Source organism: Mus caroli, unplaced genomic scaffold, assembly GCF_978045245.1.
Source record: "Mus caroli unplaced genomic scaffold, Mus_caroli_1 scaffold_8, whole genome shotgun sequence".
In the NCBI taxonomy this organism is placed as follows: Eukaryota; Metazoa; Chordata; class Mammalia; order Rodentia; family Muridae; genus Mus; species Mus caroli.
The window spans coordinates 31,074,064-31,362,421 of NW_028227263.1; the positions used below are offsets into that span (position 1 = coordinate 31,074,064).

General features: G+C 42.5%; 3 protein-coding genes and 1 non-coding gene across 6 annotated transcripts; 2 read left to right on the forward strand and 2 right to left on the reverse strand.

The window, feature by feature from the left end:
* Positions 1–12,273: 12,273 nt before the first annotated feature.
* Insc (INSC spindle orientation adaptor protein) lies at positions 12,274–130,372 on the reverse strand. 3 transcript variants are annotated; one of them, XM_021166905.3, is made up of 13 exons: positions 130,175–130,372; positions 106,513–106,613; positions 78,138–78,483; positions 77,154–77,206; positions 75,235–75,358; positions 64,766–64,879; positions 57,920–58,045; positions 39,880–40,051; positions 34,102–34,280; positions 26,833–26,899; positions 23,828–23,983; positions 22,314–22,390; positions 12,274–12,836 (listed from the first exon to the last, which is right to left on the reverse strand). In XM_021166905.3, the coding sequence occupies exons 2-13, from the start codon at positions 106,566–106,568 to the stop codon at positions 12,708–12,710; spliced, it is 1,599 nt and encodes a 532-aa protein (XP_021022564.1). In that variant the 5' UTR covers positions 106,569–106,613; positions 130,175–130,372; the 3' UTR covers positions 12,274–12,707. The 3 variants fall into 3 exon arrangements, with proteins under 3 accessions (XP_021022564.1, XP_021022563.1, XP_029336073.1); XM_021166904.3 differs by lacking the exon at positions 130,175–130,372 and adding an exon at positions 106,723–106,772; XM_029480213.2 differs by lacking the exon at positions 130,175–130,372 and adding an exon at positions 82,783–82,925 and having other exon boundaries at positions 106,513–106,758.
* Positions 36,552–36,683, forward strand: LOC115031645 (small nucleolar RNA SNORA17). The gene has a single exon (XR_003837314.1). It is a non-coding gene; the product is annotated as a small nucleolar RNA SNORA17 (small nucleolar RNA).
* A 19,636-nt stretch (positions 130,373–150,008) lies between the features above and the next one.
* On the reverse strand, positions 150,009–154,345 carry LOC110299402 (calcitonin gene-related peptide 2). Its single transcript, XM_021169086.3, has 5 exons — positions 154,247–154,345; positions 153,117–153,212; positions 152,733–152,873; positions 150,835–151,027; positions 150,009–150,088 (listed from the first exon to the last, which is right to left on the reverse strand). Exons 2-4 carry the CDS (start codon positions 153,203–153,205, stop codon positions 150,859–150,861), a joined length of 399 nt encoding a protein of 132 aa, XP_021024745.1. The 5' UTR covers positions 153,206–153,212; positions 154,247–154,345; the 3' UTR covers positions 150,009–150,088; positions 150,835–150,858.
* Positions 154,346–246,243: 91,898 nt separating this feature from the next.
* LOC110299328 (calcitonin gene-related peptide 1) lies at positions 246,244–250,912 on the forward strand. Its single transcript, XM_021169004.2, has 5 exons — positions 246,244–246,312; positions 247,292–247,386; positions 247,907–248,047; positions 249,866–250,049; positions 250,557–250,912. Exons 2-4 carry the CDS (start codon positions 247,301–247,303, stop codon positions 250,023–250,025), a joined length of 387 nt encoding a protein of 128 aa, XP_021024663.1. The 5' UTR covers positions 246,244–246,312; positions 247,292–247,300; the 3' UTR covers positions 250,026–250,049; positions 250,557–250,912.
* The last annotated feature ends 37,446 nt before the right edge of the window (positions 250,913–288,358 follow it).

The following is a 288,358-nucleotide window of genomic DNA, read 5'->3' on the forward strand; positions in this document are numbered from 1 at the left end:
GAACGCTCCACCTTTTTAGCCAGGTCTCTTTGTTGTCAGCAAACTTCCCATGATTCTCCTCTCTCTGTCTCCCTATAGCAGTGCTGGATTATAGAAGCTCACACTACATGTAGAGATTTTGCATGCGTTCTGAGTGTTTGAATTCAGCAACACTTTTCCCCACTGAGCCACCTTCCTGCCCCACATTAGTTTAATCTTAGTTTTCTTAATCCACAGACACTCTTGCTCCTTCCTGCTCAACAACAACCACTCACTCCCACTCATACTCAGAGCCTTGTCATGTTCTCGCTTTTCCTTCCTTCTTATGTCTCATACTTCTCTTCAAGACTACATTTCTTCTATTTCAAATACACTCTTCATGATTTTCTTCAGCAAGATTGTTTGATATGTCTCCTAATCATCCTTTAAGTACTATTTTCCCTTACTCTAAAAAATATTTCTCTTGATGGTAGGCAGAAAAATCCTCATACCAAAGACGCCCATACTCTAATGCCTGGAATCTATCTATAGATTACATTATATGCCAATAGGGCATTCATAAGTTATAATTAGGGTTAGTGACCTTTATATTTGGAGACTCTCCTACAGTGTCCAGGTAGAGCCAACCTAATCATAAAGCCATTGAGAACACTGTCCCTAGTGAAAGACATGCTACGGGACAGGAAGAAGAGAGTTGAAGAAAATCTGAAAACCCATCAGCATGAAAAGAATTTCTGCTGCTGTCTCTGAGATTCAGAGGCCTGAGTCTAAGAACCAGAGAGAGGCCCCTAGGAGATAAGGGCTGTGCCAAGATGCCAACCAGCAAAGAGAAAAACAAACAAACAAAACAAAACAAAAAACTCCAGCTCCATAGACCAAGGTTGTGTTCAACGAGCTTGTTAATGGAGTCTTCCCAGTATGGTGAGGTACTCACAACAGTATATAACCCCAGCTCCAGTATATCTGACACCTTCTGCTGGCCTCCCAGGGCACCTGTACATATGTGGCAAATGCTTACAAAGACACACACACACACAAAGACACACACGCACACACTTTTTAAGGATCTAAAATTGCATTCTTGTCTTTCTAAGGCAACAATAAATTGCAATGGCAACTAGCGCTTTGTGTGGGCATGTATCTAGTCCACCTCAACCAAAGGCATTTGAGGGATCTTAGTCATCCGAACTATCCCATCCTGGTTCAGGGCTCTGTGTTTACATCTTTATAAATTCCCCTATGGACCCAAAGAAGCAAGTGGGATTAGATGACTCTAAAGAGACAATTGGTAGTGAACTTGCATCTAGGGGCCAGTGGACCAAGACATAAGAGGATTTTCTTTCTTTTTCTTTTTCTTTTTTTTTTTTTCCTACACAAAGGACAGAGCAATTGCTAAGCCTGGTCCTGAAAACAAGGTCTTTGTTTTGTGTGGTTACCACATGGTCTCGTCCTCTCTCTTTGGAATTTGACAAGCAAATTGGCATTTGTGTTTCTGAGACTGTCATAGAATAGTGATTGTTAATTATACCCTTGATGTCCTGCCTCATTCTGCCATGGATGTATTATGCTAAATGTGTTTAGTGAGCAAAAGATCTTAAATTTGATTTCAAGTTGCCTATCTCAGCATGCCAGTCAGACCCGCCCCAGGTCAGAGAGTTCTTGAGGGGCTGCCGGGAGTTATTCTGCTCCATAATCCCTGGTTCTAACATAGAGCAGGAAGTATCCAGAGGGTCCAGCAGATGTCAGTATAAAATTTGTGAACCTCTTTGGGTTGCATATTAACATATCAGATTACATCATCCACTGCCCTAGAAAAGATACTGAGTGTTAGCTTCGGAAACAGTCGTCTGCATGAGAATTTGTCCCTCTAACTGGTAAAAGCTCTGACCTTACATCTCAACCCCAAAGCTGGATAAGAGATGCAGTTTCCATGTTAAAGGAACTTCAGGGAATGAGAATAAATGTGAATAAAGTGTCTGTCTCTAAAACTAGATCTACTGATGCCCACTGTCTGGTTTCCTCTGTACAGCCCCACTGAGTTGATTCTCAGCACCTTTGGTCTAACCTGGAATACTGTCACTTGACAGCCATAGACAGACACCCATAGCCAGGGTTTTAAGTTATTTGGTGCTTTGTAATTAGCAAGTGACATTGCCACACCAGCCATAGGTATGTCAATATCAATATGCCTTTAATTTTTTTATTAATATTAGGATTCTTTGATATTAAGAAAATGACAAAGACTATATAACAAGTGTCTATATGTCTGCTACTTAGATTTAATAACTAGCACCATTTTACTATGGGTGATGACAGTCTTTTATTTTATTATTAATTAAATGGTCTAATATACTCCTTCCTAGTCCCAGCCTCCTCTTAGCATGGTGTAGATATTACCTTTAAGTTAATGTGTATCACCCTTGTAATTGTTTTCTGGAACTGACATAATAAAGCACTGTAAGATGGATATCTTCAGGAACAGGGATGTATCATCCTACATTTCTGGAGGCTAGGCCCTCAAGGCGACGGCAATCCCACAAAAAGAACAACAGTATCAACTAACCTGGAACTCTGGGAAATCCTAGAGACTGAGCTACCAACCAAAGAGCATATACAGGCTGGTCTGATGCCCTCTGGACATATGTAGCAGCGTCTGCCATGTCTGGCCTCAGTGGGAGAGATCAAACTTAAAATCTTGCAGAGACTTGAGTCACCAGTGTTGGGGGAGAAGGGATATAGGGGGCTGCCCTCCAGGGGCAAAGGGGAGAGGGTATGGGGGAGGAACTCTGCAAAGGGGAACAGGGAGTGGGGGCAACATTTGGGATATAAATAAATAAATAAAATTTTAAAAGAATTTGAGATAAAGGTATCTGGCAGGGCTGTGGTGGTTAATATTGTCAACTTAACAGGATCTAAAATCACCTAGGAGACAAGCCTCTGGGATGTATGTGAGTGAGGGATTGTCTACATTGGGCTGAGGTGCGAAGACCTACCCTAAATGTTGGTAGCACCATTCATGGGGGTAGGAGCCTGAAATTGAGCACAAAAGTGAAGTGAACCAAGCGCACTCACTGCTCTCTCCTTCCTGACTCTGGCCACAATGTGACAGGCTATCTCAAACTCTTTGTAGTCATGATGGACTGCACCCTCAAATTGCCAGTCAAAATAAATCCTCCCTTCCTTAAGTTGCTCTTCTCATATAGCTTGCCACATAAGCAAAGACCATCAGTAATAAAAGGGCATCCTAAGGAGGCCAGGGCCAGCTTGCAGTTTGCCATCCAAGCTCCTGGTACTTCCTTGGCTGGGTCAGCAAAAGTCCGACAATATGATACCCTTTACAGGTGAGCCTAAACGTCCCCATTCTATAAAGTTCCTATCATATTTGATTAGAGGCTCAGCTAACTGTGACAGGACTTCATATTAATTACTTACAGTTGTAGTGACCTTAAGCTCACATTCTAAGGAATTTCATCATATGAATCTCAGGGGGATAAAAGCCAACCCACACCACCATCTGAGTATTATTGCTTTCATATTATAAACTTTTCTCATCACTGTGCTATAAGATTTAATGCATTTCCAACTTTGGCATAAATAGCATTATACTGTGCCTATTTTTCAAATCCTTCTCTCTTTTTTAACCAAAAATATATTTTGAAGAAATGTTCCTATTTCCAGGACATTTATAGCATTTCATCATGTGAATTTGTCACCGTCAATCTATCTCTCTACTGAAATATAAAATAACTACACAGTTCAAAATGGCACCCAACCAGGAATAGTAAAAGCACGTATCTTTGGCATAGCTCACAGGAGCTCTTTGATTTTGGCCCTTGCTAAGACTGTGTGGCTCTAACCACTTTTCACAACCTTGCAGTGTTCGTACTTATTAAGGATGTTTCAGGCAGCAAGAAGAAAGCTCCTTCACAACTGCAAGATACTGTTAAACAAGGAAAAGGTTTTAACAGATGAATAGGTTTAAGTGTGGTGTTTTGAAAGAGTCTCTTGAATGTTAGCTGAATGCCCCGAGGTAAAGGGATAAACCTTTAGGGAGTAGGTGAAAGACCCATTTCCCTGACATCTAAGAAGATCTCTAAGGAGGAAATTGACCTCACTCTTTTTTGTTCGTTTCTCCTAAGTAGATATGTTTATTTTTTGCAGATCACAATTTGTTCATACTGGGTTGGTATGTTAACTTTTTCAATGTAGAGGAAACTAGAGTGGAGATTTGGAAGTAACATTTAATAATAGCTTTCTCATGACCCGAAGGATCATTCCACATAGTTGGGAGGCTGTGGCTGCTTGTCTGACCCTCTCTCTTTCTCCACTCACTAAATATAAAAAATGCCTGGCTAGTAAAGGCCCATGCCTCATTTATTTGAATATATTAAGCATCCCTATGTGTATTGCCAGACTGTTCAGTGTCTTTTCACATGGTTTTAAGATGTTAACACTATGAGGGTGTTACTTTTTAACTTTTTATTGATTCTTTGTGAATTTCACACTATTCAAGTCTACAAGGCTTCCAGACCTTCTTAAAGGCATGCTCCTTGACCTCACTGCTCATCTGCAGTGTGTGCTGCTCAATGTTTTTTGGTCATGGTGCCCAAGAGCTGGAAAATATAGCATGTCTGGGGAGAGTTACATTAATCCACAGCAGAGGTAAGAGGTCCAAGGACTCTGCAAGGTCATCTAAGATATAGATAAAGGAAGGGCACGCTTACAGAGAAATCACAAGGTCTCTGGTCACAGAGCTCCCAGGATAGATGAGCATACAAGGTTTCCTGGGAAGTTCTCTCCGACAAAGAGATGTCATTGCCATCACCCAGTACCACTTCTTAGATGGTGCTGTGACATCCAGATCTGAGCTCTTGCTTTTCTGAACCCTAGCAACTGGGCCTTAGAACATCAGTGCAAATCCCACTCCCTGAAGAGTCCAGGAGAAAGCTCCACGGTACTCCTAGACACTAGATGTTCATAGAAATGCTGGGGAACAAGATAGAAGGCTAAAAGGGATGTTTTAACCAAATCTTTGCCTGATGCTCTGACCATTAAAATAACTTGTTCAGGCCAAGTGTAGGGAACAAGGAAAATCTTGTGTGAATGTGTGGCTTTGACATGGGTATGACCACATCAAGGACCCCAATGTCCCAGATCCATATGAGTGATGAAGCCTTCCATGAACGAGGCCCAGATGAGGCCCTCTGGTCTGTGCGTGAATGATGAGAATGTGTGCTTTCTTTCCCTGGCAGTTTACAGTCTCAAGATTGCTCTCTATAGAGACTGCTTCTAAGGAAATTAGTTAAGCCTGCCTCCTTATTCAGCTATAAATAATAACCCTGCCTTCTTAATTATCTATATGCAATGATCCCACCCTCTTGTTCAGCTGTATGCAACAACTCACCACCCTGTTCGACTGTATATAATAAACACACCGAGTTTCTTCTCCATCAGAAAGCCAGTGTACCCAATCCCAGCATGTCTTAGTACACACACCTGTCCTTTATCCATGCCCTTGGTGCTGACAGATAGGTAGATTCCTGGAGATATGCAAGGACACCCAGCTGAGGAAATGGTTCAGGCAGTAGAGCTAAATCCCCAAAGCCCTGTGAGAAATGACAGGTGTGCAATTGAGCACCAATAATGCTAGTGCTGTAGAGGCAGAGACCGGAGGATCCTGCAGACCTGCTGCCCAGCCAGTCAAGCTAAATTGGTGAAGGATAGTGATAGAAGAAGACAACCAATCTTAGTACCTGGCCTCCATAAACATATGTATATGTGTGTCCTCCACACATATACCAGACATTCAAACAAGAAAACAAATAAAAATAGCTTATTCAAATTTTGGAAATCCTCTCAAAAGCCCTTCAAACAAAAGTGTCAAATAGAAATGAAGTTGTGAGTTAGCTGTTTGTGTGATGTGTCCTCCAGACATACCATATAAATGGATCTCCCCAGGTGGACTCCGAAATGCTTCAGAGGAATAGGTAAGTTCATTACTAAGTCTTAGCATGTTAAGATCTAAGGGATAAAAGGTTTCAAGCACCCACCCCACTCCCCCACCCCCAGCCACTGAAATTCTCAAGGGATATGTGGATTCAGAGAAAGCCCAGCCCAGTTGGGAGCAATGAGTGGGGGTTATATTGCAGAAGCTGCTCTTTATTCAGCCTTCCCTGAAGGCGGATACCCAATGAATCCACCTACAAGGCAACTCCCAGCTGTGACCTGTAGTCGCCAAGCCTTGCCCTACAGTGAGGAATGTGGTTGTTTTACTTAATGGTGGATTCTGCCTTCACTGAGACCTCTCAAGCTAGAAAGGAGAGAGGCCACGATACAGGAAGAAAATGCCAAGCTACTGTGTCCATAAAGGGATGAGAATCTTGTTTCTGCATAATGACAGAATTTAAAAACAAGCACACAGAAATTTATGGATTTTTCCTATGGACTTCCAGTTGTACTCTGAAGTTCTCCTTTGAAGGTTTCAAATCAAACGAGTCTCCCCTACCTCTGTAAATATGTGTGTGTGTGCATGTGTATGAGTATAGTGTGTGTGTGTATGTGTGTGTGTATTCACATAAAAAAATCCTCATTTCTGTTTCCATCAATCATGTAGAGCCTCCCAAACTCTCTGTAAAATATCTGAATAAAAGTCTCTATGAGGGAAATAATAAGATTATGAACATAGAAATTTCCACTGTTCCCTACATAGAGATCCTAAGAAAGAAAATTAATATTACCAAGGCTTCAGCATCTTGAAGATAGAATCAATAGTGTGCACCATCCACCTTGACTTGTCTTTGTTCTTTTGACCAAAGTTGGAGTAGAGAGAAGCTATTTAGAGATTTTTCTGGCATTAATCCGGAGTCATCAAGGGTTTCTGCTTTCATTAAGTTATATTCACTCCAATCCCATTATTTCTCTCGGAAATAATTTTCATGCCTACTTCAGTAATTTCAACAAAAATAAAGATTGTGAATAAGTAAATATGTATTAATTAACTTAGAATGTAAACTATTTTCTCAATGAAGATATGCAGATAGATATAGGAATAGGTATAGGTATGGGTATGGGTATGGATAGATATAGATCCAATTAAGTGTAGGTGTGCCTAGGACAGTGATCATCAGCTTTGGCCCAATCCTGTTTACCATTACTAGTTGAGTGTTCTTGGTAGTTTCTCTGATACTACGTGCTTATTTGTAAAAGGGAGTCAGTGAGCATTCCTGAGAGCTTCTCTAGAATCTAATGATGTAGAGACTGCACAAAGGCTGATGCAGAGCTGATGCCAGTCATAGCAGCTGTCGTAGGGTTTCTTTTGCTGAGATGAAGCACCATGACCAAAGCAATCTGGGGAGGAAAGGGTTTATTTGGTTACACTTCCACATCACTGTCCATCAGTGAAGTCAGGACAGGAACCCAAACAGGCAGGAATCTGGAGGTAGGAGTTGATACAGAGGCCATGGAGGGGTAGCTGCTTACTGACTTGCTCACCATGACTTGCTCAGCCTGCTTTCTTGTAGAACCTACGGCCTCCGGCACATAAACCGCACCTCTCATAAAGGGCTGGGCCCTCCTACATGTGAGACCAGGAAACCTGGACAGATGTAAATAGGCTATGTTTATTGAGAACTTGTTCTTAGACACTATTCTATTCACTTTCCTGTCGCTGAAACATGCAGTTATGGCTACAACCCTATGACTCAGGTAATATTTTCTTACAGATGAGGGAAGCAAAGCACAGAGAGACCTGCATCATGCCCAAAAGACACACGTAGAACCAGGATTCAAACTGACAGCATGCAGCTTTAACCCCTCTGCTTTACAGCTGATAAACCCGCTCACACCAGCTCACCACCTCCCAGTCTACATCCGAGATAATCTCTGCAATTACTCAAACTTCTTTCCCGTCCCTGAGCCATCAGTGGCCCCTCACGGTGTATCTGCTAAAGGACCGTGGCTCCAGAAAGACATCAAGCCTTTCTGGAAAGTGCTTGTTACTAAGTTCCTGCTCTCTATGTAGTTGGCCTCTGAAGTCACACAGACATGGGTTCAATCATAATCAGCATTAACTCTGATTTTTCATGTTGCTTCTTAGCATCTCCAACTATCAATCGCCTCAGCTGACATGAAGACTATAATGGGATCCGTGGTCACACAGCCTCAAAGCACTAGCAGCATGCAGAAAATGGATGGATCAGGTGCTTTTGTTGTTACTGGGACCCCAACAACCAACAAGAAGAGAAAGGATTTATTTGGCCCCTGGTTTGAGAGTGGAGCGTATCAGGCAGGAAAGGCAGGATGGCAGCACTGGCAGGAAGCTGGTCACAGTGAGTCAAAGTACAGAGAGATAAATGCTGGCTTGTAGTTTCCCTTCCCCTTCCCTCTTCCTCGTTCTCCCTTCCCCTCCTTCTCATCTGTGCACAGTGCCTGCCTGTTCTTTTTATTCAGTCTGGAACCCCAGGCCATAGGTTGCCCTGCCAGCATTCAAGATGTGTATTCGCTCCTCAGTTAAACATCTCTGGAAAACATTCTCATAGATACACCCAGAGGTGTGTTTTCTAAGTGATTTTAAAACCATTCAAGTAGACAGAGAAGATAAAACACCACAGTGGGATTAACATTAATCCAATTCTTTGGGACGAAAAATTAAACAGACCAATTAAGCTAACAGCTGCCTCCTTTCTCTTCTTTTCAGTCTCAGATTAACGTTTTTTTTCTGCCTGGGGTCTCTGTTATGACTTCCAGCCTAGGGCTCCCCAGGGGCCCAGAAGCTGATCAACCAAGCTAGTAGTCTATGGCTCAAAGAGAGTTTAAAATTGCTGAGGCTTTGAGGGTCTCACCAGTTAGGGTTCAGTCATGTCATCTTGCCTGAGGATTGTTGGGGAAAGGGTGTCATTTCTCCACATCCTGTGGTTTTGAACTCTAAAGTCTACCCAGATCCTGACTTCATTCTCTCATTCCTATTTTAAACTTTCTCACTCAAAAGATCACCTTTCTGAATAGCATTGACCTTTAAAGACACATTAAATCTTATTCTGAGTTTTTCCATTCAATATCCAACTTCCTTTTTTATTTTAGCTCCTTCTTTGAGTTACTAATAAAGCTTCCTTAATGTATAACACCATCTCTCCATACCATGAATGTATGTTGCACAAAGTCACTGCTGCAGGGACAGTAATTATTTTGAGGTTTAATACAGTCAGGACAAGGCATGACAAAGCTATGGGTTCTCTGAGGGCAGGATCTCTCACAAAGTACCTTTCAGTGGAACATGTGCTAATGTCTTTTGTATCATGGTACCTTTGAATAGGCTCAGCTTGCTCAGTAAATTCCCTTTCTGACTCAAAACCACAACTGATATTGAAAATTAGACCCATATACCCACCACTCCCAGCTTTCATTATCCAGGCAGAAAGCCAGTAAGACAGAAATGTTCTTTTTCTAGCCTGTACACTTATGGCTCTGCTGTATCATAACTGACAACTGTCTAGGTAGACCCAGAGGGGTAGAGAATGGAGTGAAAGAAGATACATCTCTGATGCTGGATGCTTCATTCTGATAAGAGAAGTTGTCTGGTAAATGAGGGCTGAGTGATTTTGATACAACCAGGTCTGTTCTCCATTGACTTCCATCCTGCTCTCTCCTCAGGGATCTGATTCCTGAATAGTCCATCATCTGGCTCTCAAAGCAGAGGACAAGACAACAGGAGACACCACTGGGAGGTCAGAATATAAGAGAGAACTCCTAGGCAACTGTTCTGCTGCCTCTCTGCCCATGTCAGGGACTGAGTCTGTCATTCCCACAGTTGCTCCCTTGACCTAGGGCAACTCGGTTATCTCAGATAACTTTGGTCCCCAAGGTTTCTAAGAGCAGTCTACTGTTAATCCCTGGTTGGCTCAACAGTCTCCTGTGGCTCCCTGAACTAATAACTCCCCAATTAGTCTTTTACTAGACTTCATTATTTGAACTGAGTTAAATTCCGTATCCACAACTCTGCCTGATATGACACACAATCACAGTGCTGCGTTGAAGATTTTCAGCATCCTATCACTCCTTTTGAATCTCAGTTTCTTTGTCTTACTGAGCAACCAGCCTGCCAAGTAAGCAGAACTTTGACCTGCAACCCAGCAAGTCTTCAATCTGTGTGTTTAGGACACAATCACTTTCTCCTGCCAACACAGGCTCCAGTTTCCTTAACAACTGAATGCAAAGTTCAGCTAAACCAGTGGTGCTCCAAGTGGGGGCCACAGTCTCCAGGGGTTCCCAAGATCCTGTTAGGAATTCTCAAAAGTCAAGGCTACTTTCATAGCTCTAAGGACTTACTTATTTACCTTGTATTTCCACTTGATGACATTACTAATGGGACACAGTCATGGTAGATAACACTGTGCATTCAAGGTTCAAGACCAAGGTACCAATGGCACTCCTATTGAATTCTGCCACACCCTCCAAGTCTGGGTAAAAATTTCACTCAGGAATAGTCTTAATGCAGTACTTGGAAATGTTAATTTTATTAAATCCTGAGCCTTTGCCCTGTCCTGTTTCAGTTTCTGGTACTCTTATTGACAAGAATGAGAACCAGACTCTAAGTATTTCCACCTTATTCTGAGATATAAAGGGAGTCACCCCCAAGGAGAAGGCAGACACATGGTTGAATTATTATCTGGACACTTTCCCACTATTTCCACTCAGAAAATAAGCAAACTATGGCTGCTAACACTGAGACATCTGGAAGACATTTTTCGAAAAGAATGAACCAAGTGTGGCTGTTCTAAAATAGATAACTGATAATATTTGTTCTAAGTAATATGAGTTGTGCTTGCAAGCATGGTAACTTCCCAGTATTTAAAGGCTGTTCTGATGAGACCAGCCATGATATTAAAAAGTCATGTGTTGCTATATGGTGAAAGGTGTTGACATCCAAACAACCATCTAATGTAATTTAATGGGATCCATCAAAAGGCTTCTTCCTGGGGCCGAAGAGATGGCTCAGTGGTTAAGAGTCCTTGTTCTTCTGGCACAGAACCTGGATCCAGTACACTTACATGGTGGCTAATAGCCATCTATAACTACAGTTCTGGAACATCTGGTCTCCATGGGCACTGCACACACATGGTACACAGACATGCACGGAGGCAAAAGAGCCATACACATAAAATAGATAAAAATCTCTAAAAATAAAAAACATTTGTCCTTAGTGTGCAAGCTTTGGACAGAGAGTCAGAGCCATTTACTTGGTGTCTGAGCTCAATTGTCTATATCTCAGCCATAAAGAGAGTATTTTTTTTATTTCCTCATCTGTAAAGTGACCTTGCCTGGCTAGAAAAAAACTAAATAAATAATATATGGGTAAATATTAATGTATTTATAAATTAATGTATAAGCTTCAAAGCAAGTGTTTGGACCTGGTAAATGGCATGCAAGTGTCTCACTACTCATTACTGTCATTCTAGGGTCTATGGAACAACAGTGGGTCTGGAAATAGAAGTTGTCACATTCATATTCCAACATAACTTACAAGCTACTGACCTCAGCCAAGTGATCCAGTAATATGATCATGTATAATAATATATCCACAAACAGTGATGAATGGCCATATGATTGTTGTGCGGAATAAAAGAGATGTTAGGTGCTTGGCCCAGGACCTGAAGCATTCTATTAACTCCTTTATATTAGTAATTGGATATTTGAGAAATCATTCTTGAACTTTATAAAATCATTATCATGGGGCAGGTGATATGGCTCAGAGGATAAAGGAACTTACCACCAAAACTGAGGACCTGAGTTGGAGCCCCGGGATCCACAAGTTATCCTTTCACACACACACACACACCATGTTACAACACAATGACATCATAACTTTCAGGTCTCACAAATGCAGTGACATTGAAAGGGTAGCTTTTTAAGGAGGTGGGGAGACTTGTTCCTGTGGTGTGAATACAGTCACCATGGTCAGTTTCAATCTGAGTGTGAGGACCCTGGACACAGAGCTGGTAAGAAATTCTCAGTCTCAGGCCACTTAGGCACCACTTCCTCCCCCGCAGCCTCCTGGGAGGACTTGTGCACCGTGTCTCAGTTCAGGACTCTCCTGCGCAGAAGGAGTGGGCTTCCTAGGGCAGAAGAAGTGAGTTTGGGTGTACTCACAAACACATTTTAAACGTCCCTATAAAAACAAGACAACTCTCTCTGGGCTTTACACAGATGGAGAAGTGCCTGCGGCATAAAACCATGAGAGGCAAAAACTGAGTTTAAAGACACAATTCAAGCAGAAAAGAAAAAATGGACATATTTCCATGATTCCATTTATTAAAGAAAAACATTTTCTTACAGTATATCTTTCAAACTGCAAAATTCAGTTTAAATTTCTCAAAAGAGTAAAACTAACTTTTAAAAAATGCTGGGCAGTTAAAATGCCCTGATTCAAAGTTGGGCCTTTTTGTTTTGTTTTGTCTTGTTTTTTTTAACAGGCAAGAATATATGCTGAGAAGAGAGAGAGAGCAGTATGAAGGGGAGTCACCTGTGACAACCTGTCATGTTAGCCTTGACACAATTCAACTTCTGCACCTAAATAGTCACAGAAGTGTGGGGGTTGGGGGTCCCCGAGGACCAGCTACTCACTGATAAAGATTCCCTTTCTATTTTGTGTAAAAAATAAATTATATATAAATAAGGAGCTGAAGAGAGCTAGCGTGGTAAGTGCACACAGTGTGCCTTCTCTCTCACGCTCACTACACAAAACTCTCCTCCATATTGCTACACAGCAAGAAGGAATCCAACAGTCGAGGCTGTACCAGCTGCTGGAAGTCAGAGTCCTGAAGGCCTTCGGGGCAGACCCCTGCCAACCGACGCAGGGCAGCCTAGGAAGAGAAGAAAAGAGAAGACACTGTCAGATGGGGTCCCCCACGTGGGTATGCGTTTCCTTTAGCTGCTCCGAGAGATGCATTTGAGAAATATGATACACTAAACAAACAATTGGATCTGATGACCTGACACTTGTCCCATGATACTTTTTTTTAAATTTTTAATATTTTTATTACATATTTTCCTCAGTTACATTTCCAATGCTATCCCAAAAGTCCCCCATAGCGCCCCCCACTTCCCTACCCACCCATTCCCATTCTTTTGGCCCTGGCATTCCCCTATATTGGGGCATATAAAGTTTGCAAGTCCAATGGGCCTCTCTTTCCAATGATGGCCGACTAGGCCATCTTTCGATACATATGCAGCTAGAGACAAGAGCTCCGGGGTTCTGGTTAGTACATCATGTTGTTCCAACAATGGGGTTGCAGATCCCTTTAGCTCCTTGGGTACTTTCTCTAGCTTCTCCATTGGGAGCCCTGTGATACATCCAATAGCTGACTGTGAACATCCACTCCTGTGTTTGCTAGGCCCCGGCATCTTCTCACAAGAGACAGCTATATTTGGGTCCTTTCAGCAAAATCTTGCTAGTGTATGCAATGGTGTCAGCGTTTAGAAGCTGCTTATGGGATGGACCCCTGGATACGGCAGTCTCTAAATGGCCCATCCTTTCATCACAGCTACGAACTTTGTCTCTGTAACTCCTTCCCTGGGTGTCTTGTTCCCAATTCTAAGAAGAGGCACAGTGTCCACACTTTGGTCTTCATTCTTCTTGAGTTTCATGCGTTTAGTAAATTGTATCTTATATCTTGGGTATCCTAAGTTTTGGGCTAATATCCACTTATCAGTGAATATATATTGTATGAGTTCTTTTGTGATTATGTTACTTCACTCAAAATGATGCCCTCCAGGTCCATCCATTTGGCTACGAATTTCATAAATTCATTCTTTTTAATAGCTGAGTAGTACTCCATTGTGTAAATGTACCATAATTTCTGTATCCATTCCTCTGTTGAGGGACATCTGGGTTCTTTCCAGCTTCTGGCTATTATAAATAGGGCTGCTATGAACATAGTGCAGCATGTGTCCTTTTTACCGGTTGGGACATCTTCTGGATATATGCCCAGGAGAGGTATTGCTGGATCCTCCGGTAGTACTATGTCCAATTTTCTGAGGATCCGCCAGACTGATTTCCAGAGTGGTTGTACAAGCTTGCAATCCCACCAACAATGGAGGAGTGTTCCTCTTTCTCCACATCCTCGCCAGCATCTGCTGTCACCTGAATTTTTGATCTTAGCCATTCTGACTGGTGTGAGGTGGAATCTCAGGGTTGTTTTGATTTGCATTTCCCTGATGATTAAGGATGTTGAACATTTTTTCAGGTGCTTCTCTGCCATTCGGTATTCCTCAGGTGAGAATTCTTTGTTCAGTTCTGAGCCCCATTTTTTAATGGGGTTATTTGACTTTCTGGAGTCCACCTTCTTGAGTTCTTTATATATATTGGATATTAGTCCCTTATCTGATTTAGGATAGGTGAAGATCCTTTCCCAATCTGTTGGTGGTTTTTTTGTCTTATTGATGGTGTCTTTAGCCTTGCAGAAGCTTTGCAGTTTCATGAGGTCCCACTTGTCAATTCTCGATCTTACAGCACAAGCCATTACTGTTCTATTCAGGAATTTTTCCCCTGTGCCCATATCTTCAAGGCTTTTCCCCACTTTCTCCTCTATAAGTTTCAGTGTCTCTGGTTTTATGTGAAGTTCCTTGATCCACTTAGACTTGACCTTAGTACAAGGAGATAGGAATGGATCAATTCGCATTCTTCTACATGTTAACAACCAGTTGTGCCAGCACCATTTGTTGAAAATGCTGTCTTTCTTCCACTGGATGTTTTTAGCTCCCTTGTGGAAGATCAAGTGACTGTAGGTGTGTGGGTTCATTTCTGGGTCTTCAATTCTATTCCATTGGTCTATTTGTCTGTCACTATACCAGTACCATGCAGTTTTTATCACAATTGCTCTGTAGTAGAGCTTTAGGTCCGGCATGGAGATTCCACCAGAGGTTCTTTTATCCTTGAGAAGAGTTTTTGCTATCCTAGGTTTTTTGTTATTCCAGATGAATTTGCAGATTGCACTTTCTAATTCGTTGAAGAATTGATTTGGAATTTTGATGGGGATTGCATTGAATCTATAGATTGCTTTTGGCAAGATAGCCATTTTTACAATGTTGATCCTGCCAATCCATAAGCATGGGAGATCTTTCCATCTTCTGAGATCTTCTATAATTTCTTTCTTCAGAGACTTGAAGTTTTTATTATACAGATCTTTCACTTCCTTAGTTAGAGTCACGCCAAGATATTTTATATTATTTGTGACTATTGAGAAGGGTGTTGTTTCCCTAATTTCTTTCTCAGCCTTTTTATTCTTTGTGTAGAGAAAGGCCATTGATTTGTTTGAGTTAATTTTATATCCAGCTACTTCACCGAAGCTGTTTATCAGGCTTAGGAGTTCTCTGGTGGAATTTTTAGGGTCACTTATATATACTATCGTATCTTCTGCAAAAAGTGATATTTTGACTTCATCTTTTCCAATTTGTATCCCTTTGATCTCCTTTTGTTGTCGAATTGCTCTGGCTAGGACTTCAAGTACAATGTTGAATAGGTATGGAGAAAGTGGACAGCCTTGTCTAGTCCCTGATTTTAGAGGGATTGCTTCAAGCTTCTCACCATTTACTTTGATGTTGGCTACTGGTTTGCTGTAGATTGCTTTTATCATGTTTAGGTATGGGCCTAGAATTCCTGATCTTTCCAAGACTTTTATCATGAATGGGTGTTGGATCTTGTCAACCATTCCTGCATCCCTGGGATGAAACCTACTTGGTCAGGATGGATGATTGTTTTGATGTGTTCTTGGATTCGGTTAGCAAGAACTTTATTGAGGATTTTTGCATCAATATTCATAAGGGATATTGGTCTGAAGTTTTCTATCTTTGTTGGGTCTTTTTGTGGTTTAGGTATCAGAGTAATTGTGGCTTCATAGAATGAGTTGGGTAGAGTACCTTCTGTTTCTATTTTGTGGAATAGTTTGTGAAGAACTGGGATTAGATCTTCTTTGAAGGTCTGATAGAACTCTGCACTAAACCCATCTGGTCCTGGGCTTTTTTTAGTTGGGAGACTATTAATGACTGCTTCTATTTCTTTGGGGGATATAGGGCTGTTTAGATCATTAACCTGATCTTGATTCAACTTTGGTACCTGGTATCTGTCTAGGAACTTCTCCATTTCATCCAGGTTCTCCAGTTTTGTTGAGTATAGCCTTTGGTAGAAGGATCTGATGGTGTTTTGGATGTCTTCAGGATCTGTTGTTATGTCTCCTTTTTCATTTCTGATTTTGTTGATTAGGATGCTTTCCCTGTGCCCTCTAGTGAGTCTGGCTAAGGGTTTATCTATCTTGTTGATTTTCTCAAAGAACCAGCTCCTTGATTGGTTGATTCTTTGAATAGTTCTTCTTGTGTCCACTTGGTTGATTTTGCCCCTGAGTTTGATTATTTCCTGCAGTCTACTCCTCTTGGGTGAATTTGCTTCCTTTTGTTCTAGTGCTTTTAGGTATGTTGTCAAGCTGCTAATGTGTGCTCTCTCTAGTTTCCTTTTGGAGGCACTCAGAGCTATGAGTTTTCCTCTTAAAAATGCTTTCATTGCGTCCCATAAGTTTGGGTATGTTGTGGCTTCATTTTCATTGAACTCTAAAAAGTCCTTAATTTCTTTCTTTATTCCTTCCTTGACCAAGGTATCATTGAGAAGAGTGTTGTTCAGTTTCCACGTGAAGGTTGGCTTTCTATTATTTATTTTGTTATTGAAGATCAGCCTTAGTCCATGGTGATCTGATAGGATGCATGGGACAATTTCAATATTTTTGTATCTGTTGAGGCCTGTTTTGTGACCAATTATGTGGTCAATTTTGGAGAAGGTACCATGAGGTGCTGAAAAGAAGGTATATCCTTTTGTTTTACGATAGAATGTTCTGTAGATATCTGCCAGATCCATTTGATTCATAATTTCTGTTAGTTTCACTGTGTCCCTGTTTAGTTTCTGTTTCCATGATCTGTCCATTGGTGAAAGTGGTGTGTTGAAGTCTCCCACTATTATTGTATGAGGTGCAATGTGTGCTTTGAGATTTACTAAAGTTTCTTTAATGAATGTGGCTGCCTTTGTATTTGGAGCATAGATATTCAGGATTGATAGTTCTTCTTGGAGGATTTTACCTTTGATGAGTATGAAGTGTCCCTCCCTGTCTTTTTTAATGACTTTGGGTTGGAAGTCAATCTTATCAGATATTAGAATGGCTACTCCAGCTTGTTTCTTCATACCATTTGCTTGGAAAATTGTTTTCCAGCCTTTCATTCTGAGGTAGTGTCTATCTTTTTCTCTGAGATGAGTTTCCTGTAAGCAGCAAAATGTTGGGTCTTGTTTGTGTAGCCAGTTTGTTAGTCTATGTCTTTTTATCGGGGAGTTGAGTCCATTGATATTAAGAGATATTAAGGAAAAGTAATTGTTGTTTCCTGTTATTTTTGTTGTTAAAGTTGGCATTCTGTTCTTGTGGCTGTCTTCTTTTAGGTTTGTTGAGGGATTACCTTCTTGTTGTTTCTAGGGCGTGGTTCCTGTCCTTGTATTGGTTTTTTTCTGTTATTATCCTTTGAAGGGCTGGATTCGTGGAGAGATAATGTGTGAATTTGGTTTTGTCGTGGAATACTTTGGTTTCTCCATCTATGTTAATTGAGAGTTTGGCTGGGTATAGTAGCCTGGGCTGGAGTTTGTGTTCTTTTAGTGTCTGTATAACATCCGTCCAGGATCTTCTGGCTTTGAGAAATCTGGTGTAATTCTGATAGGCTTGCCTTTATATGTTATTTGGCCTTTTTCTCTTACTGCTTTTAGTATTCTGTCTTTATTTAGAGCATTTGTTGTTCTGATTATTATGTGTCGGGAGGTATTTCTTTTCTGGTCTAGTCTATTTGGAGTTCTGTAGGCTTCTTGTATGTTCATGGGCATCTCTTTCTTTAGATTTGGGAAGTTTTCTTCTATAATTTTGTTGAAGATATTTGCTGGTCCTTTGAGTTGAAAATCTTCATTCTCATTCACTCCTATTATCCGTAGGTTTGGTCTTCTCATTGTGTCCTGTATTTCTTGGATGTTTTGAGTTAGGATCTTTTTGCATTTTACGTTTTCCTTGATTGTTGTGCCGATGTTCTCTATGGAATCTTCTGCACCTGAGATTCTCTCTTCCATCTCTTGTATTCTGTTGCTGATGCTCGTATCTATGGTTCCAGATTTCTTTCCTAGGGTTTCTGTCTCCAGTGTTGCCTCATTTTGGGTTTTCTTTATTGTGTCTACTTCCCTTTTTAGGTCTAGTATGGTTTTGTTCATTTCCATCATCTGTTTGGATGTGTTTTCCTGTTTTTCTGTAAGGACTTCTACCCGTTTGATTATGTTATCCTGTTTTTCTTTAAGGATTTGTAACTCTTTAGCAGTGTTCTCCTGAAATTCTTTAAGGGATTTTTGTGCTTCCTCTTACTGTCTTCTACCTGTTTACCAGTGTTCCTTTGTATTTCTTTAAGTGTGTTATTAAAGTCCTTCTTGAAGTCCTCTACCATCATCATGAGATATGCTTTTAGATCCGTGTCTAGCTTTTCCGGTGTGTTGGGGTGCCCTGGACTGGGCGAAGTGGGAGTGCTGGGTTCTGATGATGGTGAGTGGTCTTGGTTTCTGTTAGTAAGATTATTAATTACGTTTACCTTTCGCCATCTGGTAATCTCTGGGGTTAGTTGTTGTCATTGTCACTGTTTAAAGATTGGAGCAGAAGCTGTGTTCCACTCACCAGCAGTCTCAAAATCCTGTGGCGGGGGTCGTGGGTAGCTGGCGGGTGTCAGCCGACCCTGCCCTCTAGCTACCCAGGTGCTGGTCCGGCCGGAAGAGGCCTGTGGTCCTACTCAGGCAGGTTTTCTGCTTCCCTAACTAATGCAGTCTCAGGTCCCGTGCGCAATTGGATTGGAGCAGAAGCTGTGTTCCACTCACCAGAAGTCTTAAGATCCTGTGGAGGGTGTTGTGGGTAGCTGGTGAGTGTCAGCCGACCCTGCGCTCTAGCTACCCCGGCGCTTTTCTGACCGGAGAGGCTTGTGTCCCCATGATACTTTTTTAAAATTACTCTGGCAAACTATTTTAAAGATCTGTGTTTAAGGATCTAGTGACATAGTGATGTGTGCAAGTTCAAAATGTGTTCCTCCCAGAGACTGGGACTTCCAAAAGCATCCAACTCAAGTTGCTGCTCTCAATGCTGTGGATAACTTACAGAAACCAGGGTTGCTCACTCACTCAGATATGCAGCAAGTCCCTCACGGAGCACTGGGAGATGGGAAGGAAAGAGAAAGGAAGTGGAAAACATGGAGTTAAAGTAGATAAGGATGCTGTGACTGAGAAATCCAAGGCAAAAGAGGGAGAGCTGGAGAGAGGTGGAGACAGCACAAGAAGACAGTTCACCTGATCACCCCACTGAGCACTGGGCTCACCTCTACACATCCTGAGGAGATGTCCCTCCTGTTCTTTCCCAGTCAGAAGTATTCATCTATTGTCACCACCCCAGCAAAACCATCCGTGGTTACCCTAACAAAGGAACAATCAGTGTTCCTCTTCCTAGGCACCCTCCCAAGCCTTGTTCTCAAGTCAGTCGTCCTTGGATCTCCTTCTTGGATGCTCAGGTATTAAATGAAGACAGTTGCCTACTGACAGGTACTTGGCTACGGAAAAAATCAATCTGATTGCTAAAGGCAATCTGTGCTATCACTTTCCTCAACACGAGAGATAATAATTGAAATTGTCCTCCCTCCACCTTAAGTCAGCCTTCAGACCTGTGCTTTGAGAGAATGGAAAAGAAAGAGAGTGGCTAGAAGCAACGTGGTCTGTTCAAAAGGCCCAAGCTTCTAGAGATTTTCAGGCATCTACTCTATGAGTGATACAGATTATATCAAAAGACAAGCATGGACACTAAGGTTATGCACTGTGTATTCCCTGCTTTTGTAGCACAGAGGGATCTTGGGAAACATCATCAGATGGGGACTTAGATCTGAGCCTCCTGGGCTGAACAACAGAGTTGTAAAGACGGTGTTTGTTTGGGGTGTGGGTCAAGATAGTGCTGCCCGGCAGAGTTGTACAAAACCTGGAAAGAGAAGGGGGCCTTCAGGGCTAGTTCTAGGGCAGAGTCACACTAAGAAGGTCAGTAAGTGAACAGTGGGTGGAGTAACTAGTGGAGAACCATGGAAATTTCCACATGTCTGATAAAAACATCAGGAGTCAAACTCTCATATGAGAATGTACCCAGCATCCACACGGGGGATGGGTTAGAAAGGGACCCTCTCAGCATCCACCCATTTGTCCACAAGAACAAGTATAGTCCCTTTATGGTTGAGAGTTCTTAGAGAGATTGAAGACAGCAGCCAAGATATCTATGTACTCTCTCAAGAAGCAGTAAAAATGCCAGTAGAGATAGCAAGAAGCCCTCACAATGGTAGCAGCCTATGTATCCCAAGGGCTCCCTGCGTCCTTAACTTTAGCTCTCAAGCTCTTCAGTCTGGCAGTGGCCGCTGCCCAGAGCATGGGAGATCAGGGAGTTGGGGCCAATGATGATGTGCTTGTCAGCTACGAATGTCTCCTCATTTTACTTGATAGAAAAATAGACCCAAGAAGGCCTGTGAGCGTGGAGAAGCAAGGTTTTCTTTCTTCCTTCCTTCCTTCCTTCTTTCCTTCCTTCCTTCCTTCCTTCCTCCCTTTCTTTCTCTTTCTTTCTTTCTTTCTTTCTTTCTTTCTTTCTTTCTTTCTTTCTTTCTTTCTTTCTCTCTCTCTCTCTCTCTCTCTCTCTCTCTCTCTCTCTCCCTTCCTTCCTTCCTTCCTTCCTTCCTTCCTTCCTTCCTCTCTCTCTCTCTCTCTCTCTCTTTCTTTCTTTCTTTCTTTCTTTCTTTCAACTAATCCCTCTCAAAACAACATCTTCATTGGTTGTCAATGTTGAAACAAACTGGATCTAGCTGATGTCTGACATTGCTCTTCAACAGAAAACACAGAAATCTGCAGATCTCATAAAAGATGTTGAAGGTGTCTCCAAATAGTATTTACTACCATGAGCAAGCACATTTTAATATGCTATGTGCATAAGTATAGAATAGTTATTTTAACATAATTGGTGCCCTTTTAAAGCTCTACATTAATTTTCTATGCATTTAAAAATTACTCAGAAGATGGGGCCAATGAATTCAGAGTGGATGGGGGGTTAGAAGGGGTTAATGGGGGTGATTTTGCTTGAAATACACTATATACACATGTGAAAATGTCAAGAAAGGATTTGTAGAAGAGGTTAAAAACTTTTCCCAGACTTCCAAAGGCACAAAAAGATAAGAGTGTCCCGAAGGTCCAAGAATAAAAGCAGGAAAATTTTTTTCCCAACTGTCTCCACAACCTACAAGAGGAAGTGGCACATAAATTCACTCAGCAAATATTTGCTAGATAAGAGTTATAGCACTTTGATCTACTCAACAGCACAGCTCACCAAGGTACAGTGAGGTCAGGCCCACTGATGGCAATACCAGCTGCTTCTACAACTGCACAGTGCCCATGTGGAACTCCCAGAAATGAGCTGAGCTCAGTGAAGAATGGGGCAAGAGGAAGGCTTTGCAATGACTCAGCCTGAAGGAACCCTCCACCCACTGCTTCTCCCATGTGTACATTGAGGGCCAAAGATCTGGCATTCTCTCCTGAAAGCTGACAGCTTCTCCACAAGCCCGAACTTCAGTCTGTTCTGCCACTCTGCTCAGTGGCTCATCACAGCCCATAGGAAGATAAGTGTGAACAGAGCATGTGCTGCCCATCTGCTAGAGCAGGTTAGCTCAAGGTGAACCCCTAGTACCCAGAAGTATGATGAGCCTAGGATGCACTTGCTGGGGTTCAAGGAGGAGATCTTAGCATCTGGTTGAGTAAGCCTCACTACCTGTTATGCCCTCTGTAGTCACGTCCACGCCAGAGGGCCTGGCAGAGGTTTCCTCCTGGGAGTAAAAGGAGAAACCTTTCTCATAATTGTTCACATTGAACAGACAGCTGTCCACTTCCTGGCCCCTGTGTTCTGGGGGCTCCATGATATCAACACTACCACCTAGCAGCCCTCCAGCACATGTCTCTGGTTTAATCTGCTGTTGGGAGCCCCTAGAACCTAAAGGGTCACTGGGATTGTGGCAGTTGGATGGAGAACAGCTTCTCCATCCTTGGCTTGCATATGGCTCTCAACATATTAACAGGAATGAGCATCAGCATTGCCATTTGGATATGAGAAGGGAAAGCATGGGGAGGCATCAAGGTTTATATCCAACTGTGACAGAACCAGCTGCCCTGGCCTCAGTCTACCTTCCTTAAAGCCCTGGGGTGTGCTGAAGGCAGGCTGAGAACTCACCAGGCAGGCCACCAGGACAGCATCACTACTGTTCCTCTCAGAGGGGGACCGGCAGAGCTCAATCAGGCGAGACATACCTGTACAAGACACAAGCAGGTTAGACAAGTCTGGCCAGATGGGATGAAGGTGCCGGCCAGCTTCACTTATCGTACATGTTAGCGCTTTGTACATGTTAGCGCCTGTCCGCAGAGAAGAAGAGGAACCACCTGGAGGAATATTTCCAGGAGACTTTCTACTTCCTGCTCAAGGGCAAGAAAAGTACACTGTCGAAGTCAAACCCACAAGTGCCAGAGCAACGGCCTGGGCTGATGGTCGCCAAACACTGCATGCATGTTGCCCGTTTCCTCTGAGCAAAGCCTTTGGAGTACACACTTGCTGTTTTATAAGTGCGATGTTTACCATTCAAGCCTGTGCACTGAGGTCTCCAATTGGGGTCTCCTACCTACATCGCCTCCATTGGCTATGTCAGTCAGAAAATATATCTTAGCTAAAAGTAGAGAAAAAGATAAACCCCGTTAACATTTCCGAGAGATTTACTGAGAAAATGTTGCCACAAGTCACAAAAAAAGATATGTGACCTTGCTAAAACATCCATCAACCCACACAGATACGCAGGGCCTGTTTCTTCTACCAGATATGCTTTGAGCATCAGTCTCCCGATACTCACGTGCAGACCATTCTCCTGTCACCATTCAGGGCAGGTATTGTGCACCTGTAGGGCAATGGTTCTCATCCCTCCTAATGCTGTGACTTTTAATACAGTTCCTTGTGTTGTGGGGACCTCCAACCATAAAATTACTTCGTTGCTACTTGGTAACTGTAATTTTGCTATTGTGTAATATAAATATCTGTTATGTAGGGTTGTCTGATAAGTGATCCACGGTTGAGAACCACTGCTCTAGAGCTTATTATAGGATGGAGGTTCTGGTAATATTCAGGCAAATAGGAGGCTAATAACAATAAATAGAATTAATAGATATTCTGAGCATAAATAAGTGAAATGGTGACTAGATAAATAATGGAGTCAATGAATTACCGAGAGAATAAATGTATGAATGGAGAATGAATAAAAACAGTCAATAAAAGAATAAATGGTTAAGCGAAGGAAATACTCAGGTTATGAACAACAGGAGCCTGCAGGTGAGCTGCTATTCTGGCCAACTTTTTTTTTTTTTTTTTTTTTTTTTCGAGACAGGGTTTCTCTGTCCTGGCTGTCCTGGAACTCACTTTGTAGACCAGGCTGGCCTCGAACTCAGAAATCCGCCTGCCTCTGCCTCCCAAGTGCTGGGATTAAAGGTGTGCGCCACCACCACCCGGCTCTGGCCAACTTTTATCTCTCATTACAATTTAGACTAAGGGCTATGCCCAGGGTTTCTACCCTAGCATCTCCCAGCACACAAAGCATGGGGCTGACCCCAGTTAGTCCTAATACTCTGCCCTCTGACAGCACCATGAGATCACTACTTTCATCCCAAGCTTCCCATTCCACTCCAACCACAGCCAGCGCCACTCACAGCTGAGCCGCACGGCCTCCTGGGCCACATCTGGGTCTCGGCATAGGCGGGCCAGGGTCACTGCAGCTTTCTGCTGTACTCTTTCACAGGCTGCCACTTCAGCAGGTGTCCCAGACCTTGGCTTCTCAGACAGCATGCCCATGATGAGCTGGACACCTGGGCAAGAAGCAAGGACAGTTTGGACAGTTTAGTCTTACTCTCAGGGTAGAGCTTCCCTAGTGGAGATAGCTAGACAGGTGGAGGACTCTAGCAAAGGCTTGGGATAGGGGAGTCTCAAACAGAGGTGCCAGTTAGATATGGGCACCTCTTTCCTTTCCTACTTCATAGAGATGTGTGATTCTAGGCACCAAGTCACTAACCTGGAAAGAAACATCTAAAAAGACACCCCCACTTTTTAAAACAACATTATTGACTTTATGGTATGTCTCACACTGTTATATGTACAGGAAACAAACAGTCCCCTCAAACATCCCAATAGTCTCATGGACATGACCATGGCAATTCTACTTTAAGGTCCAGAATGAGTAAGCCTCATGTCCAAAGCATTGGGGTGCTGTGTGGAACTCAGATGACTGGTCCTTGTCACCTGATGGGGCTGCATCTGAGACAGGTCAGAGGTGCTGAATCCTATAGCAGGAGGTGTCCCATGGCAGGAGGGTTTAGGCTGGAGAACCACTACAGCAGTTGCATTCCAGGTGGGAGTGCCAGACTGAGGCTCTGTTTAGTCACCCAGGGTCCTCCTATCTCCTCCCCAAGCAAGATCTATCTCCTGATTGTTCTATAAAACACATAAAGCACAACACACACACACACACACACACACACACACACACACACACACACCATCAGCCTGCCTTTGCCCACTCTTTCTGTGGGGAATGCCCCTTTCCCTCTTCAAATATCTTCCATTGTACAGGTTTGCAGTGGAAGCCTGTCTTCTGTGTGAGCTGCCCCCATCCCCAGCATCCTAGTCCCAACCAGCCGGCTGAGAACTTCAACTAGACATGATCTAAAGATAGGTTTACTTCACAGTGTTGCTTCAAGAATTATGTTGTCTGTGAGCTGTTGGTTTCCATAATAATCTAGACTTCTGGTTTGTAACATTTACCTTCTGAGTTGGCAGTAGTGACCCCACATATATCTCTATATGGCCAGAAGCTTATTGTTGTTGTTTGTTTCTAATTTTGCTTTGTATTATGATAGGGGTGTGCTGTGTATCTCAGGCTCACTTGGAGCTGACTATGTAGCTGAGGTTGGCCTGGAACTCAAAACCCTCCTACTGAATTCTGAGATTATAAGCACGTACCTACACACCTGTCTTAAATTTACTATTATTAATGAGATTGGCCTAATACTTGTCCACTTCATCCATTTTCATTATGTGTCTGGATCCTGCAGGCATCTATGTTTACAACCTGTGACTTAGTAATGGGTGTTCAAAGTCAGACTATCTAACAGGGTTTCCCCTTATAGAGACCCAGGAGTCTCCTGGCTTCTAGAGGCCTCTGAGTACATCACTAACATTCGGATTCCTCAATTCTTGCCTTCTTCAAACTCTCTGCATCAAATCCTGGGAGGTTTACACTGTTTCCTAAAAGAAAAGGTAAGCCTGGTGCAGGGGTCATCCTGGGTATAGACACTCTCCTGACACTCTTCATGGCCATCCTCACACACTCCTGTGAGCAAACATTGCTATTCCCACTTTTTAGAGGGAAAAGAAAGAGCCCATAGTGTTTGTAGATAACAGAGCCAGGATTTGTGCCCACCAGGTGTGGCTCCAGAGTTCACACTCTGCTTGCTACCCTCCATCCTCACTCGGTGACTGTACTGTTTGAGATGGCCTATCTTATACATCAACACTTCAGTCCAGGCAGGCCCTCCTTTTGGTCAGAGAAAGCCTCTAGGAGAAATGTGGGGCCTCATTAAACTCCATGTCCTCAATGTCCAGCACAATGCCAGGCACACAGTAGATTTCTGCCCCTGTGGACTCACTGAGTTAGTCAACAGCACTTTGTAAGCCACAAAGCACTCTCCAGATGGCAGCTATCCCAAGCTCAAAGGCTCAGGCAAGTGGCAGCCTGCTGTCATTGGCCACTTGAGCCAAGACTCCAAGTGCCTAAGGAGAGTACAAGTGACACCACGCAGCCTCTCCTCTTGGCCTCAGCTGGCTCAGCACAGTTTCTCATTATTAGCTCAATCACATGAAATTAACACAAAATGGTGTGTTTCAATTAGTCTTGGGGACCGGGGAAGTGTATGTTTGTTAAGACAGCAGGGCAGCCTGGGGGAAGGGACTTTCAAGAGAGCAGAGGTACCCAGCCTCCCAGCTCACTCTCTCATTAGTGCCTCTGGCCTCCGACTGCTTGCTAATTGCTCCCTTATTCCTCCATCACAGGAAGCCCTGGCCAGCCTAGCTCTGTTCCCAGCTGCAAGGCAGCCACCTTGTCTTTTGACAGAGACTGCTTACAACAGCCTTCAGGCTGACAAGCCCAGCTCCACCTCCCCTTGACTAGGAACACACAAGGTGGAACAGAGAGGGCCAGTTGGAAGTAAGGTCCTCTGGGAGAGGGGTAGAGGCTACTCTGCTGTCCTTCCCTCCCCCTCCCCCTCTCTCCTTCCCACACATTAGCTTTCCATGGAGGCCAAAGGCAATAAGGCAGTTAAATAGCAGTGTTGCCCCACTTTGGGACAACCTTACCTCCCTCACTGCTTTATTGTCCCCAGGCTCACTATCCCTACCGGGCATTGTCTTCTATGTTTTCTATCTCCCACTAGAATTTAAACCCGTGAAGGCAAATAAGCATTTCACTTTTGACCAGGTTATACACAAAATTTTCTCTCTCTCTCTCTCTCTCTCTCTCTCTGTGTGTGTGTGTGTGTGTGTGTATGTATGTACATGTTCATACAGACATATAAACATATGTGCACTTACATATGTACACATGGGATTTATACAAGCCCAAAGACATATACCCTGATAATACATGCAGCGTTCCCAGACATACCGTTCTCCTGAATGATGTCAGAGCCACACTGCTCCAGCACAGACATGTTTGCCAAGATGGTCACAATCTGGAAAACAGAATTGAGAAACTATAAAACAAACACGCGTGGTCCCCATGACACTCTCTGTGGGTAGGTTGTACGGGGACTGCAGAGCTTCTGTCAGCCTGGATCCTTACTATACATCTGCCTAGCCTTCCATGGTATTGTCTTCTATTACTTACATCATGGGCTGCTGCCACCCAGATGTAAGCCCCAGTGACTGATGCCCACTAATCAGTGGGTGGCTCTAGGGTAATCACCTGGGGTTCCAGTAAAAAGCAGACTCACAACAGATGAAGTTAAGATCCAATTGTTTGAATTCAGGGACCCTCAGCCTCACCCCTATGATTTTAGACCCCTATCTCCCTTCTGTTCTGGCTTTGTCTCCTGATTCTTTGATTGGGTTCTCCCATGTCAATTTCCTTTCCTGACAATGACCTTCTACCTGAAATGAATTAAGGCTGAGCTCAAGCCAGAAGGCAAGCTGATGAGAAAGTTCAGTTTAGCTACACTTTAGAAACCTCTGGTCTAACATCCTTACTTACAGATCGCCATTGACCCTCACAGTGACACTGTCATTAATGATAGAACACTGACATTCCATGGACATCCACCCTTAGTTACTGTCTCTTGGGCTATAATACTTTCCAGTCCTTACAGCAGGATAAAAGGGTCGCAATGAACTCATAGCATACATAAATAAATATTTAAAAACTGGATTAAGGAATTTTCAACAAAAGACCCAAACTGTAAATGGTGCCAAAAATTAGATAGAAAGAAAGATAGATAGATAGATAGATAGATAGATAGATAGATAGATAGATAGATAGATAGTCAGTCAAGGATGGGAGTGTGGTGCTATAAGCAGAGATGGCCCCTGACACCGTTCCTAAAAGAAACCATACAGTGGCAAAGATGCCTGTCTCTGCAGATGCAGCCAGCATGCACTGATGGTGATTGAAATTAATAGGAAGATCTAAAGGATTTCTCCCCAGTGGGAGCCCACTCCCCAGAGAGCTTCTTCATAAGCTGGTGAGATAGTCTAACCAGGAGCCATGCTCTGCCTCTGAGCTGGCAAGTGATAGCCTGCAGAGGACAGCACGGGAGGCTTCAGTCCCGAGGATGGATGGTAGAGCAGCATTTGCCAGGAAAGAGCATTAGGTGGATTTTAACTGGTTTAATTTTAGCTTATCACTCTCCTTAATTAAACATCTGAAAGCTCTCTTAAACAGGAAAAAAAGTGTTGTCATGCCAGTAGGATATCTATCCCTCGGCCTTCTCAAGACACATGCTGGCTGTGGAGGCCTTATCTCTGAGCATCATCCTCTTCCACTCAGACCTGGTCAGGGACTAGGTGGTTAAGTAAGAATTGGAGAGAGACATTTGGGGAGGGCAGGGAAGCCCCTCAAAAACTTTATTCTGAAGTCATCTGCCATGCCCAGTGTTTTATTAGAGGAGTGGTAGGTATATATTGAAAGTTCTTTTTCTCCCCTCAGGGGAAGAAATTAGAGAGAAGAGATGGGATATTGATGCAGTCCTCAAATGGAAGATTCCCCAAGAGCCATAAAGTACAGTCATAGGAGAGACATGCAGGGCCAAGTCTGTCAGATTCCAGTGCATTCCAGTGTCTCTGGGTTGCTGATAACAGCAGAAACCGCCTGTTCCCACCACACAGGGGCTCCCAGGCCCCACCCATCACTAGACAGGCATTTCCGTATACAGACTCTTGTTTCACCCTTACATTCATGAAGAAAGGAAGGAAGAGACGGAAAGAGGAAAGGAGGAAGGAAAACAAAACCTTTGTCTGCAGCAACGGGTTCATTATATGGCAATCATTAGCTGAGTCACAGGCACCAGGTAGGTCTTTGTGTTGGACTAATTTAGATCCTGTTAATGAAAATTACTTCCTCCTTACAGAGCCTGTACCCCATGTGGTTTTCTGAGGTGCAGATAAAGTAGTCAATTAAACACAATTTGAATAAATGCCAATTATACGCTGCTTGGAGTCTCCCATTTGAAACACACTTGTATGCACTGTGATGGAGAGGGGAAAGAAGCCAATGTTTTCACCTAGCAGTTAGCCTCCCAATTGGAGTTTTAAGGACAACTGGTTCACCTGGCTGGAAGCGACCTAGCAATGCTGTGAGGACATAGAGTGCAGAAGCCAGGTCCATGGTTTCTCTTGGCCCAGGGTTACTCAATTAGTGTAAAATTAAGGCCTGTTTTTCCTGACCCTTCTGTAGTTACCTGATGAGCACAGACACTGGCCTCAAGAAACACCTTGGATAAGATGTAGTGTAGGATGAGGTCCTGGCTCCATCTCTTGTTATCCATATGACTCTAGCAATACTACCCAGCCTTCTGTGCTTGGTTAATAAAAGGGTATATATTTCTTATTGCTGCTACAACAGATTGCTGAAATTTTTAATAGCTTAAAACAAAACAATTCTATTATCTTGCAAGGCTAGAGGTCTGAGGTCCTAAATAGATCATATGTTTCTGTCCCTCTGTCTCTCTGTTTCTCTGTCTCTCTGTTTCTCTGTCTCTCTGTTTCTCTCTCTGTGTGTTTCTCTTTCTCTCTGTTTCTCTCTCTCTGTCTCTCTGTCTCTGTCTCTCTCTCTTTGTGTCTCTGTCTCTGTCTCTGTCTCTGTCTCTGTCTCTCTCTCTCTCTCTCTCTCTCTCTCTCTCTCACACACACACACACACAGAATAAGCCTAAGTTTCTCTCCATGGAAAAACCAAATGAACTGTAATCTGTGTGACATGGACTTGCCCCACCCCCACCCCTTTCTCTCTCACCTGTACACTGTGAGACTGGAGAAATGGTTTAGTGCTGCTATGGCTTTGACTCCAGCATTCAAGTAACAAGTTGAGGAAGCCCCAGGTTAAAGGAGAGACCTTGCCTCAAAAGAAAAAGATGGGAAGCTGTAGAGGATGTCTGACATCCTCTTCTAGACTCTGCAATTAGACATAGATACATGCATCTGCACACACTTGTCCATACCCACCCCCACCTCTTTAAATAAATGAACAAATAAACCAATAAATAAATAATTATTTTTAAAAGGATTTGCATTTTTATATATCTTGGAGAACCTTCAACTTGAGGTCTGCATCTTTAATGGAACTTTTCTCTCTAACTCTTTCTACTCAGCTCACAAACATTCATTATCCTAAAATGAGAGAAAAAGAATTTTCAATAATGAAACCTGAGCCATTTTCTCTAACCCTGTTCCTCTTCCCTCCTCACATAAAATCATGTTATTACTTTAGACCCACCTGGACAACACTCCTTGGTTAAGAGCCTTAATTAATCACTGTGCAAAACCCCTTTTGCTCTGTACAGGAAGTTATTCATCTCTGGGTAATAGGAATGGGCATCTCTGTGCAGCATCACTTGGTATACCATGGGAGATCAAATATAAGTCATAAAACTATCATAAGCATTCAGTGTGTCTTGCCAATCACCCAGAACACTTGTTAAATTCAACAAACATAAGACACTTCTAAGAGGCAAGAACTGAAAGGACCCAGACCTTGAATGATTTGTTAAAGGAGCACTAGCAATGTGACAGTCACATTAAGGGTCTGAACACTGATGTGGCCAAGAGGTACTGAGAATGAGAGATCCTCTCCATGGAATAAAAGGTCTCATATTTGGAGGGTTCTATGATGGTTCAAATGAGAATAGTCCACATTCCTATATTTGAAAACTTGGTACCAGTTGGTGTAACTGTTTGATAAGAAATATAATGTGTGGCTTTGATGGAGAAGGTATGTCACTGGGGCGAGCTTTACAGTTTCAAAAGTCCATGCTATTCCCATTCAGGTCTCTACCTCATTCTTGTGAGTTAAGATGGGAGATTTCAGCTACTGCCCCAGCACTTTGCCTACCTGCCTGTCTGCTGCCATGTTCCTTGCCATGAGAGTCATGGACTCCATCCCTCTGAAACTATAAGCCCTGAATAAACTCTTTCTTTGATAAGTTGCCTTGGTCATAGTGATTTATCACAGCTATAGAAAAGTAACTAAAACAGAGCCTTCTTGTCTAGACAACTAGTGGCTCCTCTGGAACTCTGAAATCACTTTTCATTCAGCTTACAACGGCCTTATAAAAACTGAAGTAGATAGCTAATTAACCTAGACCACCAGGGGATCTGCCATGTCACAGTTCAACAATAAATGTTCTGGTTTGGTAGAATATAGGTTGGCTGAGTCTTCTGATAATAGCACACAGACAAAATGCTCATCTTGCACTGTTTTAGAGCAAGTAGGAAAGAGATACTTGCTCACAGGCAGACATGAAGACATGGCCCAGGTTGTGTCGCATCCTAGCAGTCTCAGCGGTCACTCTGACCATACTCTGACTCCACCAACATCCCTCCTCACCTGCTGTGCTGTAGGATATCCCTAAAGATTACAACATGTAAAGTATGCCCAGAACATGCAGTTAGAGACAGGTACTCTCTGACCTGACAGACCTTATGACACAGAACACCTGGATGCATCTATTGTTGAGTCATGGGTCCTTCTCTATGTCATCCAAGGATTCAGACACACACAAAAAAGCCAATATTCAAAAAACTGTAATTAACATTATTCTTTAATCAGACGCTCATCAACAATGTCAAGCATAGCTCTGGAATTCTCTTTCCCCCCTGCCCAGACTCTTTCCTTTTTTATGATTTATGTGTTCATGTATGTATGCATGTGGAAGCCAGAGATTAATCATTCTCCAGCTGTGTATATTGAGTGGGCTGGACTGAACCTAGAGCTTGCCAACTGAGCTAGGATGACTAACCAGCAGGTTCCATGGACCCACATGTCTCCTTTCAGCACCAATACCGCAGGTATTTGTTTCTATGCTCAGCTCGTTTGTGGGTTCTAGAGATTTGAATCAGGTTCTCATACTTGGGTAAAGAGCATTTTACCAACTGAAACTTCCCAGCTCCAGCTTATAGTACTTTTCAACTGTACACACACACACACACACACACACACACACACACACACACATTTACCTTGCATGTGTCCACACACAACCTGATGCTACACATGTCATCCATTACTTCACACCATACAACATTCATCACTGCATTAGCTGTATTTCTGGGCCCTCCATTCCTGCCCTAAATTAGACATCTCCATCTAGACCCATCTCAATATATTCTATTCCAGTTACCTGCTCCAGTCACTACTCAGTACCCACTTTGGTTCTAAATGCTTTATGAACACCACCCCCGTTTAATCAAATAAGAGCCAGAGGAGAGAAGAAATGTTGCTCTCTTCATTATACAGATGAGAAAATTGTGGCTTAGAGAAATTAAGAAATTGGCCCAACGACACACAGCTAGGAGATGACAGAGACAGGATTTGAACTAAAGTGTACCTAAACCCAAGACATGTTGTTTCTACTTATATTTACATACATGGCAGAGATTCATAAACTATGGAGAGTTTTTGAGACACAAGCTGATATTACAACCCCCAGTAATTGGCATTTCTGATTAATGGAGTCCTGATAAGTGGTGTCGGTACAGAAGTCCCAGAGATGGTACAAAATATGGTGATTCTAAAATGCCAAGCAACTATGAATTTCTATGGGAAGTGTAGGCAGCACACTGTCTCTTTGAAAGCAATTCACAATAAGGCTCATCATGTTTCTGTTATAAGTACCCTCCACTTCAGGGGTCAGTGACACTGGTTGTGCAGGGCCTTAGAGGTGTCCTTCCCATCCTGTCCTGTCTACAGTTAGATCACTGCACAGCATAGCCTGTGCACAGCACCCTATGGGTGAGAAATCCCAGGGCTTTGGAAACTAATAAGTGAGCAGGGTCTTCTTTTTAGGAATTATAGGCAAGCATTCCACTAACTGAGCTACATCCCCAAGCTAGGATAATTTTCTTGATTCCTGATATCCAGATGTAGCCTGTACTATCATCTTCTAGATTAGCAGAAGTAACGTGGAAAGACCCCAGACCCACGGCTATGTTTATAGCTGCCCATACCCCAAGGGTGAGCATAGAATGGGCTTTGCCAGTAAGGCTTTGGCTTGACTAATTAAGTGGACTTGGCCTGTCTAGATGATAGAGGAGTCCTCACTGTCCAAACAGAGGTGCGCTAAGTACATAGCCAAGACCAGGAGGCTTTGCACAGCATTGGCGTCACTAGCATGCTCATTACTGGAAGCCTCGCTGGGCATTTAATTTCTTAAGTATTTCAGGGGGCGGTGAGCACTTCAGAGCCCAATTCATCTTTTTTGTCTTCATTACAGAGAGCCCTCTGATCACCTTAATCCTCCCTCTGTCACAGCAAAGAGCCATTTGTTTCTTTAATGGGTATGCTCTCACTAGCAAAGTGGCTGCTCAGAGCCAGGGCAGAAGGTGAAGCCATCCTGAGGACAGTGGGAGATGTGCCTGGCTCATACAGAGGGAAAAACTCCTGAATCAGATGCAGGGAAGTGTTCATCTGCCTCCGACTTGCCCACATTCTCACTGTTTTGAGGTGCCCTTCTCCTAAGTGTTGGTAAGACTTCATGGGATCGGGGAGAACCTTCCAATCCTCATAGTCAGGTTAGGGACTCTGCAGAGTCATGCGACATTCACCCAGGAAGCAACACCCCATTCTCCACACGAGGAGACTGCAGTCTACAGGTTCTCACTTTCCAGCATCCTTGTGACAGAGTCTACACTAACAGTCTACAGTCCCTAGTTTATTTGATCCCTGCCTTGACTCTGAAATTATGTATACACATTTTACAAATGAAGAAAGAATTGCCCAAGGTAACATGATTGTTAACAGCAAGGATCTGCTGAACATGTATCACCTGTCTCCAAAAGGCTTGTTCTTATGGTCACTACTGGATCTCACTGGACATGATCAGAGTAAGCCTTAGGAATGCACTTGATGGTGAAGGCACCCGAAATCATGACATGTAGGAGAGAGGCTCAACAAGTAGAGGCATCTAGCTGAAGAAAGTGTGTGTGTGTGTGTGTGTGTGTGTGTGTGTGTGTGTGTTTATGACCAATAAAGAACAAAACCTCTAGTACTGTGCTGCCCATGTCTAACACCTATGACTACACTGGGCATCACCTTTCAGAAGGCAATCAATCAGGCAAATAGCTAGGCCTGTGGGGATATGATCTCTACCTGTTCCCACCCTGACTATCTGTACGCTTGTCCAGCTCTAAGAAGTAAACTACAAAATCTGAGCCTTCCTGGGCTCTTACCTGGTCCCGAGTATAAGGGGTGTCCACTCTCTGCTTGTCACCACAGGCTTCCAGGAGGACACGGATTGCATTCAACTGCAGAAGCATCTCACAGGCCATTTTGTCGAAGAAGGTGATATTGGCAAGGGCCGCAGAGGCCAGCAGGAAGACTTCCCCTGACGAGGCCTCTTGGCACAGTTCTGGATAGTGAACAGGAAGAAACAGTTCAAGGCCAAGTGTTTGCACATGATCTCCCTTGGTCCCCACTATAGCTCTGGGAGACCATTTGGGTGGGAATCTTGGAACTGTTTTTAGAGATGAACAAATTAGTTACTATAGAGGGAACTATGTCATCTGCATAGGTAGCAGAGCTGGGATGGGGACCCTTGTATGTGGCTCCTGCTCACCCAAGGTGTTTATTGAGTGAATCCTAGGTGCCTAGTGATGAGATGATAGGATGGACCAAACAAGTCATATTCCTTCCCTTGTGATATGTATTCTCTTCTAGCAGACAAGAGAAAGAGAACCTTTGAGAGTTCATATGAATAATGGCAATTTTGATAAACAGGAAGAGAAAAGAGACAAATGCTACAGTGGAGAATATGTAGGGACCCATGGGCCACATAGGAGATGTCTCTAAGAACATGACTGTAAAGCTGAAACCTTAAGAGAGGAAAAGGAGCCAGTCATGAAACTGTCTGGAGGAAGGACATGTTCTAGATTAGAGAAGTAGTATATGCAGAGGCCATGTGGTAGGAAGGGATATATCCTTTCTCTAGTTCCCATCTCTCCAGTGATGTACACTAAGAGGTTAAGTTTGTGTGAAGGAAGAGGCCAGAGTTAATGCAGAGACTCTGCCTTCCAGACACCTCTGTATCTCCTTTTGGGCCAGATGGCAAAAAAGATCACCTGGCTTCAGAAGATACTACACAAGCTCCTGGGTGCCGAGGCTCTCTCATCAATCCTAGCAGTTACAACTCAGCACTAAACGAGTGTCCCCGCCTGCCATATGTAATTGTGCTAAGTGCCCGTCATCCCTCCATCACCTAACTCAGTGCCTTGGCCTCCACAGAACATGCAATGGATGGCCACCTCAAGAGGCACTGTCTATGGTTCTGCTTGTCCCAATGGTCCTAACTTCTTAAGTCTCAGTTCCAACCAGTTAGGATGTGTCAGATTAAGCTCTGTGCCACTTGCAACAAATTTGTCACTTCTACAAAGACAGAAGAAGGAAGGCAACACTCCAGAAAACAGACCAGGAGAGGAAGAAAGGACAGAGACAGAGCTGAGCAAGGCCTTAGGATAGTCCATACTTCAGAGTTCTGACACTGCAGTAGGCACTTCTTGGCATCTTCATGGATGTGGCTGTGGAATTCCCCTAAAGTGGGATGGGCAGGAGTGTCAGTTAAACACCTACCGTCTTCCTTGTGCTGTGCCAGTGCATTTGGATCCATCTTTAAAGAAAAGAGGGATATGTGCAGACATGGAAACTGAATCTCACATCAGCAGTCACAGATATTATTTCTTGAGCATTTACTCTGGCCCATCTGATCTCCACAGTGATCCATTTTTACTGTGTCATTATCAATTAAATACCTGATATTGTGACCTGCTGAGATCTTACACCCAGTAAGGAACAGTGATCACAAAACCCTCATTCTTTCTGTACTTCAGGTTGTCTATTGTTTCAGCTCCTTGCCTTATTCCCAGTGATGCCCCCATCGCCATAGGTTTCTGTCCTATTAGGGAGGCAATGCCTACCTCTAAGGTATTGCATTCCCTGTAGAACAGTCCAGATGTGACCATCAAATATCTAGAACTCATGATCCAGGGCTAGGATCACAGATGTTAGCCGAGTAACATCCTCATAGTGGATGCTCCTCTTATCCCCTGACTGGGGAAAAATCATTGAGGGCAACTGACTCTGTCCAAGCTTCCATCTCTATATCCAGGCTTTGGTATGGGACCACTCTACTGCTAGATTTGTCCCTAGGGGCAAAGAGTACCCCTCACCCTCATGCACTTGCCATTGATTCTGACACGTTGATTATTAGCACAGCCATCTAAGTGCCTTTTAATTTTGCTGCACATTTATTTGAACTATGGTCCTAGTCACCTGGGATGTGTTAGGAAGATTAGACTGAGGATATCAGTGACTCACTTATAAATGTTTCCAGGGAATGGCAAGAAATCGGAGGGCTATTTCCCACCAAAGAACAGAGCCCTGGCATCCTGCCCAGAAGATATATCCCATCTGCTGACTCTGTGAGTGGGCTGAACAGTGCATCTTCCTGGGGATGGGTTAAATAAGAAGGCTTTTCTTCTCTGGGGATTAATTCAGTCTGGGAGAGAAACGGGAGCGGGTATGCAACAACACTGAAAGGTTGTTTGGAGCATCCACGCTTTGGATTGTTTATTATTTGGAAAGTTTCTACACAGTTTGGCATTTAGTTTGTATATTAAAATATGTCCCTGTCCCTAAAGACATTGCAGATGTAGCTGCTGTGTCACATGTGCATCTGTAGGTGGCAGAGAGGAGGAAGGCTATGTCTACTCTCAGTGTTCTGACCGACAAACATCTGAATGATTAGCAGTCTGATACTCCCATTGGGGATGGGGGGGGGTAAGTGAGCTGGAAAAGACCACAAGGGTGGGGAACAAGCAGAGACTAAAAGAACCCCACCTGGGACTGCGGGCCTGGGCAGGATGGCGCCCGAGACTGGTACCGTGGGGCCTGGATATGGTGCTAGCCTAAAATGACACCAGTCCAGTGCCATGAAGTTCTGAAGGGAAGATCATGCCCAAAATGACCCCTGTTTGGTGCCATAATGGGCTAGCAGGCCATAGCACTCCTGAGATGACCCAAGACACTCAGAGACCCTGGGTGCCACTAAGAGAAGCAAGAAAGTGGTGGAGAAATGGAAGAGAAAGAGAAACAGGAGGGTGTGGGCACAATGAAGAGAGGGAGAACTGGAGACTTGAGGGTAGTGAGGAACTGCCTGATGTGAGTAGCTGGTGAGGCTGCCCAGGACCAGGGTTGAGTCCTGGCCTGTGATGCCATTGAGGGGGCACGTTTGCAGCAGCAGGGGGCTGTTAGTACCAAAGGTCAAACAGAAGTCTGAGTCGTGGTCTGGGCTGCCACCAGAGGATGTACTGATGCCTGAGGGCTGTGCAGAACTGGCCCCGCCCCTCATCTGGGCATCATGGAAGGCCTGACTTGGAGGCATGAGAGCAGGAGAGCTGACCCCATCTCTATCTAGGGTCAGTACTCAGGAGAGTGGGCCCCTGCACATAGTGGGAGTTGTGAGTGAGCCAGCCCCCAACACCAGAGGGTATGAGCATGTGAAACCTGGCCCTGCCAATCATCTTTCATGCAGTGGCGTGGATGAGGGAGAGATACCCTCCTCCCCTACCCTCTTATCACCTGTGACAGGTAGGAGACTGACCCTGGGGTCATGAGATCAGGAGAACCCTGACCCCCCACCTGCTGCAGCATGCAGGAAACAGGCCCTGAACCTCATCTGGGCAGCATAGTAGATCTGATCCTGATGGCAGGGGTGCAGGTGAGCTAGCCCCAAGAGTGTGAGCATGGGAGAGTTGGCTTTGCCACTTGTCTTCCCTGTGGCAGTATGAGCAAGGGAGAAATGCCTCCCCTCCCCTTGCCCCTTAGCAGCTACAGCAGGCAGGAGAGCTGGCTCTGGGGGTATAAGAGCAGGAGAGGGGCCCTGCCCCTTGTCTGATATGCATGGCACAGACAAATGACAAACACCCTCCTCCCCACCCTCCTTCCTTGCCACCTATAGCAGGTGGGAGATCTGGCCCTGGGATCATGAGAGTGGGAAACTGGCCCTGTTCCTAACCAACTGCAACATTAAAGAGAGCAGGCCCTGTACTAGCACAAGCAGCAGGGTAGAGCTGGCCCTGATTGCAGGGGTTGTTGCTGGGTGATTCCCAAGGGTGGGAGAGCAGGAATGCTCCCATGCTGACTAGCTCAGATACCTCTCAGGCCCAGATCCAGGGCTTTGAATTGGACCACCCCAACATCTACCCCATCAATGAACTGCTGGTGTTCACAAAAGGGGCAGCCCTACAAATTCAAAACTGCAGGATCTCCATGACACAGGTCAACAACAGGATATCTGAGAGGAGACCCAGTGAGGTTCCAGTACTGATAGTGTAGCAGAAGCCAGAGACCTCGTACCAGACAGATGAGTCACTGTACTGAACATTTGCAAGCAAAGAGGTGTGGACAAAAGGGTACACTGTGGGACACACTGTGACACACTGCAGCTTCCACAACAAGATTTCTTTCTTCTGTTAGTGGGGAGGTTGCAAGGGTGGAGGGTGGGTACAAAAGGAAAGGGAGATGAGTGGGATCGGGATGCATGATGTGAAGTTCACAAAGAACTAATAGAATTTGAAAAATAAAACAAAAACTATGTTGGCCTTCCCTACCAGGCGGTAATCAACTGTGGTTCAGTCATATCTGTCCGTATTTAGTCTGTGCACGGGCTCATCAACTTAATGCAGGTTGCAGACGTCTTATTTACTTTTCCCATCTGCCTCCCTTCAAGCCATTTTTTTTCCTGCCAGACCCTGGTGGGAGTCTGAGCGTGAGAGCCCCCAGCATGGTGGATCCTAACAGTGTTCTCGAGTCTCTCGCCTTTTCTGAAACTCCACAGGCTTTGTGGTCACCTGAGCTCCCTCTAGCCAGGGTTCTCTACGGATTGCGTTTCTTCTTGACTTTGAATCAATGTATATATTGGCATACCAGTTTCTCTAAAGCTGGCCCTTGGGAGACTCAGGCCCTGTGATCAGGATCAACCATAAAGTCCACCTAACTGAAAATTGCCAAATGCAAAGTTCTTTCTCAACAGTACAAACCTAGAACCAGAAGGGCCTCTTTGGAGATGTGGGTTACAATCCCTCAGTGTACATCAGAAGAAAGTTATCAAGTGAGATTTGCAAGATGCCCTGGTAAAGTGAGTAGTAGTATCTCACATAAGTCCATACAGGGTTGCTGGCCAGTAGCTGTTTGTTGATGGATAGTAGAAAGCCAGAACCCAAGCCTGGCTGTTCCAACTCCTGTCTCAGCATCCTACACTGTGTGTAACTCCAGGCAACAGCAGATATTCCCAGTCCTGGTGAGACGGTCAGTAAAAAGGTATGAATGGAAGTGGAAACTCAGACCTCACCAGGGAAGTTTCCTGAGCATTGTTACCCTGATTAATCCTAGATTTTGCAGTCTGGCAAAGGAAAGGTGAGAGAAAGAGAATATTCTAGATAGCTGACTATGATTCTCTTGCCAAACTTGCATAGGTCAAATAGGGAGACCAAAAAGAATCAATGTGTTCATGACCCTCTGATGCAAAGCCAAAAGGTGGGATTTCCTGCATCTCTTGTGCCAAGCTATTCTCTCTGGGAAGTCACTCATGCAAGTTAGTACTGCTACTGTCATTAGGTGCCATGACTGAAATTTTAGGAATAAAGCCTATTGAAGTCAAAATTTGAGTCCCTACTTGTCCCTGATTCCCAGGCTCTGAACTCCCTCTGAAAGGCCATGTGCTCCCTAAGTTTTCAAGCTGGGGATAAAGAGCTGCTTGCATTTCATTAAGAGGCTTTTGATCACAGGGCCCCCTAAAGCTGCCTGTGACCCATCAATAATGAGCTTTCAGCTAGTGTGGCTATCAGATTGTGAGTTTGAGCAAAGCAGGTGGGAAGGTTCTCCTGGTCCTTCTTGAAGACAATCATGCTTAGACCCTCTCACTTAAGTAACCCACCCAACCCAGGGTAACTCACTGATAAGGGCTGTCACAATCTCCTCCATGTTCTCCAGGAAGCTAGTGAGGTGCTGGGTGAAGGACAGATGTGGGGAGGTAACCTGGGCTACCACGGCTGCAGCCTCAGCTCGAGTGGCCTCCGAGTGGCTCTCATCAGTCAAGATGTCAGCCAAGCACAGGATACCATCCACCTGCAGATGGAGAGAAAGAAGTTCCTAGTGTGCCTTGAAAGGGAGCGTGTCACTGCCTGTGACAGTCATGAGACAGAACCAACTCCTCTTACCCTTCTGAGAAGAGCTCACACCCCTTGCGGAGTCAGAGAAAATCTGAGAAGAGCCCCTTCCCAAATGACCCAAAGGTGCCTCTGCTTTGAACCCAGGAAAGATAAGTGATCCCCTGTAGGTTTCCTAGATAGACAGCAAGCCAAGTGGCTAGGGGCTGACCTTGGCTAGGCATCACTGCAAACTGCAGTAGAAACAATGGTTTCTCAGTGATCTTCTGACCTTGAGCTTCAAGCCAGGCTCCGTCTTTTAGGCTGTGTGACTTCACATCCCTGACACAACTCCTTCAGACACCAGCAGGGTGTCAGGAGTTCACCAGATGGTAAAAACAGTTGATGCCTTATCCAGAAGACAAGTTCAGGAAGTGTGGCCCCCTCCCCACATCTTCACCTTTGACCGCATACTATACTCCCCACCTTCCTTCCCCTGCTCTGGTCTTCCACTGGGATTCCTGTAGAAAGAGGACACTGCTTCCACGGAAGCCTGCTCTCGCTGCCCAATCAGAGAGGTTCAGGTCTTGTGGGAAAATATATGCCAGAAAAAAAGGCTTGTTTCCCAGCCCAACCACAGCCAGACCTGCTCTTGACACAGTAACAGGAGAGACACATCTAGAGTACCTATAGTGTGCCAGGTGCCACACTTAGTAGAATATATATGTCATTGTATCACTGCATCGAACATTCCCATGTCACAGAAAGGAAAACTTAGAAAAGATTATTCACCTGCCCTGGATTTTAACTTTCAAACTCATGGATTTGGGACTGGATGACACCTGCTCTTCAACACCTAGATTCTGAAAAGATCTTCCTCCTGAGAGGTCACACCTGAGCTAAAAGCCAACCCTCCATCGGGAGTCAGTGGGTGGGCTTTAGAGGAAGGGGGCAGGAACTTGCCATACTGCACCTGCACTTCCTCCAGAAACTAAGATGCTAGGAGGCTGAGGACCAGCACTGGAGGTGAGGTAGAGGCGAGGCATGAATGAGGAGATGCCCTGACTGATCCCCCCGCCTGACTCCCACCATCTGCTACTGACTTAAGCCTCCTGCCTCTGCATCCCTACTTCTTGTCACTAGCTCTAGTAGCCCCCAGAGCTTGCCTTTCATTTGATTAATCACCTCCACCTCCAGTCCTGCACCTCCTCTTAAATGGCTCTTGGGATCTGAGAGGTCCATTAGCTGTGAAAGCCATTGGCAATTTCAGACTCAAAGGAGACAAATGTGGAAACAAGAGCCCAGGGAGCAGTCCACAGTAAAACCCACCTGGATATGCTTAGTAAAAGGAACAAACAGTAGCCGGCCCGCCCCTGGCAGGACTGGACTCAGGCCAGGTATTTTATTAATAGGCCCTTGGAGAGGTCTGTTTGAGCCCATAGGGCAGCTGCAGGCCTGGAACAGGAAGCAGCTCTATTGCCAACATAAGAAGCCTCTCAATTGACTGGCTCACATCCCCTTTCCTCCTTTGAGCATCAATCAAGAGTGTTGCTAAGAATCTCTGAGGTCTCTAATGGGAAAATATCGCCATCAATCCGGTGCCCTCAAACTTGTCTTGACTGTAGTTACTGCTGCTACCCTGGTCTCTGACTCAGTTGAAACAGCAGTCAGGCTCAAACAGGTATGTTGGCCTGATGCACAGCAAATCTGAGCTGGTGGGCCCAGGACCCAGGGAAACCCAAGGTCCAAATATGAACCCCTCTGCCCAGGTCAGAAGTAAGTTCTTAACCTGATAAGTAAAAACCAAGTGCCAAGCCTTGTGCTTCACAAACACTGACCCAGGAGGGGGTGTGAGACAGAGCCCCTATGGTGGAGGAACTGATTCTCATCACAGATTACAATCATGCAGGGTGATTTCCCAAAGGATGCTCTAGAAGCTTCCCTTGATTTAACACTCCCACAATCCGGCTTGGGAAGATGACTCACTCTGGCTCCCATGATCAACCACTTCTGCTATCTTCATCATATTTTAGTACCAAAAGAACATTGTTTCTCCAAGTGGGATTGTGGCTGCATCAAATTAACAGTGGATTACTTAAAAGAGAACCTCTGAGCTATCCTACCAAATTTATGGACAGGCCAGGGATCTGCTTGGTAAAGGGTCAACAGAACTTTTATACTGTTCCAGCCTTAGCAATACCCAATGGTGTGATGCTCTGATCCTCGGTGTGCCTGAACCCCTGTTCTGCAAGCAGAGGGACCACACCTAGTTTACTTTGAGTTGCCTGATGCCTGACATGTACTGGGCTTTCAGGAGATGGGGACCAAATGCCAGAAAGTAACATTGTAGATTAATACAAGTAGAAAGGTGGCACTGTATACAGGGGGAGGCTGAGAACAAAAGCCCATCAAGGACAGCATTGGAACAGAAGCCAGCTCAACATCAGTTCCCCAGATCCTTGACCCCAGGTGATGTGGACCCTGATGCTCTTGTGGTGCCTGGATTTCCCAGAGGACCTGTGGGGCCCTGGATATTGAAATGATGAACTGCCCACTGTCTCGTCTTCTTCTGGTATGCCGAGTATGCTTCAGATTGCCTCTGACTGTCTACTAATTATGAAGTACACCATTCCTTCAACACAAATCACGTAATAGATAATACTTATTCTTATATACAATACCTATGTAGCATGCATATCATACATACTCATAGGATATATCATCTATGTAAGAGAATAGAATATAGAAGTATATGCTTATTTGTTTACATTTAAATACATTGAATATATAAGTGTGTAAGGGGTAAGATAGGTTAGAAAAGATTCTAATAGTAAAATGGACACCTGTAGGAAGATCTCTGTATGTTGAATATTCACAAATTCTAAATCTTAAAAATGGCATTAAGCTAAGACTTCATCTCATCTCTCTGATCACCTACCACTGAAAAGGCCTCACCCTAGGTTCTGTGCTATTGACGCCCTTGTTTTTATTAGATCTCTGTCTAATACACTAAGCTATATGGCTTTTATAACAGACATAAATGGTGCTACCGTCAACAAAGACATTTTTTCCCTCCCACAGACATCCCAGTGGTTACGAAACTCCTGCCTGTAACTGTGTATGTCTGTGGCCCATTTCTTTTTGCAGCTGTATGTTATTCTGATGTGTACACCTATTTCAATTCATGCATGCATTTTCCTGACAATGTCACTTGATAGTCTTTTGTGGGTTTGTGATCCAGAACAGTGCTGTTACAAATATTCTTCTAAATATCTTCTGCAGATATGTGCCAGTTTCCTTGGGAGTCTTAACATTGAAATTAAGGCATAGCATTTGCACATCTCTACTAATACTACTAATTTACTTTGCCATATGGTTGTAGCAAGTTATACCTACAGACATTATAGGAAGATACTTAACATCATATTCTTCTGTAATTTTATAGTATGCTTATAATTTTTAATATTTTGATGGTTTGGATGAGCAATATCCCCAATAGACACTTGGTCTCTAGTTAGTGGTGCTATTTAGGGGTAGTTACGGAAATTTCAGGAGATATGGTCTTGCTGGAGAAATTACACCACTGGGGGAAGGCTTTGAGGGTTTATTGTCTTTCCCACTTCCTTCTCTCTCTATGTCCTGTGTGCAGATAAAGCCTGAGCAGCCAGCCTCCTGTCCTGGGTGCCTGCTGCCATGCTTCCCACAAGTATAGACTCTCCCTATAGAACCGTGAGTCAAAATAATTTTTTCTTTAAGTTTCTTTAGTCATGGTTTTAATCACAGCAACAAAAAAGTAATTAATAAAGATGGAACATAAAACCGTTGCATTATAACTTGTGTGAATGAAAACCAATGAAGCCGCGTCCTGTCTATTGCGTTACTTTAGGTGGTTTGCATGGGCTTTGTGAGCTTGGGGAACCTGTTCATACAGCTTGCTTGTTTTTCTATTTGGTGGTGTTTTTAGGAGCTAACTTATCTTGTTTCTGATGCTGCTGACCCCCAGCCCCAGCCTGCCACACAAATTGGTCACTCCACACACCATCAGCTCCAAAGCTCCAATCCAGCCAGCTCACTACAACCCATCACCGAGGGTTTCCTATCCTGTGTAATGAGATTTTTAGCCCTCATGCCAATTCCTAGAATATCAGAAAGTACAGACATTGGGGCCAGACCTATTAGTCTGAATCCTGCCTGCCTCTCACAACCGGAACGATTGTCTTACCCCTTTGAGCCTTTGTCCTAAAATTTAGGGTCATAATGCCAGTGCCGATGACTTTCATTTTTCTTATAAGAAGAGTATTTGAAACATCAACTTGAACGGGATACTGCAGTTATTCAATGAGAGACTGCATGGGCAGTGCCTGTCACATGGTGATGCCATCATTCCATCCTCAGCCAATCTGTGGCTTAGCTCTCTCTCCTGATGCCTGGAGGTCTTCTCCTCAATTCTGTGTGGCTCAGAGACTCCCCCCCACCCCCCCCCCAGGTTCCTTTCTGTAATCTCCTCTGAGACCTCAGGTCCCTGGGTAATGTGCCAGTCAGCTTTCCTTCATTGTGACAAAGTACTGGAGAAAATCACCTCACTAGGGGGACAAGTTTGTCTGGGCTCCTGGTTTCCGTGTTTTTTGGCCCTGAAGGCTTCTTTGCTTCAGGCTCATGGCAGCACAGTGAATCATGGGAGCATGCTACAGAGGAGGCCTGCTCACCTCAGGGCAGCCAGCTGGAAGAGGAAGAGGAAAGACCAGGGTTCCGGTGTCCTGCTGAAGGGCAACACCAATGCCCTAGCTTCCTTCCATTAATCCTTACCTCCCACTGGTTCTACCAGCTCCCAGCAGCACCCTGAACTGGCAGAAACAAGAAACAAGCGATGTTGAGAGAGAGGTTGGGGAGAACTCACTCACTCTCATTTGCCCTTCTGCAATCCTTATTCCTGCTGCTGAGACCTCTCTCCATCTTGGCTTCCTCTCCCAGGACTCTAGCATGGTTCATTTTAGAAGCTTGTGTCCTCCTAAGCTCGTAGCATCTCTCTTCGTTCTCTCTTAGCCTCTTCGCCTTGACAGCTAGTTACCAGCTTCTGCTGCTACTCTGTGCCATACTGGAAACCAGAGTCAAATCCACATGGCCTTGATGTCTTACTCTGGTGACACTCAGAGCTAAATCTTGCCCCTTTCCCTGCAGGATGGACATCTATATTTCCAAACCCCTACTGGATCATTTTATGTTTATTTCCAAAAATAATTGGTATGGATGGTCCATGAGCGCCTCACACCTACTTTACTTAAAGCTGAAGTGTTGTCCTCATTTCACACTCACCTCCTGTTTCAGACCCAGGTAAGGTCACCTACTTCCCCAGAGAGAGGCCATTTCTGTCCTCGCAGCTGCCGTACCACTGTGATCTGATCACAGTCACAGCGTGCATCCTTGGTATGGTCTGTCTAGGTTACATGTATATTGCCCTCAGGGTAAACCCTGCACTGAATTCTCTCCAGGTCCTTGACACCCAGCAGAGGATTCAACAGACAGACTCCAGTGTGGGAGGAACAATGAGGAAACAGAGAATCAAGGTGATTAGTCTGGCCACACAGGACAGCAGGCTAACTCTGGTCCTTGTTTCTGATCTCCAGGCCTGTGCCTCCCTCTATGGAGCCTTTGAGAAAAAATGGGAGGAGCTGGAATAAATGGCCAGGTCAAAGGAAGTCACTCAGCTCAGCTCCTATGAAAGGCCGAGGAGCAGTCCTGCCTGAGGCCAGCTCCTTCAAACACTAGTCCAATTTCAGGACTGTCTCCAGCCCCTAATTGCCCATTTCCCATTGCTAGCCATAAAGTTGGTGCCAAGAGAGTACTCTAATCAAAGCACTTACACATTCTTAAGGAAATGGCTGCTGAAAGCACTTACAGATAATTAGCTCTTACATGGAGTGGGGTGGGCCTGGTGGGTAGGTGGGTGCGTATGTGAAGCTGAGGTTGGCCTGGACAGCAGGGGCCTGGAGAAGTGTAGGAAACAATGTCAGATTTATGAGTAACATTCTCCCATTGGTTGCCAAAAAATAAAAGGTCAGAGGTGGCCATTATACAATACTGAAGGAACACAGGCTATAGATGAAGGCCCATCATATATCGTTGGTGCTGGTCAGCCATCTTGATTTTGTGATGGAGCACTTGTTTTGCTTTTGCTTTGTGTTCAGTGTTTAGTTTTCAGTGAATGTCAGAGGCGCTCGCTAGTGGCTTATAATAAAGAATTGTGTAAAAGTGATGAAAACTGGACCATGAGAAAAAGTACCAAGAGTTTCAGAGTCTCTTCCTTGCCTCCCTCCCTCCCCTTCCTTCTTCTCCTTCCACACTTCTGGCTGAGAACACACCAGCTTCAGTCTTAAAAATCTTCCTGCGCAAGCTTCCCAAGAGCTGCAATGCCAGGCATGCACCACCACACACAGCTCCTACGACTGCTAATTATCTCCTTCATGATTCTGGCTACCTAGATATCTAAGACCTACAGGAAAACTCAAAACAAATGAGAATTCCAAGAAGAATAGGTAAGTTCCTCTAGAATATAATCAGTTAAAAAGAAATTTGAATCCTGGTTGGAGAAAAACAAGGAGACAAACAGAAGTCAAGGACAAGGTAGAGTAACATGTGGGTCAGAAGCACAAAGCAAAATATGAACCAGGATGGGACAAGGTTTAGGAAAAAGCCATGGCAATGCCTGAGGTCCAAGGCCCCCCTTATAAAATGATGGACTTATGGCAGAGATGTCAACTCAATACAAATCCACAGAAACTAAACAAGCCTCCAAAAGGTAACAGCATCCTCCCTCCTCTAAGCCAACATATCCAGGTTCCACTCCACTTCTGCTGTTATTTCAAACACAAGTGGATAAACGCAAATACCAAGTCACAACAGAACGTGAACACGTGGATAGCAGGGGTTATGTGGCCCCTCTGAGGGAAAAACCAATAGGGCAGAGGGAGGAAGATGCACAGGCAAAGAAAGTAGAAAGGGATACCTTCAGTGGAGAGCAATCATGGCTTGAATCACTCGGGAGTATGACTAGAAAATAAGCTCTGTGTTAGCAGAGAATTTCCCTTAAAGCACATTTCAAATAGATGTGTGGGAGTGGCTGTTCCTTCACCAGTGTTACTAGCCTTGTGCTATATGAAAATGCTAAGTTCTCAACAAACTTCCATGGAGGCCCAGCTGGGACCTGGGCTGTAGCCAAAGGGCTTAGGTCAGTGATTATAAGATGATAAGTGCCATTGTCTGGGGAAATATTAAAAATTATAATGCTAGTTGGGCATGGTGACTCAGGCCTTTAATCCCAGCACTTGGGAGGCAGAGGGAGGTGGATCTCTAAGTTTGAGATGAGACTATCTACAAAGTGAGTTCTAGAACAGCTAAGGCTACCCAAGGAAACCTTATCTCAGTAAATGTATGTACATATGCATATATATATATGTATATATATATATTCAATTTAACCAACTGAATTATTATTTTAATGGCCTATCTTCTTTGAAAAGTTCTTCTTCATGTAAGTGTAATGGACACCTTGGGTTGAATACCAGAGTCCTGGGACGATTGTAGTACAAGAGAGTTGACACAGCCTTCAGAGTTTGGAGAGTGCCTGCTTTCTAACTTGGCTTCCTCGAGATACATCATACACAGCGACAAACTAGTCAATGATGCATTAGCCTTCCTTTGAATTCGGCAGCAAGACAATGGGATCCATCACCTGCATCTCCATCTAACACTGTGCTCGCCAATGCAGTCACATGAGAAAAGAAATACTGGTTACAAGGAAGCAAGCCTGCTGTTCTTTATGCCATCCTTTACAGGAGGTTTAGATGCGCAGAAAAGTGTGAAACAGTCAGCACTCTACTAAAATGTAGAAGCAGATTTAGAACAACCACTGGATACAATATCAAAGATATTTTCTGTGTCTTAGCAGGATGATTTCCAAAGTGTTCATTTAAGGTATCACTTACATTACCATAAACCATAGCTATGAAAAAAGATTTAAAAGATGTATGAGGGGTCAATCCTTAAAGTCTACACTAAGGAGTAAGGTGCATTATGTTCATTGATCAGATTGCTTTAATTGTTTGAGATGTCAAACATATAGAAATATAACAAACTCTTGATTAAATTATTAGCAGGTATTTTGTAGACTCCAACAAGCTGGTTATAAAATGAATATAGAAATCTAAAGATTTGCCAATATCATCTTAAAGAACAGAGAGTGCTTGTACAATTCAATATTGAGGGTTTTTTTTTGGACTGGGGTACTCCGTGTTATATTGGTAAAAGGATAGTCCAAAAAGACAAACAGAACAGACAGACTTATCCATCACTTTGTTTACACAAAAGAATCACTTCGTGTGAAGAAAGTCTCAATAAGGAACTTTCTAGGCCAGATTGGCCTGTGGGACATGTCTGTGGGGATTTGTCTTGATTGGTAGATGATTTAGGATTTTTAACTGTTAACTGCCCATCTTAGGTGGCGCCAATCCCTAGGCAGGGTCTCCTGAGCAATATAACAAAGGAGGAAACCAGCTGAGGGCAGACAAGCAAGGATCCTTGCATTCAATACTCTCTGTCCCTGACTGATTATGTGATGTCACCAACTGCTTAGAGCTCCTGCCCTGGGACAGCCCAACCCCCAGTGACAGACTGTAATCTAAAATCACCAACTCAAACGCTTTCTCCCCTAAGCTGCTTTCTGTCAAGATATTTTATCACAAGAACAGAAACAAAACAAGGACAGTGTCAAACAAAATACAGGAGAATGTCCTCAGCATTCTGGAGAAAGCAAGGATTTCTTAAATAGACAGGAGCAGCACTCACTATAAAAAGGAAGATCAATAGATAGGACCTTAACAAAATCAAGACTTTCTATTTCTCAAATGACAACATTAAGAGAAAGATAAAGCAAACCACAGGCTGACAACATTTATCCTCGCCATCTCTATCCGAAAAGGGATTTGTGTCTAGAATACATTTTAAAATTTATAAATCAATAAGGCAAGACAAATGACCCAATGTTTTTAAATGAGAAAACATCTCAGACTGACGTTTCAAAAAAAAAAAAAAAAAAAACCCACAAGACAACCAAATGGACAGCAAGGATATGAAACAGTTCTCTGAATCGTTACTCATCAGAGAAACAAACTTCAAAATCATCATAAAAGATGAATTTGTGCCTGAGTAAGTCAGAGGCAGGAGACTGTCTCATAAATCTACAAACATCTTCGTCTGTGCTTCTGAACTGATCTAAGAAGAGGGCCCAGCCCAGCTCTGAAAATTGAACACACTCATCATCTCCACATGTCTTTGTCCTTCTGTCTCCCTTCCCTGTGAGCCTCCTCTTTTTCCTCACAGCCCTTCCCTCTCTGTGGGCAATCAACAGGCCCACCATCACTTGCTCTACACGGTCAGTACCAGAATGTCGAAGGAAGGGCACGCTTCTAGTCCAGTTCCATCCCAATCTGCACTGATGCTCACAGATGTTCAGTCTCCCATTTCCTTTTGCTGCCAGAAGCCCTGTGTCCCCTGCTCCCACCACCCCCAGTGAAGCTTCTCCACTCAAAAGCCAAAGGGTAGCCCAGCATTGGCAGCCAAAAGCATCACCTCTGCCCCCAGTCAATTCCCCTTTGGTATGTCCCCTAAGATACAGCTTCTCTTCACCACAGAACTAACATCATCTTCACAGAGAATTTTCTGTGTTTTCTGAGTCCTTTGGAAGAAACGCACACTAAGTAACATTTTATCCACAGTCCAGAGTCTTCTCAGCCCTGGTTGCCCCCACACAGAGAAGGAAGGGAGCGTTCCAAAGCAGGGCACAGGGTCAAAAGGCTGCAAGTTCTGCTCCAATGGCTTCTTGGGAAGCATCCCCGCACACACCCAGGGGACAGGTACCAGAAGCCCCAGCTGAGAGAGCTCAGCACCTTCTCGTTTTCCTACTCCACATTGTGTCTTACAAAATTTATTCATACTCCACATGCAACCAGAAAACTTACTAAATGGTATTGGGAAACATCCTTCTGGTTCCTTAAAGAGCCACTAGCCAAGAGAGAACAGACATCCATGCTAATGCCAGCGTGGCAGCCTCTACCTAGGAAGCATCCCCAGCCTTAACTGCTTGCTCTTTATCTCATCGGTCTCACACTGGCTATGCATCCTGGACCACCAGTTCCTCTGTCTGCTTGGAGGTGCAATGATTCAAGTCTGAAGAGGGGGAGAGAAAGGAAAATCTGGCACAATGCATGAGGCCCTAGAGTGTAATGGGACTTAGCTCATATTCCACAGAAATATATTCAAATACTTTAGCCATTCTTTCCTTGCTGAAGGACTTGCCCCACTCCTCCATCTGCTGCCTTCACTTCACACAGGACCCTGAAACTGCTGGCAGAGGCTTTGCAAGGAAGACCGTCTATACCTCACGTCAGCCTCATGGCTGGTGGTAGGAGTGTGTGTGTGTGTCTGTGTATGTCTCTCTGTGTGTGTCTGTGTGTGTGTCTGTGTCTGTGTATGTCTCTGTGTGTGTGTCTGTGTGTGTGTCTGTGTCTGAGTCTGTGTCTGTGTGTCTGTGTGTCGGTGTCTGTGTCTGTCTGTGTCTGTGCAAGGAAATGCAAGCCATTTCCTTGGCAAGCCAAAGCAGCTATCAAGATAGTGTCCCTTGATGGGGAAGCTGAGGCAGAGCTCTGAGTAAGAATGGCAAGAGAGCTGTTGGGAAGGAGGTCAAAGCTGACTCTGAACTTAAAGTCAACAAGTGGAGGTGAGAAAACAAACAAACAAACACCTTCCACTAAGAAGGTCCAGCAGAGGCAAAAGCCCCACATGAGGATACACCGTACAAGGGGCCACGGATGTCTGTGCTAAAAGCATTGTGTGATCATCGCTCCAATTTTCCCTCAAAAGAGCAAGGAGGGCTGCAAGGTTACATGGGTAGCTGGACAGCATCTCCAGCCTCTCCCCCCACCCCGCCACGCCAAAGGGTGATGAGTGGAAGGGAGCATGCTCAGTTGTGCAGCCTGATGCCTGAGCTGAATCCCCCCTTCCACACGATGGAAGAAAAGGACTCACTCTTCCAAGCTGTCCTTTGACCTCCACATGAGCACCATGGCACGTATGCATGGTCACTCTATAACACATGATTGATTAATTGATTAATTAATTAATTAACTGGAAAAGATACATAGCTGATCCTCTGGGGAAGCCTCAGGATTAGGGGCTAGGGGTACAGTAGATTGCAAGATCTGTCTGCATCTTTCACCTAGAGGATCATATTCCTGTAAGAAACGTTGGTTGTCTTGAATTTTAACCATTCCCCTCCCTCCTTGTATGTCTCAGGATATATTTTCTGGTCCTAACTGCTGATGGTGGGGCCCGTAGCCCAGTAGCCACCGCACTTCCAGGAAAATGCTGCCCTCGGCGGCCTGGCAGGGCTGCCAGTAGAGCTCTTGTCCGCCAGGGGCCGCTGTTGCACAGCACATGGTGTCCCACAGAGCCCCAGTGTGAATCACTTAGGTATCCAGACTGCCAGGCAGCTCCAGTGCTTTAAATTCAGGTTGGAACCGATTGGCAGGAAAACTGCAGCTCCCAGCTGGCACTCTGGTCAGTACTAACCCACCAAGTCAGTGAAATCCTAGTAAAAGCAGAGGGAAAGTACACGGGATGGGAATGGGGGTGGGGTGGGGGTTTGATTCCACCCTTTCAAGCCTTAATCCTCTCTGCTCCCACCCCGGGAGACAGACTGAAGTTAGACTGTAAGGGAAAGGAATGAGTCACACTCTTCAGAGAAGACTGGGTCAAGGTTTTCCCCTTCTCTCCCATGCTCCAGTCAGAGCTGACTGTGGCCCTGAGATGCTCGGTTCAGTCCCAGCCTGTTCCCAGGGCAGCTGAATTCATTGTCAGTTACAGGGTGGAAGCAGGACTTGAGTCCCAGAGAGGAGAGGGCAGTATCTGTGGGGTCTGTTTTCAGAGTAGCCCGTCTCTTAATCAAGAGCTTCTCCTGGGAAAAGAAGGGTCTGTGGGTCAAATCATCCACAGCCCCATCTCCCCACACAGCCTCACGTAACTATCAGGACTGGATCTAGCAAAGTAAGTCGCTGGCTGCCTTGTGCTGTCTGCCTTGTGCTGGCTGCCTTGTGCTGGGGCCGCACACTGTGGCCACTACTGCTGCTTTTGAATCGTGAAGGGGAGAAGGGATCTAAGTGGACGAGAGAGGACAAGCACGGAGCTCCCACTTTGGCCCTGTGCCTCCTGTTGTCTACCTTTGTCAGCCTTACTTGAACTTTTGTAAATCGGAATGGAGGTAGCCACCACTCCCTGCCTCACTTGAATAACAACTGTGAGATTCAAAAGGGCAAAAGGATAGGAGAAACTGCTTAATTTCTTTTAAATGTACTATTTCTGACTCATGACCACCAAGCAGAGCACAGTGGGGAGAGACTCCTAGTAAGCAGGCAATGGAGCCCTCCCCACCGCTACCACCACTGAGCCCACTTCCTCCTGCCCAGGATCTTTGCCTAGACCTCCCTGTCTTTATTTTCCATGAACTCCGGAGTGTGAAAGGTGAGCTGGCCTGTGATGTAAGCAGCAATTTCCCTTCCCACATCCACCCACACCCCAGAGACTTTCTCCTTGGACTTGAAATTGAGCTCGTCTGCTCTCCCCTGATCATCCTTAATTTCTTTATCGATTTTCATTAAACTCTCCCTTTGGCTCCAGGACAAAGTAAACTAACTCCTTATTTCCCCACAAAGGGGAGGTGGGTGATGGGGTAGAAACAAAAGAATGTTCTTCGGGAAGTGAGACTATCTCTTGTCTAAGGCTAAAGGGAAATTTCTAGAACTGTCTTGAGAGCTGGCTAAAATTGGCTGAGCACTGGGCTTGGAAAGTTTCTAACCTCTTACAGTCTTAGACCTGTGCCTTTCTGTTCTGCAGGTACCCAGCTCCTCATCTGGACCATATGCTCAGTTAGCCCTAGTCCTGATCCTTGGTCCCATTCTTTGAGCCAGCAGTACCTGGCCCTTACTTTAGTCACACCTGGAACTCTTCTGTGGCCGTTGCAAAATCCTTGGCCCCCAGTCTCTTTGGGGGACAATGCAGAGTCTCTCTTGACCACCATGTAAGACAAACAAGGTAGACGTAGGCAGCATATGTCGCATGCACAGATTCCAAATGGAGACTCAGCATATTGCTACCCTCCACCAGGAGAGGTACCATTTCATTGCACAGAAGATGACAAAAGTCAGAGGGAAGTAACTATTCCCTTGGGACTCTTTCTTCCTCCGCAAACCATGCAGTTCTTAACAATGCCAGTCTGTGGTGTCAGGAGAGCAGCTCTGATCTGTCAACCTTGGGAGTTGGGAGTATCTGCTCTCACTCCATTCTGGGATCTGGGTCTCCTAAATGTGGTCCTGAGAACACTACCATCTCTCTGGGCTCCCCTAATTCACTGATCATGGAGCTCCTTAGAGACACCAAGTACTACAGATCAATGACCAGCCACAGTGTCCTTTGCATCTCCTATGAATGCTTTCCCCTGCACCTCTATATACCCACTAGAACTAAGTCTCCACTGGTTTTTTGGTTCTCTTTCACCAGGAATCCAGGAATTCTAGAAGGAGGGAGCCTCCTTCAAGTCACAAGCCAGCCTCCACTCTAGCTGTACTTTTGGGCTCTCCACACTTGGCCTTTAGAGCAAGCTGCTTGCCTTCTACCCTGAGCCTAACACAGGACCAGTTAGTAAGACATGACTATATGCCAAGGACCAGGAAAAGTATGGCTGACTTCTAGAAGTGTACTGATCCTGGTACCAAAACAGAGGGAGCCTGTGGCTGAAGTAAGCTAGATTTCTACAGGGAAGACCCCGCAGGCCTTTCTAGAGAGACCTTCCCTAAACCAACGCCTTGAGCCTAGCTCCAAGGGAACCATCCCTTTGTAGTCCCTATTTCAGAAGGGCTACACCACTTCCTCCTATAGACAGTAACCTCCCAGAGTCCAGTTTCTCCCAAAGCCCTTACCAATAATACTGCCCTGCCCACAATCATGAAAACTGTAATTCAGTCCCACTGTGCACTAAGTGCCATGTATACAATAGTCCCATGAGATTTCAGTGTTTTTAAATCAGGAAAATGCCCAAGAGGCTCAGGAAGTTATCCCAAGTAACTTGCAAGTTATTCAAACTTAATAAGCACGGAGAATCAAGTTTAGATTCAACAGCCTGCCTCTCAACCTCTTCAGGGCTCAGCTGCACTGGAGAGATGGCTTCTCAACAGATGCACGATGAAAGGATGAGTCTGAAGAGTGAGTGTTGGGCAGTATGAAGGGCCAAGTGAATGGGATTAGAAGTGGGAGACTGACAGCCAGAAGGAAGAGGCAGAGTGCGTGACTTAGAGTGGCTACCTGAAGGAGACTAGGACTTTATCAACACTTAGCAATCTGACTTGGAGAAGAGGAATGCCCACCATTTCTTTTCCTTTGGGGACAGGGGCCAGGGAACCTGGTTTAAGTCACAGGAACTTTTTCAGTGTTCTTGGAGTATTCATGAAGCAAGCAAGGGCAGGGATGCTGGGTGGCTTTGGAACCAAGGCTTGAATCCTGCCTCTAATACTTGCTAATGAGGTGATTTTTGACAAATCACAAAGACTGTGATTCTGACTCCTCATCTAGAAGAAGAAGGTGTTTACAGTGCTCAGCCCATAAGTCACTGATGTGACATTGAAGGCATGTATGCACTGGAGTAGCACAGGCCCCAACACACACTGAGTCTCATTGATTAGCATCCTTTTCCCTCATCTTCAGAAAGCAACATGTGATATTCAGCCAACCCAGTCCTGGAAATGATGAGCTAAAGAGTCCTAGCTTTTTTGAGCAGCGTCAGATGGGGACAATGAGATGCCTCCAGCCATTGCAGCTGTAGCTTTCAGCTGTAAGCATGAAAGTGCTGCTATGTTTCTAACTTGGTTTCCTCCTGCTGCCTCCAAAGCTCACAAAAGCCAAGCCTCTGACTGCCTTCGAAGGTCTGGTTATCTCAGTTCCCTTACTGACTTCTCTAGGCTCCCTACCAAGCCAGAATGAAAGGAGATGAGAAGCAAATCTCATCTGGCCATTTAGTCACTATTTGGGAAAGATTGGATTACATATCCCATAAGCTCAGCTATTCCCTTCATTGAGTTTGTCTGTCTTGTCACCATGCAAGCAAGTGCACACACAACACACCATGCATCCACATTTAGACAGTACACTGGGAAGGAGAGAAATGACATCTGGTTTAATATTGGGATCTAAGATTTGATTTGAACTCACCCACAACCTTAGCTGTATGTCCTTAAGCAAGTAGCCTCCCTCCTCCAAGCCCATTTGCTCACTGAGTAGCAGAATCCAGGCATGGACACCATTAACCTCAACCTATTACCTCCAATCTAGGGCTCTCAGCACACCACTAAGTGCAAATGCTTCTAGCCAAGTGGAAAGGAAGCATTCTTGCTCTGTGGCCTTACACAAATGGCTTCCCCATTCAGAGATACACCCTTGAGCCCTAAAAGACACAAACTCACTATCCATTCAACACCTCAACCAAGAGCACTTCCTACTCTTCTGCTTGCTCATGGGAATGGATTTGGAAAGAGGCAGGGTGGGAAGGCAGGTGACTGGTTGCTTATGAGTCCAGACCTTAAGCAAAGAAACTGGGGAAAAATGAAGTCATCCCGGTAGATGGGCTCAGGCCATGGGACACAAATATGAAGGGAGGAAAGCTGTTCTTCCTCCAAACAGATTCTCAAAAACAGATACAGAGCACCCCAAATCCCACAGTCGCCATAGCTATCCTGAGACACATTGGGCTTTAAGCTACAAGAATATTCAAATTATGTTGGAAAACCCTCAAATAACAGTTTTGGCTCCCCCACCCTCCCGGCTAGAGTCCCTCAGATCCATATGCAGACCCAGATTCCCAGCCTGGGCAGGGGTTAAGAGTAGCTGGTGTTGAATATATTGCCCCAGATTGGGCTGACACAGAAGCACCTATGCCCTCCAGAGCATCAGATTCTTTCTTTGATCCCACACTTCCCATGATACATTGGTCCAACAAGCCCTTGGGATGGTTCTAGTTCTCCTACTCAGGCTGTGCAGTCCTTCATGGAATGGAGATCAAGGGCAACACCACCTTGTGAATCCAGATCAAAAGCTGGTGCTCTCATCTGGCTTACGAAGACACCTGTGATAGTCCTGATTGTCAACTTGATTGGATAGGCTGACATCTAGGAAGTTAGTAAAGCATAGGTCTGGGTGTGTCTGTCCACGTGACAGACACACCCAGATGGTGGAAGACCATCTTGATGGTCTTCTTGATGGGGAAGACCTCAGTGTGGGTAGTGCCATCCCAGGGGTTAAGACTTAGAGGGAATGAAAGCAAAAGCCAAAAGGTCTGTCTGTCTGTCTGTCTGTCTGTCTGTCTGTCTCTGTCTCTCTATCACTCTCTATCTCTGTGTATGTCTCTCTTTCTTTCCATGGTTACCATAACATAATAAATAATGAAGTAACCAAGCTTATCCATCTCCTCTACCACTGTGAACCACTATGATGCATTGCCTTAGCACAAACCCAGTGTAATGGATCCCATCTATCTTGGGCTGAACTGTGAACCAAAGTAAGTCCTTTGCCCTTAAGCTGAAGCTCTCAGGTATTTTGTCACAACAATGGATTAGTCCATGGCTAATAATGGTCCCAGTGGCATCTTGCGCTTGCCACTTTCATCCACCAATGAGCTGGATCCACTTCCTCTGGCATCCTGCTGTGAAATGACCAGCCATCACAAACTTTCAAACCATTCTCTATCGGTGCCTTGTTTGTCTCACACACTGGGCTCTCTTGGCCATTCACCCCACCTAGAAAATGCTTAGTGTCTCCTTCTGTTGCCAGCTATTTGATCATACTGTGAACTATGAGGTTATGTTATTTACTAAAAAAAAAACCACAAAAAAAACAAAAAACAACAACAACAACAACAAAAACCAGTTTCTAGTTGGGGTGTGGCTCAACCCTTAGCACACACCTTTAATCCACAATGAAGGTAAAACTAGTTTGTAGAGGAAAGAAGCACCAACATTTAAAAGTGATGTCTAATTGAGTGGCAGATAAAGTGACGAATCAGAAAGATTTGTCAGAATAGAATACACCCAGCTCTCACAAGATGATAGAGGAAAGGCAAGCTGCTCAAGAGAGCAGTGCAGGCAGAGGAAAAAAAAAGGGAGAGAGGGGCAGTTTTACAGGGACAGTTATAGAGATAGACTATAGAGAAAGAACAAGCTAGCTGCAGGTGAAGAAAGGAGGAGTCATAGAATAATAAGGAGTCAGACGTTAGCCTGATTGCCAAAGTTAGTCTGAAACCAAGCAAAGCAAAAAATTCAGAGGCAGAGAGAAGCCAGCTTGAGTCAGTCAGCTTGGAGAGGACTTTGAGCCAAAACAGCTGAGTTGAATCAGCCAGCCAGAGACTGAAAAGAGCAAGAAAAGGTGAGCTTATTCGGTAGCAAGTCTCAGAGGTTGAAAACATTCTAGGCCTAGATTAAATTGTGTGGAGGCTAGAAGCTTCCAGGACTAGGCCTGGGTTAGCAGACAGAGGCAACAAGCTTCAGAGATGACAATTACACCCTGTCATTCCTGGTTAGATCCCAGAGTCACATTCCACTTCAGACTTCACAGTCAACATCCCGAATAGTCCATTCCGAAAAGTGCCTGGTAGAAGCGCATTAGGATAGACCTGCTATAGGAAGAGGACCAGACAGCTACACCAGGCTCCTAACCCAGCTGGCTCAGAGACTTCGGCTCACAAGTCAGCTGTCTTTACCTTCTCCAGCTGATGGACACCCTCTTCTACACAGCAGATAGAGGCCAGTGTGCGGAGCGCCTGGGGGTACAAGCACCGGAAGCTGTCCTGCCGGCAGACCTTGAAGAGGGCTACAACCCCACCTTCCTGTGGAGAAGAGAGAATGATCTTATCTCATGATCTTCTCTAGATTGTCTCTGACAATAACAACCGACAGCCCTCATTTGGTAGACATGCTTTGGGTCACTCTTCTCACACATTTAAACAGTGACATCCCATCCCCAATTGTCCAAGTTGAAAGTATGGTTTGGGGCCAGCAACAGATGTTTTGGTAGAGTTGAGTATCAAGACCCTTCAGGTCAGCCCTCAGAAGAGCCAGCCTGAAGTCACCAGAACAGGTCCAGTAAACTGATGAAAGCAGATAAAAGGACAGAGTCTGGGATTCGGCACCCATTTCTAATCCATCAGCCACGATGCTTCTCCTTGCTCTTTCCCCTGTCGTGGAAGGCAGGTAGAAAAGGAGTTTTATATCAAGTCCATTATTCACCATACAATGGGAAAACGAGCCACTAAAGGCCATACAGGGAAAGCAATTCCCTGACACCCACTTCACCCTTACCCCTGCTTGTAGACGCAAACAGCTGTTTTCAGGACACCCCTGCAGCTCTTGAGCATGGGTGTTTGTCTCTTGTTGGAACTGCTAATGGAATCTTTTTTCTCCCTTCTTGTGGAGACCACCCAGTAGTGTGCATCCCAGAGGAATATGGGCATAAGAAATATTCTGTAATCACGCTGTCCTCCTATGTACAAAGTGAGCACCAACAGACCATAGAGGGGCCATACCACAGTACTCACAGACCAATGTCAATGCTACAACACTACCTTGTGAATCCAGAGCAAAAGTTGGCACGCCTCTCTCTCTCTCTCTCTCTCTCTCTCTCTCTCTCTCTCTCTCTCTCTCTCTCTCTCTCTTTCTCTCTCTCTCTCCATTTTCTGAAGACTAGAAGACACTTAGAAGTGGCACTGAGTGAGCAGGGGATCTAAGCTCTCAGTCACTTTTAATTTTCCCATCACTCTTGAGTCTACCTCTCCTGGCACCTGTTCCCAGAATTGAGCATAATATTATAGGAAGATGAATTCAGCAAAATACTATGCCCTGTCAGGTTTTTTATAATACACTTACCATGTACCTGGCTCTGTTTCATATTCTGAGGATATAGCCATTCTGAGGACTGAAAGAAAAATGACTGAGCATCCTCGGGGGAAACAAGGGCCAGTATAGACCAGCATGACTGCACTGAAATAGCCTTAGATCTCCCAGTCCACTCCAAACAGAAGCTCAGGATCCCTACTTGTTCTAAGAGTTTTGCTTCTGACCACCATAGGGATCAAAACGAAGGGGTCCAGTTCAGGGAGGTGGTTACTTACTAAGTCCTGATGTTTTTATAACCAGCTAACACTGATTACAAACCTCCCTATCCCTGCTTCCTTCTGGGGTGGTTGCTTTGATGAGGACGAACACCATAGATTCAAAATATAGTAGTTTATTACATGCCAGACACGGTCTTGGTTCCCATCCATACTGAACTCATGGTTTGGCAGGGAAGGGAGACAGCTCTAAAATCAGGAACAAAGTTGGGCAGAGATGCAATGAAAAGAAGGAATGGGGCAGGGCTCCCAGAGCAGAGCAGGAACCCCTCGATCTGGAAATGGTTTGTAGAATGATGAAACAGAACCCCTCTAATTTCAAATACATGTTGATATTATTACAACTAAACTATGCCTAACATGAGAAAAGATGGCCACCCCTCTGATTCCTTGATCTGTAATCCTTTGTCCTGCTTTCTTATTTTCCCATAGGACATCTGTATGTTTCACATAAGGACCCTGCCTAGACAGTCAATAAAGCACAATCAAGTTATAGAAACATAAATGTAACAGGAGTTTTAAGCTGTTTGCCACTAGCCTTGCTGGTTATCAAGTCTCCCTCAATATATCATACATATGAATAGGTATTTATATTTGTGTGCTTTAACATTTAGTCTTCTAGGTTGTATAGATAAAATTTTTATTAGATTTTTCAATTGGTGATTAATATATAAATACTTACATTGGGAGAAGACAATGAGGAAGTAATGTTAAAAAAATTCATGGTCGGAGAATTTCATAGACCCAGGGGTTAACCTACTACTACTATTTTGCTGCATAGAAACTATCTCTTAGGCTGCCTTCTAAATGTGTGTCTTCCTAACTAGTGGGAGCTCTTGGTTTTCATCAAAGAAACTCACAACCTGTCAAAGTTCAAAGACTTGGCTTCTGTAGAGAGCTCAGCCTCAGTTGGGATCTACCCTACCCTTTCCTCAAGAATGGAGGGCCCACTGCACTCAGGGCCCACAGCAGCTATGGTTGTCTGCACAAGACCTATGCAAGGTCAAGCTAGTCGAGCTCCCACTCCTGGCTGATGATTGAGGGCAGTGGAGGATGGTTTCCAGGGGAGGGAGAGTCAGTGTTCCTTAAGGGTGTGGTTCCTGAGAGATACACACTCCAATAGATGGCTCCATACTTAGAAGTATATGGGAGCACAAATAGGTTATTTTCAGAAACATTTAAAGAAAATAAAAGACTTGAAGTTGAGAGGGGGGGTTGTAGGTGTCTTGGAAAAGCTACGAGTTCAGAGTAGATATAATCAAAATTATTGTGTTGCATTATGAAATTATCAAAGGATTAGTAAAATTATTGGGGTTTAGGAGGTTTGTTCTTGATTTTTGTTTGTTGTGTTGTAGTTTTTCTTTCTTTTTTTCTTTCTTCCTCTCTCTCTCTCTCTTTCTCTCTCTCTCTTTCTCTCTCTCTTTTTTTTCTTGTCTTACAAAGGACAACATTTAATTGGGGCTGGCTTACAGGTTCAAAGGTTCAGTCCGTTATCATCAAGGCAGGAACATGAACATCCAGGCAGGCATGGTGCAGGAGGAGCTGAGAGTTCTACATCTTCATCTGAAGGCTGCTTACAGAACACTGGCATCTAGGCAGCTAGGACCAGGGTCTTAAAGCCTGCCCACACAGTGACACACCTACTAAAACAGGGACACACTTCCAAATAGTTCCACTCCCTGGGCTATGGATCCCAAATATTAAACATGAAGCTGTAACGTTGACAATGCCTCGGAGACCCCAAGATACTTGAGAATCCAGAGCCATGGGAAACGTGCTGAGTAAAGCTGCTATCAAGGTGTGGAAACTGCCAACTAGAGAGAATTGTGCTGCAGTGACAAAGCAGAAAGGACTTGGAGCTCTCTAGAGCCTTTGACCTCAGACATGAGTAGGCAGACCTTAGAGTTGGTGCAGCTTGATTTTGGTCTTGCTTTCGTCCAGTATTTCCTTCCATGTCATCTAGGATTTTGACAATTTTCTTCATTACTGAGGTCTTCCCAATAAAAGCCTTTGTGGGCAGTGAGCATAGCCTCACCATGCTGCAACTTCAGAGCTGGCCTAAGTTCCCTCAGTACTCAGCGGCGAGGTCAAAGCACAACACATCAAATCACTTAAACCTGCTCAAGTGCATGGAACCTGTAATGTCTGTGTGTGTGTGTGTGTGTGTGTGTGTGTGTGTGTGTGTGTGTGTGTGTGTTTTCCTTAAGGAACCCAAGACCAAAGCTGAGAAGACTGTGGCAGCCTCGTTTACCTCAGAAGACACCGAGGCCAGCAAATCTCTCTGATTTCTGAATTTGCATTGGGTCCTCATTATGACTTCTCCCAAGCCTGTGAAAAAATGCCCTCCCTGTTATTTTCAGTTAGAGAAAGAAAAAGTCCTAGACCCTGGCTAAGAGGATGCAGGTCTTAGGACCTGGCTCCACATCTGTTTAATTTGGGCTAAAATGCTATGTAACTGTTTCATAGGAAAAGCAGCTGAGGTGATGTGTATGCAAGGGCCTGGAGCTAGCTCTCTGGACAGTGGCATGACAGACTATAGAAGGCTTCCAGATCGGAAGGTGGGCGTATCCCTTCTTGAAATGTATGTAAAGGTCCAGGGCATGTGAAAGAGGGAAGCAAGGAGGAGAGCTACCAAGGAGTTGAGATGAATTATCTCATGGACAGCCCTAGAGCCCCTGTCCGGGACCTGACAGCAGCACTTATTCTGGGGTAACACTGGGATCACCTGAGCTAGCAGATCATGCTGTTGGCTTGGGCTTGTTTAATTTTATAGAAAGCTCTGGGCTCTAAGCCCAGATGCATAACAGTATGAATTATTCAGACAGCTTGGCTGAGCTGTTATGATGCTAGCAGAAGCCACTCCAGGGTGCGTAGGCTGTTGATGGAAGGAGTCACAGAGGAGCTGGGATAACTGTGACACAGCAAGGTAGAGTTTTGTGTCCTCTGCTTGGGGAATCGGAGAGGGTCGCCACCATCATCATGAGACAACTGAGCTCATTCATGGGTATCTGGGTTGAGATATAAAGAAAAGACAGGCCTCAGATTGCTCAAGTAGAAACATCTTAGACAGAGGAGTGGCCCAGAGCTCACAGTGGACTCCAGAAGTGTCACGATGATGACCATAAGGGACCTGTTATATGGGTTCCAATGTTAATTCCTTACTGAGTCTCTGAGGCAGGATGTTTTCAGCACCGGACTCCCACATAGGCTTCTACTACTGGAACTCATCCTGCCAACTTCTAGACTGAAAAGATGGAAGGCAGCCCCACATCCCTTCCACACTTTTACCCTTAGTTTGCTCCATCTCAAGAACCAACTGTAAAGTTGAGGTGAAGATTAAGCCTGGTCAAAATTCCAATTCTGTATGGACTTCTGAACTCATAACTTCAGACAAGCCCTGACCTTCTGAAAACCTGCTTCTTCCCTTTAAAGATGTATATTGTGGGGTCTGGGGAGATGGTTCAGTGGGTAAAGCCCTTGGTGCACAACTGTGAGAACCAGTGTTCAGATTCTCAGCACTCAGATAAGTGCCAGGTAGTCTTAGGAATCCTCCTACCATTCCAGCACACGGAGGTAAAAGACAAGTCCCAGAACAAGCTGGCTAGCTAGATTAGCCAAATGAGTGAGTTCTGAGTTGAGAAAGCCTGCCTGCATGTGCAAGATGGAGGTCAGTCAAGAAAGACAGGCAACATCAACCTCGGGCCTTCGAATGCATGTACCTACATGTGTAGCTGCATGGACATGTGGGCCTACATACATGCACACACATACACACCACATAATACACATGTACACACAAAGAATGTAGGAATTGTGACTCTTAACACATCTAAGGGTGGCTGTCCATCAGATTGGACACCAAGTGGAAAAGTACAACAGTCTCTAGGTCACTAATGAAAGAATAGAGGCACAGGGAGTAGGACATGGGAGAAGACAGTGAGAAGGAAGAAAGGGAAAAACAGGAAAGACAAGAGGAGAAAAGAGAAGAGAAGAGGGGAGGGGAGGGGAAGGGAGAAGGGAGGGGAGGAGGGGAGGGGAGGAGAGGGGAGGGGAGGGCAGGAGGGGAGGGGGGAGCTTTAGAAAATTCAGATTCCATGTCTTCCCAGCTCCTACCAATGTCTCCCAGTCCTGACTTTCACAAGGCTCACACTCAGGGAAAGTTCATCATTCATTGTGAGGTGTACCAGGAGCCAAGAAAGAAGAAATGATGATTGAGACAGATGGAGTTGTTGGAGCAGGGTCTGTGCTTGTTAGCTATTAATCTTCTGAAATGCAGAAAACATGGGTAGGAAAATCTGGTTTTAAGCATGAGCTGGGCAAGGTGCTCCAATACTGTGAATCCTGGAGTGTTTGTGTCTACCAGACCACTGAGGCTCATCTCAGCGGATCCGTGTGGATCCAACTCTTTAACTGTGCAAACAGTACCAGCCTGAAGCCTCCACCAGAGGAACAACCAAGGCAGCATAGGGTTCTGTTGTTTTTATCATTAATATTCAACAAGACTCATGGCTTCCCTTAGATAGGCTATGGTAGGGTGTGGCTCAAAGCATCTGGACAAATATCTGAAACTTCTAGCCATGGCTGTTAAGTCCAGGCTACACTGGAAGCCTGGAGTTGTGTGGGCAGCTAGGAAGAGAGTGGGAGAGGTCGGGAAATGGAGGAAGCAGTGACCAAATAAGGCAAACATCTCACCAAGGCTGCCTGTTTAGATCGGAGTTTGACAAAATGAGAACTGCAGGCTTATTTTTCCACCAGCAAGACCAGACTCTGTGGTAGATTAGGGATGTGTCTTAAAATCCCACAGTTCACAAAGGTAGGGATGATGGTCCCGGGGCCTGGCCAGCCTCCAGCCACAAGCTCACAGCAGGGCTAGGATGAGAACTGCCTATAGCCCTTGCCCAGGTCTTTCCCATTGGACATGCTTGGAATCAACATTAACCCAGGGTGGGTCCCAGCCTGGGTCCCAGCCCTCTGAGGAGACTAACTAGCAGGAAGTTAAATACTACCTGTGGCTTAGATTCAAACTCACATCTGCCTTCTGGTGTTTTCATGACAGAGGAACACAGAGGTCGGGGGCAGGCAGTGGGCATTGTCTCCGTGAGCAGTACCAGCACACAGAAAGGAGGTTTTGAGTACCTGGGCCAGCCAAGATTTGCCACTTAATTTTTAAGAGGAAAATGTTCTTTGTTCCAAAAGAAATTCAGATAAGTCTGTGTGAATTTAATCACCAAAACTGGAGTTGAGAGTTTGAAGAATATCTTCGTTCTGCATATCATGTGACCTCTACAGGTCAAGTCCCTCCACCAGGTTGAATGATTGAGTCACAAAATCTGTTGGGGGAAGATAGCCCAAACACCCTCCCTACTTCCTTTGCCCCAATACTGCCATATGCATTCAAGTAAAATCTCAACTAAAGGGAACAGCAGTGATGAAATTCACCTTGGCTATGATGCGGCACAGAGGAGCCCCCTCCTGGGTCAGGCTGAACAGGTTCCCTGTGGTAGACTCCGTGATGTAGATATTGTCTGAGGTATCGATTTTTCTCACAAGTGCCTAAGAAGAAAGAAAAGTCAGCCGGTTATCTCATTTCTACCTACTACCCTCTGCTCTTGTTTCTCAAAGGAATTCCAGTGTGTCCTTGCTTCTAATAGCCTCTGTGGGATCTACAATCCTGTCCCACTTACTTGTGGGAGCAATAAGACCCTAGCTGTAGGTGAGGTAAAGATGCAGAGATGAGGAATCATTACAAACCAATAGTGCATGGAGATCAAATGAGCTCTACTCTGGTTCCTGAAGGCCTCTGCAAATACCAGTTGGTTGTGCTATAAATTCACAGTGAGAACAGAAACCACCATTGAAATAAACAAGCATTAGTGTGACACCAAAGGAATGTCCACAGCTAGGGTCAAAGAATTTTTCTCATTTTGGATGGTTGTTAGACAGGGATGAACTCCAGCTGGTGATGGGTTCAAGGGCTGAGATGAGCGTGCTCCAGTAGCATGACCCTGCCTGGGGGACATTCGCATTGGAATATAACTATGAGAAATAAAGACACGAGAATTCTACTGACAGGTAGGTAACTCCAAGAGTAATGAATGCTACACTCACCAAAGATGAAACACTCTACTGTGTGTGAAGAGGGTTGCACGTAGGACCACAAAATTAAAGAAGAGCCAGGAAAGCCATTAACAAATAAGATATGAAGATGATTCCTAGAAGAGTTTGGCTAATTTCTAGGGGAGAGAAGCCTTACAAATTGAAATCACTTCATAATCAGCCATTAGCTTTGGCACATGTAACTTATTGATTATCGGCTAGTTTTACCTACTAAGGAATGAAGTTTTTCAAATTTCCCCTGGAAACTGTGGATATGGAGACCTGCCTTCCTAGGCCTCCTCTGAGAGAACAAAATCTGCATAATATGGGTTCAAATCTCAGGTATCCTTTCAGTGGCTCTCTGTTTGTACATATGCACAGGTGTGCACAAGTGTATCTGTATATATGTGTCTATGCATGCCTGTATGCCTGTGTGCACACATTTGTTTACATGTTTATCCAGATATGTATGCGTGCATGTGTTTGTGCAAGCATGTATGTGCATGTGTGTGTATACACACACACACACACACACACACATATATGTGTGTATTTGTGTGTGTGCATGCATGCATATGTATGTGTGTGTGCAAAAATCTGCATATGTGTATATGCATGTGTATGGCTGTATCTCTCCATCTAATATTTTGATACAAAGTCTCTCACTGAACCCAGAGATCACCAATTCAGTCAGGGAGCTCAAAGGGCCTTTCTGTCTTCCCCTTCAGCTCTGGAATGCCAGACACACACCACTCCCCTGGCTTCTTTAACAAGCATGGATCTGGGATATTAAATTTAGATCTACATTTTTTGTACAGAAATCAACTTGCAGATAGAGCCATCTCCTCAACCTGTTTTTATTTTGTTTTGAAACAGAGTCTCATGCAAGTCTGGCTTCCCTTGAATCTACAGTCCTCCTGCCTCTGTCTCTGAGTGCTGAGATTATAGATATGCACTGCAATACCTACACTATTTATTTAAATATTAAAATGGTTATCTTTTTAAATAACCCTGGTGTTGGGGAAAGAATCCTTGAATGAAGATGCAGGCTCTAATCTCAGCTTGCCTTTAGCTCTCTATGCTAATCAAGAATGCATTTGGCTAAGAGCAGATTCTGAAACTAAAGTGCCTGAGTTCCATCCAATCTGGCCCTGCCACTTGTGGTGCTGTGCCCTGGCGCAGATGGTTTACTATAGCCTTTCTTTGCCTCGGTTTCTTTGCCTATTCAGTGTTGGAATAAACAGCCTCTGTCTCTCATGGTGCGGAAGCTCTTATCCCAACCTTGTCAACATGCACAGAGAGAACGTCTGCAGGTACCTACCTCAGTGCAGTAAAACATCATTAGCAGTCATCAATTTTGGGCTTGGGAAAATCAGATAAACTTCTTAGGACTTGGTTTCACCACTTACTAATGATTAAAATGAAGAGATTTGGGATCTTCACACACAGCATATTAATCTTCTATACTGGATACCCTTAGGTTAAGTGTATATTTAAGCAAACTACATTAAAAATTAAAATGTATATATATGCTTTAAGATTTGGTAGGTACCTCCCACAAGGGAGTCAACAAAAGCTAGAATTGTTAGCTAAGATTTGATTTGTCAGCATGGACCTCTGTAGTGAACGTGCAGGTTACGCTCCTTCCCCCACTGTTTCCACGAGCAGCTACACATGGAATACACACTCAAATGGAGATGTAGATTTCATATATTGGGGTCCTGTACCTAAATGATAATTACCTAATGTTCCTGATGAGTGTTTGCACTTGAAGCAAATTAGCATTAAATTAAACAATTCAAACCCAATGTCTTCTGCAATCAACTGCTAATATTAGACCATTTAAGTCTGAGAATAATTTTATGTTAATGTCTATACACATATATACAGCAATTACACCCAGATTTATCTCAAGGACAAAGAAAAGGTGTAGGCATACTTTCCTACAGCATAAATTTGGAAAACAGATCAAAAGCTCCCGAGGAAACCAGGAAGCTCTGAATGTTGTCAGTCTGAACAATGGCAGTCTTTAATTCAACTCTCCATTCACATTTGAGGATCCTGAAGTGCACACAACTGACCAAGGTCAAACACACGTAGTTAGTCCCTAGGAGCTGGACTTTGTTGCCAGTGTGATGGTTTACCCTTGTGGCCAGCTTTATTGGGTTTTACATCACCATGGAAACACATCTGTGAGTGCATCTAGGAGAGTGTTTCTAGAAAGTTTTAACTGAAGAAGGGAGGCCCATCCTGAAAGTGGGTGGTACTATGCCATGAGCCAGGGTCCCAAAATGAATAAATAGAAGTGGGCTATATACCAGCACTGATCTCTGCTTCCTGACTGATACAACTAGCTACCTTATGTTCCTGCTGCAGTGCCTTCCCTGTCATGATGGACAGCATCCCTCTGTCAACAGTAAACCAAAACAACCCTTCCCCTTTAAAGTTGCTTTTGTCAGATACTTTGTCACAGCCACAAAGAAGTGACAAATGCTCCCCAAGACTCTGCATTTCTACTCTGTAAGTCAATAGTCCCATTACTAATGTGCACATGACTTCCCTTAAACCAGAACAGCTAGGAAGCAAAGCCAGTATGCCATCCAGTCCTATCAACAGCACTCCCTGAATCCTGGTTTGCATTAACATCTATCAGTCAGTGAAGTCACCAGAGCTCTGTAAGAGGCAGAGAACTGACCCAGAGCCCTCTGCTGATACCAGGATCCTCCATAGTGATCCTGTGAAGCCACATATCCCCCATGTGAGTTCTAGGTGAGGCTGAGCTCAGCATGTCTGTGATATGGAGGTCTCCCCCAACTGATACCTTCTCTTTTTCATTCCCTAAGTCTTTCCTTCTATTCAAATCCTTTTTGTTGTCAGACTTTCCCGAGCCTCATCAGACTCCTCTCTTTATCCCCAGGAAAGGCCTTACCTATCTTGGTAACTGATGCACACTAACTTCTAAAAGTCAATTTTAGGAGGGATTGTTTGACCTAATTTTTGTTTTTTAGGAAATCAGGGAGGTATTTCCAAAAAAATATACTTCATTCTAGATCATAAGAAGAGTGGTCAAAGATTGTTAAAAAAAATAAAACAAGATAGGCTTAGTGGGGTGAATGACAAATACTTTCTTAAAAGACAGACTGTGTAGACATGAAACAACAACAACAAAAATAATACTGTTTTTAAAACCAGGAGAAAAGGGCTCTGAGGAGCAAGGATGTGTGAAGTCTATCAACTCTAAACAAGACACTAGAAAGAACAGCATGTGTCTATTGAGCATCAATCAAAAAGAACCACTGAAAGCCAGTGAAATCTGTCAGGAGATAAACAGAATTGGCTATAAAGAATTTCCAAGAAGAAACCAGAAAAATATTGTGAGACGTTTCCTGAAGCTTTAAATGGAAAGTGTGCAGTTGGACAAAGTGGGCCAAGGAGTATCACTAGGCTCCAGCAGCTCTGACAGGACAAAGCAGAATAAAGACAGACCCTGACCTATTCCTCCCAAAGAAGGTTGCACTCTGCTAACTCCCCCCTTGAATTCTGATGCCTCACTTGACCAGTGGAGGCCAGTGCCTGGAAGGAGTGATATTCCAGGACTCCCAAGACTAGGTCATAAGAAGCCTTGAGCCTTCCACCCAGGCTTCTTGGGATAGTTCTTTCTGAGCCCTGGGGTGGCATATAAGAAGTTCAAGAACCCTGGAAAAGCTTCTAGAAGAATCACTGTCTATACTCTCCATTTAGAAGATACTTAACAACCTACATACATGGGACAGAAGCTACCTGGAGGTCATCAAACTATCTTCCAGCTACATAGCATCTTAATGAAAAATGAGGAACATGAGGTTCACTCAGCTAAGCCCCACCCAGATCACTTAACCCTTACAGTCATGAAAACTATCATTGGGTTTGTTTTTATGCTTTAACAAGTTTATAAAAACATAGATAAATGCCATAAAGATCAGCATGGATGCTCCAAAGATTAGATGGATAAGTGTCCAGATCAAAGTTGTAGGAATTGGGATGAGAAACTGCTCCTGTACTAGGGAACAGGCTGGAGATATCATGACTTAGGGCCAGGGGGTGGAGGGACAGCACAGAAAGACTGGACACAGTGGACAGAACCAGGAAAAGTATCACGTGAAGTCAGAGTTGTCTCTCAGAGGTGAAATATCCCTTGACTGACAATACCCCATTTAGGAAAGTAAGTGTAGATAAGATGTGAGAACCAGAGGCTTTTGGAAGACCCCAAAGTGGGTGATTTCATTTCTTTCAAGAAGAAAAACTATCCCTAAGTCTAGACAAAAGTGTAAAACAAAAGAAAATACAATAATACAAAAGGATGTGCCAGAAAACTACAGTATATGAGAAAAGCTGCCCAGATCCAGAGGTCATATAGAGCCTGAAAAAGAGAGTTTGGTAGAGTCTCTTTGGAAGTGCTCATGTATCAGTGGAAGAGAGAGAAGCAGGGACCCAGAGCACTACTGAAACACAAAGATGTAGTCCAAATAAATACTACTCAAGTCTGAACTATTCAGAGGTCTGGAAAGATGGTTCTGAGAGCAGTGGCTGGCTCCAGAGGTAGTTCTCATGGTCCAAAGGTGCCAGTGATCTGCCCAAGAGTGGAAACCAGAAAGAAATCTTCCAAAGGAGCCAGGAGACCCAAGTCCAAAGCAATCTTCTAGTGGGAAGTAGGGACAGCAACATCGTGATATAACATTATTTGTGTCTATGATTTTGCATATTTTTAATTTTACAGCTAAAATTTCTCAGCATAGTATTATGTAATTTCCCATAGACTATCTGTATTGACATAAAAATAAAATCCCTGTATCATTCAGATGTACTCATTGTTATTTAAATATCAAAACAGCTTAATATCACCATCCACTTAAATATATGTGAAAAATATTTCTTTGACATTTTTATAACTTCTCATCATTAAATTTATATCCCCACTGTACTTTCCTCTCAAAATTTTCCTTAATGTATTAAACTTAAATTTTAAGTCATATGATTGATCACCCCTATGATACTTATCACTGATATTTGACATTTTATTTTATATACCTTTACTATAAGGTTCTAAATGTCACAGACAAACAAACCCCAGCCCTTTACCATCAGAACAATTGGTAAACATGGAAAAAGTTTAGTAACTATAAATTTTACAAACTAAAATTTTATTTTAAGCATATCTTGATGGAATAGGTATTTGAAATACATTATTATATATAATCAATAGAATTAGTCCAGCTGCTAGTAATTAATTTTATGATTTTAAGTGTTAAATAGATATCATATTTCTAGTATAAATACTTTGACAAAAAGACTTTAATTTGCTTTTTAAATAATGCATATCAAATCTGAGAAAAATAAAAATCCAAGCTCATTGCATTCAGAATAATCTGCATCATTTAGGCCTTTGGCTCTTCTGTGATACTTTTCTTTCCAGCTAATGTCACAGACTAGGGATGAACATGAAAGATGGCTTTCACTTAAGTACATACTTAAAACAGCCATTTTAAAGACTTGATATAGCCCACCACTCTTCTCTTCATTCTGATCCAAGAACCATACACTATTCTAGAATGAAATAGATAGAAAAGATAAAATAACAAGAGATTCCCACAACTTTCCTACCCCCAATTATACATTCTACCATCTATCTGAATTCAGAACCCCCCACACTGGAGAAAACAGACAATTTACAATGCTCTTCTCAACACAAAAGTGTAAAATCCTTTGGAACTAATCATGGCCCAAGGGCTTTATTGTTCCTGGATAAAGGCTTCTCCTTGACTTGATTCCCCAGCCCCAGGATTTTGGGGGCAGGGGATCTGGGATGTGTGATAAGCATATTCTAAGAAGTTACAGAAGTGCTAGCAAAACCCACATGCATTCCTGGGAGAAAAAAAAAAAGGAAAATTGAAGATCTACAAATAGATTTACTTAAAATGCTGTAATGCTGTGCTAATACATGTCTCCTGGGACTCTGTCAGGAAACTGAGAAAAGCAGTGCATCTAACGTGGTTCAAAGATCAGCAGCTCAGGACACCTAAAAGAGTCCTGCCAATGCAACCTGCGTGCTGGTAGCTCATCATATAGAGAGAGCAAAGCATGAGGGTTACTCAGTATTGCAGTGCCAAAGAATGCACACCAATGTACTTGCAAATTCCTGACTTTTCAGGATGGAGAAAAATGTCCAAATGCCCTTCTGTGAGAGCAGGGACAATTTTCTCCCATATATGGTAAATACGGTAGCATAATTAATCTTCAGTGGCTCGCTTCTCTTCGCAGGTATATGTTCATACGTGCTTGGGGCTATGGACAACTGAAATAAATACTCTGGCTGCCATCCTGCCCAGGCCACATCCAAGACTGTATTCTCTTTTTTCTCAACTGTAATGTACATTTAAGGCCTCTGGAAGCCCTGGGGATGGAATCTAAAGACTGTGCCTTTGAGACTAAGAACTGATCTATTTCCATCTTCTTGGTGTGGAAAGCAGTAGTGAGATAATGCTGGGTCTGAGGTACTAACTTTCTGAGCACTTCAGTTCAGTTTGGGATGAATCTGTACCAGTCACTTTCCTGAACACCCCCTCCCCCACCCCCACCCCCACCCCCACCCCCACCATTACTGTGGAGACAGCCTAGACTGTGGCCATGAAGGAAACCAGACTGTCTGTACTGGCTAACATTGGTACTCAACTGGACAGGCTCTAGAATCACATAGGAGAAACATATCTCTGGGCATGCCTGTGATTTCTAGATTAAGTCAACTGAGCTAAGAAAACTCATCTTAACTGTGAGCGGCACCATTCTATGGGCTGGGATCCCAGAATAAATACAAAGGAGACCGAGAGCTGAGCACTGGCATTTGTCATTCTGCATCCTCACTGCAGATGTGAGATGACCTCACTCCTCACTGCAGATGTGAGATGATCTCACTCCTTACTGCAGATGTGAGCTGACCTCACTCAAATCCCTACTGCCCTGACTTGGACTCACGTGCAAACATAAAGTCAAAACAAACTTCTTCCCTCCAATTGCTCCTAACAGATTTCGTGGTGCAATGAGGAATGAATACATCCCTTACAAACAAACTGGAAGAAACCCCCCTGTCTGGGATAAGCAATAGAAGCGAAGTTTGTTATCCATTTGCTTTGTTCTCCTAGGGAGCTAGAAGATAAGATGGAAGAAACGTCTGGAAATGCTACTTCTCTGGCAAGTGTACTTGGGCTGTCTCTGCCTTGCTATTTAATCTCACGGCAGCCTTGCTTTACCTGCTCTGGACAACCATCTGAGCAAAATCTGAAAGTTGCAAATAGAATTAGAAGGAAATGTTAGGCCGATTGTCAGGAAATCTATACATGATTTCATGGTCATGACATCATGAAATGCCTCTCAGCCCCTAGAAGCAGACTGATTGCTGACAATGGACTCACTAAGAGGTTGGGTTATCCTTTGGGGCCATGGCTTCAGGAAGATGAAGGATGCCCCACAGACAGCTGGCTTCCCTCTGCTCCATCTTCCACCAGCCTGAACAATACCCTCCTTACCAAGTAGTTAAAATAATATCAGTACACAATTATGAAATTGAGACATTCCTGTAGCAAAATATTACTGTGTTCTTTTAAGGCAGAGCATACTTACAGTCAATATACAATCTAGAAAGGGTTGCCAAGTACCTTGTGTCATTTCATTTATCCCAACCCAACCCACTGTAGTAGCAAGGAAAGCTAGGGATAGAAAGATTAAGAGACTTGCCCAAGTATGCAAAATGACTTAGTAGCAGTCAGGATTTAAACTCTTGGTTCCAAACCATATGCCTAGTCTACTACCTCCACCCTATGATGCCCACATTCATAGAATTACAACCTGTTGAGAGAGAAGGACATTCAGCTCAATTTCAGTTTACTGTCTCTGTCCTCCAGTCATTGCTGGCCCACCTTAGCCAGGGGGCTTTCCTGGGACAGCCCTTCCCATTGCTGGGAAGCCCCACTGCTCCACATGCTGTATCCTGGAGGTTACATCCAATGACCCTCGTACACTTCTCTTGTATATTCCAAAGCATTTTGTTAGATTTTAATGCCCCTTTCTAGATTGAGCATCTCCTGACCCCTCCAAATTAAAAACAAAACAAAACAAAACAAAACAAAACAAAACCCTCCATCCCTTTGCTCTTGGAGCTTCCTCTGAGTGTACGTGATGAATAATTGTCATTGTTAACTTGACTAGATTTGGAATCACCTAGGAGATACACTTCTAAGCATGCCTGTGAGGATGTTTTCAGAAAGGTTTAACAAAGATGGAAGGCCTACTCTGACTGTGGGTGGTGCCATTCAGCATGCCAGAATCCCAGGATGAATAGAAATGGAGAAAGGAAGAAGTCTACTGAGGATTAGCAGTCTCTGTTCTCTACTTCCCTCTTCTCAGATGTGAGGTGTACACGATGTTCCTGCCACTGTGAACTCTGCCATGACTTCCTGTCACATGGATTGGTCCTCTCTCAAACCATAGGGTTTTAAGTCTTCTTCAGACTTCAATATTTCTGTTCGTCATTCACTAGATTTTCTTCCTAACATGGACCGACATGTTTTAATGCTTCAGTTTGTGGCATGAACCCTAAAGGGAACACTCTTGCTCCTCTGTGTCACTGATAACACTTGTTCACTAACTAAGAATGCCAATCTCAGAGCACCTGTGCCTGAGAGCCCCGATGTCCTTAGGGTCCCAAAGCACAAATGCAGCCTTGAGACCCTCATTCCATTTGTCTCTGATTCTAAGGACAGGAAGCCTTTGAGGACCCTCCTGTGGCAGAGATAGGAATACTTAGGACCAGCTGCACTGTCTCAGGAGTAGGAACGGGGGCTGAGGGAGGACTTGCAGGAGAATCAGGCCATAAGAGCCGGGCCCTGTGCAAAATGGGATGCACCCAGTAAAGGATAGGAAGAATCTCTGAGCTCATCAGAGAAGCCGATTTTGGAGAAAAATCAGACTTTTATTATTTATGGGAGGCTTTTATTTGGTGGTGGGAAAGAATGGTAAGTATGTGACACAGTATTCCTGAACTATAAATAACATGTAAATAGCTCTTATAATGAAAACCTTATGGAGCCTGCTGTATTGGGAGGCATCAGGAATAAAAAAGTCAGGAGAGGGAAATAATGTGTGTTTAACCCAGCCTGTCCACCTGCTCTTCACTTCTTCTTACTTTCATTCCTGGGCAAGTGTCACCTCTCAGATCACACAGCAGGTGGGGAGGAGAGATGTTAAGGACCTCGATGTAGACTCTGTTGTGGACCAGTTTATGGTACATCTTTGTCAGGCATCAGACTGCACCACACCCTCTTTCTGAAGTCAAGTATGAGTCTGCCTAGAAGCAGAGGATGACCTTTCTAGTGTTCTCTGTGGCCAGGACTTCAAAAATTGGCTTATCCCCTGCCAGTAGCATATGTTCTTCAAGATCAGCAGGACCCCTGTGTGCACTGCGAATAGAAGCTCAACAGAGAAGATTCAGGGAACTGAGAACAGTGCTAAAAGATACTCCAGGCTCTGCCACCACCTTGCCCTGTGACTCTGGCTAGATCTCTCTCCTTTCTGAACTCTAGTTTTCACATCTGGAAACTCCAGAGTTGGGTTAGATATTCTGGAAACTCTGACTGAATCTTGAGAGTCTCCATGTAGATGCTGAAGAGGGTTCTTCTCAAGAAAGGCCACTTCACATTTTCTCCCAGTCTGGCTGAATCACTCGGTGCCCCCTCCCTCCATGCTGATCCCACAGTGTCCTCTGTCTCCCAATGCACACTGACCTGCACTTCCCGTGTGAGGGCCAGCTCCAGTAGCTGACCAAAGTGCTCGCCCAGCAGGCTCAGGGTCTCACTCACGCAGGCCTTCATTGACTTCAGAACATGCTCATTTTCCACCTGGAGGCACCTGGGAGGGAAATCCAGAGGGTGAGCCACCAGAAAGGGTGCTTGGTTGGACCACAGCTGTAACTAGGGCAAACCTGGCTTGCTCAAAGCATGCTCAAAGGGCACTCTGGGGCATGAAGGTGGAGGGGAAGACAGTCACAGAAATGAGAGCACATGGGTAGCCAAGGAGGTCAAGGTCAACTGCTTTGAGAGACTAAGAAAAGCTGGCATGCAATTAGTTACACTGAGGGATGCTGTGTGGGAAGAACAGACTAGAGGGAAGACACTGGTCCCAAGAGAATCAGGGATAGAATCTGCCAGCCTGATTGTCCCCTGGCCTTTTGGTACATAGAGAAGTGCTAGACTTGTCACATTGTCTTGTTATTGGAAAGTACAATCACCAGAGAGTGGCAAAGTCAGTGGGTTCTCTGTGGGATAGTGGGCTATCAATAAGGTCAAGTAATCTGGTCTAAGTGGTGCCTAGGGTGGAGGGGCAGTTACCTTTGGAGAAGGTAGTGCTCTCTCTATAGAGCTTGTAAGAACTGCTGCCTATGCATAAACAAGCCTCAAACAATAGCAATACCAATGGACACTTTAATATGGAAAAGGTGAAGTTCGATGATCCTGCCTCAGACAAAGACCCACACACAATGACTGACTATGAGAGAAGGGTTAGCCTTGCTTCTTATTGGCTGGTCAATCCAAAGTGGTCAGCCTTAAAACTATATACACTCACCATCAAAATAGAAAAAATAGATTCGGAAAGTTGTGTGTGTGTGTGTGTGTGTGTGTGTATCATATGTATACATATATACACAGGTATGTATGTATAAAACAATAAAAATGATCAAAAGAAAAAGAACTATTAGTTGACACTGGGGACATGAAAGGGCATTGAGGGAGAAAAGTAATATGGTTCTATTTCAGTTTAAAGCTTATTTTTAACAAGAAAAACAAAGAATTGCTGCCACAATATGAAAAAAAATAAAGCTGCTTCCAAAATTTTTCTTCACAGACAAGAAAAGCAGAGAGGGTTAGTTGAAGTCCATCCCATGATCTGAGAATACTCTACCCAGAAAGGAAAAAGACTCTCTGGCTTCCCACAGATAACAGATTCCAGGTTTGAGGCATGAAGTGTGAAGGAACATGTCAGCTCACACTCAGGATATATGTCAATATGAGACTGGGTGTGTATGTGTGCATCTGAGTGTGAGCTCATGGATGTTTACGCTGTGAGAAAGTGGGGAGGGGCTGTGGGTGGATTTCTGTGGTGATATGAGTGTGTGTTTATGTGGCTGTGTGAGAGAGAGAGAGGGTGTCTATGAAGAGCTCTGTCTCTGTGCATGTGTGGATGTGTGAGTTCAGCTTTCACCTTACCTGGCTCTTGCCTTCAGATTGTAGTCCAAACCTGAAGGAAACCTTTCCCTATTATTGGCTTACCTCAAACGACTTACCTCGAACACCTAAATGCTCTCTTCTACCTTCCCTTAGCCTCTGATCATGCGACAAAAACCTCATGGGTATCTTTCATTATTTCATTTTACTTTTTGGTTTCATTATACAGTCCTTGCTGGCCTGGAACTCATTATTCAAACTATGCTGGACTTGTAATGATCCTCCTGCCTCTGCCTTCTAAGTGCTGCAATTACAGACATGCATCACTAATACTGACTTCAAGATAAACTTTTGAGGTTCCTAAGAATGTCCGGATAAAGAAACTCCAGCCTATCACCACCTGGAGACACCTAGAGAAGAGACTAGTCCATTCCAGAGCCAGAAGCTTGGCTGGCCCAGCAGAGAGCACAGGGTGCACTTACCTCTCCGTGACCGCAGAGAGCTCAGAGCATTTCTCCATGAGCAGCTTCTCCGCCTGTAGTAAAAAATGATCAGCGTGATTCCATTGAGGACCGGCTGCTGCACTGGGCACTCTGGGGCATGAAGGTGGAGGGGAAGACAGTCACAGAAATGAGAGCACATGGGTAGCCAAGGAGGTCAAGGTCAACTGCTTTGAGAGACTGAGAAAAGCTGGCATGCAATTAGTTATACTGAGGGATCTGGGAAGCCTCAGGAAGAAGAGCTATTTAAGCTGCGTTTGAAGAATGATTAGACACTCACTACCCGCACAACGAAGGAAGGAAAAGTTTAAGGTGAGAGATGAGAAGAAGAAAGAGAGAGAAAAATCACGATGAGGAGGGCAGATGTTCAGTGGTTCACTTTTGACGCTGGGAAGATTCTAATGCACTTTGGAATCAGAAAAGCTGGATCTGAACCTTCTTTCATCAGCCTCTGCTTAGCTTGGGGCAAACGGCTCAGTTCAAGGGTCTATCTCCCCAACCATGACACTGTAATACTACTCTGTTCAGCCAGCTGCTTGGCATGTTTTACATGTTATTTATTTTGCAGTCATCATCCCTGAATAAATGCTGCTACACTCACCCATAAGCACTAAGACATAGAGGAGTCAAGTAACTTGCCAAAGTCACAGTGTAGATGGACAATTGAAGGCCATCTGTACTCTGTTTGTTTGTTATATATATATATATATATATATATATATATATATATATATATATATATATATATGTACAGTGGGTGTACAGGTTAAATGAGATATTTATTGAAAAAAGGAAATGCCCACTACAATGCCTTGCACATGTACATGTTCATTAAATGTCCTCCCCAGCCTTCTCTACTTTGTTACAAGACAAGGGAGGCTACTGGCCAGGAAAGGTTCAGACTCCAGAATTCAGGAAGGCATTCCCACACCCAGCACCTACTAGCACTATCCCAGCATGGCTGACCTGGCCCATTTCCTGTGAGACTGTCCTGCTGATGGTGCTGTACTCGCTGACCATGGAGCGTGCATGGCACGTCAGACGCACACTCATGCTGTGCACACGGGCCCAGCGGTCCTGGGCCAACTTCTGCCCGATCCTTCGAAGCTCAGTGCTGATGACCCAGCCCCGTTTCAAGAGCAGCTGTAGAGGATCTCCTGGACCAGGACCACCTGCTAGGATAAGGTCACCTTGCGTGTCTTCCTCCAGGCTGATGGGCTTTGCCTGCAAGACGCACATGCACTCACACTCGGTCATGAGCTTCAGATCCTCCATCCAGCGCTGAACCGAGTCTACCTGCATGAAGTGTAGCCTGCAACCAGGGAACAGTGGCAGGGTGATTGCCGGCACCGCACCTTTTCCAGACAGTTCCCACCCCAGGCCACCAATGTTCATGGAGCATCTAGTTTAAGTTCAGCATTATCTTTCCAATCTTCTCTATTATTTCTCATGATCACCATTGAACAACTAATAAGATGGAGGCACAATGCTTTGAGGGCAGGTGACCAGACTGATGAATGGCATGACTCCTGACAGAAGGTATTAAATAAAAGTGGCATAAAGAGAACTGTAGCAGACCTACATGGGCATATTGTGTGCATTTTCTTAAAATAATGCCTTCCAGAAAGTTGGTAGCAATGAAAACAGTTTCCAAAAGAAGGGTGGGGAAAAAAGCAATATACAGAGTACAAACAAAAAAGAAGATAACGACACACAAATAATAATCTAGAGAAAATATATGTTCAAGGGAAAGGTAGAAAGCCTAAGGGTTCTTTGGGGGCGATGGCATCAAAGCCTTTCCCTTCTGTCTTTCAACTTTCCTCTAACTTCCAGTTTGTCTATAGTGCGAATATAAGCTTATAATGAACCAGAGTAACTCCATTTACTCAGTGATTTCAGACATTAATGAGACACTGAACACATTATGAGTTCAGTGTACTTAGTATCACGTATGTGTCAGTATTGTGGGGAAGCCGACACTGGGTTTCCACTCGCAAGGAGCTCCTTGGCATCTTAAAGGAAGAAGATGTGGGAGGAGTTAGGAGATGAAGGAGCCCTCATCATCATCTTCCAGCATGACAGGACAGCTGGTTACAACCTTAATCTGTCATGTATGAACTGGGCACCACCAGGACTCATGGCTAACTGCTCTACTATGAATGCAAATGTGACTACTGCCCACTTCATGCCTCTGCTGCGATGCCTACCCAATGAACCGAACCCTCTCAAATCATAAGCCAAAATAAACTCTTCCACATGTTACTTTTCTCAGGTATTTGGCCACAGCAATTATTTGGATATATTTAATATATCTCCCAGGCAGAAAGGCAAAGCTTTGGCACTAAGTTGTATTAATCCAATCCCTCCCTGTGCTGACAAATGAAGCACAGAGTCATAGCAACTGGAGTTGTGGCCCGCACACTATGCTGATGATGGAACTTAGGCTGTTGAGGAGAAAATCCAGGATCACTAGGGGCCAAGCATCATTTCTGATGCCTGTTAGCTACAGAACTCCTTCTGAAATGAGAACACATGAGAATCTCTAAGCAGATTTTAATCAGCAACCTCCCTGCAAGTGAAGGTCCTCTGGGGATTGAGAGCAGGATGAGGCAGACCTTTCAGACAAAGATAAGGAAAGGCTCTCAGAGCTGTAGAGCAGGGTACTGTTGTTGGGACACATGGGAGCAGAGGAGGCATGCTTGAGATAGGCCAGTCAAAGGGACAATGAGTCAGTCCCTCAGTTTAGATTTGTGCATTTGGAAGAGCAGGAACGGTGAGGAGACAGAGAGAACAGAAACCACATCTTGAGGGTAGGATCCAAACAGTCACACTGAAAGCCCCAGCACCCTGTTGAAGGGTGGCAGGACATCACGGAGGGCTGGAGAGTGGAGGAGACAAAAGACAGGTAAATCGCAGCACTTAGAACCACTTGCCAGGGCCAGCTTTCCGTATACACCTTGAGAACGAGCATGAGCAAGGGCACTGGATTTTCTGAGTGGAGACACACTCACCCCTGGCTAGCCAGGGTGGGTTAGCCATCTCTCTGTGATTGTGACAAAGCACTCCAGGTGATTTATAAAGAGGCAAGAACTGGTTCTGTCATGGTTTCAGAGCTTTCAGCCCATGGTTACTTTGTTCTATAGCTTTGACGACTGTGGTGAGGTATAAGTTCTTTCAAGGCCCATGCCGCCAGCAATCTCACTAAGGCCCTGCCTCCCGCTCCTCTTCTCAACAGCACCACTGGCTGGAAGCAAAGTGATCAACAAAGGGACCTTTGGAGAACTTCTAGGAACCAAATCATAACAAGTATCAGGGCTCCCAGTGCAGCCTCCAAGGGGGAGCCAGGAAAGAGAGGAGATTAGAGCCATGAATGTTGCAGGTCTAGACCCATCATGGAAAGCCTATAGACCCAATGCTTGAGCGAACTCCTCACTTCTGACCCACACAGGAGGCACACTCAGTCCTTGCTATTTAAAATCTATAAGGATGAAAAAGACAGTGAGATTTTAGAAGCCGTGCAAATTAAAGTCTCAATCGATTGCTCATTCTTCCACCAAACGTAGATTGACAAAATTATTAATTTCTCTGTCATATGCGTATTTGTGCCTGTATGTGTCTGTGGATATGAATTCATCTAAGATGCCCCCCTGTGTCTATGTGTGGGTTTATCTCCCAACCTGCGCAAGTGCTGAGATGTGTGTGTGTGTGTGTGTGTGTGTGTATGTGTGGGTGTGTTTGTGTATGTTTGTATGTGTGTGTCTTTACCAGTCTCCAGTCTCATGTCACATAAATTTTATTTAAAATAAAGGAGGTGGAGCTTGAGCATGGGCTCAGTGACTCAGTTCCAAAGAAAAGACTAGAAAAGGAAAGAGACAAGTGACTGTGGTGAAGACTTACACCATATGACCTGGTGACCATGGTCAGCAACATGAATGTTAGATCATGTTGATAGCCCACATCCTGTATGTAAAGGGGAACACATCAGCACTGTGGGATTCTTTCTTTAAAATACATGATTTAATCTCATGGTGAAAAAGCATCAGACAAATACTAATTATGGGTTTGTGCTGCCTAGTTTTATGTCATCTTGACACAGCTAAAGTGCTTTTAGAACAGGGGCACTCAGTTGAGAAAATGTTCCCATTAGATTGGAATTTGGGAACCTGTGGTGCATTTTCTTGATTGCTGATGTGGGAGATCTCAGCCCATTGTGGGTGGTACTACTTTAGGGTAGGTGGTCCAGAGGGTAAAAAACAAAACAACATCTGAACAAGCAATGAGGAACAAGCCAGTAAGCAACCCTCCTCTATGGCCTCTGCTTCAGCTCCTGCCTTCCGATTCCTGTGTCAAGTTTCTGTGGACTCTTTTTAATGACGCAATATGAAAGGGTGAGCTAAAAGAAACCCTTTTCTCCCCAAGTTGCTTTTTCCCCCCAGAGATAGGGTTTCTCTGTGTAGCCCTGGCTATCCTGGAACTCACTCTGTAGACCAGGTTGGCCTCAAACTCAGAAATCCACTTGCCTCTGCCTCCCAAGTGCTGGGATTAAAGGCGTGCACCACCACTGCCCAGCTGGTGGTGGTGTTTTGCCACAGCAAAAGAAACCCTAGCTAAGATGGTATCACACTACAAAACAATGTGGCTCTGTTCCTTAAAACTGTCAAAGTCCAAAGTTTGGAGCAGAAACTGAATGAAAGACCATCCAGTGACTGTCCTACCTGGGGATCCATTCCATATCCAGTTACCAAACCCAGACATTATTGTGCCAACAAGTACTTGCTGACAGGAGCCTGATATAGCTGTCTCCTGAAAGGCTCTGCCAGTGCCTGACAAATAAGAATTGGATGCTCACAGCCATCCATTGGCCTGAGCATAGGGTCTCCAATGAAGGATCTAGAGGGAGGACCCAAGGAGCTGAAGGGGTTTGCAGCCCCATAGGAGGAAGAACAATATGAACCAACCAGTACCCCAAGAGCTCCCTGGGACTAAACCACCAACCAAAGAGTATACAAGGAGGGACTCATGCCTCCATATGTTGCATATGTAGCAGAGGATGGCCTTGTGGGACATCAATGACAGGAGAGGCCATTGGTCTTGTGAAGGCTTGATGCCCCAGTGTCAGGGAATCCCAGGATAGGGGAGCGAGAGTGGGTGGGCTAGTGAGCTGGGCTAGGGAGGATGGGATGGGGGGGGTTTCGGAGGGGAAATGGGAAAAGGGGATAAAATTGGAAATGTAAATAAAGAAAATATCTAATTAAAAACATGACAACTTCAAAAACAAAAACTGTCAAAGAAAAATGGGAGGAACCATCATAGGCCAGATGAGACCTAGGAGATATGCTGAGTACGCGGAGATGATGTTCTGGAAAGAATTCTGAAGCAGAACAGTGGCATGTGTGGGCAAACTGGGGAACTCTAGGTAGCATCCGAAGCTCAGTTACATAGCAATGGACCTATGACAGCTCCTTAGTGTGACAAATACAACTTGTGAATGATCAGGGAACCTGGGCATGGAGCCAGGAGAAACACATCCTATTGTCTCTGCAACTTTCTCTACATCCAAAGCTGTCTTCTTATGGACAGTGTTATTTATAAAAACAATGACATTTCTCACCAGAATGAAGTTCACTCTCTTGCTTCTTCCTCAATCAAAAGCCTGAGCTGAGCTTGTTGGCCCACCGTAATGCAATGAGTCCCTCTGGAAGAAGGCTGGTGGGACCTGGCTAATGAGGCAGGAGCGGGGCTTCTTCAGAGAACCTTGGAGTGGAAGGAAAGGGGGACACAGCTTGGGTTGTGGGACAAACCCACTGACTCTGTTGTCCAGTGGGGGCCTCCTGATTTACCCTTAAAGCTTACTGCAGCTGAATCTCAGGTGGCTTCTTGGGCATGTACCTTCTGATCCCTCTGAAGCCATGTCTTAAGGACCTTCAGATTAGGTCCCATTGCCCCATCTCCCTCCTCAATCATAAAAAACAAACAGCACTAGTGTTGTGGTTTGTATAGGCCCAGCCCAGGGAGTGGCACTATTAGAAGGTATGGCCTTGTTGGAGAAGGTGTGGCCTTGTTGGAGTAGGTGTGTTACTGTGGGGGTGGGCTTTAAGACCCTCATCCTAGCTGCCTGGAAGCCAGTATTCTGCTAGCTGCCTTCAAATGAAGATGTAGAACTCTTAGCTCCTCCTGTACCATACCTGCCTGGATGCTGCCATGTTCCAGCCTTGATAATGGACTGAACCTTTGAACCTGTAAGCAGCCCCAATTAAATGTTGTTTTTATAAGAGTTGTCTTGGTCATGGTGTCTGTTCACAACAGTAAAATCCTAAGACAGCCAGAGTTTCCTGGGTTGGTAGCCTATTGTCATCCATTTGAGGTTAACAAGGCTTACACAATGATGAGTGGCATGTGAGGATAGACAGAGCCTGCACAGAAAAATTCCTGGTCATTTTCCTTTTCATGAGATTGTTACTGAAATTTAGCACATGTACATAAAAGTACAAGATTGAGCTTGATACATTTTCATATGGTCAACATACACATATAACCACATTTTTAAAAAAGGGACAAAACAATCCGTCATTTGACGATGTCAGTACTTAGGAAGCAGAGACATCAGGATTGCCTCAAGTTCAAGAACATCCCAAACTGTATTGTGAGTTCCAGGCCAACTTGAGTGACAGAGTTAGATATTCATGGTCATCATGACCTACATACAAAGCCAAATGAGACTACATAAGACTGTCTAAAAAAATAAATAATGAAGATTTATGAAGCTAATTGAGAAGGAGGGAAGAAAAGGGGAGATCTGTAGAGAGGCCCCTTATACATCTAGAAGAAAGTACAAGTTATTGATAAAGAATAGAAATTTATGCAAATATTAGATATTTTTGGACCAACATCTTATTATAAAGTAGTCACAATGAAATACTCAAGGAAATGAGGTGATAATCAAAGATTTTACATTCAGCCATAAAGACTCAAATAGATAAGGAGGAATCCTGGGCTCCTTTAGGAAAAGTGTTCTTGGAGAACAACCTTTCAACAATGGTTAAGAAAGTGGGTCAGAGAAATGGCTCAGTGCTTAAGAGCATTGGCTTCCCTTCCAGGGGACCGAGAATCCATTCTCTGGCTGTACATGGCAGCTCACAACCATCTGTAACTCCAGTTTCAGGAATCTGATGCCCTCTATGAACTCCATGGACACTGTACATGCATGTGGTGCACATACATGCAGTCAGGCAAACACTCATCCATATAAAATAAATACAGATTTTTAAAAAATGTTTGAGGAAGGGCTGAGGTGTTCTCCTGCTGCAGAATGTTTGCCTATCATGGCCAAGGCCTTGTGTTCCAGTCTCAGCAGTGAAGCAGACTATTAGGAAGATAAAATCATGAAGACATTAACACTGGTTAATAAATGAGAGAAGAGTCAATGGCTAGACCCTGATCTGTGACTGCAGCGGTAGAACAGATGTAAGAAGGAACTTGGAAGCCAATGCTGGGCTCTGATCGAGGCAGCCATCTAACAGACCTTCCCTTTCTGCTTTTCAAGATGTTCAGTCTCTCGCTGCCCTGCATAGAGCTTCATTCCAAGCATGCAGATGTGTGTCCCACGTGTCCTCACAGAGTCCATCTGGACATTCACTCTTCTACTGAACCATCATTTACTTAGTGCCTGGGATGCGCCAGGAAATGGGATACATGAGACAGGAAGTGGGATAAGCCAGCAAACAAAACAATCGACATTAATCCCCTTATGGAGAAGGCACGTGATAGGCAGAAAGTAAATGATAAAAATGGAATAAATTAGAACTGTGTGGTGCTCTGAGAACTGATCATTTCTACTGAAAAGATGAGGCAGAATCAGGCCATCAAAAATCTGTGAGGCACAAAGTCATTGCCATTTTAAATGAGTGGTCATGGTACAGTTTCCTGAGACTGTAAGTCATGAGCACACTCTCTCAGGAGGCAAGATTAGCCATGATAAAATATGGAAACTGAGTGCTCACCACGGAGGACAGGACCCAGGCAAAGGCCCTGAGAGGGAACTAATAGGGAGACATCGTGGCAACAGTGGAGTGTATGGGAGAAAAAGTAGAAGGTGAGCTCAGGGTTGGCTAGTACATGGCTTCTGAGGTTCTAGAAACTCCTTGAGGTTTGTTCTGTGTAATAGAATGCTTCTTGGATTCTCCTAGGACTATCATCACAAGTATTGTTTGGGACCATCCAGCCCATATACCTCTCTACAACCAAAATGGTCCAGAATCTATCACATTTATTCATTTTCTCTCTGTGTCTCTGTCTGTTCTCCCTCTCTCCTCTCTCTCTCTCTCTCTCTCTCTCTCTCTCTCTCTCTCTCTCTCTCTCTCTCTCTCTCTCTCTCTCTCTCTCTCTCTCTCTCTCTCTTCCCCCTTCCTCTGTCCCTCCTTTCTCATCAAAACAAGTCGTAGATTAATTTAGAATGGCCTGACCTTTATGATGCAAAACTATACACTGTTTACTAGACAGCCAACTTAAGCATAATAATTTATGCAATGGGTTATAAATAATTGACATTATGGTCAGGACTTTAACTTCTAACCCTTCTGCTTCAGGCACTGGTGATGCCCAAGCTAAGTGTTGCTTACGTTTCCCACCTCCCCCTCCTCCCCTCCCCCCCTCCCCATTTTCCTCCATGTTGGTCATTCTGCCTCTGCTCTTCCTGCCAGTTCCATGCTGTGTGGCACCAGGCACTGGGCAGACAAGTCTTGAATTCTGCATCCATACCTAGTCAACATGTGAGCTGAAGGCCTTCACCTCTCTGAAATACTAAATAGCTCAGACAGTGATTCCCCACCCACCAGAAGAGCATCCGCACACTACTAGAAACATCAGAGCTTTTCTTCTCCTCAGAAGACTGTACAAAGTCTTTATTCACCCATTATGTGGTAAATGCCCCCTCTGCTCTTCTCTCGCCTGTCTCCATGCACTATCTTCCCCAAGCTAAGTTTTAACCCCAAGATTAACCAAAAACTACCAAGTTTATTATTAATCCTGTCCACTTAATATTTGCCTTCTATGCCCCATAACATTTTCTTTTCACTAAACTGCTTGTCATAACATGGTAAACGACTGGATCCTACATTCTGGATAACTCCAGGAGACCTGACAAAGGGAAGTGGTACCCTCCTGCAACCTGGGTGCAAAGGTCTAAGGGCAATTTATAATGCATTGCAAGGAGGCAATCGCTCTGTAGTCTGCAGTACTCTCTCAAGAAATAGGAGACTTGGAGGGCATCTGACTTTTTTCTTTTCTGTTTTTTGAAATCTAACATAGCTTCATGCAAAACAGTTTCTAAGAGAAGCTACTTACTGAGTACTATGATAATTAATAACAAATATCAATCAACTTGACAGGATGCAGACTCCCATAAGAAAAAGATTTGGGTTTGTTTGTGAGAAATTTTCTAGAATAGCTCAAGTGAGATGGGAAGACTTAACCCTCACTGAGGGCAGCACCATTCTAGGAACTGTAGACCCAGAGTCAATAAAAAGGCGAAGGCAAGCTACCAACAATTCTCTTTCTGTTTCCTGATTCCAGACACAATGTGATGTCTGCCTTACACTGCTGCAAATGTCACATGACCAGCTGTCTCCAACTCTGTTGCCATGGCTTCCAGACCATGTGTACCCTCAAACTGTGAACTAATGGAACCTATCTCTTCCTCAGTTGCTCTTGTTGGGCATTATATCCCAATGATTAGAAATGTGGTCATTACAAACACCTTCTGCATACCCAGCACATGCGATCTTCTACCTGTACTCGTAGAAGCCCTTATCCCACTGAGGGAGGCTCCTACACTGTGACAGTAACGGGGTAAAACTTGGGCCCAGGCCATGAGGCTCACTATTCTGTTTTTGGGTGCTAAGGGACATGAATCAGGTACCTGTTTCTGGCATGATGAGCTAGCATACATCTTTGACAGTTATTTCCTCTCTAATAGCTCAGAGTCCTCCGTTGTTAACTCTGATATTCTAGGTGCCTTTAGCTTGAGAGAAGTTATAGATACTCCCTGACTTTCATTAACTCGTTCATGAAATTACCTTTGAAATTGATTGATTGATTGATTGATTGATTGATTGATTGATTGATTGCATGTGTCAGCATTCACATGCACAAATGTGGAACTCAGAAGACACCTCCCAGCAGTTGATTTTCTCCTTCCCCCCATGTGAGTCCCAAAGATCAAACTCAGGTCCTTAAGCTTGGCAGCAGGCATCTTTGCCCACTGAACCAGCCTATGGCTTGCCTTACATCCTCTGTGAAAGTATGTTGGTTCTGTATGTCTGAGAGTCAACAGGAGGGAGACCCAACTAAGAGCCCTCGCCTATGCCAACCACCCGTCTTAACAGCTACATCACATGATGCTTCTACTCTGGGCCTCAGTCTCTCACCTTCTTCCCCATTTCCAATTCCTGTCCCCAAGTCCTTCCAATCTCTCAATCCCAACCTCTTACCTACACCTTCTCCTCACAGGCTGACTTGTCTCATCTGAAGGAGCCTTCTGGATGAGTTTATGTCTCATATGACTCACATGTCTACCTGCATGCTCTGTAGGACTGTCTGTCACTCACTAATCTCAACTGTTTAAATCCTTGTAAACGATCTATCCACTAGATCCCAGATCCTTACACTGTGAGTCACAACCTCATAAGGGATTACATCACAAAACGGTCCCTGAATGCATGATGATCAAAAATTAACTCCAAACCAAAAGTGTAGTGGTTCTGAGGTATGCCTCAGACATACTCAGACAGCACTAGGTCCTGTTAGACCAGGAGACATTACTGCAGAGTTGGTTCTGAACACACCTAGACACACTTTGCACTGTGGGTTTCGTCACACCACCCAACTGCAGAACAGTGCCCGAGACACCTTGACTCAGACATGAGACTCCTGTCACAGTTAGATAATCGTAGTGCTTTTACTGCGCACACGGCATTTTGCTCTTGGGAAGAGTTGATGGTTCAACTGTAGAAAACAAAAACTCTTAAGAGTTTCCTATCATCATCCTCTGCGTGTAAATACAAACTTAGCATATCCTTGAATTATATTAGAATGCTTGACTTTAAAATTGCTACTCCAGTTGCTAATTTGAGCTTCATAAGAAAATCATTCATTTTGGCTTGGGCTTAGGATGGAATTATCTAACAGTTTCTGAAATGGCACATGCATACTTCTGTTATTTTGCACTGCGTATTTACATGAACAACATTCTCAGTAATGACAATGATAAAATTATTTAATTATAAAGTCAAAATACTAATCAACTCTAAAAACAGAAGTTTCCCTATGTTTTGCAAGGTCAGACACTCAGCTAAGATTTAATTTTTATGCAGAAAGAAACAGCATACCCAATCTCCTTCGCATACAGATATGTCTTTCTACTTGATCAAATTGTCTGTATACAAAAAGAGCTGCTTGAAGATAAATGTATTACTAATTATATAAACTAATAAAAGTTTAATTGTTTATATGCCTACTTTATATGCCCATGTACTTGGGGTCAAGTAAACATTTCTTTGGGTAAAATGGGTCATGGTAGATAAACACTCAGAAATCCTGCTATAGCCGAGCAGATCCAGCCTGTGTGTGCTCAGCTCTTTATGTGTACCCAGCTGCTGGGCCTAGCACACTGAAGCTGTTCCCTGTATATATGAACTAAGTTTAAGTACCTTGTGAATGAGAATGGCAAACCCTTGTAGCTGTCAGTCTGTCTGTGTCATAGGGTTCTGTGAATCCAGGGAGGAAACAAAAGGCCATAGTAATCTAGCAGCATGTATGAAGGCAGGTCCTGTGCCAATGATGCTATGGCACTCCTCGTTATCATTACATTAGGTCCCCCCTCCCATGACCCTGGAAGGGGTTCTCTAAGGATTTCTTACAGATTTGGAGACTGAAGCATATGAGGCTGAGTAGCCCATCACACAGCTCAGAAGTTGTAATGTTAGGTGCTGAACCCAACACTTCAGATTCTAGAGTGCTACCTACATTAAAGGATCTTATGAACGGCTGCTCTCTGTCCCATTACAGAACAGGGCAGGGTCCTCAAGTTAAAAACTACAAATGCATCGACACACAGAGGAGCTCAGGTTAAGCTGCCCCTGGGCTGAGGCTCCACTTCTGACAGCGCCGTGGAGCTCCACGTGAACATTAAATGGGGATAAACTACTCTTCCCGGCTCTGTTCTCTTCCCTGCCTCAAGGAAGGTTTGCTTTTACCAACATGGCCCACACAGGATTCTTCACAGATCTAGCATGCCAGTGGCCATCCTAAGACCAGTGTCATTCTATGAAAGGCAAGAAAGAAAGTAGGTGCTGTCTCTAGAGGCACCAGTCACTCTACCACCTGGCAGGCTTCTGACCATCCCTTACCCTCCACCCAACGAATGGATCCCATTTCATCCACCATGCAAGCCTCAGGCTCTGGCACAAGTTCCCTGCCCCCAGTTATGGGAAGACTTGAAGAGCAGAAAAATCTTCCTTTGAGTCGCATAGCTGGCTCTGTCCTCTGACAGGTCCCCAGATACAACTATGAGAAGTCATCCATCCTACCAAGTCCCCTAGCCAGGATGTGCCAGATCCAAGTGACAGTCAGATGTTTTCTATACACTACTAGCCTTATACCAGCAGAGGCTCCAAAGCTAAGCAAGAGAAACTCTCAGCCCTAACAAAGCTCATTCATGCCTCAAACAGGCAAGGTAACACCAGTAATCAAATCTGGAAATGACCCTAAAGGTAGCCAATGTGTTAAGCTCCAGCAAAAGGCCAATTGGGACCCTAAGCCCCTGTCTACACAGTCTCCTTTCATCCTGCCCACAGCACTATGAGAGAAGGACTATTACTACTTCCAGATGAAGAAACTTCTGCCAGGGGAAAACACATAGTTAGTACACTGCAGAGCCATCACTCAAACCCAGGCCTCCAGGGCCCAACGTCTTAACTTCACTAAATACCAGGCTTCCATCAAGATGCTGTGAAACAGTAGCCCATGATCATGGAAGATGGAGCCTGACCTCGCCTGGGAATATTTACACACAGGAAATAGCATTTACCCTGTTCTCAGGAAAGGAGCTGGCCAAAATGACAAGAGTCGGAAGATTTCTGTGCAGAGGGAGACATGATGTTCAAAGGCCAAGAGGGCCAAATTAGTAACATAGCAGGGGCTGCACTGACTGACGCAGGAGGCCTGGACGTGGCAAGGAAGGGGTGTGAAGATACAGACTGGCCCCAGATCAAAGATCTTGAATGCAGTAAGTTGAGGAATTCGATTTAGCCTTGGGCACATTTGGAGCCACTGATGGCGTTTTTTTGGGCAGAGGAGTGACATGTGGTCAAATGAGTCAGGAGGAGGAGGAGAAAAGTGGGGTTAAATACCACAGTCAGGAGGCTGCCTGAGAGATGGTGCTGATAGAAGAGAGAAAACAGAGCCTGAACAACAGTTTCTGGGGATGGACAAAAGCGACTGACATGAAGCAAGGGAAAAGATCAAAATTGATCTCTGGATGTTGGGTCTCAGTAGCTGAAGCTCCCCTGCTTGGGACAGGAAACACAGCCAAGCAAGAGCTGGTTTTCATTGTGTTTGGTTGCAGTGTGTGGAGGTAGTATAATAAGTAGAGGTCACAGGCCACTGCAGGGTCAGGGAACCAAGTGCTGCAGAGATGTACATCTGAGAGTCCTCAGGGTCATCAGGGAAGAGACCAGGCAAGGTGACACATCCCCTCCCCCAGATGCAGCCCCAGGACCAACTCATCCATGCCCAGCCTTGGTCACTGTGCCACCAAAGAATGTGCTGCTCTCCTCAATTTCAGAGTCTAAGGGTTGTGGCTCATTACGGTTTGGACTATGTTAGCACTAAACATCCCATAATTGCAGAGCTTGCCTGACGCTCTGTCATTAGTTTTCTGGATCTCTGAGCCCCACCTCTCTGTTGGATTTGCTCACTGACCCCAATATAAAATGTCTAGTTAACCAGGACAGCTCAGGCTACTTGGTTGGGGGCTCCTGCTGTCCTTGCCCACCCTAACTGCTCGTGGTTCAACTGTCCTCAGCCATGAACTTTAAGCTGCCGTCTCACTGTGCATGAAATCTGTCCTCTGAAAGTACAGACAACTGATCCATTACTCACACAGAGGAGAACTGAAAATTGAGGTCAAGGCAGAGGGCCTGGCAATGAGTCACTTTTCTTCATGGTGGAAAATCACCAGTCAGGAGCCTGTAGGGGGTCTCTGCTCAAAGAGCCAGGGGAACAGAGCCGGGACCGGGGCTCTGTGTTTGCCATATCCATGATGAGCAGGAACCTGGACCTGATGCTATAAAGGTCATTCCTGTGCCTGAGAGCAGGTGAGGGGTCCTCCCAGGGTTGGGGTTCCTAGGGGTTCTGCCATGTTTCTGAAGATATCCTATTTCCCATGTTGTTCCTCTACGTCTCAGACAGAGGCTTTCCTAGACATCTAGAATGAGGTGACTAAGCCCCCAAATCTGGATCTTCTGGAGTCTCACAGACTGTAAACACAACTCCAGATGCAACCACAATCTTCTCCACACACCAGACTCCCGGGCAGATGATGCTGTTTAGGCTGGAATTACTCAGGGTTGGGTTGGAGGAAGTTACAGGACTTATCTTAAGGAACTCCAGAACCAAGAAATTCACTCCTAACAAATTTCTCCAGGACTTCTCTAGGCCAGAGGGAATAGATTACCCACCCAACAAGTGAAAGATTACCAACTACAAAGCACCTTTTATTATATCATCCTTCAAAGTAGTTTGCAGATCGGAGTTGGCCATTCTACCTTATAGATATAGAAATGGGGATTTAGAGGCATCGTGAAATTTGTCTAAGACCCCAACAACAACAACTGTCTTATATAAACATCCTGGTCACTGTTCTAAGTGCTTGACCCAATCTCAATTGCTCCCTGTAATCCTCAAAGCAGGCCCTTGAAACTATCATCACTGAAACTGACGAGGCCAATGTCACGCAGAGAAATGAGAACAAATCTCAGAAACTATAAGTCTTGATTTTTCTTATGCTGTACCCTTGGGTGGGGTCCAGCAATTCAGCCGATGATTCAACCCCTAGGCCCTGAGGTCAGCCCCTTCCACTACGCAAAACTGTTCACATGTTGCAAAGTGATGTCTTTGTAAAGCTTAGGACCATCTATAGCCCATGGTGTGCTAGTTACTTCTCAAACCCTTCCCTTAGTTCTTCCTGAGAAGCAGTGGGGTGTGTTAGACTTCAGGGCTGGGTGGTCCTGAAGTCTACATATCTCTGATAATTTTGTAGTGGAGCAGGGAATCTGGCAGATTGCGTCAACAGTAATACTGAGAAAAATTTTCCATCAGAATTTTGAGAGCCTTGAGGGTCTCCCCACCTCTTCACTGTCCTCACCCCCATCTTGGATTTCTCCCTTCATTCTCTGAAGTCCAGCACTGGGGGAAAGTCTCTAAGGCTTATCCTTTCCATAGCTAAGGGAATGCTCTTCCCATCTCAGCAGACCTGTATCCAGCCTCCAGCTCCTGGCACCAGCCCCTCACTCCTAGCTTATCCTTCTGGTCCTGTGTATGGTGTTCTCCAAAATTTCTGGAGTTAATAGTTAGTGGAACGCTTACACTTATTCTCTGCTTGGCTCATTTTAATTTCTTCATATTTCAAGTGGAATTTTCAATTCAAAGCCTTCCGAGACTAGAAATTGGATTCCCCCTTTCTCTCTTTCCTGTCTACTGTGCAAAGTGGGTTCTCTGTAAATAAATGCTCTTCTACATAAAAAGCACTAAGAAACCATGTGTGAAATGTACCATGCTGGGCAAGGTATTCTAGGATTCTGCAGGAGATACCTGTCATGGTTTAAATGAAAATGTCCACCCCCATAGGCTCAGGTGTTTGAATATTATCTCAAGTAGGTGGCTGTTTGTGGAGGCTTAGATTGTATAGCCTTGTTGGAGGAGGTATGCCGCTGGAGGCAGAATTTAAGGTTTCAAAACTCTGAACAATTCCAAGTTCACTCTCTTTTCTAACTGCTTAAAGTTCACAATGTGCGTGAGGGGTCAGCTCTCAGCTTCCAGCTCCAGCCACCATGTCTGCGACATACTGCCACGCTGTCTCTGGTATGATGGGCCCCATCCCTCTGATGGCATCATAAGCCCCAAATAAACCCTTCTTTTTATAGGTTGCCTTGGCCACATTGTTTTGTTACAGCAACAGGAAAGTAACTGAGACAATACCAGGGAATGAGCACCATGCAGGTGAACCCTTTAATTATGTAGACATGTTCCTTCCACCCCAAGTGTGTGCTACACCCATCATATGGGAGTCAGGAGAGCGTTATGGGAGAAAAGAAAAGGGGTGCTTGACTAGAACTAAGGGATCCCTGTAAGTTTCCTATCCATATAGCACACTCTCAAGTCAGTGGGATATGAAAAAGATAGCTACAGACAGAAGGAGTAACCTGTGCCAAGAAGGAGAGGCATGGGATCATGGTCTATGGAGGTGAGATGGTGAGTTGCCAAGTGTAGCCAGAGGGTAGAGGTGAGTTTGAAAATGACTGGGTAGAATTCAGAAGCCTGCTGGAATGTTTTTGCCTGTGGCTTTATCAGCTCTATACTCCAGCAAAACATTCTTCCTTAGCATGCATCCAGTCACATTAAGGAATGCTATACAACTAAACAGAGTCCACCCAACCCCAGAGGCTAAAAGGACTACAAAACTAGTGCACTCTACAGTTTCATCCCAGCTACAAGGCAGATAGATGCTAAGCCCTGCTGAACATCTCATAGGAGAGACTGGGCAGGTCCTCTGCTAGTCAATGAACTGCTTTCCCAGTTTGTGGCACTAAAGATCATTTTGTTCAAAAAGGGACAAAACCATCCAAAACTCAGCACAGAACGTCAAATCTAGGAGAGCCTCTGGGGAGTTTGCACCATCTTCCATTTCTTGGATGAAAACAATTGAACCTTGGAGAAGGTTTGACCAAAGACACACAGCAAGTTGGTGGTAGGCTTGTCTCTGGCTCTTAACCCATGCTCCCTGATGCACTGTGCTCTCCCACAGGAGATTTGATGAGCAAATTATAGACTTTCTCTTTTCCAATGAACTTAAAAGCAAAGGCTAAAACTATTTCTGAATCATTCTTCTTTAGATGAAAAAAAGGTCTCTCTCAACTCTGACTCTTTCAATCAATTAAACCTCTGGCTCCCACTCCAAGGTCTCAAGACAAATAACTCATCCTTGGATCCAGGACTCCACTGAACTTAGGAACTTAGTCTGCACAGCTGAGAGTGTGTACCACAGAAGCCTACAGCTTCTGTGACCTGCCAAAGCAACACAGCATCTGGGAAAGGTCCTGTTTTCCGCCTTCTTCTTCGGCCAGGAGGAGGTCCAAACCCCAGATATCTGTACACCTTCCCTTTAAGAGGAAAGCTTGTCAGCAGGGAGTGCTCTAACCACTGAAACTCAGAGGAGAGAGCCTGTCTCCCAGGTCTGCTGACAGAGGATACTCAGAATCCCCAGAAGAACAACCTCTGAACAGAGACAACTATAACAACTCCAGAGATTACCAGATGGCGAGAGGTAAAGGTAAGAATCTTACTAACAGAAACCAAGACCACTCACCATCATCAGGACCCAGCACTCCCACTTCGCCCAGTCCAGGGCACCCCAACACACCTGAAAAACTAGACCTGGATTTAAAAGCATATCTCATGATGATGATAGAGGACATCAAGAAGGACTTTAAAGAACTACAGGAGAACATGGCTAAAGAGTTACAAGTCCTTAAAGAAAAACAGGAAAACACAACCAAACTGGTAGAAGTCCTTAAAGAGAAACAGGAAAACACATCCAATCAGATGATGGAAATGAACAAAACCATACTAGACCTAAAAAGGGAAGTAGACACAATAAAGAAAACCCAAAATGAGGCAACACTGGAGATAGAAACCCTAGGAAAGAAATCTGGAACCATAGATGCAAGCATCAGCAACAGAATACAAGAGATGGAAGAGAGAATCTCAGGTGCAGAAGATTCCATAGAGAACATGGGCACAACAATCAAGGAAAATGGAAAATGCAAAAAGATCCTAACTCAAAACATCCAGGAAATACAGGACACAATGAGAAGACCAAACCTACGGATAATAGGAGTGGATGAGAATGAAGATTTTCAACTCAAAGGACCAGCAAACATCTTCAACAAAATTATAGAAGAAAACTTCCCAAATCTAAAGAAAGAGATGCCCATGAACATATAAGAAGCCTACAGAACTCCAAATAGGCTGGACCAGAAAAGAAATACCTCCCGACACATAATAATCAGAACAACAAATGCACTAAATAAAGATAGAATACTAAAAGCAGTAAGAGAAAAAGGCCAAGTAACATATAAAGGCAAGCCTATCAGAATTACACCAGATTTTTCACCAGAGACTATGAAAGCCAGAAGATCCTGGACAGATGTTATACAGACACTAATAGAACACAAATTCCAGCCCAGGCTACTATACCCAGCCAAACTCTCAATTAACATAGATGGAGAAACCAAAGTATTCCACGACAAAACCAAATTCACACATTATCTCTCCACGAATCCAGCCCTTCAAAGGATAATAACAGAAAAAAACCAATACAAGGACAGGAACCACGCCCTAGAAACAACAAGAAGGTAATCCCTCAACAAACCTAAAAGAAGACAGCCACAAGTACAGAATGCCAACTTTAACAACAAAAATAACAGGAAACAACAATTACTTTTCCTTAATATCTCTTAATATCAATGGACTCAACTCCCCGATAAAAAGACATAGACTAACAAACTGGCTACACAAACAAGACCCAACATTTTGCTGCTTACAAGAAACTCATCTCAGAGAAAAAGATAGACACTACCTCAGAATGAAAGGCTGGAAAACAATTTTCCAAGCAAATGGTCTGAAGAAACAAGCTGGAGTAGCCATTCTAATATCAGATAAGATTGACTTCCAACCCAAAGTCATCAAAAAAGACAGGGAGGGGCACTTCATACTCATCAAAGGTAAAATCCTCCAAGAGGAACTATCAATCCTGAATATCTATGCTCCAAATACAAAGGCAGCCTCATTCATTAAAGAAACTTTAGTAAATCTCAAAGCACACATTGCACCTCATACAATAATAGTGGGAGACTTCAACACACCACTTTCACCAATGGACAGATCATGGAAACAGAAACTAAACAGGGACACAGTGAAACTAACAGAAGTTATGGATCAAATGGATCTGGCAGATATCTACAGAACATTTTACCCTAAAACAAAAGGATACACCTTCTTCTCAGCACCTCATGGTACCTTCTCCAAAATTGACCACGTAATTGGGCACAAAACAGGACTCAACAGATACAAAAACATTGAAATTGTCCCATGCATCCTATCACATCACCATGGACTAAAGCTGATCTTCAATAACAAAATAAATAATAGAAAGCCAACCTTCACGTGGAAACTGAACAACACTCTTCTCAATGATACCTTGGTCAAGGAAGGAATAAAGAAAGAAATTAAGGACTTTTTAGAGTTCAATGAAAATGAAGCCACAACATACCCAAACTTATGGGACGCAATGAAAGCATTTCTAAGAGGAAAACTCATAGCTCTGAGTGCCTCCAAAAGGAAACTAGAGAGAGCACACATTAGCAGCTTGACAACACACCTAAAAGCACTAGAACAAAAGGAAGCAAATTCACCCAAGAGGAGTAGACGGCAGGAAATAATCAAACTCAGGGGTGAAATCAACCAAGTGGAAACAAGAAAAACTATTCAAAGAATCAACCAATCAAGGAGCTGGTTCTTTGAGAAAATCAACAAGATAGATAAACCCTTAGCCAGACTCACTAGAGGGCACAGGGAAAGCATCCTAATTAACAAAATCAGAAATGAAAAAGGAGACATAACAACAGATCCTGAAGACATCCAAAACACCATCAGATCCTTCTACCAAAGGCTATACTCAACAAAACTGGAGAACCTGGATGAAATGGAGAAGTTCCTAGACAGATACCAGGTACCAAAGTTGAATCAAGATCAGGTTAATGATCTAAACAGCCCTATATCCCCCAAAGAAATAGAAGCAGTCATTAATAGTCTCCCAACCAAAAAAAGCCCAGGACCAGATGGGTTTAGTGCAGAGTTCTATCAGACCTTCAAAGAAGATCTAATCCCAGTTCTTCACAAACTATTCCACAAAATAGAAACAGAAGGTACTCTACCCAACTCATTCTATGAAGCCACAATTACTCTGATACCTAAACCACAAAAAGACCCAACAAAGATAGAAAACTTCAGACCAATATCCCTTATGAATATTGATGCAAAAATCCTCAATAAAATTCTTGCTAACCGAATCCAAGAACACATCAAAACAATCATCCATCCTGACCAAGTAGGTTTCATCCCAGGGATGCAGGGATGGTTCAATATACGGAAATCCATCAACGTAATCCAGTATATAAACAAACTCAAAGACAAAAACCACATGGTCATCTCGTTAGATGCGGAAAAAGCATTTGACAAGATCCAACACCCATTCATGATAAAAGTCTTGGAAAGATCAGGAATTCAAGGCCCATACCTAAACATGATAAAAGCAATCTACAGCAAACCAGTAGCCAACATCAAAGTAAATGGTCAGAAGCTTGAAGCAATCCCTCTAAAATCAGGGACTAGACAAGGCTGTCCACTTTCTCCATACCTATTCAACATTGTACTTGAAGTCCTAGCCAGAGCAATTCGACAACAAAAGGAGATCAAAGGGATACAAATTGGAAAAGATGAAGTCAAAATATCACTCTTTGCAGATGATATGATAGTATATATAAGTGACCCTAAAAATTCCACCAGAGAACTCCTAAGCCTGATAAACAGCTTCGGTGAAGTAGCTGGATATAAAATTAACTCAAACAAATCAATGGCCTTTCTCTACACAAAGAATAAACAGGCTGAGAAAGAAATTAGGGAAACAACACCCTTCTCAATAGTCACAAATAATATAAAATATCTTGGCGTGACTCTAACTAAGGAAGTGAAAGATCTGTATGATAAAAACTTCAAGTCTCTGAAGAAAGAAATTATAGAAGATCTCAGAAGATGGAAAGATCTCCCATGCTCATGGATTGGCAGGATCAACATTGTAAAAATGGCTATCTTGCCAAAGGCAATCTACAGATTCAATGCAATCCCCATCAAAATTCCAAATCAATTCTTCAACGAATTAGAAAGTGCAATCTGCAAATTCATCTGGAATAACAAAAAACCTAGGATAGCAAAAACTCTTCTCAAGGATAAAAGAACCTCTGGTGGAATCACCATGCCGGACCTAAAGCTCTACTACAGAGCAATTGTGATAAAAACTGCATGGTACTGGTATAGTGACAGACAAATAGACCAATGGAATAGAATTGAAGACCCAGAAATGAACCCACACACCTATGGTCACTTGATCTTCGACAAGGGAGCTAAAAACATCCAGTGGAAGAAAGACAGCATTTTCAACAAATGGTGCTGGCACAACTGGTTGTTAACATGTAGAAGAATGCGAATCGATCCATTCCTATCTCCTTGTACTAAGGTCAAGTCTAAGTGGATCAAGGAACTTCACATAAAACCAGAGACACTGAAACTTATAGAGGAGAAAGTGGGGAAAAGCCTTGAAGATATGGGCACAGGGGAAAAATTCCTGAATAGAACAGTAATGGCTTGTGCTGTAAGATCGAGAATTGGCAAGTGGGACCTCATGAAACTACAAAGCTTCTGCAAGGCTAAAGACACCATCAATAAGACAACAAAACCACCAACAGTTTGGGAAAGGATCTTCACCTATCCTAAATCAGATAAGGGACTAATATCCAATATATATAAAGAACTCAAGAAGGTGGACTCCAGAAAGTCAAATAACCCCATTAAAAAATGGGGCTCAGAACTGAACAAAGAATTCTCGCCTGAGGAATACCGAATGGCAGAGAAACACCTGAAAAAATGTTCAACATCCTTAATCATCAGGGAAATGCAAATCAAAACAACCCTGAGATTCCACCTCACACCAGTCAGAATGGCTAAGATCAAAAATTCAGGTGACAGCAGTTGCTGGCGAGGATGTGGAGAAAGAGGAACACTCCTCCATTGTTGGTGGGATTGCAAGCTTGTACAACCACTCTGGAAATCAGTCTGGTGGTTCCTCAGAAAATTGGACATAGTACTACCGGAGGATCCAGCAATACCTCTCCTGGGCATATATCCAGAAGATGTCCCAACTGGTAAAAAGGACACATGTTCCACTATGTTCATAGCAGCCCTATTTATAATAGCCAGAAGCTGGAAAGAACCCAGATGTCCCTCAACAGAGGAATGGATACAGAAATTATGGTACATTTACACAATGGAGTACTACTCAGCTATTAAAAAGAATGAATTTATGAAATTCCTAGTCAAATGGATGGACCTGGAGGGCATCATCTTGAGTGAAGTAACACAATCACAAAAGAACTCACACAATATGTATTCACTGATAAGTGGATATTAGCCCAAAACTTAGGATACCCAAGATTTAAGATACAATTTGCTAAACGCATGAAACTCAAGAAGAATGAAGACCAAAGTGTGGACACTGTGCACCTTCTTAGAATTGGGAACAAAACACCCAGGGAAGGAGTTACAGAGACAAAGTTCGTAGCGGTGATGAAAGGATGGACCATTTAGAGACTGCCGTATCCAGGGATCCATCCCATAATCAACTTCTAAACGCTGACATCATTGCATACACTAGCAAGATTTTGCTGAAAGGACCCAAATATAACTGTCTCTTGTGAGACGATGCTGGGGCCTAGCAAACACAGGAGTGGATGTTCACAGTCAGCTATTGGATGTATCACAGGGCTCCCAATGGAGAAGCTAGAGAAAGTACCCAAGGAGCTAAAGGGATCTGCAACCCTATTGTTGGAACAACATGATGTACTAACTAGAACCCCGGAGCTCTTGTCTCTAGCTGCATATGTATCGAAAGATGGCCTAGTCAGCCATCAATGGAAAGAGAGGCCCATTGGACTCGCAAACTTTATATGCCCCAATATAGCGGAATGCCAGGGCCAAAAGAATGGGAATGGGTGGGTAGGGAAGTGGGGGGCGCTATGGGGGACTTTTGGGATAGCATTGGAAACGTAATTGAGGAAAATATGTAATAAAAATATTAAAAAAATAAATAAAAAAAAAAAACAAACTCATCCTTTCCTTCCAAACAGCATTTTCTCTGAAAGAAGAAAAGAAAGAGAGGAGGAAGGGATGGAAAGAGGGAAGAATATGGGAAGGGAGGGAGCAAATGAGAGAAGAAAGGAAGGAAAGAGGGTAGGAGAAAGGGAGGGAAGGAAAAAAACTAGGATGCTGAAGGCCAAAGAAAAGTCCAAGGGAAAAGAACCAAGTCCCGTTGCTAAGCTATGCATGTTAAATTTCTCTTACATGAAGCTCCCTAGAGAAGGGCTTGTTCATTCATTAAACGTCTCTGGGGATTCGGGATGGGGGACATACACATAAGAGTATGGTTGTGTGTGCCCACATAAATAAGTGCAGATGCTGACCAAGAACTGATGACTTTCTTTATCACTCTTCACCTTATTGACTTGAGACAGGGCAATGACCTAAACTAGAAGGCTGCTGTTTGGATAGGCTGGGCAGCCCAGAATGTGCCTGACTTCACTCCCCACCAACACACACCCCAATGCTGGGCTTACAGGCACTATGTGGCTATACCTGGAATTTTATATGGGTGATGAGGATTCTACCTAAGGTCCTCATGCTTGCAGACCAAGCACTCATACCCACTTAGCCATCTCCTCAGGCCACTAAACAGTTAATAAACACTTATTCATCCAACAACCACTTACAGAGCTTCTATAGTATACACTGTAATCATAAGCAGGAGAACCAATATAAATAAGATACCCATTTAGCCCTGTGTGCTGAAGACACTCATGATTGGATAAGGTGTCATGTCCCCCATCAACTAAACTCTAAATCTCACTTAAGTAAAGGAAGAAAAAGAATGAAATTATTTCTCTATAACAGATCCCTACCATAGACAATTGCTGGAGGTGGGGTGGGGAAATGAGTTTATGAAATATAAGCCAGGGAAGAATTGATTCCTCAAAAGTAGGGGAGGCACCCGGAAATGAACCAGTTCTGAGCCTCAGTTTCCCAGGCTTGTATTGGAAGAATGAGCTTAGAGGGAACATGAAGCAACAGCATTCAATACTTCTGTAGCCCCAGTTCCCAGAAGAGTACAGGAATTCATATTCAACCTCATCTTAAAAATAACTACTGAATCATTCCTGTCTGCCTTTTCAAGGTCACACACCATGTTGTTGTGGATTTCTCATGGGAAACAGGAGAAGGGAGGGAACTTAATGCTAGCTTTGATTGGTCTGCCTTTTGGCTTAAACAACAGGAAAACATACAATTATCCCATTGACAATTACAGTCTTCACTCTTCACCACAGTCACAGAAAATGACCCTCAACAGCAGAACAGCAGCCACAGAGCAGAGTGCACATATGTAAGCCATTACTGACTCAGAGACAGGCTGACCTACAGTGGCCCCCACTGGGTCTCCATAGTAAGCTGGACAGCCAGAGGACCACTCATCACTAGTACAGAACACCCCGAGCCTTGGTCATCTCAAACTTCTGGTTAAACAGAATTCTCAAAACAAAGAGATTCATGCTCAGTGAAAGGTCCCAAGAGCTTCAAATCAAACTCAATCAGATGAAAGGGAAGTCACTGAATAGAGTGTGAGTTTCTTGTTGGCAGGGACCATATCCAACAAGGCCATTACTAGTCCTCAGCTACACTGTATCATACAAGGTCTGTGATTTACATTCAATAGATACGTGTACAATAATTTCACAGGAGGTCAATAAACACAGGACTGCTTACATGGCTGAGTATGTGATGGATTGACCCAAGAAAACTGGAAAAACAGACTGGCTTGAGTCTGACCAGCACTAAAAACATCCTGGTTCTACTACTCAGAGGATGCTCTGGCATCCTCTCAAGCCTCAGTTTCCCCATGGGATAAAGACTTATCTGTGTTTCCAGCCTTTTTCTTTACAGAAAGATTTGTTACTGAGCTGATGGAAACATCACATTCTGGTGTCTTTGGCTGTGAAACCATCTGTGCATGTCCCCAGAGCCCCTCCTATCACTGCCTTTATTCAGAGAGAAGCTGGACAAAATGGATTTCCTAGAATGGGATGGTTACTGCTGCTGGCCAGCTTGTCTGGTTCTCAACCTTCCTCACGCTGTAACATTCAGTTCCTCGTGTTGTAGGGACCACCAACAGCTACATTATTTTATTGCTACTCCATAACTGTAATTTTGCTGCTGTTTTGAATCTGATATGCAGAGTATCTTATAGGCAACCCCAAAATGGACTGCAACCCACAGGTTGAGAACAACTGGTCTAGAGTGTCCTAGGAGACCAACCTCTCCCCATGGCTATGGAAAAATTTCTAGATGGAATTGATTGATCTAGGAAGACACACCAAAAACATAAGCAGTAGCATCCTGTGGGTTTGAAGAAAACAGAGAAAGCAAGCTGAGTATCATTATTTATTTCACTTGTTCTCAACCTGTGGGTCACAGCCCTTCCGGAGCAAAACTACCATTCTACAGGGGTTAAAGACCATTGAAAACACAGATTTACATTACAATTCAGAACAGTAACAAAATTACAGTTACAAAGAAGTAATGGAAATAATATCATGGTTGAGGGGGGTAGCACAACCCAAGGAACTGTATTAAAGGTCTTGGAATTGGAAGGTTGAGGACCACTGCTCTGGTCCTATCTGCTTCCTAACTATGGATACAATATGATCAACTACTTCATGTTCCTGCTAACCTGTCTTCCCCTTCCAAGGTCAGCACCCTCAAACTGTGACCCAAAATAAACCCTTTCTTCTTTAAGCTGGTTTTTATTGTTGTTTGTTTGTTTTTTGTCTCAGTAATGAGGAAGTAACTGATGCAAAGCATGGCTCTCTCACCAGGCAGCACTCTTGAAACAGAAGAGGTCACAGGGCTGTACTGAGGCAGCATGGGCAGTGAGCTCTTACATGCTGAACACACACGGAAGACAGAAGATCTCCCTGGCTGGTCAGAATGGAAAGACTCCAGTCAGAGAGTGACTGGTGGCTTCTGAAAATCCTTGCTTTGAGTTTACTCTTTCCCCTGAACTTCACTTTGCCTGCTGTGAAGTAGCGGATCCGCCCCAGCCTACTGGAGTCTGTATTACTCTCCAGTGACAGAGCAAGGTGGAACCTAAAGTCCTAGTCACCTCGACCTATGAACCCGCTCTGATTCCAAAGCTCCCTGTGAGGTGAGATGAGCTGCCACCACAGAGCCAGCATTGAGATCCTGTTTAAGCACTCTCCCTTGCACCAACACTGACCTCCACGGGGCTTCCCAACATCTATCCTGAACTTTGAATGCCACCTCAAAGGCTGCTTCATGGAGATAATAGTGATTGCATAGCCACGGTGAAAGCTCCAGGAGCAGCAACATCCTGTGTATGTAAGCCAATGAGGTGAGGGGGCATGGATAAGGCCAGCCCTTTATCCTGCTCTGTGTGTGTGTGTGTGTGTGTGTGTTTGTGTGTGTGTAGTATCCAACTGAACAAACTAAACACTTCTAATATTCTGTAAGCATGAAGGGTCTCTAGACCCAGTGTTTTGTTTCATTTTGTTTTGTTATCTCCCAGTATTTTCTTATCTTTCTGTTTTAGTTTTTGTGTTTCTACTTCAAGATAAGAGTTTCTCTTTGTAGTCCTGGCTGTCCTGGAACTCGCTCTGTAGACCAGGCTGGCCGCAAACCTAGAGATCCACATGCCTCTGCCTCCCAAGTGCTGGGATTAAAAGCATGCACCACCACACCCAGTTATCACCCAGTACGTTCAATTAGCTTTGCAATGCTAGGTTAAGAATATGCAAAAGCAAACACGCCTCCCTGTCTCTTGGACTGACTTACTGCCCCATCAAAAATACAACACTCTAACCTCTTGCACAGCCCACAGCTCTTATGCCCAGTCCAAATGCCTGGAGTTCCCAAGGTGCCTGCTGGATAAGACAAGCTAGATTCCTATATCCATGTTCATGCAATCTAACTTCTGCTTCCCCTTAAAACCTCTGAGAGAGCTGGAAGCAGCAGAAAGGAAAAGAAAGGTCAGGGTGTAACCAAAGAGACATAAAGGCTAGCAAGATCTGATCTGACCATACCCTTTATTCTATTCCTCATCTGAAGGAGCTAACCAATTGAAGAGTTCCTGTGTGCCAGCAGGCTTTACCTTGCATCCTCTGTGTGTGTGTGTGTGTGTGTGTGTGTGTGTGTGTGTGTGTGTGTGTGTGTGTGACAGACAGACACACAGAGAAAGAGATACAGAGACACACACAGAAAGAATTTATATTTAAAAAAAAACGCTGATATAAGTATAAATTGTTCACAGTTCACAGATAAAGAAACTGAAGTTCAGTTATGGCCAAGAGCAGAATTAAGCTAGGGCAGTCTGGCCTCCTCTTCACTGTCCCAAACACTTCTCCAGCCCTGGAACAGGCTTTGTCTGAGCAGCTCAGGACCCCATTGCCAGAAGTGCTGGTGTTTCACAACCCAATTTAATGTCACACAGGGCCAGGATGGGCAGCTCAGCAGCAGGTAGACTGTACTCTCCCTATCAGGGCTTTACCAACTGTTTCAGGTTTAAATTCTGTCACCCACTAATGGGGGAGAAGGTCAGAAGAGAGGATCCCAGAAGAATTCTCTAACAATACCTAGACAGAGTAATCCTGGCATTTGCAGACATTTGTTAAATAGCAGTCTCTTACATAGCTCGGATATGTTGCGTGTATTTATTTGGCTAGCCCTATACCAACCCCGCATGATATGTATGGTCATTATATCCATCTTAAACATGAAGGGACTGGAGGACAGATGGGGCTCCAGAATTTTCACCAGCCACATGGTGAATAAGAAGTTAAAGCCAGGTAGCCACATACCATAGATAACCATATTTGATCATCTCAGGAAAGCTCTACCACCAGCTACCTGAAGCCGAAGCAGCCACATCTCTCAGGCAGCCTGACAGCTATATCTTACCAAGTCTGAGTTTCACCATATGGACTACAAAGAAAGATATGACCTTTTATCTTTTGCCTCTGGATGTACAGAAAACTTTAAGTTACACTTCTAATGGTGTTCTGTGTCCTAGGGAACATGCAAGAACTGTGTGTCAACTCTCTACAACTCTTCTAATAATGGCTTTAGGAGAGCCAAGCACACCTTCAGAGAGAAGGATTGACTCCGCCCCACTAGAGAGTTTTAGCAAACAGTTCATTCCTTTTCTTTTCTTTTCTTTTCTTTTCTTTTCTTTTCTTTTCTTTTCTTTTCTTTTCTTTTCTTTTTTGAGACAGGGTTTCCCTGTGTAGCCTTGACTGCCCTAGAACTCACTCTGTAGACCAGGCTGGACTTGCACTCAGAGATCGTCCTGCCTCTGCCTCCCGAGGGATCAAAAGTGTGCACCACCAACACCTAGATCATCCTTTTATTTTAAAGAGTCAAGTTATCTTCTGTGTACCCACATATCAACCATCATCTATTAATACATCTATCTATACAACACACACACACACACACACACACACACACACACACATCTATTCAAAAATCAAATGAGCAGCATGTTTTCTTTAAGCAGTCTATCAAAATGTCTCAAAAATCAGAAGAGAAGCAGTATTTTAATGATGGCTGGCTGATGAAGCTAAAGACAAAGTCCCTATGATGATGTAGTGTATAAAGGATCCAAGGCTAGCCCAGCTATCAGAAGTCTGGAACACCAGGTCACACAGCTGCTCTAGAGGTCAAGCCTACGTATGTCAGAGTCACCAACTGTCCCAGTGCCTGAGCCTAAAGAATGTCTAGACTTTATGTCAATTGGGGCAGTCACAGAAACAGCTTATCAGACACAGATCTGGCATCCTGAACTTCCACCCCTGCTCTGGTTCAGGCCTCTGTGGCCTGCCAAATCAAACACACACTGGCAGCTCTGTGTTAATTTTCCAGCCGGTGCAGGCACTTCTGGTGGCCCCATATCTCTCCTCCAGTCTAAAACCACTCAAACCTTCTGTCTTTATACACTTCCTAACCACCTCCCTACCTTAGCCCACACCAGTCCATTCAAAGCAACTAGTACCTCCCAAGGACCAGGTCTCCTAATAGTTCTCTTCTGGGTAGACTGATGTGCGTGACTTACCTCTGCTCTTGCAGAGGAATGGAATCCAGGTGGCGGCCTCCAGGCAGTGCCATCATATTAATCCCAATCTGCAGCAATGCCTGCCCACAGCGGTCCGGACCCTGAAAAGATAGGCCAGGATGGGTCTGTTAAGAGAGGAAGTATAGTGTCTTTACTTCTCAAATCTGGGCTTAAGAAGCCAAAGTAGGTGAGAGAGAAGGTCTCCCGGACCTCCTCCTCTTCTGAGCTGATTCACACTCTGGTGTCCTCACACAGGTAAGGCGGGACTCAGATGTGACCTTCTTTCCCAATCCCTGGCTTACAGTAACCCCCTATGATCTTTCCCTTTGTCCTATTGTCAAATATTTACCCTTTTGGTGTGTGACTGACATTGGGACACACAGGCATCAAATATTGTACAGGACATACACATACTTAAAAAGCCGCCAATGCATTCCACTTTAAATGATGTCATTTCACTTGAACGGCAAGCACAAAGCCCAGGATGTGACCTCAAGCTCAGTTCAGGCCATTGAGTCATGACAGAGTAAATCTTAGGAAAGGTTTTCTTCCTCTAAGCAGAACCACCGGGTGAGAGAGACAGTCTCCTAATAGACTCAGAAGATAACTCACTTCTACCTCAATAAGAGCATTATCCAGTCATAAAGGACCTAAGTGCAGAACAGAGCTGATGTGCAGAGAAACAATGTCTGGATCCCAGATCACAGACTCCCTGTAGTCTGGCCCACCTCTACACTTCCTGCATCTAAGATCATATCTATTCTTGTCGGTTAAGTCAGTGGACATAAAGGTCTCTGCTCTGTTCAGCCAATAGCGTACCAGTGGGAAGATGTGAATGGTTTAGAGACTTCCAGTTCTGGAGCTGAGAGTGCACTTGGCTTTCTTGATCCTCACAGTGACGTTACAGGGTTGGTCCTCCTCCCTCATAAAACTAACTGCCCAGCTGTTGATCTCCTCTGACATCTCCCTTACAGTAAATTCTCTCCATATTCCCTTTTCACTTTCTCCCTGTAAAGTAGGCCTCTAATTCAAGCAGAGAGTGGATGAGTACTGTTTTAATAGCAATCTTATTACCCTGGTAGATATATCTTACCAGGCAGGTCGTAATTGTAGCTCATGGATGCACAGTTGTATTGGGACATTGATGATCTTTTCCCTCCCTTAGCAGCTTAAACAACACCTTCCAACGCTATGAAAGCAAACCAGCAGGAATAAAATTCCAGCTCAGATCCAACATGTTTTCTCAATGTCTTACAACACAAAAGGATGGTGTCTTCAGCAGTATGGTTTTACCATCTAGTTCTGGTGGGTAATTAAGAGCATTAGCAATCGCCTATAGTGTTCTGCATCAAGAAGGCTCTAGAAGGTCCTAGAACACAGAGAACACAAAGGAAATACCCAGTTTCCCTGGGTAAAATCTAATTGTGATGAGATGACAGTGTGAGAGCATTCTATCTTACTTCTATCTTTATCATGAAAAAAGAGGAAGAACAAACAACATATTGGAGAGGGAATTGTGGGGCAGTGGACTATGCCACCAGACAGAAGAACTGGTGAGGTCATAGCAAAGTTCAGAACCCCGATAAAACTCATGATTGAAAACAGCAGATACTCAGACTAGCTCCTGATCAGATTCCTGTCCTGGAACACATGACCATTGACATTCCACTAAGAAGACTATGACACCCCACTAAGAAGACTATGACAGCCAGTCACATAGCATAGAACTAAGCCAGAGCCCCCGGGCTCATCACAGACCCTCAGGCTCCTATTTCCAAACCCTCAAGGTCCCCAGCAGTGTCTAGGTGGTAATCACCATTCTCAAGTCCTCATAGTTCCCAGAAGCATCTGGGTGCCCAGGAGTTTGAGAATCACAGCCTCAGTCCCAATGCCCATCATTTCTCACCTGGAGAAACATGGGCTGGAACCCTTATCTAAGACTGTGCTTCACCTCCTCTGAGCAGTGTGTTGTTGTCACAGGTGCTTGATACCCCAGAGGGAAGGCAAAAAGCAGACCCACAGGGCATTAAAGCCTATGGTAGGTTAGAAGACTGGAAGGAAGATGGTTGACAAGCATCAAGGTCCTTTACAATGCAAACTGAAGGATTCTGCAAGCCAAGGAAAAGGAGGCCATAGAACACTAGAGGAAGCCCTGGATCTGATTTCATTGAATCTGAGGAACCCAAAGGAAGGACAGTAATTGTGAGCAGAAACCTAGTTGCAGATAAATGTTTGAGTTTCTCTGGCAAGGTTCCAGAAATATGGCTTAGAGACTGCAACATTCTGGCAGCCATTTCTAATCCATTATCTGTGTGTTTTCAGACAGTAGTAGTAGTAGGTATTTTATTCGCAGCTGCTCGGCAGTGACACAGGTGTGGCCCACAGGCCAAAAACCCTTTCTCAGGGTGTTCTCTTGCATCGTGTGTCTTTCCACAGCATTGGGGACATCTGAAGTTCTTGTGTATCAGTAATCTAGTTAGAGGCTCTATTTTAAGACTTCATTTTCACAGTGGGAATAGGCACAGGACCCTACAAAATGACCACCACAGAGTCAGAAGTCTGTAGACCACACTCGTGGGGATGACATACAGATGAGGGAGACTATCTGGAAGACCAGATGGTAAACACCAGACAGTCAACCTAGATGATATTTATGAAGATCCCGTAACAGTTTTAATAGCTAATATTCATGGAGCATGAGCTGTGTTCCAGGTACCCTTTTAACTGCTTCATGTACAATTAACTCATGGTATATTAGTATCATGTTACAGAGGAGAGAATTGTGTACTGAAGACAATGCACTAAAATTCCCATCTGAGACTGGAAGAGTGGTGCTGAGCTCATGAAGGCAATGAGCAGTGTGACTCCATTCCTCAGAGGTTATGCCCATCTCCAAAGGCCCTCACTAAAAGGCCCTCACTGCTCAGAATACAGCTCTCACAGAATTTCCCTACCAATTTCTCCATCTCCTTCTGATGCCTACATATTTCCAGCATCCCACTGCTCTAAGTCCCACCCATCCTCTGAGCAAAGGTTCACAGAGTTAAGAACAATCCAAAGCTACATTGTCTATCAGAAAACCAAGAACAGATTCAAAGGGACACCCTACTTCTTACTAATTGTGAAAGATGGTTTAAACAAAATGGGTGATAAATTCAAACCTTGACTCTACTTAATTATCAAGTGACTTTGGACCATCAACACCCCTCTGTGACGCCCTCAACTGTGCTCTTTGAGGATGAAGTACAAGCAAAAGGCTCTGATACTGTGCTTGGGTAGGTTAGCCGGGAGTGTCGTTTTTCTTAGGAAGTGGAACTGAGAAGTGTAGATGAGGTGGGAAGGGCACACTTAGATGTAAACAGGAAAAAGGACTCCTCTGCCCACCCCACCCCACTACATTGCTGCATGGGTTCTCTGTCTTATACTTTCAGTCACTGTGTTGTCCTGGGCGCTGTGTCTCCCACACCATGAGTGTCTATTCATGAGGACTTGAAGCCTTGAGCATCTTTGACTTAGTTAAACTCAAGAGATCAATTTAAGTGGCTTAGTTCTGTTCCCAGTTCCCATTAGAGGCAGCTTTTGCTCATCTCCACTTGGCGAAGGTGACTGGTCTCCTGCAGGAAGTTGAGACTATTTACAGAAAACTATTCCACTAAAACCAGCAGCAAAGGGTGTTTCTGCTCTTGTCTAATGGGACAATCTGGGGACAGCTCCTAACACAGCTGGTATTGTTTAATCTGGTGAGTTCTATACAACTGACCACATGGAAGAGACAGTAAATACTGTGGAAAACAGTTCCAGAAGCAGTGTCAGGAGGCTGCTTGGAGGAGGAGAACTATCAGATATGCTCTGGTTCTTCTTTCTCTAAGACTTCAGAGTGCACAGGCTACAAGTGATAGAACCATCTTTACAATCCACTCTTTCTGTCTTTAGCTCTTTAGAGCTAAAAAGTATCTTAGAGAATATGACTTCATTCAGGAACTAAATAGGACTTTTCTAGTGCCTCCATATCTGTTTGCCATCTGCAGAGCAGGAACCTTGTAATACTGTAGGCATTAAGATAACCCATGGACAAACATCATTCCTTTGGTCTTTAACATATGCCCCTTCTTCCTACATCTGAGGAATAACCCTACCACTATGAATTTTCATGAGACAATATACAAACAAAAGACTAGGCATTTGTATCATGAAGATTTCATAGCAGTAACAAATACCAATCAGCCACTGGAGATGTTTGAGTAAGGAAGAGGAATGGTTAGAATGGAGCTTCAGAGCCATGAATGGACTCCAAGAGGGAAGAACAGCATTGAGGGCTTGATTTAGAAGATGATAAAAGCTTCCAGAGAGAACACAAGAGCCCTTGAACACGAGAGAAAAAGAAAAAAATAGAGAAAAGCTTTTCAGGTAACAATGAATCTCCTTCAACATCTGAACTTGGAACCTCGGATCTGGGGTAAGAATACGGATACCCATTGGAGTTAACCCTGAGTCACTAGCTGGGATGCCGGGCATCCTGCAGCAATCAGATACTTCAAGGACTCTCATTCCCAGGGGAGGTGCAAGAAACCAAGCAAGCTGCCACCTGGTCCTGCCTAACAGACTGAGTCTCATGAAATATAGAAAGCTCTGGCTCCCTGGAGAAAGCCGTGGTGACTCCTCACAGCTGTCAGGCCGCAGGGGCCGAGAAACAGGCAGAATAGACCTCAGGACTCACAAAATAAGTCTTACCCCCTCTAGGCCTCCACAGCCCTGTGTGACAAAGAACAGCTTCCGCAAAGCACACACAGGGTCCCAATCCTCTGAGTGATGAGCTGAATTTATCTACCTTCGAGACTTTACCTAAAAGGCCACAAAAATTCTATCAATGAAACTGTATCTCAAACTAGTCAGGACAGAGGCTGTGGTGACCAGGAATAAACAATCCTGTCTTCCTAGGAGACCTTAAATCACACTCTTAGGATATTAGAACTTATGGGAAGCCAGGGGACAAGTCCCTCGACACAGTAATAACAGCAATAACCATGAAGAGAGGAGAGTGAGGCACACTTAATGGCTGTAAGACACTGTTCTAAACACTGTACACTTAGTCTTTAGAAGAGTTCCCTGAGTTAAGTTACTATGTCATCCCTGATTTTCAGGTAAGTGACAGAAAAAGGGAAGAGGCAGAACAGATCTCAGGATTCACAAAACAAGTCTTACCTCCTCTAGGCCTCCGCAGCCCGGTGTGATATACATATGGAGAGACAGCTTCACAGGGAGGAAGATCAAGATTGCTAAAGATGTGCTTCAGACATGTACACATGTGCCATAAACTGCTTGTTATCCTCTAGAAAATCCCAATAAGCCTTTGCCTAGGAGAGAGCTGCAGAAAGACCAACCTAGGCCTCAGTGTCTGCAGGAGAAAATCAATGGAGATTTGATGACCAGTTATACATCCGATATATCCATTCCTGCTTTTATTATTTGCTATGGTTATCAAGGTCAGGGAAGCAGCGTAGTAAGGAAAATAAATCCAAGGGTCCCAATTGTATACTATCCTTTGGAGTGAGATAGATCAGATAAATTAGCTGAGGGATGTGTTTGCATCTCTAGAGAGAAAGAGAAAAACATAGTGTACTTGCTGGTCTGATGTTAACTTGACACAGCTAGTCATCAGAGAGGAGGGAGCCCCAGTTGAGAAAATGCCTCCATAAGAGCTAGCTCTAATGCAGTTTCTTAATTAGTGATCAATGGGGGATGGACCAGCCTGCTGTGAGTAGTGCCATCCCTGGGCTAGTGGTCTTGGGGTCTATTAAAAGAATCAGGCCGAGTAAGCCACAGGGAGCAAGACAGTGAGCAGCATCCCTCCATGGCCTCGTATCAACTCCTGTCTCCAGATCCCTGCCCTCACTGCTTTTGATAATGAACTCTTGTATAGAACTGTGGGAAAAATAGACTCCTCCCCAAGTTGGTTTTGGTCATAATATTTCATCATAGCAAGAGTAATTTTAAGACAAATGTCATTGCTGGCAAGATGTCCCTACCGGAACCCATGTTTCCCAATGCCTGGTTTATAAACCACCCATTCTCTAAATAGCATCACCCATCCAAGCAAACCACCATGTGGCCTCCACCAAATGTCTTGTTTAGAATCAGGAAACCCATGGCTGCCTCTATAGTGTGTCTTGAAATACAGCCTCTCTGGTTCCAGGGCAATGATTACTCGGCTTCCCTGTGCTTTGGAAACTGCACAGGAGCCTGTTGTTCCTGGCACCTAATTAAACTGAGGATTCTTGCCAAAGACTATACCTGAGGACTGATGGCCTGAACTCTGAGACCTGAGGTGGAATATTCCCTGCAAAGGGGCTTGCCTGGGTTTTTGAGCCTCACCTACCAGAGCTCTGTGGACTAAGAATATACATTAAGGAGTTAGACTTCCAAATTCACATCAGGTTATATTTTTCTATATTATATAAGAATATATAATTAGTAAAATGAGAATTCTGTATATACCAGTGAGAAATATATGTGTGTATATGTATATGTATATGTATATGTATATGTATATGTATATGTATATGTATACGTATACGTATACGTATACGTATACGTATACGTATATGTATATGTATATAACTAGTGGGTACTTGGTATAAAGATTGTGCCATGTCACTTTTGGCAAAAGCACATAAATGCAGAAAGAAGCAAGAGGCCATTCTAGCAACTCAACTCTAAGTATTCAAAGGCCTTTTCATCTTCAAACTTTAAATGATTACTTCTTACTTTCTAACTTTCCCTGATATAAATATTATCCAACTGCTCAAATGCTGCTTATCTTGGATTTGCAGAAGAGAGAGACCTTCCCCACTGGGCTCAGATCCCAGGGTGCTAAAATTAACCATCACCATGTTCTAAGCTAATGACTTACTGGTTGTAACTGCCATGAATGGACATAACTCTCAGATAAAGGCCATTAGAGAAAATTGAATAGCTCCAATGTGGTGAAAATTTGGATGCATCTTATTTCATAAATCACATTCAGAGGTCACACTGGGCGAGCTATTTCTCTTCCTGAGTCATGCTGAAGGCCCAAGTTGAAGGGGTCTATATACTCTTGAGAGGGAGGACTTAGGAAGGAAAATTTACAACATCTTATATTTTCATGGATGCATTGTTTCTTTCTTCTTAGTCCATGAAAGGATAATAGCACAACACCAACAACAAGGACAAGTCAGGCTCCTCTGACTCCTCCCCTTCCTGACCCTCTGCACTGGAGTGGCCTTGGTAGCATAGAACACAGAAACCACAGAAATCTGTGACTGCTTCCACTTCAGCCCCTCTGATCTTTGGATTTTTTTTTTCATCTGTAAAATCAGACTGGAACTCTTTCTATGTCATAAGATTATCCTAAGAGCATAGTGTCTATATGATACTTCAAAGCTAATAACAATCTAAGAATCTATTCTGGCCCCAGAAGCCAATTAAAGAGAAACTACATGAGAAGTTTCATGGCATCCCTCTGTGTTCCCAATTTCTTACCGAGACGTCAAAGATCTGCTCTCTCACCCCAAAAGGCTAAAGGGCAGACTCTATTAAATGTATTGGAAAGAATCAAAAGGAAATTTGAATATAAAGAAAAATTAGCACTTAAAAATTGCTATTGTTTGAAAATTCAAGTTCCCATCAGGATGCATAAAAATCTAATAGCCAATGCGTTAGCACTGGGAGGTAGAGACCAGGGATATAAATAATCATGAGAGTGAAATCCCTGAAAATGGATGAATATTATATAAAGGGCTCACAGACATGTCTTTGCTATCTTGATCTTTCCATCTTCTGCCACATGGGGACCAGCCTTTTCTCCCCTCTGGAGGATACAGCATTCAGGGATCATCTTGAAAGAGAAGAAGTACCTCTCCAGATACAAAGCTGGGAGGTTCTTGATACTAGATTTTCTAACCTCGCATTGTAAGAGAATACATTTCTACACATTATAATTACAGTCTTGGCATTTGGGGATAGTAGCATAGGACAGAAAGCATGCTTCGAATGAACACAAACACTAAGATATTTCTGTGATGAGCAGCTTTAGCCCTAAAGAAACAACTACCATCCCAGCTCCCACAGTGTGTGAGCAAAGGATTATGGGATATTCAACAGAGAAGTAAATCTGACGCAGAACCTTGGCTCAGTCACAGTGGTCAAGTGTTCTCACTAGCTTCTTAGTGACAAGAGTCATAGACAAGACGTCACCAACTCTGAGGCATGACACATTCTGAGTTTATGAACAGAATAAGCCAGAGTATGAGCAAGCACAATCATTCTCAACACGCTATTGACATTGCTCCAATGTGCGTAGCTAAAGAAGCCTTTAAGGGGACCCTTAAAAAAATCCCCTTTTAAGGGGATGTAAGATACACTGTCTGCATCTGCCTACTCAAGTTAACTATACAGACCTCAAACATGAAGGCCAGAGCTCTATAGAATGCTGCATTAACAAGACTTATCACTCTTTCTAGAACACCTCATGTCACAGCAACACTTGAGCAGTGCCTACAGCAGAGTAGGAGCTCAATCAGCATGAGGGTGGGCTTGAGTAAAGTCCTATCCATTCTGAGACTTTGAATCTGTCTCCAAGATGGCCGACTCTGCTCTCACACATCCGTGCACAATAACAGCCAATATTGCTACAGCCATGCAATTCTAGGATGTGTTTTGTCATACTCTAACCAATGGTAGTTTGTCATAGTTTAACTGGAGCCATCTTTACTTTTTATGAAGCAAAGAGGTGTATTTCATTGTATTATATCTTTAACGCAGTGAATTGTTATATCTGGCACTTAACTATGTGCCAGGAAGTTTTCTAAGTGTTTTGAATAAATAAGCACATTTCCTCCCCCCCCCCAAGCATCTAAAACAATCAGTGCTGCTGTTATCCCTACTTCAGAGAGGTAGAAAGGAAAAGAGAAAATCCTTAACTCGATAGCTTACATGGTTAAAAAGTTGAGTGGGGATAAAACACCAATTTCTCTGCCAATCCTCGACAGCTTATCATTGTTTTTCAGCAGCTAATTTTTAGTTGGCAACAGAGCCCCCCTCCCCCTCTCTCTTTCTATTTGTTTATTTTAGAACGCCTTTCTTACACAGAAAACTAACATTATGTTTTTAATTCCTGTAAAATGATAGATCAGATAGTCTAAATAGTTCTCCATGAAAATTGCTTTCTTTAAGTATTGAGATATTTATAGGCATCAGTTACTACTCTTGTATCTGTGACAAAATATCTGACAAAGCAGCTTAAGGAATTGAAAGGTTGATCTTGGCTCATGCATGTTTGTGAAGCCATCATGGTAGGAGGTCACAGTTGCAGGGGGACAAGGCTCATGTGTCCTCAGTCAGGAAGCAGAGTGATGAACACAAGCCCTCAGATAGCGTTCTCCTTCTTTCCCTTTTTATTTAGGCCCAGACCCTAGACCAAAGCATGCTGCTACCAACATTCAGGATGAGTCTTGGCTCCTCAATTAAACCACTTTGGAAATGCATCATAGACAAGTGTCTCCCAGAATCCTCTGAATCCAATGAAGCTGACAATGAAGATGAATCACTTTGTGGCCTTAAAACATGTCACTGATCTGGCAAAAATAAATAAATAAATAAATAAATAAATAAATAAATAAATAAATAGATATAAATAAATCTGGAGAGATCAAAATAGGATGAGGTATCAAAGAGAGTTTTCCATTGACAGCATCTGTAAGATGCAACAGCCATCAAGCATGTGTTTCTTTTGGGGGGGCAAGGGAGGCAGGGACTAAAGCCTAGAGATTCCCCAAGAGGAAGAATCCAATACAAGTCCATAAAAGAAGCAGCTCAATGCATAGGAAAATGAGAAATGAACCTTCTCTGCAAAATGTCAACCGTAAAAGCTGAGAATTAATCACCGTGGCATGACCCCCATAGAAGTTGTGGGTTGGCCTCGCATTGCCTGTTAGGGAATTGATGACAGAGCTCAATTAGAAAATTTCATTCCAAGAAACAAAATAGAGTTCTTGGAAACAGATTCAAGAAACAAAGGCTACAAATTATAGTCATGCAGCTCCAAGGAAGAAACAAAAAAAATGAAAAGATGTAATAGTATGTCAAATGATAGAACAAAGGAATTGTCCAAAACGCAGCTAAGAGGACAAACTTTTAAAAATGAGAAAACTAAGGCTAAGGGCAAAAAGTGCCATAGTCTGGTCAGCATTTCATCACTGTTCCATGGAAGGTAAGAGAGCACACGTATGAAGCGCATTCAAAGAGAGTAGCATTCAAATCCAGAAATAACAATGAGTATCAAGCAAAATAAACATGAAAGGTGCATGCATCTTAGAAAATTAAAAAGACTAGAAAACACCAAAGACAAAAAGGATTTTGGAAATACCCAAAGGTAAGCAAATGACACTGCACAATGGTTAGCATGCTGAACGCATCCAGAGAAAAACAGGAATTAAGTGAACAGAACTGTTAAGCATCCCTGGATGTGTACACCTGCACACACACACATACCACACACATCCATACTACACACACACACACACACATCACACATATATCACACATACCATACATATACTGCACACATACCACACACACATACACCACACACACACACCCCACAATATATTTTTTTAAAAAGAACAGCACAAGAATGAAGATATATAAACCAATCATATATAACAGAAAATAAAATAAAATGTGCTAAATTAGACAACAAAATCCAGCATCAATGGGAAAAATAATACAGCCTGGCTATTACAATGAGACTCATCACATTAAGAAAGTAGAAAAGTCATGACTACCACCAACAGACAGAAATAAATGGATAAAATCCAATAGTAATTTAGAAAAAGAAAACTTTGATTAAACGAGGACCAAAAGGGGCTTTCCTTAGACTGGCCGGTCGATCAGTGACTGCCTCTTTGGTAAAACAGTATCATGAATACTATGCTTAACCCATTGAAAGCAAGTCCCGTGAGAGCAGATGCCCAATTTCACTACTTGGATTCATTATTACATTAGAAATCTGATCTAGGATAGAAAGAAAGCTGTATGTGAGAAATGTCAGGATCAAGACTGTCACTATGTAGCACACAGCCACAGAGAAAGTGGAAATGCTTTACTCGCCAACTCACACAACCACACATTATGTAAACCTGATCAAATCAAGAATCAATGCATCTGTGTCCACCCAGATACTGTACCTGTAGCTCTTTCTATTTCTTCTGAAAATATAGGATGAGATTGCTACTCATTGTCCATGTATAAAACCCAACAGTGTCTACAAATAAATTGTCCCCAAATCATAAAGAAACTTAGAAAGTTGCCTACAAATATACAAAATTCAGATATAGTCCCAATCAACAGCATATTGGGAGAGAGGAGGAAGAAAGGAGGGAGAGGGAGAGAGGCAGAGGAGGAAAGACCTTCAACAAGAGAAATAAAATACATAAGGAAAATTAAAATGACTTTCTGTGCAAGTCCTTAATTGGGAAAATTATAAAACACTGGTAAAAGATACTAAGAAAGGCCAAGGTAAATCAAGAGATCATTCAGCATGCAAATGCTGAGAAGTGCCAATCCTCCACTAAAAGATCTGTTGTATAGATTCAGAGGAATTCCAGATAAAACCCAGCAGGATTCTTCCTCAGAAACTGACAATATGAATCTGAAATGCATAGCCAAGATATATTGAAAATAGGGGTCTTTTCCTATTGGTAAGATTTTTTTAAACTAGTAAATAAATACAAAGGAGTTTTGATCCTAGGATGAATTTAGGAAGTTGAATAATAGTCTCAAGATTTACCCAAGGAATATTAAAGCTTGATTAATACCAGTGATAAGGAGACAGAGGGTGATGGATTCAGAACTCACACATCTCCCAATCACAAGCAGAAAGTGAATGGAACTGGGGAGGCAGACAGCTGCACTGTTGCTCCTGCTGCCCTCATTGCTGCTCCTGAATCCACCTTTGCTCCAGAGCAATGGGGCAGCTTAGCCTGGGTCAGAGAAACAGGCAGAGTACGCTTTTGGAGCCTCTTCTACAGTGAGAAGGAATGAGCCCCAGCTCCAGCACCAAGACTATGACAAGTCTTCTAGACTATTCTTAAAGAAGTGGCTTTTTGGTCGTTGAGACTTCAGGGAAACAAATAAGCAGGTCTGTACAGTCCCCAGAGACCAAGCCTTAGGCTATACTAAGCAATGGACCTAAGCCCCACCCCTGCACACATACACATTCCAAGTGCCTGCTGAAGGCTATGGGTCTTCCTGTGCTATTCTCTCTCTGAAAGGGAAGGTTTTTCTTGCCCTGGTACCAGGCAACTTGACAGCAAAAGCTAGTGAGACATTGCACCTCACTGTGATTGAAAACTGGAAAGAAAGAAAGAAAGCCACATGAATGCACTTGGTCCCACCCAGGGGCAGGACTTTCTAGTCGACCATCTCTGAGAGCAGTGTCATGCCCATCTTAGTCAAGGTCAAGAGAGAGACACAGTACAGCATCCTCTCTGCTTCAAGCCCCAGTTTTGTGCTAAAGATGAAGATGGATGAATTGACCCTTTATAGGATTTCCTCTTTCATTGGCGGAGATATGCAGATGCATAATTAAGTAAACCACACTAATTTCAGTATCATGAGTGCAGTGAGATGCTTACCTTTTTCTTGCCATGAGTGTGGGCACTCTATAAGCAGACATCCTGGCGGGACTGTACATACTCTAAAGAAATTTGTGTGCTCTTCCCTTTGGCTGACAGACTATTGAACAACTGTCTCCAAGAAGTGGGAGCTTGCCCAAGAGCTGAAAAGGAAGCGCTGAAGCCTGATGCTGGCCAGGAGAGGTTGTCCCCAGGAAGAACTTAAACAACTCTGACAGCTTGTCACAACTTTGCAGGAGAGACTGGAGCTGAGACAAAGAAAATGGACAGGACCACACTTTGACCAGGACTAGTTAGTTATGCTACCAGTTTCCTTCTATTTAAGTGTAAAGCTTCAATCAGGAGCCTGAAGATGGGCTTTGGGAGGTCACTGGTTCTTTGTTCGTACCTCTTCCCAGTATGACCACACTGGGCTATCTTTCTCGGCTTTGCAGTGTTATTTTAACTGAAGCCTATTGAGGATAGAAGGTAGTGGTAGTGTAGATTGTTAGTGCTGCTATGGCCCAGACTCCAGTCTTACAACCTCCATAAGATATAATGGCTTAGGGCCATGTATGCCTCTTCTCCAGGCCTCCAATTTCCCCTATGTAAGAGAGGCTGAGACTGATGAGGGCTTCCTGCAGACCTAATATCTCTACAGTCTAATGTCCTCCGACACGGGAAGCTTGTGAAAATCACTCACGACCAGAGACTAGACCCCAATCCTACTCTCCCCAGAATCCAGGCCACTTTATGTTCTCTGTTCAAAGGTGGCTTCAAGTGACAAGAGACATCGAGGGTTTGTGCCAGTGATGAATGTTCATTTCTCCCACTGACCTCGTTAGCCACTTGGGCCCCTGTATCACTGCATTCCCAGCTACTGCACCTCTAGGGACCATCCCAACAGCATTCCTGCTACCTATACCCCGGGGGTCCTTGTTCAAGGGGACGGTCTTGCTGGCTTCCAGCCCCAGCCTAACCTGCTTGAGCTAATGTCAGTTTCAATCTCTTCAAACACAATGTTCACACAACCTTCTATACTTCTCTCAGCCCCGTAACCCCATGTGGATCTAAGATCTGCATCCTCCTCACAGCTGTCAGACCCTGGCCCCAGCTCTCCTCAGATCTATTATGATATAGCCCTCATGTACTCCCTGTGCATCATGTTCCAGCCTCAAGAACACTGCCCTATTGCCCTTGGGACTGAACTGCCCACCTAATCAACCAGTACTTGGTATAAACATGACCAGGACTTGAAGCTAAATCTAGCCCACACAGCAGGGCTACTGTAAGACTGCAGTGTTGGCTCCATTTATGCTAGATTTGCTGAGAATGCTTGGCTTCCATGACCTCCTATAACACACTTTATTTCCCTGTTAGGACCAACGTCCCACAAAGTTATGCCCATGACAGCCAGCATCTGGCATGGTATTCCATGTGTTAGAAACCACCAGGCCTGGGGCTGGAGAAAAGGCTCAGCCATTGAGAACACTTGTTGCTCCTCTTAGAGGACATCAGTTTGGTTCCCAGCATCTACATCAGGCAGCTAACACCAATCTGTCACTCCAGCTCCAAAGGATTTGACAGCTCTGGTGTCTTCCAACACCTGTACTATAAGCTCCTACCAACATGCAGACACGTATCTGCACATAATTAAAATGAATTAAAATTAAAATTAGAAAACCCATGAGGCCTGGTGGAGAGATCCTATGGGATAGAAAGAATGGATGCTTAGTGAAGAGCATGCTCTGTCCCTGGAGTTTCCAAAAGGAGTTCCTAAATCTTCTCTCCTGTCTAGCTCCCTCTTCCACAATCTATTCTGTTCGTAGCAGCCAAAGCATGGCAGCACTCTGCTTCACCCTTCCGATGGCACTACCACTCAGACTGCTGTGCCAACAACATGCAGGAAACTTCTGAATCTGGATGTCCCACCTCACCTCCTTTGGATTCTTTCCTCACTTCACCCTGTCCCTACTGACCTTCCTCACAAATGCCTCGGGGCCTTCACCCTTGCATTTCCTCTCCGAAATGTTCACATAGCCCGCACCTTTCCCTCCTCCAGGCCTCTGCCTGATCTTAACCAAAAAGCTGAGACAATACTGGCCTCTGCTTAAATGTCTGTTCATCCAAACCTTCCCCACTCTTACATTTCTACATAGCACTGAGAACTGGGTTTGCATCCTGCACATGACCTGCTAGCTGTCCTCCCAAACCAAAAAGCAAGTCCTGGAAGGACTTGATACTGGCTTTTGCCCTCTCCTGTTTCTCCAGTATCTAGAGCAATGCACAGACCACAGCAGATACTAAGTAGATGCTTGAATAGATTGAGTGAGTAAAGGAGTCTGTAACTTAGACCCTTGGCACCCTGGGCATTGTTCCAAGATGTTGCTATCTGATGGGGCTGCTATTGTCCTCTCCTGCTCAGTTCCAACCCTTTTTGAGACACCAGATGGACAGCATGCATTTGGAGAGCTTTGTAAATGACAGTTTTCAGAAAACTGAAATGACAGCATCTATAGAGGCCAGGCTGAGGTTACCACTGCCTGGCTTTTAAATGCTGTGTTTTAAAGCTAGCTCTCTCTGAGTCTTTAGCCTCTCTACAAATTCCACAAGACTGAATAGCAATCAATGATAAAAAGATGAAAATAAAGATCCCAGAGGGGGCTGTTTGTCTTACTCTTGGGGGCTAGTTCCCTAAGCTTATCATGGGAAGGAGATAAGGAAAGTGAAGAGCACGCCAGGACTCGGGCATGGGAAGCAAGGAAAGATCTGGCCAGCAGGAAAAGAGACAGAGACAGAGAAAAAAAAACTGTCACATTAATCAACAGTTCATAGGCAGCATGGTGCCCCCACCCCGATGTCTCCTTACCTGAGCCTCTGGACTGAGAGGACAATAATCTAAAATAATGTAAGAGAGAAGAGGACTCTCAGCTTTGAGTGTTGCATGTAAATCCAACATCCATTCTTGTTTGTGGATGGCTGGGTAGGTGGCAGATGGGTGGGTGGGGAAGTGACCAAAAGAAGAGGAAACAGATTGATGAATGACAGGAGAGTGAGGCATGCAGGAATGAGTGAGCCAGAGGGACCACATGGGCTATTCTAGTGCTCGACTTCTTTGAGGGAGTGGGGGTGGGGGTGGGGGTGGGGGTGGGGGTGATGGCTGGGTCTGTAAGCCCTGTACTCTGTATTCCCATTGGGTTTACAGAGAGTTGCATGCTGGCAGCTGCTGACCCTCATAATCATTCAGGAGACTCATTCGGGCTGCCCGAGGGAGCCTTCCTCCCATGGTAACGACCTTTCACATCACTCCTATGTTGTATGTGCCCAACAAACCAGAGGTGGGGAAAACAGAGGTCCAGAGCTCAGGAATACCACTGGAGATCAGCTGCCTGCCCCAGGGCGCTCCTTGGGATTATACAGGAATTTGATCACTACCTCCACAAATCACCTGGGTGACAGTCTAAGTCACTGGTCCAAAAGGTGGTACATGTTCTAAGATAAATGTTTTAATCTTCATCTTCAAATAAAATATTCACTCAACTTTTTCTTCTGTTAAAGAGTATCAACAACTGTCTGCTTGCTCCCTAACACTCCGTTCATCACTCACTCAGCCATCTATCCATTCACTCAGCGTGTCCCTGTGTCATGTGTCAGTAATGTCTACCAACCAGGATAAAGCAATGTACAAAAGTGGAATGTCCCAGATAGAACAGAGTACCATAATTTTTTTTAAAGTATTCATTGTTACAGGAAAACAGAAATCCCTACTGGTGAGGCCTACTGAAGGAGGTACGATGTGTCTTAAAACTGAAGTGAGGCTAAGAGGAAACTGCTCCGGTGATGAGAAAAGGAAGAATATTCTAGGCAGAAGAGCAATCCTTGCAGATGTGGGCGGGGCCAGACAGGTGAGACCTGTTGGGTTTACATGGGAATTTGCTTATCTCAAGGTCAGCTGGAAGTAGAGAAATGACAAGACCAGAGTTGATCTGAAGTCTTCTTTGGTTGCTCTGCAAAGATGAACTGGAGGGCAGCCAGTATGGGCATGATTGAATTGCTTGGGTAAGAATAGTACCTCGAACTAGGGGATGCTGGTGAAGATGGAGAGAGATGATGGACTTGAGCAATACACACTAACACAACAGGTATGGGGGTGATGAGGATGGTGGCTTCATCTCTCTGACTTGTGCAGCTGTGGGGATTGAAAGGTCATTCAGTGAGATCTGAAACACCTGGTAAGTGTCACATGTGCCTAAGACTGACAGTGCAGGGTGGAAATGACAGGAATTCCATTCTGAATATGTTGTGTTTGACAGGCCTTGAAGACTTCAACCTGGGAGAGCCCTTGTCTGCATCTGTGCTACGTTCTGCATTCATCAATTACTATGTAGTACTGACTCTGCCTTGACCCCATCCTGGCTCAACTCAGACTCCTGTAATTATTCCCTGTGCAACTAAAACAAGCCCCTTCTTTCCCCTTCCAACTTCTCTTCACATATAAGTCTTTTGAGATATCATCTCCTGAAAGAGGCCCTTGCTGAACTACCCCCACCCTAACACACCCTCTTCCTGTTAGATCAGGCTCGCATGGTTATTACTTCTAAAAAAAAAAAAAATCACTTAGCAATATGCTGTTGTGTTGGTTTACAGTGTAAGAAAATAGACATGCACGACCTAGCTCTGCCAAAAGAGCATATACACCAATAACAAGGGCCTCCAATTGGGTTTCTAAATGCCATTCCCCCATAAAAGAAGCCTGGGCTCTTCAAATGAATGGCTAATTCCAAGGCTGGAATAAGAAAGGATCAAAATGAACCCTAACTTCTTGCTGCATCAGATAATAGGGAAACACCCAGAGAATCATGGAAACAAATTGAAAAGAAACAGAAGCCAGCTTATAACAGCTTCCCACTGACTGAATCTGAGATCATGTGACCATGAAACTAAAATAAATACAACACTTGGCTCATCCAATGAACTAAGAGTATATGAGACCCTAGTGACAGAAGGAAGGGAGGAATGACAAGAAGGAGAAAATGAGTAATCTTATAGTAGAATAATAATAAGTAAATATAAAAGAAATAATGAATTCAAAATTATGACTGATAAACAAATGTAAGTTTGATGGCTATATTCTCAAAATATCTCTCCACAAATCACTCATTAACTGAAGAAAACAGCAATTTCACTGTGGAAATGATAAACATCACTTGAAGTGAGCAAAAGACAACCTGGGGAACCAGGAGCCAGAGAAGTCCCTTTCTGTGGCTTGCTGAAATGAAGACTCTAGAGAACACATTTGCCTGCCCAAAGCATGCAGCCTGACTCGAGCCATGCAGAACCCCAAACACCCAAATTAGAGGATACTCAATGTAATGACCACCTGCATTATTCAAAACCAAAAGGTCAAGAAAAAGAAAGCAGAGGAGACTAAAAAGACATGATAGACAGCAGTGTCCGCAGACTAGATCCGGGAGGAAGATGGAATAGCCACAAAGACGATGTCAGGGCTGTGATCTTTATTGTCAACTGCACTGAAGCTGACATTAGCCGTGAGACACACTTCTGGGCATGCCTTTGAAGATGTTTCCAGAAAGACTTAACTGAAGTATGGAGACCACCCTGACTACAAAGGGGGAGGTAGGGAGCCAGATAAACCCAAGCGCAGTACTTCTCTGCCACTACGTTCATGTCTTCACCAATAAGCCACACCCCCTCAAATCACAAGCCAAAACATCCCTCTTGTTCCTTCAGTTGCTCTTGTCAGGAAGGCCACAGCAATGAGAAAGGTGACTAACACAACACAGACTGTACTGAGACAGGAGCCTGCCTTTCTCTAAATAAACTCAAGGATTTAGGGATAAAGAGGGATTGTGTCTCTAATTTATTCTGAGATTAATAAGAAATATGAAATTTTTAAATGTGTTCAGACATTTAAATAAAAGATATATTATGGTAACATATTTATAACCATGAGATACAAATTATACAAGCAATAAAAGTGAGTATATAGGTGAGAGGGATTTATTTTCATGTTATTAAAAAGAAAGAAAAGCAGAATGGTATAAAAGAAAAAAAAAGGTACGTCATGCAATCAGCTGCAAACCGTGGATAAAGAGGGATTTCTCAACTAGGATTTCAGCCTTTCTACATACAATTGTTGAAAATGTTCAGTGCCTTGCCTATAAATACTATCTGGATAACTGAGCATAGCATCAAGGCCCAATACCCTTTCCAAGCTCCCTGCAATGTCTCCCGTCTCATCTCCATCACTACTGAGCACTCCCCAGTCAGTCACTAAAGTCCCCCAAGCTTGCCACTAAGAAATACTTAGTGGAGTCTGGGAAGATGGTTTGGAGGATAACCACTTGCCCATCCAGGCATGAGCTCTGGAGTTTGGATCTCCAGCACATGAAAGCCAGATGGGGACCACAGCCCAGTAGTAATCAGTACTCAGGTGGCAGAGACAGGATCCCTAGGTCATGCTTACTGGCTAGACTAGTCAAATGGGTAAGCACACACACACACACACACACACACATACACACACACACGCGCACGTACACACAGCCTAGCACCTTAGCGAGTGTTGGTCTCTCTACTAGAATATCCTCCTCTTCACTTACTAAAACTTACTAGGTTTCAGGGTGCACAGCACAGGTGTCATCTCTGGAAAGGCCTCTCCAATGTGCACAGATGGAAAGGACCCAGCCTGCATGGACCATACTCACAGATGGGCCTCGGTGTGCAGGTCTGTCTTGTCACATGGTCAGATGGTGACTTGGTGACTGGGTGCTCCTTTGTCCCTCTATCTCATGTTTTACCTGGATCCTAACATAACAAGGGTCTCACCATGTCAGACATGAAGTAGTGACTCCATATTAACTGAACTTCTAGATTTGTCTCAGAGTTCTTCATTATCCTCAAAACACACAGAGGGGCAAGGGAAAAGGAGCTTGTCTTTTTTTTTTTTTTTTTTTCCTAGAAGGAAGGGGAATTGCAGGGAAGGTAAGAACGCAGCAAGCTCAGAGGCTGAGGAGAACTGGCATCCACCTCTCTTCCAGTCCAGCATTCTTTCATGAAAGTGGATGGGACAGGAAGTAGGGAGACTGTATTTCAGGGTTTGTTTACTCTATGAAGGATACTAGGTTTCTAAGAGCTTTCCTGTTTCCATTATCACTGCTATAATAAGACACATCTACTTTACAGGTCAGCAAACTGAGACTGGACATCAAATCTTTCTGCCTGCAAGGCTTATGTGATTTTCTTCTCACATCTCCAATGTATGCTACCCATCTCTGACTCCATTAGGATAGATGGCCAGGATGAAATGTTCTATTCCACAATGATATCTGTTAAACCAGCAGGGCATGCAGGCCCACAATGCAGCTCACACTCTCAGACCACAGGCCGCACTTCACAGGGTTTCCAAACCCAGATATTTGGTTTGTAAGACTAGCCTTCCATTTTTCCAATGCAAACTGAACACTATACACAATTACTCAGCCAAACCGCTGACGCCTACAGACACTGCATCATGCCTGGCAGAGTCCTGTCTGCCCAAAGACAACCTCAGGGGATCTGGGACACCCCAGAGCTTGGCACTGGGGGTACTTAGAGCTGAAAAAGGGGAGCTTGGACTGCCTAGATCATAGAGCTTTGGTGGAGGCTACATTCCGAGAGCAGAGATTATTCTAGGGAAGAATAAAACCATAGAAGCCCAATGTCCCCCACCCCATGTTGCTGGGTGGGAGATTCTCACCTGGCCTCTGAGGCCTTCTCTCACCATGCACCCTTGAGGCTGGGAAGGACAGAGATGCTGCTCAGCGACAATGCTGGTGATGTTCACTTCCCGGTACCAGACAGACAAGTCTTCAGTATCTCCCCTAGTTTACCTGAAGGGGTAGTTTTTCCTACTTCTCAAGCTTCCAAAAGGGGGTAGTTCTCTGCCCCCCTCAGTGGCCAGTAGCCATCCACTGCAGCCTCCAGAGTTGCAGACCTGGCAAGGAATGGTGGCTGGCTCTACCCTTGGGCTTATTTGATTTTGCTCTACTTCTGTTTCCTTGTCTCTAAAATGCAAGTATCCATTTCAAAAGGTGAAGAAGAGGTTTCACAAAACAAAAGATTCAAATAAAGCCAGAAAACTAGAAATTGCAAGTGGCCTTCCCACTTGAACACTCTGGCATCCTGAATGATGCTCTCTTGCTGTTTTTAAGCCTGCTTCCCAGGTCGAGTTTCAGTGTTGGGAAACCAACAGAGCATAACCAGAACAAATCCTCAGCAGAGGTAGAGCCTCCTCTTTGAGGTTGCATTCGTCTAGGAAGGACCAAAGCCACTAAGCCTTACCCAGGAGCAGGCCCAGGGCATTTCCGTTTTCTCCTTCTGTGGTGAAAGTCTTATACAGTTAGCCTTGAATATGAGCAATGGCCACCAACACGGTTGGCTTTGCATGCCTGGAGAATCAGTCACCCACACAGGGCCTGAAAGGCCACCATCAGGCACTCTATCTAACCACTGCTCTGTGCAAGCATAGCCCTGGCCATGGGGTCTTTCCCAAACACAGCAGCATCTACGGGTAAAACAAATCTCTCAGCAGAGATTGGGGCTTTCACCAGCTTTGTGCTAGCCTCAGCACTGCTCTGGTAGAGCTAACAAATGACTTTCTATCTGACAGACTTGGGATCCCGTCAGTAGAAAGAGATGGCACTGAACACCATCCTGTGGCCTCCAGACTAAGGGGAGGAGGCAAGATAACCCTTCATGGGCCCCTGCACAGCTTGAACTCCCACATTCTTCATTCCAAGCTCTGTCTCCACAAGGCCTCGATCATGCCGAGGAAAGCAGGGCTCAGACCCAAGAGACACAGTCCTCCCAGCAGAGCCCTGGGCAAGGCAGGGTCACATGGGGAAGGGGCAGTCATGGGGCCATGGCCAGGTTCAGGGCAAGGATCAAATCCCTTAGGGGATCCACACACTAGGGCTTTTGAGACACAGAGGGGCTGACAGCTGAAGCCCTCAGAGCAAGGGTGCTGATCAATGCCCCAATTCATTCTAGACAATCGCCATTGTCTGAACCAGCACAGAGATTGCCATTATCTCCACCAGCCACTAAGGAGAAAAGCCCAAGACATGGTTACCAATCAGAGGTCAGGAACAGAAGTCACAATTGAGACATGTGAATTAAAAATTAGATGAAATATTTCCAACTTGGGATGTCTCAAAAAAAGGAAAAAAAGCCCAAGCAATATGGCTTCATCCTTCAGAGACTAACAGAAGACTTGATTGCTGCTCATTCTTTTCTTTTTTTTTTTTTTTTTTTTTTTTTTTTTTTTGGTTTTTCGAGACAGGGTTTCTCTGTATAGCCCTGGCTGTCCTGGAACTCACTCTGTAGCCCAGGCTGGCCTCGAACTCAGAATTCCGCCTGCCTCTGCCTCCCGAGTGCTGGGATTAAAGGCGTGCGCCACCACGCCCGGCTCCTTTTTTTTTTTTTTAATTCTCATTTCATCTATAAAAAATAAGGGAGTTTACAATTAAAGAAATGCAATCTACAAAGTTATTAAAGTAGAAATCAAACTCAAGAGATGACTCTTCTTAACTTGGTAGAATGGAGCAGAGTGAAGTACCAGGAAACCAGACTTCAAAGGGAAAATACTTCCTTCTCTCGACAGTAAGCCTGCTAAGCTCCTCACAGCCAGCCCAGGATTGGGTCTAGGACTGGACCAAAGGAAAGACACACTAGTGGATCAATTGAACCTGGGTCATTTCCCATTTCAACAGACTAGGAGGACAGCCTTTAGGCCACCTCACAAACACTGTCGTCTCCAACTTCCCAACCAAAGAAGCACAATGAACATGGACACATCACAGGAACCCATGGAGAGGAGGATGCCTAGGGCAGAAGAGATTTAAAGTCATAATGAGATCGTAACCGTAAAGGTGAGTACCAGCCCTGGCACTTGGAGACACTCAGTGTTCCATGCACTGTTATTAGTGTCCCCAGTGATCTCCATGTTACTGCTGAAGGTGAAGGAGGGGTGTTGAAAAGTCTGTCCCTCAGCAGCTAACTAGGGCAAGGTGACTGAAGCCCAAAAGCAGTAGGTCCAGTCCCACTCAGTATACCACCCCCAGCCGTTGCCCCCCACCCACCCCACCAAACCCTCAATTGGAAAGTATTCCCCTACTAAGACCAGGTTTCTGAAACCATTTTTCAGAGACGACCAATGAAGAGTACAAGAAGCAAAAGGGGGGTGGGGTTAGAGGTGATGCCAAGGTCAATTCCAGGCTGTGTGGGTTTGCATATGCATTTACCACATGAGTGCATATTTCATACATGCCATTTGTCATGGGTGTACAATCTGTGTGGAGTGTGGCTGCACTGTGTGTGTGTGTATGAATGAGTGTCCCCTGTCCCCATGCCTCTCTCTGGTTATGAAAGTGGAGTTCCTTCCCTGGATCTGTGAAGTGTATCAGTCAGAATCCCATTCACTCTGATACTGGACTAGAGCTTTGAGCTCCAGTGTGGCCCAAAGCCCTGAGAAACCAAAGCTTCGTGACCTACAAGCAAGACACCCCAGGTGAGGACAACAGCTGGGGACAAGTCAGGTCACCCCAGAAAGTGAAAGTTCAGATATCTATTGCTATCACTACCCTCTACCTGTTACCTGTCTCTCACTTTCAACCTTCATCCTGCAGGGTTCTGGCAGGTTCTATCCCTGGAGGCCCCTTCATTTCCACTGTCGTAATTAGACCCACCTGTGTGCCACACCTGTGGGCATGCTTCAGGAGACACACACACACGTGTGTGTGTGTGTGTGTGTGTGCACATGGTAGAAAATTCCACACGATGACATCCCATACTCGACACACTCCCTCCCACTGACACTCACTCCTACTCACAAACTCTTACACTGACACAATCACACCTGCTATCCTAGAAGTCACAACATGCTAGCAGCTCCAGCCCCAGGCCCTGGATCCAGCCAAAGGAGCTAGCCATCCCCTCTGCTTACTTACTCTGATTTTACAAGGCAAAAAGCAGTGTGTGCAGAGTCCAGTGATGGGTAGCAGCTCACAGCAGCTGGAACTCCAGAGGCTAGGAGCAAAGTGACCGCGGGGGCGCTGGGGACTGCACTGCCGTCGGCCCCCGCCGCTTCCCCCACCCCCAATCCCAGGCTCTTCCCTGGCGGCGGCGCGCACCCAGCCAAACCTCTGTCCCGCGCCAGGCACAGTGGCCTGCAAGGCTCCGCCGAGACGTGAGGGCTATTTCGGAGCCCCTGGCCACGGTGGAGACCGCGCGCTATCATCTGTGGGAGCTCTGGAATGAGAACGTGGTCGGGTCTAATTAGAGACCCGGCTCACCCCTGGGCTGGGCCATCACCCGGAGGCTCCAGAGCCGGCCAGGCGAGGGCGCCCACATGTGTCCTACATGCCAACATCTGGAGTGGGAAAGGGACTATGCTGCCACGATAGGTTTTCTGGAGCTGAAAGAAAACAAGGAGAGATTTGGGCCCAATTTATATCCCTGAGGAGGGGACGGCCTCGCTGAACAGCCCCAGGAATGAGACTGGGTTTGTCCACTGCAGGTGCTTCCCTTTGGAAACTCAGTTACCCACTTAAGTCACCCTCCAAATCACAGACTTGCCAAAAATGACAGGGGGTGTTGATGAGAAACCCCGCCACCTCACCCTCACCCCTGGGCTCTGTGTCAGATGGCTAAGTCCACAGAAGTCTGGTCCAGGCCCCAAAGCTCTGGAATGCTACATTTTTAGACCAAAAGGAAGCTACTGGTTCATTCCATTCGATGCCTTCCATTCTGCCATGAATCCCCAGGGTCTGAAAAGTCTCTACCTTAGTAGGTTGCCAAGAAAAGACAGTTCTCCACCACCCGGGGCCCTGGCAGGAGCTTTGCTTACATTACATGTGCAGGGAGAGGAGGCTCAGTACCACCTCTGTGGTACAATGTCCTGAGCTCTTGATGCTAAACCTCCCTATTCCTTGCTCTAGGCTCTGGCTGGCACTGCCACTGCCTGGCCTTGGGCATACCACAGCTTTGACAGCAAATCATTTACTGTGGCTCTCTGGGAGCTTGGGGCTGCAGGTAGTCCAGTCCTTCCCAGGAAAAGCTAAGTTTCAATTCCAGCCTGCTTCCATCCAGACTTCATGGCTTTTGTTGTGCAAAGGGACTTCAGTCCACTATCTGCGGGTCTGTCTCTCTCCCTGGAACAGGGCTGGGCCTCTAGGCCACACTGACTGGGTGCTGACATTACTTCACACCTTCCTCAAGTCGGCAGGTTGCTGAATCATCTCTCCATGTGCTGCTGGTGGGTGAAGGGTTACACAAATAACCTAGACTCTGTCCTTCCTCCACTACCTACTTTCCAGCTGTATCTGAGTCAAGTCACCCAACTACTCTGAGCTTTATTTTTCCATACATATAATGGGATCATAACCATGTCTGCCTGCTCAAAAGGCCTGTGAAAGCTCGGTAAATGACCAGGAAGGAAGGTTAATAAGTGAGGCTTGAATCTTAAACGGCATCCCTGTTAGCAAGAGGCCTCAAAGGGCTTTTATTTCTGAATCTGGGTCTAATCTTGTACCTATATTTGAGAGTAAGGTTTGCTACATGTACTCTTGAGGAATTTGTGGTTGAAGCTTCAACCCAACACACACACACATGCACATCACATACACATACACAACCACACATACACAAACACATATATACACACACAGACTCCCATGCACATGTGTATACACATATGTACACCCATAAATACACACATACATTCACATACCCCAAAACACATAATGCACACATAGATACACCCACATACACATATACAAATGCATAACATGCATACATACATACATGTACATGTACATAGGAACACACATAAGTATACACATATACATAACACATATTATACACGTGCATATAGATACACAGACACATGCCTGCACAAATGAATACTCACACATGTATGCACACAAATGTACATACACACACACACACACCCTTCCCAGATACCTACAACACAGCACAGCCTCCTGGACTCCTGTGCTCCCCACAAGCCCCAGTTGCCTGGGCCCTCTCCGGTGGAGTCTCCATCCCCTGGGGGCCGCCTCATGGTTATAGTCTGGGCTGTAGTGATTCAGGTATTCTTACAGACTCCCCTGTGAGCATCTTCATTCTCTCCACCCATCCTTCTGGGCCATGGACCTGAGAAGGCCTGAGATTCAAAGCAATGAGCAGACTTTCAAGGCTGCTCAGAACTAGGACTGCCCCAGGAGCTCAGAGTTAAAGTATCCTCCTCTGTACCTCTTCCCCTACCCTCTGTCTGCTTGGCTCCCAAGTGCTGCCCTGCTTAATTCTTAATGGAAATTCCATCCCCTTTGCAGGCTTTAGCTGGCTCGGGGAACCCAGGCATGAGCCAACAGCAGACTCCACCCTAAGAGAAGGGGGCCTGCCTGGCCATATAAGCACATATAAATGTTCACATACACATGGGCAGAGACATTCACAGAGCCAGAGTCTTCCCCAGACACAGCCACACACTGAAGGAAAGCAGGACTTTAGTTACTAAGTTTACACATAGTACTCAAGACCTTTGCCTTAACCACCCTACCAGCACCAAGTTCAGTATCATTCCCATTTTACACACAAAGAAACCGAGGCAGGGGACTCAGTAGCTCACGTGAGGCATGCAGTGACCAGCCTTACACATGAGCATCAGGAGCTGTGCAGACAGGAACATGCTCATTGCACTCTGCCACCACAGTGACTGCAGCTGTCATTTCCATTACACAGGCAGGGAATACTGCAGGTCAAGTGGCTCAGATCAGACGTCATAGTTGGTGATAGAAAGGGTGTGGTGGCTTCAAAGTGAAATACCTCTCGGAAGGGTCATGTTTTTGTACAGACAGGTGTTCTCCAGCCTTGGTACTGTTTTGGAAGGCTCTGGAGCTGTCAGGGGTGGGTCCTAGCCTGAGAAGTAAGTTGTTCGAGGACCGGCCACATGGGTTAGAGCCTAGCCCCACATTTAGCTAGTGTGATCACTCTGGTTCTCTGCTTCCTGGTTCAGAGTTGTGGTGTGAGGAAGTTCCACTCCACCTGCTCCTCAATGCCTCCCCCACCATGGTAGACTGTACCCCCAAACCATGAGTCCAAATATTTCTTCTCTTAAGCTGCTTCTTGCCAGACTTTTGGTGACAATGACCAGGAAAAGTAACTAAAATAAAGTCACAGAGATGTTCATGGGGACCCACAAGGATGCACAGGAGACTCACATACCCTAAGTATAATCACAGATACCTTAGGCCACCTAATCAATTAGGAATCTGGGTCTCATATCCAGAGCTGCATCAGGCAAATGGCTATTCCAGCCTAACTCCAGGCCTTTGTCTTCCCAAAGGGGCTATCCTCCATCCACCAGTTTACATGGTGCTTACATGGTGCTTCTAAAAGCAGAGTGGATTCCCAAATGGATGAAAGACTTGAGGTTTACCATGTGCTCAGCCAGGTCCATAGCCAACACCTAGGCTTGATCTGGGTCCAGCTTTCCCTACATGTTCTGCCTTTTTTCTAAGAGAAGGCCCAGCACTACCACACCCTTCTGATTCATCCACATGCCAAGGAGCCCTGGGAGAATATAGGTGAGCCCTGGGCTGCTCACGAAGCTCCCAACCCCCACAGTGTGAGTTCTGCACACTTAGATGAGGCTGGAGGGAGCCCACGGGAGCTCACAACATGGCAAAGGAATATCACCATCATTCAACACAGAGCCGTGCTCGGGCGAGATGTTAAAAAGGAGGGAGGGCTCAGCAAGAGAGATTCAGGGAAACCGTCAAAAGCCTGAAGAGCTGAGAGCAGACATGCGCAGAAGCCAAGATCAGTCGCGTTCAGGAACGAACGTGGGTGCTGCCTGAAGTTTCCCTGCTTTGCTAGCAGCATCTACAAACTGGGCAGGAGATGTGCATTCTCCCAAGCAACCACCAAAAGATCATGCCCAGCGAGGCCTGAGGATGACTTTGCATGGCAGCCTGGATTAAGGGGTTTGTAACCCTCAATATCCTTTGTCTAGTTACTCTGACCAAATATCTTAAAAAGCATCTCAAGGGAGAGTTGGTCATCTTGGCTCACACACAGTTCAAAGGGATAAAGTTTATTATGATGCAGGATATTTGGTTTCAGACCCCTGGACAAGGGGGGTTCATATTTTACATACCAAAGCAGACCTGACCTCCAGGTTCTCTCAATATCCCTCAGTCCCAACCTGGCATACCCTGCCCCCAACTCTGAACTTTCCAGCCCAGTGGCTGGGCTGCCCTTCCCCCAGAGACTCTTCCCTATATAATATATAATCCAGACATTTTGGTCTCTCCTCTCTCTCTCTCTCTCTCTCTCTCTCTCTCTCTCTCTCTCTCTCTCTCTCTCTCTCTCTCTCTCTCTCTCTCTCTCGGTGTGCACTCTTTCTATCTCTTCACCCTTCCCTCTCTTTGCCTCCTCACGACAATAAACCTCCCCATGTATACCTTAATCTGGCTTAAATTGGCTCATTTCACTGGTAAAGAAATAATTTATCACAGAAGGTACAGTAGAGGACTCTGTTCTTTTTAGTGGGAGCTTACAGCATGGCAGAAGCTGGTCCAGGGTGGCAGCAGTGAGCAGTTGGTACTCCTTACCTCCTCACATCTTGGCAAGAGAGTTGACACAGGTGGGACCAGGTTATAAAACCCCAAGGCCCACCCCTTGTAACCTACTTCCTCCAAAAAACAGCAACACCAGCTGAGGCCAACTATTCAAATACATGAGGCTGCGGGGGTGGGGGTGGGGGTGCCTTTCACATTCAAACCACCTCCTATAATCAGATCAGGAAGTGCAATGATGCAGGCAGTGGCTCTGGGAACAAAAGATTCGTCCAGAAAATTGCATTTCTAAGGAATTTGTTTGGAATTATACTTAGGAACCACTGCCTTCTAAAACAAGAGAAAGTGAGGGGTCAGTTCAGCTCAAATCTAAACTTCCAGCCTATCTCCCAAGTAAAGACTTGTCCAGTCTTGAAGACAGTTAGTTCTTTCCCATATCCAATCCCTCTGCCAGCTTCTGTGACTCCCCCTGTTGGTGGCTGGTTGATTTTCCTGGGCTCTCTAATGTCCTCTATGTCTCAGCATTCCTAATGACAAAGATACTATATTCTACTCTGTCTTCCACCAGCAGAGAGAAGGTTATCCAGATGAGGACATTGCATAGAAATAGCTTTGGACCAGACCAGCTTTCAGGACTGATATCAGAAGAGATATCAGAAGGTTACAGTGGCAGCAGCTGAGCTGACAGCTCGACCCACAGAGAGGAGAGGGGGACCAGGATTCTGTTACTCAGTTGCAATCTCCTGTCCTGGATCTCTCCTGAATCCCTGAGAGGCACACAGAGAGATATTGCTCAGGATCTGGAAGGGATGGACGGGCAGGTATTCACAGAGGACAGAGAGAAGTGCATATGAACAGAGTCCCAGACAGGCCAGAATGAACACAGTGATACCAAGGAAATCTAGATCCCTGTCTTGGGGTTCCTATTCTCATTAGTAAAAGAATTTAAAAGTGAATTCAACAAAAGCCCCAGACAATTTTATTAGAGTTTAAAAGAAAGAAGATAAACAAACAAAAACACAGGGCAGGCAATCCGTAAATCTTAGCAGCTTCTCAGAGAATAATGGATGTGAGAAGAAGAAAGCCATGCCATTTGAGGCGCCAGCATGGAAGACAGCCACATAGCAGCAGCAGCCAGGAGACAGGGGTAGGGGAGTTGTAGGGAAAGAGCAAAAACCCCCAAGGTATAGAAAAAGTATACTTAGGTTCTGGCCAGCATCCCAAATGAAAGGGACAGAAAAAAATTTTAAGTTTATTCAGAAAGATGGGCAGACCAGTCAAACCTCATGGCTGTGCAGTAGAGACTGTGAAAAGCAAGGAAGGAAACATCTACTCTCCCATTAAAGGAATAATTATTTCTCCTAGCCCCTCAGCCTGGGCCTAGGTGAACCCAGGCCATTAACCTTGTCAATTAGAATGCTAGGCCCGACCATCATCCAAGATGCTACTCTCTTGACCAGAAGATGTTTTTCTTTAAAGGGCTTTTGTTGTTCTAGCAGCTCACCAATCTTTCCAGCCTGACTCCGCACCTCCTCAAGAGAGAGATGTGCCCAACTTCCATCACTAGTGTGAGAATCTGTGATTTAATTAGAGGGAGAATAAGAAGACCTTCCCCAACACCCCCCCACCCCCACCCCCTGCAAAGTCTCAATCCTGGATATTACAACCTAGGATGTGAAACCTAGGTCTCCTCAGAGCTTCAGGGTCAGCAGGTAGATGGTGACCTGGAGTCCCAAGTACACTCCTCTTTCCAAGGAGGACAGCAGTTCTCTTATAGTCAGAGATCTGAATCCAGACAGCATCTGCTTAGATTTCTAGGTTCTTGTGTCTCAAGGCAAGGAATTGGACCAGGTTCACAGGGTCACATGGATAGTGATAGAGACAGAGATAGTTTATGGAGAAAAGAGCAAAAGGAAGAAAGGAAGGAAGAAAGGTGGAACAGAGGGAGGGAGGGAGGAAGAAGAAAGGAGGAAGGAGGAAGGGAGGGAAGGAGGAAGGAAGGAAGGAAGGAAGGAAGGAAGGAAGGAAGGAAGGAAGGAAGGAAGATAGAATGAAGAAAGGAAGGTAGGATACTCCTGAGAAAGAAAAAAGACCCTAGAGCTAGAACAGGAGGCTTGGTAGACTTTAAATGGGTTATTTACATACTGCCTGCCTTCTCTAGGAAATCACCTCTCCCAGACTGCTTTGTTATAAAGAGCCCGGGTGGTGATGGGTTTTCAACCTCTCTCTCTCTCTCTCTCTCTCTCTCTCTCTCTCTCTCTCTCTCTCTCTCTCTCTCTCTCTCTCTCTCCCTCTCTGTCCCTCCCCCTTCCCTCCCCCTCTCTCTTTCTGTATCCCTTCTTCCCTCCCTTTCTCCCTCCCTCCCTTCCTCTCTTTCTCCTTCCCTCCCCCTCCCCATGCCTTAAACTGCTGCCAGGATTTCACATTCTTAGCTTGAACTTGGCCATGGTAGGAGTATTTATTTACACCACAGACCTGGGCAAATACTGCTTAGTCTCTCTCTGCCTCCTTATGCTTTGGAAAACCTGTTATTAACTACTTACTGGCTCCACAGGGGGCCCTGCAGGTCTCGGTTTCTAAGCATCCCATAAAAATCCTGATGCAGACTTACTTTGAGAGACAAGGATCAACAAAGACATTCCATCTCAAACCCTCCATTTGACAGATAGGGAAACTGAGGCTTGGTGAGAGGAAACGTCTTGGCTTAGGTCACTGTGTGTGATCACCTTTTGTGTAATCAGGATGGTCAGGCTGATGATAGTCCTTGGGTGTCTGACTCCTTAGTTTGGAGGGAGACCTGAGAATCTGCCTGTCTGATGGGATGCAGGCCACTCTTAGAAAACCACCACTGCAGAGTTGCATACTTGAGTGATTACTCCCATTTGGCATCTTGTCTGAGGACAAGGCATAGTGGAAGGAAAATGAAAATGACAGGCATCCTGGATTCTTCTTTCCACTAACTGGGTCTGTGTCTGCAGAGTAGAGGGTGAAGGTGTGCTTTAACAAGCCTTCCAGATAATTCCAATACCCACTAAATTTTGAGGGACTCTGCTGTAGCAGGAGGGGCTTCCATACCCCAAACACAGAGGCCTCAGCTTCTGACACACAACAGACCACCAACTAACACCTGTGAAATCATTCAAGCCTGGCAGAGGAAATATCTTCCCCGTGTGGCAGAGCAGAGGAGGGCTAAGATCACCCATGAACAACATGCAAATAGAAAAGGGGAGCCAAAGAAAACCCATCCAGGCATGGGTCCTTTAGGATGTTCTCTGGGAAGTTCATTTGCACTCCTCATTCATTAGACCCGATAGCTACACTCTTAGTTTCTGCCCTATTGTTCTGAAGAGATGTCATGACCAGGGCAACTCTTACAAAAGAAAGCATTTAATTGGGAACTCACTTACAGTTTTAGAGGATGAGTCCATGAGCATCACAGCAGGCAGATAGGTTTGGCTCTGGTGCAGTGGCTGGGAGCTTTACATCCTGATCCAGCAAGCAGGAGGCAAGGAGACACTGAGCCTGACATGGGCTTTTGAGACCTCAAAGCTCACTCTCCATTGACATACCTCCTCTAACAAGCCCATACCACTAGCGCCCTATTCTAGTTTTGTTTCTATTACTGTTGATAAACTATCTGAACAAAAAGCAGCTTAGGGAATAAAGGGTTGATTTTAGCTTACAGTTCCAGATCACAGTCCATCACTGCAGGGAAGTCACAGTGGCAAGAGCTTGAGACAGCTGCTCACATCAAACCCGTAGTCAAGAATAGAAAGGGGGACTGGAAAGATGGTTCGGAAGTTAGGAGAGCTTGCTGCCCTTGCAATAGAATAGACTTCAGTGTCCAGTTCCTAGCACCCATGCTGAGTGTCTCACAACTGCCTTACTCCAGCTCCAAGGACCCTCAATACCCTTCTGATCTCTGTAGATTCCCCCCAGGCACAAATAATAAAACCAATTATTAAAATGAGCAAAGAACTGAATGCATGCATGTTTAGTGCTCAGCCAACTTTCTCTGTTCTTACACAGTCAAGACCTTCATATCCAGAAATAGCTACTCACATTCAGACAATTAAGACAATTGCCTAAGACGTGCCAACCCAATGTTGACAGACAATCCCTCAGTGAGACTCTCTTCCCAAGTGGCTATCGGTCATGTCCAATTAAAACTAATCATTCCAGTCCTGTTAACTGAACCCAAGCAAGAGCAAGGGAATCTAGCTAATGTGGTCCAATGACATGCTCCTCATACACAGATCAGAGCTGGAAGCTATGGGAAAGGATATACAATATGAATGAGTAACAGCCAGAATCAAGAGAAAGAACAAAACTTCCAGTGTCTCTAAATTCCCAGTCTACACTCAACTAAAGCACACAACATTCCAGAAAGCTTCTAAAATTGCCATAGTGATCTTGAGGGGCCCAGATTTATAGCTTGTGGGTAAGGGTCTGTCCTACAGGGAATCAGGAGCTTCGGTTATACTACTGTGCATATCAACAACTGCAATGGGAGTGTTCAAAAACGTTTAACAGGGAGATGAAAAATCTAACAATTTGAATACTTCAAAAGCCTTAATGCCAACCCTATGATTCATTATTAAGAACGGATGGGCTATTGCCCAGAAAGGATCTCTCCCAAAAGAAAAAACAAAAAAAAAAAAGCCACCCAGCCTAGGAATTTGTAGGAAGGAGAGGGAAGGGGAGGGAGAGGGAGGGGGAGGGGGAGGGGGAGGGGGAGGGGGAGGGGGAGGGGGAGGGGGAGGGGGAGGGGGCAGGGCAGGGCAGGGCAGGGCAGGGCAGGGCAGGGCAGGGCAGGGCAGGGCAGGGCAGGGCAGGGCAGGGCAGGGAAGGGAAGGGAAGGGAAGGGAAGGGAAGGGAAGGGAAGGGAAGGGAAGGGAAGGGAAGGGACATTGATTTACTTTAAATTCTATGAAATTAGCACTATCCATAGATTGAAGGTCTACCCTCCAGAATTTACTCATGCCTAATCTCCATAAGAAAATGGAAGTGGCCTGAATAGATGGCTCAGCACTTGCTGCACAAGTGGGAGGACCTGAGTTCAAATCCCCAGAGCTCATATAGTTAGGTGAAGTAGCATATTCTGTAATCCTAATGTTCCTACAGTGATATGGGAGGTAGAGACAGAGGAATCGAAAGCTTAGAGGCCAGCTAGCCTGGTATACACAGTGTCAAACAACTATAGAGACCACAGCTCAGCCAAGGTGGAAGCAAGAACCAACATCTGAGCTTTTTCACTGCCTTCCACCTGTGCACCATGGTACATATGTACCTGCACCCACACATACAAATACATACACACACACACACACACACACACACACACACATGGGCACACATCATAAACTCATAGACACACAAGTTTCAATCCACAATGCTAAGACCATCCAAGAGTACAAACATTCCCAAGCAACTGGCTACTTCAGAACATGGTGACTTCACTACTGCTGGATGAAATCCAGCCTAGCAAGAGTTAAGAAACAAAGGTCAGGCTTTATGAGCATCATTTTGGGTACAACTGTGATTAGGGCAAAGTCTTGGACTTTGAGTGTTCACAGACCAGTAATAGAGAAAGATCTGGTGCAAAGACAGTTAGGAGCACAGAAGATTTAGGATGTCCATCATAGAAAGAAGAGCACCTATGCAGACAATCCTGGGTATTTGGGGGAAATCTGTGAGAGCTCTCCTCTGATGGACACTATTCTCTCAGGGAAATAGGAAATAATACGGGTGATGGAGAAGGTTAGGGATGAGGAGACAGCAGGAGATGGAAGTAAGTGGAAAAGTGAATGACTATAGGCATGTAATATGACAATGTGATTTCCAGGCAGCACTAAAGACCTAATTAAGGCTCCTGGACTCAAGAAATTTAAAATGAGATAATCATATGACTGTGTGTTTACCTTCTGCCTTGAAGGTCCTTAGTCCAGTTGCTGAAAACTTCTCTAGCACATTCTGAAGATGGACACCTCCAAGGACAGGCTGACTATCACTGTCTGAGACCGACCCTGTGTTACCCTAAGTAGAGATGACTAAAAGTACTTCCATGTTGAGCTGATATTGTCCCCCAGTCTGTTCTGCCCATTCATAAGCCTGAGAGCCTGCTGCTGATGGGCATGACCTATGTAGCTCTCTCTATCCCTGCATCTGCTCATTCTGAAACTCATTCAGAATGTGGCCCCATATCTAAATGGTGAAGCTGGAGCCGACAACTACACTACACAAGTAGGAATGTGAAATGGTGCATTGCCTATAAGTCATTTCACTAGGCAGTGCCACTACTAGGAAAGATAAAACTTGGTACCGGGCGTGGTGGCGCACAGTGAGCCTTTAATCCCAGCGCTCAGAAGGCAGAGGCAGCGGATTTCTGAGTTCGAGGCCAGCCTGGTATACAAGGTGAGTTCCAGGACAGCCAGGGCTACACAGAGAAACCCTGTCTCGAACCACGCCCCCTCCCAAAAGACTTGGTATCACAGTAGATATAAATTAAATTAAGAAGATCCCAGATTGGGCCCAATTACATTCCCTAAAGGAATAAAGATGATTATTTTGGAAGAATTTTGCTCCACATATGATTATTACAGTATTTTTATGAATTTCTGGAAACAATTTCTATGTGTTTAAGGAATTGAATAACCTAATGCTGGCACACATGTTTAATAGAAAGTGAAAAAGAAATTTTAAAAATGAAAAATAGAAGAACACAAAATAGAACAGGAAAAATATACACTGGGAAGGGGAGCCTCTTCAGCTCTTTTCCTATTGCTGGATGTGCTATTCTAGGGGAAAAAGGGTTTGTTCCAGCCCACAATTCAAGGGCATCATCAATTAGGGTGGGGACATGAAGGCAGCAGGAAGTTGCAGCAGCTGGTCACATCACAACCACAGTCAGGAGGAGAAAGTGGTACACACCTCTGCAGCTCTGCCCACTTTCTTCACTTACACAGTCCAGGATCCTAGGTAGGGAATGGCACCACCCACAGTGAGCAGGTCTATCCAGGATCTATGAGATAATCCCCACAGCCCTTCTCAGAATCCTGTTTTCCAGTGATTTCAGATTCTGTCCGGTTGATAATTAAGACTAACCATCACAGGCAGATTTCAAAGAAGTAGCTTTTTTTTGTGTGTGTGTCTTGTTTTGGTTTGTTTTTTTTTGTTGTTGTTGTTGTTGTTGTTGTTTTGAGACAGGATTTCTCTGTATATCCCTGGTTGTCCTAGAACTCACTCTATAGACCATGCTGGCCTCAAGCTCAGAAATCTGCCTGCCTCTGCCTCCCAAGTGCTGGGATTAAAAGTGTGCACCACCACTGCCCAGTAAGAAGTAGCTTTGATATGATCTATTTTTTTGTAAATATGTACATAAGATATTTTTTAAAATCTTCCTGTACACCCCTATCTGCTACAAGGAAAATCTGTTAAATTTTTCTTGACTTTATGTAAAATTAAAAGAATATTTGTACAAATGCATGTCATTTAGCAAAACAATCTGATGTTTTGATACATTCGCTGATGTGTAATGCCAAATCATAGTAACTAGCACATCAGTCCAGCTTGCGTCTTTAATATTTCTCTATGGTAAGGCATTCACACACACAAAGTGATAGTGCTAACTCTGCTCACTCTGTGTAATGGCAGCAAAATTCACCCTTCTGCGCGATTATAACTTTCTGTCCTTGACCAGCTTTACCTTGATGGTGGCCATTGTTCTACTCCTGACTTCATGAGATCAGCTGTTCTAGACTCCACATATAAGTGGGTCATGTGACCCGTCTGCCTATGTGTATCTATTTTATGTTGCATCATGTCCCCTACCTTTACCCATGCTGTCACTGGTAAGAGGACCAAATCCTTTTGTGGCTGAATAGCATTCCTTGTGTATATGAACCCTCTTCATCATCTCATCGGCCGATGACACTTAAGTGTTCCGTAGCTTTGCTAAAGGAGCAGCTGCAGTGAACAGGGGCCTTCCCACACACTGATATCCTTCCCACACACTGGTTTCATCTCTTTTGGATATGAACACAGTAGTTGGGTTACTGAGACCTAGTGTATTTATCTTTTTAAGGAACCTCTGCACTCCTTTGTAATAGCTGTACCGACGATGTACATCTTCCCCAACCATTATACCAAACTGGTAATGGTGGATTTCTCTAGGTGATATGATAACCAAAAAACAAAAGCTTATTTCCTTTCCTATAATTTTCCAATTTTGTGTATCAAATATATGTGTCACTTTATCATCAGAAAGCCAAACTTCTTAATTTTTAATTTTTTTTAACTAAAAAGCAAGCCTCAGTCGTACTTCTACACTCAATCTCAACTAACTCTTCCACAAATGTCCCTATTTTTGCCTTCAATCACTCCCCAGCTCCAACCAAAAAGTCACTAAGTCTCTTCTGAGCCCAGACAGCATTCTAAGATACACCCAGGAGGCAAGCAGTCCTGTCAAAATGTAGGGAACTCACTCATTTTGCTGATGCACCCCACTTTTGCATCCCTCCATTCCTGCCCCTGCACCTACATCTGCCCCCTCCCCCCTCCGCCCCAGCCTTTGTCATTTTGGGCTAATCAAGACTGCACAGCGCAGTCGCGCCTCCACTTCCCTTTTCACTTATTCTTGGCCTCTCAGGCAAAGCCTCCCAGACAACAGCAACCTTCCAGCCTTCTCTAAAGATTCTCATCTGCCATCAGAGTTCTGTGTGTCTTTAAGAGATAATTGCCTCTGGGAAGGGACATAGGAAGAATTAGAGATGAATCTGGGAGACTTGTCTTGGACCCTACAGGGCAGAGGGGATCCTGGTAAAGCAAGCTGACAGTATGCTGATGCGCCCCCTGGTGGAAAAGAAACTGCAATTGGGGAGGAAGGCTATTTTAACCCATCCCCCAAACTTCAATTTTTGTAAAGTCTTCTCCCTGTGTCTTTTAAAAATATATATATATCACATTTAATATAACTTCTACATAGCCACATAATATCTGGACTAAATTAAATCAACGATTGTGTAAACATTCACATAACTATTTTACCACTTTTTGAAGCCAATAAAATACTCTTGGGAAATGCAAACATTTTCATGAGTCTTTGAAAAGAAAATGTAGGCACTTGGCTCATCGCTCCAATAATTGAGGAACAAGAAGATCACACACCTTGAATGGAGGTTTACATGCTTCATTATCAGTAACCCAATGGCAAGGAGACAGCAAGAGTGGGGACCAGCAAGGTGACTGACCCCAGGCTGGTTTGGACACAACCCAAAGCTATGAGGATTCCTGGGAATGCATGAAGCAAGCTTCTGCAAACTCGTGCCAGTTTTTATAACCCAGCTCACATAGAATAGAGCCTCACCGACAGCACGGAGCAGCCTCTGCCTGGCAGAAGATCAAGCCTGATAAGAAATATTGTACTTGACACAGAGGAAAGCTAAGATAAACCATGAAGCACAGACTGATCCAACTCCTGGATGAGGCTTACATGATGAAAAATCAGAGAAGACAGTATTTTTTTCTGGCCTTTTAAAAGTTCTAATGCACATTTCAAAAAGCTATAAAAAGAGTTTTGAATATTTTCATTGTAAAGAACGCCCAGCATTTGAGGAGACAGGTATGCTTAGCCAGATTTAAATATTATGCAATATATTGCTATACTAAAATATCACACGGCATCCCATTAGTCTATACAATTTTGTGTTTTGTACATTAGTTTATAAAGAAACCTCATGTAGGCTAGAGAGATGGCTCAGTGGTTGAGAACTCACCCAACAGACAAACATGCATTTTTGGACTGTAACAAAATCCCTTTAGCCTGGCTGGGTGGAAGCAACAACTTTCCAGCACTGATCTTTAGGCTGGCACATCAGAGACTGAGATCCAGTGTTTTCGTTGATTGTACCTTTTTGTTGGGTTGTTACATGATGGAAGGGAGAAAGGGTCTGGCCTGGGATTCATGATAAGGGCACTAACCCCATTCATGAAAATTCTACTTCCTTGACCTCCCAAGACCCTTTCAGGATGAAAACACTAAGTTACATAGGAACTGAAAATCCCAATGGGTGTAAACCTCCATTCAAGGTGTGTGATCTTCTTGTTCCTCAATTATTGGAGCGATGAGCCAAGTGCCTACATTTTCTTTTCAAAAACCCATGAAAATGTTTGCATTTATCAAGAGTATTTTATTGGCTTCAAAAAGTGGTAAAATAGTTATGTGAATGTTTACACAATCGTTGATTTAATTTAGTCCAGATATTATGTGGCTATGTAGAAGTTATATTAAATGTGAGATATATAGATTTTTAAAAGACACAAGGAAAAGACTTTACAAAAATTGAAGATTGGGGGATGGGTAGCATATTAAAATAGCCTTCCTCCCCAATTGCAGTTTCTTTTCCACCAGGGGGCGCATCAGCATACTGTCAGCTTGCTTTACCAGGATCCCCTCTGCCCTGTAGGGTCCAAGACAAGTCTCCCAGATTCATCTCTAATTTTTCCTATGTCCCTTCCCAGAGGCAATTATCTCTTAAAGACACACAGAACTCTGATGGCAGATGAGAATCTTTAGAGAACTAAAAAGGGCTTCTATGAAGGATGTGCAACCAATATTACACTTAAAGTGAAATATTCAAAACTCCCTTCTTAAGAAAGGAAACAAGGCAAGAATGCTCACATCTGTGATTTCTACCCAGTGTTCTATTACATGTTCTTGCCAAAGAAATAAATGAGAAAAACTAAATAAATAAAAGGCATCCAAACAAATTGGAAAGAACTAAAGCTACTTTCACTTGTAGACAGCAATATCTTCTATCTTATGTACAGAAAATCCTAAGGAGCAAATGAACAAGTTTATCAAGGCTTCAGAAAACAAGATTGTTATACAAGTTGAATTGTATTTCCAGAAACAAGCAATAAGCAATTAGAAAAAGCATTAAGCATCATGGTGCATAGCCATGGCAAAACAAAAACAAGAAATCACGTTCTATTTTGGAAACAAAAAGGAAACTCAGAAGCTCCCTCAGGTTTTTATAGCAATTTTCTCTTGCCCAAACTAACCAAGTTCCTACAAAAATATACTTATTTTTATCTAATCAGGTGCCTTAATGACCCAAGAACTTCCCACAGATCTCACTCCTTAAAGGTTACAATAATACCACCCCCTAGGGGGCAGATCTCCAAACCATGACCTTTGGGTCTCTTAGTTTTCTTAGTGTTTTGATAAGATTCTGACCAAAAGTAGTTTGGGAATCAAAGGGTTTATTTCACTTTGCATGTTCCAATCACATTCCAACACAAAGGAAGTCAGGGCAGGATTTCAAGGCAGAAACCTGGAGACAAGAGCTGATGCAGAGGCTTTCTTATACAACCCAGGACTACCTGACCATGCATGGCACCTCCCACTGTGTGATAGGTCCTCCCAAATCAATCACTACTTAAGAAATGTCTTGCGATCTGATGGGAGGCCTTTTGTCAATGAGGTTGTTTTTCCTAGCTGACTCTAACTCAAGTCAAGTTCACAAAACCTAACAAGGACAGTGGGTAAGACATAAATCCAAACCAAACTATTGGTTAATTAAAAACTACAAATTAATACTGTGCTCACAAATTGAAATGTACGATAATTTATAATGTAAGCAACCTTTAAACTGACATACAGATGCAATGGAATCCCTAAAAAAATTTTTTTTACTGCTTCTTTTGCAGAAATAGGCAAAGTGATTATACAATTAGTATGACAACAGAGAGAATTCTGAAGAGCCAAGAACATCTTGAAAAAAGAAAATGGACTCCAGAAAATCAAATAACCCCATTAAAAATGGGGCTCAGAGCTAAACAAAGAATTCTCACCTGAGGAATACTGAATGGCTGAGAAGCACCTGAAAAAATGTTCAGCATCCTTAATCATCAGGGAAATGCAAATCAAAACAACCCTAAGATTCTATCTCACACCAGTCAGAATGGCTAAGATCAAAAATTCAGGTGACAGCAGATGCTGGCGAGGATGTGGAGAAAGAGGAACACTCCTCCACTGTTGGTGGGATTGCAAGCTTGTACAACTACTCTGGAAATCAGTCTGGCGGTTCCTCAGAATATTGGACATAGTACTACCGGAGGATTCCGCAATACCTCTCCTGGGCATATATCCAGAAGATGTTCCAACTAGTAAGAAAGAAACATGCTCCACTATGTTCATAGCAGCCTTATTTATAATACCCAGAAGCTGGAAAGAACCCAGATGTCCCTCAACAGAGGAATGGATACAAAAACTGTGGTACATTTACACAATGGAGTACTACTCAGCTATTAAAAAGAATGAATTTATGAAATTCCTAGGCAAATGGTTGGACCTGGAGGGCATTATCCTGAGTGAGGTAACCCAATCACAAAAGAACTCAAATGATAGGTACTCACTGATAAGTGGATATTAGCCCAGAAACTTAGAATACCCAAGATAAAAGATACAATTTGCAAAACACATGAAACTCAAGAAGAATGAAGACCAAAGTGTGGACACTTTGCCCCTTCTTAGAATTGGGAACAAAACACCCATGGAAGGAGTTACAGAGACAAAGTTTGGAGCTAAGACAAAAGGATGGACCATCTAAAGACTGCCATATCCAGGGATCCATCCCATAATCAGCTTCCAAACGCTGACACCATTGCATACACTAGCAAGATCGTGCTGATAGGACCCTGATATAGCTGTCTCTAGTGAGACTACGCCAGGGCCTAGCAAACAGAGAAGTGGATGCTCACAGTCAGCTATTGGATGGATCACAGGGCCCCCAATGGAGGAGCTAGAGAAAATACCCAAGAAGCTAAAGGGATCTGCAACTCTATAGGTGGAACAACATTATGAACTAACCAGTACCCCAGAGCTCTTGACTCTACTCTTGACTCTAGCTGCATATGTATCAAAAGATGGCCTAGTCGGTGGTCATAACTGAAAAGAGAGGCCCATTGGACTTGCCAACTTTATATGCCCCAGTACAGGGGAACACCAGGGCCAAAAAGTGGGAGTGAGTGGGTAGGAGAGTTGGGGGAGGGTATAGGGGAATTTTGGGATAGAATTGGAAATGTAAATGAGGAAAATACCTAATAAAAATTAAAAAAAAAAAAAGAAAAAAGAATAAAGAAAAAAATTGGATAGCTCATACTTCCCAATTCAAAAGTTTAAAACAAAGTTACAAAGTTACAATAGTTAAATATATGAATTATTGATAAGCAACAAATACTTTAACAGTGAGATGCAGTTAAAAATACAGAAATAAATATGAAAAACTATGGTCTATTGATTTTTCTGTGATGTTCTCAGAACTATTCAATCTAGGAAAGAATCATTCCTTCCATAGAGTCTGCTGAGATAAATGGAAATTCACATGCAAAAAGAATGAATATGTACCTGTAGACTAAAATCAACTAAAAGTACATCAGAGACCTAAATATGAGAGCTAAAATTATGGAACTATTTCAAGAAATGATAAGCAAATCTTTGTAACAAAGGACATCCTTAAGAATAAACATAATTATTATTATAATAGACTGCATTGTTTATTGCTACATAAAAAATTATTCCAACATGTAGAGTCTGTAAACAACCACTATCTTTGCAGTCTGTGTGGGTCAAGAACTGGGGATGGCCTGGCTGAGTGGCTTTTGTTTTGGATCTGCCATGAGGCTTCAGTCATCTGGTTATGACTTTAGAGGATCTGCTTGCAGCCTCGTTGCAACCTCAGTTCCTTGCTATATAGACCTCTTACAGGATGCTTAAATATCATCGCAAGTTGAGCCAGTAATCAAAGAAAGTCTGGAAGAAGCCACAATACTTATATCTACTAGGATATCACATGCCATTTTTACTTCCTCTACCATATTTTATTTCTTAGAAGGAATGTAAAGTCTACCATCTCAGGCAAGAAAGCCTAAGGATGGTTCACAAATATCTGGAAAAAAAATCAGAACCATTGTTAAAAACATAAGGTATGGTGGCTTCTACTGTGTGCTTAAACACCATCACAGATCTATCACTGTTTATTAATGTGACCTTGAATCTCATCTCTTCATGCCTTTTTTTTTAATTAGGTATTTTCCTCAATTACATTTCCAATGCTATCCAAAAAGTCCCCAATACACCCTCCCAGTCTCCCACCCACCCACCCCCACCCCTTGGCCCTGGCATTCCCCTGTACTGGGGCATATAAAGTTGGCAAGTCCAATGGGCCTCTCTTTCCAGTGATGACCGACTAGGCCATCTTTTGATACAAATGCAGCTAGAGTCAAGAGCTCCGGGGTACTGGTTAGTTCATATTGTTGTTCCACCTATGGGGTTGCAGATCCCTTTAGCTCCTTGGGTACTTTCTCTAGCTCCTCCATTGGGGGCGCTGTGTTCCATCCAATAGCTGACTGTGAGCATCCACTTCTGTGTTTGCTAGGCCCCGGCATTGTCTCACAAGAGACAGCTAAATCTGGGTCCTTTCAGCAAAATCTTGCTAGTGTATGCAATGGTGTCAGCATTTGGAAGCTGATTATGGGATGGATCCCTGGATATGGCAGTCTTTAGATGGTCCATCCTTTCTTCACAGCTCCAAACTTTATCTCTGTAACTCTTCATGCCTTTTATCTCCTACAATGTGAGTATCTTCTTATGGCTTGGCCATGAAAATTAAGTCAATTCACAGGTATATCACAATTCCTTATTACAATAAATATACTAGACACTCAAAAGTATCTTCTATTACTATTGCTACTACTACACCTACTACTACTAGTACTACTATGGAAAACATGTCGAAATGGACCACCACGGACTCAAAAAAAATGTATCCAAAATATGTTTTAATCTTGATGAAGTTCACAAATGGTACAATTTTGACATTTCCTTAAATAAATTTGCAATCATGTTCTGAGACATCAAGGCACAGCATCTCCTCTACCACAGGTCCCCAGTGGCTACAAGAGGCAGTGATTTCACATCTCCCTAAGGTTCAACAAAGCTGCTACCATTGGCTGGATGGCTCTTGGAGAACCTATTTGGTTTGCTGCAAAGGATGCCAGTGGGAGACACCATCATATTTGACTGGCCACAGACTCAGTATAAAAATAATGCAAACAAACACAGAATTAACTCATTTATACTTGGTTTCATTCCTCTCAAGTAACAATGGTGGTTTCCCTCATTCTCTATCAGGATGCAAGCATACACATTGTCCTTGAGGCCTTCACATCGGGTTGTTTAATACAAAATTAATAGGCATGGTGAGTTCAACTTTATGTAACCTGAGATAAAGAGAAACAAAAAAGGGAAAGGAAGAAAAGGCAAAAGGAGAGGAAAGAAGAGAGGGAAGGAATGAAAATAAGGGAAAGAGGAAGGACACAGACACGTGAGTAGCCATGAACATCCCTAACAGTGCTGACTTACACAAATGGCTCCTCCACTAAGCTGCGTCCATGGATTCTGAATACGGGGCATGAGGAGGCTTGTGACACTGTCCCTATTAGTACGGGAAGTGGCGCTAGGTGTTTTGGAGACCCTGCAATGCAATCTCAGCACTTGGAAGTTGGGGCAGGAGGATCAGGAATTCAAAGCTAGCTCTATGTGCTGAGAAGGAAGCCAGCCTGGACTACTTGAGACTGTCTCAGAAGCAGAAAAGATAATAAAGATCTTGGTAGTGAGTTGCTTATAGCCCTGCGATCTGAGCTGGGGAACTCCAACCAAGAGTAGAGCCCTGTCGAAGCTGGGCCCATGTGTGAGGTGTGGCACTAGGTAAGATTTGCAGGTCCTTCCCTGTCCAAATCCAGGCAGCATTTTTCTCTCTTCTCAACAACAAGGCACTGCTTCTATGCAGTCTCTCCTGCCTTTATGATTTCATTTTCAAACTCAGTTTGAGAAGGAACTTACTACCTCAGGAAGAGAACTAGTATTAAATATATAGGACCCCAAGGTCCTACAACAGTTGGTGGGCTTCATAATGTGGATCTTAGCTCCCCAGTCCTTCCTCTCCCAATCCTGAGTACAAAATCACCTTCTTCCTGGAGCTGCTAGTTATTCAGGCCTGCAGGTCCCTGCGGCGGCGGCGGCGGCGGCCGAAGGCTTCAGAGCCCACATCGGTGGGCACAAAGTTGTCCTTCAGCACACCTCCTGATCTGCTCAGCAAGTCTGCCAGCCGATGGGTCACACAGGTGGCAGTGTTGCAGGATCTCTTCTGGGAAGTGACACTGATATTCAGGATGAAAGAAGAAAAGTCTTGTCAGTGCGATCTGGGGAGTTCCTACCCCCTGGGAACTGCAGTCCTCCAACATGCCACTTAACCATAAGTGTTTCTCCTAAGTGCATTTATCGAAGCTGTTCAGGGAAATGACCTGAGAGTCTTTGCCAGAAACTCTTTCTCAAACCATCACCAAATAGAAAAAAAAAAAAAAAAAAAAAAACCAAAAACCCTTTTACCTTGCTGAAGCTAAGAACAGCATTTGTAGCATCAGCTCAGAAGTGCTTATCTGATCCTTAGCATGCTTGACGCCATTGCTGTGTCACAGAGATGGCCCATCAAGTCCTACGCCTAGCTCCCCTGAAATTAAGGCTCTTTCCTAGGCCCTGGCCATCCATAAGCTTCAGAGGTCGACCAGAGCAATGATCACTGCAACTCTCCCGATTCCTCTAGGAAAATGAGTGAGATGTAAGGAATGTTCTCATTCCAGTCTTCAGGAGCAGGTAATGAACTGCTATCTAAAGGCTCCAGAAGGCTCCCTCCCTGCCTCTGACTTTGGTTCTTGCCCTTTCCACTCTGAGTCACTGATTCTCCGACACACTAAAGCTGATGTTGCCAGCTTGCAGAGGAATGCACATGCAATATATATATTTTTTAAAAGGACCAAGAGAGGAAACCAGGAAGGACTCAGAAGGCTCCAGCAGCATCCTGGATACTTCAAACCAAAAGCAATGGACCTTCTGCAAGCAGTCTGCTGTGTTCTTGTCTTGTCATGGTGTTTCAGACCTGGAGTCCATACCAGAGATGGCAGGAACGTTGTTCAGATCCTGTTGCTCAGATCCTGCACCTACGTGCCCAGAACCCTATTTAGATCCCATGCCACTTAGATCTGGGACTGTACAGACTGCAGGCAGGGAAGACATGTCAAGCAGCACTAAACGCCAGGGGCTAATCTTCCGGCAGTCAGCAGGTTAAACTAGGCAGGGGTACTAGAAGTTGGGGCAGGAGATGGTAGAGGTAGAGTTCTCACAAATTCCACTGGGGAAGGCTCAGAGTTGCAGTAAGCCAGGACAGTGTGGAGAAGGGCAAAGAAAAGTGGTGACTCTTTCTGGCATTCCATGTGCTGTTTGTCTTTCATGCTGCCAGGGGTTGGGGGGGAGGGGAGCAAGGGAGTGTAAGTCAACATATTGCTTTTCTTTGGAACCAGGCCAGAGTTGGTCTCTTTCAGGGCTAGGAGCACATGGGCAGCTGACCCTGTAACAATGTGTACACATCTATGAATGCCCCGACCTACCTCAGACTCTGTGCTACCTGTCCCAGACCCCTTCTACCCCAACAACTTTTCCTTGTAAGTGTGGAATGAAGGCTCCTTGACAGTTGAAAGAGCAACAAATGTTCGAAGCTGTTAAAGCTTCCTGAAATTCTAGTCCATCCTCTGGCACCACACTTACCAGTCCTACCTCAGCAGGTTCAACGATGTTTCCCCATCAGTGCAATCCAAATCCCTGCTACATCTCCTCATTTCTTTTCCCAAGAGTTTTCAGGAGAAACAACATTGTAATGTGTCTAACAACTATGAGCCCCCTCTGGTGGTACTGGAAGCTCTGTGGGAGGCTGGGACTCACGTTTAGTTCCTTAGACTGCTGGCCAGTGTCTGTCGACCTCTCTGGAATAAGTCCTCCTACATGTGGGGGTCAGATGAGGAGGAGACTTACCGGGAGCCCTCAGTCTCTTGCTCCTCCTGTTCCAGCTTCCTGGCCTTCATCTGCTCATAGTCCTGCATCAGTGCAGCAAGCAAGAGATGTTTTTCCTGGTCCCTGAGGGTGCCCAGGTCTAGGCTGCTCTCCAAAGCGGACCTGTGGAGGTAGCAAAGCCAGTGCAGGTTCTGATTCCCTGCCTACCTCCTCCCCAAATAAGAAACCAAGCTTCCTAGCCCTTGCTTCTTCCCTAGGGGCGTAGTTGTCTGGTCATTAGGCCAGTTCCCACATGAGGGCGCTGAATTACCAATAACCAAGTAGGGCTACAGCGCCACAGAGTTGACACAGCCCAGGGGCAGCAGGAGGAGAGCCAGACTGCACTTCTGATTCAGGTTAATTTACCTGAAAGGGGCAGCCTGAAGGCTGCTGGCCAGGCACAGGACCCATATGCTGCTGAGAGCCAGAAACGGAAAGAACTTCCAAAAGTCCATGATGTCTCTGTAAGAAGAGAAAAGTGGTCCAATTGTTCAGGACTATAGACCCAGGTTCTATTTCTCCTACCACACTGCAGCTCTCAAAACATGCAGTAGATGCAGTGTGGTGAGTGGCTTGATAGAGCAGTGGGGGAGAGTAGATGTGGTTTGCAGTTTCTGCTCGGTTTAAGAACAAGGAGGAGCTACCGGCACTCATTTGCCCCCAGCTTGCAGGAGAACACACATGCCGTGCCCCTTTGGCTCTCATCTGTGAAGAAACCAAAAACCACCCAGAGATCCCTGCGCCTTGCTGTCCCGCTGCTAAGGATTTCTAACAGGTTGAAATTATTATAATCACCCTTTCTGAGCGGTTGCCCTGGGGAAGAAAGTTAACTTGGAACTAATCTCCGTCTCTCCATCTGCAGAGTTGGGAGATTTTTTTTAAAAGTCCCCGTTAAACTATCTCAGAACCGCAGAGGAGCAGTTTAGGAGCTGGTCCCGGACTCCTCCTCCCCGCAGCGCAGCGAGACCCACCTGCTTGCTGATAAGCCCAGGAGGCTAAAGGCTGGAAACATCTGAGAGAAAAGATCGGTGCTCCCCAATCCCGAATCCAAGGAACTCCCGACCTAAAACTGGTTAGGATGTGGCAAGACCACCTTCCCTCAAGGAGGGGGCCACAGACGTGACTAGATAGGGTCGCCCAGCTTCCAGTGCTGCTGAGTAGTCGTAAAGGTCCCACTTACTTTAGTTAAAAGAAAATGTCAGGACTGTACTTTCTGACAATGGCTGCAGGAAGGCGAAAATGGATGTGGAATGATAAGGAACCAGGACAGCAAAGGGATCCAAGTAGAGTGGGGTGTGGTGGCTTGCGCCTGTAATCCGCATCCTTAGGATGCTGAGAAAGGAGAATCTTAGCGTTTGAGACGAACCAACCTGAGCTATATAGTGAGTGCCAGGCCAACTTGGACTACAGTATGAAATACTGCATCAAAAAGAGCAACCAAACGGAAACAAACTAAAGGAAAGAGAGCTGTAGGCGTTGAGAAGTTAGTTTCTCACCTGCTAGCCCCTGTTGGAGTGAAGTGTCCACTGCAGAAGAGCACACACACAGCTGTAGGCGTCTTGTCCCCAGAGCCGTGGTCTCTTATTCTCTGATCTTGAGGGTGTGGGGGGGTCCGCAGTAGCTCTCTCCACCAATCAGAGCTCTGACCCTCTGACCGAGCTTCCATAACGTCATAGCTGGAGCTACTTACACTTCTGCAGGAGGGAGGCAGCAGTCCACTCCCTGTCTTTGAGATCATTGCTGAGGAACCGGGTAGGAGTGGGAGTGGGGGTGGGGTAAGGATACAGAGAGGGTGAATTCGTCCAGAATGTGAGCAATCCTGAGTTTGACATCACGACCTCTTTAATACCTGAACTCCAGCCTACAACCTTTTGCCGCCCACTCCAATGGGGACCTGAACCTCATAGCTGGACTCCCACGCAGGCTGAATAGCACTCCCAGACTCTAAAAGGACTTCAGTAGATACATCCACGATGATGACTGCCGCAGGAAGGAGCGGGTCCTAGGATACATTAGGGTGCTTCTGTCATACCTGTCCCAAATGGGCACTCCAGCAGTGAGTGCTTCCCATCACTCACCTAAAAAGGATAGAAACTAGAGAGTATTATGGAGCAGCAGGCTAACAGACTGCACAGGGAACTGGGCTTTCTCCTCCTATACCAGACCTTCCAAATCCTGCGCTATGGTCCCGCCCCCCCCCCCCCCCCGCCCCCATTCAAATCCCCAGACCTCACACTGCTGCAGCAGTGTAGATTAAAGCACTTCCCTGCATCCCTGGTAGGTTTGCCTAGCAGGAGGCTGGCGCTCAGATGACAGTTCCCTTCCCCTCCCCTGCATCTCCACCACCCCACTCTGCAGAGCTTGAGAGCTGAGCCAGGGTTCTGCACACACCACCTGAGCAAACCAGGGGCCAGCAGGGAACTTTCACACTCACTCAGCTGCTGGTTAAGCATCCATAGGTTCAAGCATCTGACAGCTGGCAGGTTGCCTTTGGCATTAACACACCCTGTCACTGAGGAATACTCCGGTTCACTTGCCTTCAGCAGAAGACTGTGTGCACGCACTAACCCAAATCAGTTGAGCTCTGGCCAAAGATAATCTCACATTTCTGCTTTCAGAATCAGGCATGAGTTATGTGCACTGGGATAGGCACATCACCACTCTGCCCCAACCATGGGCATCATAAATGCACACCCAACAAAAAGAACTAAGTATTTCCTGTTTCCCACATTGCCCATTCGTCCTGTTCCCAGGTGTGTGGAGAAGATACACCGGTGCTTAGCTACTAGAAAGTGAACTGACATCATTCCCAAGGCTTCAGGCTTTCCCTCTCCGCTGCTTGATTGCAGCACAAGGACTCTCCAAGAGTCCCAGCTTGCTGGAGGTTCCAGTAATGTGTTGGAAAGACTATACCTGTGGCTTGGGAGATCCACACCTGGCCCTCAGTTTCTGAGAATCAGAAAGGAACTCAGTGTGTTTGCTCAGGTCCTCTGAATCAGTTTTCTGATTCAGGTCCTAGTTGTTGGAGCAAGGGCAGATGACACCACCCTCCCCAATTAAAAAACCCCAACTGGGAAACTCCCGCTGGCCTCCAGCCCTCAATGTGGTGAGGAGGATGGGAGGCAGTTTCCCCAGGAACCTAGATGTAGATCAAAGTTGCCTCCAGCAGAGGCATAGGATGACTTTGTAATGATTTTCATTTATTTATTTATTTATTTATTTATTTATTTATTTATTTATTTATTTATTTTGGTAATTGGTAGGGCACCCAACCAATGCTCTCTAGAGGAATTTCTTCATGAAAACAAGGTCCTTCTCCATCTATACTGTGAGTTCACTTCTGGATGGAAGGAAAATCATGGGAATGACCTTTTTTGGTTTGAGGGCCTTCTCTACAAAAGTCGTACAAATAATAGGGTGACATCTGTGTCTCTCTTCTGGATTTGGGACCTGAAAGTGGCTGTAGAATATAAAGGTGAATCTGTGAGGTGAAAAGTACCCGAATCCCCATACTTCTGTCACTGTCATTGGGGTCTGGCAAAGCTGTGGTGTAGTAATTGCAAGCATCATTTTCCATGGGCACTCTGACATCATTAAAGGGAGAGAGTAGATGAAGATAGCCCCACTCCCAGCTTTCCAGTCTGACCCAGCCATCAGTAACATGCATGAGGAAGCAAGAAGTAAGAAGAGGAATATAGGAGGAATCTTGATACGGTCTGCTGAGAAAACCTCAGAATATTTATTTATTTGGGAGAACACAGAACCTTGAGAGTAGACCCTGGAAGAAGATATATATATATCCAAAGATAAGATCTGCAACACCAGAACTTTTCAGAAGTCTTAAGATAGCCAGAGGGCAGCCAGGAGCACAGTCCCCAGCTATGCATGTGTTCAACACACAGCCTGGTGCTGACTGACTAGGATAGAATATGCAGTAGTTTCTGTAAAGACACCCAGCATCCCTGACCAACAAAAATAATTACAGCCAGTTCAGCAAGTTGGTTATCTTTTTAGGAGCCCCACAGGACCAGTTATTTTACCTCTCTGTATACCTAGAATTATTTGACCTGTTTTGTTTTTGTTTTTATTTTTTTTAATTCCTTACTCCCTTGCCCCATGAATGGTGCATAGTATATACAGAACAAACTGGTGAAGTTAGAAAGAGTGATAATAGTGAACCAACGAACACTTCCAGAGGCCCTAGAATCAGACAACGAATTTACAGCCAAAGTAAGGAGGGTTGTAGACCCCATTTAGAGCCCTTAGGTGAAAGCACACATTGCTGATCCAAAGATATACACATTTCATTTAATCAGAGGAATGGGTGTATTGGTGGAACTTTCTGGAACCAAGTGCCAGAGAAAGTACTAAAGACTTCTCAGGAGAGTCCATCAGCTGGAAAAGCAAAACAAGGTACTTTCTCTCAACCCAGCTTAGAATCATATTAGTGAATGAAGACAAGAAGGTAATTTGCTTTCTAAATGGAGGAAATTGCATCTTGTTTTCCCTGGAACTGGCCTGAGCTTCAAGCTGTCTTCCACCAACTTAACTAGCATAAAGAATGCTTTCCTAGGAACTTATCTGGTTTTTAAATTTTTTCTTTGATATTTTGATGCTCAGCTTAAATATTTTGCACACCATTAATTGTAAACTTTGGGAAGGTCTGTCTTGAATTTTTAGATAAATACAAATTTGGGCTGTCTGGCTTTGGAAGTTTTGGAAATGTAATTGTGATGGTTAGTCTCTAATGTCAACTTGATGGGATTTAGAGTCACCATGAAATCAAAAATGCCTGGACATATCTGTGAGAGGTTTGTCTAGATTAGAGTAATCGAAGGCGGGAAGCCACGTCAAATGTGGGTTGCACCATTTCAGGCGTAGTCCCCAGCCCTCAAATGAGGCAGAAAGCAAGCACAACATGGGTATGTGCATTTCTCTCAGCTATCTGACTGTGTGCAATGTGACCAGCTGACTCAGGCTCCTGCAGCCATGCCTACCTTGCATGAAGTAGAACTCCCATTAAACTGCAAGCCACAACAAACCTCCTCTCTACGCTGCTTTTCGTCATAGCAACAAGAACAACTAGTATGTTAACTAACTACTTTCTAAAAAAAAATTCCTAGAATGAATATTCCATATCAGGTTTCCTTCAATCAGTGTACATTTGTTGAGAACCTATAATGTGCAGGGCATTGTCTTAGATACAGGATCTCATAGGAATACAAGAAAAACTCCTGTCCTGCCAGCCTAGTACGACAGTGATGGACTTAACACAGCTCTGTATATACCCTATTCCCCAAATAAAAACATTCCTACCCCAATCATATGCTCTCATTATAATAATTTCTGTGTCAACATGTATTTGAGATATGCATTACTGACACCATAAAAATACTACCCTTGCTTAGCCAGACAGTGCAGTCTGGTTGCACCAGCTTGGCCAGTCCCTCTTTCCATTTGCCTGGTTCTTTCTCTGCCTTGTTTATTCTTTTTCCTGGGATCCTGTCTGCCTCTCATCACTTTACTCCTCCATGCTGATCAAGCTTATTCATTACTATGGATTACCAGTAGCTCTTTGGGAAGAATTCTAGATCATAAATCATTTTCACTGCACATTTCAAAAACATTATCTACTATCCTCTAGTCCCACTCTGCTTCCAGGGCAGCCTTCTATTACTCTTACAGGATCTTAGACCTCCATCCTCTCCTCGCCAGGGTTCTAATGTGTTATCATGATGTGTCTTGGTGAGGTCCATCCTCGTTGTTTTTCTGAATACTCAGGGGATACTTGTAATCTATCTGAAGCTCCTGACTTTCAGTGGTTCCATGGGGCATTTTCTTTAATAATTCTCTCTCTCTCTCTCTCTCTCTCTCTCTCTCTCTCTCTGTGTGTGTGTGTGTGTGTGTGTGTGTGTGTGTGTGTGTGTGTGTGTGTCTTCTGTCTGTCTGTCTGTCTGTCTGCCTGCCTGCCTGCCTGCCTGCCTGCCTGTCTCTCCCAACTTTGGAGGAGCTCTCTCTCTCTCTCTCTCTCTCTCTCTCTCTCTCTCTCTCTCTCTCTCTCTCTGTGTGTGTGTGTGTGTGTGTCTTCTGTCTGTCTGTCTGTCTGTCTGCCTGCCTGCCTGTCTCTCCCAACTTTGGAGGAGGTTTCTGGTGTTTCCGTGTACACTTTTTAAACTCTTTTAATCATAGTTTTAATTTTCGAGCGCCTTAATTTATCTTTTTACAGGCTTAAACAAACAGATCCAGTGTATCCTAGATCTCTGAAAATAGGTTGTTGTTTTTCCTTGTTATGTTAATCTTTGCCTCTCTAGTCTTTCTTCTCTGCAGATTCCTCTTCTCTGTGTAAGAGGGAGCGATGAAGTCCTAAGCTGTGAGCGCAGGAGAGTTTTGTAACAAATGCCTGGGCATATCTGTGAGGTTTTTTTTTTTTTCTAGATGAGGATAATTGAAGAGGGAAAGATACCTCTCAGGGTCTACTTCAGTTTAGAGTTACCAGATAGTGACTTTAACATGTTACTGGGTAAAATCTTAAACTACCAGTTGTTGAAAGTTGGGTTTCTTTATTGTTGTTTAAGAGGAGTCCTCTAATCTCTTGTGTGGAGCAGCAGGGTGGAGGTCAGAGTGGAGAGTAAGTTGCAAAGTAAGGGAAAGGGAGTTGGGCGTCTTTTATTTGTGATGGTGATCACCCAGTCATTTCTAAGACCCAGGACCCAGGACAAGTGAGAAAACCTAGAGTCTCTGTGTGCACCCTAAACGCCATTACCCACACCTCCATTCCATCCCTAGGGTTTGAAATTACTCTACTCTCAGCCCATAACTGCATAATTGTAACTGCAATTAGTCCCAGTCCATTGTGTAAATGCCACCAGAAGAAGCCACTGCTCCCAGCCCCCAGCTCCTCTAAGGTGCTTGCTTCCTCATGTCTTTCCTCACTGCACAGGATTTATAGCAAGAACAGGCATCTTTACATTGTTTTCTCGTTTGCCAAACCAGGTAAAAGGACTAGCCTACTGGCAGGAGGGCCATTCTTCCCAGAGCCTTCCAACCCCCCCCCTCCCACCACCACCCCCCCCGCCCCCCCCCCCGTACACTCTGTGCACTCGCCTTCAGCAGACCCTTCCAATCCCTGCGCACTCTACTTCAGCTGATTCCTACTCTTCATCACGAGCCTCTCCCACAAGCCCAGAGAAATAAAGATGTCACCATCAAGCTAACAGAGTTCCCTTCTGGAGAATATTTTTAGATTTCTCTGTGTCTGCCAGAGAATGAGCAAAGAATGGTGGCCCAGACCCAGGCTGGATTTTCTGAGAGGTGGACAGCTTCAAGTGAGTGATGTCAGAAATTACTCAGGTTAGTTCCTCTGAGATTATTAAAATCTTTTTTTTTTTTTTTTTTTTTTTTGGCTCAGACTCATAAGGACCCAAAGTGACTTCTCCCTCTCTCAGTCTGGTCTGACAGCACCATTTCACAACACAGGGTAGAAATACAGGTCCTCAAACTTCCTTGACATGCTAATCACAGTAAAATCGTCCATGCCCTCAGATACTGGTTGTTTCTGTCAAGGTAAATTTCCAGTGTTGCTGAGTCACACTTTAAATGGAGGAACACTTTGTAAAGACTTTGTGGATGGGCACTTTCTTCTGGATGATTGCCAGGCACCACAAAAGGAATGGTCCTCACGGAGTGCTAGGTCCTGACCCCAGTGAACAAGTCTGCTCACCCCAACACAGCTGACTGCCCTGCTGTAGAACACCCCCATCACTACTGGCTATCACCCCATCACAGAATCTCAAAGTGGTGTTTCTGAGTCTTAACAGTTTGTTCTAGTCACTGTCAGGATATCTGACTCTAACCCCAGTTCCAGTCTAGCTAATGTTTTACCTACTGACTCAATGTCAGCCAGAGAATCATAGAATTCTGTTCAGAAGAAGTGATTAAAGCAAGTCAAAAGTGAGGAGAGATGAGAAGCTCCTGAGAGTCTCTGTAATGACTCTACAGTGCTCTAGTGTATTAGCTCGAGCCACTCCACTGCCACATTCTTATCTCCTCTACTTCTCCTCTGTGAGCTATATAGGAGCTGTGAAGAAGACTTTTAAATAAGTAACCACTTCAACTACTTCTTTAAGTGTTTCTGTGATGTTAATGTAAGACACTAGTAGTTAGGCTTTCTAGTAGGCAGTCAGACAGACAGAGCGGCTGTGACTTGATAAACCTCCAAGGTGGCTTGCTTCTTCCTCACCCTCCCCACTTCAGACAACAGCCTGGCAGCTAAATCAACAACCTGGTGGGCTCCTTCCTCCTCCTTCCTCCTCCTCCTCCTCCACCTCCTCCTTTTCTTCCTCTTCCTCTTCTACAAGTAGGTCTCTGACTGATGGATAGAAACAAATTCAATACCTGACAGGACATGCCCACAAAACACTTGTGGGCCAATCAGTCATCCTATCTTTCTTCAAACTCACCATTCCTAAATTAAGGGAAGAAGATACTTCAAAGACTTAAAAATCCCGAGCCCTGTAGAAGAGACTGAATTTCAGCTCGCACATCCCCCCCTCTGTTCCTTAGAGGGTCTTTGTTCTGTGCCTACTCTATATGTGTTTCTTCACCACCTTAAAAGCCTTTCTTTCTTCAATGGCTGACTCCATCTGCTCCTGTCTTCTGTGTTTAAGATTTCTCTTCTGCTACCTACTGAGCTCAAGATTCTTCCTGCCTTTTAATTCTTTAACTGGAAGAGAAAATGAACCCAATCAAGAGCCCTAGATAGTAACAAAGGTATTAGTCGAACTACGAGCAAAAGATCACCTTTTATAACTGCTACCAATAGAACTTTCTTCAGCTAGAAAAGTGTTCTGTATCCAATCCAGTAGCCACCAGTCACATGTCACTCTTTAGCACATTGCTAGTATAGTTGAGGGGCTAAATATTTTTATTTTTTATGGTGTTAATGAAGCTAAAAGTAAGTAGTGGCATGTAGATGGTGGCTAGCTTAATGGGCAGCATAATTCTTTCTACTGAATAGAGTTAAATACTCAGATGACAAGGTGAGACTACCTAGTAGTCAAAATCTGCCTCCCATATTTATTAGCAAGTAGCCACAGGCAAATCATTAAAACTTTCTGTAATTCCTGGTCTTCCTTTATAAAACAGGGATAATAATATTGCCTATTTTATAAGGCTGATATTGGAATCAAGTAAGGTATAAAGTGCTTACAATAGTGTATAGAAAACAGCAAGTACTGCATAAATGCTAATCATTGTCTTGCTTTGCATTTATCCGGAAGCAAGTCATGAGACAAGGATTTAAAGATAAACCATTTGCATGGAAGTTGCACCAGTAAGGGTAAAAGGAAGTGAGGAAAGAAAGGAAGACAGGCATTACAGAGAAGTAATGAACAGATTACTGCTACAGGCAATTGGTGCTTAATCCCTGGGACATCCCTTGGGCCACAGTAAAAATCATGTCTCATATTTGCTCCACCCATGCAATACATTATTTATCTACTAATTCCTGCCCCAGCATATTTAACCATCCTACGTGGCCAAACTTCTGTGGCCAGAGAAAATCCCCACCTGTACAGGTAGTTTAGGTGCTTTTAGGGTGAGCCATGATGTAGGTGGCAATAGTAAACACTGGCAGAGCACCAAGACAGTCTTCCATAGCTCATAATATCAAACAATGCATTTGCCGTGGCTGACTCACCCTACAAATAGGAAGGATTAAGTTTCCATCCATAATATACTGTGAAAGATGAGTCATTAGGCTTGTGACAGGCTGCTGTGGTTTCTCCCCAGTGTCAAGGTCTTTCAGTGGCCTCTTAATCCTAGACCCAGTTCCCTTCAGGACCTCTTGGATCAACAAGCAAATTAAGGCCTTCTATTCTCCCACAACAATAAATCAAGCCCACTTAGAGGCTTTTGGTTCCAAGGGAAATAGAAAGGACATACAGTCCAAATACTTAATCAGGGTGGGTATCTGTGATGCTTCAAACAAGAATAGGCCTCATAACTTTATATATTTGACTATGTGATCCCCAGTTAGTGGGGAAGAAGGAAGTGTGTCACTAGGGTTGGACTTTGAGGTTTCAAAAGACTCATGCCACTCCCAGATAGCTCTCTCTGCCTTGTGAATTAAGATGCAAGCTCTTAAGGTACTGCTCCAGTGCCATGTCTGCAGCCTGCTGTCATGTTCCCCATCATGATGATCATGGACACTAACTGTAGCCCCAAACAAACTCTTCTGTAATGTGCTTTGGACATGGTACCTTATCATAGCAGTAAAAAGTATATAAAACAGAATGCTAATCCCAATTTATTGGTATTCATGAACAAATCTATTATTTCTTATTGGATAGACCCTATTTTCTGAAACCTTGCATTTTAAAAGTCTTCCTTTGGCCAAGAAATATAGTTATAATGGGTTTATTTAATGTGTATCTTCTTCAATGGACTATCTTCTTTTGTGTTAGAATTGAGTTTTTTTTTTCCCTTTGAGTTAAAATTGAGTTTTTACAATTACTGCTAAAAGGTTGTGACACATATATGTGTGGCCTTTCACAATACATTTATAAAACATTGTACTAATCTGGATACTTAGTTGAATATAACAGAATCTTCTAAGCTAATTCAAATAGGACAAGTTTGTGTATAAGATATTGGGTGGAGCTTTGTTCTAATTGTACCATTTTGTCAGAATAGCTGAGAATGGGAAATTTAAAAAGAAGCAAGAATAGCCTTGGAAGCATAAAAGCAAGGCTGGAGAGGTCTATCTTACTGAGTCATCAAATTGCAAAAGGAAGAATAGCAAGAGAACTGATCACTTTGGAAAACCTCTTTTACAAGAAACATAGTCCTGCCAGTAAAGAAAGAGCCCTCATTGGGCCAGCAAGATGGCTCAGCAGATAAAGGCCATCAAGTCTAATAACCTAAGTTAGACTTCTAGGACCCATAGGGTGGAAAGAAAGATCTAATTCTTGTAGGTTGTCCTCGAACCATTACACTCACACCGTGGCACACACATACACACACACACACACACACACACACACACACACACACACACACACACTATAATTCTAATTTTAAAAAAGCCCTCATGGCCTAATTACCTCTTAGTAACTCTATCTTTTAATACCATTTTGAAGACAAGACCTGAATCTTGTATGGGACAAATTCAAACTATGCCAGTTTCCTGGCAGGAATCATGTCTGGATGGTATATAACCATGAATAATGTATTCAGGAGAAACCAAACTCATTATGAAAATGCTGTAGTAAGAAGTCCTCTGGAATCATCTAAAGCAATGTCAGCCCTCAGCCCTCAGTAACTTTGGGGTATGCAGAACCTGTAGCCTCCTGTGATAAAACTGCCACCATCAAGTGCTCACCTCCTCCTCCATGAATGCCTCCGACTGTATGACCCTACATTTTCACCCATGACTCTAGCTGGAATAAAAGAAAAACCCAGGAAAATATGTTTTTACTTTCCTAACCTTCATAAAAAGGCCTATGGGATGCTTTTGGATGTGCATTGAACATGCCACACACTGCTTCATCGGCTGTTTAATAATTATCTTAAGCATACGCTAAAAAGAATTTTTTCTATCCAAATATGTTCCCAACTTCTACATATCTTAGCATAGAACACAACTGATATTTCCCTTTCCTTCCTCTCTGTCTACGCAGAAGACCCTAATAACTCTACTCTTCTCAGTCCTCAAACACATTCCACACTTGATCTTAGCCAAAAGGCCGAGAAGCGATCTCAAACACATTCCAAATCCTTACTTTTTCCTCACCTCTACTTGGGACCCAGACTAAGGCACTGTCTTAGTCACTGTTTTATTACTGTGAAGCGACACTGTGACTATGGCAACTCTTATGAAAGAAAGCAATTAATTGGGAGCTTTCTTAGAGTTTCAGAGATTTAGTCCAACTATCATCATGTTGGGGAGGATGGTGGTATGCAGGCAGATGCTGGACCAGTAGCTGAGCACTACATCCTCATCCGTAGGGGGAGGGGAGGAAGACAGGGCCTGACATGGTTTTTTTAAACCTCTAAGCCCATCCCCCAGTGACTTACTTCCTCCAACAAGGCCACACCTCCTAATCATTCTAATCCTTCTTAAATAGTGCCCCTTCCCGATGACTAAGCATTCAAACATATGAGCCTATGAGGCCAATTTTTATTCAAACCACCACAGCCACCATCACCTTCTGCTTATTCAACCCCATGTGGCTCCTAACTAGTGTCCTGGCTTTGACTAATATCAAAAGGATCGTTAAGAGTACACATTATTTGGAGTCACTTCCATTTTGACAATTTTCTACACAGTTAGGATAAAAATATACTTTCTCATAGCCTTTAAGACCTACATGCTCCAGCTCCTGTCCATCTGTGGAGTCCTTTCATCCCTGTCTCTCTTCATGCATATGAAGAGTCTCTGGCTCTGTGGGTACTTCAACTCATCCACCACATCTTTTCTGTCCCCAGAACCTTTGCACTGGCTCATTGCCCTGGCCCTAAGTTGTTCTCCTTTGCAGTTCTCCCTTTCTATGACATGCATGGCATCACCATGTAGCACCAGCATTCTTTTAGTGTCTGCAATTAATCACTGGTCGATGAAGGTCAGTTGTCAACTTAGAAATCATTGTCAGACACCTAAAAAAGACCTTTACTGAAACTGTAAAAAAAAATTTTCTTCAGTAGCTTCATGAGATCAGAATATTCCTTTCCAGGGTTTACCCATCTTTGGCGTTAACCCCATCGGGTAGTTTGCTCCTTCAGTAGGCTGTATAAACTCCCTTCTTGAGTATCCTTGTCACCCAGAACAGTGTCACAGGCAGGACCAAGGACAGCACACACAAAAAAGCTAGAACCCAGACTCTAAAGTGCAAAGGGTTTGAGCTGAGTCTTGTTTGTTAGGTAATGGCAGACTCTAGCTTGCATATGGACTTCACTAGCATCAGGATAGCCACTCCATAAGAGGATTTCTAAAGGTTACTGCCTTCCATTTAGCTAAAACAAGGGCCATTCTGACTCTTCTATGAGATACAACTTTGTAGAAAAATAAGGATAAAGTAAAGAAGTTTCATACCACAGTATGAGTGATGGCAACATGAGATATCATTGCAGATTGTTTACTCAAACATCCTTGCCACAGCCCCTTGAACTCACTGTACCTGCCCAAACTTAGCCTGTGACTCACAGTACCATGTGGCGAAGTCCGACAGAGGGCACAGCCTTACCCTCACCTTCTTTTTAAAGACCTCTGGTGCTCTCATGTGTTGTTTCATAATTGAGATCCTCAATTAGTCACCTCATCTCTGATCCCTATTTTTCTCTTCCAACTAAACTCAACCTTCAGCCCACACAATGGAATTGGACAAAATGAGGTAACAGTTTTCTGTGTGACTCACTCTGGCAAATTCTGTTCAGAGAGCACTGTGGGGTGAGCAGCCAGAGCCCAGGCAAATGTTTCAGCCATCCAAGAACTGGCAGGCAGCCCAGGAGACACTCACCTGATGATGGACTTGCCGGATGAAACTTAGAGGAAATGGTTCCCAACAGCTGCAGAAAGAATCTCTTGGCTCATGCACAGCAATGCTCTTCTCAATTAAAAACGCTGTCATCATTCATACTGCAACGTGAAATCTTTTTACATTGTGCTCACATTCTACAGACCTCTTACTCTGGATATTAAAGACAGGACCTTTCTGAGCAAGGGCAACATCTCTAAGCTACTGTTCCACCCAGACAGTTTCTATATCTCAAATAGAAGTGGTTTCCAGGCTCTGAAAAGGAAAGCACTAGGAGAGATTTCTATAAAGCTGTTTCTCTTTGGTGAACATTTTGAGGAAAAGTGGTGAGTGGTTGGGAAAGGCTGTGTTTTGGTTATTCCTGAGAGATTCTTCCCCTTATTTCCAGAGAGGTCTTCTCTTAGATGCTGTCAGTTGAGCAGATTGTCAGCCAAGCAGAGGTGTTCAGAGAGGTTTCCAACTAATGTAGTCAGAGGAGAGTTGCCAGAGAAGCAGGGCTCCTTAGATAAGTAAATTGAAGGATATTTTGGGGATAAAAATAAATCCTTTTTGAAAATGAAAGTTGGAGAGTTGCTGTATATACAAATTGCCCTGTTCTGAACAGTTGGCCAGGGCCAACTCTGCAGACCAATGACATAAGCAAAGATGTTCTCAAACATGCTGGTGGGCTTTCTCCTAAAGCATCAGCCTCATCCCATGACCACAGGACTTCCTATATGGTGTTTGTAATCCTTTTTCATAATCCTGGTAGGCTTCCACTAGAACCTCTGGGTTAGGGGGATTTCTGCAGAAGGAAGCTGTGATGTCCATCCTAGTGTCAGAGAGAATATTGCTTCAGATGATGAATTCCCAAAACTATCAGCTGTTAGAAGCACAGGGATCAAGAATCCATAAGGCAAGGATCCACCCAAAACTGAAGCATCTCAAGTAACAGATTACAGAACTGACTAGAGCAACCAAACAAAATGTTGAGGGAATAAGTTTTCCATTCCCAATATGGATGGTTAAATGTAGAATTTTGGAGCTCTGACTTGATAGTAGACTTGAGAAAAAGGCAGCTAGTTTGTCAGTGAAGACAGACATGGAGATTTTGGACTATGTGTTCAGTTATATACAAGAGCCTAGTTCTTAATTATAATTAATTAATTATAATTGTAATTATTGTCAATCAATGGTTTGCAAAGAGAAGTTCTAAAGAGCGAGCCAGTGGTAGCTGAGCTGGCAAGTAGCCAGATGACCATGACAGTTTCAAGACCTGAAGGTGGTAGATGACATTTTTTTTTAAGTGCTACCAGATGTGCATGGATCCTCATAGTAGAGCACTTGCATGGCAGGTACTAGGTCCTACATGGAGTTTCTGCACAAGAAGAGATACATAGAGGAGGAGAGAGGAAGGAGGAAGAAGAGAAGAAAGAGAAGTGATATGCTACCTTTATGAGACAACACTACCATTCCAGATTCACAATTAAAGGCAGGCAAACAGAAGCTGTGAGACAGAGGCTGGAAGACTTTTTATAATCATTAAAGAACTAACCCCTTCCCCCACTAAAAATGCCAAAGACCCTAAGGACTGAAGGGTTCATGGCTAAATTTTAGGTAACTATGCATGCAGTCAAGATGTTGTTTATGTTTTATAAAATTTTGTTCCCAATTCCACCACAAATCTCAACTCTTCTGTTTATCAATAAAGCAGCATTGACCCTGAGCTTGTAAATGTAACATGGAGGTAACATGTGGGACAGGAAGCTCGCAGCATGATATGCTGTTTCCCAGGGAATACAGCTTCTTTGTAATAGAGTAATTTTAATGACACAATAATAACAATGTAAGTCACCATCAAGTACCTAAGCTAAGTGCTAAATATATGTCTATATACCTCTGGATACACCTAAGGTAAGTACTATACATGTGTGATAGTGCATGTATAAACATATTTAGTACATAGTTTACTAAGTATCTTAGCAGGTAGTGAGCATTGTTGTTGTTGTTGTCATTGTTGTCATTGTTGTTGTTTGAGACAGGGTTCTCTGTATAGCAGAGCCCAAGCTGTCCCATTTTTTGCATAGTTATTTTCTAAAAAAAAAAAAAATTTAAGAGACTCTTCTCAAAAGTGTTAATAAACAATACCTGGACGAGAGTGAACTGACAGTTTGTAGTTACTGTATTAATTCTTAGTAATAAGAGGCAAGTCTCACAAACTGATGCTTAATCACCTAAAATACTGAGAGAAATGGATGTGTCAAGGTTAGTAAGTAAGCTTACTCACTTGATTGGTATAATACAGGATTCCCTGGCTTGAAATCAAAGATCCAACAGTTACGTTCAGATTTCCAAAGGTCAGTTAATGGCTATGTCATCCTGCAGAATCTTCTTTTACTTATCGTCACTAGTCCTACTCTTCCCCACAAGCTAAATATACAATGTATCTATTAAGTATTCAGAGCAACAGAGTATCCTTGAGTGTATGACAAAACTAAAAACCTCCAAAAATGCACACAGATCCAAGTGGCCTGCCCTAAGTAAGAAGATGGTTTAAATTCCAGGATAGGACCAAGAATGTAGTATGTGCCATGTCCTTGATAACTAAAATACAGCTAAGATGTGAAAGAGTATTGGTTACTCCAGGAACCTTCTAAAGGCATTTATGTTTACTGTTCCTACCACTTTAGATTCTGCTATGGGGTGTCGGAGAATCCTGATAGACAAAAAAAAAAAAAAAAAAAAAAAAAAAATAGATATCTTGGTTGCTGTGTTTGCAGTTTGGGGGGATCAAGTTCAGAGCCTTGTATATTTGGTAATGAGTAGGTGACAATGTGAACAACAGCATAAATTATGAAATGGTTCTCAGAGCACACAGGAGAGCATGCTATCAGCAAGTTATAGCCACAGCCCCCCAAAGTAGACATGTGGCCTGTAAGAAGGACAACACATTAACTTACAAACAACTAGCTTCAAGCAGGAAAGGGCTATGTCATACGGCGTTATGAGCACATGGGTCAGTTATTTGGATATGGCGTGAATACCACATTTAGAAGGCATTTTTAAGGACCCAGAGAACTCCACAGCTCCTACAAGAAGGATCACTGACCATCAGACAATTTGGTTGGTGTGATGGTTTGTATATCCTTGGACCAGGGAGTGGCACCATCTGAAGGTGTGGCCTTGTTGGAATAGGTGTGACCTGGTTGGAATGGGTGTGTCACTGTGGGTGTGGGTATAAGATCCTCACCCTAGTTGCCTGAAAGTCAGTCTTCCACTAGCAGCCTTTGGATGAAGACATAGAACTCTCAGCTCCTCCTGCACCATGCCTGCCTGGATACTGCCATGCTCCCACCTTGATGATAATGGACTGAACCTCTGAACCTGTAAGCCAGCCCCAATTAAATGTTGTTTTTTTTATAAGACTTGCCTTGGTCATAGTGTCTGTTCACAGCAGTAAAACCCTAACTAATACAGAAGTTGGTACCAGGAGTGGGGTATTGCTGTTATAGGCCTGATCATGCTTTTATTTGAAAGAATGTGGATTTTGGGACTTTGGATTTGGAAAGCAGTGGAATGCTTTAAATGGGGCTTAATGGGTCATCCTAGTAGGAATATGGAAGATTTTGTTGCTGGGAGTGATTTGAACTGTGTTGACCTGGCCCAAGAGATTTCAAAGGAGAAGAATTTCAGAATGTGGCATAAGGACTGGTTTTGTGGTATTTTGGTGAAGAATGTGGCTACTTTTTGCCCTTGTCTGAAAAGTTTGCCTGAGGCTAAGGTGAAGAGACTTGGATTAATTGCATTGACAAAAGAAGTTTCAAAAAAGCCCAGCAGAGACTTTGTTCTCTGGTTAAGTCTTATGAAGAAAAGTTTGAACAAGCATAGCAAGCTTAGAAAGGAAAAATATAAAATATATGAGTATTAAAGGAGTACCAGGAAGTGAATGGAGCAAAATCTTGTGTTCTAGGAGATAAAGATTAAGGGAGTGGGACCTTGGGGCAAGATCCTACCCAGCTAAATTAGATCCAGGCATGGTGGTACACACCTTTAATCCCATGAGACAAGCATGCTGATCTCTACATTCAAGCTCAATCTACAGAGCAAGAACCAGGATAGCCAAGCTTAGGCAGTGAAGGATTTAGAAAACATAAAGCTAGTGATAATGTAATAATACAAGGGGATCATGTTCTAGTTCCTGTAAGCAGCAGAACTCGGCAGCTTCAGCCATGTGCCTCTGGCTCTAGAGTTAAGAATGGAAGGAACTACTGGGAAAATTGATGCTGGTTAGCTGGAGCTAAGGAATTAGCGGTGATTAAGAAGAGACCAGCATCGTTGAGGTGAAATCTTCTGGAAATTGTTTTCTGGGAGCACAAAGAAGCTGTGTTCCAGAGATACCCAAGGCTGTGCCTCATGCTGAGGCTGTACTTGGTAATGTGTAAGAGTAACTCAGGTGGTACTTTTTAGTGAAGGAATGAAGGGATCATGGAGAGAAGCTGAGGCTTAGCACTGTGAGAGGCCAGGGAAGCCCATTGGAGAAGGTGAAGCCTCAGCTGTAGTTGATGGCCCAGGATTGAAGGGGTCATGCAAAGGATTTGAGGCTTGGCACCCTGAAGAGAGCCTATGAGAGGCTATTGGTGAAGCCTAGTTGGAGTGGAACACCCCAGTGTATTGGAGATGTCAGTACCATGGGATGATCACCAAGAACAGCAGCCGTAATGGAGTGGATCAACCTGAGCATAGAGTGCTACAGAGGACAGAGATGGAGAAGTGATGCCAGCCCTTAGGAGGAGTCCAAAAGATCAAGTGGAATCCCAGACATTGAAAGAAGAAGCTGTAACATTGAAATTGCCTTGGAGACTCAAAGATGTTAAAGATGCCAGAGCCATAGGATACATGCTGAAGAAAGCTGCTAACAGGGAGTGGAACCAGCCCAGGAGGAAGCAGTTTGTTGCAGTCAAAAAAGATGAAAAAGGAGTGGAGATCTGAAGATCACTTTGACATCAGCCATGGAGATGCAGAGTTTGGAGTTTGCCCAGCTGGTTTCCTGCCTTGCTTTGGGGATTACAGTTAATTAAGTTGAATGAATCTCAGAAGAGACCTTGAACTTTGGACTTTTAACATTGTTGCAACTGCTATAGACTATGAGGACTTTGAAAGTTGCACTAAATGCATTTTGCATTATGCTATGTTTAAGTATGGCCCCCATAGACTCATGTTTTTGAACAAGTCTATGGGGACCAGGGAGTGGAATGTGATGGTTTGTATATCCTTGGACCAGGGAGTGGCACCATCTGAAGGTGTGGCCTTGTTGGAATAGGTGTGACCTGGTTGGAATGGGTGTGTCACTGTGGGTGTGGGTATAAGATCCTCACCCTAGTTGCCTGGAAGTCAGTCTTCCACTAGCAGCCTTTGGATGAAGACATAGAACTCTCAGCTCCTCCTGCACCATGCCTGCCTGGATACTGCCATGCTCCCACCTTGATGATAATGGACTGAACCTCTGAACCTGTAAGCCAGCCCCAATTAAATGTTGTTTTTTTTATAAGACTTGCCTTGGTCATAGTGTCTGTTCACAGCAGTAAAACCCTAACTAATACAGTTGGTATCAGAAAGAACATTAGCCTGATGTATCCAGGAAGGGAGAAAGCAACCTGAAGCTTAGAGCTCAAGTCAACATCTTAACATTTGAGGACATTTGGAGGGCCTCATTTTTTGTCTTTTGGGTGGATATATTCCTGAATCCTGGTGATGCTTTTGTAGTTTATGGCCTTTGCTATCCCAGTATTTGATAAATCATTACTACAGCTGTGACATCAAATATAACCTATGAGCAGCACATAGTTGTCACCTCTACTTAGAGATAACTCCTGTGTGTTAGCCTAGATGGTCATGGAGGAACTAGAAAATGATAGCTGCGAAGAGAAAAGTCAATAAGCCTCAAAACTCAGAATGACGATGATGCAGTTGTTTAAGAGACAAGGAAAATAAGCCTTAGGAGTAAACATTCCCTAATGAAATATTCATCGAGACAGCTGTTCTCAGGAGGACAAAGGGCTGTGGAAAGTTAAAAGACTACGTCGATGTGTTCCATTCAGAGAAACTGCTACCACAAAGACAGAAACTATACCTGCAACAAAGTTCAGATTAGGGAATAGAAATATTTAAGATGGTGTAGCTGGAAGAACGAAGCATGGATGCCAGAGCTAGAGGAGTTGGTGGTGATTAAATTTCATGGATGTCTAAACTGTAGAGTAAACAGATACAAACAAACAAACAAACAAAAACTCTACTTATCAACTCTTAGGGTTTTCATATGCAGGCTTCTGCAACCATTTCTGGATTCACAATTACGGTTTCTGCTCTCACTAAAGTGCAGAGCAATTTTTCATTCAAAAGCACAATGTTTGGTAGTGAGTAGATGATATGTGAACAACAGCATGAATTATGAAATAATTCTCAGAGCCCAATGTTCATCTTGCCTTTACACTAAATTAGGTGTGTTTTGGAGAAGGGAGTGATGGTTTCATGAGAAAAATCAACTCATTTTTGTAATAAAGAGACAAACGTTCAGGTTAAAAACTGATGTGTCTTTTGCATTTGTGGCCACATCCCTTTCCCCACATCATCTGACACTCTGAATGGGGTTCTGGGTTGAATATTTGGATCCTCACCCTCATATGTACATTAAAACTCTAACTGTAATATGCTGGTACTTGAGAATGGAGCCCTTGTAAATAGGTAGGTTTAAGAGCATTAATGAGGGAAACACTCACAATAAAGATACTGATGTGTCCTTATAAGAAGGAAAGGCATCAGAGTTCTCCCTAGTGCAAACAGTGGGTGTGAGTCCACAGCAAGATGACGTGTGCCTGCAAGTCGAGAGAAGACACCCAGAACAGGACTCATCCTCCATCAGACATCTCAATTTCAGGATTCTCTAAAAATGAACTTTTATAATCTAAGTTGTTTACTAGGATATTTTGTTATCCTAGCAACTAGAGACTAAGCTAAACACCATCTGCAGTAGTATTACATTCAGCATTATGCCTACCCTCTCTGAGTGGTTTTAGTGGTTTTTTGCTGGCCTATCTGGAACAAGCAGCTTAATCCTTAACCACTGTTCCTCAGGACAGTAAGTTGGGGCACCGTTATGCTTAAATCCACCAATGAGTAAATGCAAGCCTCCGTAATGGCATCTTGGAACTCATCCAAGAGGACTCATAAATGCCCTAGGTTCATCTACAGGTCATGGTTCGTAATTTGTCTCCAGGGTTTTTGTAAAGAGGCTTGTGTTTTCATTCAGATTGATGACACAGCATCTCTAACCCTCACTAAATAGGTTTGGGACAACATAGAGCCTACTAAAATTCCTGTGGTGGAAATATTGCCTGAAAGCTCTTTTACTTCACCACTCTCAGGGGCTTCACATCGGAAATCACCAGCTCTACAGAAGTCCATCAAGAAGACCCAGCCTTAGATGAGTCTGTAGGGACCTGTGTTAGAGCTGGCATGTGAGATTGTTTCCACAGACCAGTGGCAAGTTTTACCCTTTCCACAAATTTTCACATCCTATTACACGCTAGGCATTTGGAAATGTTCCTCACTGTGGTGGTTTGAATATGCTTGGCTCAGGGAATGGCACTATTAGGAGGTGTGGCCTTATTGGAGGAAGTGTGTCACTGTGGGTATGGGCTTTTAGATCCTCACTCTAGCTGCCTGTGAACAGACTGCAGAACCCTTCCAGCACCATGCCTGTCTGGACCCTGCCATGCTCCTGCCTTGATAATAGACAGAACCTCTGAACCTGTAAGCCAGCTGCAATTAAATGTTGTCCTTTGTGAGAGTTGCTATGGTCATGGTGTCTCTTCAGAGCAGTAAAACTCTAACTAAGACAGAAGTTGGTACCAGATGCCTATTCTGGCGACCGGTCTCAGAAAGGGATAGAGGAAATCGGTAGGAAGGATCTCTGAAAGTGATTTTTCTCTGATGTGTCAGAGTAGCACCGCCTGCTGGCTGCCAAACAATGCTCACAGAGAGGTCCATATGAAAAGAATGTAGAGGAGGAAGGCTTCCAGCACCAGTCCTCCAGGTAACTCCCTCGCTTCGATTTTATAGATGAACTGACCAGTTCTAGAGATCATGAGATCACACATATTCCTGTATTGTTATCTCAGCCTCTACCTCCCAGATCCCCTCCATTTCAACCGTTCCTCCCACCCTCCCGATCTCTGCTCTTTTGATTTGACATCAGCTTTCCCACAACCAAGAATCTGTTGGACCTCCCCTCCTGGATAGAGAGAGAGCACAACACAAACACAGGAAGATCAAAATCCTATGATGAAGGACTAGATGGTTATAGAGAAGATGCAAAATTATCCTTTAAGCAGGTGTCTAGCCTGAAGGGAATCAACATCATAGACAACCAAAAGGTATCAGAATACCTGATCTAGAAAGCATTCTTCCTCTGAGGGCTTCAGTGATGTAGCCAAGGAAGGGTGTCTCCAGTTCCAACCATGCTTGCCTGATATACATCTTGTACACTTGCCTGATGTACATCTTGGTCTCACTAGACCAAGAGGAGGACTGTGTTCCGACTTGCCACATCTGACTTGTTCCAGGCTGAAGATAGGGATGATATGTTAGCATGGATCAAGACTATTCAGGAAAGTAGCAGCCTAAATGAAGAGAACATCTTGAGGATTTAGTTTTATATTAAGGCACGTCATCGTTTAATCCCCCAGAGTCTGCAATTCAGTTTCCACATATGGATGAAGAGAATGGAAACAGAGGAGAAGAGCAAAGGAACTGATTGGAGCTGATGGATACCATATATGTTAAACAGGCGAAGGAAAGGGGACCGGCCTCTGAGGCTGGGTTATGCACAGGTGGCAGACATATAAAAGTCAATGGAGAAAGTGTCATAGGAAAGACCTATTCCCAAGTAACTGCTCTCATTCAGAACAGTAGTACCACACTGGCGCTCACTGTTATGTCAAAGGATGAAGACATTTACTAAGTGACACATTCTCAAGATGCCTACCTGAAAGGCAAGGAAGCAAACAGCATCAATGCCCATAACATAGCTGAGCCTCCACCAGTTTGCTATCCCTGGTTGCCATCCACTCCTTCAGCCACAGCATAGCCAGTTGAGATATCCCCTCCCAACTCATTACTGAACAAACAGCAAGCCAGTATACCAGTCCTGATAGAACCTGGCAGGGCACAAAGAATGGAAATACAAGTGCCTCCATCACCATCAGATGCTGCAAAGTCAAACATAGCAGTGTGAGGACCGTCCCTGTGCCTTCTGAGAAGGTGGTAGACTTGCTAGCCAATAGAAACAACTCTTCAGGTCCTACACATAGAGCTGAAGAGGTAAAGTATGGTGTGAATGTGTAGGCCTTTTCAAAAGCAGCATCGAGAACCACGTGACAGTCAACAGTTTCCACTGCCCATTTGATTCATCAGGCCACAGGCTCCAGGTCATTGGAACCTTCTGGAATTTTACTTAGATCTGGAAATTATAGTGGACGTACAGAAGGGATCTCAAGTAGTAGATCACAAGCCATGGATTCCCCCCTCCCCACCCCCGTGTCTGTCAATCACTATTCTGCAAACTCCTATCAGTACCTAGACTGAAAAAATTACAAGACTTACAAAGAAAACATCAATAATAGGCAATTGCACACAGGTTGTTGGGTTATCCAGGAAAGATTGGACAGCTTATGAGCTGCATCTCAGAGCACAGCAGACTATAACCAGGTGGTACCCACCCGCCCAACTGTGCAGGTGCATCAAGGCACCTCTCCTGGTCAAGTGTCCCAGTCTGTTCAGAAGGCAGCTAGAAGACTGGCTTCTAGGCAGCTAGGACAAGGATCTCAAAACCCACACCCACAGTGACACACTTCTGCTACACCTATGCCAACAAGGCCACACCACACCTCCTAATAGTGTCACTCCCTGGGCCAAGCATATTCAAAGTATCAGACTCACTTTACTGTTCAAATCAAGATCCTGAAATAGGTATTTATGATGGTAAACACTGATTGTTGCCTTGACTGAATGTGGAACCAACTAAGAGACATGGCTATGCGTGGGCCTGTAAGGGTATTCCCAGGAAGGGTTAACTGAGTGGGAGAGACCTTCGCTCAGAGTAGGACGCACTTTTCAGCAGCAGTCCAATGAAAACACAGGCCTGCTTGGCTTACCCACTGTTTCACTCCTTGCTGATGATTGTGTGTATCCTGATGCCACAGCTGCCACCATCTTTCACTGACAAAACACAACTTCTCTGGCCTTCCCACTTGGACCAAAGACCAGCAACAACCCAGGAAGCCTTCAGGACTTGGGCACCCAACTGGGGTTTCTAATGTATCCAGGCTTGCAGACTGAGTAGCTAACAAGATTTTAGCCTGTCTAGTGTGCAGATAGCCACTGTTGGATTCCCTAACCCATATCATGTAGGACAACTGACTAAATATATTGTCATCTTATGTATGCATTCTATCAATCCCCTTCTTCCAGATAACCCTGACAAGTCCAGTGTTATACAATTTTATTTAAAAAAAAAAAAGTCTATTTCAGTGGTTCATAGCAGAAAAAGTTGCTGACCCTAAATCTGTTTATTAATCTCCAAACTGGATCATAATAGTTCCCTGCCTTTATCTGTAAATATGATGGCATATTTGACCTTGTCAAAGATCTTTCAGTGTCTATCTAGAGGTTTATGTGTTTTCTGGTCTTACTGTTAACATTGCATATGACATTTATTGATCTTCATATTTCAAACCACCCTTGGATGAAACCAACTGGCTGTTATGTATGGTATTCTTTTGTAAAGGTTTATGTTATTTTTAATGTGTGTGTGTGTGTGTGTGTGTACATAGCAGTGCCTATGAAGGCCAGAAAAGGGTATCATAGTCTCTAGAACTGAAGTTACCCGCAGTTTTGAGCCACCCAGTTGTGGGTACTAGAAACTGAACTCTCACCCTTTGGGAAAGAAGCAAGTGCTCTTTAACCCCTTCTCTAGTGTCCATGCCTGAGAATCTTAATATGCTACTAACTTTGGTTGTCAGTGGTTTTCGTTGTTGTTTTCTTTTAAACAGGGTCTCATTATGTATCCCTGGCTCACTAGGAATTCATTATATAGACCAGACGGGCATCAGAATCATGAGAGACCCACATGTCTCTACCTCTTGAGAGTTCATAGGGCTGTGCCACGATGTCTGAGTGGTTTACAAGTATTTCATTAAGAATGTTTTCATCTCTGTTCATCCGGGAAACTGTAATCCCTCCCCCCCCCACCCCCGGCCCCCACCTTTTTTAAAATCGTATCAGTGACTGGCGTTGGTACCAAGGTAATGGTGGCTTGGAAGGAGGAGTTTGATGATGTTTCTTGCCTTTCTGATTAGATCTGCCTTAGAGGTTTGGTAGAAGTCAACAGTGAATCTACCTGGTCCTGGGTGTTCCTTGGTCTGGATGCTTCTAATTACTGCATCAATGTCATGGCTTGTTATGGGTCTGTTTAACCTGTTTATATCTTCTGGCTTTAATTTTGTTAGTGTTTATCCATTTCTTCTACATTTTCAAGGTGCCGAAATAAGTTTCCAAAGCATTTTCTTATGATTTACAACTCATGGGAATTATAATAACAGTTCCATTTTTAGCTCTAATTTTACTAATTTGGTTCTTCTGAGTTATTCTTTTTGTTAGTTTGGTTAATTCTTGTTAGTTTTTTTGTTTTTGCTTTTGTTTTTTTCAAGTACCAACTCCTTGCTTGATTAATCCTTTGTCTTTCTTTTTCCTCTGTGCATAGTATTCCACTAAGACTCTTCTGTAGTTACTTGTCATGAATTACTTTAACTTGTGTTTTCTTAAACTATACTTAGTCTTTATCAATTTGAACAAACAACTTGGTTGACAGTTACTTACTTCTAGTTTGAAAGATGCTTCCCTGCTGCTGGTGACAGATGTGAAGCTGTGCTGTTTCCACCTCTGTGGCGTTTTTCCCTTGCAGGTTTCAGCAATGTCTCTGCACTGGTCTTGACTGGGACCTACTGTGGACACGTCCTCTGCTCATGTCTGTTGGAGACTAAATGCTTCCTGTGTTTAAATGTCTGTTTCTCCAGGTTTGGGAAATTCACGACTATTACTTTACTGAGTTTGTTGTATAACTCTAATCTGACTTTATCTCACCTCTCTCTTTTACTCCATGGATTCTTGCATTTATTGTCTTGACTGTTCCCCAGACCCCTTGGCAGTTTTGATCATTTTTATTAACTTTTCTTCTTTGTGTGTCTATATGTTTAATTAACTTGACCTTCTCCTTCTTGTGATTGGTTTTCTCTGTCAATGGGTCCTACTGTGTTTTTTATTTTGTTGCTTGATTTTTTTTCTAAAATGTCTTCCCCTAACCCCTGTGTCTAAATTTCATACCTGAATTTTTCTAGCCCTTAAAAATACAAAAAGAGAGAAGCATTCTCTACCAGGCTACACAGCCACTGCACAAGGCTAGGACTCACAGAGGTAACATTTAGCTTTCTTCACATCCTCCATTCCCATCTCTCCTGACATACCATTAGTCCTGCTTCAGCCTGCCTGCACCCTTCCTCCAAGCCTATCTCTATTACTTTGGGATTTGGCCTCTTGGTGTGGACCCAGGCTCACCCTGGTTCTTGCCCAATACCTCTTTCACTTTGCTTCCAGCCCATCTCCATTCCTTTCTGACTCCCTGCTGATACCCACAACACATGCTGACAAAGGGAAAAACCAGTTTTTTTCCAATGGAGTATCACTGGGTATATCTGCCTTACTCCAGGATGGACCCCATGACCATGGATACTTGACCAATACAAAATAAACTCCAGGATTTTGTGTTTAGGGTTTTTTTGTTGGTTTGGTTTGGTTTGGTTTGGGTTTGGGTTTTTTTTTGGGGGGGGGGAGGGGGAATGTGTGTGTGCTTTTATTAAAAGAAATTTATTTAACCTTATTTATATAAGTACACTGTCGCTGTCTTCAGACACATGAGAAGTGGGCATCAGATCCCATTACAGATTGTTGTGAGCCACCATGTGGTTGCTGGGAATTGAATTCGGGACCTCTGGAAGATTATTTTGTTTTTCTTATTGGGGGTTTTGTTTGTTTGTTTTGATTATTGATGTGAAGAGACACCATGACAATTCTTATAAAGGAAAACATTTAATTGAGGTGGTTTATAGTTTCAGAGATTTAGTCTATTATCTTCATGGCAGGACACATGTGCAGGCAGGCATGTTGCTGAAGAAGGAGCTGAGAGTTCTGCATCTTGATCCCAAGGCAGGCAGGAGACTGACTGCCACACTGAATGTAACCTGAGCAAAGGAGATCGCAAAACCTGTTCCCACAGTGACACACTTCCTCCAATAAGACCACACCTACTCTAACAAGGCTACATCTAGTGCCACTCTCTATGGGCCAAGCAAGCATTCAAACACATGAGTCTATGGGGGCCATACCCATTCAAATCACAACAGGGGTGTCTTAGTCGGGGTTTCTATTCCTGGACAAAACATCATGACCAAGAAGCAAGTTGGGGAGGAAAGGGTTTATTCGGCTTACACTTCCATACTGCTGTTCATCACCAAGGAAAGACAGGACTGGAACTCAAGCAGGTCAGAAAGCAGAAGCTGATACAGAGGCCATGCAGGGATGTTCTTTACTGGCTTGCTTCCCCTGGCTTGCTCAGCCTGCTCTCTTATAGAACGCAAGACTACCAACCCAGAGATGGCACCACCCTCAAGGGGTCCTTTCCCCTTTATCACTAATTGAGAAAATGCCTTACAGCTGGTTCTCATGGAGGCATTTCCTCAACTGAAGCTCCTTTCTCTGTGATAACTCCAGCTGTGTCAAGTTGACACAAAACTAGCCAGAACAAGAGGAAGAGACAGAGAGGGGGAAGGGAAGGGGGAGGGGGAGGAAGGGGAGGGGGAGGGGGAGGGGGAGGGGGAGAGGGGGGAGGGAGAGGGAGAGGGAGAGGGAGAGGGAGAGGGAGAGGGAGAGGGAGAGGGAGAGGGAGAGGGAGAGGGAGAGGGAGAGGGAGAGGGAGAGGGAGAGGGAGAGGGAGAGGGAGGCGGAGGCGGAGGCAGAGGCGGAGAAGGAGAGGTGGGGAATGAATGAATTTGGTTTGGTAGGGAGGTAAAAAGAATCCGGGATTAGTTGGAAAGGAGAAATAATATGATAAAAACATGTTGTAAGAAAAAAATATATATATAGAAAAGGCAGCAGACAGATTTGGCCGATGAACTAATTCTCTCTCTCTCTCTCTCTCTCTCTCTCACACACACACACACACACACACACACAAAATCTCCATCCATCTATCTACCTATCTATCCATATATCATCAATATATGTATCTATCTATGCATCTATCTATTAATATACCTATCACATTTTGCTCTCAATTTATTAGTTCATTGAGAATTCCATACCTGTTGATTATATTCACCTCCCCTCCCTCAGCTCTTCCCATATCCATGTCCCCTTCCCTTCCTACCTAATTTTGTGTCTTTTTTTCCACATCAGGACCAGTTTGTGCTTACCCAAGTATTCTTGGATATAAGCACTCCCACTGGAATGTCATTAACTTATCAGAATTTTTCCTTTCCCATCAGTTAAAAATTGTCAATAGCTCCTCAGCTCAGGATGAAACTTCATGCCCAGCTCTCTTCTCTGCTGAAATTTGCTTTAATTTATGTCTGACAGGTCTTGTACATGCTATCACAATTGCTTGTGTGTTCACATGCTCAGCTGCCCTGCTCTATCCAGAAAATACTGTTTCCTCTGTTCCTCATATCCTCTCTGTTTCCTCTTCTGCAGTGATTCCTGAGCATTCCTACCAAACCAAATGTGGGAAGACACAGCATATACATTCCATCTAAGGCTGAGCATATTTTAGTCTCTTATTCTTTACAATTTGGCCAGCTATGAATCTCTGTGTTGATCACCATTTACTGCAAAGAGAAGCTTCTCTGATGAGAGGTAAGATGTGCCTTAATCTATGAGTATAATGATAAGTCATTAGTAATTTAATATTTTGTCCATTTAGCAGAATAATAGTAGGTTCTCTCCCCTAAGACCTAGGACCTATCTAGCCGTGGGTTCTCATCCCAATAATTGTGTCAGGTATAGGTTTTATCTTGTAGAACAGGCCTTATGTCTGATGAAAAAAGGTTTGGTTACTCCCTGCTGTCTGTGACACTATTGCACCCGTAGGCATGTCATTATTGGAGCTCACAGGGTTCAACAGTAAGACTGATGCTTCCTTTTCTCCTTTGGTTGGATGCATAGGAATTTCCAACACTATAAAAGCTAACCAGTAGAGATGTTGTTTCTAGGTTACTACCAGCTTGACAGCTCCACGTTCTATCATCAAGATCCCAAAACATTGCACACTATTGCCACTGCTCCTGGTTACCCTCCAGAATTTGGTAGCAAAATGTTATTAATGAAAAATCTTTTAAATCTGAAGTAAGTTTTCCTTATAAAACACAGTTCTGTCACTTTCATAAACATGCTAAAGCCATTGCTATCATTTTTATTTTACATATATTATGATTTACATCTCCATATTTTAAATGTTTACAAATTATTGACTATCAAAACATCCTATTAATTTTAATTTTAATACTTCATCAAATAAGGTACTAGATCGTTTACATATATATTATAAATAATGCATTTATATGTGCTATGGTTTGGAAAAGGAACCATACATATAGTGTTTGGGTTGCCACTTAGATATACAACTATTACCTCTGTTGAGTGTGGGTGTGAAATGGTAAATCAAGAACACCCCCTAGTGGCCGCAGTCATGGCAGATAGACACTCAACTAGGAACCTGGCAGAATCCTGTGTGACTAGAGGAAAACTAGAGTGCTACTCCAACACACAAGACAGGCTGTCAAGTCAGAGAGGGACAGGAAGCAACAGGTCCTAGAAAAATGCAAAAATAGGTCATTCCTGGGGCAATTCACAATTATACTTTGAAAAATGCATGGAGGTAACAGTATTCCTTAAAAGTACAACTCTGATAAATATCAACCTCTAGTGAACTCTGAGCAGGTCTATAAACAGATTAAAAAGCAATGCCTTAATAAAAGGAAGAAAAGGCCAGGGAAAGAGCGGCTATGGTAATATGTTTTGAGAGGTAGTACCATCTGATATTTTGTATTTATGAACTTTGGAGTCAGACTGCCTGAGCTTGATACTAGATTGGCCAGTGGCTAGCTATATGGCAACCTTCCAGTCATCCCCATGCTTTTGGGAAGAGCCTGCATTGTAGGGTACTAGTAATGATATAAGAATTATGGGGTTGGTAAGATGGCTCAGTGAATAAAGGTGCTGGTAGCCTAGCTTGATAACCTGAGTTTAACCCTTGAATCCCACAAGGTGATGGGAAAGAATCAACTTACTTACTTACCACTGTCTGTCTGTCTGTCTGTCTGTCTCTCTCTCTCTCTCTCACACACACACACACACACACACACACACGCACACGCACACATTTAAATAAATAAGTAAAAACCTTTAAAATTAACATATTGTTCTTTGAACAGCATTTGGCACAGAGTGGAGGTTTTATGCAACCAGCCAGTACTATTATAACATTTCCCTCAGCAACATTCACCACTGCATACAGTTTCTATTTATAAACAATTCAACGTCTTATTTAAGTTTCTTATTTTACGGTCTGACTTTTCTGCCCCAGGTCTCAGGCCAGCAGAAACTTCAGTCTGTTTTGTGCACTAATTATGGTTTCATTGCCTAAAGAAGTCTCTAGCACACAGAAGGTGCTCAGTAAGTATTTGAATATCAAATATCCAAAATAAATGGACAAATTAATGTGTAAATAGAGTAACAACTCAATCAATAGCCAAAGAAATGGAAATTAATAATAGAATTTCATTTTACAGTTGCCATGGTTATAGATTAACACTAGAAATAAATCAGTGTCAGTCATCAGTGGGAGCTCGAGCACAGAGAACTTGCCAGGTGTGCATATGGAAGGCCCTGTATTTGATTTCCAACACCATAAAAATGTCAATCAGCCTTGTCAAATAATTGAATAAAATCACTTAAACCAGAGGCTAAAATGAGGCTTCTACTAAACTGAAGATGAATTGGCATGACCCATTGCAGATAAAGGAGCCAAGCCACAGAAAGGCGGGCGGTCTCTCCCAGCCAGAGCTACGCATGCTCTCTCTAGGCTTATGCCCCACTAGCCTGAAGCCTAAGAAAAGAAGAGAGACAGATATACTTCCTATCTTAGGAACCCAGATTCTACTTAAGAAGTCTAACTGCTGCCATGTTCTCCTAAACTCGCTCCTTCTGCAAAAGCAAGGAACAAGTAGGAAGGGGAGGGAAAGAGGTTGAAATTCTGACCTCAGAACTAAGATAAAAATTATTCTGCTGTTCCTGGAATTCAGCTACATTTCCCAGTTCTACCACACGAGCTCAGTTATTTTCAGGTCACATTTTTATGATTCTATAATCTTAGTTAAGTAATATTCCCAGACATTATAGATTTCTGACTAACTAGATCCAAGTAATAATTGCAGTAAAAATGTTGTCCTGTAAAATGAATAATAAAAATAATAACATCATGAAATATTAATTAAGCATTTACTATATGCTAGACATCATTCTAAAGTTTTTGTAAATTGAATTATTTAAATCTTATTGAGATTCAGAGAGGTCAAGGCACGTATCCAAAGAGTATAGTTAGTAAACAATGATCATGAACTCCAGCCAGTGCTGCTTTGTGCCAAAGCACTAACTCCTTTAAATTGCCACCAGTCTCGATATGAGGTAAACTACCTACACAGCTCTCCTTTACCTAGGTTGTTTTTCTATGTGAATAGCTGCATGTTACATCCACACTCTTACCAAATTTTACTACCTAATGCAATATAGTCCCAGACACTGCTGTGAATTAGGAAAGTCTACAAATTAAGAAGTGTGGCAAACTAGAATATATTTCACAAAGGTAAGTCCTGGCATCAAAAGCCATTAAACCGTGTACAGGATGAGAAGATAATGAAGTAGGGTAAGTTTACTCTGTGCTTATAGATCTTAAAGTTCATTTCAAAGAATAACTTTATTCACATTGTTTAGAAATTAAGCACCGTACTTCTGGAAGCATTTCATCAAAGACTATGAAGGATGTTAGAGAAGAGCAAGTTTTATATTAGGTAAGAGATGTGTTTCCTTCGGAGCTCTGATACCTACCTATCACTTCATTACCCTGCTCAGTGCTGAATGAGAAAGATTAAAAATAAATTCCTCAAAATATTTTTGTATTTATTTTAGAAGACTATATTTTTTATTTTGAAATGGCATCCTATTCAACTTGTACACATTTAACATGGTTATAATTATTCTAGCTATTGTTTGCTTATTTGTTTAACTTTTTTCGGAAAATAAAAAGCAAGTGACATTACTTGGTAAAAACATTTACACATTACTTTTGGTCCCATCTATATAGTCCAAAGTCTAATAACCAGTAGACTAGATAATAATTTAAAGACGATTCCATGCAGTCTTTAAACATATGTAATCATATGTGAACCAAGGCTGCTAATAGTAACATCCTAAATTCCCTGAGGATGATATATATCACAGGTTATAGATCTACCATCTCATTTAATTCTTACAACTGGGTTAATGCTTGCATTCCCTACAGGGACTTAGTACTTAAGTAATAAGCCCAAGGACCACATGACTGGCATATATAATGGCATAAGAATTGAAATTGAGACCATTGGTCTCTGGGAGTGATTTTAATTTTAAAAATCATAAAATATGAAAACTAAAAATACTAAATATGTTCCTCCATCTTTAGAAATATGAAACAAAACTGCAAATATATGATTACTAGAAATGCAGCATTCAATAAGCAGTAGATAGTGGGAGTGAATCCAGGTGCTATCAAAAGAGTATGACCTTTACATGAGTAAAAAATGAAGGACTCTAACATCAGGTAATAACCGAGTAGGGTGAAGTAAGAATCGGCCTCAGTGTGTTCTAAGCAGAGGAGGAAAGAAAGCTTCGGTAAATTCTATATACACAGTCAAGAGCTCTGAAATAATACTCTTTAAAGTGGAATCTGTAGTCCAGGTAGCAAGCAGATGCTGAACTTTTGTTCACTAGGAGAAAAAAGCCCCTAGACTTTAGTGTCTCCAAGCCTCAAGGGCTTCTCCTCATTGTTAGATAAATAAACAACCATTCTGAGAATCAGTGAGGTCAGAAACAGATTGTGACCTGAATGCAGACCTGGGTAGATCTCTGTGTTAGGAAATTCATGATGCATTACACAAGGAAGCAGGGGAGCTAGCATTCTAGAAATGGACTTACTATCTAAGAAGAAGACAAGACTAGCTGTGTGTAAATAATATGAGCAAGGTGGTTGAAGAGAAGAACCAATAGGGCTGGAGTAATCAGAATCACTCAGCACCAGACATTGCTCGTCCACGGAAAGACTGTTCTGATTTGACTGCTTTCTACACTCTTGGAGTGGCAGAGGCAGTTAGGAGGAACACGGCCATTGTTTGAGCATTTCTCAGGAGGCCTTGATTTACAAACCTCTAGTCAAAACAGCCCAAAGGATAATTCAACATATGCAAAGCAATAAATTTAATGGAGCAAATTAATGCTTTAAAGACAAAAAGTATAAAATCATTTCAATGAACTCAGAAATAAAAACTGTGACAAAATTCAGTAGTGCTTCATAAGACTAGCACCAAAGAAACTGAAAACAGAAACGGCATTCCTTGGAGCTGGAGCAATGGTCCAGAGTAAAGAGAATTCTCTGCTTTTAGAGAAGAGCTTGTTCAGTTTTCAGCACCACATGGCAGCTCCCAAACATGTCTTAACTTCAGCTTCAGGAAATCCATGACCTTTTCTTGTCTCTCCAGGAACCTTTGGTGCACATATACACAGGCCTTCACACAAATGCTTTAAAATAAGTAAATCTTTTTTTTTTAATTTAAAAAAATAAACACAACATAATAAGAAGTAATTGAATAAGCCAATATTGTACTGAATAGGGAAAAAAACTGAAAGCATTTCATCCAAAAGCAGGAATAAGAGAAGGGTTTATGCTTTCACTACTCTTGCTTAATACAATGCTTGAAATCTTGTTTTAGCAACAAGATGACAGAGGAGGAGGAGGAGAAGGAGGAGGAGGAGGAGGAGGAGAAGGAGGAGGAGGAAGAAGAAAAAGAAGAAGAAGAAGAAGAAGAAGAAGAAGAAGAAGAAGAAGAAGAAGAAGAAGAAGAAGAAGAAGAAGCAGCAGAGGGAGAGGGAGAGAGAGAGGGAGAGGGAGAGGGAGAGGGAGAGGGAGAGGGAGAGGGAGAGGGAGAGGGAGAAGAAGAAGAAGAAGAAGAAGAAGAAGAAGAAGAAGAAGAAGAAAGAGGAGGAGGGGGAGGAGGAGGAGGAGGAGAAAGAGATATGAATGCAAATTTAAAAAGTAAAAATATCCTGTTTGCAAGTGATGTATTCTACACATAAAAGAACCTAAAGATTCTACCAAAAAAAAATGCTTAGATACAACAAATATTTTAACCATGTTAGCAGGATGTGAAACTATTTTTTAAAATCTGTAGCTTTTCTATGTAACCACAAAAAAAATCACTAAAACAAATTAAAATCAGCTCATTAAAGAATACCAAAGCATAAACATAAAATTTGAGGTGGCATTAAGAGATAAAACTTGGTTCCCGGATTCCACCGAGACGAGTCTGTGCAGCTGAGAGTGCGGACTACAGAAGCTAACAGCTTCTGGGACAGGCAGGAGCCACAGAGCTTCTGAGGCAGACCTCTTTTGGGTTCCAGACATCTGCCACCTTCTCTGCCAGAGGAGAAGTGTCTGACTGCCCTGGGAGGGCATTGTTGGAGCATCTGCAGGAGCCATCTTGGTTCCTGGATCCCACTGAGACTAGTCTGCACAGGTGAGAGTGTGGACTCCAGAAGCAAACAGCTTCCTGGGACAGGCGGGAGCCATAGAGCTTCTGAGGCAGACCCTGTTTCTGGCTCTAGACATCCTGGAACCTTCCCTGCCAGAGGAGAGGTATCCACCCTGCCTGGGAGGGCTTTGCTGGAGAACCTGAGGGAGCCATCTTGGTTCCCGGATCCAGCTGAGACTAGTCTGCACAGGTGAGAGAGTAGATTAGAGAAGCGACACAGCTTCTGGGACAGGCCCTGTTTTGGGCCTCCATCTTCTGCCAGGAGGCAAGTCTGAATGCCAGATATTTGTGCACCTTCCCTGAAAGAGGAGAGCTTGCCTGCAGAGAGTGCTCTGACCACTGAAACTCAGGAGAAAGCTAGTCTCCTAGGTCTGCTGGTAGAGAATAACAGAATCATGAGAGGAACAAGCTCTAACCAGAGACAACTATAACAACTGACTCCAGAGATTACCAGATGGTGAAAGGCCATAAGGCGTAAGAATCTTACTAACAGAAACCAAGACCACTCACCATCATCAGAACCCAGCACTCCCACCTCAGCCAGTCCCGGGCACCCCAACACACCCAAAAAGCTAGACCCGGATTTAAAGGCATATCTCATGATGATGGTAGAGGACATCAAGAAGGACTTTAATAACTCACTTAAAGAAATACAGAAGAACACTGCTAAAGAGTTACAAATCCTTAAAGAAAAACAGGAAAACACATCCAAACAGGTGATGGAAATGAACAAAACCATACTAGACCTAAAAAGGGAAATAGACACAATAAAGAAAACCCAAAATGAGGCGAATGGAGATAGAAACCCTAGGAAAGAAATCTGGAACCATAGATGCGAGCATCAGCAACAGAATACAAGAGATGGAAAAGAGAATCTCAGGTGCAGAAGATTCCATAGAGAACATCGGCACAACAATCAAAGAAAATACAAAACGCAAAAGGATCCTAACTCAAAACATCCAGGAAATACAGGACACAATGAGAAGACCAAACCTACGGATAATAGGAGTTGATGAGAATGAAGATTTTCAACTTAAAGGGCCAGCAAATATCTTCAACAAAATTATAGAAGAAAACTTCCCAAACCTAAAAAAAGAGATGCCCATGAACATACAAAAAGCCTACAGAACTCCAAATAGACTAGACCAGAAAAAAAATTTCTCCTGACACATAATAATCAGAACAACAAATGCACTAAATAAATATAGAATATTAAAAGCAGTAAGGGAAAAAGGTCAAGTAACATAAAGGCAGGCCTATCAGAATTACACCAGATTTTTCACCAGAGTCTACAAAAGCCAGAAGATCCTGGACAGATGTTATACAGACACTAAGAGAACACAAATGCCAACCCAGGCTACTATACCTGGCCAAACTCTCAATTACCATAGATGGAGAAACCAAAGTATTCCATGACAAAACCAAATTCACACATTATCTTTCCACGAATCCAGCCCTTCAAAGAATAATAACAGAAAAAAAACCAATACAAGTACGGAAACCACGTCCTACAAAAAGCAAGAAAGTAATCCTTCAACAAACCTAAAAGAAGACAGCCACTAGAACAGAATGCCAACTTTAACAACAAAAATAATAGTAAGCAACAATTACTTTTCCTTAATATCTCTTAATATCAATGGACTCAACTCCCCAGTAAAAAGACATAGACTAACAGACTGGCTACACAAACAGGATCCAACATTTTGCTGCTTACAGGAAACCCATCTCAGGAAAAAAGACAGACACTACCTCAGAATGAAAGGCTGGAAAACAATTTCCAAGCAATTGGTCTGAAGAAAAAAGCTGGAGTAGCCATTCTAATATCTAATAAAATTGCCTTCCAACCCAAAGTCGTCAAAAAAGACAAGGAGGGGCACTTCATACTCATCAAACGTAAAATCTTCCAAGAGGAACTCTCAATTCTGAATATCTATGCTCTAAATACAAGGGCAGCCACTAAAGTTTCTCATTAAAGAAACTTTAGTAAAGCTCAAAGCACACATTGCACCTCACACAATAATAGTGGGAGACTTCAACACACCACTTTCATCAATGGACAGATCATGGAAACAGAAACTAAACAGGGACACAGTGAAACTAACAGAAATTATGAAACAAATGGATCTAACAGATATCTACAGAACATTTTATCCTAAAACAAAAGGATATACCTTCTTCTCAGCACCTCATGGTACCTTCTCCAAAATTGACCATATAATTTGTCACAAAACAGGTCTCAATAGATACAAAAATATTGAAATTGTCCCATGCATCCTATCAGATCACCATGGACTAAGGCTGATCTTCAATAACAACATAAATAATAGAAAGCCAACATTCACGTGGAAACTGAACAACACTCTTCTCAATGATACCTTGGTCAAGGAAGGAATAAAGAAAGAAATTAAAGACTTTTTAGAGTGTAATGAAAATGAAGCCACAACATACCCAAACTTATGGGACACAATGAAAGCATTTCTAAGAGGAAAACTCATAGCTCTGATTGCCTCTAAAAAGAAACTAGAGAGAGCACACACTAGCAGCTTGACAACACACCTAAAAGCTCTAGAACAAAAGGAAGCAAATTCACCCAAGAGGAGTAGACAGCAGGAAATAATCAAACTCAGGGGTGAAATCAATCAAATGGAAACAAGAAGAACTATTCAAACAATCAACTAAACGAGGAGCTGGTTCTTTGAGAAAGTCAACAAGATAGATAAACCCTTAGCCAGACTCACTAGAGGGCACAGGGACAGCATCCTAACTACCAAATCAGGAATGAAAAGGGAGAGATAACAACAGATCCTGAAGAAATCCAAAACACCATCAGATCCTTCTACAAAAGGCTATACTCAACAAAACTGGAGGACCTGGGTGAAATGGAAAAGTTTCTAGACAGATACCAGGTACCAAAGTTAAATCAGGATCAGGTTACTGATCTAAATAGTCCTATATTCTCTAAAGAAATAGATGCAGTCATTAATAGTCTCCCAACCAAAAAAAGCCCAGGACTAGATGGGTTTAGTGCAGAGTTCTATCAGACCTTCAAAGAAGATCTAATTCCAGTTCTTCACAAACTTTTCCACAAAATAGAAGCAGAAGGTACTCTACCCAACTCATTCTATGAAGCCACAATTACTCTGATACCTAAACCACAGAAAGACCCAACAAAGATAGAGAACTTCAGACCAATTTCCCTTATGAATATTGATGCAAAAATACTCAATAAAATTCTTGCTAACTGAATCCAAGAACACACCAAAACAATCATCCATCCTGACCAAGTAGGTTTCATTCCAGGGATGCAGGGATGGTTTAATATATGGAAATCCATCAACATAATCCACTATATAAACAAACTCAAAGACAAAAACCACATGATCATCTCGTCAGATGCGGAGAAAGCATTTGACAAAATCCAACACCCATTCATGATAAAAGTCTTGGAAAGATCAGGAATTCAAGGCCCATACCTAAACATCATAAAAGCAATCTACAGCAAACCAGTAGCCAACATCAAAGTAAATGGTGAGAAGCTGGAAGCAATCCCACTAAAATCAGGGACTAGACAAGGCTGTCCACTCTCACCCTACCTATTCAACATTGTACTTGAAGTCCTAGCCAGAGCAATTCGATAACAAAAGGTGATCAAGGGGATACAAATTGGATAGGAAGAAGTCAAAATATCACTATTTGCAGATGATATGATAGTATATATAAGGGACCCTAAAAATTCCACCAGAGAACTCCTAAACCTGATAAACAGCTTCAATGAAGTAGCTGGATATAAAATTATCTCAAACAAGTCAATGGCCTTTCTCTACACAAAGGATGAACAGGCTGAGAAAGAAATTAGGGAAGCAACAACATTCTCAATAGTCACAAATAATATAAAATATCTTGGCGTGACTCTAACTAAGGAAGTGAAAGATCTGTATGATAAGAACTTCAAGTCTCTGGAATATCAAAAAACCTAGGATAGCAAAAACTCTTCTCAAGGATAAAAAAACCTCTGGTGGAATCACCATGCCTGACCTAAAGCTGTACTGCAGAGCAATTGTGATAAAAACTGCATGGTACCTGTATAGCAACAGAGAAGTAGACCAATGGAATAGAATTGTAGACCCAGAAATGAACCCACACACCTATGGTCACTTGATCTTTGACAAGGGAGCTAAAACCATCCAGTGGGAAAAAAAACAGCATTTTCAACAAATGGTGCTGGCACAACTGGTGATTATTATGTAGAAGAATGGGAATTGATCCACTCCTATCTCCTTGTACTAAGGTCAAATCTAAGTGGATTAAGGACCTCTACATAAAACCAGAGACACTGAAACTTATAGAGGAGAAAGTAGGGAAAAATCTCGAAGATATGGGCACAGGGGGAAAATTCCTGGATAGAACATCAATGGCTTGTGCTGTAAGATTGAGAATCAACAAATAGGACCTCAAAAATTGCAAAGCTTCTGTAAGGCAAAAGACAGTGTCAATAAGACAAAAAGGCCACCAACAGATTGGGAAAGGATCTTTACCTATCCTAAATCAGATAGGGGACTAATATCCAATATATAGAGAGAACTTGAGAAGATGGACTCCAGAAAATCAAATAACCCCATTAAAAATGGGGCTCAGAGCTAAACAAAGAATTCTCACCTGAGGAATACCGAATGGCTGAGAAGCACCTGAAAAAATGTTCAGCATCCTTAATCATTGGGGAAATGCAAATCAAAACAACTCTGAGATTCCACCTCACACCAGTCAGAATAGCTAAGATCAAAAATTCAGGTGACAGCAGATGCTGGTGAGGATGTAGGGAAAGAGGAACACTCCTCCATTGTTGGTGGGATTGCAAGCTTGTACAACCACCCTGGAAATCAGTCTGGCGGTTCCTCAGAAAATTGGACATGGTACTACCGGAGGATCCAGCAATACCTCTCCTGGGCATATATCCAGAAGATGTTCCAACCTGTAAGAAGTACACATGCTCCACTATGTTTATAGCAGCCTTATTCTAGAAGCTTGAGAGAACCCAGATGCCCCTCAACAGAGGAATGGATACAGAAAATGTGGTACATTTACACAATGGAGTATTACTCAGCTATTAAAAAGAATGAATTTATGAAATCCCTAGGCAAATGGATGGACCTGGAGGGTATCATCCTGAGTGAGGTAACCCAATCACAAAAGAACTCACATGATATGTACTCACTGATAAGTGGATATTAGCCCAGAAACTTAGAATACCCAAGATAAAAGATATAATTTGTGAAACACATGAAACTCAAGAAGAATGAAGACCAAAGTGTGGACATTTTGCCCCCTTCTTAGAATTGGGAGCAAAACACCCATTGAAGGAGTTACTGAGACAAAGTCTGGAGATGAGATGAAAGGATGGACCATCTAGAGACTGCCATATCCAGGGATCCATCCCATAATCAGCTTCCAAACGCTGACACCATTGCATACACTAGCAAGGTTTTGCTGAAAGGACCCTATATAGCTGTCTCTTGTGAGACTATGCCAGGGCCTAGCAAACACAGAAGTGGATGCTCACAGTCAGCTATTGGATGGATCACAGGGCTCCCAATGGAGAAGCTAGAGAAAGTACCGGACCTATCTTTAAAAGTTATATATAGATTCAATGTAATACTTATCAAAATTCTAATGGCATTCTTCACAAAAGTTGAAAAACTCTCCAAACACTCATGGAAACCCAAATATCCTGAATAGTCAAAATAATTAATGGAGCAAAAAGAGTATGCCAGAGATGTCACAATATATGGTTCCAAACTATATTTCAGAGACAAAGTAACACAAACAGTATGGCTTTGACACAAAAAAACAAACCCAAAGAATAGAATTGAAGATCTCACAATAAGCCCAAAGAGCTACATCCATCCAAATCTTACTAATCAGACTAAATATATACATTGGGATAAAAGTCAGTGTCTTTAACAAACAGTTCTAGGAAAACTCAATATCAACAGGTAGAAGACTGAAGCCATATTCCTGCCTTTCACTGTGTAAAAAAAAAAAAAATGAACTCAGAATGGACTGAATACTTTAAAACAGGGAAAACATATCCAAACATAAGCACAAGCAAGAATATTCTGAATAGGATTCCCCAAACTCAGAAAATAAGAGCAAGTACTGACAAATTGAATTGCATCAAATTTTAAAGTTGACACAAAAAAGAAGGGGTGGAAAGATTGTAAATGCCAGAGATTTAGAAATTTTGCTGTGAGATTGTGTCTCTTAGTACTGTCAAAAACTATACCCATACAACTAACATGACTGCCTAAGCATGAATTGCACAAGATCAACATTCATGTTAAAATGGACAGAGGTACAGGCATGGGGAGCCCATGAGGCCTCAACCTTACACCAATATTTACCGGCATTAAGGAATTCTGAGAGCAAGGGAAATAGTTTTTCCCAGGAAAGAGCACACCAAACGGTTCACCTATAGCATTTCTGCATATACATTCAAAAGAATCTAAGGCAGCTTACCAAAGAGATATTTGCATATGGATGTTTATCACTGAACTGGTCTTTAGAAGCAAGCTAACAGATCATCAGTCTAGGTGTTCAACGATAGCTGAGCATGCAAAGAAAATATGATAGACACACACACACAGTGGTATTTTATTCATCCATAAAGAAGAATTAAATTGTCATTTGTAGGAAAATAAATGGAATCAGAGTGCATCAGGACAAGCAAAATAAGCTAGATTCTCAAAGAGAAATATTGTACACTTACCTTCACATGTAAACTTTAAAGGGAACAAGACATGAAAGTAAAGGTGTGCTATTGCTACTGTGTAACAGGTGCAGGGAAGGGGTAGAACAGAAAGATGTGTTGGGAGGACAAACATAATCAAAGCATGTTAAAATATGTATGAAAATGACATTATGAAATTCACTAGTTTCTACAATTACTATATGCTATTTAAAAATCAACCATCCTTTCTCAAACAGGCAAGGCAAGGCAAGGAAATGTGTCAGTTAAGAGCAAAAGTTTGCTAAGTTGATAGAGAAGTTCTGCTCATAAACATGTTATGCTTAATTATAAAGCATTAGAGGCATTCTCACTAATACCAGGAACAAGCATTGCAACTATTCAAAACCACAAATAATTTATGAATGCAAGAAAGATGAAAGGGCAGATGGTGAGAAGCAAGAGAAGTGTCATTGTGGTATATGCTTCTGCCCAGAAAAGAATGAAATGCAAACTAACCGAGTGAGTGAGAGTTAAAGGGGCGCTGATAAAAGACTAATGGCTTTCCTATTTGCCATCAAAAAAGACTTAGAAGTCTTAGTTCCAGCTCTGCCACTGACTCACAATTCCATCCCCTTTTGAGACTCAATCTCCCTATTTTTAATGAATCCCTCTCCGGCTATGATACTGTCTCTTTTGTGTGCTGGCATTATCCATACCCAACCAGGTCCCTTTATGATTCAGTGTTAAGAATGGAGACCTGAGTCATCTGGGGTGGGGGTGGATTCTTTGCTCAGTCACTAGGACACGGAGGCTATCTTGATAAAGGTTCCAGGACTCTCCCACATTTTTCTTAATAGAAATGGTCAGTTCCATTGTTAACTACATGGCAAAACTATCAAAGGATTAGTATTAGAGGGTGATGCTGAAGATTCAAGAGAGTCAGGTCACTGGAGAATGAGAAGCCCTGAGAATGATTTAACAGGATTCTTATTTTCTTTGATAGTGGTTCATGACTTTTCCTTTCAAAGGAACTCTACCCTTCCTTGGAACAGACACGAATCAATGACAACTCTTATTCCTTTGCAGAATAACAATAACACTGAATCTAAGCCAGACAATGGCATGTGCTTTCTAGTCGTTTTGTGGAAGAAAAGAATAAATCTAGTGGCCTTAATTTGCTTAAGCTGGTCAAATACCCCAGGCTGAGTAATTTTATAAAGAATATAAACTTACTTTCCCATATCTCTAGAGAATAGAAAGTCCAACATCAGTATGACAGCAGTTCCCATGTCTGGAGAGTGCCGGTCTCTACCCACAAAGCAATGCACTGTTGTTGAATCTTCAGATGCCCTGATGCATCTTTATGTGGCAGAAGATCATAAAGGAACTAACACTGTCCTCTCCCAGCAACCTCTCTTTTCCCCAAAACCTCTCTTTTCAAAGGCAGTGTCATCTACTAGATTAGAACCTTTAACCCTCATACAGAGTCACTTCGCTCAGTGCTCTCCCTCTTCAAGGCAACTGCTCTCAATGTTTAGATGGCTTCCCTAGCATGCACTTAGCCTTGGTTTCGATCCCCAGCACTTTATACAACAGTGAGTAGCAGCAGTACATGCCTGTAAATCCAGAATGCAGGAATTAGTGGCAGGAGAAGCATAAGTTCAAGGTCACCCTTGATTTCTTATAGGGTTTAAGATCACCCAATACTATCACCTTGGGGACACTAAAAACCAAGAACCGCTGGTGGAATCACCATGCCTGACCTAAAGCTGTACTACAGAGCAATTGTGATAAAAAAAAATGGCATGGTACTGGTATGACAGAAAATTAGACCAATGGAATAGAATTGAAGACCCAGAAATGAACCCACACACCTATGGTCACTTGATCTTCGACAAGGGAGCTAAACCATCCAGTGGAAAAAAGACAGCATTTTCAACAAATGGTGCTGGCACCAACTGGTGGTTATCATGTAGAAGAATGTGAATTGATCCATTCCTATCTCCTTGTACTAAGGTCAAATCTAAGTAGATCAAGGAACTTCACATAAAACCAGAGACACTGAAACTTATAGAGGAGAAAGTGGGGAAAAGCCTCGAAGATATGGGCACAGGGGAAAAATTCCTGAATAGAACAGCAATGGCTTGTGCTGTAAGATCAAGAATCAACAAATGGGACCTCATGAAACTGCAAAGCTTCTGTAAGGCAAAAGACACCGTCAATAAGACAAAAAGGCCACCAACAGATTGGGAAAGGATCTTTACCTAGCCTAAATAGGTAATAGGGGACTAATATCCAATATATATAAAGAACTCAAGAAGGTGGACTCCAGAAAATCAAATAACCCCATTAAAAAATGGGGCTCAGAGCTAAACAAAGAATTTTCACCTGAGGAATACCGAATGGCTGAGAAACACCTGAAAAAAATGTTCAACATCCTTAATCATCAGGGAAATGCAAATCAAAACAATCCAATATGAGAAGTTTGAAGTGACACAGATTCAAACAACAGCATTTCTGCTGCTACAATTGGTCTCCAGGCAATCACTGGCTTCCCTATCTGCTATTATTTCAGACCCCCTTCCTCCACACCCATCACATCTGCTTGCTTTTATTGTTTACTAGTATAGTGTCCCTCATTGTCATCACTAAGAGTTCTGTGCCTCTGGTTACTGTGTCACTGTCCAGTAACCAGTCTTTGTTGTAATTGTCTTTTCAAAGTTAAGACTGAGTTGGGAACTCTATACGATGAGTGCCCTATGATTTCATTTCTAACCCCCCTGTTTTCCTTATACAGAATCCATCCAACCTCCATGTGGTGACCAGAATTAATTATTCCACACCATAGTTACTTTGTTATACTGACAAAATGTAACAAAACTACCAGAAAGTAGCTCTGACCTAAGATAGAACCCTGTCTATGCTTCAAGTGTAAGCAATGTTCCTTACTCAGGACCTGCTAATACCAAGGTAACTGGTACAAGAAGCTCAAATTCGCCAAGAAAGTCACTAAATGTGATAATGAAAGGCACACTCATTCTTGCCTGTGGCTCCAGAATCATATAATGGTGGCATTCCTGGATTGAAATGATTGAAGAAAATATCCAACTGTAGCTAACATATAGTGCAAAGTCCAATAATTTGGCCTTGATCTTGAAGAGAGATGCCAGCATGTTCCAAATCACTGAATCTTAAAAATCACCAATATCCCAGATCCCTAAATGTTGGTTGGTAGAATTTTACCTTCCACTCTAGAATTTGCTTCCTGTTCATCAAGGCCAAATAACATGGTCACCAAGGCAGGAAACCAGTGCAGTGTCCTCCAGAAAGCAGAGAGTCCATGCCATTCTTCACCAGATTGTGGCAGGAAGCAGAAGACCACATGAATGTTCAGGAATTTGTAAACTAGTGTCCATTCAAATGAATGGACACTTCACTGGACACCCTTTCCCTGAAAGGTATTAAAAGAATGGATGTTTTGGATCCAAATGGCATTTAATTAAAATCTCAGAACTATATCTCTTACTATACATTGGTATATACATAAGTATAATTGGCATACCTATTATCATAATAAATTATATTTGAAAGGGAAATAAACATTTGTGCAATGTTGTTTATGTCTCAGATGATTCTTTTCTCTCCCTGTTTGTTTGTTTGTTTGTTTTAATAGTTTTTCCCCATTCACTATTTGAATCTCTGCTTTATTTAATTTCCTTGAAAATCCATATGGTTATAGTTGATTATTTTTTGTTTCCTAGAGTTAATGCATCAAAACTCTGTTTTCATCCATTGTTTGCATTACATGTCCCTCATCCTTTCTACTATAAAATGTTTATATGATTTCCATTCTGTAATATTTTCCTGCAGACGGATATTATAGTGTAAATCTAATATCTTTTCTAGACTAGAACGGGCTTCTGAATCTTCTCAGCCTACTCCGGATTCACTCAAGCATCATTTATGTGCTGACCAGCACTGCTGCTCAAAAGCTGAGTCTTACAGTAGATATTCTCTCTTCCAGTTGCTGTTACATTCCGTGGGTTAGTTCTACAAACAGCTACCCTCTAGGAAACTGAGCTTGGAATTCTATTTCTAAGTGCATTGAAGATCTTTCATTATCATCTACTTTTTGTTATCTCCCATACTATGGAAGTGTTCCTTTGCTCAGACCATTTTAGCATATGATATAAAATCCGCTTTAAATAATGACATGCTTAGTACACATGGGAGTATATCCTGTTCTTTCCAGTCCTTAGCTGCAATATTCATGATTCTCATGGATCCTACTGCATAGGAAGTTAGGTCAGACAAACATAAGGACAAAATGTGGTCACAAAATTTATTTCCCATCCACTCCAAAACAAGTAAAGGTGCTTTCACTCCCCCTTACTTTGCGCCTTTGTTCCTCTGCTTCAGGAGCTCCAATGGACTCTTCAGCACCTTCTGCATCCACTCTACCCTCCACAGCCCACATGCTCACGAGCAGCAGCACTGGTACATCCACTCTACCCTCCACAGCCCACATGCTCACGAGCAGCAGCACTGGTGCATCCACTCTACCCTCCCCAGCCCACATGCTCACGAGCAGCAGCACTGGTGCATCCACTCTACCCTCCCCAGCCCACATGCTCACGAGCAGCAGCACTGGTGCCTGCCTGCCTGCCCTTGGCATCCTTCACTCAGAGTTTGCCCTGTGGAGATAAAGCGTCTCTACTTTTAGCATTAATGAAGTTTACTTTTCTTGGTTTATTGTTATTATTTTGCTGTATTTCAGTAAATGCTATTAGGTAGAGACAAATGTGCACGTCGCCATTCTTCCTACTGCCAGCTACTTTCATCATTAGAAATAAACAAAAAGGTTTTTTTTTTTTCATTTTAAAAAAATAAAATCCATTTTGAAAAGCTACATGGTAGCAATTCTAATACCAGGAAATGATTTTTTTTTTCCTACTGGACAATCTAATTTGTTTCTGAATATAAAGTCAGTGGGTTTGTTTCCATTTTCACTCCCTCTAAATACAGTGAGATTCTTAAAGTTTAGCATTCTTTATTATTGGTTTTGTTTTGTTTTGTTTTGTTTTGTTTGAATTTTAGGTCCCCATGAAAAGCCGTGGGTTTTATTTTGGCACTTTCACACATATGTGTCATTATACTCTCTTTGCAATCATTCCTCTCTCCCACTGCCCTCCCCCATGTGTCCTGACCCCGCTGTGTGTGTGTGTGTGGGGGGGGTCATCCTTCTCCCAGTTAGTTGTCTTTCTACCTTCTTATGATTTGTATCCATTACCATTCTCTCCCCTCTCCTTAAGATCTCATCCTCTCTCATGGTTCTATTTTTAGTTTCTTGAGCTACACACATAATTTTAAGTAACACACACACACAGTTTTGCATATGGGTTCTGTATCTAAGAGAAAAGATGCAGTATTTGCCTTTGTGATTCTGAAGCTCATAGTTGATGGAGAATTTTCTGTCTACCACCTTCTCTCGAAGCTCACTGCAAACGTTCCGTAAAAAAGAACACCCTGTACTTCCTGTCCCATCTGCCCAACCACTCAGCTCCTTGCCCTGCTTACCAACTGTTTCAAATTTTAAAGGCACTTAGATAGGTACATCATTAGACCCAACATACTTTGTCATAGGCAGAGTACAATCTAATCCATGGTGATCAATACAATGAAAACCAGATCTAGATTTGGAACTGAATTAAGCTGAGAGTTTCAAAACTGTTTTGGGGTTGTTTTTATTTCCTCTATCAAAGACAGTCAGAGTATTAACAACAAGAAAGCTACTCTGGATTTCTGAGTTCGAGGCCAGCCTGGTCTACAAAGTGATTTCCAGGACAGCCAGGGCTATAAAAAGAAACCCTGTCTCAAAAAACTAAAAATAAATAAATAAATAAATAAATAAATAAATAAATAAATAAATAAATAATAAAAGAAAGCTTCTCATCATGACTAAACATAAGTGTTTGAAATCAGAACCTTTTTAATCATCCTCTGCACATACAAATACAATTCTTAATCAGGAAAACTGACTTATCTATGCCAATGTAGATAACCGTTTTGGAATTTAATAGTCATGGTTAAGGTTAAGCTAAAGTCAGGTATCTGGGAAAGGATATCTTTTTCTTAGCAAGCACTTAATGAGAAAGTCTACTCTCCCACCCTTCCAAAGATGGACTTCTAAGCTTAACTATTTTCAGTTGTTGGAAGAGAAACTGTCTGGGGTAGAGTCAACTGACCAGGCTTGGTCATGGGGGTGAGACTTCTGTCTAAGGTAGTTTCTGCTTTCCTGGTGTAACTTTAGTCCAGTTGCTCAAACTAGTAGACCTCAGGTTCTTTATAGACAATCCATGCAACAAAAAACCAAGCTTAATGATACTGAAGAAAACTTGGTCTTAAGCATATTAGCCATATAGTCAATGAACAGAGGTAATTTAAACTAAGAATCACACAAAAATGTGTCCTCACCAACAAAACACTTGATATTAAAATCATAAAGGAAAGAAAAAGCCTGTGATATTAATGCTTCTCTAGGTTAAAAACAGGCATATCTAAGATAAACTTTGAAAGAAGCACAGGAGAGGAAAGTGACTGGGATCTTTAAAAGAATGATTTTAACAATAGATAAAAGATCTGAACAGATGCAGTGGCTTGGACTTGGATCCTACCACGTCTTATCTGCCTGTCTAATCGTGGCCAGTGTGAATCAGCCAAATAAGAATGACTCCTTAGTTTTCTTGTCTGCTACCCAGGTTTGATCCAGAAAAAGTAACACAGAGTAGACAAGATAAAACACTCCAAATTGCTTTAGTGAACAGCTTAGATTCCCAGAAATAGCAAAAGTTTGAAGCCAAAGTAATTTTTCTACTCCTTGCTATCACTGAGGAAGCTGGAAGCCCTGGAGAAGGAGATAAAGACACAATATCTACAAACAAACACTCTGCTCTAAGCCAAGATTTGAAATACTTGTTCAGTCTTGTTTAGGTGTTACATTAGTCACTTTTCTTGTTGCTATGGCAACCATCTATACAAAAGCAATTTGGGAAGAAACCATTTATTTGGTCCATAGTTTGGAGGCACCATCCATCACGGCTGGAACACCCCAACAGCTGGAGCCTATGCGGCCGGTCACATCACGTCCAGTCAGGAAGCAGAGGGAGATGAACATTCATGCTCAGCCTGCTTCTCCCTCTTATGATGACCTTGACCCAAGCCCACTCACTTTTAGGATGAGTCTTCTCACCTTAACCTAACAAAGATAATCCTTCCAGGGCATGCCTGGAGACTAACCTAAATTAACCTTCAATGCCTTGTTTCCCAGACAATTATAAGGTCTCTCCAACTGAGAATATTAACCATCACAGGTATAGAATAAGATAATTTTCTATTAACAAAATAATATAAAAAATAAAAATGATATGCCTTTTTATGCTAGAAGAAAACTACATTTAGTTTAACATGTCTACTTGTTTAAACTGTACAAATAGGAGTTTGTTTTTTAAACTAACTACTTCTTAAAACATATTTTAAGAAAAGAAAAATTGGAGTTATATTGGTGTGCTCCCAGTTGGCATAAGAAAATACTGCAGGCGGGGAATTTTATAAACAATGATTTAGTTTGCCTTATGGTAAGGAAGGGTGAAGGTCCTAGATGGAGTTACCTCATTAACTCAGCCTCTGGAGAGAAGCCTAGGATAGATATCATCACAGAGATAGAAGCACATCAGGGTGAGATGCTGAAAGTACAAGGAAGACAGAAACCAGGGAGGGCTTGTCTTGCTGTTTTAATAATAGCTTCCTGTGACACCAAATTCACTCTGAGATACCAGCATTATCTCTTCAGAGAACAAACTCCTCAAATGACCCAATTGCTTCCCATTCAACCCCACCTCCTAAAAGTTCTACCATCTCCTGACATTGATGTTCTGAGGACCACACTGCTCATAACTGAACTCTTCATGGACAGACTCAAACCACAGCCGAAAGCATAGCAAAAGTTAATAACATATTCCTGGAAAAAGGAATGATGCTATATATATCTTAGGAGTTCTGAAATTTTTGATGACTATGATGAAATACATAAGGCCTGCCAGTGAGTTGACTCGGTCAATGGCACAGCTTTATAAGAATGCTGCTCATCAATAGAGAGTCTTTGTAGCTGTGCTCTCCAGAACACTAGGCACTAGCTACCTGCAGCTACCAGACACTTGAAATGTTGTTGAGATAACTGAGAAATAGAAATTTTCATTCTATTTAATACATAAGAATTGAAAATTAAATGCCCACAAGTGGTTCTCAGTAGCAAGAAGGGCATTTTTCTCTCCGTTTCCACTAGAGGGCACATCCACTCAGCAGAAGAATACAACAGGTCTACCCTGACTGGCTAAACCTGTTTAATCCCCTGCTTTGGCACTCCAAGAAGCCACCTCCCTGCACTACCTCTTCACTGCTGCCACAAACTAAGAGCAAATGCATTTAGCATGCTGTCACCAAGGACAAGAACTGATCCACATCAGAAGACTCGAGATCCATAAACTAATATTATACAGAACATGCTTATACAGTGAAGGAAAAAATACTCTGCACAAATGTTCGCTTTTCTACAAACAAAATTGATATTAAATTCTCCTTTAAAGTGATCAATCTTTATATATCCTCCTCATCATGAATTTCCCAGAGGATTTAGATTTACAGTTTGTCAAGCTTACGTAATAACAGGAACTTGAGTGTGAAGCAGTACTAATCGATATCCACCTGGTCCAGCATTTTCCACCCAGCACCCAAAAGCACTGTTTTCCAAAATGAAATCAGTTTGTCAACAACCTTTGCATATGCTCTGTAAGCATCATTCTCCGTCCATATTTTTACTGAGGTATCCATCCATAAGTTTCTACAGAGTTCAAAAATATTGCCTTCAAGCTATTTTCCCTTCTTATATATACTTACATATTCATATATATGTGTGTGTATATATGTGTATATATGAATATATATGTGTATATATGTATATATATATGTATATGTGTATATATATAGGTATATATATTTGTGTGTATATATGTATATATATATATATATATATATATATATATATATATACACACACACACACACACACACACACACACGGGGGTTGGGTTTTTGGGGGTTTTTTTGTTGGTTTTGTTTGTTTGTTTTGTTTTGTTTCCTTTTTTTTCTTTCTTTTTTTTGTTTTTTGTTTTTTGTTTTTTGTTTTTGTTTTTCAAGACAGGATTTCTCTGTGTAGTCCTGGCTGTCCTGGAACTCACTCTGTAGACCAGGCTGGCCTCGAACTCAGAAATCCAACAGCCTCTGCCTCCCAGTTGCTGAGATTATAGGCATGCGCCACCACTGCCCGGCCACTTATATATTTCTTATATTTACTTATAATGTGCTGCAACCAGTGCACTTACTAAGCACTTAGCATGGGCCAAACATGAACCAAGGTGCTGGGTATACATTTTAGCAAACAAGGCACATATGATTTTGACCATCATGAATTCTAGAGGAAGCAAAGACAGATACACAGATTGCCAGTTGCTGATCAGTATTATGGAAAAAATCAAACAGGAAGTGAACCAAAATTTTTAAATAGAAAGCAGTGTGATGTGCTCTACATTTTTACAGCATCACTTTCACCATGGTGAACAGACACTTTGGGGACTGGCACCGAGAAGAGGAACAGGAAACCCAGTGGAGAAGCTGACTCACCCACCTGTGAGATTCCCTAGCTAGAACAGGGTAGCCCAGAGTGTTACAGAGCAGTGAGCTTGAGCAGGCTGCTCACCTCCCTGCCTGTGTATCTTGAACTGCATTGCCCCACTTTTCTTTCTGTTTCCTATGGATCTTAGAAATACTAAATGTATGTCTCTCACAAGACAGAGAACAAAACGAACCTGACATCTTCTTATCCTCTAAACCAACTTAAGAAAAGGTGGAATTCAGTATTGTCTCCTCCCTTCCCTTGATTTAAGTCAGGATGTCTAGAGTTAGAAACTGAGGCAGGGGGGTTATAGGTGTGCTAGCTTTACATCAGCATCACAAAATACCCAAGTATTGACCAAGTTATGAAGCAAGACTTACCTTCAGCTCCCAGTTTCAGAACTTCAGTCTGTGCTCAGTTTGGTTGTTTTGAAGTCCGTGGTAAGGAAGTACATCTGGGCAGGGAGCAGGCAGTGGCAGAACTATTCACCTCATGGTGGCCCAAAAGCAAAACGTAGGCACAACAGGAAGGACCACAGACCTCTCCCTTTCAAGAGGTGCTACAAAGATCCTCTAACGAGGTTCCACTGCCCAGCAGCACACAGGCTGGAAACCAGGTTTTAACACCGAGTAAGGCAGCAGGGGATGCACTTAAGATCTAAACTATGTCATTGGGAAAGTTACTCCCCTAAGCAAAAGGATGTGAGGACATGGGGCAAGGCAAAAAAGCAAAGTTAGAAGAACAGCATCTCTCCTCTAACAAAACACTGCATGAGTGATGTACAGGAAGGGAAGAAATGAAAGCGAATGGGGCACTATTTGGAAAAAGAAGAAGGCCAGCAGGGCTTGGAATCCAAAAGGTGGCAGTGGTGGGTGACTATGAGCAATGAACTTGAACAATGACTATGAACACACATGAACTTGTCATATGAAACCTACCGTTTTGTGCAATGAATACAGTCATAACAGAAAGAGGAAGCAGAAAGCTAAGTAATAATGTCTCAGCTAGATAGTAGCCTCAGTGTGGCCCTGCAGAGTGCCCTAGAGAAATGTACCATGGAGAGGTTCTCTCCTAGAGCAGAGGGTTGGCCTCCATCAGCCACTTCTTCTCCCATCCTCAGGAGGACACACCTTTCGTGTCTTGTCTCATTTCCCTCACTGGCACACCCTTCTCCACAGAACTATTTCTCACTGGGAACCCTCAGCCATGGACTGATCAGTACAGGGTATAAAGGCTAGCACCATTGCCTCAAGACCAAGAAAGGTAGCTGCTATTCACACTGCTGAACAGGGCGGGTGCAGCTCGGGCTGCACTTGAGCTGAATCTGCCTTTTGCTTCGGTTTCTTCCCATCCTTAGCTGCATGCCTCATTCTTGTAAACAAGCTACTTTTGAGAGCAAGTTCTCAATAAAGCAGAAGAATTGTAGCTGTAGTATTTGCTAAGGAACTGTTGCCTGGCATGTCCCTCTGATACTGCAGTAGACACCTACTTCCTGCTGCCCCACACTGATTCTACTAATTCATTTTGATTCGTTTGTAACCCCAAAACAGCTCAAGCTACTTCTTACTGTCTTTCTAGTCCTGCCACCCTCCAGCTTTACTCCTGTTAAGAATCACCTGGGACTCCCAGCAAAAAGGGCACTTTCTGGCTTTATTTTCCAATACTGACCTCTTTGGTTGGTCTAGGAAGCTGCACTTTTTATTTTTAATTATTTTATTTACTTACATTTCAAATGTTGTCTCCCTTCCTGGTTCTCCCTCCACAAGCCCCCCCACCCCATCTCCTTTCCCCTTTGACTCTAAGAGGGTGCTCCCCCACCTACCCACCCACTCCCACCTCATCTCTCTAGAATCCCCCTTCTCTGGAGCATCAAGCCTCCACAGGACCAAGCACATCCCCTCCCCCTGAGGCCAGGCAAAGCCATCCTCTGCTACATATGTAGTGGGGACCACAGGCCAGCTCATGTATGCAATTTGTTTGGTGGCTTAGTCCCTGGGGTCTCTGGGGGTCTGATTAGTTGATACTGTTGTTCTTCCTATGGGGTTGCAATCCCCTTTGAAGCTGCACTTATTTTCGAGTGTGTCTACTACTACTTATCCTGAAGGAGTTCAGGCTCGGAAAAATGCTCATTCCTCCTTTCCAATCCCATTGCCTCTACTTAAAATTGAGCCTGAACAAAAAGAAAGAAAGAAAGAAAGAAAGAAAGAAAGAAAGAAAGAAAGAAAGGAAGGAAGGAAGGAAGGAAGGAAGGAAGGAAGGAAGGAAGGAAGGAAGGAAGGAAGGAAGAAAGAAAGAAAGAAAGAAAGAAAGAAAGAAAGAAAGAAAGAAAGAAAGAAAGAAAGAAAGAAAGAAAGAGAAAGATGTGGCTGCTCTTAGGTATGTTGGGATAGAAAGTGCATTACAGATACAAAGAAGAGCAAAGTAAGAGGTAGACACATTTGGGAGAGTCCAGAGTGGTCATGACCAGGCTTAGGTGGTCCACATGGGGAGAGAGGGAGGGCAAGGGAAGGGAGAAGAAAGAGGAACCAGGAGGTTCAAAAAAATGGGTGGTGGGTAACCAAAATGTCTGTATCATATAGGGAAGAGCCTTCTGTGGAAGGGCAGCCCAGTCCCTGAGCTGGAGAGCTCAGGGTAGAGGACAGGGTATGCCAGCCATACTCTGTAACAGGCAGAGATTGAGAGATATTGAGACGGGGGGATCTCACTTCTGTGTTCCTTTATAATGTAATGCATTTCTTGTTTCTTGTCTATCCAAGGAGGCCTCATATGAACTGAGCTGAAAGCCTCTTCCATTATCACCTCCCCATTATTATACTAACCTTTGGCACTGGGCCTACTGCAGTGCATTGTAATGGTTTCCCAACAAAGTCTTCCTACAAGAACGACATAGTTCAAATATCTTGACTTAACAGAACTGTCTTATCTTTTCATATCAGCCTGCCCATAGAGACTACAGATTGGCTTTACTTTGGTATAGGCAGCAAGACATTAGCCATCCAAGCCCTTTTCTAAGCCTGAGGATGCATTAGCTCTGAGAACTCATAGATAGGAGAGGCACAAGCACATTGGCATCACCCCAGGAACCAACTCCAGATTCCAACACTTACTTTGGGGTGGCATAGGTCTTGGAGGAGTTCTGCTAGCCCCTGGGCTTCTGAAGTCTCTGGCCCTACCTAAAGGACCGTTCCTAGAACCTACGTTACAAGAGTAGTCTTTAATGCCACAGCCTTCCTGGAAAGGAGCATGTAGAGTCAGATTAAGCTCACAGGTTTGAACACAGATGGGGCTGGGTTTAGGGACAAACATACCTAGATTTGATTCTGATCTCACTTACTAGTCTGCCTCCCTGGGAACAAAGTATTTAACTTTTCATAGGCTCTATTTCTGAAATAAACAGATGCATTAAAAATAAATAAAGCAGAGCTAGGCAAGGTGGGACACGCCTTTAATCCCAGAACTTGGGAGGCAGAGGCAGGCGGATTTCTGAGTTCGAGGCCAGCCTGGTCTACAAAGTGAGTTCCAGGACAGCCAGGGCTATACAGAGAAACTCTGTCTCAAAAAATCAAAAATAGATAGATAGATAGATAGATAGATAGATAGATAGATAGATAGATAGATAGATAGATAAAAATAGAGAAAGCACATAGATTTGTTCATAGGATTAAGTTACATAATGATTGTCATGGATTTGATACAACACACAAAGGCTTGTGTGTGAGTGGAGTGAGGATGTGCTTGGCTTCTTGCTCAGGATTTACCCAGGGGAAGTAGCACCCAGGATTCTGTCATCTCTTGGGATTCTGCCTGTTCCCTCTATCCCTGCTCAGTACTGCCTCCACCCCTACCCCTCATTGCTGATGAGGCTGTTCCCATGCCCCAACCTTTCTCAAACCAAGAAACTCAACTGAGTATCCTACCTTGACACAGTAGGACGGTCAAAACAACATTCATGCTGCAACCTTTCTTTGTCTTTGTTACTTCACTGACCTCTCACAGTGCCCTGTGACCTTGGTTATCTACTTTACATACTAGAGATTAAGTGAGGCTACTCTGTGTCAGCAGTCAGGGATCAGGTCTGCTTGCTCACCCTTCAGGTAGCATGCCAAATATCTCTCCTAAGTCTAAAGAGTTATAAAATATGAACTAACCGAATATTATACACACAGGACAGTCTAAGCTCCTACATTACTCTTTCAAATATAGCCTCTGTAATCTATATCACACAGCACTTTAGTAATGACAAAATCCATTAAAAATAAGAGCGAAGGCTCTTCTGTTATTGCCCAAAAGTTTACATCGTCTTCCCCCCTTGATATTCACCGAAATGGATTTCATTCTGTGTCTGAGGGCCTTTATTCATTTTGTTTCAATATCTTCTGAAAAAAAAATGAATGCATTTTTTAAAAATTTCTTGTGCCTATAATACTCCCTAAATGTTCTTTCTAAAGTGAATTGTTTCAAAAGTTATTAATAGAAATGATTAAGACATCATAAATTTGTTACACATTTTGGTAAATAAGTATAAGAAGTCAATTGTTACTGGAAGCACATCTCTTAGGGAAATGATGGATTGAATGTTTTTTAATCAGTTCCAGCATCCGCCCACGAGCAATACTTCTTACTAAAATGAAATGTGCTCAGCTGCAGTCCTACTACTATTTTTGTAGTTGTTTTAATAAATATGAAAGCTGAGCAACATCATTCACATAAAAAATGAGAATGAAATGGAAGAAGTTTTGTCATAGCAATATTCACGATCTTCTAGCCTACTTCTGAGTAAATGCCCGGAAGTGATTTGTCTTTAAAACCAATTGTTAGCAATCTGTAAGATACCAACGTGATAAGGTTTCTTTTCAATTTTATTGCAAACCATTTAAAAATTTTTTGCCAAGGAATTTTTTAAGACTTATTTGCTTATATATTTTAGGGTTTTGTCTGCATGCATGTCTATATACCATCAGATCCCATCATACATGGTTGTGAGCTTCAATGTGGGGGCTGGGAATTGAACTCAGAACCTCTGGAAGAGCAGCCAGGGCTTTTTACCACTGAGCTATTTCTCCAGACTCTTTGCAAAGATTTTTAATTGCAATCTTTGCTTTATCAGTACTAGCACCAAAATTCCAAATAGATCTTTTGGGCACCCCAAAGTCCTACACCCTAAGAAGAAAACTTACCATCCGGTATCGTTTAACTTGCCATACTTTTAGGATGCTCGCTTCAAAACAAATTCTGGTATAGAGTAAACTATGCTGAACTTCTCCCCAGTGAGTTGACTGTGTGGGTGGTTGTCAAACATTTTATGCAGTTTGAACTTTCTAAGGCTCAAAAGACAGCACTCCAAAGCCAGGTACTTTGGGATGGTAAAAGGCCTTTTAGTTGACTTCAGAATCAAAGTCCTTCTTGCCTCTTATCCTTCCTATAGCAGACAGAGTATTTCTGTGAAGGTCCCTTATGTGACTTAAGTCTAGATCTGCCAAAGAAGAAATGATTGTCTCAGGTCCTCTCTCTGAGTTTTCAGTAGCTAAACTCATATTGCAGATTAGAAGACTAAAATATGTCCACATAGCCAGACCAACTTTGTCACACATCTTTGTCCTCTGTCCTGCTGTACTTACCAAACAGACTTTGTTATAAGCCACTCCAAATTACATTTTAGTATTAAAATTACTATTCAATTATACAAATTACTAGATATTACTTATTATGCCTTTCAAAACTGTCCACATTTCCACTTCTACCTTACAGAAACAAAGTATATAAACTTCTGAATAGCATTGGCATCACACTTGTATGACTCTCCCCAAACTATAACTTCTTACATGTCTTTTCTTCTAATTATCTGTATTTGTCAGTTTGTTCCAGATAATATTGAGAGGATGAAGGGCAAATTTCCCCTCTGCCCTTACATATACAATAAACTAATTTTCTACCTGATTTAAGTTAGCACTTTTCAAATTCTTTTCAATCAACTCTAGATTACATGTCTAAAAGCATTTAAATGTATTTTTCTTATACATGTATGTTGTATAATTGACACTGTGCACAAAATGAAAAGTAGTTGCATAGTTTTGTAGAGAGATAGTGGTTTATGTATGTGTGAATGTATATATGTGTGTATAGTTATATGTGTGTGATTGTGTGCATTTGTGTGTGTGGTTGTATATGTGTGCATTTATATGCATGTGTGTGATTGTGTGTGTGTGGTTGTGTATACTGCAGTATTGTGAGTGTGATTACATGTGTATGTTTGTGTATGTGTATATTTGTGCATGAGTTTGTGATTGTGTGTGTGTTTGTGTGTGTGTGTCTGTGAAGTATCTGAAAAAAGGTGAAGACAGTGGTTTTGGAATTTACATAAAATAGACTTGGAAGACTGAATAAAATGAGCATTAGTCATTAGACAAGACCACAAAAGAACTCTAGATTTTTGCTTGATCCATCTGTTTTGCCCTTTTGATCAGTTTGTCTGTGAGTCTCTGAGGATACTCCTGAGTTAAGTGATTTTGAAGTGGTCATTTAACACTTGCTGAGGGCTTTCAGAGAAAGGATCAAACAGACTAGCTGGGAAAAATCAATATTTTCCCAATGACCTTTATACAGTTACCCATGCTGCAAGCAAGACACATCACCTGTACAGTTACATTTTTCTTAAGTGTCATTGAAAGTTGCACAGTAATTGGCTTTTATTCACCAAATAACAAGTTAACAAGGCTGAAATTCTCAATGCTAAAAATGAAAAGGCCTTGATGGTGGTGACAGACTTTTGAGAGAAGAAGAAAAGTTAGATTGGAGATAGTATTCTTTCTTCTTCAAAATTGTGATCAGAAGCTCAAATTTGATATGTACCATGAAGGACAGCTCAGAGAGAGGGTAACAATGGCATACCAACATTCCTACCAAGACCAAGGGATAAATGCACTTTAAAAAAGAAAATGGACCAGGGCAGCAGGTAGGCTAACTACAGATCTTCTCCTTTCCTCTGCTCATCCAAATCCAATCCCCCAGACTCATCCCTAGCTCTGTAGGAGACCTCCTGCCTCTTCCTTCCCTTCCTCCCTGCCTCATCTCCAGTGGATCACAGAGTCTTTACCTCCCAGTCACTCTTCCCTGGACTCCCTACGTACCTCAGAGCACAGCTCCAGCAGGCACTCCTCGGGAACCTGCAGGCCACTCCAACCAGAAAAGCAGGCAAGCTAACTATAGATCTTCACCTCTCTCTCAGCTCCTCCAGAACCAATCCCCCAGTCTCATCTCCAGCTCTACAGCAGACCACCTGCACTGCGGGTCCCCTCCCTGCTTCAGTCACTATTTCTGTAGATCACACAGATCCACTCCCCCAAGCTTCCTTCCCCCAACTCATTACTTTATCTCATCCTCCATTCCCTAAAAACTTGTTCACCACTCTGACCATTAACTAAAGTAGGCCAACTACAGATCTTCACCCCACCCCCTTCCTCCCTCCATCTCTCCAGGTCCAATGTCCAAGTCTTATACCCAGATCAACTGCTGAAGCCTCTTATCACTCTGCCCCCATTTCCCAGGGGGCTAAGCAGATCCTGGTACAACACCATGCTTTCCTTTCTCCTCTGGAATGGAACCTCTCACCCTGACCCCAACTCATCTCCATTCCTATGTGTCAGCTCTGGACACCTAGAAACACATTATACCCTGTATCCCCAGTGACTACACAGATCAGGATCCCAGAAGAATTTCCTTCTAGAAAACACTCAGCTACCACACTCTACTAAAAACCAGAAAGGGTAACATAAAGCAAGAAACAAAACACCCATCAACACAGACAAGCCTAGATATCACGACCTACAATTAAAATCTTCCCAACTAAAAGAAATCAAGGGAATGCAAATTGGAAAGGAAGAAGACAACACATCTTTATTTGCAGATGATCTGATAGTATACATAAGGGACCATAAAAATTCCACTTTAAAATTGTTCCAGAGGATAAACTGCCACAGCTAGTAATTACTTTTAGCAAAGTAGCTGATACAAAATTAACTCACATACAACAGTAGTCCTCATATATACAAATGACAAATGGTCTGAGAAAGAAATCAAACAAATAACAGTTTTCACAAGAGCCTTCAATAATATGAAACATCCTAGGGTAACTCTAACCAAACAAGTGAAAGACTTTTATGATAAACATTTTAAGACATTGAAGAAAGAAATTGAAGAAGATATCAGAATATAGAAAGACCTCCCATGCTCATGGATCAGTAGGATTAATATAGTAAAAGTGGCCATTCTACCAAGAGCAATCTACAGATTCAAAGAAATACCCATCAAAATCCCAACACAATTCTTCCTAAATCTTGAAGTGATAATTTTCAGCTTCATAAAAAATCCATGGTAGCTAAAACAATCCTGAATAATAAAATTACTGCAGGATGTATTACCATCCTCAATTTTAAGTTGTACTAAAGGCTATAGTAATAAAAATAGCATGGTATTGGCTCAAAAATAGACATGTTGCTCAATGAAATTGAATCAAAGACCCAAGCATAAATCCATACACCTATAGATAACTGATTTTTTAATATAAAGAAGCCAGAAATACATACTGGAAAAAATAATACCTTCAGTAAATAGTGCTGATCAACGTTGATGGCTACATGCAAGAGAATCCACATTTACCACTGTGTACTAAACTCAACTAACTCAAAATGGATCAAAGACCTCAACATAAAACTAGACATTCTGACCAGATAGAAGAAAAAAATACAGTGCAGCCTTGAACTCAGTGGACCAGAAGACTTTGTGGGAAGAACAATATTAGCACAGGCGCCAGGATCTACAATGGGATCTCATGAATCTCAAAAGCTTCATGGCAAAGGATGCCAACATTTGGTCAAACCAACAGCCTATAGAATGGGAAAAGATTTTTATCAACTATGTATACAATAGAGGGCTAATAACCAAAAATATATAAAGATCTCAAAAAACAAGAGATCAAGAAAACAATATCCCAATTAAAAATGGGGTACAGATATAAACAGCAAATTCTCAATAAAAGGAAACTCAATGGCATGAAGAAATGTTTAACATCTTGTCCCATCAGGGAAGTACAAATCAAAATAACTTTAAAATTTTTCCTTATACCAATCCAAATGTCTAAGATCAACAAAACAAATGACAACCCGTGCTGATGATTGCTGGGAATAGCATACCATGACAGGGACTGCCTTGAAGCAGGTCAGGATGGAGACATCTCAGAAGCCCACAGCAGTTCCTTGTAAAATAAATAAATAAATATAAAATAATAAATAAATAAATAAATAAATAAATAAATAAATAAATAAATAAAAAAGATGGTGTCTGGGACCCTGAGAAGCAAGCAGGAGACACATCCATCCAAGGGACCTACCATCAGAAATTAGGGACTGCCCTCAGTAGGACAGGATGGAGACATCTCAGTAGCCCACAGAAGCTCTTTGTAAAAAAAAGAAAAAAAAAGTTGTCCCCATTTCTCCCAACTTTAGCCCTGGACAATGGCTGTATAGATTTCATTTGTACATGACTGCTTTTCAGTTGGCCTTGGTGTGCATAATTATTCTATTATATCTGACTTTCCTATTTCTTTCTCCTCATTCGTTGAATTCTGTGAAACTAGATGTTCCTTAATGTCATGATTCTTAAACAATTAAAAATTGAGGCATGGGACACAGCACAGCACAGTCCTAATGGCCCAGGTGCATGCGTTGTGTTCTCATTTTGAAAACAATGTAATAACTGCACAATGGTAGTTCCAGATTAATGTTTGACTTGCAAAGAAAGTTTGAAAAACATCGTTTTGAAATATTAGAAAATGAAACAGAGCCACATACTGCTAAAGTCATACAGGGTCCATGACCAGAAAGTGCAGGAATGTACTGGAATCATGAAAAAGCATTCGTGTGAGAGACATAATCATGGGATAAAGGAGAAATGGAAAAAGGGAACACAAACATGGGATACTTTAATTCAGAAAGGAAAAAACTATTGAAGTTATGAAATGAGTTTTGTATAATATTTGAGAGTACTTCCTAGTCTCCTTTTGGGTATATATGGATAAGAAAGTACAGAATACATAAAATTATGTATTAGGAAAATTAAGTAAAAACACTGGGACTACGGAGTCAAGGGTTAACTTGATTCTTTCTGGCCAGCTTTCCCCATCTCGGTTATCATTAGATATCATTAGAGCTTCACAGGAAAATGCAAGTAGCTGACCCCAGAGCTCTGAGCCCTGAAGTATAATAAGTCAAAAGTTAAAGTTTAAATAATGGCAAGTTTGCAATTATTATTATTTTGGTCACAGGCCTGGGAATATGGGGAAGCTTGAACCTTTGAGGAGCAATTATAATTCTTGATTCTTTGTAGGATGTGGTTATTCTTTTGATTTTTATTTGGCAATGATTGTACAATGTATTTTTCTTTCTACCTGCTTTTGGAGTAACAATAAGAGACGGGAGCAAGAAAGGGGGAAGCGTGAATGAAGAGAGACTGTGAGGAGAGACTGTGGAGTGTGTGAAAGAGAATGTGAGGAGTGCTTATGGTGTGTGTGTGGTGTGTGTGAGTGAAAGGGGAATGATGCAGAGAGGTATGTAAGAGTGTGAGAGTTCAAGAAAAGAAAAGTGCACAGAAGAATGCAGAGTTTATGTAGCCTCAAGCTTCAAGAGAGGGAGAGGGGGTGAGGGGGAGAGGGGGACGGGGAGGGGAGAGGGGGAGGGGGAGAAGGAGAGGTTCCAGTTGAGAACTCTGATCCTGTGTCCAGGTTGGACCCTAATAGGTGATGATGTGGTGTAGGGGAACACTCATCTATTTCTGGTGGGAGTACAAACGTATAGAATCACTATGGAAATCAGTGTGGTTATTTTTTAGGAAAAATGGGAATCAATCTACCTCAAGATTCAGCTATAACACCCTTGGACATATTCCCAAATGCTTCATCCTGCCACAGAGGCACTTGCTCAACCATGTTCATTGCTGTTATATTCACAATAGCCAGAAATTGAAAACAACCTCGATGTCTCTCAACAGGAGAATTGTTTGTTTGTTTGTTTTTGTTTGTTTGTTTTTAATATGGTACATTTACACAATGGAGTATTAATCAACCATTTAAAAAAGTGAAATGAAGCCAGTCATCCTGAGTGAGGTAGCATAGACCCAGAGAGCAAATATGGTACATATTCACTTATATGTAGATGTTAGCTGTTGCGTCAATGACAACCAAGTTACAATCAGTAGAACCACAGAGAATAGAGAAGCAGTTCTCAAACTTCCTAGTGCTGTGACCCTTTACTAGAGTTCTTCATGTTGTGGTGACCTCAACCATAAAATTAATTTCATTTCTACTTTGTAATAACTGTAATTTTGCTACTGTTGTGAATCATAATGTAAATAAATATCTGTGTTTTTCAGTGGTCTTAGGGGACCCCCATGAAAGGGTCATTTGCCCTCCCAAGGGGATCTCAACCCACACGTTGGAATACACTGGTATAGAGTAAGGAACCAGAGGGGAGAAATTAGAAAAGACTAATAGAACAGATATTTAGGGATGGATAGGGCAGGGGGTCATCCTGGACCATGAGGCCACATAGGAGAGAAGAGAAGGAAAGGGGCACGAGGGAAGAAATCCAAGGAGAGACAGTTCAAATTAAGGGCCATTTGAGGAGAGCACAGAAACCTAATATAGTCGAAGATTCCTAAAATATATACATATATGAAGGTGATCTAACTGAAATTTCTAAATAGCGGGGAAGACAGAGCCCCAATTGACTATCTCTCTCATATGTCCCTGCCTTGACTATGCTCTCCCTTTTACCTACAGTAAATTTTCTCCTCACCATACCTAAGAGCAATCATATCCTTTCCTTTTTTATTTCTTTGTTCATTCAGTAACCAACCAGTATCTGATTTTACTTAAGGCTCATTCCACACTCCACACGATGGAACCTATACCCAACACTGCAAGAACCTCGGTTTAAAAAAAAAAAGTAGCAATAAATTTTTTAAAAAGTAGCAAAAATCTCCTAATGGCATTTTGCTATTCTCATAGATAATCACTGGGGAAGCTTCCTCATGAAGGAGGAATGACCCACTCACAGAGTCACCTAAGACCATTGGAAAACACAGATATTTACTTACATTCATTAACAGTAGCCATGAAAATAATTTTCTGGTTGGAGGTCACCACAGCATCTTCAGGAAGCAGATGAGAACAAACACACAGACAGTTATGCAGGGAGTTTGAGACCTTGGAACACTCAGCCCTCAACAGGTATATCCATCAAACCCCTCCCCTCAGGGCTCAGGGAACTCCAAGGAAGAAGAAGCACAAAAAGTATTAAAGCTAGAGGGGATTGACTACACCAAGAAAACAAGACCTGCCTAAATCTACAAGCTCATATGAACTCACAGAAATCCAAGCAGTACGCACAGGACCTGCACAGATCTGCACCAAGTCCTCGGTACACAGATTATGGCTTCCAGTTTAGTGAGAGAGTCTTGAAAAACCTGTTTCTTATGCCTTCTCTTGGACTCTTTTTTTTGTTTTTTTGCTGTTGTTCAATTCCAGTGTGTTAGCTTTGTTTTGCCATATTATACATGGTTTTATTTATTATCTCTTAGAAGCCTGTTTGTAAGCAACATCAAGGGGTTGATCAGGCCAGGAGGGCAGCTGGGAGGAACTCGGAGGTGTAGAGGGAGGGAAACTAATCAGGATAGACTATGTGAGGAAAAAAAAATCTATTTTCTTTCTTTTTTCTTCTTCTTTACATACATTGCATTCTGACTGAAGTTTCCCCTACCTCCACGCCTCCCAGTCCCCTGCCCAGCTCCCTTTGCCCCCAGATCTACTCTTCCTCCATTACCCTTTTTAAAAATAAAAGCAGGCCTCCCAGGGATATCAACTGAACACGGCATAAAAAAATTACAATAAGGCTAGGCACAAACCCTCCTATCAAGGCTGGGTGAGGCAACCCTGTGGGAAGCCATTCTGAACTCCCTGGCCAGCTGGACAGAAATCTATTCCAGGCAGTAAACAAGCCCATATTTGGTGGAAACATGCAAACAGACCCTCTCCCCCAGGCTAACATGGGATCCGGACCATTCCATGATCCTGTACCCATCATAAGGGATTACAATAGAGCTGGGTTTTATATTTTGGAATGGATCCATAACAATGGGCCTTCTTGCCACAATAATCCTGTGGGTTGCATCTCAGTAGGTAATATTATCAAAATGATGGGTAACTCTTCTCTACAACACTGAAGCTGGGCTTTAGTCAATTCTTCCACTAGGGCAAGGGCCTTTCTAGCCTCCGGTGTTAATTCCCTTTTGGAACTTAACTCTGAGTCTCCTTCTAAAATTTGAAACAGAGGTTTTAATTTAACATTTGGGATCTTCAAATAAGGCTGAATCCAATTGATATCACCTAACAATTTCTGAAAATCATTTAAAGTATGCAAGGAATCAACCCTCAACTGTATCTTTGAGGCCAAACGGCCGTAGGGGAGATCCTTGCTCCTAAACAGGACACTATTTTTAATAAATCCCTACCCCATAAGGTAATGGGCAGCTCAAGCACATATGGTTGAAACATCCCATCATGCCCTTCCTTATCTTTCCAAGGGAGCATCCTGGCACTTATGTCTGGGCTCTTTGCATAGCCCAGGCCTTGTAATATTTGTTCTGACTCCTGAATCGGCCATCCTTTTGGCCAGTCCTTAAACCAAAAGGCAGTAAGAAAAATTACCCAAATGGCTAGAAAAAGAAAGTAATCCATAGACTGTCCCTATTACCCTCTTACTTTCACTACCCTCTTACTTTCACTTTCTCGTCTCCAGAGCCAGAGAGCCTTATTGTCTCTTTACTGAGAACCTAATTGTCTCTTACGGAGAGCCTAATCCCAACCCTGGGATAGTGAGTTACTTACCGTACTCATCCTGTCGACAAACCCTGACTGCAGAAAGTTCTGAACCTCTTCGGTGGGGGAATCGGGTCCCGGGTTTCTTCAGCACCACTTGTTGCATCCAACTCAACCAGCAAGGAAAACGCAATCACCGGTTCTTCTTAAAGCAGTTTACTCAGGCAGCTTCTCTCTTCAAATCCCCCAGCCTCTCTGGTTACAAGTGTTTTTTTCCACTCCAGCCACAACCATGCCCCCACCAATCACCACAGGTCACATCACCTCACCAGGCAGGCTTGCTCAGCCAATCAGGGATTAAGGAAGCCAAATATGGGCTTGTTTACTGCCTGGAATAGATTTCCGTCCGGCTGGCCAGGGACTCCAGAATGGCTTCCCACACAACCCAGTAGGAGAAAACAGGTCCCAAGAGCAGGCAAAAGCATCAGAAATACACTCCACTCCCACTGTAAGGATCCCACTGTGATTGAGCCTGTTGACTGCTGACATTTTTCATAGAAGCTGGGGCTGGGGAGTTGTTGGACCAGCACCTGTGATTCTGGCTTTTCCTCCTATATCTCTCAGTCATTTGCATGTAATTCTGACCTAATTACATATGGTTCATGGTCCCAAGAAGTGCTAGAGTCTTGAAAAGTTAACTGGAGGGACTAGAAACTCCATCTGACTGTGGGAAGTCAGTATTCATGCTTAGTGAAGACTTTCTGGTGTGTCTGCTTTGGAGTTCTCCGTACTCCTGTAGGGAACTGCTCATAATCTTTCCCCCATAAACTCACTTTAAATGCTTCCCTTTCATTTTTGTCAATATCTTGTTGAATTACATTGGTTTCTAAATATAAAGCAACTTTACATTTCTAAGGTAAATTGCACTGGATCAAGACATCTTATCTTTTGTGCATACTGCTCAATGCAATTTGTTAGTGTTGCTTTTGTTAGAAATTTGTTTTTGTCAACCTAGATACTGGGACAACTATCTCCACTCCCCCTCCAATAATGCAATTTACCTTACTATATGCAAGAATCCATAAGTCAATGTAACACTTATGAAAACACATTCAGGAGGAGACAGTATAAATGAAATTTAAAGAGATTCTAGAGAACTAAAGAAATATACAACAGTAAGAGACTGGTGGTGTATTGAGTTAGTAAGGAAAAGGAAAGAGGAATATTTGGGGGGTGGGTGGATATTCTGTCCTCAGTATGAATGTGGCAGCTGTTTGTGAGTGGATAGCCACATCTCTGAACATTCACCAAACATGAACGAATTAAAAAAAAAAATAGATTTCAAGGAAACATGTTTTATCCGCAGAATCATACCTCCTAAAATAATGTAGCATAATTTTATATAAGACTTTTATTAACTCATGCTTTTCTATTAAAATTAACAAGCACAGGTAATATATAATTAACAAAAGCAATACTGCATGATGAAGCATTTTTATTGTAGAGAATTCATGTTGCTTAAAAACGAAATATGATCAGAAAATTAAATGTCTGGCTTTTCTTCCTAACTATGATTTCATTATTAATTAAGATCTTCAGTCCAAAAATCCCTTCATTATCCCTTACCTAGTTTCGTGAATTCACCAGATGAGACGTTTGGATTTCAACTTCTATATACAGGAATTTTTTTCACCATGTATCTTATTTCTTTGGTCTACATAGGATTATTAATAATGTGAGTTTGGTAACTTGTATCTTTCAAAGAGTTTGTATAGTTAGTTGCATTTTGATTTACTAAAATAAATTTGGTCATGATACTATGTCTGCAGTAATGTTTGTAGGTATGTGCCTTTGTGGTACCCAGGTCTGATTCACTCATGCCAGCTATTGAACTACTTCTGTAGCTTTCTTAATATCTGAATCTCCAGTGATGTCTCTGTAATGAGAGCCCCTGTGGCCAGTCATTTGTTGTTTGTCATTTTCTTAGATCAACTAGGATTTACCAATCTTTTTTAAGAGCCTAGAAGTTCACGGACTTTTCCATTTGTTCAGTTTCTATTGCAATGATTTCTGCTGTTACGTTACCATGTCTTTTCCCCCCTTTACTTTGCTTTTAATAAATTTTATGGAAAGGCAGAACTGATTGTTTTGTTTAATTTGTTCTCTTTTTATTTTTTACACATTAAGATTAAACTTTAGGTCACCATTTTTATACATGTTTTCTACTATATGCATTTAATATATGCATTTAAGTCTATAAATTCTCTCCCTCCAGTTTTTTTAGTTACACTGAACAAATTGTCAGGTTTTCATTTAATTCAGTCCAAAATAAATTAAACTTTAGGTTAACAGTTTTATATCTGTCTTCTACTATATGTATTTAATGTATTCATTTAAGACTACAAATTCCCTCCCTCCAAGTTTTTTAGTTACACTGCACAAATTGTCAGGTTTTCACTTAATTCAACCCAAAATATCTTGCAATTCTCCTTTGACTCATGAGTTATTCATATGTGCAAATGTTAGCTTCCAGTATCTCAACAATTTTCCAAGAATCTTTCTCTTATATAAGTTTCTAATTTAATTCTGCCATAGTCCTAGGATGCATTTATATTTCTTCTATTGCTTTAAACATATTGAGATACAGCAGAATATAGTGTAGCATACCATTTCAGTCACTGTAAATTCATCAAGAATTGTTTTATAGCACATCATATAGTCTCCCTTGTCTAATATTATATGTACATTTGTAATGAATAATGTTTCTGAGGAAGTGTACAGGACCTTGTTAATATCATTAGTCTATTATTTCTTCTAATGAACATGTTTTATTTTTAATATTTTTTACGTATTTTCCTCAATTACATTTCCAATGCTATCCCAAAAGTCCCCCATACCCTCCCCCACCACTTCACTACCCACCCATTCCCATTTTTTTTTTTTTTTTTTTTGGCCCTGGCATTCCCCTGTACTGGGGCATATAAAGTTTGCATGTCCAATGGGCCTCTCTTTCCAGTGATGGCCGACTAGGCCATTTTTGATACATATGCAGCTAGAGTCAAGAGCTTCGGGGTACTGGTTAGTTCATAATGTTGTTACACCTATAGGGTTGCAGATCCCTTTAGCTCCTTGGGTACTTTCTCTAGCTCCTCCATTGGGAGCCCTGTGATCTATCCAATAGCTGACTGTGAGCATCCACTTCTGTGTTTGCTAGGCCCCAGCATGGTCTCACAAGAGACAGCTATATCTGGGTCCTTTCAGCAAAATCTTGCTAGTGTATGCAATTGCGTCAGTGTTTGGAAGCTGATTAGGGGATGGATCTCTGGATATGGCAGTCTCTAGATGGTCTGTGGGAAGCCACATGTGCCGTTGCAGGGTGGCGCTGGCTTCTGCTTTTACTGTGGCTTTAACTGGTGAAATTCTACCTTGTAAGTTTTTTGTTTTTCTAGACCTAGTCCAGGTATATATCCCATTCCTTTCATCATTCCCTTGCTTTTCTGAGAATAATCATTAGTCAGTATAAAGTTCATGGCTGACATCACATCTCTTCCCCATAAGTTTACAGGTAAAGGGAGTACATAAGGTTGAAAAAGCCCTGTCCTTCCTTCTTTATCTTTCCATTGTAAGGATTTTGCATTTATAGTTGGGGTAGCCTCATATCCTAATCCTTGTAAGCTATGTGACGATTGATTAACAGGCCAAGAAGCAGGCCACCAATTACTGGATACAATGCTTTTATCCGCTCCTGTATCCATTATACCTTGAAAGGTTTTTCCTTTTATTTGTAAAGATATGTACTTTCTTTTCAAACCTACTCTTTCTACCCTTTGTACACTGCTTTTGCATATGACCTGTTTTCTTGGGTTCGTTCATGTTGTTTAGAATGACTCCAACCTTCAGTTTCCAATTTCAAGCTAACTTTCTGTTACAAGCAAAAGGCTGCCTGCCCCTTTAAAAGCTCCATTTGCAATCGGCCCTTAGCAGGGCTTTTTCAGCTGTACTTGACTCCCAGCCACCGTGCAGCTAACTTGTCAATTTTTGCTGTGCAGACTGAGACTGCTTTTTATATTTTTCAACATGAAACACAGAACAACAATCATTCAATCATCCAAGCAAAAACAAACTGAGTTGACAGACATATAGACAATTTGGTGCACCAAAATCAGACAATAGATGGGAATAGAACTGATGTCTCAAAGGGACACAGATACCCTATCCGGCGCTAAAAATCTCTCCATAGGAGCCAGAGAGGAAGCAGGACGTCTCCCGTTTTCCTTCTGTCCCTAGGAGGGCTCTGAAATAGCTTATTTTCATTTTTTCTCTTTCTTCTGGGAATTCTGCACAGTGGCTGCTTCTAATAGTTACTCCTCTTTCCCTGAGAGCTATCATTAAGCCTTTGATGAAGGCTGCCTCTTTAGTCAAAGTCCTCGAGAGGAGGGTAAATTGACTTAATTTTTTGTTCTTCATTTTTTATATTATCCTTTATATCTTTATATTATCCTTTGTATCTTTATTTTTAGCTTCCTTTCTTTTTCTCTCTCTCTCTTTTCTTTTTTTTTATATATTTCTTAAGTTACTTATTTTTCTGCGCGTCTTCTTTTTCCTTTCTCTCTGTTTCTGATATGCCTTCCTGGTACTCTTACAAAGTCGCTGCCCTTCCTTAACAGCTGGTCCCACACAAACCCAGCAACAATTACCAGACCTACTGCTTAAGAAAGCATACCTCTCAGAGACTTACCTTAATTTTTTTATACTTACCGGTACCACCGTTCCTCAGCTGAAGAGTTCTGAATCCGTGCAGTTGAATCGTTCTCAGCAGTCTGTTTTGCAGGAACACTTCATTAACGCCGTTCCCCAGCTGAAGAGTTCTGAATCCACACCGGATCCTTCTCAGCAGTCTGTTTTACGGGAACCTTTATTAACCACTCCTTCCCCACAGTTCTGAATCCTACCTGTAGCAGGGGGTCTTCGCTCGTGCCTGAAGATATCTCGTCCTGGGTTTTCAGCACCACTTCTTGAGCGCGTCCCACTCGACCAGCAAGAACAACGCTGCAACAGGATCCTTCTGCACACGTTTATTGGGAGAGCTTGATTGTAGAGGCGAATAGACCCCGAGCCCAGAACTGGTGCTGCTTTATATAGGCCTAGGAGAGGCGTGTCTCACACCCGGATTGGTTGTGCTTGGTTGATGCTTACCACCTCATTTGCATGCCTACATCTGATTGGTTAATTTCTCTCTCATCTGATTGGTTAACTTCTCTCTCATCTGATTGGTTAATTCTCTCTCATCTGATTGGTTAACTTCTCTCTCATCTAATTGGTTAATTTTGGTTAATTCTCAAAACCTCATCTTGGCAAAAAAAAACTTTACTGCCTATGTATGCGTGGTGGCCAACAGACGCCAGCGCCAACCTGCAACGGCACATGTGGCTTCCCACAATGGTCCATCCTTTTGTCACAGCTCCAAACTTTGTCTCTGTAACTCCTTCCATGGGTGTTTTGTTCCCAATTCTAAGAAGGGGCACAGTGTACACACTTTGGTCTTCATTCTTTTGAGTTTCATGAGTTTAGCAAATTGTATCTTATATCTTGGATATCCTAAGTTTTGGGCTAATATCCAGTTATCAGTGAGTACATATTGTGTGAGTTCCTTTGTGATTGTGTAACATCACTCAGGATAATGCCCTCCAGGTCCATCCATTTGCCTAGGAATTTCATAAATTCATTCTTTTTAACAGCTGAGTAGTACTCCATTGTGTAAATGTACCACATTTTCTGTATCCATTCCTCTGTTAAGGAGCATCTGGGTTCTTTCCAGCTTCTGGCTATTATAAATAAGGCTGCTATGAACATAGTGGAGCATGTGTCCTTCTTACCGGTTGGAACATCTTCTGGATATATGCCCAGGAGAGATATTGCTGGATCCTCCAGTAGTACTATGTCCAATTTTCTGAGGAACCGCCAGACTGATTTCCAGAGTGGTTGTACAAGCTTGCAATCCCACCAACAATGGAGGAGTGTTCCTCTTTCTCCACATCCTCGCCAGCATCTGCTGTCACCTGAATTTTTCATCTTAGCCATTCTGACTGGTGTGAGGGGGAATCTCAGGGTTGTTTTGATTTGCATTTCCCTGATGATTAAGGATGTTGAACATTTTTTCAGGTGCTTCTCTGCCATTCGGTATTCCTCAGGTGAGAATTCTTTGTTCAGTTCTGAGCCCCATTTTTAATGGGGTTATTTGATTTTCTGGAGTCCACCTTCTTGAGTTCTTTTTATATATTGGATATTAGTCCCCTATCTGATTTAGGATAGGTAAAGATCCTTTCCCAATCTGTTGGTGGTCTTTTTGTCTTGTTGACAGTGTCTTTTGCCTTGTAGAAGCTTTACAGTTTCATGAGGTCCCATTTGTCAATTCTCGATCTTACAGCACAAGTCATTGCTGTTCTATTCAGGAATTTTTCCCCTGTGCCCATATCTTCAAGGCTTTCCCCCAATTTCACCTCTATAAGTTTCAGTGTCTCTGGTTTTACGTGAAGTTCCTTGATCCACTTAGATTTGACCTTAGTACAAGGAGATAGGAATGGATCAATTCGCATTCTTCTGCAGGATAACAACCAGTTGTGCCAGCACCATTTGTTGAAAATGCTGTCTTTCTTCCACTGGATGGTTTTAGCTCCCTTGTCGAAGATCAAGTGACCATAGGTGTGTGGGTTCATTTCTGGGTCTTCAATTCTATTCCATTGGTCTACTTGTCTGTCACTATACCAATACCATGCAGTTTTCATTATAATTGCTCTGTAGTAAAGCTTTAGGTCAGGCATGGTGATTCCACCAGAGGTTCTTTTATACTTGAGAAGAGTTTTTGCTATCCTAGGTTTATTGTTATTTCCAGATGAATTTGAAGATGGCTCTTTCTAATTCGTTGAAGAATTGAATTGGAATTTTGATGGGGATTGCATTGAATCTGTAGATTGCTTTTGGCAAGATAGCCAATTTTACAATGTTGATCCTGCCAATCCATGAGCATGGGAGATCTTTCCATCTTCTGAGATCTTCTTTAATTTCTTTCTTCAGAGACTTGAAGTTTTTAATCATACAGATCTTTCACTTCCTTAGTTAGAGTCACGCCAAGATATTTTACATTATTTGTGACTATTGAGAAGGGTGTTGTTTCCCTAATTTCTTTCTCAGCCTGTTTATTCTTTGTGTAGAGAAAGGCCATTGACTTGTTTGAGTTAATTTTATATCCAGCTACTTCACCGAAGCTGTTTATCAGGTTTAGGGGTTCTCTGGTGGAATTTTTAGGGTCACTTATATATACTATCATATCATCTGCAAAAAGTGATATTTTGACTTCATCTTTTCCAATTTGTATCCCCTTGATTTCCTTTTGTTGTCGAATTGCTCTGGCTAGGACTTCAAGTACAATGTTGAATAAGTATGGAGAGAGTGGACAGCCTTGTCTAGTCCCTAATTTTAGTGGGATTGCTTCCAGCTTCTCACCATTTACTTTGATGTTGGCTACTGGTTTGCTGTAGATTGCTTTTATGATGTTTAGGTATGGGCCTTGAATTCCTGATCTTTCCAAGACTTTTACCATGAATGGGTGTTGGATCTCGTCGAATGGTTTTTCTGAATCTAACGAGATAATCATGTGTTTTTTGTCTTTGAATTTGTTTATATAATTGATTACATTGATGAATTACCCTATAATAAACCATCCCTGCATTCCTGGAATAAAACCTACTTGGTCAGGATGGATGATTTCTTTAATATGTTCTTGGATTCCGTTAGCGAGAATTTTATTGAGGATTTTTGCATCGATATTCATAGGGGAAATTGGTCTGAAGTTCTCTATCTTTGTTGGATCTTTCTGTGGTTTAGGTATCAGAGTAATTGTGGCTTCATAGAATGAGTTGGGTAGAGTTCCTTCTACTTCTATTTTGTGGAATAGTTTGTGCAGAACTGGAATTAGATCTTCTTTGAAGGTCTGGTAGAACTCTGCACTAAACCCATCTGGTCTTGGGCTTTTTTTGGCTGGGAGACTATTAATGACTGCTTTTATTTCTTTAGGGGATATGGGACTGTTTAGATCGTTAACTTGATCCTGATTTAACTTTGATACCTGGTATCTGTCTAGAAATTTGTCCATTTCGTCCAGGTTTTCCAGTTTTGTTGAGTATAGCCTTTTGTAGAAGGATCTGATGGTGTTTTGGATTTCTTCAGGATCTGTTGTTATGTCTCCCTTTTCATTTCTGATTTTGTTAATTAGGATGTTGTCCCTGTGCCCTCTAGTGAGTCTAGCTAAGGGTTTATCTATCTTGTTGATTTTCTCAAAGAACCAACTCCAAGTTTGGTTAATTCTTTGAATAGTTCTTCTTGTTTCCATTTGGTTGATTTCACCCCTGAGTTTGATTATTTCCTGCCATCTACTCCTTTTTGGTGAATTTTCTTCCTTTTTTTTTTTTTTAGAGCTTTTAGGTGTGTTGTCAAGCTGCTAGTGTGTGCTCTCTCCAGTTTCTTTTGGAGGCACTCAGAGCTATGAGTTTCCCTCTTAGAAATGCTTTTATTGTGTCCCATAGGTTTGGGTATGTTGTGGCTTCATTTTCATTACACTCTAAAAAGTCTTTAATTTCATTCTTTATTCCTTCCTTGATCAAGGTATCATTGAGAAGAGTGTTGTTCAGTTTCCACGTGAATGTTAGCTTTCCATTATTTATGTTGTTATTGTAGATCAGCCTTAGTCCATGGTAGTCTGATAGGATGCATGGGACAATTTCAATATTTTTGTATCTGTTGAGCCCTGTTTTGTGACCAATTATATGGTAAATTTTGGAGAAAGTCCCGTGAAGTGCTGAGAAGAAGGTATATCCTTTTGTTTTAGGATAAAATGTTCTATAGATATCTGTTAAGTCCATTTGTTTCATAACTTCTGTTAGTTTCACTGTGTCCCTGTTTAATTTCTGTTTCCATGATCTGTCCATTGATGAAATTGGTGTGTTGAAGTCTCCCACTATTATTGTGTGAGGTGCAATGTGTGCTTTGAGTTTTACTAAAGTTTCTTTAATGAATGTGGCTGCCCTTGCATTTGGAGCATAGATATTCAGAATTGAGACTTCCTCTTGGAGGATTTTACCTTTGATGAGTATTAAGTGTCCCTCCTTGTCTTTTTTGATAACTTTGGGTTAGAAATCGATTTTATTCGATATTAGAATGGCTACTCCAGCTTGTTTCTTCTGACCATTTGTTTGGAAAATTTTTTTCCAGCCTTTCACTCTGAGATAGTGTCTGTCTTTTTCCCTGAGATGGGTTTCTTGTAAGCAGCAGAATTTTGGGTACTGTTTTTGTAGCCAGTCTGTTAGTCTATGTCTTTTTATTGGGGAATTGAGTCCATTGATATTAAGAGATATTAAGGAAAAGTAATTGGTGCTTCCTTTTATTTTTGTTGTTAGAGTTGGCATTCTGTTCTTGTGGCTGTCTTCTTTTTGGTTTGTTGAGGGATTACTTTCTTCCTTTTTCTAGGGTGTGATTTCCGTCCTTGTATTGTTTTTTTTTTTTTTTTCTATTATTATCCTTTGAAGGGCTGGATTTGTGGAAAGATAATGTGTGAATTTGGTTTTGTCGTGGAATACTTTGGTTTCTCCATCTATGGTAATTGAGAGTTTGGCCGGGTATAGTAGCCTGGGTTGGCATTTTGTTCTCTTAGTGTCTGTATAACATCTGTTCAGGCTCTTCTGGCTTTCATAGTCTCTGGTGAAAAGTCTGGTGTAATTCTTATAGGCCTGCCTTTATATGTTACTTGACCTTTCTCCCTTACGCTTTTAATATTCTATCTTTATTTAGTGCATTTGTTGTCCTGATTATTATGTGTCAGGAGGAATTTCTTTTCTGGTCCAGTCTATTTGGAGTTCTGTAGGCTTCGTGTATGTTCATGGGCATCTCTTTCTTTAGGTTTTGGAAGTTTTCTTCTATAATTTTGTTGAAGATATTTACTGGAACTTTGAGTTGAAAATCTTCATTCTCATCAACTCCTATTATCCGTAGGTTTGGTCTTCTCATTGTGTCCCGTATTTCCTGGATGTTTTGAGTTAGGATCCTTTTGCATTTTGTATTTTCTTTGATTGTTGTGCCGATGTTCTCTATGGAATCTTCTGCACCTGAGATTCTCTCTTCCATCTCTTGTATTCTGTTGCTGATGTTCGCATCTATGGTTCCAGATTTCTTTCCTAGGGTTTCTATCTCCAGCTTTGCCTCACTTTGTGTTTTCTTTATTGTGTCTACTTCCCTTTTTAGGTCTAGTATGGTTTTGTTCATTTCCATCACCTGTTTGGATGTGTTTTCCTGTTTTTCTTTAAGGACTTCTACCTGATTGGTTGTGTTTTCCTGTTTTTCTTTAAGGACTTGTAACTCTTTAGCAGTGTTCTCCTGTATTTCTTTAAGTGAGTTATTAAAGTCCTTCTTGATGTCCTCTACCAACATCATGAGATATGCTAGCTTTTCGGTTGTGTTGGGGTGCCCAGGACTAGGTGGGGTGGGAGTGCTGCGTTCTGATGATGGTGAGTGGTCTTGTTTTCTGTTAGTAGGATTTTAACATTTGCCTTTCGCCATCTGGTAATCTCTGGAGCTAGTTGTTATAGTTGTCTCTAGTTAGAGCTTGTTCCTCATGTGATTATGTTAGCCTCTATCAGCAGACCTGGGGGACTAGATCTCTCCTTAATTTTAGTGGTCAGAGTACTCTCTGCAGGGAAGCTCTCCTCTCGCAGGAAAGGTGCCCAGATGTCTGGTGTTCGAACCTGCCTCCTGGCAGAAGTTGTGTTCCACTCCCCAGAGGTCTTAAGATCTCGTGGAGGGTCCTGTGAGGACCTTGGGGGTGTCCAGAGATTCCCCAGACCAGGAACCCCGGTGCTGCAGTGGACTGGAAGGGACTTGTGCCCCTGATGAGGCCGGGTTATCTGCTTCCCTGGTTAATGCAGTCTCAGGTCCTGCGCAATTGGATTGGAGCAGACGCTGTGTTCCACTCACCAGAGAGCAGATGCTGTGTTCCACTCACCAGAGGTCTTAGGATTCCGTTGGGGATTCTATGTGGGTCCTTTCGTGTGTCCAGAGACTCCCCGGACCAGGAACCCCGGTTCTGCAGTGGACCGGAAGGAACTTGTGCCCCTGATGAGGCCGGGTTATCTGCTTCCCTGGTTAATGCAGTCTCAGGTCCCGCGCAATTCACATGTTTCTTTTTTAATTCAACCAGGTGCTAAACTGTTTGGAAACAAATATTTTAAGCCCTATGAATATAATTATTTAATAAGTAGAAATGCCAAATGTTCCCCTTTTGTAACTTAATTATATTAATCATACAAAATAATGGGTTTCATAATAGCATATATATTAGTACATTTTAGAAGTTATTTTATCTTTAATTATGTATATGGGTGTGCACCTGATTGCAGGTGCTCCATGGAGGCCAGAGGACTTGTTGCATCTGCCTGGAGGGTCTTCCAAGGAGCTGGAGTTAAAGGTGGTATGAGACACTCAGTGTGGGTGTTAGAAACCAAACTCAGGTCCTCTACAAGGGCAGTATATCTTCTTAACCATTGAGCCACCTCTCCAGCCCCAGTACTTCTTTAAATCAATGGATTCTTTCACAAACTAAGAAGTCACTAAGAGTACCAATAATGAAGAAACGTTGGGAATCTCTACCACTACTATTTGTACATTCAAAACAATAAAAATGGATCATTTCTGAATAAATTAAAAGAATTTCTATTTAATTATTATTTGAAAAAGCAATATTTAAATACATGTGTGTTAAACAAGTCCATTTTCCAAAAGCAATAATTCTGACTTGGAATGATTTATACCTAATGTGACTTTTTGTGACTGGAGAAATTTCTGGAAGAACACATTGTAAGCTACCTAACAAGCAAAGAATCAAACAAGATCAGTTTTAATTAAAAGAGAAGCAAAGAGTTATGAATTACCCCTAACTTTGAAAGGATCTGTCAACATGAGAATGAATGACACTGCAAACAGGTTAGTGTACACATAAAGGAAGGTGTCAGGACAGTCCTCCAGATGTGAGCAGTAGACTTGGAACTTTTAAGTAACTTTGCTTTCTTGTACTTTCTTGTTTGAATTTTCTATATTGGGTAAATAATATTTTAAAGTTAAAATGAAATTTAAAGATTAAAGATTGTTTAATTAAAACTACAGAGAAGCTAGCTATATTACATCCTGGCTCATGTGATGAATGATGACGCTCTTACTTGGCCTCCCACCTAAGGAAGTACTGACTGTTTAAGGAAAATATGGCCTCTTCCAATAAAGTTTCCCCAGGGCTCCAGGGCTCGGATCTGTTAGAACCATCCAAGCCTCATGCAAGCATTTCCCAGCACTACAGTCTTCTTATTCTGTATTCAGTTAAGAAGTAACAAAATTAAGTTTGTTTTCTTAATGTTAGTGTGTTTTTGTGGGGTGTGTGTGTGTGTGTGTGTGTGTGTGTGTGTGTGTGCCAGAGCTTGCAGAGGCCAAAAAGGAAATTGGATCCTCTGGAGCAGCACTGCAGGCTGAATGAGCCACCTGAAGTGGGTGCTGAGAACTAAATTCCAGTCATGTACAAGAGCTCTCAACTACTGGGCTATCTCTTCAACTCACAACCGTATCTAATCAACTACCCAAATGTGGAAAAATAGACTCAGTTGTCCAGGACCCCTTAAGAATACCTCCAAGTATTCCTTGCACTCCCAAAGGATCAAAAACATGAATGACAAAAACTGAAACAAGCAAAATTAAACTGAAAAATAAAGGTATATTAAGACTAGAATTTGGTTATATAAAATGGAAAATTATTTTAAGTTATTTTATTTTAATAATAAATAAAGATATGGCCTCAAGAGTTCAGAGCACTTGGCGATATTTGGTGACATTTTAAACATGACAAAACAAAACAGTAACAACAGCAACATGGAAACCTAGACAACTACTTAGAGCTAGGGAAGTCACTATCTTGGGGGAGAACATCCAACTACCACTTTACTAAATCAACATAATGCCTAACTATATTCCTATTTTCTAAATATTTGTCCTGTTACGCACATATAAATGAAGTTTTTATCCTTCATCAAGGAAACTTCTTTTTGCAACAATTGGAGGCCATTACAGAAAGCTACAACCAATCAAAATGCAGAGTTGTACAGCCCGGTTCCAACTGATACATCTACAGCACAATTCTCACGTCTAAGGTTCAGCGAGCGATCGCTGTGGAAGAAGAGATGAAAAGGTTTTAAGAGCAAGAGGAGCAGGAAGTTTGCTGTGAGATTTTGTCTCCTAGAACTGTCAGAAGTAGCACATATGAAGTCTTACCAACCTGGCAACCTAACATGACCTAAACAAAGGTAACCTCAATACATAAACTAATCTGGAAGGGAAACGCTCACAAAGCCTCAACCTTAAACAAAAACTGCAAACCACTAAGGAACACTGACAGCAGAAGAAATCGTCTTCCTCTGGGAAGAGACCCTTAGCTCAACCAACACCAAATGTACATACAAGTAACATTATATAGATTGAGCAGGTTGTGTGTGTGTGTGTGTGTGTGTGTGTGTGTGTGTGTGTATGTAACAACAATTAAAGAAAAGGAGACCATGAATTTGAAAGAGTTTGGAGGGGGGCAGTGTACATGGAAGTGTTCAGGGGAAGGAAAGGGAAGGGAAAATTATGTAATTACAATCTCAACATTTTTAAAATACTTTAAAAATCATAGAAATTATGTTTATTTACCATAAACATAAAGATGCATGACCATATTTAAATAATCCAATCTAGTCATCTATGACATTTGACGGTTTCAAGGAGCAAACAGCTATACCTCAAATATATCATAGTGTTCCTTCCAACATGAAGATATTAGGGAAGAAAACAGATGAAATCCTTGTCTCATTGTTGAATTTTTAAATTTACTGTCTATAAATAATAGCTTACTAGTGAGTAATAAGTTCGAGAAATCTCTCTTAATCTCTTCTATGTGGGTCTCTCAGCATCTTTCTTTAATAGACAGAAAATTAAATGTTGTATTCTTTTTAAATTATTTATTTATTTTTATCTTATATACATTGGTGCTTTGACTACATGTATGTCTCTGTGTGGGATTGCCTGGAACAGGAGTTACAGACAGTTGTGAGCTGGCATGTGAGTGCTGGGAATTGAACTCGGGTACTCTGGAAGAGCAGCCAGTGCTCTTCACTGTTGAGCCACCTCTCTAGCACCTAAATGGCATATCAGGACAAAGGAGTCCCCTGTCTTATGGCAAAGATATTGACCTATGTTTCTTTTACGGCTTAGGCAAGCAGAAGCTTTGATTCATGAAATTTGTCTAGAAAAGGAATCAAGGAACGTAGGGGTTGGAGGAAGCAATAGAGGCAGCCACAGATAGCTGTGACCAGAACTGCTGAACCATCCATCTTGCCTGCTCTGGATCTGCAGAAGCAGGTCTGTCACAGTGATACTCAATAAATCTCTATAGACTGCATGAATAAATTTCTTCTGTTGAAATAAAGATTGATGAAATGCCATTTTCTGTGATATATTCAGTTTTGAGGCATATGATATATACAGCTAATGAAAAGAAATCAAGTCTAAAACCTTAACTGTTTCAGTTGAGAAGCAACAATGGAAAAAAAAAAAGGCAAGAACTCCCCAGATTGGTACTGGCTATATAACAATTACTGTAACCAGTATTTAATATTCAATAATCAAGAGACTAGTGGCTTTGGCATCAGCCACATAGGTACAGACTATTTCTGTCAACTGTTTCAGAACTTTTCAAAATATATGTCAGAGTTCCTTGAAGAAAATGATTTGAGGATTCAGGGGTTTCCTTTGACTTTATGTAAAATCACTCCAGGAATGAGGAGGTATTATTTAACTACACACTGAAGCAGGCTGATTACCTCCAAAGGACAAAGGCAAGAAACTACTTAATTTAGTGGTGGTGGTGGGATGGGGCAGGTGCTGGGGATCAGACCCAGGAAAGCACCTTCTGACTGAGCTAATCCTCAGCCTCGAAAACACTGGTTAGCACTATGCATACAAACTCATCCAGTGTTTCACAGACCTCTCATAAGGGCCACACTGCTTTCATAAGTCAGGCAGGGGCTACATACTAACCCATACAGGAAAGAGCTTGCTCATCTGTGGTTTTAGTTCTTATGAGGCTATCTTCACTCATTTTCCTGCCTCTAGGGAAGTCAGTCTTTCCTGTCCTTTGTCTGATAAGAGTACCTTCGCTGGGTTTAGGCTAATTGCCCACATGGGTAACACTGGACATGTAGTAGAAGTTATGAGTAGATCATTCTGCTGGGAAAGAGGTAGCACTAACAGTCCAGTGGGGCACTAGGCAGCACTGGGGTCACAAAATTGTTTTGTTGCTGTCTTTCAATAGTTCTAGATCTACCTCTGCCATCAAGGATTTTCCAGGTTTCCCTCAGTTTTCTAGGCCATTGTTTCAATTATCCTCAGCCATATTTGCAAATATCTACCACATTCAGATTATTTCCATTCACTAACTACTGGTGCATGCTTAGCAATGGTTTGGCAACACTTGACTATGGAGGCATAGAGACTAGATGTCTATATAATGGTGCTAGACGGGGATTCCTCCACAGCTTGTCATGTGGTCTCATAGTCCAAAATAAGGCTTTTGGGTCATGAACTGTTAAAGTGCCAAATCGAGGTGAAAGGGAGATAGCTCCCATGAGAATAGAGCTAGGGTTGAAATTGGTGAAGGTTGAAAGAGGTGAAGAAGGAGGTACCAAGAATACTGACAGGATCAACAAAGGAGATCAATCCTAGGACCACCATTCTTGTCTGAATTCCTCATCAGAAGTTTATTATTCAAGAGAGAACCTTGGTCAAATGTTTTGTTTCTGTTTTTGTATTTTAATTCTAAAGGATTGATTTCCATTCAGTAAATATCCTCAGCTTGCTTAGATTAAAGAGTGTTCCTTCTTTGGCATGCTTCCCCTGGCTGCATTAGCAGAGAGGAGCTCAGAACTCCCCCTGATGCTGCCTCTGGCTGTCTGGCTGTCAGAACTGATGAGATGCCATTCCACCCTAATGCCCCTAGGGGGACAGTGTGGAGGGGGGTCTCAATAATAACTAAAAGTCTTCCAGAGAGCAGAGTTTCTCTGTAGCCATTTATCATGATCTCTCGATTTGCAGCAAAGAGCTCCCTGAATTTTCTTCATCACTTTTGGACTTTGAATGACAGAAGAGAATCAATAATGTCTTTCTGGCTTTTATTGTGAGAGCTGATTAGGGGAGAAGGAAGTGGAGGACTGGCTATTCACAGCAGGTGGAACTAGTACCTGGTGAAATGGGAATCCCTGTCCAGGGCTGACCACGTCTGCATGCAGAATGTGAGGATTACAGAGAAAAGCTTGCTGTGCCAGCCCTTGGGAACAGTCTCTCTGGGGCAGGACTCATCCTGAGAGACAACTTTAGGTAGCTATGTCTCATGAACTCTCTATCACTTTTTAGATACCTTCAGCCATAGATTGGACCTTGGATGCTCACTGCACTGTGTTGTTTCAGCAGAATATAATAAGCAGAGAACCTCACACTGGACAACCAACTTAATTGCCTTGATCATAAAATGAGATCATTACGAGAATATGTGGTATTGTCTGAGCATCAAGATCTCAGCCCTCTCCTGGATATTCATTATAATGAGGCATGTCTAGGAAAAAGGTGGAATTGATAGGAGAAGATCAGTGTATTACAGACCTGGTGCCCAACCCATTGTGAACAGACAGAAGAGTTTCAACCCCTGATAGATGAAGTTCCATTACTTAAGATTCATTCTTTTGGTATGATCTCTGTCTGTGGCAGGTTGAGAACAACCATGCCTTTAAGCTCCATGATTTCCAATTTCAGTCCCTAAGTCCTTTCTCTCCTCTCTTCCTCTTATTCTTAGTTCTCATCTTTCTTTCTCCCCTCCACACTTCTTCCTCCTCCTTTCTTCCTACGCATCTTTCCTCTCAACCCACAGTGGTACTGGGAACCAAACCTGAGGCTTACACAGCTAGCCAACCACTCTACCAGTGAACTACATTCAGCATGGCGTAGTCAAAGCACTTGGCTATTTGGTGAAATGGTGTCACTGTACTCAGGGTCTTCCTAATCCTCTTGCAGCAGCTGGCAAAGTAAAACAAGACTGTCCCTGTGCTTCTTAAAACTGGAGACCAGTTAGCTACCTAGCTGAGACCAAAGGCGGGAAGAGACATGTCTTTTCCTGTTCTTCCTTTACTTCCTCCTGGAAAGCAGTCGAATTGAAGCTCTTCAGCAGCACCGAGCGCCCAGTGTTCCATGAACAGCGTTAGTGGGACTTTTTGGATGTGTATAACTCACATGGTGAGTGGGGGTGTAGCACATATAAATCAGCATGTTTAGCTGGGAGAAAAAAATGAAGGAACAATTGGAAAGGGAATTCCTCATCAGGAACAGAACTCTAAAACTGGAAGAAAAAAAAAAGGGCGTGGTTCACATTTGACTAAAAGATGCTTTCTTGATGACTGCTACTTCCAGAAGCACTTACCAGCCACTGTGCTGACAATCCCCTTGCCTTTAATAAAATGAAAATATGGGTGCAAAAGTCCTCACACTATTTAGTTACATGTGACACTTTCTAAAGTCCAATATGGTAGAACATTTTTCTTAAGATAGTCTATAATTGTTCAAATGACTATGAATGAGCTAGCTTTACTCCACACCTAGCAGGACTGCAGAGAAGAAAACACAAAAGCCAGAGGATTGACAGGCTTGACTCATAGCAGAAGTAGGGATAAACTCTTTGTCCTTACACTGCTTGGCAGTAAGCAAGAACGGATTTTAGCAGTCGTGAGGCTGGCTTAAAATGGAACTTCTGAGACAGAGACAAAAGGTTCAAGTCATTCCTAGCTTTCTCACAAGAGAGAGGAGGGGAAGGGAGACTCTGCAGGCAGCTTTCACCACATCCTTTCCTACCTGGGGTTTCTCTGAATGGTACTTGTTGGTGCTGAGGAAAAAAAAGTCTAGCACTGATTGAACAGATGCTTAAATTTGTGCCTAGGATAATTAGTACCAACTCTAAAAGACCATCATCCAGAGTCTTTGGGATCAAAGGGTAACTTAGCATTACAGAAATAGATATAGTATCTGAATACTGAAGAGCAACTATAACTGTTCCTAGAACTAAAAACACAATTTCTACTTGTGTCCTTGGACCTGTTAGCCAGAGACATACAACTTATAAGACTGGAGCTTGGGTCACCAACCCCACCCATTCTGTGTACTTTCTTATCACCAGTACTGTACTGCTGGAAGAAATTCCAAAGACATCCATTCATTCATCAGGTGTCACTGGGATGGTGACAGCCCTTAAATAAGATATAATTGAGAACTGAAGGCCAAGTAAACTTCAACTGCAGATCACTGGCATGTCTTACTAGAATCCATTATGACATTACAGCTGCTGTCACATTTGTACTGTGTCTCTAAGCTCTTCAGTCACACACAGCTCCACCCCGTTTGCTTGTTCTGTTTGTTGTCCTGAACATAAGTAGTCAAATCTAGTACTATCAAAGATCATGCTGTTCCTGATCACTACGAGAGATACACACTCAGTTGGCATTTGCTCTGTGTGTCATTCTGGTAGGCTTTGTTTCTGTCCTCTTGAGTAGATTGGCTAAACAGGTGCAATTTTTATAGTTCTTGACTAGCATTTACAAGGTACTGTGCAATGCCTATAAGATCTTTGTTCCCACACCATTCTACCTAGTGTGAGTGTGTGTGTGTGTGTGTGTGTGTGTGTGTGTGTGCATGTGTGTGTGTTGTTGATTTCATTGCATAACATAAAAATGAGAGTGGATGAACTGTTGCTAATTATAATGACAATATCAAGAAATGAGAGTTGGCAACCAGGTAGGAAGAAATAAATTGGATTATTAACAGAATGGCATAGATACAAACCTCAAAAAGAAGACTGAGTGGTAGCACAGTGTGTGGTCCTATTGGTCCTCCATATCTTACCTCCCCTAAGAGTGTGTTATATTAATTATGATCAAAACACTAAACGAAGTTCTTTTGATGGTGACAATGAATCATAAGAATCAATGGAGACTATATCTGGTTTATTTTTTTTTTTATAAGAATGTAGGGAAGGTTCAGAAATACAGCTCAACAAAAAATAAAAGTGCTGTTTGCACAATTCTGATGACCTGAGTTTGATCCCTGAAGCCCACATAAAACAACTGGCTATGGTATCATGCATCTGTAACCCCAGCCCCTCAAAGATAGGCAAGAGGTAGGAAAATCAGTGGAAGCATGTTAGCCTGGAGTGCAGTCTCAGAAACAGAATCAAAGGAAACTGCTTCAAAAAGGTGGAAAACAAGAACAGGCTCCTGACTGTTGTCCTTTGACCTCTATATGTGCACGTGGCATGCACAGGAAGGTATATACACACACACACACACACACATACACACACACACACACTGAACACATTTCTAAAAGAAGGTAGAAAAGAGTTCAATTAATACTTTCTGCACACTGTTAGGTGATAGAGCTTGGCACCTGGAAGGGGAGCATTTTCATTATAATGATGATCACAAACACCACTCTCAGTGCTCTACCAGGCACTGTGCCAGCTCTTTAATATATATGATCATTAATCCTTCTGGGCAGTGAGGCTGCAGGATGGCCAGGCATGTATCTCAGAGGGTTGGGAGAGGCGAACCCATTCTGTTGTGGCCCTGGCAATTAATTTTATTTTGAGAATTTAAGACTTTATAGATTGTCTTCTTCAGAAGACCAAGAGTGTGCAATGATTTTACTTAATCCACTGCATTAAACTGGTATCATTTGGCACTGGAAAGAATAAGCTTTTGTTACACTAACAATAGCAAGCCTTCTGAAGTAGCTGTCCCATGACAAGCAATGTGTCCATGGGTTTAACATGAAACATCTCTGGTCCTGATAGGTAGTTGCTTGTAAAACGTCCTCTCACATGCTAAGAAAATACTATTTAGGGAAATTATTGTCTGCTTAATGGCAGTGAGTGAATGGTAGATCCAAGACTCAAACTCAATTGCCTACGGTCACAAAGCCATACTTCTTGCACCCCGTTCTCAGTTTATACAGGAAATCCCCAATGTACCCCATTGGTCCCTGGCAAAGCTCATCAGAACACCATCTCTCTGATGAGCTTCCTGGTAGAGTGAGAAGGTTCCTATTTCTATTTCTTGTGCTCTATGGAACAGTAACTCCAGCCAAAAAGAACCATTCTCAACCCAGGGAGTCTGAGGCAAGGGAGGATTTTAATTATATTAGAGGAGCCCTTCCTGAGTAATTCCTTGACGTCAAGCACTGAGTCCATCCACCTCTCTGAGTGACCAGTCTGGCCCTTGTCCACTCTATTCAGCTCTTTCCTGGCAGCTGAAGTCATCCTTAAAATAGCTTCTGGGCCTTGGAAGAAAGTTTGGAAGGAAGAGCAAAGGTGCCTTTGAGGTTGGGAAAGGTAGCCCCTCAGCAGCAGATAGTTCCACTCTACAAGAAAGCCAGTTAAACATTTCGTTTTCCAAGAATGAGAGGCCATAGCAACCTCATGGACACAATATCCAGTTCTTCCTCTCTGCCATTAATTCTCCCCCCCTGGATCTATCCTCAAGCTCACCTGACTTGGTGTTCTTGCTTCTAAACTCTAATGACAGTTAAGTGGGCCAACCTTGTACAGCTATCAACCACAGCTAATCTAGTTTCAAGATGGTAAAGACCACATCGCGCCCAGAGGACAGCATTCCAGAGCAAAAGGACACATAGGAAGTTGGAAGTTAATGAAAGAACAAACCCTCTACAGCTCATCATTTCTAGACATTGTCTACCCAGAGACTGCATGAAGACAACCATACAGCGTGCATTCAGTAGGGTCACCTTCTCAGAAGAGGCAAAGAGGACAGCATCTGATATAAGCTGTTTATTCATACCTTGCCTCACTCCCCAGTGGATGCAACGGTTCTCCAGAGACTGATATTTCCTCCTCTACTTGGTCATTTACTAGCTCTAGTTCCACCTTTTCTAGGAGTCCTCTTCAAGTGCTCTATCCCAAAGCATCTGTTCTTTAAGCCTCTACCAGACACAGTCCTTGTCAATCAACCCACTGTGTACTTACCATGGCAGGTACAACACTGGCCTCTCTATCACATCATGATTCCTGAGCAAAACAGGGGAAAGGGGGCACTTCGAATCATATTTAAATGGAAGACTATAATGGAAAGGTCATACGGGGTTATTCAGGAGTTAGGCCTAGATTTAATCACAAGACTTCTGACTAAAAGAAAAGAGAAGCAGAAGATGAGGAAGCCATGGCACTATGACATGAAAAGCACCCAGCTCGGGTTTGCATGATGAAGGAAGCAGGTTATAAGCTAGATTGTGGATGACCACTAGAGGTTGGGAATAGTTTCTTCCTAAACCTCTATAGAGAGCACAGTCCCTCAAACATTTAACTCTAGTGAGACCTCTGGTAGGTGGACTTCTAAAGAACTATAAAAATAGCACATTTATAATGCTTTAAGCTATAATAGCTATGGTAATTTTTTATAACAGCAATAGAAATGTAGTATACATATTCACTAAGTATATTATTCTCTAATTTTTTGTTATTTAATGTGTGTGGGCTTGTCTCCCTAAGATACTACACATTTTTAATATGCTCTAGTTTATTTCCTCTTTTTCCTCAGACCTGGACTCAATTAGCTGCCAGGAGAATGACTTCAATTGTTCCTAACTCAAAGTCCTTTCTGTTAAAGGATAGGATCTATCAAAGTAAGCTAGGCAATCTGAATGTATTTTGATTTATTTGTTCATAGTATAACAGCAGGACACTAATGGGCTGGCCTAAGATGGACCCTTGTTGTTGATTTTATAAAACAAGAGTTCTGCCCTCCATCCTTAAGACCAAGGTCTGTTTGTTTGCTTCAACTGCACCTGGCTTTTCTTCCCATAGTGAATCAACACAAAAGAGCCTCACTGGAGGGATGTGGTAGGATTCGCTGTCATTACATTCTAGTTATCTGCTTGTAGTTTTCTCTTTGTTCCTTTGGTAACAAAACATACTCTCAACTCATCTGACCCCTCATATATTTGATTAAAAGTATTTATTTATTTCATTGTTTCTACTAATAAATCATACAGAGCATTTCTAATCATGCATACCACATAATTACATTTTACAGTCCTTCCAAAATGCATTTCAGGTATTATATCTATTCTCTAATTTATTTCCTTATGCACATCAATTGATTTATCTCCTAACCAAATTATTCATTATGTATTTGTTGAAAGACTGACTGAAAGTTAAACTCTGCATTCCTCCCTACTGAGGAGTCATCTAAGGAATCCTTTTAAGAGCCCATTCTCAGGATCCACAAGTGTGCATTGGGTTCTTGGTGAACACAGCAGGAAGCCATTCTGTAAAGCATGACATCCGACAGCTTACAGAAGGACAGGGCACCAGACAGGACGGAGAGTCAGCCATAGTTTTTCATGAGTCAGATAATCGTGCTGCCAGTCCAGCTGGCATGCTTTCTGTACCCCTATCATGAAACACTATTATGTCTTTTAGTGCCAAGAAAACAAGGACCAAGATACTTTTCTTTTCCTCTCATCTCTTCTAAAAATCACTTATATCTGCCCCGGTACAAGGGAACACCAGGGCCAAGAAGTGGGAGCGGGTGGGTAGGGGAGCAGGGGGAGGGAGGGTATAGGAGACTTTCGGGATAGCATTTGAAATGTAAATGAAGAAAATATCTAATAAAAAATTGGGGAAAAAAGTATTCGAACATATAAAAAAAAATCACTTATCCTTCACATGAGCAGAGACAGCATCTTTCCTAATTCCGTTATCCCCTGGAGGCCATTTCCTTCTTTTGTGTTGCCTCCTTCAGCTGTCCTTCACATGACAATTTCTTATTCTTACTTTGATTTTTTATGGATATGAGTGTTTTATCTACACGTGTGTCTGTCGTACCCATGGAAGCCAGAGAGGGTTTGGATCCCCATGGGACTGAAGTTACACACTAGTTGTGAGCCTCCATTATAAGTGCTTGGGATTAATCTCAGGTTCTCCGGAAGAGCAGCCAGTGCTCTTAACTACTAAGCCATGTCTCCAGCTCCCTTCACAAGACAATTTCATTGAGAAGGGGCAAGCAGAAGAAACCCAAGAAAGTACTAGGAAGATTGCATGAAGTTCTCAGCTCATTTATACAATATCAGAATCAGATGGGAATTTGAGACTTTCAATCCAACACGGTCATAAATCAAATGTGGAACCCAGACTAGCTCCATCATCTCCTTTTAAGTGGGAATAGGAATTAAGAACCCTGTCTCCCAACTTCTAGCACTTTCTACTAACTGCCCCCAACAAACACATGACCTCCACTGGCCAAACCAGACACTCTACGAAAGCATCCAGAATTCACAAGGTGAAGTAACATGCCATGCTAAACATGGAAAGTTAAGTGAGCTTTGAAGTCTTTAAATTTATTCTATGATTATTGTTATGGATCTAACTTGGGTTTTATTCTTCAGCAACTTATTTATCGTAAGTGGTAGCATCAATATTTACTTTCTTGCTGTAAAACTGTCAATCTCCTAAATGTTGGTCCAGGAACTATAAATGATTTATGCCTGGTCATTGAGCCTCTCACCACAAATCACATTAGCCCTGAGGAAGGGAGACATAACTGCATCTCCTTCCGAGTCTGTCCCTAGATCCAATGGCCCAGACCTCCTGACTGATGTGGCAAACTAATAAGCTATGCTCTAGCATTTGAAGTGCTCAGAAGAAGCCTAGGGAATGTAATTAATTCAATCCGAACACTCTGGCTATTCCTTTGCCTACAGACAATAGCAGTCATCTTTTAAAAGCTGCTGAGTATACTTGGTGGCACACAGATGGAATTGAATGTGGTTTTAATATTTTTATTTTATCTGTTATTAGTGAGTGTAGGTGTGCACATGTTCTACTGCACACATAGAAGCTAAGAAAATTTTCAAAAATAATTCTTCCCTTTGCCACAGTTCTAGGAACTAAAATTAAGTCATTAGGATAGCACAGTGATCACTCTTGCCCATGGCCCATCCCACTGGCTTGAGTTTGAATATTTGTAACAGTTTGTCTTCTTTTCTACTTCAATGTATTTTATATTACATTCATGCTTACCACACATGCAACATGCTTTAGCTAACCTATATTTAGTTTGTTAACAAAACAATGGCATCCTCTCTAATATTTACACAAATCCATCTGCTCTGAAGACCTCCACACAAGAACATGGTTCACTTCTCTTTTTTCCTCCAAAAGTTTTTTATGTTTCCATAAGTGTTTTATTTTAAAAGATATACAAAATGAGGCTTTTATATACGTCCACATTATAAAATGATTACCAACTGGGCTAATTAACAAGCCTACCCCTCACAACTATTTCTGCACATGTGTGTGTACCCATGTGTGTATACGTCTGTGTGTGTGTTTATGTTGAGAACATCCAAGGTCTAATCTCTTAGCAAATGTCAAGAATATTTATTGTTATTATCTGTGGTCACTATTCTGCATGGCTGGGTCTTCAGAACTTACCCACTTCACACCTCAAAGTTCTTTGAACCCTTTACTTTCACCCCTCCTCCCAGTATCCAATTCTCTGCTCTGTTACTTGAGTTCAACGTTTTTATAGAGTACACCGTAAGTGAGGTGATGTAAACTCATCTTTTAGCGTTTGCTTTATTTCTCTTATTCTTTCTTCCTCTGGACAATGCAGTATTGCTATATCTGGGAGAGACTAGAAAACCAAGTGGTCTATATAATGTATGTGCTATCTGTATGTGTGGTATATATAAAATGCATGTGTATGCTACATAATGTATATGGTAGAACTATACTTTTCATATCCATTCATCCATTTGTAGACACTGGCTGCTTCATGGCTATTTCTGTTGCTTTGCCAGGCATTCCATCTTGCTTCTGCTTCTGCCTTAGGAAACATTGAAAATCAGTTCTGCTTTTAGTGAGTTCAGTGACCAAAGCTTTGGTTTCTGCTTTTAAACCAGTACGACCAAACTTCTGCAGAAATCCCCCCAGTTTGTTTGATGTGATTCTGCTGTGATGGCTGCTACACTGGGATGGCTGTAATTTTGTTGCTGAGTCTGTACCGCATTCAGACTGCAGAGGAGCAAAAACTTTAATGTGGGCTCTGAGCTCTCAGTCTTTGTATTCTCTCTACTTAGCATCTGGTTTACTCATTGCAGAATGGCTCAGTTAAGCTTTTACTATAGTGCATGTAAACCTTTTGATCATATGCAAATTGTTATAAGATTTTTCTATAAGATGTGGTTTATAATTTTATTTGAAAATCAGAACATGCAGGAATCTGAATTAAATGAACGAGAATAAATATTACGGTTTGTATTTACTGGAATGTTGTAAAGCAGTGCTTTTCCAAGCCAGAGTGTTTCAAAATTAGGTGATTTCTACATTTTAAAGTTTTGAAACGACTGACTATAAAAGAGCTACCTGGTCAAGCTGTTATTTTGAGATCAGCCCTTTCCCTTGCAGCTTTCCAGAAAGCAATGGGAAAAAAATCTCAAAGATCTGCCCAGGCAGAGGTCTAACCACCCCGACTCTCTGTAAACGCAGGTTGCTGGAAGCAGGACAGTTTTTAATTTCGAACCAGGAAGACTCTTACTTCCTTGTCTTGGTTCTGGAAACATTATCAAGGAAATGGGAAAACTGAGGCAGAAGACTTTATGCTCCTAAATTTGGAAGGGTGGCAGGAGGTGGTTTAACTGAGCCCTGCAGTTTGAGAGCTATTTGGAGGCACTGAGCACTGAATTTGAAAGTTGATTTGCATTTGTTTGACACTGGCTGATAGCCTACTGGGGTGCAGGGTAAGGTCCTAGTTGTCAAAGAAAGGAACTATACCCTCCCCAACCCGTGAGCCGTGCTTTCTAGGCACTTCCTACAAAATCAAAGAGAAACCTGCATTTCTCTTCCTAGAGACCCACTCTTCCAAGCCTTTCAATTATTCAACTGCTGCAGATGACAGCAGCGCCCTCTGGATGTGATGGCTTACAGCTACAGGTTTCATGGTGTGGAATCAGGGTTGGCTCAGAGGTCTGAAAGGAACACTCCACAGCCTAGGAGCAGAGCTCAAACCCACCCAGTGACACTGCCAGAAAACCAGTGCTCAACACTGCACGCACGGGTTAAAGCCAGGAGTTTTTCCCTTAGGAAATGCTTATAGGAATCCATTTGTTTAAAAAATGATTTCTGGATCCCATATATTAGACATCTTTGGAGTTGAAAGAAGAAACGAATTCCCCAGGTGCACTTGGCACCTGAGCACACACAAAGAGCAGATTTTGTGCATCAGTCCCAAGTGGCAATGACCCAGTGGCTCGCCACTGTCATCTCAGCCCTCGCCAACTTGTCTCCAACTTGTCTCATAATTGCTCACGAAAATTTAGTCCAGGTCTCAGAACTAAACTGCTGGAAGCTCAGGAAGGCCACTTCTGGATGTCTGCCTCCAGGGATCCTCGTGCCTGGGAATCCTAAACCCAGTGGCAATAGAATTCTTCCAGCTCTGGTTTCCAGTCTGTCACTGCCTGGCCAAGCCCATTCTCCCAGCCCTGGATGGGTCTTGTTGCTGCTCTAAGAGCAGACCCTGTGGAGAGGGATTCCTGGCACTCCTTTCCTCACATTTTTATAGCTTAAAACTTCTGAGATGCCCCAGAAGTTAAGCTGGAAAGTCATTGATGGCATCCTAGAAGTTAAGTGTTCCATCACTCTGCTTTGAGGGACACATATCTGGGATGTTGGTAGGACCGACACCTCGAGTTCCATGGCTCATGCCATTCAAGTCTGCTTGGAAGCTAATTTCTGCTCTGTTTAGGGAAATATGAAGCTTGCTTGGATCCCCCCCTCCTCATGGTCCCCAGATTCTCCAATGTGTTCAGCACACTGGCTAGGTCTGGACTGGCTGCTGCATGTAGCACCGCACACTCAGACCTCACCAACTACAGAAACATGAGGCTTCTTTGTCCCCAGACAGCAAATGCCGCAGCTAGGACCTCCACCCTTGCCGGTGCTCCTGGAGCTCACTGCTCAGACAAAATGAGTGTCCAAATCAGGGGAGTGGTTGTGAGAGGGACCAAGTCAAACTAATCTGGTGTGAGATGGAGATCCAAGAGCAAACATCCTGCGGGAATGTGGCATGGACTGCAGGAGGGATGTGAGGCAGGCTTCGGACAATCTGAGAACCACTAAGGATGCTTTTGTAGGCCACAGAGACTGTTGAGTGGCTGTGCTTTCTGGAGAGGATACCTTTTTGGAAAGAGAGGAGAGTCTCTGTGCCAGGAGAAGTGTGACTGGGAGCAAGTGTGAGGTTTAGTATGGGCAGCATCTCCGCAGCACTTTCAAGCCTGCCTGCTCTTTAGCTCTTCAGCTCAGGGATCTAAGGGTGGGGGCGGTGAGAGGGCCTTCCACTCCACCCCCGGATCAAATACAACTGGAACATCTTGGCAAACAGCAGCGGGAAGCAAAAGGACAGCTGTGCAAATCCTTAGGCAGGCAGGCAGCCTAAATAGAAGTGATAGATAGCCAGGCAGGAAGAGGAAAAGATCTACAATGGAGACTTTGGAGGCGTCTGGTTCTTCTTTGTACTTTCCCCACTACCCCTTAGCAACCCCTACCCCAAGCAGGACCCAGCTAAATAGAAACCCTTCTCACACATGTGAGTGTGTTATCCAGCACGTTAGGAATGCCAAGCTGAATACAGATGATTCACACTGGAGAACAAGAGATTTTATAGCCCAGAAAACACCAAGGTTTCTTTCTACTAGCAGGCCCTTCAAAGGGGGACTATGATACCCACTGAAAAGTTTAATATGTTGAGGTTTCATGCAGGTTTTGGGGGTCTTTTGGAGGGGGTGTCAGATTTTTGAGGATTTTTTTTTCGTTTTTAATTTTACCTGTGGTCACATAACCCAAAATGAGGCAGCTGCCACAAGCCTCAGGTCTAACTGAGTCCTGTGTGCAGTACCAACACCTCTGACTCTCTGCCTAAACCTGTGTGCCACGCTGCCAGAACTAGCCTTGCAGATCAAGAATTCATCTCTCAGGTGCACTAAACTCTTCTAGATTAGGCACGAACTTGGGGATGGGGGTACGATTAGAATCAGATATGGAGCAAGGAGTGCTTGAGATACTGGACTCTACTCTCCAAGATTCTGAGATTGGAGTCAGGAATATTCAAAGTCAAGAAGGAAAGAAGAGATGAAATTTATCTTGATGTCAAAAGGCCCTCCAAATTCCCGCTAATTTTAAGGGTGGCTCTCACTGATCCCTACCATCTCCCCCACTTCCACCAATGACCTCAATTTAAATTCAAATGGTGTCATCTTGCTAGATGCTCTGAGTTCTGGAAGCACAGAGGTGACGCAATCTGTCTGGGGCATGGGGCCCTTCCACCTATTGGCTGCCTGGAGCCCCGGGACCCCTCCCAACTCACCACGGCGGGAATAAGAGCAGCTGCAGGCGCTGGGAGGCACAGGAGCCACTGCCAAGATCAAGAGTCACCGCTTCGCAAGCACCGCCTGGCTCCATCAGGATCCCCGCAGTCTCAGCTCCAAGGCACCGCTCACCAGGTGAGCCCTAAAATTCCTGCTCAGATGTGTAGTTCTACTTTTCTCTTCCTCTCCCTCTCTTCTCTCCCGCTCCCGCTGTTAGTCCTTGGTTCGTCTTTCCTGACAATCCCAGTCTCCGTTAGTCGTTAATCCTAGCGGTGGTTCGTGTTAGATCCCGATCCAGATAAGTCCCTACAGAACTGGTCCGCAGAGCCTTCCTTCAGTTTCGCTGGAGCGCAGGCTCCAGTCTCACCTTTCTCTCTGTGTACACCTGATCCGCCAATCTTGGGACGCTGAGCTCCTAGGCATCACGCGCGCAGTCGGGCGTAGCTCTTCATAGATGGTGCTTTCAGTATTCTCGTTTCCTGAGAAACCGGTCCAGAGTCCGAGCTAAGGGCCAATATGTAGCGAACAAGAGTCAGTTGCCTCAACTGCAAGCTCCGAGTTGGGACCCTGGGATTAACAGAGAAGTGTTTCCACCTGAACTTTAGATTGGTTCTTGTAGGCAACTGAGTTGCCAGAGGGTGGAGCAGCTGAGCAGTGCAGCCGTCAGTTTCTCAGATTTCAAGGCAGAAAGATTCCCTCTCCATAGACTTTCTTTCTCACATTCTTAGGTGTCTGTAAAAACCTCACAAAGAGAAGACAGCTCTACACTTCCCTGTGGAGACAGATGTAGAGACAGGAGACACCTGGGATTCATAGAATCCTTGAGACTGATCTCTCCACTACCACCCTCCTTTACCACCCCCCGCACCTCCCTCCCCCTCCATCTTTAGGGATAAGATACTTTCCAAACCGTATAGGCTACATGCACACTGGACCTTACAGCCTTCTCTGTCAATGAGGGAACAAAGATGATGAGAAATGTAGTTATCAGTATGAAGCCAAAATGTCGGGGGAGTCACAGGCATAAGCACACAGAAAGCCAAGTCCATGGGCTTTTAGAACCTTGAACTGATATAAATAAACAAATGAATAAATAGACATTCTTCTCTTGCAGGAAGGCATCATGGGCTTCCTGAAGTTCTCCCCTTTCCTGGTTGTCAGCATCTTGCTCCTGTACCAGGCATGCAGCCTCCAGGCAGTGCCTTTGAGGTAAGTGTAAAGACAGGAGTCCTACTGTCCTGGGACTAGCCAACTTCCTAAGTGCTAACTACAGAGTACTGAATGTTTAAAAACCAACTCTCTGGTGGAAAAATATATACATGTACATAGACACACATGTAAGTTCACTATAAGCTTAAATGTCAAGTAGCCCTTTAACTAACAAAATGCTTTCACCACTTTCCTCCCATATTTAGTATCAAGAGTTAAACCTTTTTGTTCAATTCATTCCTTATGAGACATGAATTTTACTCTAATCTGCTAACTTGCCAATAGATATTACTGACTAATTTATAATCTGTTCATCTATTTCTCATCTACTTTACAAACTGTATTTATTAAAATGAACCCCCAATTTAGATTCAACACTAATTGTTTTGTCATTCAATTTGCCTGCACTTATCATTTAACTTGCAAAATTCCTAAACTGATGCGGACGCTGACTCAAGCCTCTAGGGTAAGCGGCAGGTAGGGAATCAGAGATGGTGCTTGACTTGCTTGCTCTCCACAGGTCAATCTTGGAAAGCAGCCCAGGCATGGCCACTCTCAGTGAAGAAGAAGTTCGCCTGCTGGCTGCACTGGTGCAGGACTATATGCAGATGAAAGCCAGGGAACTGGAGCAGGAGGAGGAGCAGGAGGCTGAGGGCTCTAGGTAAGGCCCCTTACCCTGCCTAGCCCATCCACAGGAAGGCAGAATCCAGAAGGTAGGAGAGAACGCACTGTCTGCCTGGCTGCTGTTTAGCAGGACATGGGGCTCAGCTATTCTCAGGCTGAAAGAAGACAGAAGTCATCTGGTGAGACTGTAGTTAAATCACACTTAAAAAATTTATTTCTGAAAGCACTTAAGAGAAGGCTTGGAATAACTGTAGAAATCAGTCTGCTAACATTGGGGAGAGTTCCTGCAATAGTATGAGCTAAGAATGGTAAAGCCTAAAGTCTGCAGAGATGTCATTGTGGTCACAGGGCCAAGGAGAGCACCCTTCCCTATCCTTGCCTGCCTGTGTGCCCCCAGCTTAGAAACAGACCAACCCTGGTCTGGCTCCTGCATTACCCAAGGAAAAGCATGTGTTACCCTACAACCATCCCGAGAAACACCCCACCAAGCATGAAAGATTAAAGAGCACATGGAATGTCAGAAAACTCACCCTTCTCCTCTGCCCTTCCCCACATTCTCCTGGCCTACCACACCCCAAGCCTTCCCGATAGTGTATGTGTGAACCAACCTCCTACCAGCCCCGTCCCAGCTTCTAATCCTGTGACTGGTTTAACCTGCGGACTGCCCACAGGGTCAGCCCTGGTGCATGGCACTGCCTTGCATGTCTTTTCCCTGCAGCTTGGACAGCCCCAGATCTAAGCGGTGTGGGAATCTGAGTACCTGCATGCTGGGCACGTACACACAAGACCTCAACAAGTTTCACACCTTCCCCCAAACTTCAATTGGGGTTGAAGCACCTGGCAAGAAAAGGGATATGGCCAAGGACTTGGAGGCAAACCACCAATCCCATTTTGGCAACTAAGCTCCCCCTCTCCTTTCTAGTTTCCTTCTCGCTTTCTTCCTATAACTTGATGCGTGTAGTTCCTCTCTGGTTGCTCTCCGGGCTATTACTGGTTGCTTTCCTGAGGCAAAGGATGGTATCTGAAATCCCCAGTGGGTGAGGAGAAAGTCCCACAGGCTAAAAGAGAATCACCCAGGAAGATGGCAGAGAGCAAGGGCTGTCATCTGGCTTCCTAGTAGAGCTTCTAGTCTTGCTTCCGGAAGTGTTGGTTGTTTGAGAAATAAAACTATTTTTCTAAAAAGATTTGAACCATGGTGGTCATTGATCTAGCCCACATCTCAGACTTCATGGAGTTCAGGACCTGTGGTTAGAAGTAGTTTTTAGCCCTAAGGTTAAGCAGTCGTAGTTTGGTGAGTGATGGCCATGACTCAGCTCAAGCAGTAAGAAGAGCGGCGACAAGGAACAGGTAAACACTGCTGGGACTGGATGCTCCAAACTCCGTCTTCCTTCAGGTAAGACTGGGGTGCTTTCACTTTACTAAGGAGGGCCACTTGTGTCTGACTGGGACAAGAGTCCTTGTGAATGGGCTCGGAGGTGGCATCAAAGTTTACTCTAGACTTATAAAGCCTTGCTTATTTGTATTTATATGGGCATGGTTGGCAGTTAGAGCCCTGTGTTCCATGGCCAGTAAACCCAAACCCCATTTGGGTTTTTGAATACCTCTGGGAATGTCTAAGGGAAGTGATCACAGCATTTCCCCTAATGGCCTTGTGATTGTCTGTTCTGATAACCATGTTTGGGAGAAACACTTAAAGCTAATTGGTGCTTCTGAGAGCAGCAATATTCCCATCATAGTCCCATGAGGCAAACACCTCCCCAGCCTCAATGACAGTCAGTCTCTCTCTCTCTCTCTCTCTCTCTCTCTCTCTCTCTCTCTCCCCATCCCCCTCCCACTGCCCCATCCTGAATATCAGTGTCACTGCTCAGAAGAGATCCTGCAACACTGCCACCTGTGTGACCCATCGGCTGGCAGGTCTGCTGAGCAGATCAGGAGGTGTGGTGAAGGACAACTTTGTGCCCACCAATGTGGGCTCTGAAGCCTTCGGCCGCCGCCGCAGGGACCTTCAGGCCTGAACAGATAATAGCCCCAGAATGAAGGTGACTTCCTTGTACACCTGGTAGGAAAATGGATGCCCACATATCTAAGGGATAGAAGCCTCTGAAGGTCACTGGGCCTATGAATCAGATCCCATCTTACAGTTTTTTTTAACCTTCCCCCTAACCTTTCCTTCTCCCTGCTTGCCTACCCTGCCTTTCTGCTCTCTTCTGTGATGCTGTGCTCTAGGGCCAAGAGATACAGAACCAGTATATTCATCACTGTAATTGTGGCCATTCTACCATATGTCTTTGAAAGCCAATGACATTATCCTAGTAGTATACACTACAATGTAAGAGAAGCCATACGTTTAAGGACTGAATTGGTTCACTACTGGGTATATAACCATTGGATGGTCACTTAACTCTCACTGAGTCTCAATTTTTCCACTTTATAAACTAGGGACATCAACAGAACCTATCTCCTAATATTAACAGAAAACTAAACGGAATAATGTCAAGAGCTTGACAATTAATACCTAAACTTTGTTCTTTTTTTTTTCCTCCTAGGTTGTTACACAATAAAGATAAACTCTAATTCTGTTCATGTATAGTTAAAGTTATGTATAAGAAAGGCTGATGAAAGACACATATATTTGCATCCTTCTTGGTATTGAAAAACCCTTCTCCCTTTGACAGGAGCTAAAGCTAAGTGCAGAATAAGTTGCCTATTGTGCATCGTGTTGTATGTGACTCTGTATCCAATAAACATGACAGCATGGTTCTGGCTTATCTGGTAGCAAATCTGGTCCCCATAAACCATCCTGTTGATGTTGATGACTCTGCTAAACCTCAAGGGGATATGAAACACTGCCTCTTGCTCTTCAGGGGACACATGGTAATGTTGTGACTCAATGGAACCATATGCTTAAAGAACTCTTAATATTGTCACTTGTGAATGTAATCAAAATTAAAAACAAATGTATTTTCGATATCCTCAAGTGGAGTCTTTGCTGTTACTTATACTGTGTTTCACAAGAGAGCTTTTGGGGGTTTGTGAGCTCTTTGCTGAGGCAAAGGCATTGCTGTCTTAGAAGCTGAGTCTCTGGTTAACCTCATCCATTTATTAAAATGCTGTATATGTCTAAGAAGACAATGCACATTTATTTCCAGAGAGTGACCCAGTTGCCAACCATAGAGGGTACCTATGATTCTTCATTTCTCAGGTTTGCCTTTACTCACCCTTGCCTTTTCTTCCCATAAAAGTCCCTTTTTTGTACCTCTTGGCCTACAAAGACCTTTATAAATGATAACTTGTTTAAATGGAAATCAAAGGCTAACCAATCTAGAATGGTCATCTGTGTCATCCAGACTCATTTTTTTATGTGAGACACATAAAAGAGTCTTACTCAAGGTCCTGAGAGAGACATTTGCACATTTAACAAGCATTTGCTTACTGACTGCTATATATGTGGCCACTATTCTAGGCACTGGAAATTTTGAACAATAAACAAACCAGACAAAAATTCCTGCTGCACAGTGCTTACATTCTACTTACCAGAAACTGTAGTGATACATACTGCAGAATCAGACTTGCTACCTATAGGAAGCTGGAATGTCATCATTTCTGATGCTTTGTTTCATGTAGGAGCATGCCAGTAACAATATCCTATGGTATGGTAAGAGATAAACCGGTAAGGAGAACATCAATAAAACAGATGTGCTAAGAGGCGTAGGGTGCAGTTTCAGAAAGATGACCCAAGTAACATTTGAATGAAGTTATTAAGGGGGCCACTGGGTAAGTGTTCTGTTGGGGCCCACCATAGGCAAGGTACTAACCCAAAATGAGTGGGTAGACAGTCTCACTGATAAACAAGCCAGGTAATCAGAGTTAGTCACATAGATAACTCAGCCTCTTCTATCACTGACTAGTCTCTTAGGCACATATAGAATGATGTTCCTTCCTTCCTCCAGTCTATTCAACATAGTACCCTAGCTAATATTGTAAGCAATGTAAACAACAGTCTCTACTATGTTTAAAATGCTCCAATGACTCGTCTCTCCAGAAAAACACTTGAGACATTGCAGTAACTTAAAAGTTCAAACTTCTCTTTCCACACCCAGTCCCATCATCTGCCTAGCTGCATCTCTTACCCTCCCACACACTGGCTTGAGTATTTCTCAACTCCTATATCGCAGCATTCGCCACTGTAAGTACACACTGGCTGGTGTCACTCTGTGCAGAACACTTACCCAGTGGCCCCCTTCTTAACTTCATTCAAATGATACTTGGGTCATCTTTCTGAAAGCCTCTTAGCACATCTGTTTTATTGGTGATCTCCTTACCAATTTTTCTTTTACCATGCCATAGTTTTTCTGACTTTGTTTATTGTTTGTGCCCTTCACCATAAACAAGGTCCATATCACTAGCGATATGTCCATTTTATTAATTGCTCTTATGCAAGATACAGACTAGTGTGTCCGGAGCAAGACAGCACTCAACTAATAGCTATTGAACTGGTGAGTGAGTGATGTAGTTAAATCTTGCCATTTATGCTTGTGGTCATGTCTCGGCTTTCTTCTGTCTGGTTTTCCTCAATCTTAATTGCCCGAGATATCCTCAGTTATCTCTTGGATAATGAATTCTTCAATTGACTAGAATCTTCAGTGGCCATAAGTTTGTTGACAATTCTGTTTTCCTGCCTAAAGCCATTGTATACTACTTAAGTTTGTATAAAATCCAACTCCATCCTTCTTATTCATTTGAGTAATTATGATCAATGGAAAGGCAAGGAACACACTAGGTATGATACCTACGATTAGGTAAATAAGTTAAAAGTAAGGAAAACAAAAATATTTTAGTCTTGCACCTAGGGTTACTTCATACTTACACTGAATTCACACCAGAATCTCATGGATACTTTCAAGATGGCTCAGGAGTCCATACAGTGAATGAATAATTAACTCGAACCCTCAAACAGCATCAGGCTCAGAAACCTAAGAATCAGTAGATATTAGTGGCACAGCAGGTGATATCACACTATAGGAACCATTGCTTTCAGTGTGAATGCAGCATCACTGTTTACTATTCGCATGCTACTTAGACCATCCCAGGAAAGAGGGGTCTTCTAATGCCAATAAACAGGGGTTGCAGTGTCCATGCTGTGGCTAAATGGATAAATGCTCCCAACCCTTCACCATGCTATAGAATTATTATGTACTTTCATCCTGCAATGGCCTCAGAAATAGGTGAAGTTGACTCCTCTGTCCTTCAAAGACTCTAGCCTGATCACAATAACTGTCTTAGCTAAAAGAATATTGTAGTCTAAAGACAAATAGAAGTCCGAAATGTGTTTGTATAGTTGAATTTTGTGCTCTTGAGTTTTCTTTGTTGTCATGAAAAAAAAAAAAAAACACCCAGCCTCATGCTTCGCAAAATTATCCTTTGCGAAAGTATTCAAAATGAGATATGGAGCTAATTCTAACCTTCAGCCTAGATTCAAACCCAGCCAGTACTACTTGAGTTCACCTCCAGCAACTACCCACAAACCCACAAGCAGGAAAAAGAAATGTTCATAATCTACTGACCATGATCTCATTCTTATGTTATTGTGACAACAGAAAAGTACTTCATAAGATTTGGGAGGTTAAACTGTGTCTTTCTCAAGTTCGGTGTCTGTGGATACCTTAACCCAACAAAGTGACTACATTTGAAGGTAGCCTTTTTAAATCTAATTAAGCTAACGTGGGGTAAGGCCCCGATTTGATGGGACTGTTATCCTTTTAAGAAAGGGAATGCTTTCTGTCACTCTTCTGATACACAGAGAAGATTGCAGGTGAGGACACAGTAATCCAGGAAAAGAGGCCTTAGCAGATACTAGCCTAGATACTGTAGTTTTGGACTTCTAGCCTTCAGATGGGACACTAGAGCCTGCTGCTTAAGTCACTCAGCCTGTGGTATTCATTACAACAGCATGAGCAGATGGATACAGGGAGTCCATTACATTGGAGTAAACATTTTCAGTAATAAGTCAGTGCTTGTACATCCTCTATGCAAAGGCTTCTAAAACTCTCTCCTTCTACTCACAGTGACCTTATAGGTAGCACACAATCTGACCCCAAGCCATTCCCTTCACCTTTCTACTTGCCAACACTTGATCCACTTCCACTTCTACTTTCTTGGGGACTTCCTAGAAATATGTATTCCACCCCATCTGCATGTAGCAGGCTAACTCCATTTGAATGACTGGCAAAATGTGACAGGCCTGACACCGGATATTCTCTCTTCCTTCAAGACTGCCCAAATACCAACTTTCCAGAGATGCCTTCAGCATATACAAAATAGCTTGTCACCTGTGTTCACGTGCTAGTGACTATATTAAGATTTATTTTTACTTACAGAACATTTCTCTTTCTAAAGTAAATATGTGTATTTTTCTGTGTTCTTCTACTAACATATAACTGAAAAGGGAAGTCATATATATTTATAGCTATTTTCCTTAACTTTATAAAAGTTCCTAGAAGATGGTAGGCCTTTGACAATTAATTAATTAACTGGTTAATTAATTAATTTAAAAATACTTATAGCTTTTTACCCCTGAATTCCTTTTTAACACTAGAGTACATATTGAGAGGTATTAACTTAGCTTTTCTAGTTTTAGCTTATCATAGAATTACAACTTTCCTCCCTTCCCTTTCATCCCCCTGAACCCTCTCATGTACTCAGCTGTGCTCATTTAAATTCATGGCCTCTTTTATCACTCCTTGTTGCACATGCATGTATATATACATAAATACACTTATATCTGAACTATGACCTGCTCAGGGTAATGCTGCTCACGTGGATAATTTCAGGGATGACCATTTAGCATTAGCTATTTTGTTTTAATTTCCAGTTTAAGAGTTATTAGGTAGAACATTTTATGATTTAAAATAATTTAAAAATTATACATCAATCTTTCAAATCTAGGTTTTGGTACTGTGTTTTGATAAAGTTGTCTCTACAATATTTTATTTGGAAAATTTATTAAGACCTTATGTAATGCTTATAATAAGATCATTTGCCATGCATATTTTAAAGAAATTTAAAGTATCTTTTCCTATGATAGAAAATGTAAATCTAGAGTAGTTTATCTAAATATAATCTATGCATATAACTAGAGTGATTGATTTCATTGTTTTGTATGTAATTTTATAAAGATAATCTTAGAAAACTAAAATAGGCCAATAAAGTTTCCAGAGGCCACTTTGCTCATGATTTATCGTTTGCATTTTTAACATTTTACAATATGTATTTCTTATTTGAAAAGTCAACTTTCATGAAACATATACATGGTGCATAAATTCATAAAATTATCCTAACAAAGCTACAGAATGTTTTCACTATTACAGAATATTCTTCACACCACTCTGAATTCACCATTCCTGAAATACTATCCAAGGAATCACTGACCCAATTTCTATCACTTTGGACTCATTTTTAGATAAACTAAATGATGGATAGCAGATAGATGATTGATAGACAAGAAGGCAGACAGACAGACAGACAGACAGAAAGATATACAAAAGAAAGAAAAACAGACAAGTACATATACCTCTTACCTTTAACTTCTTCATTAGCATAATGTACACAAGATGTATTTATATGGTTGGTTATACAATCAATATATGGATATTTGGGGGACTTGTTATGCATTACATTTTGAAGATTTCAGTGAGAGAGGTTAAGTGGCATTCCATTGTATACCACAGCGTGTTGGACTGACTCTTGATTTGATTCAGGTCTTGGTTATTTTGAGTGATTGTCTTATGAATACTTAGGTAGAACAGGTGATGCTATTTCTTCGGAGTGAATACTTGTGAGTTCCATGCTCACTGGTCATAACAACTAAACTTATTTCTGATGAATGTCCTATTTCACATTTCCAGCAGAGGTGGCCTTTCTATTTCATACATCATTCCAGTGCTTCATGTTTGCAAGCTTCTGTTTTGTTTTAATTTTAGCTATCCCTATGATTCTGCAATAGTATATCATCAAACTCTAAATTCTCACTCCTGATAAGTATCTTGTATATTTATTGACAACTCATTAGTTTTTCTAGTTTTGCTTATAAATGTTGCCCATTTTAACTCAATAGATCATCTGCTTATTATTTAGTTGTAATCGACCTCTATGTCTGTATTCCAGTTCTCATTTGTTTTAGAACACTGTTTTCTCATGTGCTTTCTCATATTTGTCCCAATTCTAGGTCATTCTCTGTGTGGGATGCCATATGCTACATCAAGTAAGCCAGGGAATGGTCTCTGGACAACTGCCAGGAGTCACCCTTCTAACACTACAATGTGAGGTCAAATGTGAACTCTCCAGCCCTGTGAACCCACCAATGATTCCAGTCCTACATAAACATTTGACTGCATCTTCCTAAAACAGAACCACCGTAACTGAGCCTCTCTCAGATTCCTGACACTGGGGAAATGTGCAATAGAGTATATGCTATTCCGAACTGTTAAGTTCTAAAAATAATGTGCTACAAGAGAGAAGTAAATACCCCTCCAAACTGTAATAACGGCAGCTCAACCCCTCAAATCTAAAAGGCACATCTTATTGAGTTTACTGGATATGAAAATCCAAGTTCAAGCTGGAGGTTATTACTTCCAGAAATGACAGATCAGAACCCTCTTATCTACTTCCTGATCCACAAGCCCATGATAGGTTAAATGCAATGGCATAAGCGAATTCTACTCCAGATGAAGTTAAATCCTTTTGTTCTTAGTAGTGAGTGCTTTTTATCAGCACCAGCCTCCTCTTCTGATGTCTCATCTCTTTCTAGCCTATAGTAACTGCTTCAAGTCATTCTTTTTGACTGTAAAGCCCTCACAGTAAGAAGAAATGTTTATGTTCATATAGACCAACCCACATCTAGAACATTTCCCAAGTTATTTTCTGGCTAATTTTTGAAAGTATGAGGTGTTTTCTGAGATACTGTCTTAGTTAGGTATTCAATTGCTGTGAAGAAACACCAGAACCAAAGGAATCCTTATAAGGGGCAGCATTTAATTGGAGGCTTGCTTGCAGTTTTGTAGGGTTAGTCCATGATTAACACTGTGGAAAGCAGACAGGCATGGTGCTGGAGCAATAGCTGAGAGCTTTACATCCTGATCCATATGCAGCATGCAGACAGACAGACAGCCACACACGCAGAGGGTGAGACAGACAGACACAGAGAGCCAGACAGACAGAGACAGAGATAGAGATAGAGACATGGAGACAAAGACAGAAAGAGATAGACATGGACAGAGAGAAACAGAGAGACAAAGAGACAGAGAGACAGAAGCAGAGAGACAGAGGCAGAGAAAAACAGAAAGAGAGAGATAAGGCTAGGCATAGATGTCTTTAAAACATCAAAGCCCACCTTCAGTGACACACCTTCTCCAACAAGGCCACACCTAACCTTTTCCAAGTAATTACTCTGACTGGTGTTCAAGCATTCAAACATATGAGCCTATGGAGACTATTCTCACTCAAAACACCACAGTACCTAATTCCATTTCTAGATCAATCTAGTTCTTGGCGAAATCTTCCCATGGCTTAACAGAGCTCATTCTCTACTCTGATACTTTATTTGGTTTGCACAGGATTCCCTCTTGAGCTGATTCTCCAGCTGAAGACTAACCTCCATAAAGACTGGATATTAATTGTCAGTGAGCAAATAAAATAACTTTTTCTCTTCACTGTGAAATTGATAGTTTCTCCAATCAAGCTTGGTTTTCTATGAGATATATTAGCTAGCTTTACCCTAGACTTTTATCTACTCCTGGTCAAAATGTATCTTCGGGTAGGAAATAAAGTTCTTTAACTACTTCAATCCCCAGAAATACCTTCTGACAGTGGAACTTTTCTGGGTATTTCTGTAGTTGCTGCTGCATTGAGGTGATGGGTAGAGCTAACAAATGTCTTGCCCTTGTCTCAGGCAGGGCTCTGAGCCAAGCACTATAAGTCTGGACTCATCTTTCTCACTTAGACTTGCCAGCACAATGATAAGATTAATGGTTTCCATAAAGAGGGGTACTTTAGGGACTTCCTGGAGAGCTTGGCTCATCTGTAGATCTAAGAAGTTCACAGGAGTGGTGTCTTGCCTACATAATCAGTGCCAACAGTATGCTAAGTCTTGCACAATGCCTTTAGCATAGTCTAAAAAATTGCAGTGATGCACCAGCTGACTATTGCTTCAGCCCCATTACTTACATACACTCCCTACCACCCACTGAAATTCAATTATTCTAACTGTCTTTCAGTGTGCTATATTCAACATGGCCATCCAGACATAGGATCATTCTACATGATGTTGCCTTGGGATAGAGTCTCTTTATGTTGTCTATTCCCAGTTAACTCTCACTCATTTTTCACATCTCAGCTAAGCATTGCTTCCTTTGGGAAGCCTTCAGAGGCTACCACCCTCATGTCTAGGTTATATTTATTTCTTATTGTATTTTAAAAGGTAGAGACATACCTTCCTTTCAGTCATCATTTCATTTTAACTTATTGTTTTGATCACTTAATATCTATTCTCAGACACTGACATAGAGGCTATAGTCTTTTTGCTTTATATTACATCATTTCGTTTCAGAAGTGTTGGCATTAAGAAAGTATTTGTGACAAAAGCAAGGATGCAGTTATAACCAAAGGATAAGTTCTACCTTTGAAGGAGACACAGGAGACTTTGTCTAACTTAAACAGAAAGACTTTCTTAGAAAAATATGGGATCCCATTCCTGCTCCTGGCATGGTTGGGGAGCAGGGGGAGGTGGGAGGGGATAGGGGATTTTTGGAGGAGAAACTAGGAAAGGGGATAACATTTGAAATGTAAATAAAGAAAATATCTAATAAAAAAGAAAAGAAAAGAAAAAATGGTATCATATAGGGTATTTAAGTATATTTGGGATTTTGTCAGTTGAACAAAACTGGATAAGTAAGAAATAACAGGAATCTGAAATAAACAACAGAGGATCTACATCGTGTCATTTCTTCCATAAGCAAATGAGAATCATTGGTAATTTATCAGGAAATCACTGAGTCCCATGATGAATGATGGTAGTGGCTTCTGAGGATGTAACTGGATGTCACAAGATTTCTATGAGACAACCAGATAGCCTCCCAGAGCAGGGATGCAGATATAGCTTCAGCTTAGGTGGTTCCCAGCTCATCTGGTTCCCAAGGAAAAATCAAATCATCCCCAAACAGTGGTCAAACCCATTATCTACCTATTCTGTGATCATACAAGTCCATGTTCTTTGTGATTTTTTACAACTTTAACCATTGTATGGAATCAAGGGTCAGCGAACAACGCATTATCTTCCTGAATTGTCACTCTTCAGTGTTACCATCAATGACTACTTAAGAGATCCTAGGTGATTAGTAAAAAAAAAAAAAAAAAAAAAAAAAAAAACACTATCTGATGTTTCCAGAGATAGTTAGATCATAAAGGCTTTGATCTAATTAGTGGATTCATCCTGTGAGTGATTTACAATATGATGGTATTATTGGAAGATGATGCAAAGTGTGAAGTTGGCTTAACTGAATGAAGTATCCACTGGATGATATTTCTTTGGTCTTTGGCATCATATCTTCCTATATTTCTCTCCTTTGCTCCCTGGTTACTATGTACTACTCGACTATTATATCCTCCATGCTCTGATGGTCTGACAACTCTGAAATTTCAAAATAAAGCTTTCTACGTTTGTGTTAGGCAGTTTACAGTAATGAGAAAAGTATCTACTACATGTCCATAGTTAGCATTAATTCTCATTCTCATAGTGACTACTCTATTGCATTAAAATTCCTAATTTCTCCACTTTCACTCAGCAAAGACCAGACCTCTTACCTTGACAAAGTAGAGGTCCCAAAGGGATAAAGGAAAAAAATGTCCTTCAAATCTACAAGGTACCAAATACTGCTGAGAGATGGAGACATGTTAAATAGGAAAGACATGGTCCTTAATATCACAGGTAGATGAACAGAAAAGACTGATATAAAGTACTAACGTGAAATATAACTAGCAAAAGGAACATACTGTACAGCATAGACATATGTAATGCAAACATGGGAAGAAGCCCTTACTCAGACATTTGAAATTGAGAGTATTGGAAAGAGGTACAGGGAGAAAACTGAGAGCCAGCAGCCACATACATAACATATGCAGGCATGGTCTTCCTAGACTGATGGTGCTTGTCCATACCAGCTCATGGAAGCCAGTTTTTAGCATATCTTTCCAACTCTGGATCCAGTGATAGTCACCAGATTCACTGGAAATATGAACTCACTCTTGTTTGAGGTATTTATACAGTGGAATTGACTAACCTACAAATGTATCTTTTTATTACAGAAAGTTACCAGCTAAACATTTAAACCAGTTTAACATTTTTCATATGTAGCTCCAAATTATGTTCTATAAACAGGGGATATAGTAATGTTGGAGTATAGACAAGATAACGTGGAAGAAAGACCAGATTTGCTTTCATGCTTTCTTCTTCTTCTTCTTCTTCTTCTTCTTCTTCTTCTTCTTCTTCTTCTTCTTCTTCTTCTTCTTCTTCTTCTTCTTCTTCTTCTTCTTCTTCTTCTTCTTCTTCTTCTTCTTCTCCTCCTTCTCCTCCTTCTCCTCCTTCTCCTCCTTCTCCTCCTTCTCCTCCTTCTCCTCCTTCTCCTCCTTCTCCTCCTTCTCCTCCTTCTCCTCCTTCTCCTCCTTCTCCTCCTTCTCTTCTTTTCTTCTCCTTCTTCTCCTTCTTCTTCTTCTCCTCCTCCTCCTCCTCCTCCTCCTCCTCCTCCTCCTCCTCCTCCTCCTCCTCCTCCTCCTCCTCCTCCTTCTTCTTCTTCTTCTTCTTCTTCTTCTTCTTCTTCTTCTTCTTCTTCTTCTTCTTCGTACTTTTGCCAGTGTTGGGAGCTACTGAATTAGATTTGGAAAGTTTTGTAAACTGCATTAAGATATTAGAATTTATTATAGGATCAAAAATCAAGAGTATATGGTCTGCCGTGGCCAAGCCCCTATGTAAATATAAAGGGAAAAGTACAGGTGCAGAGAAAGGTTGTATTGCTGAAAGTTCTCCCAGAAGAAGAGGGATCAAATAGCAGGGGAATAATAGGGAGTGGAAATTTTGGAGCTATGTTAGAATTCTGCATAGCAGACTCCACCCCTGATCCTCAGTGATTCACTGCCCACAAACAATACATCACTTCCTTGCAATGTTCCTCAGAGGCTCATTTCATTATAGCATCAGTTCAAAGGCCAATATTCCATGATCTAAATCAGTTCTGGGTACCAGAGAAACTCCTGGGTATAATCAATTTAAACTACAAAAGTTGGGATACAGTTTCTCTCCATTTATGGGCCTGGAAAACTTAAAAGACAGAGTATTCGCTCTCAACACACTCATCTTGCAACACCAAGATGGACACATCATAATAGATAAGCATTCTACTTTAAAGTGGGATATGTATATGTATGCTCATGTATGGTGTTTTCATGTTCCCAAATGTGAGTGCTGGTGCAGGTGGGGTCAGAGATTGGTCTTGGACATCTTTCTCAATCATTCTTCATCGTATGCATTGGTGCACAGTCTCTCACCTTTATAAGCTCTCTGACTTGGCTAGTCTAGCTAGCTAACCTGCTCGAGAGTTCCAAACCCATTATCTGAGTGCTAGGATCGCAATCAGGATCCCATGCCTTCCTGACACTCACACGTATGCTGGGCATGCTTACTCTGCTCCTTACACATGCACAGCAAGTGCTTAACCCACTGAGCCATCTCCCCAGATCTCCATCATTAGAGTGCTGAGTGTCCAGAAGCTTCCTCTCATTCTGTAGCTTCCCCCGTCTTCCCTGGTTCAAGCTGGCATTCTTTCTGCTGAAACAATCTTTTAAGAAAGACCTTATGTAGATTTTACAAGGAATTGCTCCGTTATACAAAGGTGACACCACAAATAATCTATTTTCCATCCTTGTATCCTCCCCAGTGTCTGAGGAAAAAATGACAGTAAAGTTCCTAAAGACCCTCTAGTTTGATTGAAAGAATTGGAAACACATCCTGAATGCCCTGAAAGCTCCTGCACATGCTGATCTAATGGAACTCCAGTCTTCAGGGATCTGAAGTGGCAATGACATTGCTGCTTCTTCCTTACGAGATGTTAGCAAATATGACAGCAAGCTCAGAGTTCTCACTTAACCATGCTCTCCCAATAGTGAGGCTTTTAATTTCAATGTCTTTGGTCACCTAGGAAGACTGAAAAACTCCAAATGCTTAAGTCCTTTCTAAAAATTTTTTGTTACTATTATTCCACAGATCTCTCTTCGATTTGTATCTTTCTTCTGAGGCATAAACAATAGGAAGAAAGCAAATGTTACTTTCATCACTTAGCTTGGAATCCTCCTTAACTGTATATGTATGCTCATCACTGATAAGTTCTGCTTTCTACATAACTACTGGAGATGAGTTTGTTCTGTCTGTTGCTAAGTGGTGAGGATTTTAAAATCTACGTTCCAATCACACACTTCTCACTGGGTTTCTATGAAGTGTCCTCACAAGACGACTTAAATTATATCATGCATTCTTTTCAGAGTTCTTCTAGCCTCTGCTTTCTCTTTGGTTCTGCAACTATGGCCACTCAGCAGCAGTTCATTTTCAGGTATTAAAATATGTGTTAGTCATCCATTACCACATAACAGATTGCCACAAATATATAAGCTTAAAATTACATATCCCTGCGGTCATTGCATTATTGAAATAATCTAGGTTAGCATGAATAAGAATTGGAACTAAGGCAATGGCCTCAGGGATATGTAATTTTAAGCCGATATATTTGTGGCAATCTGTTATTCCTACAGCCTTCTTGTTATTGTTTAGTGTGATCATTGTCTCAGTTACTTTTCTATTCCTCTAAAGAGACACCATGACCAAGGCAATTTAGGAAAGAAAGCATTTATCGGGGGCTTGCTTACTGTTCGGAGGATGAGTCCATGACTATCATGGCAGGGACATGGCAGCAGTCAGGCAGGTGCACACAATGTTGAAGCATTATCTGAGAGCTAACATATTGAGACAACAACCATGAGGCAGATAAGAGCTAACTGTAATGGTGTGGGCTCTTGAAACTTCAAAAGTGACACACCTACTCCAACAATGCCACGTTTACTAGTCCTTCCCAAACAGTTCCAACCAACTTCAAAGTATTCAAATATATGAACATATGTGGGCCATTCTCGTTCAAGCCACAATAGTTAATATTGGCAACATGACAAGATCTAGAATCACTTAGGAGACAAGTCTGTGGGCACAACAGAGTCTGTGTAACAACAGAGGTCCAGTTTTGGTGACTGTGATGGAAAGACACACACTAAGTGTGAGTGATGCTGAAAGGGGTCCCAAAGTGAACAAAGAGCAGAAAACCAGCTGAGCACCAGCATTCTCCCCACCCCCACCTCCCAGGATTCCACAGCACTGGCTGCCTCAAGTCCTGCTGCCATGACTTCTCTGCCATGATGGACTGTATTCTTCAATCTGTGAGCTGGAATAAACTCTTGATTCCTGAAGTTACTTTTGTTCACAGTAGCAGAAGCAGCAGCAGCAGCAGCAACAACAACAACAACAGTAAGCAATATACTGAGCTTTCTCCCACTCAGTCTTTTTCAGGTAAGGGAGAGCTTGATCTTGCTCCTCTAAAGAAATTGCTGAACCTGTCACCTATGGTTTTTGGCATAGAAGAAAAGATTTCTTCAAACATCATCCCAAGCTATATTTTCAGCTTTTTCTTCACCCATTTCCCTACATAACTGCTAATTAAATTCCCTGAATACCCTTTGAAACCCTTGTGCCTTACTTGTGTTATGTCCTCTGCCTGGATCTTCTGGGTGAAGTTATCCATTTTCCCCTTTCCAGTGCACATGATGCCTCTTCTGTGATCCTATCAATGGTAGCCCACCACTAAAGTAGATGTGTCCAAAAACTGTTCTCTTCGAGCTGTACCAATAGCATTAACATCATCAGATGACTTGGGTACAATGGGATCAAATTCTATGCTGGGGTCAGACATTCTGCAATTCCCATTTTATCATTTTAAAAGGTATCTATTAATTATTTGAGAATTTCATATATAGTATTTTGATCAAATTCACGACTTACCCCAAATTCTACCAGATCCAACATCCCTCCTTCCATCCCTGCCCAACTTGTGTCCCCAGTTTTTTCTTTTTAAAATTTTATACTCATCATTTCTATCCCTTTATCTCCCCTACAACTCTTCCCATGTTCCCACTCTCTCTCAAATTCATGATATCTTATTTTATGTATTTATTTATTACTGTTATACACACACACACACACACACATACACACACACACACACACACATACACACACACACACACACACACACACACACACACACACACATACACACACACACACACACACACACACCTGCTGAATTCATTAAGTGTTGCTCATATGCACCTGTGTTTAGGACTGACCACTGGAGGATTAGATGACCTATCAAGAAGCTGATAATGCTGCTGACTTGAAGACCATAGCCTAAACCACAAGATTTGCACATTACTTTGATTGTAGCTCACTTTATTTGTATCTTAATCCATAAGATTATAATTATATAACACTTATGTCTCCTCCCACATACTTTAATTACCTTGCAGGAAATCACTGCTTGTTTTACTTTGTAGTGTTTGACAAAGCACTCAGAACTTCCAGGATGTTAATAGCTTATTATGTTTTACATAAAAGAATAATGTGCCATTCCTGTTTTAAAGCTACTGAACTAAGTATGGCAGTATATATGATGGTATATTGAGTAGGGTAAGTTGAACCTACCTTTAATCCTAGCACATTCAAGGTGAATGAATACAGGACAAGCACAAGTTCAGTGTCACTCTCAGATACAAAGGAAATTCAAAAACCAGCTTCTACCACTTGATACTCTGTTTGCAAAAGTACAACCAGAAAGAGTGCATATTTCTTAAAAATGGGAGAATTATATACTAATCTTGGAATAAAAGAAGTCAAGGATTAAAATGGGATTAAAATGGCTATAGGAACTATCTAGCTAAATGTTGACAGAAGAGTTAAGATTAAGTAGCATTTTAGAAAGAAGGCCAAGACAGGAGGCAAATACATGTCCATACAGACAGAACATGAAGTTTTAGATCCCCTATAGTCACTTCTGGAAGTATTAATAGAAGCTGCTTTTAGTGAAATGCTTGCATACTCAGAACAAACTCCTGAGAGTCACTTTAGATAGGATCTGATCAGGATTCAAACTGGAGAGTATGCTATTGAGTCAACAAGTTACAAAGAGCACAAACTGGAGCAGTCTTCTTTTGGAGTCCACACTTCTTCCTGTGTTTCTGCTGGGATCCTGTAGCTTTTGGAAATAGACATGATTTCCATAGGTGACTCCATCTCTACTCAAATTTCTGAGCTCTTCGAGTGAATGGGAATGAAGGGGCTGACTAAGTACTTGTGTCTACCACAGCTCATTGTGAGCATTCCTTCACACCAATGGTCTTTACCTCTGAGCTGAAAAGGCACAGATTCTCAAGCAAGGTAACACCATCCAGTACATAACATGGAAATGATGGTTGACCAAGGCAGGAACTAGAAACAGAAGATTCCAGTTTCCCATCCCTGCTTTGCGTTGCCTTCTTTGTGAGGCATGTCTAGACCAGTCTCTACTGGGCTTCAGCTTTCCCTTCTGTTAAATGAGAGAGCTGGTACCGTGCACCATCTAGGCTTCCTTCCTGCTCAACTCTGTAGGATGGTGACAAAATGCAGAGTAAAGTGTGTGGTTTGTCACAGTTCTGCTCCTTTCCTGTTGGGGTATGTCAGTCACCATCGTCATGGCCTTGGGGTTCATTATCTCCAACAGAGTCAGAAGCCTGTCTGGTTATCAGCTATTTTTATGCTGATCTCACATCTTGATCACCGTCTTTGTGCAAGCCCACAAGCAAACAGTGATGCTGTCCTAATCTTGGAGATAAAATAGAGGATGACGTGAGTCCACCAAGCACCCTACCTGGAGTCAGCAAAACTAACAATGAAGCTAGAAAGACTGCAGCTAGATGAAGAAAGGACAAGCTATCTAGAAGAATTGAAGTTTCTTTATAACTGTGGAAATTTTAGAACATTAGTTATGAACAGCAATGGCCTCTGATATTTGATTAAACAAGGAGTTTGGTTTTCAATTATTCAATCAGTTCCAGAGCGTGGGGTAGGGGAAGGAGTTCCACTATACCTGCAATGCCCTTCTATCTACCACTAGTGCTGTTCTACCTCTCAGCTTTGGACATTTCTGAATTTCACAGTAGGGACAGGGACTCCTGAAGTTGAAGCCCCAGCTGCCAGCATGAGCCCCTGACCCACAGTCCCTTCAGCCCGTGCAGAACCACAGCACCAGCTGCAGGAAGCTTTACTCTCATTTAGTGTTATCAGCAGGATCCACAGCTCAAAATTCGATGGAGAAGGAAAGTTTCTGGAAGCAAGAGAAAAGAGAATAATCAAGCTCTGTTAGTGTTGACCTGCATAGTAATAGTGTGTGTGTGTGTGTGTGTGTGTGTGTGTGTGTGTGTGTGTGTGTGTGTGTGTTTGTGTGTTGATATATGTGTACATTCAATTTAATGTAAGCCCAAGCAAATCACCTGAGCTATCCTTCCAGTTCTTCCAGGGACAGCACTTTGTCCTAAGAAGAGAGGCTCTCTTTGTCTAAAGCAGTGAAGACAGTGACTCAGCTAGTGGCTGGTTATCAGGGAGGGGGAGGGGCAAATTACAAGGACTATAAACAAAAGTTAACACTGAATAAACACATGGAAGTGCAAATCTCATTCATTCATTGCAATCAGAAAAAATGCCTTTATCCTGATATACCTGTCTCTTGTGAGGCTATGCAGTGCCTGGCAAACACAGAAGTGGATGCTCACAGTCACCTACTGGATGGAACACAGGGCCCTCAATGAACAAGCTAGAGAAAGTACCCAAGGAGCTGAAGGGGTCTGCAACCCAATAGGAGGAACAGCAATATGAACTAACCAATATCCCCAGAGCTTGTGTCTCTAGCTGCATATGTAGCAGAAGATGGCCTAGTCGGCCATCATTGGGAAAAGAGGCCCCTTAGTATTGCAAACTTTATATGCCCCAGTACAGGGGAATACCAGGGCCAAAAAGTGGGAGTGAGTGGGTAGGGGAGCAGGACAGGGGAAGGGTATAGGGGACTTTTGGTATAGCATTTGAAACATAAATGAAGAAAATATCTAATAAAATTTTTTTTTATTTAAAAAATTTAAAAATTTAAAAAAGGAAAAAAAAAGAAATATGCCTTTATTTTCTGTCAAGACTGAGCTTTGTCAGATGAATTTGGAGAGATGCTAAAGGGAAAATAGAGAAAAATATCAAATGTATAGTCTTTTATGGCAAAGCAACAAACTAAACCTAGTCTTATCCATCATTACTTTGATAATGAATGATAGCTTGAGAGAACTGGAGTGCTAGGGCTCAGTGGTTAAACAACACTGGCTGCTCTTCCAAAGTACTAAGGCTCAACTCTCAGTACCCACACAACCATATATAACTTTCGTTCTAGAAGGCTCTGACACATCACCGCTGGCAACAGCATGCATATGGTACACAGACATACATGCAAGCAAAACTCCCATACATATAAAATAAATATAAAAATAAATAAAAAGGAGTAGTAGACAGTGGTATTCTGGCACTGGTTTATATAAACTTTTGAGAGTTGATTGCTAAATTTTCAGAAATATCAAACTAATTACTAAATGCCATTGAGTCATAAATACAATTGAGTTATGTAAACTTATTTGTATATGTGTGTATGTGTTTATATGTGTATGGAGGGCAGAAGTCAATACTGGTGTCTTTCTCAATCATTCTCCACTGTTTTTTTTTTTTTCCAAACAAGTCCTGTTACTGAACCTAGAGCTCACTGATTTGTCTAGAATGGATGGAGTGCCAGCTCCAGGATCTCCGTTTCCATCTCCTGAGCACTAAGATTTCAGGTAGGTACCAGTATATCTGGCTTTCTCCTCCATCAATGATAGGGATTAAACCACATCCTCAAGCTTGTGAGACAAGCACTTCACCAACTAAGCCACCTCACTATGCCCAAATAAACTTTAAAAGGTGATGGTAATACTCAAAGGTTACAATTGTCTATTAATGTTACTATCCTCCACCACTCTTTGTTTTCTGGAAGTTCTTCATGTGGATGATTTCCATATGGGGGATACTATGCAATAGTGTGCTATTCACACCACTTCTCAACCTTCATTTAGTGATGCCACAGTGATAGCTTGACCTTGACCACAGGAGCATCTATACCACAAATCGGCAAATGGAACCAATCAAGCCTTGCTTTTATGCTGTTATTTTGTTTTCTTAATTGCCTACCCGTAAGACTTAAATAATAACTTGTCTATACTTAACTACCTCAGGATAAAATGCAGAAAATATATAAACTATTGAGTTTTATTCAGCCATAATGAGCAAAATTATGTCATTTGCAGGAATGGAGTAAGTCACACTAAAAAGACAAATGGCCCATTTGTAGATCTTAAATATATATGTGTAAGTTGTCTATTAAAATAAGACGTAAAAGTAGAAGTGAAAACCGAAGAACAAAAAGAACTGGTGAGAAGCGAAGAGGAAAGGAATAAAGTGGAAGAAATGACAAAAGGTCCTGTTCTACAAAATGTCTTTATGAAATCTATCGCTATGTACAACCGAAAAAAAAACAAAAACAAAAACAAAAACAAAAGATATTAGACAAGTTGACCTTAAACCCATTAATTTCTTTCCAATACGTTTCCACTATTGTCTGTCTGATTTCACATAAAGTATGTCTGCTTCTTATGCTTCTCACTTCCCTCTGTTTTCCTCTTTTGGCTTACAATAAAGTTTTGCTAATTTAATCTAATCAAACAGTAGAAGGATACACTTCATGTTGAAGGCATCAGACAGTTCTCTGTGCCCTTGCCTAATAGGACTACTCTATTGTGCTTGAGAAAACGGTCTTGTGGATTCATTTCTTTTCTCTCTTCCTTTGTTAAGAAAATGAATCAGTTATTACCTATAATTTCTTACAATGCCAAGTGTATTTTGTAATTTAAAAACTTTTAGTTTATTCATTCTGAATCACTGGAATTTTATTGGCCCAAGTTTAGCTCTCCAAGTGTTAATTTATGTTTGCTTCTATCTTTCTGTCTGGGAATATGCCCAGTTCACGATAAATTAATTTACACTGAAAATAAAATAAAATTTATTAATAAAACCTTTCCTATTTATTCATCTAAACTTCTGTTGAAACTACTCATGTAGTTTCAAATATTGAATGGTTTAGTATTTCAGTTGATAGACACTGAACAACAAGAATTTAAATTGGAAACTAGTATATTCTCCCCTGGTAGTTATTTACTTGAGGAATGATAATTTCTTTAAATATTAAAGTAACAACACATTTTTATTATGTTGAATGAGTAGGAAAATATCCATGTGAAAAATTTTAATATGTTGCTCTATATGTTAAAACTGAATTAAAACATTGTATTTGAAAATTTGAAAATTTAAATTTATCAGATCACATCTCATAATTTCTTTCAGGGAGGCACAAATATCTTCCCAATCCAGGTCTATATCATAACTTCCAAATTCAAAGATCTTGCCAAGTATAATTTTTGCATGTGATTTATAAAACCTGATATATGTCCAAATTCTCTCTACATTAAAGTTATTCAATTTACTCTAATGGTTCTTGTACTAGAGTTATGTCTATTCATAGCGACAACACCTGTGAGTCATTTGCCTAAAGTACAGTGCTTATTAATTTTCAACATTAATGTCTTGGACTTAGGGAAAATGACTTTGGAATTCTTTAAGCTATTCTAAAATGACTATATTTCATAGTAGAATATTATAACATTAGAAGATTATAAGGATGAATAAAACATTTCTTACATGCATAAAAAGTGGGGATTTAACATGGTATTATGTTGGTCAGCCACTAACCTCTGATCTTTCTTCCCTTTTCCCACAACTATTCATTGTCTTCAAAAACACCTGCATTAAAACCCAAAACTTTTTGATTGGTCATACTACAAAACTGATATTGAATATTATCAAATTATAGCCACTTTGTAACACTAAACTTTAAGAAGGTAACTTTGCTCAAAATAACCTTTGGTCTCTGCCGAGGGGCATTCCATTCTTTTTCTCTAATATGAAAAATAAGCATAGCATTTGTTGTATAGTAATAGCTTAAGATCTATTTTGAGGCTTCCTTGACTCATTGGGGTCCAATCTCAACAAGCACCTCTACCTAGAGACTCACCTAATAAACCACAGGTACCTTTTTTCTCATGTCAACTTCTCAAGTTCTCTCAAGCGTCATAGTGGAATTCTGTTCTGAAGCAGAGTACAAAATCTTTAATCCTTTAGAAAAATGCCACATTTCCATGAGATAGTTTCCAACAAGGTGTGACTTCCAGAGACTTCGTTACAATGCACAGAAGGTTCCTAGGGCTTACTTGGAATGGTCAGTTGTCATGAGAAATATGGAAGAACTGTGACCGTGAGGCTGGCAAGATGGTTAAGTCCATAAAGGTGCTTACCACCAAGCCTGAAAACCCAAGTTCAGCCCCTGGGACCCACATGGTTGAAAGGAACTACTCTTTTTGGTCATTCTTCTTTTTCCCCTTTAAGTTAAAAGACATTTTATCTTACTTTAAAGCTAGTATGAAGGGTGTCAGATATGATGGCATTTTCAAACAACATATTAGTAGATTCTCCTTTCCTTCATCTTTCCCCAACCCTCCTATTACATGTGGTCATCCATTACGTGTAATCACCATGTCCCAGGCTTTTGGTTCTTTCATATCACATGTATCTTTCCCCTCAGTCTCTACCCCATCTTTGTCCCTAAATATCTTGTACACAAGACAAATTTTGGGTCGAAGGTTTTGTGGGTGGATTGATGTCCCACTTCCTCCTCTGGGAAACCTTGCCTGACTACAGGAAATGACTACTTCAGTCTCCACATTTCCCTGTAATAGGAATCTTAGCTAGGGTCACCCCCACAGACTCAGCTGTCCTTTCCTGTTCCAGGTCTCCAGCTAGTCACTAGAGATACCCCCCACTGATTTCCATTCTCACTCCCAGCCCTCTTCTGCCCCTCTCCCCACACCTGATCACCATCTGCAGTCCCCTCCTCACTCCCTCTCACACCTAGTTCCTTTTCCTTCTACCTCTGATGAAGATGCAGTTTCCCCTTCTGAGTGAGATTTGTGCATCCTCCCTTGGGACCTCCTTATTACCCAGTTTCTTTGGGTCTGTGGATGATAGTTTCTTCTGCTATGCAGAAACCTTCTTATTTTGCAATCCGCTCTGTTGATTATTGGGAATGGTTCCTGTGTTGTCTGTTCAGAAAGTCCCTGAATAGAATTATATCTTAAAATGCATTTCCCTATACTTCTTTCTGTTTCAGCATTTCAGGTTTTAAGTTAAAGTCTTTTAGTTTATTTTTATACAGAGTGAAAGCTGTAGATCTAATTTCACCCTTCTGCAGGTGGTTATCCAGTTTAGTCAACACCATTTGTTGAGTGCCTTTTTCACTGCATATTTTTGACACCTTTGTAAAAAGTTAGGTAACCATAGCTTTGTTGGTTTATTTCTGGGTCTTCTATTCTGTTACATTAGTCTACCGGTCTGTTTTTGTGCCAGCGCCAAGCTGTCTTTGTTATTATGGCAATGTAAAATAAATTTAGATGAGGTATTATGGTACGCCTAGCTGTAGTCTTTCTTCAGGATTGCTTTAGCTATTCTTGATCTTTTGTAGTTCTGCATGAATTATTGAATTGTTTGTTCTAGTTCTGTGAATAAAGACTAGAATTTTTGTGGGAATTTCATAGAATCTTTAGATTGCTGTTGGTACTACAGCCATCTTCATGATATTAATTCTACTAATCAAGAATCATGGAAGGCCTATAGTATCTTCTTTGATTCCTTACTTAATTTCTTGAATTTTTCACGGAAGCAGTCTTTCATTTCTTTGGTTAGGTCCATAGGCACATTTTGGGGGAAATCTATTATTGATAAATATTTGCCCAAAATTTCAGTCTCTCTGAGTTGTTAGTCTATACAATGGCTGATTTTTCTTGTATTTCTCCCTTTTATTTCTTCATTACTTTTTTTTTCATTTTTAAATATTTTTATTTAATTTTTTTTACAGTCCAGATTTTATCCCCGTCCCCCAGTCCATTTTGTCTCAGTGTTATAGCTGAGAGTTTGAGAATTCTCATAAGTATAAGAGATAAGAAGAAGCACCCCTCCCCCCACAACACACCCCCCTCCCCCATTCATCCCTGGGTGTTTTTTTGTTTTGTTTTGTTTTGTTTTTAGATATTTTCTTCATTTACATTTCAAATGCTACCCTGAAAGTCCCCTATACCCTTCCTCCACCCTGTTCCCCAACCCACCCACTCCTGCTTCCTGGTCCCAGCATTCCCCTGTACTGGGGCATATGATCTTCGCAAGACCAAGGGCCTCTCCTCCCATTGATGGCCAACAAGGCCATCCTCTGCTACATATGCAACTAGAGACACAGCTCTGGTGGGAGTACTGGTTACTTCATGTTGTTGATCCTCCTATAGTGTTGCAGACCCCTTTAGCTCCTTGGGTACTTTTTCTAGCTCCTTCATTAGGGGCCCTGTGTTCTATCCAATAGATGACTATGATCATCCACTTCTGTATTTGCCAGGCACTGGCATAGCCTCTCAAGAGATAGCTATATCAGGGTCCTATCAGCTAAATCTTGCTGGCATATGCAATAGTGTCTGGGTTTGGTGGTTGTATATGGGATGGATCCCCGGGTGGGGCAGTCTCTGGATGTTCCTTCCTTCCATCTCAGCTCTGAACTTTGTCTCTGTAACTCCTTCCATGGGTATTTTGTTCACCATTTAAGAAGGAGCGAAGTATTCACACTTTGGTCTCCCTTCTTCTTGAGTTTCATGTGTTTTGCAAATTGTATCTTGGGTAGTCTTAAGTTTCTGGGTTAATATTCGCTTATCAGTGAGTGTGTACCATGTGAGTTCTTTTGTGCATCCCTGTTTTTAGAAGAAATACTCTCAGTTTTTCTGTTTAGTATAATGTTGGCTATGGATTTTACCATTTGAGAATAAGCTCCCAATATCTCTGTCTCCAGAACTTTTATCATGAAGGCATACAGAGCTTTGTAAAGCACATTTTATTTTGCATCTATCAAAACATGTTATTTCTATCTTTAAATTTATTTATAAGAAATATTATATTTACTGATGTGAATTTTTTAGACAACCTTACATCCCTAGGATGAAGCACAGTTGATCACAATCTTCATAATGTTTTATTGAATTAAGTTTGTAAGTATTATGCTGAGATTGTTTGCATCTATCTTTATTTGTGGAACTAGTTTATAAGGATGTTTGATTGTTTGGTGTGCATGTGCGTGTGCGTGTACATGTGTGTGTGCATGTGTGTGTGTGTGTGTGTGTGTGTGTGTGAGAGAGAGAGAGAGAGAGAGAGAGAGAGAGAGAGAGAGAGAGAGAGAGAGAGAGAGCGAGCATGTGTGCCTTTATCTGGTTTTGGTATCTGGGTAATATTAGTTTCATAGGATGTATTTGGTAGTGTCCCTTCTCTTTCTATTTTGTGGAACAAGTTGAGAAGCACTGGCATTAGATCTTCCCTAAAATTTTGATAGACTTCAGCAGTGAATCTATTTGTCTCTAGGTTTTCTTTGTGAAGAGATTTGATTACAGCTTCAGTCTGGTTGTTTGTAATGCATCTGTTTAAGATACTTAAATCTTCTGGTTTGACTTTGAGGTTGTTCATATGCACTAGGATGTTCATATTCATCCATTTCTTCCAGATCACTGGAATATAAATTTTCTAAGTATTCTCTAATGAATTTCGGTAGAGTTTGTTATAATAAATACCTTTTTTGTCTTTGTCTTTCTTTTATCAATTTGTCTAAAGGTTTGTCAGTCTTACTAACTTTTTCAAAGAACCAATTCTTTGTTTTGTATATTGTTCTCATTATTTCTATTATATTAATTTCTTTCATGATCTTATTATTTCTTGATATCTATGGTGACTGCCCTTTTGTTTTTCTAGAACCTTGACATTCATTATTTGGTTGTTTATTTGAGATATCTCTCGTTCTATTATATGAGAGGTTATAGTGATAAAGCTTTCCTGTTGGAACTGGCTTGGCTGTTTCCAGTAGGTTCTGATAGGTTGTCTTCTCATTTTTATCTGACTCTAGGAATTTTAATTTCTTTCCTATTTCTTCTATGACCCACTGTTCATTCAAAAGAGTATTAGTAAATCTTCAATTATCTTTGTAGTTTCTCTTACTGACAATGTTCAGTTTTGGTTTGTTTTTTTAAAAACTGAGGTCTGAATATAAGGAATGATTTCATTTTTTGTGTACTTGTTAAGGTTTGATTTGAAGCTGATGATGTGAAAACTTTTGAAGCAGTTTCATGTGCCACTGAGAAGAATGTTCACTCCCTATATGTTGGGTGGAAATATATACATACACACACACATATACATATATAAATATATACAAATATATGTATGTGTGTGCATATATTTTTTTCTGGGTCCAGTAGGTATATGACATATTTATCTTAGAAATTTCTTTGCTTATTTTTAGTTTGGAAGACCAATCTAAATATTAGAGTAGGATATTAAAGTCTCTCACATTATTAGCTTAGAACTTATGTGGCTTTTATATCATTTGTTGTTATATCAATGTTGTTGAATGAAACTGGAGCTCCAGTGTTTCATGCAAGAATATTTCCAATTGTTATATCTTCTTGATGGATTGTCCCCTTAAAAGTAATACCCTCTTCATCTTTCTGATTAGTTTTGATTTGAAGACATGAAGATAGCTTTGCCTATTTGCTTATGGTTTCCATATGCTTGATAGTTTGATTTCCATCCTTTTAGCCTCAGGTGTTGGATGTCTTTGAGAGAAGTGTGCTTTTTAAAGACAATAAATAGTTGGGTTTTGGTTGTTGTTGTCTTTAAATCCAGTAGGTTATACTGTATCTTTTTATTGATGAGATAAGGGTGTTTATATTTAAGGTTATTGTTGAAAATGAATTGCCATTTCCTAAGACTTTATTAGATGATGCTCTGGCTTGATGAATTATTGCTATTTCTTTTTTTTTCTCTGCTATTAATTTTAGAGATTTGCTGGTTTATTGTGTTAGATGTGACTTTTTTTTTTCCTACCTCTCTGTTCATCTATTCCTTTCATGGAATAGATGAATTTGTCTTGAAATATCATTATTTCTCATGAATTTTGAAAGATAACTTTGATTGGCATAGCATTATTGATTCACAGTGATTTGTTTCCAGAGCTTGGAACATTTTACCCCATGTTTTTCTGACTCTAAGGGCTATTGAAAGGTCTGAGGTTATCCTGATATTTATCCCTTTTATGTGAGTTGTCATTTTTCTCAGACAACATTAAGTATTACTCTTCACTTTGTATTTTTGACATCTTGACCATGTGTCATGAAGACATTTTTTTCTTGCCATGTTTATGTGAAGTTCTAAACCTCCCTCATATTTGGATGTCTACTTTGTTCACTAGGTTTAGGAAGTTTTCTGCTCTAATTTAATTGAATAGTCTATTTCTTTTGACTTTACATCTGCTTTTTCTCCTACACCATGAATTCCCCAGTTTGGTCTCTTGGATGTATCCTACAATTCTTAAAAATACTGTTCACGTTCCTTCATTTTTCCTTATACATGCATGACTGTATTACTGTCTCCACTTTGTTCTTATCTCTGAAATCAGTTCTTCAGCATGATCTTATCTGCTGATAATGCTTTCTGGTGTGGCTTTTATTTGATTGACAATTTCTTTCATTTTTATTATTTATTCTTGATTTTCAGTGTTTCAATTTCCTTGCTGTATTTTTGACCCAATATTTTGAGTTTTATCCTACAGCTTATTGTTTCATTCACTTTGGAGACTGTCTAGTTGAGCTTTTAGGTTTTCTTACTTCTTGTATCTCTTTGAGCCTTCTATATGGTCATTAAGTATTTTAAAATGTAAGACTATGGACTTTTTTAGACATTTCAGCTATCACTGTGGTTTTGAAGTCCACTTTAAGAGTGTGATAGGCTGGAAATTAGTCATAGTCAATTATTTATGTTATATTGTGTTTCTTTGACATGTTATATACACCTGTGGCAATAATCTGCTTTCCAGTTTTAACCTCCCCACCTTCCAACTCTACTTGGTTGTTGTGTTTTCTGTGATTATTCCTATTAGATGTTCACATGAAGTTCAGCTATGGAGACTGGTGAAGCTCAGTGTTGACTCCTCAGTCAGGTCTCTGAGTTGGTCTGGTCTTGGCTAGATGACAGCAGGACCATGAGTAGGGTCTATGCTAATCATGGAGGTGACTAGATTAAGTCAAACCCTCATCAAATACTTAACTCTGTGAACCCAGTTTTGAGCTGGAGTTAAAATATTAGTCCCATGAGGAACTATGTAACCAGCTTGGAACTTGAATCAGAAACATGGTCCTAGAGTGAATTCTGAGGAAACCTTGCTCCCATGTTCAACTTTGGGACTACTGGGGCCAGAGCCCTATTCCCATCAGGCTTGCTCAAGGAATCATCTCTATGAAGTTCAAAATATTTGGCAAAAATAGTTGTTTATCCTGGGAGTTTGCCCACCCTCATGTTCTTTTACCATGTGCTCACGGGTAAACATTCAACATGTGGGCACTTTGGTATTGGGCTCTCCTGCCTCCAGAACTGTGAGAAATATATTTTTAAGTAAATCACCCAGGCTATTCCATTCAATTAAATGAGCATAAATAGACTAAGCCATTTCCCAAACCTCTCTGTGTCAACTGAATTCAGATCTAGCCTCTGTGGCTGGTAGCTGGGTAGTCTCCAGTGGGACATCCTGATACTATCCCTAGATATCCTCAGTTTGACTTTTCCTCTACATCTTATGTCTTGGAAGATTAAATAAGCTTGGAAGAGGTAGTTGTACTCCTGAGCACACCAGCATGTGCTACTCTCTGGTAAATGGCGACAATTCCACTACTGCTTTAGTATCATCTCTATTTGCAAAGTGCTCTGGGCATGAAAGCATGCAGAGTACAGAGCATATAATTTATAGAAAAATCTATACTTAGTGTCTGTTGGCAACAAAGTCATTTCTAATGTCTCATCCAACAAGGAAGAAAGGAAGAGAGAGAAGGAAAGCGAGAGTATAAGAGAGGGGAGGATTAATAGCTTGAGGAATTCCTTTGAATTTATTCCTTAAGGCTAAAAATAAATAAGTGAATTATACCAATGGAGCATGTTTGTACAAGGATGCATGGTGGATGGAGTTAAAACTTCTCAGGGACATGCTCACCATTTTGGGAGTTGGAAGGAGGTGCTTTCTAGAAAGGTGTGACTGAAACCAAGACAGTATGGATCCAATGGCCCATGCACTCATTCCTGCAACAACTTTATTGACTGTAAAGTAAGTATAGGTAAGGCCTGGACTTGGTGGCCACTAGAGAAAGAGGTAATAGCAGGAGATTAATGTTCCTTGGTTTCCTGAGACTCAAATGCCTTCAGCAAAGAAAGACATGGATTATCTACAGACCCCTTAACACTCTGACAATATTTCACTACATCTCCTATAAGGGGGTAAAATATAAAGAACACTGAAAAGGTATTTAATCCATTTCTAGGCCATTTACTGTTATTTAAAAGACCTTTACCTGGTCCTGCAGAGGTGACTCAGTAGTTAACAGCACATGCTGCTTTTTGCACAGGACTTAGATTCGGTTCCCATCACTCACATGGTAGCATATAACCATTTGAACTCCAGTCCCAGAGGATTTGATGTCCTCATATGATCTCCTAAGACACCAGGCATGTACATGGTACAAATACATGCATATAGGAAAAAAAACTCATACACATAAAACAGAAGTAAATATTTAAAAAGTCCTTTCCCTAAAATTTTTATCTCTTCTGTTTCTATTCTTTTATCTATGCAGTTTGTATACATCCTCATGAACCTGGTCTCATCCCATAAGAGATGAATAGAACACGCTTAAGCTTGACAGCAAATACCTCTGATCTCAGCACTTGAACACCTAAGGAAGGATGGTTAATGTGGGTTCAAGGCCAGCCTAGGTTACATAATGAGACACAGATGACAGTAACCCGTCATTAGTTTAGCATCATTTAGTTAAACATCATTAGTTTCTTCACACAGGTGAGTAAACCAAGACTTAACACAGAAAATGCACCTAAGTGAAAGTAACTGGGAAAGTTAATTGACCTGGAAACTCAAGAGACTGTCTTTTGTCACTAGGTCAGAAAGACAGCTACCCCCACTTTTTTTTCTTAGCTTGTTTCTTCTCTGTACTTCCCTCCCAGTTTTCACTATAAAATAGTGAAACTTCTCCCTCTCCTTTCAAAATCTTTATCTGAAGAGTTTCCTAACTCTTATACCAATGCCACAAACCAAACAAATTAAATTAGAATTGGTAGAACTGGTGAAAAGAAAGATGCAAGTTATCGTCATTTTGGAATGCTGTCAGAAGAGTCATCCAAGGTCGGAGAGTCAGTGGGTTAGACATCTTGGGAGACCAGACTTAAAGGCTAACCAGACCTTCCTTGCCCTGTCTTCCTCCTAATTTTCATCAATAGACTCCAAGTACCTTCTTCCAGTCAGTTCTAGAGCAGCTAATGAAGTTGCAATCAGACTGTATTTCTTAACTGGTCTCCACAGTATTTTCTGTCCCATCTTTGCCAACAGTCCTAACGGACTCTACAGATTAAACAGTTCTGCAATTTTGAGCTGCCCTTATATTGGCTTGTCAGATGATAGCAAAAGCTGGCCTGCTCCACATACTAATTGAACAATTTACTGTAAATAGTTCCAACAGCCTGGAGTTAGCCAAACGGAGGTGAGTAAGGGCTGCCCTTAATGGGGTGTGGGAGCAGAAGTGAGCTGTCCAAATGAAGTGGTTGTCACAGCATCTGCTGAATTAAGCAAGAAACACTTAAGGCTTCAAGTTCTTCTTGTAAACTAGCTGTTCTCATGAAGGCACTGCCATGACTCCTTCAGAAACAATTCTGAAACCTTCATGTTGAGATATTCTATGGGGAATTCCCTCAAGAGAGGCGATGGAGGGATTCCCTCTTCCCTGTTCTCTTCCTTCAATGTAAATAGGACTGTTTTCATCCTTTCCCTGGCCTGCCTCCACTCTAATCCCTGCCTGGTCCAATAGGTACAAAGTTCTTTTTCCCTGCTTCCTTCAGTGTGCTGATGAAGTTCTCGAAGCCTTATCTTTTCCCAGTTTGAGAACATTTCCACTGTTTAAAACTGTCCTCTTGCTTTAGGTTTCCTCTTTGTTAGGAGAGAATCTGACTTTTAGACACCTGTTTTCCACTTACACCTCCCTGGGCTCTAGCGCTCTGAATGAAGAGAAGAGGATTTGTCCACTAGAGAAATTTTCCATGTCACCCAATTTTTCTATCTAGGAGATGAGGCACGTGTTATATCTATCCATTATTAATTCACTAACTCATATTCACTCATTAATCATTTTATCATAAATAAGTTGAACTTGTATTCTTTTATAAATTGTGCATAGCCCAACAGCAGAAGTAAGTATTTAACAAGACAGGACATTGAAGCCCCAGCTCAAAGGCTTCATCCATCCTCCCCCAGCTCTAGGTGTGTGTGTGTGTGTGTGTGTGTGTGTGTGTGTGTGTGTGTGTGTGTGTGTGAATTTGGGCACTGTAGACCATCACAGATGGAGGATGCACAGCAAAAACTTCTAGAAGACAGACTATTGGATTGTGACCAATTCCCTGAGATCCAAATGCACACTGGATAAACTGGAATGTTCTTGCTAAGACTAGAAATCAGGATAAATCCAAAACAATGAGAATTGGATGTGAGGAACCAGGAGTGAAATGGGAGTCAAGGCTTGGCCATCAGGAAGAAATGTCCGTTATGACACTGAAAATAGAAAAATCACAAATGAGCAGGATATGTGTACACTGGAAGGAAATCAAGAAGGGTTTTTATAAAGATAATTCAGAGATGTTACAGACCCCCTGAAAACCTGGTCTTGTCAAAAACCTCCTTTGTACTTTATAACAAGACATCAGTGTCTTCTCACTGCCCAGGGGTATGATTTACAAGGCATTGCCACACACACACACACACACACACACACACACACACCGTGTTAGAAACCCTTCCTAAACCCACTCTATAGGTTGAAATGCAAAGCATAGTAAATCAATTCTAAATTGTGTTTACTAATAAGTATCATCATATTTATTAACTATGTTATTCTAGAAAAATTGGTAAGACACATGGACCTAAAAAAGTATCCACCCCTTTCCAAAACTGCTAAGATACAATCGCCACAGTCTACTTTAAACCTACCTCAAGTCTCTACCAGCCTCCAGCCAGCTTTCTCCACAGTATACATTCTGCTTAGGGTAATGTATTTTCATTGAAATTGTTACTATTCAACCACTTGTAAGAAAAGAAATGATAAGAAAAATAAAATTTAAATGATCACAGAGTTTTTACAGATATTCCTTGTTATGTCTAATATATGGTATAATAAAAATTATACCAAAATAGCCAAAGGCTAAGTTGTTAAGCCTTACAGTTTCTGTTCTCACACTCACAGAACACTACTTACATATATATAAGGCCAAGATAACACTGGACAGAACACAGAGAAAATAACTGAGATACTAATACAGCAAGACAAGCCAGCTCCTTGCTTACTTTCCAAGTGACCCTAAAAACATAAGTGAACACAGACAACGTAGAACAATAGAGGCTTAGCTACTCCAGTGAAATTTCTGACCCTAGAGACTCATGAGCAAATAACTTCCAACGGCTTGGTGCTAATGAATTCTGTTTGTTTGTTTGTTTGTTTGTTTGTTTGTTTGTTTTTAACATACATAGCTAAGACAAATGGAAATGTAGACCAATCCAATCAAAGTAAATCCTTTGCTATCACTACAACTAATCCATAATGCAGGCCTAACCTAATCAGTGCACATAGAGATTGGTTTAGGAATTATCCAGTAAATGAGAACCTCAAGGCCTTACTGGGGAATACCAGGTCAAAACTCTGCTTCCTCACTTTGAATGGTGCATTATGAAGGGAAATTTAGAGCTACTATAATCACTTGGCTATTAGAATAAAAGTAAGATGGAGGAAGAAGTCATTACACGAGAAGTCTACAGACCACTGCACAGCCTCAATCAAAGCCTTTATCAAATTATATAGAAAATTCCATGGCCTAAATATGTCATAATTACATAAGGTATACATCATCTGGGTTAGGGGTAGGATTTGTGTTATTTGTGATTGACACACACAACTGCTATGATTTTAAAGATCTATGTTATTTTCATGGTCTCCTTTTATTATAATTGTGACTACTGTCAATAATTCTTCTTTACTTACTTTTAAAGTTAAGTTTATATGTGTGTTTCTGCGTGTGAGTGCATTGTCTTAGAGTCAAAAAGAGTCCCTCAAATCCCCATGAAACTTGAGATATAGGTAGTTGTGAGCTGCCCCGAGTGGGTGCATTCATTACTGCAGGTCTATAGGGAAGACAAAGAAATGTTTTTATTGATCAACCATTTCCACACCAAAGGTCTCACTATCTTCCTACCTCATTCTTATTCCTCCACTTTCTTTGTTTTAAAGGCTCAGATTCAATTATATCTTTCTCTACAAAAATGGAATACTTTCCCACTCTTCTGTATCTCAGGACACTTGTTCCTACATCAAATCCATCACTGCCAACACTTCACTTTTACCATTTCCTTGTCTATCCATATGTTAAGGGCTCCAACACCAAAACCATTACCAACACTACTGCATTGCCTGGAACCTAGGAAATATTACGTGAAGGAAGGGTGAAATCGTATTATGTACTCTAACATCCTGTATTAATTGCTAAGAGGCATTATTTATTAAATACCAAATTGTGTTTTCTCACCCATCCTTTTAAAGGATAATGATCTGACAAAAGACTCCGAATCAGGTGCTCCAGATTTATGGTATGAAAATGGTCTGGGAAAGAGTGGGAAGCAGAGTGATTTGAACATTGACTGGAAGTCATCCTTGTCCAAGATTTTCCTCTCATTAGGCTTTTTTTCTGAAGCTAGGAATTCCATTATGAGAACCAGAGTAGTCAAATACACCATCTCCTAATTGTTTGTTACAATCTTTTGTGGTTCGCAATTACTGTTCATTAGTGAATCTCTATTGTTTGTGTAAAGAGTGATGTGAATATAGAAGAATAATAAAATATCAACTAACATTCAGTGGATAAACTTGTGAGGCTATTATAGTGTTTGTATAGTGGGAGGAAGGAAGAAACAGCACTCAGTGCTGATACACTGTGGGCATGGTGACATATACTCAGGAGACCGAGACAGGAAGACTATTTGACCTTAGGAGTTTGAAAAAGGAGGTAGAACCACTTGTCAGGGAGGCCTCATTTAAAAAAAAAAATAGAATGCAAATTGATCCATTCTTATCTCCTTGTATAAAGCACAAGTCTAAGTGGATCAAGGACCTCCACATAAAACTAGATACACTGAATCTAACAGAAAAGAAAGTGGGGAAATAACCTTGAATGCATTGGCACAGGGAAAATTTCCTAAACAGAACATCATTGGCTCAGGCTCTAAGATCAACAATTGACAAATGGGACCTCATGAAACCTTAAAGCTTCTGTAAGGCAAAGGACACTGTTAATAGAACAAATAGGCAGCCTACAGACTGTGAAAAGATCTTTACTAACCCTATATCCAATAGATGGCTAATATCCAAAATATACAAAGAACTCAAGAAATTAGACTCCAGAAAACCAAATAACCCAATTGAAAAAATGGGGTGCAGAGCTAAACGGAGACTTCTCAACTAAGGAATCTTGAATGGTCAAGAAGCACATAAAGAAATATTCAACATCCTTAGTCATCGGGGAAATGCAAATTAAAATGACCCTGTGATTCCACCTCACACCAGTCAGAATGGCTAAGATCAAAGTCTCAGGTGACAGCAGATGCTGGCAAGGATGTGGAGAAAGAGGAACACTCCTCCATTGCTGGTGAGATTGCAGACTGTTACAACCACTCTGGAAATCAATCTGGCAGTTCCTCAGAAAATTGGAAATAGTTCTACCTGAAGATCCAGCTATACCACTCCTAGGCATATACCCAAGAGATGTTCCACCATACCACAAGGACATGTGCTCCACTACGTTCATAGCAGCCTTAGTTCTTTCTTTTTTTAAAAATTATTCTTTAATCTTTTTTTTTACAGTACAGATTTTATTCCCCTTCTGGTCTGTCCATTGGTTATGTGTAAATATCTGCATCTGACTTTTTCAGCTGCTTGTTGGGCCTTTTGAAGGGCAGTCATGATAGGCCCCTGTTTGTAAGCACACCATAGCATCAGTAATAGTGTCAGGCTTTGGAGCTTCCCTCTGATCTGGATACCAAATTGAGCCTGTCCCTCCAGTTCTTCTTCATTTTTGTCCCTGCAGTTTTTCTAGACAAGAACAATTCTGGGTTAGAGTTTTTTACTGTGGGATGGCAACTCCATCCCTCCATTGGATGCCCTGTCTTTCTACTCAAGATGGACTCTACAAGTTCCCTCTGCCCACTGTAGGGTATTTCATCTTATTTATAATAGCCAAAAGCTGGAAACAACACAGATGCCCCTCAACTGAAGAATGTATACAGAAAATGTGGTTACACAAAAAATACTACTCAGTTAATAAAAACAAGGACATCACAAATTATGCAAGCAAATAGATGAAACTAGAAAATATCATCCTGAGTGAGGTAATCCAGACCCAAATGGACATACATGGTATGTACTCATTGATAAGTGGATATTAGCCAACAAGTTCAGACTACCCATGATACAATTCACAGACAATATGAAGCTTAACAAGAAGGCCCAAGTGTTCCCCACTTAGAAGGGAGAACAAAATAATCATGGGAGTCAGAGGGAAAGAGGGACCTGGGTAGGAGAGGAGAAGGGGGAAGGGAAAGGGGGCAGGATCAGTTATGGGGGAGACAGGAGAGAAGTGCAGGGGGGGCAGTAGAATGAATAGAAATATGCAGCAGTGTGGGGTGGGGAACAGAGAGAACCACTAGAAAATCCAAGACACCAGGGATGTAAGAGTTCCCAGGATCTAATGGGGATGACATTAGCTGAAATGCCCAACACTGGGGAGATGAAACCTGAAAGAAGACCACCTCCAGTAGATAGAGTTGGCCCCCAGTTGAGGGACTGGGCCACCTACCCATCTCAAAAATTTTTATCCAGAATTGTTCCTGTTTAAAGGAAATGCAGGGACAAGAAATGGAGCAGAGACTGAAGGGAAGGCCATCCAGAAACTGCCCCAACTTGTGATCCATCCCATATGCAGACACCACACCCCAACACTATTGCTGATGCCAAGATGTGCTTGAAAACAGGAGCCTGGCATAGCTGTCCCCTAAGAAGCCCTACCAGCACTTCACTAAAATAGATGCAGATGCTTACAGCCAACCATTGGTCTGAGCCTGAGGACCCCTATGGGAAAGTTAGGGGAAGGGCTGAAGGAGCTGAAGGGGATTGCAACCCCATAGGAAGAAAACCATTATCAACTAACTGGACCCTCAGAGCTCCCAGGGACTAAGCCACCAACCAAAGAGCATACATGGGCTGGTCTATGGCCCCCACTACATATGTAGCAGAGGACTCCCTTGTCTGGCCTCAGTGGGAAGGGATGTGTTTGGTCCTGTGGAGGCTTGATGCCACAGAGAAGGGGGATGCTAGAGGGGTGAGGTGGACAAGAACAAGTGGGTGGGGGAGCACCCTCTTAGAGGTGAAGGTGAGGGGGAATGGAGTGAGCTCGTGGAGGGGGGACCAGAAAGGAAAAAATTTTAAATGTAAATAAATAAAATAATTTTTTAAAAGAAAAATTAAAAAATAGTGCTATCATAAAGGAAAGAACTCAGATGCAGAAGGGGCTGAAGAGAATAAGCTTGGCCTTCATATGAAATTCTCTTTTACTTAAATCAGGGTTCCCATGGTCACTGGCTATTCTGGACTCATAGGTAGACCATTTCTAATCTAAGCTAAAGAAATAATTCCATATCTATTTTGTTACCTTGCATGTTTTTATTGGGGATTGAGTTCATTGCTATTGTGAGGTACTAATGATTAATGATTGTTAATTCCTGTTAGATTGTTATTGTTGGTGGTGGTGGGAGTGGTGGACCTCCATAGTCCTGCCACCTCTCCTCCTGCTTTTATCAGACAAGCAGGAAACATATAGGTTAGATTCCATCCCTGCACCCAATCCCCTGCCTGCAGAGTCCTCTGGGCATGCCCAGCTGTCGTCCAGAGTGGTGTACTGTCCTCCTCTACCTCCTCCACTGGCCTGCCACCTCTTTGCCCAACTTCCATTCCACCAAATCTAATAGAAGAAAAAGTGGGGAAGAATCTTGAATTCATTGGTACAGGAGACAACTACCTGAACAGAACACCAGTGGCTCAGGGCTCTATGATCAACAATTGATAAATGGGACCACATGAAACTTAAAAGCTTCTATAAGACAAAGACAACATCAATAGGACAAAAACGGTAACCTACAGATTGTGAAAGGATCTTCACCAACCCTACATCCAACAGAGGGCTAATATCCAAGATATATAAATAACTCAAGAAATTAGACACAAACAAATCAAATAAACCAATTAAAAACAGGGTATAGAGCTAAACAGAATTCTCAACAGAGGGATCTCAAATGGCCAAGACACACTTAAAGAAATGTTTAAAGCCCTTAGTCATCAGGGAAATGAAAATCAAAAGAACTCTGAGGTTCTACCTTACACCCATCAAAATGTCTAAGATCAAAACTCAAGTGACAACACAGACTGGTGAGGATGTGGAACAAGGAGAACACTCACTCCTCCATTGCTGGTGGAAGTGCAAACTTGTACAAGGACTTTGACAGTTTCTCAGAAAACTGGGAATAGTTCTACTTAAGACCCACTTATACCACTCCTGGGCATATACCTAAAAGATACCCCACTATACCACAGGGACGCTTGGTTCACTAAGTTCATAGCAGCTTTATTAATAATAGCCAGAAATTGGAAACAAATGTCCCTCAACTGAAGAATGGATACAGAAAATGTGGTACATCTACACAATGGAATACTATTCAGCAATTAAAAACAAAGATATGAGGAATTTTGCAGGCAAATGGATGGAACTTAAAAATATCACTCTGAGTAAGGTAACCCAGAGCCAGAAAGCCACATATGACATGTACTCATTTATAAGTAGACACCAGCCACAAAGTGTAGTTCAACCATGCTACAATCCACAGACCCCAAGAAACTAGGTAATAAGGAGGATATACAAATCTCACTCAGAAGGGAAAATTAAATAGTCATTGGAGGTGGATGGAGGGAGGGAACTGGGTAGGAGAGGGGGTGAGTAGAGGAACGGGGATGTTGATCAGGTAGGTGTGTAGAGAGGACCAGCAGAAGAGGGCTAGGAGTGAGAATGGAAATAGGCAGGGTGCAGGAAATCTGGTGACTAGCTGGAGGCCTGGGATAGGGGAGTCTATGGGGGTGACCCTAGCTGAGATTCCTGCCAGAGGGGGATATAGAGACTAAAATGAGCACCTTCTGTAGTCAGGCAGGACTTCCCAGAGAGGGGAGGGGGACATCAATCCACTCACAAAACCTTCAACCCAAAATTTGTCTTGCCTACAAGATGTACAGGATAAAGGTGGAGCAGAGACTGAGGGAACAACCAACCAATGACTGCCCCAGCTTGAGACCCACCCCATGTGAGAGAGCCAACCCCTAATACTATTAATAATACTCTGCTATGCTTGCAGACAGGAGCCTAGCATAACTGTCTCCTGAGAGGCTTCGTTTAGCCATAGGCAGAGCCAGATGCAAAGACCCACAGCCAAACATCAGGCGGTTCAGGGAGTCCTGTAGAAGGGTGGGGCATTGGAGTGAGGGAGTCAGAAGGGTCAAGGACACAACAAGAAGACCCACAGAGTCAACTAACCTGGGATCATAAGGGCTCACAGAGCCTGGGCCACCAACCAAGTAGCAGGCAGGAGTTGGACCTAGATCCCCTACACATTCATAGTAAATATTCAGCTTGATCTTCATGTGGATCCCCTAACAAATGGATCAGGGGCTCTCTCAGTCTTTGTTCCCTGCCATTGGATCTCCCTCCCTCTGCCTGGACTGCCTTGTTGGACCGCAGTGGGAAATGACATGCCTGGTCCTGCCTGGACTATATGTCCCAGGATGGTGTGGTACCCAATAGGGGCTACCCTTCTCTGAAGAACTTGAGAGATCAAGGAACCTGCAGGGGTCTGACCTAGATCCTGTATATATGTTATGGCAGAGTAGCTTGGTGTTCTTGTGGGAATCTAACAGTGGGAACAAGGGCCCCTTTGCCCCCTACTAGTTGCCTTGTCCAGCCTTGATGTGATAATATGTGCCTGGTCTTACTGTAGCTTGTTATGCTGTGTTTGGCTCATGTCCCTGGAAGGCCATCTTTTCTGATGGAGGGGAAGATGGATTAGGGGGAGAGGAAAAGGGGCAGGCTAAGGGGAGCAGAAAGAAACTAAACTAGTCAGGATGTAATATAAAAATTAAAAAATGTAAAAATCAATCAACCAATCAATAGATAAATAAACAGATAAACAAACAAGCAAGCAAACAAGCCAAGTAGTGGTGCATACCATTAATCCCAGCACTTGAAAGGCAGAGGCAGGAGGATATCTGAGTTCAAGGCCAGCATGGTCCACTGAGTGAGTTCCAGGAAAGTTGGGGCTACACAGAGAAACCCCATCACAGAAGACACAAACAAACAAACAATAAATAAATAACATACCTAAGTTCTGGCCAGCATGTGACAGTAAAAGGAAGCATTGCACCTTTTTTTTTTTTTTAATTTATTTATTTTATATGAATACCCTGTAGCTGTCTTCAGAAACACCAGAAGAGAGGGCATCTGATCCCATGACAGATGGTTGTGAGCCACCATGTGGTTGCTGGGAATTAAACTCAGGACCTCTGGAAGAGCAGTCTGTGCTCTTAACTGCTGAGTTATCTTTCCAGCCCTGCACTTTTCTAAATCAGAAACGTAAACAGATGTAGTACTTTCTGACTGCTCAGCTTGTATGGACTACAT

Excerpts from the sequence above, each read along its gene's own strand:
- Insc (XM_021166905.3), bottom strand. The coding sequence starts at position 106,568 with ATGATGGCACTGCCTGGAGGCCGCCACCTGGATTCCATTCCTCTGCAA. Across the intron at positions 58,046-64,765 it reads TGTGCCGCATCATAGCCAAG|GAAGGTGGGGTTGTAGCCCT; the intron begins GTGAATTTCATC and ends TCTTCTCCACAG. Across the intron at positions 23,984-26,832 it reads TGACATCATTCAGGAGAACG|GTGTCCAGCTCATCATGGGC; the intron begins GTATGTCTGGGA and ends CTTCTTGCCCAG.
- LOC110299402 (XM_021169086.3), bottom strand. The coding sequence starts at position 153,205 with ATGGACTTTTGGAAGTTCTTTCCGTTTCTGGCTCTCAGCAGCATATGG. Across the intron at positions 152,874-153,116 it reads CTTCAGGCTGCCCCTTTCAG|GTCCGCTTTGGAGAGCAGCC; the intron begins GTAAATTAACCT and ends CTACCTCCACAG. Across the intron at positions 151,028-152,732 it reads CAAGAGACTGAGGGCTCCCG|TGTCACTTCCCAGAAGAGAT; the intron begins GTAAGTCTCCTC and ends CCTGAATATCAG.
- LOC110299328 (XM_021169004.2), top strand. The coding sequence starts at position 247,301 with ATGGGCTTCCTGAAGTTCTCCCCTTTCCTGGTTGTCAGCATCTTGCTC. Across the intron at positions 247,387-247,906 it reads CTCCAGGCAGTGCCTTTGAG|GTCAATCTTGGAAAGCAGCC; the intron begins GTAAGTGTAAAG and ends TGCTCTCCACAG. Across the intron at positions 248,048-249,865 it reads CAGGAGGCTGAGGGCTCTAG|TGTCACTGCTCAGAAGAGAT; the intron begins GTAAGGCCCCTT and ends CCTGAATATCAG.